The sequence below is a fragment of the Brienomyrus brachyistius genome, unplaced genomic scaffold (genome assembly GCF_023856365.1).
Source record: "Brienomyrus brachyistius isolate T26 unplaced genomic scaffold, BBRACH_0.4 scaffold27, whole genome shotgun sequence".
In the NCBI taxonomy this organism is placed as follows: domain Eukaryota; kingdom Metazoa; phylum Chordata; class Actinopteri; order Osteoglossiformes; family Mormyridae; genus Brienomyrus; species Brienomyrus brachyistius.
In genome coordinates, this window is record NW_026042306.1 from 6,236,255 (window position 1) to 6,441,963 (window position 205,709).

At 42.6% G+C, this 205,709-nt stretch overlaps 12 protein-coding genes and 2 long non-coding RNA genes across 18 annotated transcripts; 7 read left to right on the plus strand and 7 right to left on the minus strand.

Annotated features, from left to right (window-relative positions):
• Positions 1 to 33,517: 33,517 nt before the first annotated feature.
• Positions 33,518 to 39,445, minus strand: LOC125720857 (kelch-like protein 10). Its single transcript, XM_048996721.1, has 6 exons — positions 39,365 to 39,445; positions 36,593 to 36,976; positions 35,632 to 36,243; positions 34,962 to 35,111; positions 33,965 to 34,325; positions 33,518 to 33,877 (listed from the first exon to the last, which is right to left on the minus strand). The coding sequence occupies exons 1-5, from the start codon at positions 39,443 to 39,445 to the stop codon at positions 34,020 to 34,022; spliced, it is 1,533 nt and encodes a 510-aa protein (XP_048852678.1). The 3' UTR covers positions 33,518 to 33,877; positions 33,965 to 34,019.
• LOC125720858 (kelch-like protein 10) lies at positions 39,442 to 42,250 on the minus strand. Its single transcript, XM_048996722.1, has 4 exons — positions 41,889 to 42,250; positions 40,903 to 41,514; positions 40,168 to 40,298; positions 39,442 to 39,463 (listed from the first exon to the last, which is right to left on the minus strand). The coding sequence occupies exons 2-4, from the start codon at positions 41,506 to 41,508 to the stop codon at positions 39,442 to 39,444; spliced, it is 759 nt and encodes a 252-aa protein (XP_048852679.1). The 5' UTR covers positions 41,509 to 41,514; positions 41,889 to 42,250.
• A 1,756-nt stretch (positions 42,251 to 44,006) lies between these two features.
• LOC125721005 (uncharacterized) lies at positions 44,007 to 49,939 on the plus strand. Of its 2 annotated transcripts, XR_007385649.1 has the most exons (5): positions 44,007 to 44,096; positions 47,382 to 47,566; positions 48,125 to 48,477; positions 49,454 to 49,664; positions 49,750 to 49,939. It is a non-coding gene; the product is annotated as an uncharacterized LOC125721005 (long non-coding RNA). The 2 variants fall into 2 exon arrangements; XR_007385648.1 differs by lacking the exon at positions 44,007 to 44,096 and having other exon boundaries at positions 46,432 to 47,566.
• Positions 49,940 to 57,005: 7,066 nt separating this feature from the next.
• LOC125720986 (kelch-like protein 10) lies at positions 57,006 to 59,188 on the minus strand. Its single transcript, XM_048996913.1, has 4 exons — positions 59,117 to 59,188; positions 58,449 to 58,598; positions 57,453 to 57,813; positions 57,006 to 57,365 (listed from the first exon to the last, which is right to left on the minus strand). Exons 1-3 carry the CDS (start codon positions 59,162 to 59,164, stop codon positions 57,508 to 57,510), a joined length of 504 nt encoding a protein of 167 aa, XP_048852870.1. The 5' UTR covers positions 59,165 to 59,188; the 3' UTR covers positions 57,006 to 57,365; positions 57,453 to 57,507.
• Positions 59,189 to 62,667: 3,479 nt separating this feature from the next.
• Positions 62,668 to 65,836, minus strand: LOC125720982 (kelch-like protein 10; the record flags this gene model as incomplete). Its single annotated transcript, XM_048996909.1, has 4 exons — positions 62,668 to 63,037; positions 63,656 to 63,805; positions 64,410 to 65,021; positions 65,396 to 65,836. Coding segments are annotated over 4 exons (1,539 nt in total), but the record flags the coding sequence as incomplete, so codon positions are not given.
• Positions 65,837 to 70,903: 5,067 nt separating this feature from the next.
• LOC125720984 (synapsin-1-like) lies at positions 70,904 to 73,639 on the plus strand. Its single transcript, XM_048996911.1, has 3 exons — positions 70,904 to 71,012; positions 71,569 to 71,673; positions 72,781 to 73,639. The coding sequence occupies exons 1-3, from the start codon at positions 70,973 to 70,975 to the stop codon at positions 73,263 to 73,265; spliced, it is 630 nt and encodes a 209-aa protein (XP_048852868.1). The 5' UTR covers positions 70,904 to 70,972; the 3' UTR covers positions 73,266 to 73,639.
• Positions 73,640 to 87,549: 13,910 nt separating this feature from the next.
• Positions 87,550 to 90,702, minus strand: LOC125721026 (synapsin-1-like). Its single transcript, XM_048996954.1, has 3 exons — positions 90,177 to 90,702; positions 89,516 to 89,620; positions 87,550 to 88,408 (listed from the first exon to the last, which is right to left on the minus strand). The coding sequence occupies exons 1-3, from the start codon at positions 90,214 to 90,216 to the stop codon at positions 87,924 to 87,926; spliced, it is 630 nt and encodes a 209-aa protein (XP_048852911.1). The 5' UTR covers positions 90,217 to 90,702; the 3' UTR covers positions 87,550 to 87,923.
• A 4,985-nt stretch (positions 90,703 to 95,687) lies between these two features.
• Positions 95,688 to 102,027, plus strand: LOC125720859 (kelch-like protein 10). The gene is made up of 7 exons (XM_048996723.1): positions 95,688 to 95,794; positions 96,169 to 96,780; positions 97,385 to 97,471; positions 98,153 to 98,317; positions 100,702 to 101,085; positions 101,460 to 101,834; positions 101,980 to 102,027. The coding sequence occupies exons 2-7, from the start codon at positions 96,175 to 96,177 to the stop codon at positions 102,025 to 102,027; spliced, it is 1,665 nt and encodes a 554-aa protein (XP_048852680.1). The 5' UTR covers positions 95,688 to 95,794; positions 96,169 to 96,174.
• On the plus strand, positions 102,028 to 104,182 carry LOC125721029 (kelch-like protein 10). 2 transcript variants are annotated; one of them, XR_007385658.1, is made up of 4 exons: positions 102,028 to 102,071; positions 102,590 to 102,739; positions 103,375 to 103,735; positions 103,823 to 104,182. XR_007385658.1 is itself a non-coding variant. In XM_048996957.1 (2 exons), exons 1-2 carry the CDS (start codon positions 102,683 to 102,685, stop codon positions 103,678 to 103,680), a joined length of 363 nt encoding a protein of 120 aa, XP_048852914.1. In that variant the 5' UTR covers positions 102,088 to 102,682; the 3' UTR covers positions 103,681 to 103,815. The 2 variants fall into 2 exon arrangements, 1 of the variants encoding a protein (XP_048852914.1); XM_048996957.1 differs by lacking the exons at positions 102,028 to 102,071; positions 103,823 to 104,182 and having other exon boundaries at positions 102,088 to 102,739; positions 103,375 to 103,815.
• Positions 104,183 to 104,665: 483 nt separating this feature from the next.
• Positions 104,666 to 106,551, minus strand: LOC125720860 (general transcription factor II-I repeat domain-containing protein 2-like). Its single transcript, XM_048996725.1, has 3 exons — positions 105,617 to 106,551; positions 104,824 to 105,115; positions 104,666 to 104,687 (listed from the first exon to the last, which is right to left on the minus strand). Exons 1-3 carry the CDS (start codon positions 106,500 to 106,502, stop codon positions 104,666 to 104,668), a joined length of 1,200 nt encoding a protein of 399 aa, XP_048852682.1. The 5' UTR covers positions 106,503 to 106,551.
• An 11,638-nt stretch (positions 106,552 to 118,189) lies between these two features.
• On the plus strand, positions 118,190 to 161,491 carry LOC125721019 (kelch-like protein 10). Of its 3 annotated transcripts, none has more exons than XM_048996933.1 (6): positions 118,190 to 118,344; positions 118,861 to 119,350; positions 119,730 to 120,341; positions 120,860 to 121,009; positions 161,010 to 161,370; positions 161,458 to 161,491. In XM_048996933.1, exons 1-5 carry the CDS (start codon positions 118,199 to 118,201, stop codon positions 161,313 to 161,315), a joined length of 1,704 nt encoding a protein of 567 aa, XP_048852890.1. In that variant the 5' UTR covers positions 118,190 to 118,198; the 3' UTR covers positions 161,316 to 161,370; positions 161,458 to 161,491. The 3 variants fall into 3 exon arrangements, with proteins under 3 accessions (XP_048852890.1, XP_048852889.1, XP_048852891.1); XM_048996932.1 differs by lacking the exons at positions 161,010 to 161,370; positions 161,458 to 161,491 and adding exons at positions 121,646 to 122,006; positions 122,094 to 122,228; XM_048996934.1 differs by lacking the exons at positions 161,010 to 161,370; positions 161,458 to 161,491 and adding an exon at positions 122,094 to 122,257.
• Positions 150,547 to 152,326, minus strand: LOC125721031 (uncharacterized). Its single transcript, XR_007385659.1, has 3 exons — positions 152,114 to 152,326; positions 150,913 to 151,124; positions 150,547 to 150,827 (listed from the first exon to the last, which is right to left on the minus strand). It is a non-coding gene; the product is annotated as an uncharacterized LOC125721031 (long non-coding RNA).
• A 23,087-nt stretch (positions 161,492 to 184,578) lies between the features above and the next one.
• LOC125721018 (kelch-like protein 10) lies at positions 184,579 to 201,349 on the plus strand. The gene is made up of 7 exons (XM_048996931.1): positions 184,579 to 184,732; positions 185,264 to 185,579; positions 198,082 to 198,255; positions 198,627 to 199,238; positions 199,757 to 199,906; positions 200,542 to 200,902; positions 200,990 to 201,349. Exons 1-6 carry the CDS (start codon positions 184,587 to 184,589, stop codon positions 200,845 to 200,847), a joined length of 1,704 nt encoding a protein of 567 aa, XP_048852888.1. The 5' UTR covers positions 184,579 to 184,586; the 3' UTR covers positions 200,848 to 200,902; positions 200,990 to 201,349.
• On the plus strand, positions 187,085 to 188,439 carry LOC125721027 (kelch-like protein 10). Its single transcript, XM_048996955.1, has 2 exons — positions 187,085 to 187,473; positions 188,091 to 188,439. The coding sequence occupies exons 1-2, from the start codon at positions 187,417 to 187,419 to the stop codon at positions 188,424 to 188,426; spliced, it is 393 nt and encodes a 130-aa protein (XP_048852912.1). The 5' UTR covers positions 187,085 to 187,416; the 3' UTR covers positions 188,427 to 188,439.
• Positions 201,350 to 205,709: the final 4,360 nt, after the last annotated feature.

The following is a 205,709-nucleotide window of genomic DNA, read 5'->3' on the forward strand; positions in this document are numbered from 1 at the left end:
ATTATGATAGCAGACTGTGAATAAATAATATTGCACGAGATACCAGCTATACCGCATTGAATTTCAAGCTCTGCTTTAATTAAGACACACGCGATTCCAATCCTTAACGTGGAATATGAAAACAGAATCTCTAAAACATGTGAACATGTGAAGTGTAAGACTTACTTGCTCCGACATCATGACAGTGTGAATCCCACATCCATTGGTCAATTATCTTTATCTTCTACCAAAGCAAATAGCAAATAGTAGTCAATATTTTAAAAAAAAAACAATCAAATAAGCGGAGCCATTAGCCACTGTTCCCGCCTCCAAAGTGTCAAAATTCTTCCTGTCTAGCGAGCGAGCGCTGAGCAGACACGAGCGCGTAGATAGGGTCCAGCGAACGCGCGCGTAGAGGGGATGAGTTTTCAGCACGCGAGCGCACACACGCGCGTGGTTCGACTTTTGGCACTAATTTAACGCCGAGCGAGCGAGCGAGCGAGTGCTGTGCAATCGCGAGCGCGTAGAGAGCATGGATTTTCTGCTCGCGAGCGCATGCGCGGCTGGTTTTTATGCGCACGACTTTTGGCACTAATTTGACGCCATACTTAGTATAATCAAAATACAGTACTTTGTCTTGTAAGAGCATGGATATTTTTACAGTGTAAATATCATAAATATGATAACAAAACATCTTAATATGTTAATAAAATTGACATAATTTATTATTTTATACATAATATTTGAAAAACAGAACGCTATTCTAAATTGGAGCCAGCTTATTTAACACCTCATCATAAAAAATCATAATGTGAATAAATATGTTATTGACACAAAAATGGACGGTAGGCTCCTTATTTATGTACAGAGTTGTTGTAAAACGGGAAAACTTAGTTCATGGACCCTTACCGGTTGCCTTATGATATGCAACCATAGGCCTGAGCGTAACTGGGCCAATGGTAGCATAAATGAATCGTTCCTCTTACTTTTTGCCAACACCCTGATTGCCGTGCATAAGCCGCACTTGGCACAACTCCTGTAAGCCACTGCAAACTAAGCCGACACTGCAGCACATCAGCTGAGCCTAACCTGAGTCTTCCAGCTACACTCTATGGACAAAAGTACTGGGACATCTGGCCACAATACCTACAGGAAATTCTATGAAATCCTTAGGCATCAATGTGGAGTTGGTCCCCCCTTGCAGCTATAACAGCTGCCAATGTTCCTGAAAGGCTGACCACAAGATTTTGGAGGGTGTCTGTGGGATTTTTTTCCCATTCATCCAGAAGAGCATTTGTGAGGTCAGGCATTAATGTTGGACATGGCCTGGCTCCTGTGTCCCAAAGCATTTATCCATATAGTGTATCTGGGTATAAGCATGTAATACCTACGAAAACCACAGTTCATAGACGTTTGTACATGAAGACTAACTTTTAGTTCTAGCAGCAGATAATTTCCTAACTACGCGTAACACTTACTTGTGGTATAATTTAATCTGGTGGATTGGGTCATATATAACCAAAAGATTTTGGTTAACCATTGACAAAAACCATGAATTTATTGTAAATTTTATTTCTCTAATGCTATTTTACTCAACATTAGCTCTTACTCTGCATCTTGGGTCTGTTCCCTTCTCCTCCCTTTGCATATATCAATACACATTAAGGATATGATGGCTCATCTATTATGTAAGTTAAGAAAATAAGAGTAATTAAACATTCTAAGCACTATACACTAACAACATGCCCTTTAATCCAGGTAAGCCTGAAATATAATAATAACACTTTATTGATCCCTGTGGAGAAATTCTCATGACGATCAGGCATTTTGAACTTCCTTTGATGCAACACTTTCTCTGCGTGGCTTTGAGCTGCATGGCTCTTTCTGGAGGTTAAGGTGTTGGAGTACACTGCTGTTTCTGCTTAGCCCCAGTGAATGATTTCAGCAGCTACCACATCAGGGCTGTACAGCAGACATAACACACAGTAACTCTGAAAATGGTGGCTCCATACACACAGATAAATCCAATATAGAAGTTGGTTCTAATTGATCTGCTGAAGATAATATTAATGGAAGTAGTTACTTAAAACCTCAAGATTAGGGGCTTCCATTACTCCATTTTAGATGTAAATAACAATATTTCAATCTGCATTCAAAAGGAAGAGGTTATTTTTCTTTTCCCAATATAGTATTTGTAATTAAAAAAGGACAAGTGTGTCAGACATATGCGTTTATTATTCAGTGCCATTTCGTGCTGCTTGATAATGTGTGGGGGACCCCAGGATCTCAAGGATTCCTCTTCCTGATCCCTGCTTCTGTAGTCTGCTCTGGATGGACCTGCTGTCTCCTGCTGACTGGGGCCCATCTTCAGGGCGGCCCACCACCTGAAGAGCCTCAACAGTGTGCCTCAACATCCCTTCGGAGAAGCTCAGATCAAGAGCTTATGAGACCAACCCGGTGTCTCTGCTGGGGGGGGGGGGGCACTGACTAGGGGTTAGCTGGCTTGTATTCCTCTGTCTAATGTTGACCAGGAAACATTCAAGCTACATTTAAGCTGTAATATGCAATTATCTTAGCTGCAGGGTTAAAGTTATGAGTCTGCTCTTCCTCATGCTGAAAGTACTTTTACTCACTGAACAGTGTGAGGAAAGCAGCCTAAGGGAGGGCATGTAAGCTACCTGGGGGTAGTTAGCCAGGTAACATTCCCTTGTTCACCGACAAGGGCGGATCAAGAGAAATTTTCTTAGGGTGGCATGGGGTGGCATGGAAATCAGTTGGGGTGGCAAAATCAAAGCCGTTTCTTTATACATTTGCAGGTGTTACATTCTCTAATACTGCATGTACCATATATGGTTAAAATACATCAAATCCAAGGAACTCACAGTCTCTCCTCCCAAGCACCTCAGCTTTGGAGTGTATGTCTATTCATACTTCCTCTGCTGCTTACCTGTTTCACCTTCTTGCCCTGGCTCAGCTTGATCTTCTTCTTCTTGCTCCTTCTCCTCTTTCGCCATCCGCAACTACGTCTGCTTTTCCTCCCTGATCCCTCCTCTTTGTGTGTAAGAAACTAGTGATGTCATCCTTTCTCTTCATACCTCTCAGTAGTTTCTGAAATCATGCAAATGCAGATTTAACATTCCTGTTAATACTTACGATTACCGCATTTTGTTTTTGATGATAATCACAGGTTTCAGCCTATACTATAGCACAAAACAACACTAAATCATACACATTGACTGATAATCTCCCTGCCCTTCATGTAGAAAATGTTAAACCTCGTTTTCATGATTTATTGGGCTAATAACACTTATCTTGATGCTATTGCCAGAGTGTAACAATCAAACCGTCTGTGCTGAAATCTGAAATGCCCCCGGTGTTGATTCCAAATGTTCTCTGTCACCAATCTTAGGTGTGGTCATAGGTTGCTATTGGCAACAAGAAAAAAATAGGGTGCGTTCAACTTCATGCAGCCACTTACAGCCCTGTCTTAAAGCAATGCATTCTGGTCCTGATGCAATGCATCATGGTTAGATTTTTTTGTCTAGCACTGCAAAATGTCACCACATGTCACCATGTCACATGGTACAAAAACCTCGCGAGAGCAAGATGACTTAAGACAGATTGTGCAGCCAGCACGCAAAGGGTACTGACAGTGCTGCACGATCTGTCTTAAGTCATTCTGTTCCAAGAATGCGTACCCATGCGCACTCGGAAAGACGACATGTTGCTGCTTGATAGGTCTCATGTCGTGAAGGACTGTCGTAGAAGACTTTATGGTACAGTCGGATCTGCGTTTTCTGTTACAGTGAATTACTGCGTTCAAAGCCAGCGAAACCTGGGACATATGTGAGCTAACTGGAGTTGCTAAATTGCCCGTAGGAGTGCATGTGTGAGTGAATGGTGTGTGAGTGTGCCCTGCGACGGGCTGTAATGAGGTGCGCAATATTTAACTACACTAAAATCCCATTATAACGAACTTCAAGGGACCTGGCACAAGAGTCTGTTATATCCAAAGTCCGTTATATCCAGAGCTGCTGTATGCCCAGAACACAACTACAGGACACCATTTACTCGTGCCACACCCCAGCAGACACATTTGTGGCATAGATTATTATATTGTACATGTACTAAGTATGGGGCGGCACTGTTGCCTCACACCACCTCTCGGACCCAGGTTTGAGTCTCCGCCTGGGACACATGTGCATGGAGTTTGCATGTTCTCCCCATGTCGTCGTGGGGTTTCCTCCAGGTACTCTGGTTTTCCCCCACAGTCCAAAGACATGCTGGGGCTAATTGGACTTGCTAAATTGCCCGTAGGAATGCATGTGTGTATGAATGGTGTGTGAGTGTACCCTGTGATGAGCTGGCCCCCCGTCCTGGGTTGTTCCATGTCTCGTGCCCATTGCTTCCGGGATAGGCTCCGGACCCCCCGCGACCCAGTAGGATAAGCGGTTTGGAAGATGGATGGATGGACTTTAAGTATTAGCAATAAGGTTGTGCCATATCAATCGTCCACGATAACACTAGCATACATTTGTTTTGTGATAGAAAGTGTCATATCGCTATTTCAATGATATAGCGATGCGATTAGGGCAGCCACTTACAACAATATTTTTCTGTAGGTTAATTTATTAACTATTTTACTGATGGTTTGATTAATCTATGTGATTATTTGTTCTCCAGAAAATCATACTGACCGTCTCATTTAAGTTAAGTTTATTATGACAGCAACATACTGTATGTTATTGTAGGGCATACGTCATGGATGCCGGAGTTTCACCACTATGTGGACATTTATTTACGCCCACAATTGTATGAGCCAGAATTGTGACGGCCAGAAGTTAGTAATCTGCATGAATTCGTCATATCCTTATGTTTATTAAATTCAGTTTTATAGAAGCGATAAGCATGGAAGTCATAAGCTTTGATGAGGCTATATTTGTCATTGAGAGAAAATGACTTTCTTCTTCCCATCATATTTTCCTTGCATGCCACATTGGCCTCAGGTAGCTAGCCAGAAGTAGGTAGGTCACTGCAAGACAAAATAGGGTGATCAAGGTACTGTGACGACTGTGAGCAGTAGGGAACGGGGAATCAGGAGCAAGCAGACGGGAATCCAGGAAACGAGGTTTATTTAAACAAAGCGACAAGGCAAGGCACACACGGTAGGCAACGCCAATGACCGGGCTGGGGAAACAGACTTGAACGCAGACTAAATACACAGGACTATTCAAACTGACAGAAAACAGCTGGTTACAATCGGGGTAGAACACATGGTTAATAAGGGGGCGTGGCACACACAAGGATAATACGAGCAGGTTATGACAGGTACAGTAAAAAATTAAATATTACAGTTTTAATTTTTTCCATATGTTCTCATGTATAAGAAGACCCAAAATGAATGCTGTAAGTGGACTACTTGATTACTATAAGCAGATTATTTAAACATTATTTGTACTGGAATGATTCTGTCCCATAATAAATCACCCATATATTTATGAAAAATAAACAAACATCTGTCTTTCCAAAAAACTTGGCACAATAATCCATATGATTGTTTGTCACAGCAGAGCTGAACGGCAGGGGCTACTCTATCACAAAACCCAGTATGATCCCGATTTCTCTTGCAAATAAAAAACTGACATTTTTAATGTAGTATGACTCGATATATATACCAAACATTTATCATGAGAAAAAGTGGAGTGACATGATTTTGACCTAATTAAGTGCAGAAGCAGAGATAAGCCTGCTTTGTAACCTCCAGATTGTGCTGCTTCTCAGCTAGGTTGAGGTTATGTATAATTTCCAGCAAAATTACCAAATCTAAAACTAGTCAGATGTGTGTGAGTGAATGATGTGTGAGTGTACCCTGTGATGAGCTGGCCCCCCGTCCTGGGTTGTTCCCTGCCTCATGCAAATAGCTTCCAGGATAGGCTCCGGACCCCGTGCGACCCAGAAGGATAAGCGGTTTGCAAAATGGATGGATGGATAATCATTGTGAGTGCACTCATCACCGAGGATGCTGATCACTAGTTAATTCATGAACCTGGACATGTTTATTTTAGTAGTAATTAGGGATGTCCAGATCCGATCACGTGATCGGAAATCGGGCCCGATCACGTGGTTTCAGACTCGATCGGAATCGGACGTTAGCTCCCGATCAGGATTCGGATATATATGTATATATATTCTCATTATTTTTTAACACATCTATAGTTATGCGGTGGCCCAGAGTTAGACCTCTTGACTCCACACAGAAACAGCAACGCGTGCGGCATGACATCACTTTGTTGCAGAGACGCTATTGGTTAAATGCCGGCAAAGTAGAACACAGAAGCAGCTTGAAGCGGAAAGCGCGAGTATGTCTGCGGTCTGGAGGTATTATATTAGTTGATGACAACAACATTGCCATAGCAAACTGTGAGATATGTAAACTTGGGATTGCAAGTGGTGGAAAGGAAAAGGCTACATTTAACACAACAAACCTAATACAGCACCTCAAAAACAAACACCCGACACAATACAGCGAGTTTACCCAGGCAACCCAGCCGAAGACGAGTCAGCTCACACTGCAGGAGAGTTTGAAGAGGAGAGAAAAAATGCCCCGTGACAGCGCGAAGGCACAGGACATCACAGCCAAGATAGCACAAATGATCGCAATGAGTGACCTGCCATTCGCCTTTGTAGAGAACCCTGGATTTCTTATGCTTATGGAGCACGTAGAACCTCGATTTGAAATGCCGTCTCGCCACTATTTCACCGAGAAAGCTCTGCCAGCCCTTTATAAGAAGATTTCTGACAAACTACTTGTCCTGTTATCAGATGTACCCTATGTTTTGTTCACCACAGACATCTGGAGTTCGTCCGTAGCTCCCATGTCTCTACTAAGCCTTACCGCACAGTGGATTGGCTCAAGTTTTGTTTTACGCCGTGCGATCCTACATGTCCAGGAATTTCGCGGATCGCACACCGCAGAGCGCATCCAGCAATCGGTGGAAAAGATGATAAACAACTGGGGAATTGACAAGCAACGGGTCCACGTAATTTTGCGTGACAACGCGGCAAATATGAAGAAAGCTATGAGGGATATGGGAGTGCCGAGTGTGGGCTGTGTCGCCCATTCCTGTCAACTCTGTGTGCATGAGGGCCTGCTGTCTCAGCGCAGCGTGACGGAGACCCTGGCCAATGCAAGGAAGATTGTAGGCCATTTTAAACACTCCCCGTTGGCCTACTCTCGACTAGAAGACATACAGATGGACCTAAATATGGATATCAAGCGCCTACAGCAAGATGTACAGGTGAGATTCCTCTCGTAACTTTCTTTAATGTATTTCTATTTTATTATTGTTTCCCATACACTTGATTTAGTAAGCCACTAATACATTATGTGCTCTGCACCTAATTTGCACAAAAATAAAGTGAATCATGTTCTCTTATGTGCAGACGATGGAACAGCAGCCCCTACATGCTGCAGAGCCTACTGCAACAAAAACGTGCTCTTAGTGTCTTTGCAGCTGAGTGCACTCTACCAGCAACACTGACAGTTCACCAGTGGGAGCTGATGAATAAGACTGCTGATCTGCTATCCCCCTTTGAAGAGCTGATCAGAGTGTGAGCAGGGAGACTGCAACTGCAGCTGATGTGATCCCTGCCATAACAGGTAGTTTGTATTTTTATTTATTACTTTATACTGTAACATTTATTGATGTTATTTAAAACAAACTATAATCCCATGCATTCATTAAGTCATTCATTTACTCATTAGTCCTCAGACGTGTTCTGTCTCGGGAGGATGATGATGACCAGGGAATAAAAACAATGAAGAGGACTCTGCTGGAGGCAGTGCTTCAGCGCTTGTGAGTACCACATCAGCAGAAACTCAAGTGCAGATCTACCTCTCAGAAAAAAACACCCCTAAGAAAAGCGACCCACTTCAGTACTGGAAAGAACATGCTAATCAGTTTCCCTCTATGGCTGCTGTTGCAACCCAGTATCTCAGTGCCCCCTGCAGCTCTGTGGACAGTGAGAGACTTTTTAGTGCCGTTGCAAATGTCCTTGATGAGAACAGAAACAGGCTCAAACCTGACAAGGTAGAGATGTTAGTTTTCATTAAGAAAAACATACATTTCCTTCTGTGAAACTTACTACTGTGATGACAGTAAGAGTTAGGAGTGCAGTTCCTAAAAGCACATTACTGTCTTTGCAAACACTGTGGCACTTTTATTTTTTTTATTTGTTTACATGTCTGCCAGGTATTTTAAGTTGAGGTGCTATTTGTTTTTATATTAGACTTTTTTTTTTATATTTACTGTTGCACTAGTCCAAAAGTGAAGAATTTATGTTATTTATTACATGATTGTTCAAGCTACTTTAAAGAAGTGCTCTGTTTGTTAACAGAGTTGTTGAATGTTAAAATAAGGTGAAATAAATAAAAAATAAGGAACATCCTTTCCTCGCTCTTCTTTATTCTTTTTTTATGTATTATAGAAGTATCGGATCGGGACTCGGTATCGGTAGATACTCAAAATCAAATGACTCGGACTCAAGGGCAAAAAAACCTGATCGGGACATCCCTAGTAGTAATACTAGTCAATGAAATCCTCTGTCAGCATATTTACAGCCTTATATTCTTTGTTATTTATTCATAATTTTGTTCATATTTTATTTAGTTATTTATGTTGCTGTGGGAGTGGAAGCATCAAAAGTTGTTCAGCCTCCTTTGATTAATTCACCTGAGGTAGACAAAGATGTACTGACATACTGCCCTAGTATTACTAACTTCTACTCTGTGTGCCGTTATGTACAGCAGCCAAAGAAAGGCTCCTGAACTTCTGATTCAGGCACTTGATAAGGTTTCTCCTAAAGGAAGATTCTCAATGGATATGAACAGAAAACAATGTCTCACCAACCTCTCCATCAGTGACAGTAGGACAGAAGACACAACTGTGTATTACTGTGCAGTGAAGCCCACAGTGACACAGAGTGTGTGTCTGATGGTACAAAGATATTATATTATATTATGAAGATATTATAAAATGAATGCATGGTATTGGATAATATAAAATGTAGAAAAAGAGAACAACGAGTCCTAGAATAATATAGCAAAAAGTCCCAAATAGATAGACTTGTTCTAAGCTGATAGGTGGACCTTGAAAAAGTAGAAGAAACTGGTATCTCCAGATGGCCAAATTTTCTTTGAACTGCCTGGACGATGAAAGGCAGAAGTAACTGGAATGTCCAGATATCCGACTTGTCCTTGATTTGTCAGATGACTGTCGCATTTTAGGCCATAAAAGATGTATGCATTTGTTGCTCGGGGAGCAGAACATGAGACGCATGATTGCTGAGTGTCTGTTCCCTTTGAGCTCATCGAATAATAAAGTTCTGTCAAACACTTAAACATCAGACTTTGAGAAATTTCTTCCACAGATTTGGGGGCTCGTCCGGGATCGGAGAAAGGGAGCAGCCAGAGCGCACGGACGGCGAGGAACGAGGTGTCCTGTTAGAATGGAGCGGTGAGACGTCACTGCCAGCCAAGGAGCGAGGAAAAAAGTTACTCGATCCGGCTCAGGACGAACGCCTGGACATCCCAATCCGATCAACGGACCAAAATTGAAGGGAAAAAAATTGTAAGTTGATTTATTAAATCACAAGTCGATGTTTAAGTCTGTATAGTATCTATATGTGCTGTTTGACAAACTTTGGAAAAAGCGCTAGTGGATTGCGATCCACAGGAGGATCCTCGTATTCACAGGAAGGTGAATACAGGTATTTGCAAGGAAGCAAATACAGGTGTCTACAGAGACACAGGTCTTTCACAAGGAAGTGAAAGGGTTTTCACGAGGGAGTGAAAACAGGCCGGTTGGTTGGCATTTGCCCCACCGGGGTATAAATAAGGTTGTGTGTGGAAACTGATCCGTTACTGGCAACTGGCAGTTAACACGGCTCTGCCGGGGGCAGCCTGGTAGCGGACTGAATCCTGCCAGGGAAGTGAATGAATAGTACCTGCCACGCAGTGATTCGTGTTGTTGTTTGAATGTGTGAAGCGTGTAAATATCCTGGTTGTGATGAATGTGAATGTGTTGTCTAGTGCAGAATATCAGGTAAACGAACTAATAAGCGTCCAGAAAATTAGACAGAGATACCAGTGTAAAAAGCGGATGGAGGCCAAGCGGCCGGGGCCAAACTAAATTTGTCTCATTTATGAGTCAACATTTATATTGCTGGAATGTGTGTCTGGTGCGCATAATAAAATATTAATTATATTATTCACCAATCCTGCTAAATCAAAGTATTCGTTTGTGTTCATAATAAATAGCTAGCTCTGTCGCAAGGAAGGAATTTGCTTTTGCTTTCTCGCAAATTCTGTTGCAACGAAGAAACTTGCTTCTGCTTTCGCAACGAAGTAAACTGCTTAATTTCCTGAAGTACTTCGTTGAGGGTAACTGGTGAACAGATAGGAAAAGTCATGGGCAGTTCAAATAGCAAAGAGAGCAAATGGGCTCCAGATCATGCATATGACCCAGAGGGTATGACAAAATTTGAAAAACAAATGAGAAAACACAGTTGTCGAAAGCCAGGCTAGAAACGTATATGTCGCGATGTGGTCGAGACTGAGATGGGAGAGTTTTAGCAAAGAATGTGCCAAATGGACCCAGGTTCAAGTCTCCGCCTGGGTCACATGTGTGTGGAGTTTGCATGTTCTCCCCATGTCTTCGTGGGGTTTCCTCCGGGTACTCCGGTTTCCCCCCACAGTCCAAAAACATGCTGAGGTTAATTGGAGTTACTAAATTGCCCATAGGTGTGCATGTGTGAGTGAATGGTGTGAGAGTGTGCCCTGCGATGGGCAAGCCCCCCATCCTGGGTTGTTCCCTGCCTTGTGCCCATTGCTTCCGGGATAAGCTCCGGACCCCCCACGACCCAGTAGGATAAGCGGTTTGGAAAATGGATGGATGGATGGATGGATGATAAGTTTGAAAAGTGGATATATGTGGCTAAATTGAAAGAGTTAGAGAAGGAAAAGGCAAATAATAAGGGACTGCGGGACAAACTGGGGAACAGGGGGACCAGGGAGTCAGCGGAGTTAAACGCTGAAAGGGCCAGGAATGAGGCTCAGGCCCAATCCTTCAGCATGGTGTTACAGAATACTAAGAAGAAAAAGGAAGAGATACCTCTGTACCCTCCTCTGCCGAATGTGCCCCCTACCCCTGCTTATCATCCTCAGCTAGGAGCAGCTGCAGCAGCACCGGCGTCTGTGGAGGCCACTGCCCCTCCCTCAGAGAAGAAGGAGGAAGATGACGCAGTGGGGGAAGCAGGAGCCCCGCCGCTGAGACAGAGCCAGAGACTGCTGCAAAGGGGGAGAGACTCAGGCTCACAGCCATCGCAGTTGTACCCCTTGGTGGAGATGCCTGACCCAAGGGGCCCTGCGCCTGATGGAACACCAAGGATGGTGTACTGTACGTCCAGCGCAACTGGGACTTGGCAGAGCTCAGAGAGGTGGTCAACTCCCTCCCAGATCCACAAGAGGTGGGGAGACACCGCTTCTGGCAGGAGGTGATGAACCTGGACGACGTCTACCAGCACCACGACTCCACTGCACAGCCACTTATGTGGAAAACCCCACACAACACGATTTGGATGATATTCAAGACTTCATGGGGAATGGATTTCCTACAGAAATGATTCAAATTGACTGTATTTATGTGGGACATCAAGCCACTGCTGTTTCTGTGACACTCCAAGAACAACAGCATCGCTGGTTCTGCCCTGGAGATGAAGGCGTTCCACATGTCTCCTTGGGAAAGGTAGAAGGTAAAAACTGGAAATTTCTAGGATTATGGGTAAAAGAGTGTAAGGAGCGAGATGATTGGGTGAATGTGGAGAAAGGTAGATGGGTAACTAAGGACGGGACTGTACAAAGGTATGACAAGGTTTTAATTGTTGAGGTAAAACGGTAAATTCATTGCGATAATAGAACAAAAGGGCAATCTGTAGAGATTGAGGATTCACCGGCATGGCTGGATGAGATCCCAGAAAACTTTTGGGCAAAGGGGAAAAACGATTTTGGGCAAATTGTGACGGCTGAACCTCTACGGGTAATGCCTAAGTCTCAGTACAGACCATAGCGCGTGCAGTACCCCCTCTCCAGAGAAGCAGAAGAGGGAATTGAAAAAATGCATGGCGATTTGCTGGCTCGTGGGGCCATAGCTGAGATAAGCTATTCTCCGGTGAACTCCCTCATCCTGCCAGTAAAGAAAGCAGATGGGTCCTGGAGATTTGTGCAGGACCTAAGGGGAGTAAATGACTCAGTGTATCCGCGAGCGCCCATAGTCCCTAACCCAATCACCATTCTATCATCCATACCCCCAGAGTCTAAATGGTTTTCAGTTATTGATCTGGCAAATGCTTTCTTCTCTGTCCCAGTTCACCCAGACTCTCAGTACTGGTTTGCACACACCTTTAAAGGGAAAAGGTACACCTGGACAGTCATGCCACAGGGCTATACTGAGTCACCGAGTGTTTATGCTCAGGAGCTAGGAAAAAACTTAGAGCGCTTCACCCCCCAGGGGGAAGTACACTGGTGCAGTATGTGGATGATTTGTTGCTGTGTGCAGAAATGAGAGAGAGTTGTGAGAGAGATACGCGAGCGTTGTTGTTCTGTGCAGAGAATGGACATAAGGCCTCTAAAAGCAAGCTGCAGCTGGTAAGATCTGAAGTGCACTACCTAGGACATGTCCTGAACTCCCAGGGTAGAAAGCTGGGAGCCAAAACGGTGGAAGCTATCACCCAGGCACCAAAACCTGCAACCAAAAGGCAAATGATGAAATGGATGGGTATGATTGGCTATTGCTGTCCATGGATTCAGGATTTTGCCACAAGGGCCCAGCCCCTGCAAGACCTAATGCATGGTAAGGGAATGGGACCCCACGATGTGTTAGAATGGACAGATGAAAGCGAGCGGGCATTCACTGATCTAAAGCAGGCGCTTTGTGTGACCCCGGCATTGAGGGTCCCAAATTACAAACGCCCGTTTCAATTGTGTGTGGATGAAAGAGGTGGTTTCATGACTGCTGTTCTGGGACAGGAGCACGGGGGCCAATTCTGACCTATTGCTTACTGTTCTAGGAAGTTGGACTCTGTGGCGTGCTCCCTCCCTGCGTGTCTTCGGGCTGTGGCAGCCACTGCTGAAGCTGTGTTAATGTCATCTGATCTAGTGCAAATGCATCCTCTCCAGGTCTGCGCCTCTCATGCAGTACATGCCCTTCTGACTCAGGCAAAAACCTCTCACCTAACTGCTGCTAGGCTGATCTATTATCAGAACGTTTTGCTAACTTTAGCAAACGTGACGATAGAGTGATGTGGAGCAGTCAATCCTGCTACACTAGTTCCCACTGAGGTGGACGGTGACGAGCATGATTGCATTGAGGCGACCCAGGCATTGGCAAAGCCTAGGGATGACTTGGAGGAGGACCCCTAACAGAGGGAGAACTGGTTTTTGTGGATGGGTGTTCACTCCGGCTGGAGAATGGGGAGCCCTCCACATCATATGCAGTTGTCCGGCCGAATGGGGAACTAATAGAAGGAGGGAAGTTACCAAGGACGTGGTCCGTGCAGGCAATAGAGCTGTATGCCCTAACTCAGGCTTGTAATAAAATGAGAAACCAAAAAGTGACTATTTTTACTGACTCAAGGTATGCGTTCGGAGTCTGTCATGACCATGGGGCACTGTGGAAACAGAGAGGATTTCTCACAAGTTCAGGCAAACCTATTCAAAATCACTCACTTGTGTAGGACCTTCTCCAATCCATTCAGCTGCCAAAACGATTAGCCATTGTGAAATGTAAGGCACACACTAAGCAAAAGGACGAGGTGAGCGTGGGGAATAACTGGGCTGATTGGTGGGCAAAGAAAGCCGCCACAGACCCAGAGGCCCCAGTGAAGCTGATGATGTGCATTACTACTAATCCTGCTGACCTTTCTCTCCTACAGACAGGGGCAACTCCGGAGGACAAAGGACACTGGAAACGAAAAGCTGGAGTGTTGGGGAGTGATGGAGTCTGGAGGGAACAAACAACTAATCTTCCTTACCTCCCAAAGTCTGCCTTTCCAGGATTGGCAAAGGTGGCCCATGGATTGGACCAGAGACACTGGGCCGCCCCTTCATTCACGGCTTATGCTCAAACTTTCGTTTCCAGGTGTTCCACATGTATGACTCACAACATGGGTCGTGCATTGAAGCCACCAACTGCCACAACTCCTCCAGCTGAGGGTCCTTTCCAACATTTGCAGATGGATTTCATAGAACTAACACCCTGTAGAGGTTATCGTTATTGTGTGGTGGTTGTTGATCTCTTTTCCAGATGGGTGGAAGCCTTCCCGGCCAAGCAAGCAACGGCCCAGATAGTTGCGAAAAATATTAAATTAAATATTTAAAATAAATATTAAATATTAAAAGAAATATTCCCGCGATGGGATGTTCCAACATGCATTACCACTGATAATGGTACACATTTCTCTAATCAGGTGGTCCACAAGCTCTCTGAGTGGTTGAAAATCGACCGTCGACACTACTGTGCTTATCACACGCAGAGTGGAGGGATTGTTCACTTGCTTGTCCTTTTTCTTCCCACTGCACTGATGGACGTACAGTTCTCATGTGCTGATGCAGGTTATTTGTAGAGCCTGTTCGATATGAGATTTTATCCTTGCACGCTCTACACTCTGCCTTTGTATTGTCAATGTAATGCATCCAAATTTTACTCTGTTTCCTGCGGTCACTCATTTTGTCGCGCGTCTCCTTCCCTCCTGTTTCTTTCTCTGTGCGTGTGATTGCTGCATTTGTCTGTGGGTACATTCCACTTCACGCTGCCGCGCTGGCTTAAACCAATGCATTCTGGTCCCAACGCAATGCATCATGGTTAGGATTTTTTGTCCGACTTCAGCCGGCGCTGCAAAACGTCACCACCCGTGACCATGTCACATGGTACAAAAACCTCGCGAGAGCAAGGTTTTCCAATCCATGCGGCTTGGAAAAAAAAATAGAGAAAGAAAAATAGCCGCTCTGACTCCGGCTCACAGGCAGAAGCCGATGTTCTGCCATTTTTTTGTTGCTTTGCCAGAATTTCCTACCCATACTCCTGAATGGACATCTGTATAAGGATTTATGCTATCAAAATAACTTTCCTGTACTTTAGAGGGGGTAGCAGTTTTTACACATAGTTTTATGCTTCCAGAAATTGCTGTCTATAGTTTTTAATGGGCTATCAGTTTTTTACACTAAGAATGTAATGTCATAAAATAATCATCGTTGATGAAGTAGTTATTAGCTTCTTATGCCCCATGCATTTCTGCTGGTTTTAACCACATTGTGGGCATCTTATGTGATAAAAAAAATGTTTCCTCAGTTTTATAATAATCTGTGAACAAACAAGCAGGTTTAAAGAAAAACTGAACGAAGTTTATTTTTCTGAACATTTGTCACAAACATAAGTCAAGTCTTTCTTGTATTTGGTACATTAGAAAAGTGCCCACCTACTGCAGAGGTCACACTGCACCTAAAAGACAGTTAAATTAATATGTCATCTGAAACAACGAAACAAACCTTTATGACAGGTCTTTGGAGAAACGTAATATTTTTAATCTATATTAAAATATGTGAGGTTAGGACAAGCATTTTATGAGTTCATAATAAAGTGCATTTGGCTCCATTAAAATATCTTCATTACAAGGATCAGGTATATTTCCAGGAGTTCTCCTTTTGTGAATTCAGTCAATGCTGTACTGGTTGGAAATGTTTCTTTGACAAGTTGAGATGTTAAAGTAGAAACAGAATAATTTGTATGGGAGTATGACTTCTTACCATTTCAATCATGCTTTCATCAGCATTTCCTTCCAACATAGAGCAAACCACACAGTAGTCCTCTACATTTCCTAGGAGCATACCATTTGAATAATCTATTCAAAATGAACTGAAAAATCCAACTACAATTCAGCAAATTATAGTCCACAACATTGAAAGTTGGGTTAAAAGAATAACCCTAAATTACTACACTGTTACTGCACAATATACTGTAGTTATTACTGTAATTCTATTGCATTGTTGACCATGTAACACAGTATACAACTGACCACAGACTAGGCTACAAACGACACGCTTTGTAATGTAAATGATTACCGATACAGATCATATTACCAAAAAATTCACAAAACATACATTTATGACAGTTGATACTAGAACAGGATTTGTACGTCCAGTGTAGTTACCATGTGAATATTTTGTGCCTGTTGTGTAATGTCACCATCCCACAAGACCTCTCTCTGAGGGTGTTTCATCTGGTACATCCAGATTCTTAATCTTCTTTTCATTTGTAATTGCCAAAATATTAGCAATAGTCCTAAACATACCTCGACATTCCAGCAGTGCACATGCAATTTCCATTCGAGATGCGCTCACTGCACTTTGGCTCGTCTTCATATCACTGATGTGACCCCTTGAAAGGTGCAAACTGCAAAATTCAGTTGTATTCATATTAATTCAAAGTAATAACTGCCCAGTATAACTCAGCAAACAGGTACCTTCAAAATAAGAACTCCACAACTGCTGGAATCTTGCTGTAGCTCGGGTTTGCACTTGCCACACTGCATTGTGCTCGGCACAGTCTCTCATCTTCAGAAAATTTCTAGATATTGTAAAAGACATTAAAAACTGTATTCAAATCTGGGAACATAAAAAATCATGCTAAGAATTAAAGCCCGTGTTTTCTCTCCAATGGTCATTACTGAAATGCATGTAATAACTCTTAACATGTTTTCAATTAAATTACATCGGAGTGACTTGTTTAATTAGAAATATTCCCACATGACATCATATGCACAGTTACCTCCAATTTCTCAGAACTTTACATTCATATGCATCTTACTTTTCCAATGGGTCAACAATTGTAATGGTCTCACTGGACATCTTTAAAAAGGCAAATAATGTATAATAATTTCACAAGGACACAAATTACATCTAAAACATAGCAGAAGCAAACTGGGTGAGAAACATTCCAAAGCTCTGCTCATGATGATGTTGTTATAATTGTGATTCCTCAATTTTACAAATGCAGAAAAATTTAAAAGCAAAAACAGAAATGAAATTCCAGGACATTTTGCCATTTGTATCACTTTACAGGTCATTTCAATGACTGGAAAATAACCCTAAATATTTTCAGGTTTTCAGGACACGTGGGAAACCTGTAAGAGGAATGTAGAAAGGAAGGTTGGATTGGAGGCTAAGGATGACATTAAAAGTTTCCTCCAATATTTTAACTCCAAAAGAGCTCTAAAAGCTGAAATCAGTAATCTGTAGGATAGTAAGGGTCTTATAACTGAAAATGAAATTGATATAGTAAAAATAAGAGTTTAATGATTCTTTTACACAATAGAGAACGCAGGTAACCTGCCACCATTTAATACAAATACAGTGTCCTCTATGAGCAATATATGTATAACTGAGGCTGATGTGGTACAAAGCCTTGCTAAGCTCAAAATAAATAAATTGCAGGGCCCTGATGGCATCTTACCTATAGTTTTAAAAGAGATGAGGGATATTATTAGCCAACCTTTAACATTACTATTTGAGAAATCCTTATCTACTGGTGTGGCACTTTCTAATTGGAAGCATGCCAATATAACACCCATATTCAAAAAAGGGGATAGAAGTAATCCAGCAAACTATAAGCCAATCAGTTTAACTTGCATAACTGGAATGGTAATGGAAGCTATAATCCAAGTGAAAATGGTAGATTACCTGGATGCAAATAACATTCTGAGGGATAGCCAACATGGATTTAGGAGAGGTAGGTCCTGTTTAACTAATCTACTTGGGTTCTTTGAGGAAGCTACAAAAGAAATTGATCACAAAAAGGCCTATGATGTGATCTGCTTAGTTTTGCAGAAGGCCTTTGATGTTGTCCACCACAAACGGCTCTTGCTTAAACTCCAAACTGAAGGGATTTTAGCAACTGTAGCAGCTTGGATTGAGAATTGGTTAAGAGCACAGAGGCTACAACGGGATCTTGATTTAATTTGCGACTGGGCTGATACCTGGCAGATGAAATTTAATGTAGATAGATGTAAGGTAATCCATGCAGGGAGCAGAAATATAAAGTACAGATATTTTATGGGTTCCACTGAAATAAAGGTAGCTGATTATGAGAAAGACCTCGGTGTGTATGTTGATGCTTCCATGTCCCACTCTTGCCAGTGTGGGGAAGCAATTAAAAAGGCCAATAGGATGTTGGGTTACATCTCTAGGTGTGTGGAGTTCAAGGGAACTGATGCTACGATTATTTAATTCCTTGGTAAGACCCCACCTAGAATATTGTGTGCAGGTTTGGTCACCATTCCTTAAGAAGGACATTGCTGCCTTGGAAAAGGTGCAATGTAGGGCTACGAGAATTATTCCTGGTCTTAGAGGAATGTTTTATGAGGAGAGATTACCTGAGCTGAATCTGTTTAGCCTCGAGCAAAGGAGACTAAGGGGGGGGACATGATCCAGGTATATAAAATTCTAACAGGTCTGGATGCTGTTCGATATTTCAATATTAGTTTAAATAATAGAACCGGTGGCCTTAAGTGGAAATTAGTGGGAGAACATTTCAAAACGAATTTGAGGAAGTATTTCTTTACACAGCGTGTACGTAGAGTACGGAATAGTCTTATTACTAGTGTAACGCAAGCTAAATCCCTGGGTTCCTTTAAATCAGAGCTAGAGAAGATTTTAATAACTTTGAGCTATTAGTTAAGTTGTCCCCAAAAGAGCTTGATGGGCTGATTGGTCTCCTCTCGTTTGTAAATTTCTTATGTTCTTTTGTAAGATTTTAACAACTCTGAGCTGTTAGTTGAGTGCTCCCCAAACGAGCTTGATAGGCCAAATGACCTCCTCTCATTTGTAAATTTATGTTCTTATGTAGGTATAAAAATAACTGACCATATGATAAAATGATTTTGTCTAATACAGGACTACAGTCTTCATTAGGTATATATTTTCCCCTCGCACTTTGTATGGGCAGTGAATTGCCCCTACTTACGTGTGGATTCCTAATAAGAAAAATGCAAGAAATGAACACACATATAGTCAGAATAATTCTCATGTTGTCAACTATTGAGTGCAATTCAAATTTTATTGAACAAATCTAATGATTACAGTATTTTTTTGTCAAACAAAACACTTACAATGAACTGTTCCAAATTATTATGCACAGTAAGCTGCAAAACACTTTATAAGTTGCAAAGAACTGAAAATTGTCATTTGTTGTGTTTGCAGCATATGTACTGAAATCAAACAGGTCACGTCACATTTTGACATAGGACCCCTTATTTGATAGCAGCTTCACAAGTCTTGCATCCATTAAACTTGTGTATTTGGACAGTTTCTGCTTGTGAGCACTGGTTAGTGGTGGCAGAATAGAAGGTTTATGCACAGTTGCAGTGGAGGACTCTACACCTTGATGTCCATGGGACTCCAGAGGCACCAGCAGCTTCAAATATCTGTTTGCTGCTACATAATGGCATTTTAGCAGCTGCTCTCTTGATCTGATGCATGGATCTGGTAGAGATCTTCCTCAATTTGCCTTTATCTGCACGAACCCGTCTGTGCTCTTATCTACTGCATGGAAAGGCTCATTTCGCATTTTTGTTCTGCATTCTGAAATGGAAGAAAAAAAACTTTCATGAAGAACACAAACCTATAAAAGGTACTTGTGTGACACTATTAAGGAAGGATCTGACTAGGAGAAAAGCTGGCAGAGTGATTGCCTGGCTGCCGGCTGCAAATGCTATGTCGAGCAGTAATATGGCATTAATCAACAGATATGAGGTGAAGATTTAAATATTCTAGAGGGAGCCTGGTGGGGACCTACTTGTGTCGGATGAGCCGGCCTCCCTGGATCACTTGTGCCGTCACATTGGCCATGTGGCAAGAAAAAAGGAGCCAGTTTCGGGGCTGGACTCGGTATGAGAACCTCATAAATATCACAGAGTAACAGGTAAGAGCTGGGGAGACAAAGATCATGCAGGGGTCAGAGGCCAGAAAGAAGAAGAGCAACCAGCTTAAAACCTTTAAAAAGTCCCTCTGGAGTCCCGAGTGACCCAGTGGACGCTCATATAGATGGAAGGTGAGCCCTCTGCCTCTTACCGAAGGTCATTCGACCGCTGATGATGTCGGGGCTCTTCCTCATATCGCTGACTGCGACTAGGGGAAGACCCCAATTAATAACTGGTCCCCAGAAGTGCTGAAATCAAACAATAAAACACAGAGCTGATCTAACATGCAGCAGGGTGAAGGTACCATTAAATAAATTTCAGAGGATTCTTACAATACATTAGTGTGAGATTATTAAACAGTAGTCATAAAATTACATGTACATTAACAAAAAATCAGTTTGTTACTTTCTTACCGTGCTTTTGTTGTAAGGATTTTCCCAACAGGCACATTCAGATCACGGAAAGACAAAGAAAACAAACAAAAAAAATTATAAGTGCAATTCTGTGATCACCAGCAGCACTTCTGCAATGAGGGACCCAAATGTAAGCAGTGACTTTATGCTTACATCTACAACAAAGTGAAGAGTTTAAGCTTCTTATACACTGACGGCAATCGACAAGGAAAGTTTACATATTGGATTTTTACATAAACTGCAAGCGCCTCTGGATGCACATACCTCCTCAGATACTTCCGAAACTCTTTGTTTTTAAGCTGGTTTACAGCTCTCTGAAAGAAATTCCTTGCCATGTTAAAGTCAATGTACATGCACGTATGTTGATTTTGTTCAAAATGAAATGTGAAGATGAATTTGCCGTTTATATAGGAATGCGAATGACATCAGCACTCTAGATTCTAGAACTTACATACGTAGGCTACTGCTTATGTAACTGACGTAACTGTTCCAACATCTCCTTGGAAACGGACTGGAATTGAATGGAAGAATGTTAGTGGGCGAAATGAATTTTGTCAACTGAATAAATTCATTTTGTGTACAAAATGCATTTCCTGAACGAAAGTCATTTTGTGGAGGAAAGGAATGTCATGAATGATACAGAGTCATTTCGTGGAAGAAATCGATTCTGCGGAATTACGGAGTGCTTTTGTGGAAGCAGGAAATGCATTTCATCTGTTGCAGAGTCACGAAAAATCAGCGCTTGACACTTGGCATACCATAAAGTACAAAGTACTCAGCAGGCACATGGACGCAGACACATCTGTATCCACACCTGGATATTTCAGTGTGACTTTTATTGCGTGGATTCTTACTACAGTGGTGCCTGCGGTTCACGAACACAATCCGTTCCAGGAAAGTGGTCGTGAACCAATTTGTACGCGATCCAAGGCAATTTTCCCAATAAGAAAGCATTTAAATTCCATTAATTCGTTCAGAAGTCTACCAAATAATGATTTGTTGTCAATTGTTTTTCTGGTTTTTATAGTGAAAACTTTAAAGAAAAACACAATATAGTGTGGCGACGGGCGGACCGAGGCATTATGGGAGACATGGAGACTTGCTTGCTGGGGTAATTACGCTTTTTATTTACAGTCATTAAACCCCTTGCATTGTTGTGGTTGTTAATGTTAATGGTTGCATTTCCCTATTGTCGCGTGTGTGTTTGGCCGTGTTTTGTAAACGGTCCGATCCTCACGTGTATTTAGCGTGTGTAAATCATCCACCGTGTGTGCATCTTGCAGTTCGGCGTCTGTGTATTTGGGACGTGTCCCATTGGAAAGACATTGGGATTTTGGCTTTTAAAAGCTCAATCTAAAGAAGCACATCGAGGAAAGCTAAACTAATGGTAAACACCAGTGAATTAATTTCAGTTATTACGATTAGCCTGGATAACAGCTTGGGGAGAGCTTTGTGTCTGATGTTAAGTGAACGTTTTCTTCTCTTGGTGATAGGCTGGTTAGGGCATTTGAATCACTAATATTAACTTGGACATTTGAACAATGAACACTGAAATAGTTATGTAAGCTGAAAAACAGGGTTTTGTGACTGAGATAATGAACCCCATGCTGGTAATAGGAAAAACGGTGACTTGTGTTTTCAGAAATGGCTTTAAAATACGTTAACATTAACCTGTACTTCTTTTTTAACAATAGCATACTCCTGTTTAGGTTTTTAAAGCCCTCTTTTTGAAGTGTGTGATGTATGCAAAATTTTTCTTTTCCATGCTTTAAAATGCTGAGTAAACGTTTTGATATTAAAAGTTTAGACAGCGTTCCGTTGTTATTCATATTTACTTGCACTTTAATTACTCAAGTACAGTTAGTTACAGATTATTTGTAATACTTAAGTACAGTGAACACTAGGTACTTTAAGACTTTTACTTGAGTGGAATTCTAGTTGGTGACTTGGGAGGGTATCTGTACTTATACTTAAGTGTGACTTTCGGGTACTTTATACAAGACTGTGAACAAGCTCGACTGTCTCAGACGGAAATCATAGCTCAGAGGCAATGATACTATATTAATAATCTCTGAGTTAATGATTAAGACATATATCAGCCTTCCAGCTGCAACTGATTAGAAATCAACCTAATGTTTTTCATGTTAGAAATCATAAACCTGCTTCAGTTCATGTCTCTGTGTGAAATCAGATGTTACTCACATGGCACAAGGCCCAATGTGACTCTGACTGTAATCACCCAGAGTGTGGCCCAGCGTGACTCCTGATGACATGTTAATCTCTTGGAGTGGGAATTCCATTTCCATAAAAGGTATTGTAGGAAACCTCGTTAATGGAAATATATTTTCAAAACCTTCGAACAATATTGGCCTTTCGCATTTTTTCTCACAAAAAACTCCAAAAATGTCAGGTAGTGACAACTCCAATGAGCAGAGTGAAAAAACGATTAAAATCGGTATTTAACTAACTAAATCAGAAACACATTTTTGTTTGACTGTTTAACAAACACATCTAAAATTTTATACATTTAAACATTAACAAAAGCTGTTAATGTGTTTTCTTTAAAAGGTACAAGTCTATTTTGTGTGGTTTTTCACAATAAGACTCATGAACGACTAAGTTAGTATGTTTTGGGGTCTGTATACACATCGCGGTCCTATACTTTCACAGACCTAAAGTTAAACTCTAAAGCCCCTAACCACCGGTGTGTGTGTGTGTGTGTGTGCGTGTGTGTTTGTGCACATGAGCATGAATATACATTTACCGAAAAAACATATTTATTAAAATAACTAAGGCTTTATTCTGTCAATTTTTTTTTTTTAATAATTCCAGCAGATAAATGGGGTCGTTATAGTGAATCTGTAGTCTCCCTGCATAGTGGATGACTGCTGACACTGTTGAATTTGAACTATGTTTCATTAACTGTCAAACAGTCTGCAGCTCCGTTACCGTTGTCAACTTAGCATTGTACTCCAGCAAGCATCTCAGATCAAGCTTGTAGATTATATAAGCTGGGGCCGTGGGCACCTTGTAGGATGTCTTTATTAAAATAACTAAGACCTTATTCTTTAAAGTTTTTAATGTGTATTTGCAGCATGGTGCTAAATGCAGCTTACTGGTTCCTATTAAATATAATTAAATAATCATGTACACCTTCTTTAAAATAACAAGACTATATCCTAAATTCTTACACCCTTGCCTGATTCCACAGTTCCTACCCCACACTTATGTGGCCCCCCTCCCACCATTCCATGACTTGTGAGATAAGGAAAGCACACTTCCCAACCTTTGGTTGTGCACTTGTGCGCATGCTTGAGGTTTTGCTGTGTGTGTGTCTGTGTGTCTGTGTGTGTAGGTTGTTCATCTTGTAGGTTGTTCATATTAATTTAAAATTTCGCTATAACAAAACAATCCTTATACATTTTAATAAAAAACGTGAACTATATTTGTTTGGTGTTTTTTTGATTGAGCAAACTCTTTTGTGTTTTTGTGTGCGTGTCCGATACAACTGTAGTTTGTATCAACTTTTTTTTAGTTTGACCTCCGGGGTGTGTGTTTGTCTGCATGCGCGTGAATAAACATTTACTGAAAAACGTATTTATTAAAATAACTAAGACTTTATTCTGTCAAAGTTTTTAAAAATGTGTTTTGATGCATGTCACTAAATGCTGCTTAATAGTACCTAACCGGGGGTGCTCCCCCAGAGACAGTTGCTAGTCCATTTATTCTTTTAAAGACTACTGATTCCAATTTGATTCAGGTCTCTTGTAGATTTTCTCTTGACCGGTCAGCGCAGTCTCTCTCTTGTACATAGAAAAAAAAAACAGAGAATACCTATTATTAGAATGTTATTTTTAATTTAATTTAATTAATTAGCGTTTTTATCACGCGAATAAAAGAAATAATATACTCACCGGGTAAGGCCTGGATGAACCTCTTTGGCTGGCAGGAAGGGTAAGACCTCGAAGATACTTGTGCCTCTACCCTAGGAGGAAAAGGCCCCCCCGCTCGACGTAATATCAACCAGGTGCAGTCATATCGTTTCTCTATTAACCCATATCTGTACTGTCGTGTATGAAAAACAGGATTTACTGGGAGACAAAGTGTGTATGGCCCGAGTCATTAGAGATGACCTTCAAAAGTATGGCTCCATATGCTGATGTAATACAACGCTTGCGTGTCTTTACTAGATTATTTAATTGCAATTAACCAGGTGCACTCATATTGTTTCTCTATTAACCCATATCTGTACTTGTGCGAGGTCATATATGAAAAACAACACTTCAAACAGATTTTATGTATGGCCCAAGTTGTTAGAGATGGCCTTCAAAAGTGTGGCCCCATACGCTGATGTAATACAAACGCTTGCGTGAGGAAGAAACACACATACACTGTCAAAACTACCGGCAAGCGTTTTTATTGGACGACAGACCCTCCGCCTCCTCTCATTCTTTGCTCCAACTTTATCATTTTCTCCCAGAGTCTCAGTCTCTCAGAGTTTCTCTCAGACTCAGCTCTCCGGCATCAGACTCGCGCAGCGGCATGGCTCTCAGCTCTCCGTCATCAGACTCGCGCAGCAGCACGGCTCTCAGCTCTCCGGCATCGCTCTCTCCGAGGATTATCCAAGGCCGTGGGGACCTTACCGCAGTACCGCACCAGACACAGCATTCTAAGTCCTTTGGTGATTCTCCAAAGCCCGGGACCTTACCGCAGTACCGCAACACCAGACACAGCGTACGCTCACGCTCCATCAGGTAACCCACCCCCGCTCAGCCCTGGCGGCACCCGACAAAATAATCCATCCATCCATCCATTTCCCAAACCGCTTATCCTATTGGGTCGCGGGGGGTCCGGAGCCTATCCCGGAAGCAATGGGCACGAGGCAGGGAACAACCCAGGATGGGGGGCCAGCCCATCGCAGGGCACACTCACACACCATTCACTCACACATGCACACCTATGGGCAATTAAGCGACTCCAATTAGCCTCAGCATGTTTTTGGACTGTGGGGGGAAACCGGAGTACCCGGAGGAAACCCCACGACGACATGGGGAGAACATGCAAACTCCGCACACATGTGACCCAGGTGGAGACTCGAACCCGGGTCCCAGAGGTGTGAGGCAACAGTGCTAACCACTGCACCACCATGCCGCCCCCCCGACAAAATAATAACTTGTTAAAATAACACACACACTCATAAGCACTCTCCTCAATATAATTTAAAAATAAAATAATAATTAAATAAATCATTTAAAATAAATAAATAATTTATAATAATAATAATAAATAATTTATAATAATAATAAATAATTTATAATAATTAAATAAATAATAAATAAATAAATAAAAATTAAATCCAACTCCCGTGATGTTACATCGTACCACCACAACCAAGCCCCGCCTACACAAGCCCCGCCCCCAAGTGACCTTTTGACCCGACCTGTCAATTTGATGGAAGCGGTATTCCATCCCTCTCTCTGAGATCAGAACTTAGAGAGACAGACAGTGGAGTACAGTGGGGGGGGGGGGGGGAGAAACTGCATGCGGAAGGTATTCGAAGCTACCCCAACTGGTGCACATAGAGTTGTAGTTATAAAGTAGTCGCAGTAGGCCTTATGCAATATGTTATGCGGTAGTACAAATATATTGTTACGTTAATCCTATTAAATGTTAACCATGTATTTACAGTGACTCAATGACAAGATGTCAATACCAATCTTGAATCAAAGGTCAACCTAATATTCACTGTGATTCAATGTCAATATAATCAATATCAATATTCTTATCTCAGGTTGGAGCCTGTTCTGGTAAATTGATCAAAATGGGTGGATTTTACCTTGCTGCAAATGTGAACCAATAGAACTTGATTTCTTGTTTCATGACCAATCAGGACTTAGATGTCCTTATAGGGAATTGGCTATTATAGTCTATCAACTGGTTGCTCTTTGTGCTCGGGGTGCCTGGTGCTAGAGTGTGACAGAAGCACTTTGCTGGATTGCTTGAATAAAAGAGAACTCTCTCACCAACTGGAGTTTAATTCTAAATGGCTCAACTAGAGTTATCAGAGAGGTTGATTCATAATTTCCCTTATATAGAATCAGTGGTTGCGCAGGCACGCGGAGTGGAGCTTCCCGAATAAGGCTGAAGTTGGCTCCTTATTTGCAGCTCCTTACTCACATTTTCCGATCCACCTTAAATGCTGCGCAGCCGAATGCAATGACGCGATTGCGCCTGTAGAGGGGCTCATTTAGCGAGGGTTACCTTCAGAACTTCATTTGGCTTTCGATTCCTATTAACTGAACACGATTATACTGACTTGTTGCCACTTTGAGGAAAGTATATATCTGGGCAGTTTCAGTAATAGTATGTGTGTATTTTATCAGAAAATGAGACAAACGCAAACGTCTTTCCACTCCCAATCAGGCCCAGAAATATGCCCAATCAGGCAAATATGAACTTCTCAGTACACATCAGGTATGCCAGTATATAGGAAAAGTGACATTCTCCTGACCCAGACTGATTTAATACTTTAAAGATCAGATGGAAACAAGGCATGTCATACTATAGCGCACAAAGGTGTGAATGAGAAGCCAGGTTTCCATGCCCATTTTAATACATTAAATCAGTCTGGGCCAGGACAATGTGACTTATTCTATATTGTGCATACCTGACGTGTACTGAGAAGTTCATATATGCCTGATCCAGAGAGGTTTAAAGTATTAAAATGCTCCCCCTACATGCGCAATAAAACGCTGCGAGTAATAAATATGACTGGTGTGTGAGTGTTTGTGGGCTGGCCCGCCATCCTGGGTTGTTCCCTGCCTCGTGCCCATTGCTTCCGGGATAGGCTCCGGATCCCCCGCGACCCAGTAGGATAAGCGGTTTGGAAAATGGATGGATGGATGGTGTGTGAGTGTGTGTGGGCTGGCCCCTCATCCTGGGTTGTTCCCTGCCTCGTGCCCATTGTTTCTGGGATAGGCTCCGGACTTCCCGTGACCCAGAAGGATAAGCGATTTGGAAAATGGATGGATGGATGGATGGAATAATAAATATGACTGATGTGTGACTGTGCCCTGCGATGGGCTGGCCCCCATCCTGGGTTGTTCCCCGCCTCGTGCCCCCCGCGAGGTAGAAGGATAAGCGGTTTGGAAAATGGATGGATGGAATAATAAGTAAGTTACGTGTGATCCCGCTGCAAATAATAATACGTAATACGTTATTACATGAATGCGCACACAGATGGAGTGCGGAAAAGGTGGAAGCGTAAGAGCAAGATGAATGCGGTAGGCAGGGGTCCTCGCATTAACAGTGAGACACGCGTTTCTCTCATAATGTAATCTATCTTAAAGGTTTTGATGAAACTTGAGAGCCTTGAATAAAATAAGGCAACAATTTGCACCCACTTTTTGGGAGTAAACATAACTGTTTATTGGAGTAAACTGTTTTTTTTTGTGAGATACACCCAATTTAAAGAAAATAAATATTTTAAATATTTAACTGTAAAATGTGGAATTCTATACTGTACTGTTTTTTCGCCATACTACCTTTACCAGCATGCTGTGCAGTTTGTACATTCCCACCGTTAAGGCGGTTTTTTTTTGTTTTCAATTACAGTGGAGAAATCCACTTAGCCCGCGAAATCGCGGCGGCAATGCGCCAGTTGCTGGAGTGAGGGTGTTCTTTTTGGCGGAGATAACGGGGCTGTCGGCACGTCAAATTTTAAATGGCAAGCAATTTCTTTCCAAAAGCTATGAACCAACTGAGGAACAAGTAGTATCGGAAGTATCTGAGGAGGTATGTGAATCCAGAGGCGCTTGCAGTTTATTTAAAAATCCTATATGTAAACTTTCCTTGTCGATTGCCTTCAGTGCATATAGAGCTTAAACTCTTCGCTTTGTTGTAGATGTAAGCATAAAGTCACTTCTTACGTTTGGGTCCATCATTGCAGAAGTGCTGCTGGTGATCACAGAATTGCACTTATAATTTTTTTTGTTTGTTTTCTTTGTCTTTCCGTGATCTAAATGTGCCTGTTGGGAAAATCCTTACAACAAAAGCACGGCAAGAAAGTCAGAAACTGATTTTTTGTTAATATACATGTAATTTTATGACTACTGTTTAATAATCTCACACTAATATATTGTAAGAATCCTCTGGAATTTCGTTAATGGTACCTTCACCCTGCTGCATGTTAGATCAGCTCTGTGTTTTATTGTTTGATTTCAGCACTTCTGGGGACCTGTAATTAATTGGGGTCTGCCCATAGTCGCTGTGATGGATATGAGGAAGAGCCCTGAAATAATCAGTCGTCGAATGACCTTAGGTAAGAGGCAGAGGGCTCACCTTCCATCTATATAAGTGTCCACTGGGTCACTCGGGACTCCAGAGGGACTTTTTAAAGGTTTTAAGCTGGTTGCTCTTCTTCTTTCTGGCCTCTGACCCCTGCATGATCTCTGTCTCCCCAGCTCTTACCTGTAACTCACTCATTTTTATGAAGTTCTCCTATCGAGTCCAGCGCCAATACTGGCTCCTCTTCGGATGCCATGTCACCAATGCAACGGCGCAGATAATTCAGGGTGGCCGGCTTATCCGACACAAGTAGGTCTCCACCAGGCTCCCTCTAGAATATTTAAATCTCCACCCCTCATCTGTTGATTAATGCCATATTACTGCTCGACATAGCATTTGCTGCCGGCAACCAGGCAATCACTCAGCCAGCTTTTCTCCTAGTCAGATTTTTCCTTAATAGTGTCACACAAGTACCTTTTATAGGTTTGTGTTTTTCATGAATGTTTTTTTCTTCCATTTCATAATGCAGAAGAAAAATCTCCCCTCCTCCCAAATAAATATATATATATATATATAAATTTATATATCTGTGTATTCATTTCTTTCATTTTTCTTATTATGAAACCACACGTGAGTAGGGGCAATTCACTGCCCATACAAAGTGTGAGGGGATAACATTTACCTAATGTAGTCCTGTATTAGACAAAATCATTTTATCACATGGGTCAGTTACAGTTACCTACATAAGGACATAAGAAAGCGAGAGGAGACCAATCAGCCCATCAAGCTCATATGGGGAGAATTTAACTAATAGCTCAAGAGTTGTTAAAATCTTATCTAGCTCTGATTTAAAGGAACCCAGGGATTTAGCTTACTACTTACTAAACTAGTAGCAAGACTCTAAAAACATGATGTGTAAAAAAGTGCTTCCTCAAATTTGTTTTAAAATGTTCTCTCGCTAATTTCCACTTATGGCCACGATTTCTAATATTTAAACTAATATTGAAATATTGAACAGCATCCAGACCTGTTAGAATCTTATATACCTGGATCATGTCCTTCTTAGTCTCCTTTACTCGAGGCTAAACGGATTCTGCTCAGTTAACCTCTCGTAAGACATTCCTCTAAGACGAGGAATCATTCTGGTACCCCTACGTTGCACCTTTTCCAAGGCAGCAATGTCCTTCTTAAGGTATGGTGACCAAACCTGCACACAATATTCTAGGTGGGGACTTACCGAGGAATTATATAATGGAGCCGTTTGTGGTGGACAACATCAAAGGCCTTCTGCAGAACTAAGCAGATAACATCATAGGCCTTTTTGTGATCAATTTCTTTCGTAGCTTCCTCAAAGAACTCAAGTAGATTAGTTAAACAGGACCTACCTCTCCTAAATCTATGATGGCTATACCTCAGAATGTTATTTTAATCCAGGTAATCTACCATTTTCACTTGGATTATAGCTTCCATTACCATTCCAGTTATGCAAGTTAAACTGATTGGCTTATAGTTTGCTGGATTACTTCTATCCCCTTTTTTGAATATGGGTGTTATATTAGCATGCTTCCAATTAGAAAGTGCCACACCAGTAGATAAGGATTTCTCAAATAGTAATGTTAAAGGTTGGTTAATAATATCCCTCATCTCTTTTAAAACTATACTTTATACCAGGGGTGCCCAAAGTGGGGCCCGCGGGTCAAGGTTGGCCCGGCGTACTATTTAGATTGGCCCGCCAATGGATATCTAAAATTTTAAATTATTACTGTACTAAAATTTGTTTCAAAAACTCTTAAAGCACGAATCCCAGTGTAGCTATCAGTGCGTTTACTTTTTAGTGTACGTTGGCCTAACTAATATATATTATACAGTCCTCACTCATGGTGCTTTGATTACATTTGAAATATCTAAGACTAAAATTGAAATACAAGCAACTATAAGGGTAATGTAGAGTATATCTGTGCACATATGTACATTTCCACACTTCATAAATAGTCATATTTTAACAATTTGTAAAAAGTCCCATGAGTCTTTGTTGCCGCCATACGCGATCAAACCAGTTTGTGGCGGGTCACCACCGGGCTGCTAGCTTAAGCCACTATCAACATGGAGCGGCATCGTCAGTGGCACACAGACAAAAGACATTTTAAAAAATGCTGGGAGGAAGAATATTTTTTTCACTGACATAAATGCTAAAGCGGTCTGCCTTATTTGTAACCAGTCTGTTGCTGTACTAAAGGAGTATAACATTCGTCATCATTATGAGACGAAGCACGCAGCATTTTCGCAATTCAAAGGTGATGCGCGAAAGAACAAGACCAGGGAGCTGCTGGCTAAACTTCACAGGCAACAAGGGACTCTTACACGGCCCTCGACAGCCCAGGACAGCGCGACACGAGCCAGCATTGAGATTACTGCGCTAATTGCCCGGACTGGGAGATCATTTTCAACGGGTGACTTTGTTAAGGAGTGTCTGTCCATAGCTGCGACAATCATGTGCCCGTCACAGGCAAAAACTTTCTCCCAGATCAGCCTCTCACGAAATACTGTGACACGTCGTATTGAAGAAATGTCTCGAGACATTAAGGAGCAATTTAAAGCAAAGGCTGCTGGATTTGTCGCCTTTTCTTTGGCGTGTGATGAGAGCACGGACATTTCGGACTCTGCACAACTTTTGGTTTTCATACGGGGAGTAAATGAAAACATGGAAATAACTCAGGAGCTGGCTGGATTTGAGACACTGCGCAGCACAACAAAAAGTGAGGATTTGTTTGCAGCCGTTGAGCGAGTGTTGGATACGAACGGGCTGAGCTGGGAAAAATTGGTTGGGATAACAACTGATGGAGCACCTGCCATGGCTGGGAGGAAAACAGGCCTTGCCACACTAATTTCCCAGAAGGTTTCCCAATGTGGAGGTAAGGTGGCAAAATACCACTGCATCCTGCACCAAGAGCAACTATGTGCCAGATCAGTTGGTATGGGAGACGTGGTGCGTGACGTGATTAAAATCATAAACTGCATACGATCAAAAGCGCTCTCACACCGCCAGTTCAGAGCTCTTCTAGAGGAGGTTGATTCACAATACAAGGATGTGCTTTACCACCAAGAGGTGAGGTGGCTGAGCCGCGGGAAAGTCCTCAAAAGATTTTTTGAGCTGCGCCATGTCATCGCGGAGTTTCTGACAAGCAAGAACAGTGACACTCAAGTCCCCACAGATGAAAAATGGTTTTGTGACGTGGCTTTTATGGTGGACATCACTGACCTGCTCAACACCCTGAATATTCAGCTTCAAGGGAAGGATCAGATCATCACTGAGCTGTTTGACCACATAACGGCCTTCAGGTCGAAGCTGCAGCTACTCTGTCGACATCTGTCAGCAGGTTGGTTAATACATTGTACACACACAGAGACACACATACACATTCAGTTTTAATGGTGATAATGTCTATCATACTGTATTTTATGCCGTAAATAAGTCCCGGCCTTGTTAACTGTGTTGCGGAGGGACAGCGCTGTCCATGGTTCTTAAACTTGATTGACAGGCAGACATGCGCTTTGTTTGTCTTTTGGAGCTTGCATATTTTTTGTGATTGTAAAAATGCTTATGATTTAATCAAGTGATAATGGAGAGGAAAGGTGGCAGCATGTACCTGCACCTCACATGATAAAAGTGCAGTTACTGGGATTGATATTATGTGGAATATGTTAGTAAGTGCATTTACTAACATATCCATATTCCACTGTTGTGCAGTTAAAAAGTATTGTTAAAAAGTATTGTAATAAAATTGTAAGGCTAACTCTTTCAAAGTACATAAAACAACATTTATGTTGCAATATTTATTATTATTTGACGACTTAGCAGCTCTTTCACTTCTTCCCAGGAAACCTTGCACACTTCCCTAGTCTGAGAGAGGTCAACCTGGTGAAGCAGAGACTGCCTGAATATGCAGCACTTCTCAGACACTTGGACCAGGACTTTGCGTTGCGCTTTGAGGACTTTAGGGAAAGTAGAGGTGACATGGAGCTGTTTTCTCAACCCTTCACCATAAGTGTGGACTCAGTGCCTGATCACATTCAGATGCAGCTAATTGAGTTTCAGTGTGATTCTGAGCTAAAGAATAAATTCATGTCACTACACCTGAAAGATTTCTACACACATGTCTCATCTGAAAGGTACCCAGACATTAGGAAACATGCACAGGTCATGTTAGCTTTGTTTGGCAGCACTTACATCTGTGAACAGACTTTTAGTGTAATGAACCTTAACAAGTCCAGGCTCAGAAGCACTCTGACTGACCCACACCTACAGGACATCCTCACCCTCTCAGTGAGTCAGCTGCAACCTAATATTGATAGGCTGATAAACGCCAAAGAACAGCTTCATGTTTCTCACTAGTGGTGCAATTATATTGTTCCTACTGTTGTTGTTGTGTTGCTGTTGGACATGCACTCTTTGACATTTTGCACTATATGTGATTACAAAAGTTTAGACGTGTTCTAAATGCCTATATATGACTTATTTGTCATATTTTGTTTATGTTATTTACACAGAAAGGAAGGTTAGATAACTGTTTGATAAATAAAACTACTTTACTTTACTATTAGTGTTTGTATTTTGTGTAAAATATTACATTTGGCCCGCGGTCCTCCGATAGATTTTCATTTTGGCCCACTAAGGGAAAATGTTTGGGCACCCCTGCCTTAGTGCTTAATTAGTAATCACCGATGGTTGCAGCGGAATTTCTGAAGAGAACCGTCAAACGAGAACAACGTTTATCCAAAATGGGAAATTTATGACGCTTTCACAAACTAGATAATATGAAAAAGAAAACTTTATTTTAAGTATGCAATGTCAGGAGAAGATTCAGCTCCCATCTCCAGCAGAGCTTCTCCCATGTCCTGGAGGACGCAGGGGACTGACTAGTACGAATGGGCCTTGTTCCATGCCTCCATTGTGGAGGCAGCTGACTGGAGCTGTGGCCTGTTGTGGCAGCAATCCCCGAACCCGCTGGTGGACAGCGTTGATGAAATGTTGGAATGCGGCTTCGGCGGTCGTCGAGGTAAAAACTCAGGTGTGGGAGGAGTTTAGCGAGGCCATGGAAAATTACTTCCGGACAGCTTTGTCTTCAAAGACCTCGATCCCACCAACACACCTTCCAATGAGGAAGCAGAGTCTGGGGAAAAAAAGAGGTGTCCATATAAACTCAATGTATGTTATAGGGAAAGAATTCGGGGTGGGGGGTGTAAATGAGGTTACGTACTGGGCATGCTGTTGTGGGCAGATGGGTTTCTCTCCTCCTTGGCGGCCATTAGGGACTAACGAGGTGAAGCGTATTCTATGATGCGGGGGTGCGCAGGCACTACGCAGCAGCTGAAATGGTTTCTGGCTCTGCTCATGTCCTGCGCACGATACCAGCTGCCTGTCCCCGCATCATAGCACTCCACCTTGTTAGTTACCCCAAACCCATCGTGGCCGCCCATCACGAATAGGAGGTCGTCCACCACTGCGATGCCAAAATCACTGCGCGGTGTGGACATGGGGGCCACAGCATGCCAGCGGTTTGTGGTAGGGTCATAGACCTCCATGGTCTGCAGGCGATCAGGCCTGTTGATACCGCCCACCTGAGAGATGCCAAAGATTCATTATCACTTGCTTGCCAAAAGGATGGGCAAACATCAACTTTCCCAAAGTCATGAACTCTTAAGCAATTTTCACCCTATGAAAGCAGGCGCCTTAGAACCTCCCATTGTCTATAGATGACACAAGCTTATATACAGAAGTCAACCTATATGCAATGAAAACATGGATTTGGGCAACAGAAAACTTGTATGATTCGGTGAAAACTGTGAGCCTTCAAAAAAGACTCCTTATGCTAATATATTTTGCTTTTTTATTGTTATTACTTAAAACGAACACTTGAAGCTAATCAGACACTGAAAAAAACAACAATCTGACAAATTATATCTGGAACTAGGGAAAATAATTAATAAAAAATCTAAACTTTACAACCCGAGCTAGTAGCAGAGACCCCCCAGCAGATCCATTTATAACCCAGAAATGAATGCAGGGAGGCTAAAGAGGGTAGCATATATGTTTTTTATGTGTATAAAGATAAGCCTTTGCAGCAGGTATTTCTGGCATTTGTTTTGTTTTGTTTGGTTTAAATGTATCACAATGAAAGACACAGCAGCAAAGACAAAAAAACCATGAGTCTTACAGGTAAAATGTGAGATTTGACACAGAAAGGAATCACTCACCGCATATATCTTCCCTTTATACGCCGTGACTCCAAGGCTGTGACGGGGAATGCTCATTGGAGTGATCAAGCTCCATTCGTTAGAGAGTGGGTCAAAGCACTCCACTGTAGATAGGCTCTCTGTTCCATTGTGGCCCCCACAGATGTATATCTATGAAAACCAATTTAACTGTGAAGACCGTTATACTGTATATGACTGGGGTTTGGAGGTTACAGATAAAGTTCATTGTGACTCAAAAATAAAAGTATATGCTATGCATAGTGTATGACAGGGTTCCCCAGTCCCGTTCCTGGAGGAACACAGTTTGCAAATTTCCCTTCTCAAACACACCATAATCAGCTAATTTTCAGGTTTAGTATGGCTGTTTGAAAAGGGAAATCTGCAAAGAGTTTTGGATTCTGCTCCCCCAGGAACAGAATAAAGGAAACCTGACATGGGAACACCATTTCATCTATCTCACAAGTCTTGGAGTTGACACCACAGCACTACCCAATGTGCCACTAATGGAGACCAATAATGCATTTATCCAAATACTTAAATGTATTGAACATAGTAATTGTGGATTAAAATCAGCAATCTGAAGAGAAAGAGAACTCATGACTGTGTAAAATACTCAATTTCAAGGGTAAAATGAGGGTAAACACAGTCAGACGCCCTCCCATTACCCTACCTTGCCATTCAGGGTGGTGGCGCTGGCATCGTTTCTCCTCTCATTCATGTGCTCGATCTGGGTCCATTCATTGGTTATTGGGTTGTAGCACTCTACGATGTTGAGGGGCCTGAAACCAATATGGCCACCCATGGCGTAGATGAGCCCATCGAGCACGACCACACTAACATTACATCGATGCCAGTGCATGGGGGCCATCTGCTGCCATGCTCGTGTGATCGGGTCGTATCTGCGCAAGGTATTGATGAAATTTTGCCCATCAAACCCCCCAATGCAGTACACAAACCCATCATGGTACACCGTGCCATGACCAGCTAGGTTGCTCTGCTCCTCCTGCGTGATATCCACCCAGCGGTCGGCCCGTGTGTCATATGCATCAATGCAGTTTGTCGTGCGCATGTTCCATCCACCAACAGCCAGCAAAATGTCAGAGGGCAAGCGCGGGCGGATCAGTGGGTTCTCAAAATCAGAGAATGGACTTTCATCATGAAGATCATAGATGACCTTCATGACATCAGTGATAATTGGCCTGCACGCCGCATTGGCCTTCACCAGATCGTTGGCTTTGACGATCTTCATAAAGTACTCCGGATCCATACGAGCCATCCGAATCTACACATGAAACAAGAATGAGAGAATTCCCATGAGTTCCTTAGTGCTTTCTGTGAATCTCTGGAGATGAGCAATTCCTAACATTAAAGGTACATTAGCTGAAGCCATTTACTTTGAAAGTCTCAGATGTGTCAGCTAACACTTATTTCATGTAAGACATTTGAGTGTTTTGTTTTCCATTATTTCTTACACTCTCCTCCCAGGTGTAATACCTGGAAGCCTTGGTTGTAGACTTATGGGACATGGAAATGGAGGTTCAGTCTCTAGCTACAGTAATAAGGACTTCACTCAATGAGCATTCTATTGTTATATACACAAGTCAATGAGAACATAGTATAACTATACTCACCTTGGGCAACAGAGCTGAAATGTGGGCCTCTCGGGTGGCAGGCTCGTGCTCGATCCACCGGAGGATGGCGTCAAACACCACATCCTCTTCTCTGACATTCAGCTCATCCTGCTGTATGATGTCAGAAAGTTGTTCAAGACTTAGTTCTGGGAACTCGTTTGAGCTGATGGCAACCTCCTTAAAGTTTTTCAAGATGAAGTTGAATGCAGACTGGTGCAGCTCGTTTACGCAGTAGACATCGGCGATTTTAAGAAGGCCAATGCAGTTGTTGAGGCAGAGCTGCTCATGCAGGAAATCATAGCAGCGCTGCACGATGCCCAAGACACTGAGATAATCAGCCGCAACCAAAAAGCGTAATGTTCCTAATAGAGTGGCTGATCTGTCCTGAAATCGTAAAACTGAAAAGTTTTCAAACACAGTATGTATATTATATAACATGTTGGATAAATAGATGTAATTTATTGGTGACTTCGTGTACATTGAAGTTTCTGCCTTTTAAACAACTATAAAGTAATGTTGTTTGTTATATAAAAAATGTACATTTAAATGTATGAAACAAAAAATGTATACACACACACATTACATTTTCGTTAGCTGTAAAATACAGTGAAGTGAAATCTCCATTATTTGCGTTGCAATATTCCACCACTAGGGGGCAATTTTGGACGAAGGAATCTCTTTAATGGCTGTTACCAACAGAAATGTTTGCTGCTACAGTATTCAGCTTTCTGGGTGTCCTGCAAAAAGAACTAGATGACTACAAGTAGGTATGGAATGCACACTGCCCATCTGACAAACCAGAAGCCACTTTTTGAAATGTAAATTTTATTATTGAAACATTTTGTTGGATTGCACTCTAGGTTTAATGGAAGAAACTGTGGATTCCATGTATCTCCTGAAAATCTTCGTAGTCTTTGTGGAGACAATGATCTTCAAATTCACTTTGAGGTCTTGCAGAGACAAAATGAACTTGCTCCACCAGTCAGCTGGGTTACTGCCATGGAGAATTATATTGCATTCAAAAGTGTATTAGGTCTATAAGGTAATTCTGCTAACAAATTGTACAAAGCTCTCAAAATTATTTTGGTTTTCAGACAACAAATAACATTTTTTCCAGCCTTTGTTCTCCAAATAAGACATTTATTTAAACGTTGTATACAAAAATAAATTAAGCATGTTCAACAAGAACACTTTGGCCATTATACATATTGCTGTGTATAGAGCCATTAAACTGCCCCCTTAAAGCTTTTTACTGCCAAACAAAGCTGTCAGGTCAAAAATCACACTGTTAAAAATGAAGTATAAAAGAATACAAAAATAACTTCTAACAACTTATAACACTTATTCAATAAGATTATAGAACAACATAATCATTACATTGCAATTCAATCACCAGAGGTGGCGTGGAGTACAATAATTAACAGCTTGGCTTCAGGGAATGCCAAACCCTTCAGGGAATCCCAGTGTTATTTAACTGTCCCATTCTGTGTCCCTTCCCTGTTTGGCCAGTAGGTGTCATTGGTCATCTCGTCCCACGTGTTGTCAGTCTTTCTTGTCCTCCCCTGTTGTCAGTCTGTAGCGTTTCCCTTGTTCCCTGCCAGCCACTTGTTGAGCACGTGGTTACCTGTAATTTCAATTCATTAACTTACTGTTTGCCATAGGCTTTAAAATACATTATAAATAATTTAAAAAAATAACATAACAAGAGATAATACTATGAATTTCCTCACTGATTAATTGTGTTGTGGGTTGGAACTCAGTATGGAGTCCCCACAAAGATACAGATACCTTATATGTGTGTGTGTGTGTGTGTGTGTAGCAGGGCCGTAGCACATCTTCTTCTTTGTGTTCAGGAATTGCTTCTTGTAGGTTAAGTTAGAATGGTTTTCACAGTTCTTTGGTCTGGAGATCAGGCTGATTAATCACAGTTGATTTTTGTGGACAATCAACCATATACATATGTACATATATATGTGTGTGTGTGTGTGTACAGTAGTGTGCAAAAAATCATAAGCAGTCAAAAGAAATTGTGTGATGTCACGATTGTTACGGTTTGTAGCAGCTAATCACTGCTGTTAATAGCAGCTAATAGCTGCTGTCTGTAGCAGCTAAACTACTGTTACTATAACTGCTAATAACATAACAATTTTCCCGTTTTTTGTGTAATAAAGTATATAATGTAGTAATGTGGTGTGTTTTTGATTCAAATATGTTAGTATGGTATTGGCAAGATATTATTGTATCAGCCTTTATTACATTAAGGGGGAAAATTAGCACATTATTGGCAGTTATTACATTAACGGTAGGTATCATATGTGCCCTTGAGAGGTAAAGTGGGCTATCCCACATGTCAGTCAAAAATGACTGTCCAATATTAATTATTGAGGGTCTATCTATCTTTTAAATATACTGAGATCTGTGCTACCTATGATACATATCAATTGTAGGGTATAGACACACTGATTTTTTTTTTTTTTAATTCAACTTTGGAGCTCATTTTCTCAAAACTTTGTTTTTGTGGGATAGCCCACTTTACCTCTCAAGGGCACATGTTATATAGGTCTAATGTACGAAGCATTAACGTTAGACATGATGAGCTGGTTACCCACCAGGCAGGCAGATGGGGGCAGGTGGGCGAGGTGCAGCGTACTGTACGAAGCGGGGGTGCGCAGGCACTGTGCAGCAGCTGAAGCTCCTCTTAGGTGCAATCATTTCCTGCGCACGGCACCAGCTGCCTTTCACTGCATTGAAACATTCCACTTTTGCAGTTACTTTGAAGCCATCGGAGCCTCCCATCGCAAACAGCAAGCCGTCCACCACTGCGATGCCGAAATAGCTTCTTTGTTGTCTCATGGGAGGCCCAGCGTGCCACTGGTTAATTGCAGGGTCATAGACCTCCATAGTCCGCACTGGATGAGCCCCGTTGGTACCCGCCCACCTGCGAGACACCAATGGTAAGTGATCACTCGGGTACCAAACAGATAAGTAAATATCAGCTTTCTCGAAGTCAGGAACTCTTAAGGAATTATCGCCCTATAATAGCAGGCTGCACAGAACCTCCCATTGTCTATATAGGACACAAGCTTATAACTAATTTGTGTTCAACATACATGTCAACATAACTGCAGTGAAAAAAAGGGAATTTGGGCAACAGAAAACCTGTACAATTCAACGAAAACTGTCAACCATCAAAAAAATACTTCTTATGATCATATATTTTGCTTTTATTATTATTTTTATTAGTACTAAAAATAATACTTGTAGTCAGACACTGAAAAAAAAAACAAACAGAGCAATTACGTCTGGAACTACAGAATATAACTGTAATCAAAAATCTAAGCTTTACTAAGCGTATTCGTTTATAACCCAGATATGCAGGGAGCATATGTGTATTGAGATGGGCCTTCCCAGCAGGTCATTTCATCCACTGAATTCTTTTGTTTGTTTTAAGCGCATTACAATCTGTGACACAGCAGCAGTGACAAAAAATATGAGTCTCAGATAAATCTTGAGATTTGACTCCTTTGTTTCAGAGTACAAGAAAGGAATCACTCACCGCATAGATGTTTCCCTGATATGCCGCTACTCCAAGGCCACGTCGGCGAGTGCGCATGGGAGCGATCAAGGTCCATTCGCCCGTGAGTGGATCATAGCACTCCGCAGTGGAAGTGGTCTGAGCTCCATTGCTACCCCCACAAATGTATATCTAGGAAAGATGGTTCACAAGTGATGTGTGTTATGCTGTACATGATTGGAGATGGAGATCTAGAAAGCGTAAATGTACATTTAGCTAATGGATGTTTAATCCATCCACCTTCCATAAAAGTCTATTCAGTACAGGATGGTGGTGAACCTGGAGCCTACCACAGGAAGCACATGGGCATTGGTAGGGAATTTACAGTTAGTTGTGATCATTTCCCTTGTGAACCGCAGCTTAATCAGCTAATTAAGTTCACTAGGTTTGTTTGAATAGGGAAATCTGCAAATTGTTTAGGATTCTGACCCTCCAGGACTGGAATTGGGTAAAGCTCCTACGTTAACACCAGTTATTGTATCTCACAAGTCTTGGGCTGTGGGCAAAATTGCAAAAACACAGAGCTGGACACCACAGCACTGCCCAATGTGCCACTAATGCAGAGCGACAATGCAAGGTCATTTATGTTTTATCTAAACACTGACGTTTACTGAATAAACAATTATGGATTGAAATCAACCATTTGAAGACAAAGCGAGCTACTGAGTATGTAACATAATCAATTTCAAGGGGAAAATGAGGGTAACCACAGGCAGACGCCCTCCTATTAACCTACCTTTCCATTCAGGGTGGTGGCACTGGCATCCTGTCGCTCCTCGTTCATGGGCTGGATGATGGTCCACTCATTGGCATTTGGGTCATATCGCTCTACGATATTCAGAGGCGACACGTCTAAACGGCCACCCATCACATAGATGAAGCCGTTACTTACGGCCACACTGACACAACAGCGGCGCCAGTGCATAGGGGCCATGTGCTGCCATGTCCGTGCGACGGGGTCAAATCTGAGCACAGCATCGGTGAAATTATGGCCATCATAACCCCCAAAACAATACATGAAGCCATTTAAACACACACTGCCATGGCCGGACTGGCGAGTCTCCTGCCCCTGTGTTATATCCACCCAGCGGTCGGCCCGGGTGTCATAGGCTTCAATCCAGTTTGTCGTGCGCATGTTCCATCCACCAACAGCCAGCAAAATGTCAGAGGGCAAGCGCGGGCGGATCAGTGGGTTCTCAAAATCAGATCGTGGACGTTCATCATGAAGATCATAGATGACCTTCAGTACATCAGTGATGATTGGCCTGCACGCCACATTGGCCTTCACTAGATCGTTGGCTTTGACGATTTTCATGAAGTATTCCGGATCCATACGAGCCATCCGAATCTACACATGAAACAAGAATGAGAGAATTCCCATGAGTTCCTTAGTGCTTTCTGTGAATCTCTGGAGATGAGCAATTCCTAACATTAAGGATACAGCAGTAAGTGCAAATTTTTATTTCTTTAGCTGAAGCCATTTACTTTGAAAGTCTCAGATGTGTCAGCTAACACTTGTTTAATGTAAGACATCTGAGTGTTTTGTTTTCCATTATTTGTTACACTCTCCTCCCAGGTGTAATACCTGGAAGCCTTGGTTGTAGACTTATGGGACATGGAAATGGAGGTTCAGTCTCTAGCTACAGTAATAAGGACTTCACTCAATGAGCATTCTATTGTTATATACACAAGTCAATGAGAACATAGTATAACTATACTCACCTTGGCCAATAGGACTGAAATGTGGGCCTCTCGGGTGGCAGGCTCGTGCTCGATCCACCGGAGGATGGCCTCAAACACTACATCCTCTTCTCTGACATTAAGCTCATCCTGCTCGATGATGTCAGAAAGTTGTTCAAGACTTAGTTCTGGGAACTCATTTGAGCTGATGGCAACCTCCTTAAAGTTTTTCAAGATTAAGTTGAATGCAGACTGGTGCAGCTCGTTTACGCAGTAGACATCGGCGATTTTAAGAAGGCCAATGCAGTTGTTGAGGCAGAGCTGCTCATGCAGGAAATCACAGCAGCGCTGCACGATGCCCAAGACACTGAGATAATCAGCAGCTGCCAGGAGGTTCTCCACATTTTCAGCTGTGATGACCACAGAGTATGTGTAGGCATACTCTATGACCTGCCTCAGTGTTTCTGGGGAAATGCCTGGGAGTTGGTACTCCCGCTTTCCTGAATCACTCCAGTCACTGGCGAACAGAGCCCTGAAACACAATCCAGAAGTGACTCATCTAATAAATATCGGTTTTGCAGGCAAAGTTAAATAAGGGGTTTTCTAAATCTTCTGAACCAGGGACCCCCAAATGGAAATTAAGCAGAGGACCCCCTGCTACAGATGATCTCATAGGCATCTAAGAACTAGGAACCGGTGGCTTTAATTCTTATTTTTCCAACAGTAGCTCCCCCTTTAATATATTTTACTTGGGCTGGTGGGCAAGTCCCCCGGAATACTTTGTTTTGCCTGTTTGACATGGTCCCCTTTTTATATATTTATACCATTATTATTATTATTATTATATAGTAAAAGTTAAGGTGGTACACTTATCAGAAATATTTCTGATCAGCACTGACCTACATTAATATAATTTAATATAATGTATATTAATATAAACTTTCTGTCATCCTAGAGCCTTATTGCCAAGGAGAAGTCATTGCTAACGAGAGATAAAAACTGACTCCTTGCTGTTTTCGCATCTTCATATATGGGTCACAGCTACTTACTGGAAGTAGGAGCTACAGCCACACAGAATTACTCTATGGGCGTTGAATTGAACACCGTCGGTGATGAGGACCACGTCACAAAGCTGTCCTGCCAGCCGAAGCTTGTTAAACACTTCGAACGCCGGGGACATCAGTACTCGCTCCATGTCGTGTGCCATCATAATTCAAAAATGTGGATATCTCGTCTCTCTCTCCTTTTTATATCACTCGAAATGACGTGTACATACATTCTAAGACGCAAAAACCGCACTTTGCATCACAGTTTCCTAAGATACCATAATGTTTATTTTTAAATCTATATTTGAGACTCGAAATGGATTGGGGGGGGGGGTGTATTCTACGCACAATCAGCTGTACAAGAAGAACAAGTGAAATGTTTTTAACATCACTTTTGGAAAATGTATACCGTGCTTATCTTAGAATTTAAGTTTTGTATTATGTGAGAATAGTCAAATCACGAATTCCCGAAATAAAATAAATAAATAAATAAATGTTTTCATATTTTTTCTCCTCCGCTACGTTTCTAAAAATGAAAAACAAAAAAGGTCCTTTACATGTCTGTCAGGAACGAGGTTTAAATTCGCATCTTATTCCCTAGTTTCCACTTTAGACATAAGCCATTGAGCAACAAATGTCCACAAGACATTATTTTATGGGGTAAATCTGGTCGGCCCGTTGTGGCAATTATTTGGAACAAGAATAGTCCTTGAAAATTGGGCTGGGCGGTCCGTCTGTTTTGGTCAACATTTAGCACAAGGCGGACGTATTTATCGGACCGCATATATCCCCAATACGGTCATGAAAACAAATTGCAGCAAGTGTGGAATTATCCCAATGATTATTGTGCTGTGTACACTTCACCCAAATCCTGAACACTATTGAATATAATCGATTATGTATTATAGAGCAGTTATGTTAATCAAGGTACAGTGTGCAATATCACTCCATGAGCTATTGACCATTTTCCTGTTTTATGATCTTTTCTTGAGAAATCGTTTTTTATTTTATTTTTTTGTAATTCCTCACTTCTGCCGACTAACTCCTCCACGTTTAATATATTTTCGTGCAGGTTTTTAAGTTTGTTTTCCTGCAGCTTCACGGCACCCATCGTTCTTGCGCACCCACACAGATGGACGAGTTAAGCTAGAAGTGGATGGGAGTAGCGGCAGGACAGATATTCCGAGGGCGCCCATTGAACGATGTAAGTAATTATTATTTATCGTTAGAATTCTCACTTAACACAGAATGTTGTCTTTGGCTGAAGTTTAAACAGTCGAGCTGAATTGTGGGAAGATAAGCTGAAGCTGTTCGCGTCCGCAGCTAATGCTCGCGCCATGACTAGCTAGCACATAGTGAAATGGTGAATGGATTTGGCGACATTTTCCGTTTGAATCGAGTACAGAGACATAGGTGTTGTTTTGTTTGTGGCCCTGCTTTTACAATGCACGTGTAGCAAAGTGAAGTTGGGATCTGCTTGCGTCTTTTGCAGCTAACATCACACTCGATATAGCCGCAGTTTATTGTGGAATCGCCATTTTGGGTGTACACAACGCAAGAGCGCACGAGTGTTTATATAAAACAATTCCACTCTGGCTGAGTTTTCTTCTTATTATTATTTTTCATGCTATACTATATACAAACTTTTTACTTGTACATCTTAGGATATAGTTCATTGTGACAATATAAATGGTAGGAGAGAACTACAACAGCAACGACTGTGGGTTGGGGCTGGGTAGGGGATAACGTTTTCATAGTTGGGATTAGGGTTTTGCCCATAGACATGAATGCAGAGTCCCCATAAAGACATCTAGCACATCTTCTTCTTTGTGTTCTGGAATTGCTTCTTGTAGGTTAAGTTAGAATGGTTTTCACTGTTCTTTGGTCTGGAGAACAGGCTGATTAATCACAGTTGAGTTTTGTGGGCAATCAACCATATGAATATGTACATATATGTGTGTGTGTGTGTGTACAGTAGTGTGCAAAAAATCATAAGCAGTCAAAAGAAATTGTGTGATTGTTAGGGTCTGTAGCAGCTAATCACTGCTGTTAATAGCAGCTACTATAAACTACTGTTAATATAACTGCTAATAACATAACAATTTTCCCGTTTTTTTGTGTAATAAAGCCTATAATGTAATAATGTGATACGTTTTTGATTCAAATATGTTAGTATGATATTGGTAAGTTATTACTGTATCAGCCTTTATTATATTAAGGGGGAAAATTAGCACATTATTGGCAGTTATTACATTAACAGTAGACATCATATTATATATGTCTAATGCAGGGGCGCTGCTAAGGATTTTGGGTCCCATGAAAGGAATCTTGACAGGGCCCCCCACACAGTTTATTGGGGGCTTCTCTGGGCCCCCTCTCAGTCATGGGCCCCGAGAATCGTCATCGTTTACCCCCCCTTTACAGCGCCCCTGGTCTAATGCACGAAGCATTAATGTTAGATATGCTTGTACCACATCTTATTAGGCAAGAGAGAAGTTCTATTGCCCATTTTCATTGCAAACCAGCTTAACATTTACAGGATAATTAATTGCAAGTTCTGATGTAGGCTGCCATTCACACACACAACTGGAAATAATAAAATGCCTGGACAGAGCAGATACAGCCATTGTAGCCTTCGCTCCTGTCTGCTGCTGTATGCAAATCTCACTGAACCATTAAAGCTGGAGCAGAAGTGATGTCTCCGACTAATTGCTGGTTGTTAGAGAAGTACTCAGAATAATGAGAAATAAAGTAAGAATTGTGAGGGAAAAAAAATCAGAATTTCGACTTAATAAGTCAGAAATGCAGCTGCACCAGTCTGCAATAAGTCAATGTGTGTTTTTTTCTACTCCAGATGGCAGAAAACTCTAAAATCAACAAAGCTCAAGAGTCATAATTCAGAATTTGTTCATTTAGATCAGAAACAGCTCTATGGGATGCTTTCGTCTAATCAGACTGTACCACATGGTTCATATGTAACACTTTTCTGGAGACCGCAACAAATGGGGGATTCTGAAACTGCCCGTTTGTTTGGAAAATTCCAGTCACCCTGAGTGAAAAAGGGTAGAACCCTCCCTCCTGTCCCACTGGCCTATGATTGCCTGATAGCAGGAAGAGACGGTCTATAGGGGAAAGTAACCTTCAGTTTAACTCACAGAAAGACAATAAATAGTAGCACTTAACAAATGAGAGAATATTAATTGACTAGGACAAACTGAGATGAGCAACAGGAAATATAACTGTAAGCTGATAAGAGAAAAAGAAGGGGAAAATGGAGGGAAATTTGCTGCTTCTGATTGGATGCAAGCATGCAGGTCAGCTGATCCACCTGAATGTTTCCAACTCAGCAATCGGTGATGAAGGGTCAGTAGATTGGCTAAGTGCTGGAACCAGAAGCAGAAGCTGGCTTTCATGCTCTGGAGGGTCCTGTGGCATGAAACCTTAAGCAGTTCTTTACGCATATGATGCTCCTTTAGGGGGTGCCATAGACATTCGGTCTGCATATATATTATGTTTTATCAGTGTTTCTTGTGGACCCTCAGCAGTCCATGTTTTTGCTCTCTCCCAGCACCTGGGCAAGGAGCAAAAACGTGGATGGACTGGGGGTTCCTGTGGATCAGGTTGAAGAACATTGTTCTGTATTGTTTTTGTTAATTGATTGATATTCAGAATTTATTTTTGGGGCTTTGGCTGCATCTTGGTTATAATGTTTAATTGAGATATGAATTAATATGGAGAACACCACACACACGGCACAAATTCTATAAAGATACTACTCATAAATTTAATGTGATAACACATGTGATAAAAATACAAATATAAGGGCTTTATTTGTATGAATAAAGCATTTCACATATCTAACACATGTGTCCCCAACAACCGTAGCCAGATATTAAATCTGTTCTAGAAGAGCACACTCATTGCTTGCTGTAAAAGCATGCAGGAGGTCCCAGCTGAGCTCTGCTATAGTTGTGCTCTGTGTATTATTCATTTGTCAGATGCTCTAAGACAGAGAAATGGTTGGAGAGAACAAGGCAATTAACAAATGCATGCAAACAAGTGGCATGTTACACAATAGGAGCAAACCATTACAGCATCCGATAACAAAGGAAAGCAGTTGTCTTGCCATAATTGCATTTTGATAGCTGTTCTAGTGCCTTAACCTCTATGCTCTGACTCCACTGTAAGGTCTAAGTTCTGTTCCCTCAGTCCATTATTCAAGAGGCATTTTCCTTATTTTGGTGAATGTTTCTGATTCTTGTTAGTGTCCACTGTTTCTGTTAATTAAGTCCAGTGATGCTAGCCACACCGGTAGATGCGTAACCTGGTTACCCACCAGGCAGGCAGATGGGGGCAGGTGGGCGAGGTGCAGCGTACTGTATGATGCAGGGGGGCACTGTGCAGCAGCTGAAGTTCCTCTTGGGTGTAATCATGTCCTGCGTACGGAACCAGCTGCCTTTCTCTGCATTGTAGCATTCCACCTTTGCAGTGACTTTGAAGCCATCGGAGCCTCCCATTGCAAACAGCAAGCCGTCCACCACTGTGATGCCGAAATAGCTCCTTTGTTGTTTCATGGGAGGCGCAGCGTGCCACTGGTTAATTGCAGGGTCATAAACCTCCATACTCCGCACTGGATGAGCCCCGTTGGTACCGCCCACCTGGGAGACACCAATGGTAAGTGATCACTCGGGTGCCAAACGGATAAGTAAATATCAGCTTTCTCAAAGTCAGGAACTCTTAAGGAATTATCGCCCTATAATAGCAGACTGCACAGAACCTCCTATTGTCTATATAGGACACAAGCTTATAACTAATTTGTGTTCAACATACATGTCAACATAACTGCAGTGAAAAAAGTGGATTTGGGCAACAGAAAACCTGTACAATTCAGTGAAATACTTCTTTTGTTCATATATTTTGCTTTTATTATTATTTTTATTAGTACTAAAAATAATACTTGTAGTCAGACACTGAAAAAAACAACAAACAGAGCAATTATGTCTGGAACTACAGAATATAACTATAATCAAAAATATAAGCTTTACTAAGCGTATTCGTTTATAACCCAGATATGCAGGGAGCATATGTGTATTGAGATGGGCCTTCCCAGCAGGTCATTTCATCCACTGAATTCTTTTGTTTGATTTAAGCGCATTACAATCTGTGACACAGCAGCAGTGACAAAAAATATGAGTCTCAGATAAATCTTGAGATTTGACTCCTTTGTTTCAGAGTACAAGAAAGGAATCACTCACCGCATAGATGTTTCCCTGATATGCAACTACTTCAAGGCCACGTCGGCGAGTGCGCATGGGAGCGATCAAGGTCCATTCGCCCGTGAGAGGATCATAGCACTCCGCAGTGGAAGTGGTCTGAGCTTCATTGTTACCCCCACAAATGTATATCTAGGAAAGATGGTTCACAAGTGATGTGTGTTATGCTGTATATGATTGGAGATGGAGATCTAGAAAGCATAAATGTACATTTAGCTAATGCATGTTTAATCCATCCATCTTCCATAAAAGTTTATTCGGTACAGGGTGGTGGTGAACCTGGAACCTACCACAGGAAGCACATGGGCAAAGGTAGGGAATTTGCAGTTAGTTGTGATCATTTCCCTTGTGAACCGCAGCTTAATCAGATAATTATTAAGTTCACTAGGTTTGTTTGAATAGGGAAATCTGCAAATTGTTTAGGATTCTGACCCTCCAGGACTGGAATTGGGTAAAGCTCCTACGTTAACACCAGTTATTGTATCTCACAAGTCTTGGGCTGTGGGAAAAATTGCAAAAACACAGAGCTGGACACCACAGCACTGCCCAATGTGCCACTAATGCAGAGCGACAATGCAAGGTCATTTATGTTTTATCTAAACACTGACGTTTACTGAATAAACAATTATGGATTGAAATCAACCATTTGAAGACAAAGCGAGCTACTGAGTATGTAACATAATCAATTTCAAGGGGAAAATGAGGGTAACCACAGTCAGACGCCCTCCTATTAACCTACCTTTCCATTCAGGGTGGTGGCACTGGCATCCTGTCGCTCCTCATGCATGGGCTGGATAATAGTCCATTCGTTGGCTTCTTGGTCATATCACTCGATTATGATTAGAGGCGAGAAGCGTAAATGGCCACCCGTTACATAGATGGAACCATTAATTACGGCCACGCTAACATTTCAGTGGCACCAGTGCATCGGTGCCATGTGCTACCATGTCCGTGCGACGGGGTTAAATCTGCGTAGTGTTGGTGAAATTGTGGCCATCAAAACCCCCAAAACAATACCCAAAGCCATTTAAACACACACTGCCATGGCCGGACTGGCGAGTCTCCTGCCCCTGCGTTACATCGACCCAGTGGTCGGCCCGGGTGTCATAGGCTTCAATCCAATTGGTTTTGCGGAAATTCCAGCCACCAATGGCCAATAAGATGTCAGCGGGCAGGCGTGGGCGGATCAGTGGCCTTTCTTTTTTTTTATATATATATTCCCTCCACCACCCCCCCTCTGCGGAGGACTACTTTATTTCTATTTATTTATTTTTATTTATTTCCTCAGGAGAGGGAGAGAGAGAGAGAGGGACAGAAGGACGAAAATGGAGAAGAAGGGAAATAGAGAGAGAGCGAGGGAAAAGAGAAAAAAAAAGAAGAAAGAAAACCACAGATAATCTGCTTCAATACCTGCTGATGAGAGAAAACAACAACCAACATCTGTACGAGTCACAATGAGCATGTTAAGGAGCAACAGCCGATCAAGACAGTGTGTGTCTGTGAGTACCTGTTTGTACCCCTGTGTGCACACCTGTGTATGTGAGCGCGCTGGTGTTCAAAAGGTTTCTCCATGTAAATGTCTAGTAGTGTGTGTGGGGAGCCACAGCCCCATCCCCAAGGACATGAAGCAGACACGGAGGAGGCCCGGACCCCAGACAGCCAGAGGCCCCCCAGGGCATGGGAGCCCCCGGAGGACCACCGCAGGGAGAATAGCAGCCCCTCACCCAGAAAAGGGCAGAGGAGAGCTCCGGAGGGAGGCCATCCGGCAGCCACAGTGCAGGCTCCACCGGCGGCCAGCCCCACCAGGGCAGACCAGGCCCTGGGCCCAGAGATCCAAGGGCCCCCCCACCCCCCAGCAAGGGCCCGACAGAGCCAGGAGGGCCAGATCCCGCCAGGCAACCGCCGAGGGCGAGCCAGCACCCACCCGAGCACCCAGCCCTGGACATCGAGAACCACCAACGCACCAGTGGCCAGGTGCCCCATCCACCAGCAGGGAGTGTGGCGGGGGGGAATAGAGCCCGAGATGTTATTTCAGGTGGAGTCTAGAACCCAACCTGACACATGCATATAGACAAACAGGCACACACATATACAAGCATACGTTCCCACCCTCATGCACACATAAACAAATATTTACACATTCACCCAACATAGAGACACACAGAAATGAACGCTGTACACACACTCTCACTCCCCGTATATACTCTCTGTGGACCCCATTTTTTTCCTCTGGCGAGGAAACCGGAAGACCACCCTGGACCCCGCAGCAGCCGAGAAGCGCACCAGCCCAGACCCCGACCAGACGGCCAGATCAGTGACCTTTCAAAGTCAGATCGTGGACTTTTATCGTCGAGATCATGTATGATCTTCAATACATCAGTGATAATTGGCCTGCACGCCGCATTGGCCTTCACTAGATCGTTGGCTTTGACGATCTTCATAAAGTACTCCGGATCCATACGAGCCATGCGAATCTACACAGGAAACAAAAATGAGAGAATTCCCATGAGTTCCTTAGTGCTTTCTGTGAATCTCTGGAGATGAGCAATTCCTAACATTAAAGGTACATTAGCTGAAGCCATTTACATAGAAAGTCTCAGATGTGTCAGCTAACACTTATTTCATGTAAGACATTTGAGTGTTTTGTTTTCCATTATTTCTTACACTCTCCTCCCAGGTGTAATACCTGGAAGCCTTGGTTGTAGACTTATGGGACATGGAAATGGAGGTTCAGTCTCTAGCTACAGTAATAAGGACTTCACTCAATGAGCATTCTATTGTTATATACACAAGTCAATGAGAACATAGTATAACTATACTCACCTTCGGCAATAGGACTGAAATGTGGGCCTCTCGGGTGGCAGGCTCGTGCTCGATCCACCGGAGGATGGCGTCAAACACCACATCCTCTTCTCTGACATTAAGCTCATCCTGCTCTATGATGTCAGAAAGTTGTTCAAGACTTAGTTCTGGGAACTCGTTTGAGCTGATGGCAACCTCCTTAAAGTTTTTCAAGATGAAGTTGAATGCAGACTGGTGCAGCTCGTTTACGCAGTAGACATCGGCGATTTTAAGAAGGCCAATGCAGTTGTTGAGGCAGAGCTGCTCATGCAGGAAATCATAGCAGCGCTGCACGATGCCCAAGACACTGAGATAATCAGCAGCTGCCAGGAGGTTCTCCACATTCTCAGCTGTGATGACCACAGAGTACGTGTAGGCATACTCTATGACCTGCCTCAGTGTTTCTGGGGAAATGCCTGGGAGTTGGTACTCCCGCTTTCCTGAATCATTCCAGTCACTGGCGAACAGAGCCCTGAAACACAATCCAGAAGTGACTCATCTAATAAATATCGGTTTTGCAGGCAAAGTTAAATAAGGGGTTTTCTAAATCTTCTGAACCAGGGACCCCCAAATGAATATCGACCAGAGCTAAGGACCCCCTGCCACAGATGATCACATAGGTACTTAAGAAGTAGGGTCAGGAAGGGCTTTAATCTTATCTTTCCAGCAGTGGCTCCCTAAAAATATTTTTCACTTAGACTAGAGGGCAGGTCCCCCGGAATATTATTTTTGCCACTGATTGACGTGGTCCACTTTTTGTAATATTTTTACACAGCTATTATATGCCAAAAGTTAAGGTGGTACCTTTAATAACTGTAGCTCAGAAATATTTTTGCTAACCCCGTAGTATACTAATATAACACAATAATTGTCATGACCTGTGCCTCCAGCCCTTGTATGTGCTCAGGATGAACCTGCTCTCATCTGTGAAAAGCTCAGGGTGCCAGTGGCAGACCTGCAAATTCTGGTATTCTATGGCAAATGCCAATCGAGCTCTATGGTGCTGGGCAGTGAGCACAGGGCCCACTAGAGGACGTTGGGCCCTCAAGCCACCCTCATGAAGTCTGTCTCTGACCAAACAATCAGAAACATTCACACCAGTGGCCTGATGGAGGTAATTTTCTAGGGCTTCAGCAGTGTTCATCCTGTTCCTCCTTGCACAAAGGAGCCAATACCGGTTCTGCTGATGGGTTAAGGACCTTCTACGGCCCTGTCCAGCTCTCCTTAAGTATCTTCCTGTCTCCTGGAATGTCCTCCATGCCCTTGAGACTGTGCTGGGAGACACAGCAAATCTTCTGGCAATGGCACATATTGATGCGCCATCCTGGAGGAGTTGGACTACCTGTGCAACCTCTGTAGGGTCCAGGTATCGCCTCATGCTACTAGTAGTGACACTGACCGTCACCAAATGCAAAACTAGTGAAAAAACCGTCAGAAAAGATGAGGAGGGGAAAATGCCAGTGGCCTCCACCTGTTAAACCATTCCTGTTTTGGGGGTCATCCCATTGTTGCCCCTCTAGTTCACCTGTTCATAATTTCATTAACACCAAAGCAGCTGAAACTGATTAACCACCCCCTCCGCTACTTAACTGACCAGATCAATATCTCAGATGTTTAATAGACTTGATGCTATACTCTAATTAAAAAGTGTTCCTTAAATTTTTTTGAACAATGTATAATTGTAGCATCTCTTCCCTTGTCTTAAACTCCACACACCTAGAGTTGTAACCTAACATCCTATTGGCCTTTTTTATTGCTTCCCCACACTGACATGGAAGCATCAACATACACACCGAGATCTTTCTAATAACCAGCTACCTTTATTTCAGTGGAACCCATAATATATCTGTACTTTTATATTTCTGCTCCCTGTATGGATTACCTTACATTTATCTATGTTAAATTCCATCTGCCAGGTATCCACCCAGTCGCTATTCCCGATCCCGTTGTAGCCTCTCCGCTGCTAGATCAGTACCTGCTACACCACCCACCCTGGTGTCGTCTGCAAATGTAACCAGTTTACTGTATGTATTGGTGTCAATATCATTAATGTAAATTAGGAACAGTAGTGGTCCTAAAATTTAACCCCACGGTACCCCACTATGAACGCAGGCCCACTGTCATGCCCGGCTCGTACGATCGTCGTGTGTGCCACGCCCCCTGATTATCCACGTGTGCTTCCCCAATCATGCCCAGCTGTATCTTGTTGTTTCACCATGCCTTTTGTCTATATCAGTCCACATCTTGCCCTGTCCGATGTCCGTCATTGATGTTAGTGCTGTTATGTCCTGTTCTGCCCATAGCCGTCTTTCCCCTAATAAAACACCAGTTTTCCCCGTATTCTACCTCCCTGCTTCGTCCTTTCCTGCCTCCTTCCTGCCAGCCTGCCCGTCCGCACCCGCAAACTCTGACACCCACAATATAATAATATCGTGTACAGTACATACTGTAATCAGTCCAGAGGTAACATCACTTCTCCAAATTCAAGTTGCCGGCTATGTTTACTGTAGGTCCCAGGGGAAGGGGTTGCACTAAACCAGTATTTCAATGGATTACGAAAAACCTTAGTGCAGGGGTGCCCAAAGTGGGGCCCGCGGGCCAAGGTTGGCCCGCCGTACTATTTAGATTGGCCCGCCAATGGATATCTAAAATTTTTAATTATTACTGTACTAAAATTTGTTTCAAAAACTCTTAAAGCACGAATCCCAGTGTAGCTATCAGTGCGTTTATTTTTAGTGTACGTTGACCTAACTAATATATATTATACAGTCCTCACTCATGGTGCTTTGATTACATTTGAAATATCTAAGACTAAAATTGAAATACAAGCAACTATAAGGGTAATGTAGAGTATATCTGTCACGGGCGACCGCGGGCAGAGCGGCGATCGTGAGGGCAAGCGGGGAATCAGGAAGCAGGCAGGCAGGATTCGGGGCAAACGGGGATTTAATCAAAGGTTTCCGGGGAACAGGGAACATCGGACACTGACTGACATCAATGACGGACGAAGGACTCAGGTAAGACACGGACTGAAATACACAGGACTGAGCAAATGAACTAGATACAGCTGGGTACAATCGGGAGAAAACACGTGGGTAATCAGGGGGCGTGGCACACAGGAGGAGCGGACGAGCCGGGCATGACAATATCTGTGCACATATGTACATTTCCACACTTCATAAATAGTCATATTTTAACAATTTGCAAAAAGTCCCATGAGTCTTTGTTGCCGCCATACGGGATCAAACCAGTTTGTGGCGGGTCACCACCAGGCTGCTAGCTTAAGCCACTATCAACATGGAGCGGCATCGTCAGTGGCACACAGACAAAAGACATTTTAAAAAATGCTGGGAGGAAGAATATTTTTTCACTGACATAAATGCTAAAGCGGTCTGCCTTATTTGTAACCAGTCTGTTGCTGTACTAGTATAACATTCGTCGTCATTATGAGACGAAGCACGCAGCATTTTCGCAATTCAAAGGTGATGCGCGAAAGAACAAGACCAGGGAGCTGCTGGCTAAACTTCACAGGCAACAAGGGACTCTTACACGGCCCTCGACAGCCCAGGACAGCGCGACGCGGGCCAGCTTTGAGATTACTGCGCTAATTGCCCGGACTGGGAGATCATTTTCAACGGGTGACTTTGTTAAGGAGTGTCTGTCCATAGCTGCGACAATCATGTGCCCGTCACAGGCAAAAACTTTCTCCCAGATCAGCCTCTCACGAAATACTGTGACACGTCGTATTGAAGAAATGTCTCTAGACATTAAGGAGCAATTTAAAGCAAAGGCTGCTGGATTTGTCGCCTTTTCTTTGGCGTGTGATGAAAGCACGGACATTTCGGACTCTGCACAACTTTTGGTTTTCATACGGCGAGTAAATGAAAACATGGAAATAACTCAGGAGCTGGCTGGATTTGAGACACTGCGCAGCACAACAAAAAGTGAGGATTTGTTTGCAGCCGTTGAGCGAGTGTTGGATACGAACGGGCTGAGCTGGGAAAAATTGGTTGGGATAACAACTGATGGAGCACCTGCCATGGCTGGGAGGAAAACAGGCCTTGCCACACTAATTTCCCAGAAGGTTTCCCAATGTGGAGGTAAGGTGGCAAAATACCACTGCATCCTGCACCAAGAGCAACTATGTGCCAGATCAGTTGGTATGGGAGACGTGGTGCGTGACGTGATTAAAATCATAAACTGCATACGATCAAAAGCGCTCTCACACCGCCAGTTCAGAGCTCTTCTAGAGGAGGTTGATTCACAATACAAGGATGTGCTTTACCACCAAGAGGTGAGGTGGCTGAGCCGCGGGAAAGTCCTCAAAAGATTTTTTGAGCTGCGCCATGTCATCGCGGAGTTTCTGACAAGCAAGAACAGTGACACTCAAGTCCCCACAGATGAAAAATGGTTTTGTGACGTGGCTTTTATGGTGGACATCACTGACCTGCTCAACACCCTGAATATTCAGCTTCAAGGGAAGGATCAGATCATCACTGAGCTGTTTGACCACATAACGGCCTTCAGGTCGAAGCTGCAGCTACTCTGTCGACATCTGTCAGCAGGTTGGTTAATATATTGTACACACACAGAGACACACATACACATTCAGTTTTAATGGTGATAATGTCTATCATACTGTATTTTATGCCGTAAATAAGTCCCGGCCTTGTTAACTGTGTTGCGGAGGGACAGCGCTGTCCATGGTTCTTAAACTTGATTGACAGGCAGACATGCGCTTTGTTTGTCTTTTGGAGCTTGCATATTTTTTGTGATTGTAAAAATGCTTATGATTTAATCAAGTGATAATGGAGAGGAAAGGTGGCAGCATGTACCTGCACCTCACATGATAAAAGTGCAGTTACTGGGATTGATATTATGTGGAATATGTTAGTAAGTGCATTTACTAACATATCCATATTCCACTGTTGTGCAGTTAAAAAGTATTGTTAAAAAGTATTGTAATAAAATTGTAAGGCTAACTCTTTCAAAGTACATAAAACAACATTTATGTTGCAATATTTATTATTATTTGACGACTTAGCAGCTCTTTCACTTCTTCCCAGGAAACCTTGCACACTTCCCTAGTCTGAGAGAGGTCAACCTGGTGAAGCAGAGACTGCCTGAATATGCAGCACTTCTCAGACACTTGGACCAGGACTTTGCGTTGCGCTTTGAGGACTTTAGGGAAAGTAGAGGTGACATGGAGCTGTTTTCTCAACCCTTCACCATAAGTGTGGACTCAGTGCCTGATCACATTCAGATGCAGCTAATTGAGTTTCAGTGTGATTCTGAGCTAAAGAATAAATTCATGTCACTACACTTGAAAGACTTCTACACACATGTCTCATCTGAAAGGTACCCAGACATTAGGAAACATGCACAGGTCATGTTAGCTTTGTTTGGCAGCACTTACATCTGTGAACAGACTTTTAGTGTAATGAACCTTAACAAGTCCAGGCTCAGAAGCACTCTGACTGACCCACACCTACAGGACATCCTCACCCTCTCAGTGAGTCAGCTGCAACCTAATATTGATAGGCTGATAAACGCCAAAGAACAGCTTCATGTTTCTCACTAGTGGTGCAATTATATTGTTCCTACTGTTGTTGTTGTGTTGCTGTTGGACATGCACTCTTTGACATTTTGCACTATATGTGATTACAAAAGTTTAGACGTGTTCTAAATGCCTATATATGACTTATTTGTCATATTTTGTTTATGTTATTTACACAGAAAGGAAGGTTAGATAACTGTTTGATAAATAAAACTACTTTACTTTACTATTAGTGTTTGTATTTTGTGTAAAATATTACATTTGGCCCGCGGTCCTCTGATAGATTTTCATTTTGGCCCACTAAGGGAAAATGTTTGGGCACCCCTGCCTTAGTGCTTAATTAGTAATCACCGATGGTTGCAGCGGAATTTCTGAAGAGAACCGTCAAACGAGAACAACGTTTATCCAAAATGGGAAATTTATGACGCTTTCACAAACTAGATAATATGAAAAAGAAAACTTTATTTTAAGTATGCAATGTCAGGAGAAGATTCAGCTCCCATCTCCAGCAGAGCTTCTCCCATGTCCTGGAGGACGCAGGGGACTGACTAGTACGAATGGGCCTTGTTCCATGCCTCCATTGTGGAGGCGGCTGACTGGAGCTGTGGCCTGTTGTGGCAGCAATCCCCCAACCCGCTGGTGGACAGCGTTGATGAAATGTTGGAATGCGGCTTCGGCGGTCGTCGAGGTAAAAACTCAGGTGTGGGAGGAGTTTAGCGAGGCCATGGAAAATTACTTCCGGACAGCTTTGTCTTCAAAGACCTCGATCCCACCAACACACCTTCCAATGAGGAAGCAGAGTCTGGGGAAAAAAAGAGGTGTCTATATAAACTCAATGTATGTTATAGGGAAAGAATTCGGGGTGGGGGGTGTAAATGAGGTTACGTACTGGGCATGCTGTTGTGGGCAGATGGGTTTCTCTCCTCCTTGGCGGCCATTAGGGACTAACGAGGTGAAGCGTATTCTATGATGCGGGGGTGCGCAGGCACTACGCAGCAGCTGAAATGCTGTCTGGCTCGGCTCATGTCCTGCGCACGATACCAGCTGCCTGTCCCCGCATCATAGCACTCCACCTTGTTAGTTACCCCAAACCCATCGTGGCCGCCCATCACAAATAGGAGGTCGTCCACCACTGCGATGCCAAACTCACTGCGCGGTGTGGACATGGGGGCCACAGCATGCCAGCGGTTTGTGGTAGGGTCATAGACCTCCATGGTCTGCAGGTGATCAGGCCTGTTGATACCGCCCACCTGAGAGATGCCAAAGATTCATTATCACTTGCTTGCCAAAAGGATGGGCAAACATCAACTTTCCCAAAGTCATGAACTCTTAAGCAATTTTCACCCTATGAAAGCAGGCGCCTTAGAACCTCCCATTGTCTATAGATGACACAAGCTTATATACAGAAGTCAACCTATATGCAATGAAAACATGGATTTGGGCAACAGAAAACTTGTATGATTCGGTGAAAACTGTGAGCCTTCAAAAAAGACTCCTTATGCTAATATATTTTGCTTTTTTATTGTTATTACTTAAAACGAACACTTGAAGCTAATCAGACACTGAAAAAAACAACAATCTGACTAATTATATCTGGAACTAGGGAAAATAATTAATTAAAAATCTAAACTTTACAACCCGAGCTAGTAGCAGAGACCCCCCAGCAGATCCATTTATAACCCAGACATGAATGCAGGGAGGCTAAAGAGGGTAGCATGTATGTTTTTTATGTGTATTAAGATAAGCCTTTGCAGCAGGTATTTCTGGCATTTAACTGTTTTGTTTGGTTTAAATGTATCACAATGAAAGACACAGCAGCAAAGACAAAAAAACCATGAGTCTTACAGGTAAAATGTGAGATTTGACACAGAAAGGAATCACTCACCGCATATATCTTCCCTTTATACGCCGTGACTCCAAGGCTGTGACGGGGAGTGCTCATTGGAGTGATCAAGCTCCATTCGTTAGTGAGGGGGTCAAAGCACTCCACTGTAGATAGGCTCTCTGTTCCATTGTGGCCCCCACAGATGTATATCTATGAAAACCAATTTAACTGTGAAGACCGTTATACTGTATATGACTGGGGTTTGGAGGTTACAGATAAAGTTCATTGTGACTCAAAAATAAAAGTATATGCTATGCATAGTGTATGACAGGGTTCCCCAGTCCCGTTCCTGGAGGAACACAGTTTGCAGATTTCCCTTCTCAAACACACCATGATCAGCTAATTTTCAGGTTTAGTATGGCTGTTTGAAAAGGGAAATCTGCAAAGAGTTTTGGATTCTGCTCCCCCAGGAACAGAATAAAGGAAACCTGACATGGGAACACCATTTCATCTATCTCACAAGTCTTGGAGTTGACACCACAGCACTACCCAATGTGCCACTAATGGAGACCAATAATGCATTTATCCAAATACTTAAATGTATTGAACATAGTAATTGTGGATTAAAATCAGCAATCTGAAGAGAAAGAGAACTCATGACTGTGTAAAATACTCCATTTCAAGGGGAAAATGAGGGTAAACAGTCAGACGCCCTCCCATTACCCTACCTTGCCATTCAGGGTGGTGGCGCTGGCATCGTTTCTCCTCTCATTCATGGACTCGATCTGGGTCCATTCATTGGTTTTTGGGTTGTAGCACTCTACGATGTCGAGGGGCCAGAAACCAATATGGCCACCCATGGCATAGATGAGCCCATCGAGCACGATCACACTAACATTACAGCGCTGCCAGTGTATTGGGGCCATCTGCTGCCATGCTCGTGTGATCGGGTCGTATCTGCGCACGGTATCGATAAAGTTTTGCCCATCAAACCCCCCAATGCAGTACACAAACCCATCATGGTACACCGTGCCATGACCAGCTAGGTTGCTCTGCTCCTCCTGCGTGATATCCACCCAGCGGTCGGCCCGTGTGTCATATGCGTCGATGCAGTTTGTCGTGTGCATGTTCCATCCACCAACAGCCAGCAAAATGTCAGAGGGCAAGCGCGGGCGGATCAGTGGGTTCTCAAAATCAGAGAGTGGACTTTCATCATGAAGATCATAGATGACCTTCATGACATCAGTGATAATTGGCCTGCACGCCGCATTGGCCTTCACCAGATCGTTGGCTTTGACGATCTTCATAAAGTACTCCGGATCCATACGAGCCATCCGAATCTACACATGAAACAAGAATGAGAGAATTCCCATGAGTTCCTTAGTGCTTTCTGTGAATCTCTGGAGATGAGCAATTCCTAACATTAAGGATACAGCAGTAAGTGCAAATTTTAATTTCTTTAGCTGAAGCCATTTACTTTGAAAGTCTCAGATGTGTCAGCTAACACTTATTTCATGTAAGACATTTGAGTGTTTTGTTTTCCATTATTTGTTACACTCTCCTCCCAGGTGTAATACCTGGAAGCCTTGGTTGTAGACTTATGGGACATGGAAATGGAGGTTCAGTCTCTAGCTACAGTAATAAGGACTTCACTCAATGAGCATTCTATTGTTATATACACAAGTCAATGAGAACATAGTATAACTATACTCACCTTGGGCAACAGAGCTGAAATGTGGGCCTCTCGGGTGGCAGGCTTGTGCTCGATCCACCGGAGGATGGCGTCAAACACCACATCCTCTTCTCTGACATTCAGCTCATCCTGCTGTATGATGTCAGAAAGTTGTTCAAGACTTAGTTCTGGGAACTCGTTTGAGCTGATGGCAACCTCCTTAAAGTTTTTCAAGATGAAGTTGAATGCAGACTGGTGCAGCTCGTTTACGCAGTAGACATCGGCGATTTTAAGAAGGCCAATGCAGTTGTTGAGGCAGAGCTGCTCATGCAGGAAATCATAGCAGCGCTGCACGATGCCCAAGACACTGAGATAATCAGCCGCAACCAAAAAGCGTAATGTTCCTAATAGAGTGGCTGATCTGTCCTGAAATCGTAAAACTGAAAAGTTTTCAAACACAGTATGTATATTATATAACATGTTGGATAAATAGATGTAATTTATTGGTGACTTCGTGTACATTGAAGTTTCTGCCTTTTAAACAACTATAAAGTAATGTTGTTTGTTATATAAAAAATGTACATTTAAATGTATGAAACAAAAAATGTATACACACACACATTACATTTTCGTTAGCTGTAAAATACAGTGAAGTGAAATCTCCATTATTTGCGTTGCAATATTCCACCACTAGGGGGCAATTTTGGACGAAGGAATCTCTTTAATGGCTGTTACCAACAGAAATGTTTGCTGCTACAGTATTCAGCTTTCTGGGTGTCCTGCAAAAAGAACTAGATGACTACAAGTAGGTATGGAATGCACACTGCCCATCTGACAAACCAGAAGCCACTTTTTGAAATGTAAATTTTATTATTGAAACATTTTGTTGGATTGCACTCTAGGTTTAATGGAAGAAACTGTGGATTCCATGTATCTCCTGAAAATCTTCGTAGTCTTTGTGGAGACAATGATCTTCAAATTCACTTTGAGGTCTTGCAGAGACAAAATGAACTTGCTCCACCAGTCAGCTGGGTTACTGCCATGGAGAATTATATTGCATTCAAAAGTGTATTAGGTCTATAAGGTAATTCTGCTAACAAATTGTACAAAGCTCTCAAAATTATTTTGGTTTTCAGACAACAAATAACATTTTTTCCAGCCTTTGTTCTCCAAATAAGACATTTATTTAAACGTTGTATACAAAAATAAATTAAGCATGTTCAACAAGAACACTTTGGCCATTATACATATTGCTGTGTATAGAGCCATTAAACTGCCCCCTTAAAGCTTTTTACTGCCAAACAAAGCTGTCAGGTCAACAATCACACTGTTAAAAATGAAGTATAAAAGAATACAAAAATAACTTCTAACAACTTATAACACTTATTCAATAAGATTATAGAACAACATAATCATTACATTGCAATTCAATCACCAGAGGTGGCGTGGAGTACAATAATTAACAGCTTGGCTTCAGGGAATGCCAAACCCTTCAGGGAATCCCAGTGTTATTTAACTGTCCCATTCTGTGTCCCTTCCCTGTTTGGCCAGTAGGTGTCATTGGTCATCTCGTCCCACGTGTTGTCAGTCTTTCTTGTCCTCCCCTGTTGTCAGTCTGTAGCGTTTCCCTTGTTCCCTGCCAGCCACTTGTTGAGCACGTGGTTACCTGTAATTTCAATTAATTAACTTACTGTTTGCCATAGGCTTTTAAATACATTATAAATAATTTAAAAAAATAACATAACAAGAGATAATACTATGAATTTCCTCACTGATTAATTGTGTTGTGGGTTGGAACTCAGTATGGAGTCCCCACAAAGATACAGATACCTTATATGTGTGTGTGTGTGTGTGTGTGTAGCAGGGCCGTAGCACATCTTCTTCTTTGTGTTCAGGAATTGCTTCTTGTAGGTTAAGTTAGAATGGTTTTCACAGTTCTTTGGTCTGGAGATCAGGCTGATTAATCACAGTTGATTTTTGTGGACAATCAACCATATACATATGTACATATATATGTGTGTGTGTGTGTACAGTAGTGTGCAAAAAATCATAAGCAGTCAAAAGAAATTGTGTGATGTCACGATTGTTACGGTTTGTAGCAGCTAATCACTGCTGTTAATAGCAGCTAATAGCTGCTGTCTGTAGCAGCTAAACTACTGTTACTATAACTGCTAATAACATAACAATTTTCCCGTTTTTTGTGTAATAAAGTATATAATGTAGTAATGTGGTGTGTTTTTGATTCAAATATGTTAGTATGGTATTGGCAAGATATTATTGTATCAGCCTTTATTACATTAAGGGGGAAAATTAGCACATTATTGGCAGTTATTACATTAACGGTAGGTATCATATGTGCCCTTGAGAGGTAAAGTGGGCTATCCCACATGTCAGTCAAAAATGACTGTCCAATATTAATTATTGAGGGTCTATCTATCTTTTAAATATACTGAGATCTGTGCTACCTATGATACATATCAATTGTAGGGTATAGACACACTGATTTTTTTTTTTTTTAATTCAACTTTGGAGCTCATTTTCTCAAAACGTTGTTTTTGTGGGATAGCCCACTTTACCTCTCAAGGGCACATGTTATATAGGTCTAATGTACGAAGCATTAACGTTAGACATGATGAGCTGGTTACCCACCAGGCAGGCAGATGGGGGCAGGTGGGCGAGGTGCAGCGTACTGTACGAAGCGGGGGTGCGCAGGCACTGTGCAGCAGCTGAAGCTCCTCTTAGGTGCAATCATTTCCTGCGCACGGCACCAGCTGCCTTTCACTGCATTGAAACATTCCACTTTTGCAGTTACTTTGAAGCCATCGGAGCCTCCCATCGCAAACAGCAAGCCGTCCACCACTGCGATGCCGAAATAGCTTCTTTGTTGTCTCATGGGAGGCCCAGCGTGCCACTGGTTAATTGCAGGGTCATAGACCTCCATAGTCCGCACTGGATGAGCCCCGTTGGTACCGCCCACCTGCGAGACACCAATGGTAAGTGATCACTCGGGTACCAAACAGATAAGTAAATATCAGCTTTCTCGAAGTCAGGAACTCTTAAGGAATTATCGCCCTATAATAGCAGGCTGCACAGAACCTCCCATTGTCTATATAGGACACAAGCTTATAACTAATTTGTGTTCAACATACATGTCAACATAACTGCAGTGAAAAAAAGGGAATTTGGGCAACAGAAAACCTGTACAATTCAGCGAAAACTGTCAACCATCAAAAAAATACTTCTTATGATCATATATTTTGCTTTTATTATTATTTTTATTAGTACTAAAAATAATACTTGTAGTCAGACACTGAAAAAAAAAACAAACAGAGCAATTACGTCTGGAACTACAGAATATAACTGTAATCAAAAATCTAAGCTTTACTAAGCGTATTCGTTTATAACCCAGATATGCAGGGAGCATATGTGTATTGAGATGGGCCTTCCCAGCAGGTCATTTCATCCACTGAATTCTTTTGTTTGTTTTAAGCGCATTACAATCTGTGACACAGCAGCAGTGACAAAAAATATGAGTCTCAGATAAATCTTGAGATTTGACTCCTTTGTTTCAGAGTACAAGAAAGGAATCACTCACCGCATAGATGTTTCCCTGATATGCCGCTACTCCAAGGCCACGTCGGCGAGTGCGCATGGGAGCGATCAAGGTCCATTCGCCCGTGAGTGGATCATAGCACTCCGCAGTGGAAGTGGTCTGAGCTCCATTGCTACCCCCACAAATGTATATCTAGGAAAGATGGTTCACAAGTGATGTGTGTTATGCTGTACATGATTGGAGATGGAGATCTAGAAAGCGTAAATGTACATTTAGCTAATGGATGTTTAATCCATCCACCTTCCATAAAAGTCTATTCAGTACAGGGTGGTGGTGAACCTGGAGCCTACCACAGGAAGCACATGGGCATTGGTAGGGAATTTACAGTTAGTTGTGATCATTTCCCTTGTGAACCGCAGCTTAATCAGCTAATTAAGTTCACTAGGTTTGTTTGAATAGGGAAATCTGCAAATTGTTTAGGATTCTGACCCTCCAGGACTGGAATTGGGTAAAGCTCCTACGTTAACACCAGTTATTGTATCTCACAAGTCTTGGGCTGTGGGCAAAATTGCAAAAACACAGAGCTGGACACCACAGCACTGCCCAATGTGCCACTAATGCAGAGCGACAATGCAAGGTCATTTATGTTTTATCTAAACACTGACGTTTACTGAATAAACAATTATGGATTGAAATCAACCATTTGAAGACAAAGCGAGCTACTGAGTATGTAACATAATCAATTTCAAGGGGAAAATGAGGGTAACCACAGGCAGACGCCCTCCTATTAACCTACCTTTCCATTCAGGGTGGTGGCACTGGCATCCTGTCGCTCCTCGTTCATGGGCTGGATGATGGTCCACTCATTGGCATTTGGGTCATATCGCTCTACGATATTCAGAGGCGACACGTCTAAACGGCCACCCATCACATAGATGAAGCCGTTACTTACGGCCACACTGACACAACAGCGGCGCCAGTGCATAGGGGCCATGTGCTGCCATGTCCGTGCGACGGGGTCAAATCTGAGCACAGCATCGGTGAAATTATGGCCATCATAACCCCCAAAACAATACATGAAGCCATTTAAACACACACTGCCATGGCCGGACTGGCGAGTCTCCTGCCCCTGTGTTATATCCACCCAGCGGTCGGCCCGGGTGTCATAGGCTTCAATCCAGTTTGTCGTGCGCATGTTCCATCCACCAACAGCCAGCAAAATGTCAGAGGGCAAGCGCGGGCGGATCAGTGGGTTCTCAAAATCAGATCGTGGACGTTCATCATGAAGATCATAGATGACCTTCAGTACATCAGTGATGATTGGCCTGCACGCCACATTGGCCTTCACTAGATCGTTGGCTTTGACGATTTTCATGAAGTATTCCGGATCCATACGAGCCATCCGAATCTACACATGAAACAAGAATGAGAGAATTCCCATGAGTTCCTTAGTGCTTTCTGTGAATCTCTGGAGATGAGCAATTCCTAACATTAAGGATACAGCAGTAAGTGCAAATTTTTATTTCTTTAGCTGAAGCCATTTACTTTGAAAGTCTCAGATGTGTCAGCTAACACTTGTTTAATGTAAGACATCTGAGTGTTTTGTTTTCCATTATTTGTTACACTCTCCTCCCAGGTGTAATACCTGGAAGCCTTGGTTGTAGACTTATGGGACATGGAAATGGAGGTTCAGTCTCTAGCTACAGTAATAAGGACTTCACTCAATGAGCATTCTATTGTTATATACACAAGTCAATGAGAACATAGTATAACTATACTCACCTTGGCCAATAGGACTGAAATGTGGGCCTCTCGGGTGGCAGGCTCGTGCTCGATCCACCGGAGGATGGCCTCAAACACTACATCCTCTTCTCTGACATTAAGCTCATCCTGCTCGATGATGTCAGAAAGTTGTTCAAGACTTAGTTCTGGGAACTCATTTGAGCTGATGGCAACCTCCTTAAAGTTTTTCAAGATTAAGTTGAATGCAGACTGGTGCAGCTCGTTTACGCAGTAGACATCGGCGATTTTAAGAAGGCCAATGCAGTTGTTGAGGCAGAGCTGCTCATGCAGGAAATCACAGCAGCGCTGCACGATGCCCAAGACACTGAGATAATCAGCAGCTGCCAGGAGGTTCTCCACATTTTCAGCTGTGATGACCACAGAGTATGTGTAGGCATACTCTATGACCTGCCTCAGTGTTTCTGGGGAAATGCCTGGGAGTTGGTACTCCCGCTTTCCTGAATCACTCCAGTCACTGGCGAACAGAGCCCTGAAACACAATCCAGAAGTGACTCATCTAATAAATATCGGTTTTGCAGGCAAAGTTAAATAAGGGGTTTTCTAAATCTTCTGAACCAGGGACCCCCAAATGGAAATTAAGCAGAGGACCCCCTGCTACAGATGATCTCATAGGCATCTAAGAACTAGGAACCGGTGGCTTTAATTCTTATTTTTCCAACAGTAGCTCCCCCTTTAATATATTTTACTTGGGCTGGTGGGCAAGTCCCCCGGAATACTTTGTTTTGCCTGTTTGACATGGTCCCCTTTTTATATATTTATACCATTATTATTATTATTATTATATAGTAAAAGTTAAGGTGGTACACTTATCAGAAATATTTCTGATCAGCACTGACCTACATTAATATAATTTAATATAATGTATATTAATATAAACTTTCTGTCATCCTAGAGCCTTATTGCCAAGGAGAAGTCATTGCTAACGAGAGATAAAAACTGACTCCTTGCTGTTTTCGCATCTTCATATATGGGTCACAGCTACTTACTGGAAGTAGGAGCTACAGCCACACAGAATTACTCTATGGGCGTTGAATTGAACACCGTCGGTGATGAGGACCACGTCACAAAGCTGTCCTGCCAGCCGAAGCTTGTTAAACACTTCGAACGCCGGGGACATCAGTACTCGCTCCATGTCGTGTGCCATCATAATTCAAAAATGTGGATATCTCGTCTCTCTCTCCTTTTTATATCACTCGAAATGACGTGTACATACATTCTAAGACGCAAAAACCGCACTTTGCATCACAGTTTCCTAAGATACCATAATGTTTATTTTTAAATCTATATTTGAGACTCGAAATGGATTGGGGGGGGGGGGGTGTATTCTACGCACAATCAGCTGTACAAGAAGAACAAGTGAAATGTTTTTAACATCACTTTTGGAAAATGTATACCGTGCTTATCTTAGAATTTAAGTTTTGTATTATGTGAGAATAGTCAAATCACGAATTCCCGAAATAAAATAAATAAATAAATAAATGTTTTCATATTTTTTCTCCTCCGCTACGTTTCTAAAAATGAAAAACAAAAAAGGTCCTTTACATGTCTGTCAGGAACGAGGTTTAAATTCGCATCTTATTCCCTAGTTTCCACTTTAGACATAAGCCATTGAGCAACAAATGTCCACAAGACATTATTTTATGGGGTAAATCTGGTCGGCCCGTTGTGGCAATTATTTGGAACAAGAATAGTCCTTGAAAATTGGGCTGGGCGGTCCGTCTGTTTTGGTCAACATTTAGCACAAGGCGGACGTATTTATCGGACCGCATATATCCCCAATACGGTCATGAAAACAAATTGCAGCAAGTGTGGAATTATCCCAATGATTATTGTGCTGTGTACACTTCACCCAAATCCTGAACACTATTGAATATAATCGATTATGTATTATAGAGCAGTTATGTTAATCAAGGTACAGTGTGCAATATCACTCCATGAGCTATTGACCATTTTCCTGTTTTATGATCTTTTCTTGAGAAATCGTTTTTTATTTTATTTTTTTGTAATTCCTCACTTCTGCCGACTAACTCCTCCACGTTTAATATATTTTCGTGCAGGTTTTTAAGTTTGTTTTCCTGCAGCTTCACGGCACCCATCGTTCTTGCGCACCCACACAGATGGACGAGTTAAGCTAGAAGTGGATGGGAGTAGCGGCAGGACAGATATTCCGAGGGCGCCCATTGAACGATGTAAGTAATTATTATTTATCGTTAGAATTCTCACTTAACACAGAATGTTGTCTTTGGCTGAAGTTTAAACAGTCGAGCTGAATTGTGGGAAGATAAGCTGAAGCTGTTCGCGTCCGCAGCTAATGCTCGCGCCATGACTAGCTAGCACATAGTGAAATGGTGAATGGATTTGGCGACATTTTCCGTTTGAATCGAGTACAGAGACGTAGGTGTTGTTTTGTTTGTGGCCCTGCTTTTACAATGCACGTGTAGCAAAGTGAAGTTGGGATCTGCTTGCGTCTTTTGCAGCTAACATCACACTCGATATAGCCGCAGTTTATTGTGGAATCGCCATTTTGGGTGTACACAACGCAAGAGCGCACGAGTGTTTATATAAAACAATTCCACTCTGGCTGAGTTTTCTTCTTATTATTATTTTTCATGCTATACTATATACAAACTTTTTACTTGTACATCTTAGGATATAGTTCATTGTGACAATATAAATGGTAGGAGAGAACTACAACAGCAACGACTGTGGGTTGGGGCTGGGTAGGGGATAACGTTTTCATAGTTGGGATTAGGGTTTTGCCCATAGACATGAATGCAGAGTCCCCATAAAGACATCTAGCACATCTTCTTCTTTGTGTTCTGGAATTGCTTCTTGTAGGTTAAGTTAGAATGGTTTTCACTGTTCTTTGGTCTGGAGAACAGGCTGATTAATCACAGTTGAGTTTTGTGGGCAATCAACCATATGAATATGTACATATATGTGTGTGTGTGTGTGTACAGTAGTGTGCAAAAAATCATAAGCAGTCAAAAGAAATTGTGTGATTGTTAGGGTCTGTAGCAGCTAATCACTGCTGTTAATAGCAGCTACTATAAACTACTGTTAATATAACTGCTAATAACATAACAATTTTCCCGTTTTTTTGTGTAATAAAGCCTATAATGTAATAATGTGATACGTTTTTGATTCAAATATGTTAGTATGATATTGGTAAGTTATTACTGTATCAGCCTTTATTATATTAAGGGGGAAAATTAGCACATTATTGGCAGTTATTACATTAACAGTAGACATCATATTATATATGTCTAATGCAGGGGCGCTGCTAAGGATTTTGGGTCCCATGAAAGGAATCTTGACAGGGCCCCCCACACAGTTTATTGGGGGCTTCTCTGGGCCCCCTCTCAGTCATGGGCCCCGAGAATCGTCATCGTTTACCCCCCCTTTACAGCGCCCCTGGTCTAATGCACGAAGCATTAATGTTAGATATGCTTGTACCACATCTTATTAGGCAAGAGAGAAGTTCTATTGCCCATTTTCATTGCAAACCAGCTTAACATTTACAGGATAATTAATTGCAAGTTCTGATGTAGGCTGCCATTCACACACACAACTGGAAATAATAAAATGCCTGGACAGAGCAGATACAGCCATTGTAGCCTTCGCTCCTGTCTGCTGCTGTATGCAAATCTCACTGAACCATTAAAGCTGGAGCAGAAGTGATGTCTCCGACTAATTGCTGGTTGTTAGAGAAGTACTCAGAATAATGAGAAATAAAGTAAGAATTGTGAGGGAAAAAAAATCAGAATTTCGACTTAATAAGTCAGAAATGCAGCTGCACCAGTCTGCAATAAGTCAATGTGTGTTTTTTTCTACTCCAGATGGCAGAAAACTCTAAAATCAACAAAGCTCAAGAGTCATAATTCAGAATTTGTTCATTTAGATCAGAAACAGCTCTATGGGATGCTTTCGTCTAATCAGACTGTACCACATGGTTCATATGTAACACTTTTCTGGAGACCGCAACAAATGGGGGATTCTGAAACTGCCCGTTTGTTTGGAAAATTCCAGTCACCCTGAGTGAAAAAGGGTAGAACCCTCCCTCCTGTCCCACTGGCCTATGATTGCCTGATAGCAGGAAGAGACGGTCTATAGGGGAAAGTAACCTTCAGTTTAACTCACAGAAAGACAATAAATAGTAGCACTTAACAAATGAGAGAATATTAATTGACTAGGACAAACTGAGATGAGCAACAGGAAATATAACTGTAAGCTGATAAGAGAAAAAGAAGGGGAAAATGGAGGGAAATTTGCTGCTTCTGATTGGATGCAAGCATGCAGGTCAGCTGATCCACCTGAATGTTTCCAACTCAGCAATCGGTGATGAAGGGTCAGTAGATTGGCTAAGTGTTGGAACCAGAAGCAGAAGCTGGCTTTCATGCTCTGGAGGGTGCTGTGGCATGAAACCTTAAGCAGTTCTTTACGCATATGATGCTCCTTTAGGGGGTGCCATAGACATTCGGTCTGCATATATATTATGTTTTATCAGTGTTTCTTGTGGACCCTCAGCAGTCCATGTTTTTGCTCTCTCCCAGCACCAGCTGTCTGGCAAGGAGCAAAAACGTGGATGGACTGGGGGTTCCTGTGGATCAGGTTGAAGAACATTGTTCTGTATTGTTTTTGTTAATTGATTGATATTCAGAATTTATTTTTGGGGCTTTGGCTGCATCTTGGTTATAATACAAATTATACAAATATACAAATATAATACAATATACAAATATAAGGGCTTTAGTTGTATGAATAAAGCATTTCACATATCTAACACATGTGTCCCCAACAACCGTAGCCAGATATTAAATCTGTTCTAGAAGAGCACACTCATTGCTTGCTGTAAAAGCATGCAGGAGGTCCCAGCTGAGCTCTGCTATAGTTGTGCTCTGTGTATTATTCATTTGTCAGATGCTCTAAGACAGAGAAATGGTTGGAGAGAACAAGGCAATTAACAAATGCATGCAAACAAGTGGCATGTTACACAACAGGAGCAAACCATTACAGCATCCGATAACAAAGGAAAGCAGTTGTCTTGCCATAATTGCATTTTGATAGCTGTTCTAGTGCCTTAACCTCTATGCTCTGACTCCACTGTAAGGTCTAAGTTCTGTTCCCTCAGTCCATTATTCAAGAGTCATTTTCCTTATTTTGGTGAATGTTTCTGATTCTTGTTAGTGTCCACTGTTTCTGTTGATTAAGTCCAGTGATGCTAGCCACACCGGTAGATGCGTAACCTGGTTACCCACCAGGCAGGCAGATGGGGGCAGGTGGGCGAGGTGCAGCGTACTGTATGATGCAGGGGGGCACTGTGCAGCAGCTGAAGTTCCTCTTGGGCGTAATCATGTCCTGCGTACGGAACCAGCTGCCTTTCTCTGCATTGTAGCATTCCACCTTTGCAGTGACTTTGAAGCCATCGGAGCCTCCCATTGCAAACAGCAAGCCGTCCACCACTGCGATGCCGAAATAGCTCCTTTGTTGTTTCATGGGAGGTGCAGCGTGCCACTGATTAATTGCAGGGTCATAAACCTCCATACTCCGCACTGGATGAGCCCCGTTGGTACCGCCTACCTGGGAGACACCAATGGTAAGTGATCACTCGGGTACCAAACGGATAAGTAAATATCAGCTTTCTGGAAGTCAGGAACTCTTAAGGAATTATCGCCCTATAATAGCAGACTGCACAGAACCTCCCATTGTGTATATAGGACACAAGCTTATTACTAGTTTGTGTTCAACATACATGTCAACATAACTGCAGTGAAAAAAGTGGATTTGGGCAACAGAAAACCTGTACAATTCAGTGAAATACTTCTTATGTTCATATATTTTACTTTTATTATTATTTTTATTAGTACTAAAAATAATACTTGTAGTCAGACACTGAAAAAAACAACAAACAGAGCAATTATGTCTGGAACTACAGAATATAACTATAATCAAAAATCTAAGCTTTACTAAGCGTATTCGTTTATAACCCAGATATGCAGGGAGCATATGTGTATTTAGATGGGCCTTCCCAGCAGGTCATTTCATCCACTGAATTCTTTTGTTTGATTTAAGCGCATTACAATCTGTGACACAGCAGCAGTGACAAAAAATGAGTCTCAGATAAATCTTGAGATTTGACTCCTTTGTTTCAGAGTACAAGAAAGGAATCACTCACCGCATAGATGTTTCCCTGATATGCAGCTACTCCGAGGCCACGTCAGCGAGTGCGCATGGGAGCGATCAAGGTCCATTCGCACGTGAGTGGATCATAGCACTCCGCAGTGGAAGTGGTCTGAGCTCCATTGTTACCCCCACAAATGTATATCTAGGAAAGATGGTTCACAAGTGATGTGTGTTATGCTGTATATGATTGGAGATGGAGATCTAGAAAGCATAAATGTACATTTAGCTAATGCATGTTTAATCCATCCATCTTCCATAAAAGTTTATTTGGTACAGGGTGGTGGTGAACCTGGAACCTACCACAGGAAGCACATGGGCATTGGTAGGGAATTTACAGTTAGTTGTGATCATTTCCCTTGTGAACCGCAGCTTAATCAGATAATTATTAAGTTCACTAGGTTTGTTTGAATAGGGAAATCTGCAAATTGTTTAGGATTCTGACCCTCCAGGACTGGAATTGGGTAAAGCTCCTACGTTAACACCAGTTATTGTATCTCACAAGTCTTGGGCTGTGGGAAAAATTGCAAAAACACAGAGCTGGACACCACAGCACTGCCCAATGTGCCACTAATGCAGAGCGACAATGCAAGGTCATTTATGTTTTATCTAAACACTGACGTTTACTGAACTTATATTAAATTATGGATTGAAATCAAGCATTTGAAGACAAAGCGAGCTACTGAGTATGTAACATAATCAATTTCAAGGGGAAAATGAGGGTAACCACAGTCAGACGCCCTCCTATTAACCTACCTTTCCATTCAGGGTGGTGGCACTGGCATCCTGTCGCTCCTCATGCATGGGCTGGATAATAGTCCATTCGTTGGCTTCTTGGTCATATCACTCGATTATGATTAGAGGCGAGAAGCGTAAATGGCCACCCATTACATAGATGGAACCATTAATTACGGCCACGCTAACATTTCAGTGGCACCAGTGCATCGGTGCCATGTGCTACCATGTCCGTGCGACGGGGTCAAATCTGCGTAGTGTTGGTGAAATTGTGGCCATCAAAACCCCCAAAACAATACCCAAAGCCATTTAAGTACACACTGCCAGTGGTCGGCCCGGGTGTCATAGGCTTCAATCCAATTGGTTTTGCGGAAATTCTAGCCACCAATGGCCAATAAGATGTCAGCGGGCAGGCGTGGGCGGATCAGTGGCCTTTCTTTTTCTTTTAGTGTGTGTGGGGAGCCACAGCCCCATCCCTCAGGACATGAAGCAGACACGGAGGAGGCCCGGACCCCAGACAGTCAGAGGCCCCCCAGGGCGTGGGAGCCCCCGGAGGACCACCGCAGGGAGAATAGCAGCCCCTCACCCAGAAAAGGGCAGAGGAGAGCTCCGGAGGGAGGCCATCCGGCAGCCACCGTGCAGGCTCCACCGGCGGCCGGCCCCACCACGGCAGACCAGGCCCTGGGCCCAGAGATCCAAGGGCCCCCCCACCCCCCAGCAAGGGCCCGACAGAGCCAGGAGGGCCAGATCCCGCCAGGCAATCGCCGCGGGCGAGCCAGCACCCACCCGAGCACCCAGCCCTGGACATCGAGAACCACCAACGCACCAGTGGCCAGGTGCCCCATCCACCAGCAGGGAGTGTGGCGGGGGGGGAATAGAGCCCGAGATGTTATTTCAGGTGGAGTCTAGAACCCAACCTGACACATGCATATAGACAAACAGGCACACACATATACAAGCATACGTTCCCACCCTCATGCACACATAAACAAATATTTACACATTCACCCAACATAGAGACACACAGAAATGAACGCTGTACACACACTCTCACTCCCCGTATATACTCTCTGTGGACCCCATTTTTTTCCTCTGCCGAGGAAACCGGAAGACCACCCTGGACCCCGCAGCAGCCGAGAAGCGCACCAGCCCAGACCCCGACCAGACGGCCAGATCAGTGACCTTTCAAAGTCAGATCGTGGACTTTTATCGTCGAGATCATGTATGATCTTCAATACATCAGTGATAATTGGCCTGCACGCCGCATTGGCCTTCACTAGATCGTTGGCTTTGACGATCTTCATAAAGTACTCCGGATCCATACGAGCCATACGAATCTACACAGGAAACAAAAATGAGAGAATTCCCATGGGTTCCTTAGTGCTTTCTGTGAATCTCTGGAGATGAGCAATTCCTAACATTAAAGGTACATTAGCTGAAGCCATTTACATAGAAAGTCTCAGATGTGTCAGCTAACACTTATTTCATGTAAGACATTTCAGTGTTTTGTTTTCCATTATTTGTTACACTCTCCTCCCAGGTGTAATACCTGGAAGCCTTGGTTGTAGACTTATGGGACATGGAAATGGAGGTTCAGTCTCTAGCTACAGTAATAAGGACTTCACTCAATGAGCATTCTATTGTTATATACACAAGTCAATGAGAACATAAGAGAGAGATGCAATACCGCTTTCGTCAAAATGACAGGTCGGGTCAAAGGTCACGTTCAAAAGTTCAGTGGGCGGAGCTTATGTTGTAGTGGGTTGAGCTTGGTTGTGTAACTGACGCAATAGCATGTGGATTTAATTATTTATTTAAATATTTTTTTTTGTCTTCTTCTTCCCCGGGGGTTGGTTGTGTAACTGCTGCAATGGTATTTGTATTTAATTATTTATTTATTATTTTAAATGATTGTGGCTTAGGGGGCCTGGGTTGGTTGTGTTAGTGCTGCAATGGTATTTGGATTTAATTATTTATTATTTTAAATGCTTATTTTAAATGTTTATTATTTTAAAATGATATTGAGGAGAGTGCTTATGAGTGTGTATTATTTTAAAAATGATATTGATGAGAGTGCTTATGAGCGTGTGTTATTTGAATAAGTTATTATTATTATTATTTTGTGGGGCGCGGGCGGGAGTGAGCGTGGCTGGGTTACCTGATGGAGCGCGAGCGTACGGTGTGCGGTAGCGTGGTAAGGTCCCCGGGCTTCGGAGAATCAGCAAAGGACTTATTCACATACTGGTGCGGTAGCGCGGAAAGGTCCGCACGGCTTTGGATAATCCTCGGAGAGAGCGATGCGGGAGAGCTGAGAGGCGTGCTGCTGCGCGAGTCTGAGAGAAACTGTGAGAGACTGTGGGATAAAATGGTAAAGTTGGAGCAAAGAATGAGAGGAGGAGGTGCAGGGTCTATCGTCCAATAAAAACGCTCGGCGCTAGTTTTGACCGTGTGTTTTTTCCTCACGCGAGCGTTTGTATCACATCGGCGTATGGCGCCAATTTGTAAAGGTCATAAGTCGAGACATACATCGAGTCTGTCAATTTGTCCGCCAGTAAATTCTGCAGGGCCGTGCCACCTGGCCATCGAGGCGCCCCCCTACCCGGCCACGCGGGCCATACATCGAGTCTGACACTTTTGCCCTCCAGTAAATTCTGTTTAAAGTTTTGTTTTCACATACGTCCCAAATTACAGATAATTTTCTTACACAGGCACGAGTAGCATCATCAAGGCCGTACCACCTGGTCATACATCAAGTCTGACAATTTCCCCGCCAGTAAATTCTGTTTATAGTTTTGTTTGTCATACATGACCGTGCAGATATGGGGTGACAGAGACAATTAAATTGTATTGCGGCGAGCGGGGGGGGGGGCCTATTCCTCCTAGGGCAGAGGCACAAGTATCTTCGAGGTCTTACCCTTCCTGCCAGCCAAAGAGGTTCATCCAGGCCTTACCCGGTGAGTATATTATTTCTTTTATTCGCGTGATAAAAATGCTAATTAATTAAATTAAATTAAATTAAATTAAAAATAACATTCTAATAATAGGTATTCTCTGTTTTTTCTATGTACAAGAGAGAGAGACTGCGCTGACCGGTCAAGAGAAAATCTACAAGAGACCTGAATCAGCAGTGTTATAAAGCACATAGCCAACGCTAATTAATAAAGAATTTAAGCATAATAGCCCAGACGTACCATGGCCTATAGCTGGTAGAAACGGAGCTATCCTACGGCCTACAAGATAAAAGCATATGGCACCAAATTGGAATCAGTAGTCTTTAAAAGAATAAATGGACTAGCAACTGTCTCTGGGGGAGCAGCCCCGGTTAGGTACTATTAAGCAGCATTTAGTGACATGCATCAAAACACATTTTTTAAAACTTTGACAGAATAAAGTCTTAGTTATTTTAATAAATACGTTTTTCAGTAAATGTTTATTCACGCGCATGCGGACAAACACACACCCCGGAGGTCAAACTAAAAAAAAGTTGATACAAACTACAGTTGTATCGGACACGCACACAAAAACACAAAAGAGTTTGCTCAATCAAAAAACACCAAACATATATAGTTCACGTTTTTTATTAAAATGTATAAGGATTGTTTTGATTTAAATTAATATGAGTGGAATATAAGTCATTTACGCAACAGGATTTGAGGAAGAACCTAAATAGCAGCTAGAAATGACCGACCAGGCAGGCAGAAGTCTGCTTTTCTTATCTCACAAGTCATGGAAGGGTGGGAGGGGGGGCCACATAAGTGTGGGGTAGGAACTGTGGAATCAGGCAGGGGTGTAAGAATTTAGGATATAGTCTTGTTATTTTAAAGAAGGTGTACATGATTATTTAATTATATTTAAAGAAGGTGTACATGATTATTTAATTATATTTAATAGGAACCAGTAAGCTGCATTTAGCACCATGCTGCAAATACACATTAAAAACTTTAAAGAATAAGGTCTTAGTTATTTTAATAAAGACATCCTACAAGGTGCCCACGGCCCCAGCTTATATAATCTACAAGCTTGATCTGAGATGCTTGCTGGAGTACAATGCTAAGTTGACAACGGTAACGGAGCTGCAGACTGTTTGATAGTTAATGAAACATAGTTCAAATTCAACAGTGTCAGCAGTCATCCACTATGCAGGGAGACTACAGATTCACTATAACGACCCCATTTATCTGCTAGAATTATTTAAAAATTGTTTTTGACAGAATAAAGCCTTAGTTATTTTAATAAATATGTTTTTTCAGTAAATGTATATTCATGCTCATGTGCACAAACACACACACACACACACACACACGCACACCGGTGGTCAGGGGCTATAGAGTTTAACTTTAGGTCTGTGAAAGTATAGGACCGCCATGTGTATACAGACCCCAAAACATACTAACTTAGTCGTTCATGAGTCTTATTGTAAAAAACCACACAAAATAGACTTGTAAATTTTAAAGAAAACACATTAACAGCTTTTGTTAATGTTTAAATGTATAAAAACTTTAGATGTGTTTGTTAAACAGTCAAACAAAAATGTGTTATTTTAAAGTAGTATAAAATATAACCTTAACTTTGGACGCAAGATGAACAACCTACACAGACACAAACACAGACAGACACACACACACAGCAAAACCCCAAGCATGCGCACAAGCGCACAACCAAAGGTTGGGAAGTGTGCTTTCCTTATCTCACAAGTCATGGAAGGGTGGGAGGGGGGCCATATAAGTGAGGGGTAGGAACTGTGGAATCAGGCAAGGGTGTAAGAATTTAGGATATAGTCTTGTTATTTTAAAGAAGGTGTACATGATTATTTAATTACATTTAATAGCAACCAGTAAGCTGCATTTACACATTAAATGCAAATACACTTTAAAACTTTAAAGAATGGTAATATAACTTGACCATAGTTTTTAGTTACACAAATATTTTAAGACGTAACATGAACGTTTTTCAAAGTAAGATGTACAAATGTTTTAAAATGTGACATGAAAGTTTTTCAAAGTAAGATGTACAAGTATTTTAAAATGTAACATGAAAGTTTTTCAAAGTAAGATGTACAAATGTTTTAAAATGTAACATTAAAGTTTTTCAAAGTAAGATGTACAACTGTTTTAAGACGTAACATAAAAGTTTTTCAAAGTAAGATGTACAGATGTTTTAAGATGTAAGATGTTTGGGTGTTTTACAAAAACATTTTGTTATATGTTTGCAGCCCAAACGTATTTTTAAAATGTACAAAGTTTTATGCATTCATTTTGTGAATTAGTTTTGAAATCTAATATGAACATGGCTTTTATTTTACAAAAGCAAAGTTGTAAAAAGTTTGTAGGGATTTTATCAAAGGAGATTTTGTTAATGTAATATGAAGTTTTTTTTATTTTCAAAGTTGCACAAGTGTTTTAAAATGTATCATGTATACGTGTGTTTTATTTTTCAAGCTTGTGTACATTTATCAAATGAGTTTTTAAAATGTACCATGACCGGGTGTTTTATTATTCAAAATAAAAGTTGTGCATATGTTTTGTTATATGTATGTAGCACGGTTGTGTTTTTAAAATGTACTAATTTTGTGGGGTGGTGGGAATAAACCGTATTTAAAGGGGTACCTCTCATGGAATCTTCCAATCTTTAACAGCTGATGAACCCTGAGCCACACGGGGACTGGGAGTTTTAACCGTGAGACTCGACACCTAGGCATTAGATCCTTATGTCAGCAATGCTCCCCATGCATGTACCCAGTGTAGGGTCAGGTCCAGAGAAAGCTGTAACTACGAGTGCAGCTGATTAATAGCATTTAATTTATAACAGTAGGAGCTAGTAAACTACATTTAGCAGTCGCATTAAAACACGTTAAAGACTTTAAAGAATAAAGGCTTAGTTATTTTTTAATAAAGATGGCTTTTCAGTAAATGTTGACTTCCCTACAAGGTGACCCCCAAGGCCTATGCTTATAGCATCCGGGTGCCTGATTTGAGATGCTTACTGAGGATGCCATGTTAACACCGGTAACTGAGCTGCACCATCTGTCACACTTAATGAAACTTAGTCCTAATTCAACAGAACCAGTCGTCATCCACTTTGCAGTGAGATTTCTGAGCGAAAAGTGAGCGAAGTTTCATTTTCTTACTTTACCACCTATCGGTTAGTAAGGGAAATGGAGGCGGTAATATGTCGGACACGTCAATGGCACTGAGCGCGAGGGAGTGTGCGGTGTGGCGCGAGCTGCTAGCTGATGTAACGCTGCGAACAGTGGGGCTCTTACGTTTTTAAGATGCGGCTAACTATCCCCGAGACACTTTAGCCAGGTTCGTGTATATTTGCTCTTAATGCTGCGGTCAACGCCAGGAGGGAGCTGGCTAGCAATAACATCTTTAGCTGGTCTTAAAGCTTGCTGTATTTTTCATTCAGTAAATACACGGTTTAGAAGAAAACCTAATCGACATTTAAATAAATAAAAAATAAACGTACAAAACTATTGAAATCCACAAGAAGCATGTGCATATTTTTCTGGTTTGCATGTTATGTGTGGTTGTCTAAGCACCGTCGGCCTAGTGTTTGATAGGTGATGGAGAAGCATACGGTCGTAAACTGCATGCGCTTATGCCAACAGGTGTTTAACATACAAACATAGACGCTTTTCTCTAACGTAAAACATTTAAAGGCTCATTCTGTTTTGTCGACATTCTTTAATTTTATTCAAGTAGCCTCTAATCACCTTACACTTGTTCTATTTTACTGTAGAGTATTTTAAAACAATGTCACTGAAATGTCACCACATGTCAAAGCTAACAAGGTAACATGATTGTATCAGCGGAACAAAAAGCCGTCGCCTGGATATGTATAGACAGATCATGTATTGCTCAGCAAATCGACAGCATTTTGAAATCTATTTGTATCTAGACAAATATATTGGGAATGAAGCGTCGCGTTTTAAGAGGCAGACATTGAGGCCGAATTTAAGTTGGTCACAAATGTATTTTTCTTCTGCAGCTAGAAGCGTCGTCTGAGCCTGATTTTAACTGGCATGTCGGTGTGGGATTCTTATAGTAGAAGTTATGTGAATTGCGGTACTCTGAAATTAAGTGATATGTGTATTAGAATCGTGAAGTGTCATCTTCTTTTTTGTTTTAGCTTCCCCCTAGGCATTTTTATGAACTGTATTGCAATATCAGACAGTGTGTCATGAATTTCTGAAGGCATGTTATATATGACCGTTCCTTGGATACGTCTCTTGTACAGTAGTTGCAGTTTGTCAGGACAAGACTGTTTGCCTAATGTGACATGGTGAACAAGTCCTGTGATTAAAGCATGTCTGCTGCTTAAAACATTGTGTTGTATGATGAAGGTTTCTTGCCGGTACATGTTGAATTACATTAGAATATTCAAGTATTATTTTTTAAATCATTTAATGAAATAGGTATTTATCTCATTATTGATGATGCCTGTGGTCCACCTGTATGACAAGTAACCTGTCCCGGACAGAGGTTTCTTCAAGGCCTGTTGTAGGAACCCCATGGTGTAGCATTATGAGAAAGTATACAGGGAGTAGTACAAATGAGCAGTCGCCCTGCCCCTCTTTTACTCATTTTGGATGCTTAAATTACTAAATTGTGTCTTTAATGCTATTCTGTATGATTCTATGGTCTGAGTGAGTCTCCAGTACTACATGAATGGTAAACTTAAAAACTCTACTTCTCTTAGCTTAATAATATTTTCTTTCTTGAGTTGAATTAGTTTGTGTCTAATTTTCATTTTATTGATTTTCTGCACACTTGGATTATTTATTTGCCCCCCTTGTCTTAAAGGCTAGAGGGGGTCTGTGCTTGTGACCTGGCAATTATTTTCGGTGTTTGTCACTAAACTTGCAATATAAAATTTGAAGACAGGTCTGTGACCTGTGCTTGCAACAAAAAACGTCTAAGTGGTAGTAGGCAAAGCACAGCACTGCCTATACTTTCTGAAAAGGCTAATCTTTTATGGCACAGACAGGAAAAGGTGATGATCCACTAGCAGCTCCAAGACGAAAATGGGGTTTATTAAAGAAAAACAGAGCACCCTGGGGTAAAATACTAAACAAAAAGGCCGTGAGGGGTCCGAAACTAGCTGGGAGAAATAAGATTGAACTAAAGAAATCATTAAGTAACACAACTAAGGAACTAGGCTAAACAGAGAGCAGGACTAAAAAACCAAGCACACAGTTCACAACTAACACTGACCACAGACAGACGGACGGACAAACGAATGCATGTGCCACACACACACACACACACACACACACACACACACACACACACACACACACACACACACACACACACACACTGTGAAATGACTGGTTGGTTTTTTAGTCCTGCTCTCTGTTTAGCCTAGTTCCTTAGTTGTGTTACTTAATGATTTCTTTAGTTCAATCTTATTTCTCCCAGCTAGTTTCGGACCCCTCACGGCCTTTTTGTTTAGTATTTTACCTCAGGGTGCTCTGTTTTTCTTTAATAAACCCCATTTTCGTCTTGGAGCTGCTAGTGGATCATCACCTTTTCCTGTCTGTGCCATAAAAGATTAGCCTTTTCAGAAAGTATAGGCAGTGCTGTGCTTTGCCTACTACCACTTAGACGTTTTTTGTTGCAAGCACAGGTCACAGACCTGTCTTCAAATTTTATATTGCAAGTTTAGTGACAAACACCGAAAATAATTGCCAGGTCACAAGCACAGACCCCCTCTAGCCTTTAAGACAAGGGGGGCAAATAAATAATCCAAGTGTGCAGAAAATCAATAAAATGAAAATTAGACACAAACTAATTCAACTCAAGAAAGAAAATATTATTAAGCTAAGAGAAGTAGAGTTTTTAAGTTTACCATTCATGTAGTACTGGAGACTCACTCAGACCATAGAATCATACAGAATAGCATTAAAGACACAATTTAGTAATTTAAGCATCCAAAATGAGTAAAAGAGGGGCAGGGCGACTGCTCATTTGTACTACTCCCTGTATACTTTCTCATAATGCTACACCATGGGGTTCCTACAACAGGCCTTGAAGAAACCTCTGTCCGGGACAGGTTACTTGTCATACAGGTGGACCACAGGCATCATCAATAATGAGATAAATACCTATTTCATTAAATGATTTAAAAAATAATACTTGAATATTCTAATGTAATTCAACATGTACCGGCAAGAAACCTTCATCATACAACACAATGTTTTAAGCAGCAGACATGCTTTAATCACAGGACTTGTTCACCATGTCACATTAGGCAAACAGTCTTGTCCTGACAAACTGCAACTACTGTACAAGAGACGTATCCAAGGAACGGTCATATATAACATGCCTTCAGAAATTCATGACACACTGTCTGATATTGCAATACAGTTCATAAAAATGCCTAGGGGGAAGCTAAAACAAAAAAGAAGATGACACTTCACGATTCTAATACACATATCACTTAATTTCAGAGTACCGCAATTCACATAACTTCTACTATAAGAATCCCACACCGACATGCCAGTTAAAATCAGGCTCAGACGACGCTTCTAGCTGCAGAAGAAAAATACATTTGTGACCAACTTAAATTCGGCCTCAATGTCTGCCTCTTAAAACGCGACGCTTCATTCCCAATATATTTGTCTAGATACAAATAGATTTCAAAATGCTGTCGATTTGCTGAGCAATACATGATCTGTCTATACATATCCAGGCGACGGCTTTTTGTTCCGCTGATACAATCATGTTACCTTGTTAGCTTTGACATGTGGTGACATTTCAGTGACATTGTTTTAAAATACTCTACAGTAAAATAGAACAAGTGTAAGGTGATTAGAGGCTACTTGAATAAAATTAAAGAATGTCGACAAAACAGAATGAGCCTTTAAATGTTTTACGTTAGAGAAAAGCGTCTATGTTTGTATGTTAAACACCTGTTGGCATAAGCGCATGCAGTTTACGACCGTATGCTTCTCCATCACCTATCAAACACTAGGCCGACGGTGCTTAGACAACCACACATAACATGCAAACCAGAAAAATATGCACATGCTTCTTGTGGATTTCAATAGTTTTGTACGTTTATTTTTTATTTATTTAAATGTCGATTAGGTTTTCTTCTAAACCGTGTATTTACTGAATGAAAAATACAGCAAGCTTTAAGACCAGCTAAAGATGTTATTGCTAGCCAGCTCCCTCCTGGCGTTGACCGCAGCATTAAGAGCAAATATACACGAACCTGGCTAAAGTGTCTCGGGGATAGTTAGCCGCATCTTAAAAACGTAAGAGCCCCACTGTTCGCAGCGTTACATCAGCTAGCAGCTCGCGCCACACCGCACACTCCCTCGCGCTCAGTGCCATTGACGTGTCCGACATATTACCGCCTCCATTTCCCTTACTAACCGATAGGTGGTAAAGTAAGAAAATGAAACTTCGCTCACTTTTCGCTCAGAAATCTCACTGCAAAGTGGATGACGACTGGTTCTGTTGAATTAGGACTAAGTTTCATTAAGTGTGACAGATGGTGCAGCTCAGTTACCGGTGTTAACATGGCATCCTCAGTAAGCATCTCAAATCAGGCACCCGGATGCTATAAGCATAGGCCTTGGGGGTCACCTTGTAGGGAAGTCAACATTTACTGAAAAGCCATCTTTATTAAAAAATAACTAAGCCTTTATTCTTTAAAGTCTTTAACGTGTTTTAATGCGACTGCTAAATGTAGTTTACTAGCTCCTACTGTTATAAATTAAATGCTATTAATCAGCTGCACTCGTAGTTACAGCTTTCTCTGGACCTGACCCTACACTGGGTACATGCATGGGGAGCATTGCTGACATAAGGATCTAATGCCTAGGTGTCGAGTCTCACGGTTAAAACTCCCAGTCCCCGTGTGGCTCAGGGTTCATCAGCTGTTAAAGATTGGAAGATTCCATGAGAGGTACCCCTTTAAATACGGTTTATTCCCACCACCCCACAAAATTAGTACATTTTAAAAACACAACCGTGCTACATACATATAACAAAACATATGCACAACTTTTATTTTGAATAATAAAACACCCGGTCATGGTACATTTTAAAAACTCATTTGATAAATGTACACAAGCTTGAAAAATAAAACACACGTATACATGATACATTTTAAAACACTTGTGCAACTTTGAAAATAAAAAAAACTTCATATTACATTAACAAAATCTCCTTTGATAAAATCCCTACAAACTTTTTACAACTTTGCTTTTGTAAAATAAAAGCCATGTTCATATTAGATTTCAAAACTAATTCACAAAATGAATGCATAAAACTTTGTACATTTTAAAAATACGTTTGGGCTGCAAACATATAACAAAATGTTTTTGTAAAACACCCAAACATCTTACATCTTAAAACATCTGTACATCTTACTTTGAAAAACTTTTATGTTACGTCTTAAAACAGTTGTACATCTTACTTTGAAAAACTTTAATGTTACATTTTAAAACATTTGTACATCTTACTTTGAAAAACTTTCATGTTACATTTTAAAATACTTGTACATCTTACTTTGAAAAACTTTCATGTCACATTTTAAAACATTTGTACATCTTACTTTGAAAAACGTTCATGTTACGTCTTAAAATATTTGTGTAACTAAAAACTATGGTCAAGTTATATTACCATTCTTTAAAGTTTTAAAGTGTATTTGCATTTAATGTGTAAATGCAGCTTACTGGTTGCTATTAAATGTAATTAAATAATCATGTACACCTTCTTTAAAATAACAAGACTATATCCTAAATTCTTACACCCTTGCCTGATTCCACAGTTCCTACCCCTCACTTATATGGCCCCCCTCCCACCCTTCCATGACTTGTGAGATAAGGAAAGCACACTTCCCAACCTTTGGTTGTGCGCTTGTGCGCATGCTTGGGGTTTTGCTGTGTGTGTGTGTCTGTCTGTGTTTGTGTCTGTGTAGGTTGTTCATCTTGCGTCCAAAGTTAAGGTTATATTTTATACTACTTTAAAATAACACATTTTTGTTTGACTGTTTAACAAACACATCTAAAGTTTTTATACATTTAAACATTAACAAAAGCTGTTAATGTGTTTTCTTTAAAATTTACAAGTCTATTTTGTGTGGTTTTTTACAATAAGACTCATGAACGACTAAGTTAGTATGTTTTGGGGTCTGTATACACATGGCGGTCCTATACTTTCACAGACCTAAAGTTAAACTCTATAGCCCCTGACCACCGGTGTGCGTGTGTGTGTGTGTGTGTGTGTGTTTGTGCACATGAGCATGAATATACATTTACTGAAAAAACATATTTATTAAAATAACTAAGGCTTTATTCTGTCAAAAACAATTTTTAAATAATTCTAGCAGATAAATGGGGTCGTTATAGTGAATCTGTAGTCTCCCTGCATAGTGGATGACTGCTGACACTGTTGAATTTGAACTATGTTTCATTAACTATCAAACAGTCTGCAGCTCCGTTACCGTTGTCAACTTAGCATTGTACTCCAGCAAGCATCTCAGATCAAGCTTGTAGATTATATAAGCTGGGGCCGTGGGCACCTTGTAGGATGTCTTTATTAAAATAACTAAGACCTTATTCTTTAAAGTTTTTAATGTGTATTTGCAGCATGGTGCTAAATGCAGCTTACTGGTTCCTATTAAATATAATTAAATAATCATGTACACCTTCTTTAAATATAATTAAATAATCATGTACACCTTCTTTAAAATAACAAGACTATATCCTAAATTCTTACACCCCTGCCTGATTCCACAGTTCCTACCCCACACTTATGTGGCCCCCCCTCCCACCCTTCCATGACTTGTGAGATAAGAAAAGCAGACTTCTGCCTGCCTGGTCGGTCATTTCTAGCTGCTATTTAGGTTCTTCCTCAAATCCTGTTGCGTAAATGACTTATATTCCACTCATATTAATTTAAATCAAAACAATCCTTATACATTTTAATAAAAAACGTGAACTATATATGTTTGGTGTTTTTTGATTGAGCAAACTCTTTTGTGTTTTTGTGTGCGTGTCCGATACAACTGTAGTTTGTATCAACTTTTTTTTAGTTTGACCTCCGGGGTGTGTGTTTGTCCGCATGCGCGTGAATAAACATTTACTGAAAAACGTATTTATTAAAATAACTAAGACTTTATTCTGTCAAAGTTTTAAAAAATGTGTTTTGATGCATGTCACTAAATGCTGCTTAATAGTACCTAACCGGGGCTGCTCCCCCAGAGACAGTTGCTAGTCCATTTATTCTTTTAAAGACTACTGATTCCAATTTGGTGCCATATGCTTTTATCTTGTAGGCCGTAGGATAGCTCCGTTTCTACCAGCTATAGGCCATGGTACGTCTGGGCTATTATGCTTAAATTCTTTATTAATTAGCGTTGGCTATGTGCTTTATAACACTGCTGATTCAGGTCTCTTGTAGATTTTCTCTTGACCGGTCAGCGCAGTCTCTCTCTCTTGTACATAGAAAAAACAGAGAATACCTATTATTAGAATGTTATTTTTAATTTAATTTAATTTAATTTAATTAATTAGCATTTTTATCACGCGAATAAAAGAAATAATATACTCACCGGGTAAGGCCTGGATGAACCTCTTTGGCTGGCAGGAAGGGTAAGACCTCGAAGATACTTGTGCCTCTGCCCTAGGAGGAATAGGCCCCCCCCCCCGCTCGCCGCAATACAATTTAATTGTCTCTGTCACCCCATATCTGCACGGTCATGTATGACAAACAAAACTATAAACAGAATTTACTGGCGGGGAAATTGTCAGACTTGATGTATGACCAGGTGGTACGGCCTTGATGATGCTACTCGTGCCTGTGTAAGAAAATTATCTGTAATTTGGGACGTATGTGAAAACAAAACTTTAAACAGAATTTACTGGAGGGCAAAAGTGTCAGACTCGATGTATGGCCCGCGTGGCCGGGTAGGGGGGCGCCTCGATGGCCAGGTGGCACGGCCCTGCAGAATTTACTGGCGGACAAATTGACAGACTCGATGTATGTCTCGACTTATGACCTTTACAAATTGGCGCCATACGCCGATGTGATACAAACGCTCGCGTGAGGAAAAAACACACGGTCAAAACTAGCGCCGAGCGTTTTTATTGGACGATAGACCCTGCACCTCCTCCTCTCATTCTTTGCTCCAACTTTACCATTTTATCCCACAGTCTCTCACAGTTTCTCTCAGACTCGCGCAGCAGCACGCCTCTCAGCTCTCCCGCATCGCTCTCTCCGAGGATTATCCAAAGCCGTGCGGACCTTTCCGCGCTACCGCACCAGTATGTGAATAAGTCCTTTGCTGATTCTCCGAAGCCCGGGGACCTTACCACGCTACCGCACACCGTACGCTCGCGCTCCATCAGGTAACCCAGCCACGCTCACTCCCGCCCGCGCCCCACAAAATAATAATAATAATAACTTATTCAAATAACACACGCTCATAAGCACTCTCATCAATATCATTTTTAAAATAATACACACTCATAAGCACTCTCCTCAATATCATTTTAAAATAATAAACATTTAAAATAAGCATTTAAAATAATAAATAATTAAATCCAAATACCATTGCAGCACTAACACAACCAACCCAGGCCCCCTAAGCCACAATCATTTAAAATAATAAATAAATAATTAAATACAAATACCATTGCAGCAGTTACACAACCAACCCCCGGGGAAGAAGAAGACAAAAAAAAATATTTAAATAAATAATTAAATCCACATGCTATTGCGTCAGTTACACAACCAAGCTCAACCCACTACAACATAAGCTCCGCCCACTGAACTTTTGAACGTGACCTTTGACCCGACCTGTCATTTTGACGAAAGCGGTATTGCATCTCTCTCTTATGTTCTCATTGACTTGTGTATATAACAATAGAATGCTCATTGAGTGAAGTCCTTATTACTGTAGCTAGAGACTGAACCTCCATTTCCATGTCCCATAAGTCTACAACCAAGGCTTCCAGGTATTACACCTGGGAGGAGAGTGTAACAAATAATGGAAAACAAAACACTGAAATGTCTTACATGAAATAAGTGTTAGCTGACACATCTGAGACTTTCTATGTAAATGGCTTCAGCTAATGTACCTTTAATGTTAGGAATTGCTCATCTCCAGAGATTCACAGAAAGCACTAAGGAACCCATGGGAATTCTCTCATTTTTGTTTCCTGTGTAGATTCGTATGGCTCGTATGGATCCGGAGTACTTTATGAAGATCGTCAAAGCCAACGATCTAGTGAAGGCCAATGCGGCGTGCAGGCCAATTATCACTGATGTATTGAAGATCATACATGATCTCGACGATAAAAGTCCACGATCTGACTTTGAAAGGTCACTGATCTGGCCGTCTGGTCGGGGTCTGGGCTGGTGCGCTTCTCGGCTGCTGCGGGGTCCAGGGTGGTCTTCCGGTTTCCTCGGCAGAGGAAAAAAATGGGGTCCACAGAGAGTATATACGGGGAGTGAGAGTGTGTGTACAGCGTTCATTTCTGTGTGTCTCTATGTTGGGTGAATGTGTAAATATTTGTTTATGTGTGCATGAGGGTGGGAACGTATGCTTGTATATGTGTGTGCCTGTTTGTCTATATGCATGTGTCAGGTTGGGTTCTAGACTCCACCTGAAATAACATCTCGGGCTCTATTCCCCCCCCGCCACACTCCCTGCTGGTGGATGGGGCACCTGGCCACTGGTGCGTTGGTGGTTCTCGATGTCCAGGGCTGGGTGCTCGGGTGGGTGCTGGCTCGCCCGCGGCGATTGCCTGGCGGGATCTGGCCCTCCTGGCTCTGTCGGGCCCTTGCTGGGGGGTGGGGGGGCCCTTGGATCTCTGGGCCCAGGGCCTGGTCTGCCGTGGTGGGGCCGGCCGCCGGTGGAGCCTGCACGGTGGCTGCCGGATGGCCTCCCTCCGGAGCTCTCCTCTGCCCTTTTCTGGGTGAGGGGCTGCTATTCTCCCTGCGGTGGTCCTCCGGGGGCTCCCACGCCCTGGGGGGCCTCTGACTGTCTGGGGTCCGGGCCTCCTCCGTGTCTGCTTCATGTCCTGAGGGATGGGGCTGTGGCTCCCCACACACACTAAAAGAAAAAGAAAGGCCACTGATCCGCCCACGCCTGCCCGCTGACATCTTATTGGCCATTGGTGGCTAGAATTTCCTCAAAACCAATTGGATTGAAGCCTATGACACCCGGGCCGACCACTGGCAGTGTGTACTTAAATGGCTTTGGGTATTGTTTTGGGGGTTTTGATGGCCACAATTTCACCAACACTACGCAGATTTGACCCCGTCGCACGGACATGGTAGCACATGGCACCGATGCACTGGTGCCACTGAAATGTTAGCGTGGCCGTAATTAATGGTTCCATCTATGTAATGGGTGGCCATTTACGCTTCTCGCCTCTAATCATAATCGAGTGATATGACCAAGAAGCCAACGAATGGACTATTATCCAGCCCATGCATGAGGAGCGACAGGATGCCAGTGCCACCACCCTGAATGGAAAGGTAGGTTAATAGGAGGGCGTCTGACTGTGGTTACCCTCATTTTCCCCTTGAAATTGATTATGTTACATACTCAGTAGCTCGCTTTGTCTTCAAATGCTTGATTTCAATCCATAATTTAATATAAGTTCAGTAAACGTCAGTGTTTAGATAAAACATAAATGACCTTGCATTGTCGCTCTGCATTAGTGGCACATTGGGCAGTGCTGTGGTGTCCAGCTCTGTGTTTTTGCAATTTTTCCCACAGCCCAAGACTTGTGAGATACAATAACTGGTGTTAACGTAGGAGCTTTACCCAATTCCAGTCCTGGAGGGTCAGAATCCTAAACAATTTGCAGATTTCCCTATTCAAACAAACCTAGTGAACTTAATAATTATCTGATTAAGCTGCGGTTCACAAGGGAAATGATCACAACTAACTGTAAATTCCCTACCAATGCCCATGTGCTTCCTGTGGTAGGTTCCAGGTTCACCACCACCCTGTACCAAATAAACTTTTATGGAAGATGGATGGATTAAACATGCATTAGCTAAATGTACATTTATGCTTTCTAGATCTCCATCTCCAATCATATACAGCATAACACACATCACTTGTGAACCATCTTTCCTAGATATACATTTGTGGGGGTAACAATGGAGCTCAGACCACTTCCACTGCGGAGTGCTATGATCCACTCACGTGCGAATGGACCTTGATCGCTCCCATGCGCACTCGCTGACGTGGCCTCGGAGTAGCTGCATATCAGGGAAACATCTATGCGGTGAGTGATTCCTTTCTTGTACTCTGAAACAAAGGAGTCAAATCTCAAGATTTATCTGAGACTCATTTTTTGTCACTGCTGCTGTGTCACAGATTGTAATGCGCTTAAATCAAACAAAAGAATTCAGTGGATGAAATGACCTGCTGGGAAGGCCCATCTAAATACACATATGCTCCCTGCATATCTGGGTTATAAACGAATACGCTTAGTAAAGCTTAGATTTTTGATTATAGTTATATTCTGTAGTTCCAGACATAATTGCTCTGTTTGTTGTTTTTTTCAGTGTCTGACTACAAGTATTATTTTTAGTACTAATAAAAATAATAATAAAAGTAAAATATATGAACATAAGAAGTATTTCACTGAATTGTACAGGTTTTCTGTTGCCCAAATCCACTTTTTTCACTGCAGTTATGTTGACATGTATGTTGAACACAAACTAGTAATAAGCTTGTGTCCTATATACACAATGGGAGGTTCTGTGCAGTCTGCTATTATAGGGCGATAATTCCTTAAGAGTTCCTGACTTCCAGAAAGCTGATATTTACTTATCCGTTTGGTACCCGAGTGATCACTTACCATTGGTGTCTCCCAGGTAGGCGGTACCAACGGGGCTCATCCAGTGCGGAGTATGGAGGTTTATGACCCTGCAATTAATCAGTGGCACGCTGCACCTCCCATGAAACAACAAAGGAGCTATTTCGGCATCGCAGTGGTGGACGGCTTGCTGTTTGCAATGGGAGGCTCCGATGGCTTCAAAGTCACTGCAAAGGTGGAATGCTACAATGCAGAGAAAGGCAGCTGGTTCCGTACGCAGGACATGATTACGCCCAAGAGGAACTTCAGCTGCTGCACAGTGCCCCCCTGCATCATACAGTACGCTGCACCTCGCCCACCTGCCCCCATCTGCCTGCCTGGTGGGTAACCAGGTTACGCATCTACCGGTGTGGCTAGCATCACTGGACTTAATCAACAGAAACAGTGGACACTAACAAGAATCAGAAACATTCACCAAAATAAGGAAAATGACTCTTGAATAATGGACTGAGGGAACAGAACTTAGACCTTACAGTGGAGTCAGAGCATAGAGGTTAAGGCACTAGAACAGCTATCAAAATGCAATTATGGCAAGACAACTGCTTTCCTTTGTTATCGGATGCTGTAATGGTTTGCTCCTGTTGTGTAACATGCCACTTGTTTGCATGCATTTGTTAATTGCCTTGTTCTCTCCAACCATTTCTCTGTCTTAGAGCATCTGACAAATGAATAATACACAGAGCACAACTATAGCAGAGCTCAGCTGGGACCTCCTGCATGCTTTTACAGCAAGCAATGAGTGTGCTCTTCTAGAACAGATTTAATATCTGGCTACGGTTGTTGGGGACACATGTGTTAGATATGTGAAATGCTTTATTCATACAACTAAAGCCCTTATATTTGTATATTGTATTATATTTGTATATTTGTATAATTTGTATTATAACCAAGATGCAGCCAAAGCCCCAAAAATAAATTCTGAATATCAATCAATTAACAAAAACAATACAGAACAATGTTCTTCAACCTGATCCACAGGAACCCCCAGTCCATCCACGTTTTTGCTCCTTGCCAGACAGCTGGTGCTGGGAGAGAGCAAAAACATGGACTGCTGAGGGTCCACAAGAAACACTGATAAAACATAATATATATGCAGACCGAATGTCTATGGCACCCCCTAAAGGAGCATCATATGCGTAAAGAACTGCTTAAGGTTTCATGCCACAGCACCCTCCAGAGCATGAAAGCCAGCTTCTGCTTCTGGTTCCAACACTTAGCCAATCTACTGACCCTTCATCACCGATTGCTGAGTTGGAAACATTCAGGTGGATCAGCTGACCTGCATGCTTGCATCCAATCAGAAGCAGCAAATTTCCCTCCATTTTCCCCTTCTTTTTCTCTTATCAGTTTACAGTTATATTTCCTGTTGCTCATCTCAGTTTGTCCTAGTCAATTAATATTCTCTCATTTGTTAAGTGCTACTATTTATTGTCTTTCTGTGAGTTAAACTGAAGGTTACTTTCCCCTATAGACCGTCTCTTCCTGCTATCAGGCAATCATAGGCCAGTGGGACAGGAGGGAGGGTTCTACCCTTTTTCACTCAGGGTGACTGGAATTTTCCAAACAAACGGGCAGTTTCAGAATCCCCCATTTGTTGCGGTCTCCAGAAAAGTGTTACATATGAACCATGTGGTACAGTCTGATTAGACGAAAGCATCCCATAGAGCTGTTTCTGATCTAAATGAACAAATTCTGAATTATGACTCTTGAGCTTTGTTGATTTTAGAGTTTTCTGCCATCTGGAGTAGAAAAAAACACACATTGACTTATTGCAGACTGGTGCAGCTGCATTTCTGACTTATTAAGTCGAAATTCTGATTTTTTTTCCCTCACAATTCTTACTTTATTTCTCATTATTCTGAGTACTTCTCTAACAACCAGCAATTAGTCGGAGACATCACTTCTGCTCCAGCTTTAATGGTTCAGTGAGATTTGCATACAGCAGCAGACAGGAGCGAAGGCTACAATGGCTGTATCTGCTCTGTCCAGGCATTTTATTATTTCCAGTTGTGTGTGTGAATGGCAGCCTACATCAGAACTTGCAATTAATTATCCTGTAAATGTTAAGCTGGTTTGCAATGAAAATGGGCAATAGAACTTCTCTCTTGCCTAATAAGATGTGGTACAAGCATATCTAACATTAATGCTTCGTGCATTAGACCAGGGGCGCTGTAAAGGGGGGGTAAACGATGACGATTCTCGGGGCCCATGACTGAGAGGGGGCCCAGAGAAGCCCCCAATAAACTGTGTGGGGGGCCCTGTCAAGATTCCTTTCATGGGACCCAAAATCCTTAGCAGCGCCCCTGCATTAGACATATATAATATGATGTCTACTGTTAATGTAATAACTGCCAATAATGTGCTAATTTTCCCCCTTAATATAATAAAGGCTGATACAGTAATAACTTACCAATATCATACTAACATATTTGAATCAAAAACGTATCACATTATTACATTATAGGCTTTATTACACAAAAAAACGGGAAAATTGTTATGTTATTAGCAGTTATATTAACAGTAGTTTATAGTAGCTGCTATTAACAGCAGTGATTAGCTGCTACAGACCCTAACAATCACACAATTTCTTTTGACTGCTTATGATTTTTTGCACACTACTGTACACACACACACACACATATATGTACATATTCATATGGTTGATTGCCCACAAAACTCAACTGTGATTAATCAGCCTGTTCTCCAGACCAAAGAACAGTGAAAACCATTCTAACTTAACCTACAAGAAGCAATTCCAGAACACAAAGAAGAAGATGTGCTAGATGTCTTTATGGGGACTCTGCATTCATGTCTATGGGCAAAACCCTAATCCCAACTATGAAAACGTTATCCCCTACCCAGCCCCAACCCACAGTCGTTGCTGTTGTAGTTCTCTCCTACCATTTATATTGTCACAATGAACTATATCCTAAGATGTACAAGTAAAAAGTTTGTATATAGTATAGCATGAAAAATAATAATAAGAAGAAAACTCAGCCAGAGTGGAATTGTTTTATATAAACACTCGTGCGCTCTTGCGTTGTGTACACCCAAAATGGCGATTCCACAATAAACTGCGGCTATATCGAGTGTGATGTTAGCTGCAAAAGACGCAAGCAGATCCCAACTTCACTTTGCTACACGTGCATTGTAAAAGCAGGGCCACAAACAAAACAACACCTACGTCTCTGTACTCGATTCAAACGGAAAATGTCGCCAAATCCATTCACCATTTCACTATGTGCTAGCTAGTCATGGCGCGAGCATTAGCTGCGGACGCGAACAGCTTCAGCTTATCTTCCCACAATTCAGCTCGACTGTTTAAACTTCAGCCAAAGACAACATTCTGTGTTAAGTGAGAATTCTAACGATAAATAATAATTACTTACATCGTTCAATGGGCGCCCTCGGAATATCTGTCCTGCCGCTACTCCCATCCACTTCTAGCTTAACTCGTCCATCTGTGTGGGTGCGCAAGAACGATGGGTGCCGTGAAGCTGCAGGAAAACAAACTTAAAAACCTGCACGAAAATATATTAAACGTGGAGGAGTTAGTCGGCAGAAGTGAGGAATTACAAAAAAATAAAATAAAAAACGATTTCTCAAGAAAAGATCATAAAACAGGAAAATGGTCAATAGCTCATGGAGTGATATTGCACACTGTACCTTGATTAACATAACTGCTCTATAATACATAATCGATTATATTCAATAGTGTTCAGGATTTGGGTGAAGTGTACACAGCACAATAATCATTGGGATAATTCCACACTTGCTGCAATTTGTTTTCATGACCGTATTGGGGATATATGCGGTCCGATAAATACGTCCGCCTTGTGCTAAATGTTGACCAAAACAGACGGACCGCCCAGCCCAATTTTCAAGGACTATTCTTGTTCCAAATAATTGCCACAACGGGCCGACCAGATTTACCCCATAAAATAATGTCTTGTGGACATTTGTTGCTCAATGGCTTATGTCTAAAGTGGAAACTAGGGAATAAGATGCGAATTTAAACCTCGTTCCTGACAGACATGTAAAGGACCTTTTTTGTTTTTCATTTTTAGAAACGTAGCGGAGGAGAAAAAATATGAAAACATTTATTTATTTATTTATTTTATTTCGGGAATTCGTGATTTGACTATTCTCACATAATACAAAACTTAAATTCTAAGATAAGCACGGTATACATTTTCCAAAAGTGATGTTAAAAACATTTCACTTGTTCTTCTTGTACAGCTGATTGTGCGTAGAATACACCCCCCCCCCCCCCAATCCATTTCGAGTCTCAAATATAGATTTAAAAATAAACATTATGGTATCTTAGGAAACTGTGATGCAAAGTGCGGTTTTTGCGTCTTAGAATGTATGTACACGTCATTTCGAGTGATATAAAAAGGAGAGAGAGACGAGATATCCACATTTTTGAATTATGATGGCACACGACATGGAGCGAGTACTGATGTCCCCGGCGTTCGAAGTGTTTAACAAGCTTCGGCTGGCAGGACAGCTTTGTGACGTGGTCCTCATCACCGACGGTGTTCAATTCAACGCCCATAGAGTAATTCTGTGTGGCTGTAGCTCCTACTTCCAGTAAGTAGCTGTGACCCATATATGAAGATGCGAAAACAGCAAGGAGTCAGTTTTTATCTCTCGTTAGCAATGACTTCTCCTTGGCAATAAGGCTCTAGGATGACAGAAAGTTTATATTAATATACATTATATTAAATTATATTAATGTAGGTCAGTGCTGATCAGAAATATTTCTGATAAGTGTACCACCTTAACTTTTACTATATAATAATAATAATAATAATGGTATAAATATATAAAAAGGGGACCATGTCAAACAGGCAAAACAAAGTATTCCGGGGGACTTGCCCACCAGCCCAAGTAAAATATATTAAAGGGGGAGCTACTGTTGGAAAAATAAGAATTAAAGCCACCGGTTCCTAGTTCTTAGATGCCTATGAGATCATCTGTAGCAGGGGGTCCTCTGCTTAATTTCCATTTGGGGGTCCCTGGTTCAGAAGATTTAGAAAACCCCTTATTTAACTTTGCCTGCAAAACCGATATTTATTAGATGAGTCACTTCTGGATTGTGTTTCAGGGCTCTGTTCGCCAGTGACTGGAGTGATTCAGGAAAGCGGGAGTACCAACTCCCAGGCATTTCCCCAGAAACACTGAGGCAGGTCATAGAGTATGCCTACACATACTCTGTGGTCATCACAGCTGAAAATGTGGAGAACCTCCTGGCAGCTGCTGATTATCTCAGTGTCTTGGGCATCGTGCAGCGCTGCTGTGATTTCCTGCATGAGCAGCTCTGCCTCAACAACTGCATTGGCCTTCTTAAAATCGCCGATGTCTACTGCGTAAACGAGCTGCACCAGTCTGCATTCAACTTAATCTTGAAAAACTTTAAGGAGGTTGCCATCAGCTCAAATGAGTTCCCAGAACTAAGTCTTGAACAACTTTCTGACATCATCGAGCAGGATGAGCTTAATGTCAGAGAAGAGGATGTAGTGTTTGAGGCCATCCTCCGGTGGATCGAGCACGAGCCTGCCACCCGAGAGGCCCACATTTCAGTCCTATTGGCCAAGGTGAGTATAGTTATACTATGTTCTCATTGACTTGTGTATATAACAATAGAATGCTCATTGAGTGAAGTCCTTATTACTGTAGCTAGAGACTGAACCTCCATTTCCATGTCCCATAAGTCTACAACCAAGGCTTCCAGGTATTACACCTGGGAGGAGAGTGTAACAAATAATGGAAAACAAAACACTCAGATGTCTTACATTAAACAAGTGTTAGCTGACACATCTGAGACTTTCAAAGTAAATGGCTTCAGCTAAAGAAATAAAAATTTGCACTTACTGCTGTATCCTTAATGTTAGGAATTGCTCATCTCCAGAGATTCACAGAAAGCACTAAGGAACTCATGGGAATTCTCTCATTCTTGTTTCATGTGTAGATTCGGATGGCTCGTATGGATCCGGAATACTTCATGAAAATCGTCAAAGCCAACGATCTAGTGAAGGCCAATGTGGCGTGCAGGCCAATCATCACTGATGTACTGAAGGTCATCTATGATCTTCATGATGAACGTCCACGATCTGATTTTGAGAACCCACTGATCCGCCCGCGCTTGCCCTCTGACATTTTGCTGGCTGTTGGTGGATGGAACATGCGCACGACAAACTGGATTGAAGCCTATGACACCCGGGCCGACCGCTGGGTGGATATAACACAGGGGCAGGAGACTCGCCAGTCCGGCCATGGCAGTGTGTGTTTAAATGGCTTCATGTATTGTTTTGGGGGTTATGATGGCCATAATTTCACCGATGCTGTGCTCAGATTTGACCCCGTCGCACGGACATGGCAGCACATGGCCCCTATGCACTGGCGCCGCTGTTGTGTCAGTGTGGCCGTAAGTAACGGCTTCATCTATGTGATGGGTGGCCGTTTAGACGTGTCGCCTCTGAATATCGTAGAGCGATATGACCCAAATGCCAATGAGTGGACCATCATCCAGCCCATGAACGAGGAGCGACAGGATGCCAGTGCCACCACCCTGAATGGAAAGGTAGGTTAATAGGAGGGCGTCTGCCTGTGGTTACCCTCATTTTCCCCTTGAAATTGATTATGTTACATACTCAGTAGCTCGCTTTGTCTTCAAATGGTTGATTTCAATCCATAATTGTTTATTCAGTAAACGTCAGTGTTTAGATAAAACATAAATGACCTTGCATTGTCGCTCTGCATTAGTGGCACATTGGGCAGTGCTGTGGTGTCCAGCTCTGTGTTTTTGCAATTTTGCCCACAGCCCAAGACTTGTGAGATACAATAACTGGTGTTAACGTAGGAGCTTTACCCAATTCCAGTCCTGGAGGGTCAGAATCCTAAACAATTTGCAGATTTCCCTATTCAAACAAACCTAGTGAACTTAATTAGCTGATTAAGCTGCGGTTCACAAGGGAAATGATCACAACTAACTGTAAATTCCCTACCAATGCCCATGTGCTTCCTGTGGTAGGCTCCAGGTTCACCACCACCCTGTACTGAATAGACTTTTATGGAAGGTGGATGGATTAAACATCCATTAGCTAAATGTACATTTACGCTTTCTAGATCTCCATCTCCAATCATGTACAGCATAACACACATCACTTGTGAACCATCTTTCCTAGATATACATTTGTGGGGGTAGCAATGGAGCTCAGACCACTTCCACTGCGGAGTGCTATGATCCACTCACGGGCGAATGGACCTTGATCGCTCCCATGCGCACTCGCCGACGTGGCCTTGGAGTAGCGGCATATCAGGGAAACATCTATGCGGTGAGTGATTCCTTTCTTGTACTCTGAAACAAAGGAGTCAAATCTCAAGATTTATCTGAGACTCATATTTTTTGTCACTGCTGCTGTGTCACAGATTGTAATGCGCTTAAAACAAACAAAAGAATTCAGTGGATGAAATGACCTGCTGGGAAGGCCCATCTCAATACACATATGCTCCCTGCATATCTGGGTTATAAACGAATACGCTTAGTAAAGCTTAGATTTTTGATTACAGTTATATTCTGTAGTTCCAGACGTAATTGCTCTGTTTGTTTTTTTTTTCAGTGTCTGACTACAAGTATTATTTTTAGTACTAATAAAAATAATAATAAAAGCAAAATATATGATCATAAGAAGTATTTTTTTGATGGTTGACAGTTTTCGCTGAATTGTACAGGTTTTCTGTTGCCCAAATTCCCTTTTTTTCACTGCAGTTATGTTGACATGTATGTTGAACACAAATTAGTTATAAGCTTGTGTCCTATATAGACAATGGGAGGTTCTGTGCAGCCTGCTATTATAGGGCGATAATTCCTTAAGAGTTCCTGACTTCGAGAAAGCTGATATTTACTTATCTGTTTGGTACCCGAGTGATCACTTACCATTGGTGTCTCGCAGGTGGGCGGTACCAACGGGGCTCATCCAGTGCGGACTATGGAGGTCTATGACCCTGCAATTAACCAGTGGCACGCTGGGCCTCCCATGAGACAACAAAGAAGCTATTTCGGCATCGCAGTGGTGGACGGCTTGCTGTTTGCGATGGGAGGCTCCGATGGCTTCAAAGTAACTGCAAAAGTGGAATGTTTCAATGCAGTGAAAGGCAGCTGGTGCCGTGCGCAGGAAATGATTGCACCTAAGAGGAGCTTCAGCTGCTGCACAGTGCCTGCGCACCCCCGCTTCGTACAGTACGCTGCACCTCGCCCACCTGCCCCCATCTGCCTGCCTGGTGGGTAACCAGCTCATCATGTCTAACGTTAATGCTTCGTACATTAGACCTATATAACATGTGCCCTTGAGAGGTAAAGTGGGCTATCCCACAAAAACAAAGTTTTGAGAAAATGAGCTCCAAAGTTGAATTAAAAAAAAAAAAAATCAGTGTGTCTATACCCTACAATTGATATGTATCATAGGTAGCACAGATCTCAGTATATTTAAAAGATAGATAGACCCTCAATAATTAATATTGGACAGTCATTTTTGACTGACATGTGGGATAGCCCACTTTACCTCTCAAGGGCACATATGATACCTACCGTTAATGTAATAACTGCCAATAATGTGCTAATTTTCCCCCTTAATGTAATAAAGGCTGATACAATAATATCTTGCCAATACCATACTAACATATTTGAATCAAAAACACACCACATTACTACATTATATACTTTATTACACAAAAAACGGGAAAATTGTTATGTTATTAGCAGTTATAGTAACAGTAGTTTAGCTGCTACAGACAGCAGCTATTAGCTGCTATTAACAGCAGTGATTAGCTGCTACAAACCGTAACAATCGTGACATCACACAATTTCTTTTGACTGCTTATGATTTTTTGCACACTACTGTACACACACACACACATATATATGTACATATGTATATGGTTGATTGTCCACAAAAATCAACTGTGATTAATCAGCCTGATCTCCAGACCAAAGAACTGTGAAAACCATTCTAACTTAACCTACAAGAAGCAATTCCTGAACACAAAGAAGAAGATGTGCTACGGCCCTGCTACACACACACACACACACACATATAAGGTATCTGTATCTTTGTGGGGACTCCATACTGAGTTCCAACCCACAACACAATTAATCAGTGAGGAAATTCATAGTATTATCTCTTGTTATGTTATTTTTTTAAATTATTTATAATGTATTTAAAAGCCTATGGCAAACAGTAAGTTAATGAATTGAAATTACAGGTAACCACGTGCTCAACAAGTGGCTGGCAGGGAACAAGGGAAACGCTACAGACTGACAACAGGGGAGGACAAGAAAGACTGACAACACGTGGGACGAGATGACCAATGACACCTACTGGCCAAACAGGGAAGGGACACAGAATGGGACAGTTAAATAACACTGGGATTCCCTGAAGGGTTTGGCATTCCCTGAAGCCAAGCTGTTAATTATTGTACTCCACGCCACCTCTGGTGATTGAATTGCAATGTAATGATTATGTTGTTCTATAATCTTATTGAATAAGTGTTATAAGTTGTTAGAAGTTATTTTTGTATTCTTTTATACTTCATTTTTAACAGTGTGATTGTTGACCTGACAGCTTTGTTTGGCAGTAAAAAGCTTTAAGGGGGCAGTTTAATGGCTCTATACACAGCAATATGTATAATGGCCAAAGTGTTCTTGTTGAACATGCTTAATTTATTTTTGTATACAACGTTTAAATAAATGTCTTATTTGGAGAACAAAGGCTGGAAAAAATGTTATTTGTTGTCTGAAAACCAAAATAATTTTGAGAGCTTTGTACAATTTGTTAGCAGAATTACCTTATAGACCTAATACACTTTTGAATGCAATATAATTCTCCATGGCAGTAACCCAGCTGACTGGTGGAGCAAGTTCATTTTGTCTCTGCAAGACCTCAAAGTGAATTTGAAGATCATTGTCTCCACAAAGACTACGAAGATTTTCAGGAGATACATGGAATCCACAGTTTCTTCCATTAAACCTAGAGTGCAATCCAACAAAATGTTTCAATAATAAAATTTACATTTCAAAAAGTGGCTTCTGGTTTGTCAGATGGGCAGTGTGCATTCCATACCTACTTGTAGTCATCTAGTTCTTTTTGCAGGACACCCAGAAAGCTGAATACTGTAGCAGCAAACATTTCTGTTGGTAACAGCCATTAAAGAGATTCCTTCGTCCAAAATTGCCCCCTAGTGGTGGAATATTGCAACGCAAATAATGGAGATTTCACTTCACTGTATTTTACAGCTAACGAAAATGTAATGTGTGTGTGTATACATTTTTTGTTTCATACATTTAAATGTACATTTTTTATATAACAAACAACATTACTTTATAGTTGTTTAAAAGGCAGAAACTTCAATGTACACGAAGTCACCAATAAATTACATCTATTTATCCAACATGTTATATAATATACATACTGTGTTTGAAAACTTTTCAGTTTTACGATTTCAGGACAGATCAGCCACTCTATTAGGAACATTACGCTTTTTGGTTGCGGCTGATTATCTCAGTGTCTTGGGCATCGTGCAGCGCTGCTATGATTTCCTGCATGAGCAGCTCTGCCTCAACAACTGCATTGGCCTTCTTAAAATCGCCGATGTCTACTGCGTAAACGAGCTGCACCAGTCTGCATTCAACTTCATCTTGAAAAACTTTAAGGAGGTTGCCATCAGCTCAAACGAGTTCCCAGAACTAAGTCTTGAACAACTTTCTGACATCATACAGCAGGATGAGCTGAATGTCAGAGAAGAGGATGTGGTGTTTGACGCCATCCTCCGGTGGATCGAGCACGAGCCTGCCACCCGAGAGGCCCACATTTCAGCTCTGTTGCCCAAGGTGAGTATAGTTATACTATGTTCTCATTGACTTGTGTATATAACAATAGAATGCTCATTGAGTGAAGTCCTTATTACTGTAGCTAGAGACTGAACCTCCATTTCCATGTCCCATAAGTCTACAACCAAGGCTTCCAGGTATTACACCTGGGAGGAGAGTGTAACAAATAATGGAAAACAAAACACTCAAATGTCTTACATGAAATAAGTGTTAGCTGACACATCTGAGACTTTCAAAGTAAATGGCTTCAGCTAAAGAAATTAAAATTTGCACTTACTGCTGTATCCTTAATGTTAGGAATTGCTCATCTCCAGAGATTCACAGAAAGCACTAAGGAACTCATGGGAATTCTCTCATTCTTGTTTCATGTGTAGATTCGGATGGCTCGTATGGATCCGGAGTACTTTATGAAGATCGTCAAAGCCAACGATCTGGTGAAGGCCAATGCGGCGTGCAGGCCAATTATCACTGATGTCATGAAGGTCATCTATGATCTTCATGATGAAAGTCCACTCTCTGATTTTGAGAACCCACTGATCCGCCCGCGCTTGCCCTCTGACATTTTGCTGGCTGTTGGTGGATGGAACATGCACACGACAAACTGCATCGACGCATATGACACACGGGCCGACCGCTGGGTGGATATCACGCAGGAGGAGCAGAGCAACCTAGCTGGTCATGGCACGGTGTACCATGATGGGTTTGTGTACTGCATTGGGGGGTTTGATGGGCAAAACTTTATCGATACCGTGCGCAGATACGACCCGATCACACGAGCATGGCAGCAGATGGCCCCAATACACTGGCAGCGCTGTAATGTTAGTGTGATCGTGCTCGATGGGCTCATCTATGCCATGGGTGGCCATATTGGTTTCTGGCCCCTCGACATCGTAGAGTGCTACAACCCAAAAACCAATGAATGGACCCAGATCGAGTCCATGAATGAGAGGAGAAACGATGCCAGCGCCACCACCCTGAATGGCAAGGTAGGGTAATGGGAGGGCGTCTGACTGTTTACCCTCATTTTCCCCTTGAAATGGAGTATTTTACACAGTCATGAGTTCTCTTTCTCTTCAGATTGCTGATTTTAATCCACAATTACTATGTTCAATACATTTAAGTATTTGGATAAATGCATTATTGGTCTCCATTAGTGGCACATTGGGTAGTGCTGTGGTGTCAACTCCAAGACTTGTGAGATAGATGAAATGGTGTTCCCATGTCAGGTTTCCTTTATTCTGTTCCTGGGGGAGCAGAATCCAAAACTCTTTGCAGATTTCCCTTTTCAAACAGCCATACTAAACCTGAAAATTAGCTGATCATGGTGTGTTTGAGAAGGGAAATCTGCAAACTGTGTTCCTCCAGGAACGGGACTGGGGAACCCTGTCATACACTATGCATAGCATATACTTTTATTTTTGAGTCACAATGAACTTTATCTGTAACCTCCAAACCCCAGTCATATACAGTATAACGGTCTTCACAGTTAAATTGGTTTTCATAGATATACATCTGTGGGGGCCACAATGGAACAGAGAGCCTATCTACAGTGGAGTGCTTTGACCCCCTCACTAACGAATGGAGCTTGATCACTCCAATGAGCACTCCCCGTCGCAGCCTTGGAGTCACGGCGTATAAAGGGAAGATATATGCGGTGAGTGATTCCTTTCTGTGTCAAATCTCACATTTTACCTGTAAGACTCATGGTTTTTTTGTCTTTGCTGCTGTGTCTTTCATTGTGATACATTTAAACCAAACAAAACAGTTAAATGCCAGAAATACCTGCTGCAAAGGCTTATCTTAATACACATAAAAAACATACATGCTACCCTCTTTAGCCTCCCTGCATTCATTTCTGGGTTATAAATGGATCTGCTGGGGGGTCTCTGCTACTAGCTCGGGTTGTAAAGTTTAGATTTTTAATTAATTATTTTCCCTAGTTCCAGATATAATTAGTCAGATTGTTGTTTTTTTCAGTGTCTGATTAGCTTCAAGTGTTCGTTTTAAGTAATAACAATAAAAAAGCAAAATATATTAGCATAAGGAGTCTTTTTTGAAGGCTCACAGTTTTCACCGAATCATACAAGTTTTCTGTTGCCCAAATCCATGTTTTCATTGCATATAGGTTGACTTCTGTATATAAGCTTGTGTCATCTATAGACAATGGGAGGTTCTAAGGCGCCTGCTTTCATAGGGTGAAAATTGCTTAAGAGTTCATGACTTTGGGAAAGTTGATGTTTGCCCATCCTTTTGGCAAGCAAGTGATAATGAATCTTTGGCATCTCTCAGGTGGGCGGTATCAACAGGCCTGATCACCTGCAGACCATGGAGGTCTATGACCCTACCACAAACCGCTGGCATGCTGTGGCCCCCATGTCCACACCGCGCAGTGAGTTTGGCATCGCAGTGGTGGACGACCTCCTATTTGTGATGGGCGGCCACGATGGGTTTGGGGTAACTAACAAGGTGGAGTGCTATGATGCGGGGACAGGCAGCTGGTATCGTGCGCAGGACATGAGCCGAGCCAGACAGCATTTCAGCTGCTGCGTAGTGCCTGCGCACCCCCGCATCATAGAATACGCTTCACCTCGTTAGTCCCTAATGGCCGCCAAGGAGGAGAGAAACCCATCTGCCCACAACAGCATGCCCAGTACGTAACCTCATTTACACCCCCCACCCCGAATTCTTTCCCTATAACATACATTGAGTTTATATAGACACCTCTTTTTTTCCCCAGACTCTGCTTCCTCATTGGAAGGTGTGTTGGTGGGATCGAGGTCTTTGAAGACAAAGCTGTCCGGAAGTAATTTTCCATGGCCTCGCTAAACTCCTCCCACACCTGAGTTTTTACCTCGACGACCGCCGAAGCCGCATTCCAACATTTCATCAACGCTGTCCACCAGCGGGTTGGGGGATTGCTGCCACAACAGGCCACAGCTCCAGTCAGCCGCCTCCACAATGGAGGCATGGAACAAGGCCCATTCGTACTAGTCAGTCCCCTGCGTCCTCCAGGACATGGGAGAAGCTCTGCTGGAGATGGGAGCTGAATCTTCTCCTGACATTGCATACTTAAAATAAAGTTTTCTTTTTCATATTATCTAGTTTGTGAAAGCGTCATAAATTTCCCATTTTGGATAAACGTTGTTCTCGTTTGACGGTTCTCTTCAGAAATTCCGCTGCAACCATCGGTGATTACTAATTAAGCACTAAGGCAGGGGTGCCCAAACATTTTCCCTTAGTGGGCCAAAATGAAAATCTATCAGAGGACCGCGGGCCAAATGTAATATTTTACACAAAATACAAACACTAATAGTAAAGTAAAGTAGTTTTATTTATCAAACAGTTATCTAACCTTCCTTTCTGTGTAAATAACATAAACAAAATATGACAAATAAGTCATATATAGGCATTTAGAACACGTCTAAACTTTTGTAATCACATATAGTGCAAAATGTCAAAGAGTGCATGTCCAACAGCAACACAACAACAACAGTAGGAACAATATAATTGCACCACTAGTGAGAAACATGAAGCTGTTCTTTGGCGTTTATCAGCCTATCAATATTAGGTTGCAGCTGACTCACTGAGAGGGTGAGGATGTCCTGTAGGTGTGGGTCAGTCAGAGTGCTTCTGAGCCTGGACTTGTTAAGGTTCATTACACTAAAAGTCTGTTCACAGATGTAAGTGCTGCCAAACAAAGCTAACATGACCTGTGCATGTTTCCTAATGTCTGGGTACCTTTCAGATGAGACATGTGTGTAGAAGTCTTTCAAGTGTAGTGACATGAATTTATTCTTTAGCTCAGAATCACACTGAAACTCAATTAGCTGCATCTGAATGTGATCAGGCACTGAGTCCACACTTATGGTGAAGGGTTGAGAAAACAGCTCCATGTCACCTCTACTTTCCCTAAAGTCCTCAAAGCGCAACGCAAAGTCCTGGTCCAAGTGTCTGAGAAGTGCTGCATATTCAGGCAGTCTCTGCTTCACCAGGTTGACCTCTCTCAGACTAGGGAAGTGTGCAAGGTTTCCTGGGAAGAAGTGAAAGAGCTGCTAAGTCGTCAAATAATAATAAATATTGCAACATAAATGTTGTTTTATGTACTTTGAAAGAGTTAGCCTTACAATTTTATTACAATACTTTTTAACAATACTTTTTAACTGCACAACAGTGGAATATGGATATGTTAGTAAATGCACTTACTAACATATTCCACATAATATCAATCCCAGTAACTGCACTTTTATCATGTGAGGTGCAGGTACATGCTGCCACCTTTCCTCTCCATTATCACTTGATTAAATCATAAGCATTTTTACAATCACAAAAAATATGCAAGCTCCAAAAGACAAACAAAGCGCATGTCTGCCTGTCAATCAAGTTTAAGAACCATGGACAGCGCTGTCCCTCCGCAACACAGTTAACAAGGCCGGGACTTATTTACGGCATAAAATACAGTATGATAGACATTATCACCATTAAAACTGAATGTGTATGTGTGTCTCTGTGTGTGTACAATATATTAACCAACCTGCTGACAGATGTCGACAGAGTAGCTGCAGCTTCGACCTGAAGGCCGTTATGTGGTCAAACAGCTCAGTGATGATCTGATCCTTCCCTTGAAGCTGAATATTCAGGGTGTTGAGCAGGTCAGTGATGTCCACCATAAAAGCCACGTCACAAAACCATTTTTCATCTGTGGGGACTTGAGTGTCACTGTTCTTGCTTGTCAGAAACTCCGCGATGACATGGCGCAGCTCAAAAAATCTTTTGAGGACTTTCCCGCGGCTCAGCCACCTCACCTCTTGGTGGTAAAGCACATCCTTGTATTGTGAATCAACCTCCTCTAGAAGAGCTCTGAACTGGCGGTGTGAGAGCGCTTTTGATCGTATGCAGTTTATGATTTTAATCACGTCACGCACCACGTCTCCCATACCAACTGATCTGGCACATAGTTGCTCTTGGTGCAGGATGCAGTGGTATTTTGCCACCTTACCTCCACATTGGGAAACCTTCTGGGAAATTAGTGTGGCAAGGCCTGTTTTCCTCCCAGCCATGGCAGGTGCTCCATCAGTTGTTATCCCAACCAATTTTTCCCAGCTCAGCCCGTTCGTATCCAACACTCGCTCAACGGCTGCAAACAAATCCTCACTTTTTGTTGTGCTGCGCAGTGTCTCAAATCCAGCCAGCTCCTGAGTTATTTCCATGTTTTCATTTACTCGCCGTATGAAAACCAAAAGTTGTGCAGAGTCCGAAATGTCCGTGCTTTCATCACACGCCAAAGAAAAGGCGACAAATCCAGCAGCCTTTGCTTTAAATTGCTCCTTAATGTCTAGAGACATTTCTTCAATACGACGTGTCACAGTATTTCGTGAGAGGCTGATCTGGGAGAAAGTTTTTGCCTGTGACGGGCACATGATTGTCGCAGCTATGGACAGACACTCCTTAACAAAGTCACCCGTTGAAAATGATCTCCCAGTCCGGGCAATTAGCGCAGTAATCTCAAAGCTGGCCCGCGTCGCGCTGTCCTGGGCTGTCGAGGGCCGTGTAAGAGTCCCTTGTTGCCTGTGAAGTTTAGCCAGCAGCTCCCTGGTCTTGTTCTTTCGCGCATCACCTTTGAATTGCGAAAATGCTGCGTGCTTCGTCTCATAATGACGACGAATGTTATACTAGTACAGCAACAGACTGGTTACAAATAAGGCAGACCGCTTTAGCATTTATGTCAGTGAAAAAATATTCTTCCTCCCAGCATTTTTTAAAATGTCTTTTGTCTGTGTGCCACTGACGATGCCGCTCCATGTTGATAGTGGCTTAAGCTAGCAGCCTGGTGGTGACCCGCCACAAACTGGTTTGATCCCGTATGGCGGCAACAAAGACTCATGGGACTTTTTGCAAATTGTTAAAATATGACTATTTATGAAGTGTGGAAATGTACATATGTGCACAGATATTGTCATGCCCGGCTCGTCCGCTCCTCCTGTGTGCCACGCCCCCTGATTACCCACGTGTTTTCTCCCGATTGTACCCAGCTGTATCTAGTTCATTTGCTCAGTCCTGTGTATTTCAGTCCGTGTCTTACCTGAGTCCTTCGTCCGTCATTGATGTCAGTCAGTGTCCGATGTTCCCTGTTCCCCGAAAACCTTTGATTAAATCCCCGTTTGCCCCGAATCCTGCCTGCCTGCTTCCTGATTCCCCGCTTGCCCTCACGATCGCCGCTCTGCCCGCGGTCGCCCGTGACAGATATACTCTACATTACCCTTATAGTTGCTTGTGTTTCAATTTTAGTCTTAGATATTTCAAATGTAATCAAAGCACCATGAGTGAGGACTGTATAATATATATTAGTTAGGTCAACGTACACTAAAAATAAACGCACTGATAGCTACACTGGGATTCGTGCTTTAAGAGTTTTTTAAACAAATTTTAGTACAGTAATAATTTAAATTTTTAGATATCCATTGGCGGGCCAATCTAAATAGTACGGCGGGCCAACCTTGGCCCGCGGGCCCCACTTTGGGCACCCCTGCACTAAGGTTTTTCGTAATCCATTGAAATACTGGTTTAGTGCAACCCCTTCCCCTGGGACCTACAGTAATCATAGCCGGCAACTTGAATTTGGAGAAGTGATGTTACCTCTGGACTGATTACAGTATGTACTGTACACGATATTATTATATTGTGGGTGTCAGAGTTTGCGGGTGCGGACGGGCAGGCTGGCAGGAAGGAGGCAGGGAAGGACGAAGCAGGGAGGTAGAATACGGGGAAAACTGGTGTTTTATTAGGGGAAAGACGGCTATGGGCAGAACGGGACATAACAGCACTAACATCAATGACGGACATCGGACAGGGCAAGATGTGGACTGATATAGACAAAAGACATGGTGAAACAACAAGATACAGCTGGGCATGATTGGGGAAGCACACGTGGATAATCAGGGGGCGTGGCACACACGACGATCGTACGAGCCGGGCATGACAGTGGGCCTGCGTTCATAGTGGGGTACCGTAGGGTTAAATTTTAGGACCACTACTGTTCCTAATTTACATTAATAATATTGACACCAATACATACAGTAAACTGGTTACATTTGCAGACGACACCAGGGTGGGTGGTGTAGCAGGTACTGATCTAGCAGCGGAGAGGCTACAACGGGATCTGGATTTAATTAGCGACTGGGTGGATACCTGGCAGATGGAATTTAACATAGATAAATGTAAGGTAATCCATACAGGGAGCAGAAATATAAAAGTACAGATATATTATGGGTTCCACTGAAATAAAGGTAGCTGGTTATTAGAAAGATCTCGGTGTGTATGTTGATGCTTCCATGTCAGTGTGGGGAAGCAATAAAAAAGGCCAATAGGATGTTAGGTTACAACTCTAGGTGTGTGGAGTTTAAGACAAGGGAAGAGATGCTACAATTATACATTGTTCAAAAAAATTTAAGGAACACTTTTTAATTAGAGTATAGCATCAAGTCTATTAAACATCTGAGATATTGATCTGGTCAGTTAAGTAGCGGAGGGGGTGGTTAATCAGTTTCAGCTGCTTTAATGAAATTATGAACAGGTGAACTAGAGGGGCAACAATGGGACGACCCCCAAAACAGGAATGGTTTAACAGGTGGAGGCCACTGGCATTTTCCCCTCCTCATCGTTTCTGACGGTTTTTTCACTAGTTTTGCATTTGGTGACGGTCAGTGTCACTACTAATAGCATGAGGCGATACCTGGACCCTACAGAGGTTGCACAGGTAGTCCAACTCCTCCAGGATGGCGCATCAATATGTGCCATTGCCAGAAGATTTGCTGTGTCTCCCAGCACAGTCTCAAGGGCATGGAGGACATTCCAGGAGACAGGAAGATACTTAAGGAGAGCTGGACAGGGCCGTAGAAGGTGCTAAACCCTTCAGCAGAACCGGTATTGGCTCCTTTGTGCAAGGAGGAACAGGATGAACACTGCTGAAGCCCTAGAAAATGACCTCCATCAGGCCACTGGTGTGAATGTTTCTGATTGTTTGGTCAGAGACAGACTTCATGAGGGTGGCTTGAGGGCCCAACGTCCTCTAGTGGGCCCTGTGCTCACTGCCCAGCACCATAGAGCTCGATTGGCATTTGCCATAGAATACCAGAATTTGCAGGTCTGCCACTGGCACCCTGAGCTTTTCACAGATGAGAGCAGGTTCATCCTGAGCACATACAAGGGCTGGACGCACAGGTCATGACAATTATTGTGTTATATTAGTATACTACGGGGTTAGCAAAAATATTTCTGAGCTACAGTTATTAAAGGTACCACCTTAACTTTTGGCATATAATAGCTGTGTAAAAATATTACAAAAAGTGGACCACGTCAATCAGTGGCAAAAATAATATTCCGGGGGACCTGCCCTCTAGTCTAAGTGAAAAATATTTTTAGGGAGCCACTGCTGGAAAGATAAGATTAAAGCCCTTCCTGACCCTACTTCTTAAGTACCTATGTGATCATCTGTGGCAGGGGGTCCTTAGCTCTGGTCGATATTCATTTGGGGGTCCCTGGATCAGAAGAGTTAGGAAACCCAAAATTATTAAATGAGTCCCGTTGTGGTCCTGTTTTTTATTTTTTGTATGTCTCCTGTTTAAGTTCACTGAGAGTGACAACAAACTGGAGACAAATTCCTTGTGTGATCAGCCAAAAAGCTGATTCTGACTCACATCTGGATTGTTTTCAGGGCTCTGTTCACCGGTGACTGGAAGGATTCGGGAAAGCGGGAGTACCAGTTCCCAGGCATTTCCCCAGATACGATGCAGCAGATCATGGAATACATCTACACGTACTCTGTGCTCGTCACGGCTGAGAATGTGGAGAACCTCCTGGCAGCTGCTGATCGGCTGAGTCTACTGCCTCAATGAGCTGCGCCAGTCTGCATTCGACTTCATCCTGAAAAACTTCCAGGAGGTTGCCATCACCTCAAACGAGTTCCCAGAACTCACCCTGGAACAACTTTCTGACATCATAGAGCAGGATGAGCTGAATGTCAGACAAGAGGATGCGGTGTTTGACGGCATCATCCGGTGGATCGAGCACGAGCCTGCCACCCGAGAGGCCCACATTTCAGCTCTGTTGCCCAAGGTGAGTATAGTTATACTATGTTCTCATTGACTTGTGTATATAACAATAGAATGCTCATTGAGTGAAGTCCTTATTACTGTAGCTAGAGACTGAACCCCCATTTCCATGTCCCATAAGTCTACAACCAAGGCTTCCAGGTATTACACCTGGGAGGAGAGTGTAACAAATAATGGAAAACAAAACACCGAAATGTCTTACATGAAATAAGTGTTAGCTGACACATCTGAGACTTTCTATGTAAATAGCTACAACTAATGTACCTTTAATGTTAGGAATTGCTCATCCCCCGAGATTCACAGAAAGCACTAAGGAACTCATGGGAATTCTCTCATTTTTGTTTCCTGTGTAGATTCGCATGGCTCGTATGGATCCGGAGTACTTTATGAAGATCGTCAAAGCCAACGATCTAGTGAAGGCCAATGCGGCGTGCAGGCCAATTATCACTGATGTATTGAAGATCATACATGATCTCGACGATAAAAGTCCACGATCTGACTTTGAAAGGTCACTGATCTGGCCGTCTGGTCGGGGTCTGGGCTGGTGCGCTTCTCGGCTGCTGAGGGGTCCAGGGTGGTCTTCCGGTTTCCTCGCCAGAGGAAAAAAATGGGGTCCACAGAGAGTATATACGGGGAGTGAGAGTGTGTGTACAGCGTTCATTTCTGTGTGTCTCTATGTTGGGTGAATGTGTAAATATTTGTTTATGTGTGCATGAGGGTGGGAACGTATGCTTGTATATGTGTGTGCCTGTTTGTCTATATGCATGTGTCAGGTTGGGTTCTAGACTCCACCTGAAATAACATCTCGGGCTCTATTCCCCCCCCGCCACACTCCCTGCTGGTGGATGGGGCCCCTGGCCACTGGTGCGTTGGTGGTTCTCGATGTCCAGGGCTGGGTGCTCGGGTGGGTGCTGGCTCGCCCTCGTCGGTTGCCTGGCGGGATCTGGCCCTCCTGGCTCTGTCGGGCCCTTGCTGGGGGGGCCCTTGGATCTCTGGGCCCAGGGCCTGGTCTGCCCTGGTGGGGCTGGCCGCCGGTGGAGCCTGCGGGCTCGCCGCCACGGCCCCCTGGGGCTCCTGCACTGTGGCTGCCGGATGGCCTCCCTCCGGAGCTCTCCTCTGCCCTTTTCTGGGTGAGGGGCTGCTATTCTCCCTGCGGTGGTCCTCCGGGGGCTCCCATGCCCTGGGGGGCCTCTGGCTGTCTGGGGTCCGGGCCTCCTCCGTGTCTGCTTCATGTCCTGAGGGATGGGGCTGTGGCTCCCCACACACACTACTAGACATTTACATGGAGAAACCTTTTGAACACCAGCGCGCTCACATACACAGGTGTGCACACAGGGGTACAAACAGGTACTCACAGACACACACTGTCTTGTTTGGCTGTTGCTCCTTAACATGCTCATTGTGACTCGTACAGATGTTGGTTGTTGTTTTCTCTCATCAGCAGGTATTGAAGCAGATTATCTGTGGTTTTCTTTCTTCTTTTTTTTTTCTCTTTTCCCTCGCTCTCTCTCTATTTCCCTTCTTCTCCGTTTTCGTCCTTCTGTCCCCCTCTCTCTCCCTCTCCCTCTCTTGAGGAAATAAATAAAAATAAATAAATAAATAGAAATAAAGTAGTCCACCGCAGAGGGGGGGTGGTGGAGGGAATATATATAAAAAAAAGAAAGGCCACTGATCCGCCCACGCCTGCCCGCTGACATCTTATTGGCCATTGGTGGCTGGAATTTCCGCAAAACCAATTGGATTGAAGCCTATGACACCCGGGCCGACCACTGGGTCGATGTAACGCAGGGGCAGGAGACTCGCCAGTCCGGCCATGGCAGTGTGTACTTAAATGGCTTTGGGTATTGTTTTGGGGGGTTTGATGGCCACAATTTCACCAACACTACGCAGATTTGACCCCGTCGCACGGACATGGTAGCACATGGCACCGATGCACTGGTGCCACTGAAATGTTAGCGTGGCCGTAATTAATGGTTCCATCTATGTAACGGGTGGCCATTTACGCTTCTCGCCTCTAATCATAATCGAGTGATATGACCAAGAAGCCAACGAATGGACCATCATCCAGCCCATGCATGAGGAGCGACAGGATGCCAGTGCCACCACCCTGAATGGAAAGGTAGGTTAATAGGAGGGCGTCTGCCTGTGGTTACCCTCATTTTCCCCTTGAAATTGATTATGTTACATACTCAGTAGCTCGCTTTGTCTTCAAATGCTTGATTTCAATCCATAATTTAATATAAGTTCAGTAAACGTCAGTGTTTAGATAAAACATAAATGACCTTGCATTGTCGCTCTGCATTAGTGGCACATTGGGCAGTGCTGTGGTGTCCAGCTCTGTGTTTTTGCAATTTTGCCCACAGCCCAAGACTTGTGAGATACAATAACTGGTGTTAACGTAGGAGCTTTACCCAATTCCAGTCCTGGAGGGTCAGAATCCTAAACAATTTGCAGATTTCCCTATTCAAACAAACCTAGTGAACTTAATAATTATCTGATTAAGCTGCGGTTCACAAGGGAAATGATCACAACTAACTGTAAATTCCCTACCTTTGCCCATGTGCTTCCTGTGGTAGGTTCCAGGTTCACCACCACCCTGTACCGAATAAACTTTTATGGAAGATGGATGGATTAAACATGCATTAGCTAAATGTACATTTATGCTTTCTAGATCTCCATCTCCAATCATATACAGCATAACACACATCACTTGTGAACCATCTTTCCTAGATATACATTTGTGGGGGTAACAATGGAGCTCAGACCACTTCCACTGCGGAGTGCTATGATCCACTCACGGGCGAATGGACCTTGATCACTCCCATGCGCACTCGCTGACGTGGCCTCGGAGTAGCTGCATATCAGGGAAACATCTATGCGGTGAGTGATTCCTTTCTTGTACTCTGAAACAAAGGAGTCAAATCTCAAGATTTATCTGAGACTCATATTTTTTGTCACTGCTGCTGTGTCACAGATTGTAATGCGCTTAAATCAAACAAAAGAATTCAGTGGATGAAATGACCTGCTGGGAAGGCCCATCTCAATACACATATGCTCCCTGCATATCTGGGTTTTAAACGAATACGCTTAGTAAAACTTAGTAAAGCTTAGATTTTTGATTATAGTTATATTCTGTAGTTCCAGACACAATTGCTCTGTTTGTTGTTTTTTTCAGTGTCTGACTACAAGTATTATTTTTAGTACTAATAAAAATAATAATAAAAGCAAAACATATGAACATAAGAAGTATTTCACTGAATTGTACAGGTTTTCTGTTGCCCAAATCCACTTTTTTCACTGCAGTTATGTTGACATGTATGTTGAACACAAATTAGTTATAAGCTTGTGTCCTATATAGACAATGGGAGGTTCTGTGCAGTCTGCTATTATAGGGCGATAATTCCTTAAGATTTCCGGACTTCGAGAAAGCTGATATTTACTTATCCGTTTGGTATCTGAGTGATCACTTACCATTGGTGTCTCGCAGGTGGGTGGTACCAACGGGGCTCATCCAGTGCGGAGTATGGAGGTTTATGACCCTGCAATTAACCAGTGGCACGCTGGGCCTCCCATGAAACAACAAAGGAGCTATTTCGGCATCGCAGTGGTGGACGGCTTGCTGTTTGCAATGGGAGGCTCCGATGGCTTCAAAGTCACTGCAAAGGTGGAATGCTACAATGCAGAGAAAGGCAGCTGGTTCCGTACGCAGGACATGATTACACCCAAGAGGAACTTTAGCTGCTGCACAGTGCCCCCCTGCATCATACAGTACGCTGCACCTCGCCCACCTGCCCCCATCTGCCTGCCTGGTGGGTAACCAGGTTACGCATCTACCGGTGTGGCTAGCATCACTGGACTTAATCAACAGAAACAGTGGACACTAACAAGAATCAGAAACATTCACCAAAATAAGGAAAATGCCTCTTGAATAATGGACTGAGGGAACAGAACTTAGACCTTACAGTGGAGTCAGAGCATAGAGGTTAAGGCACTAGAACAGCTATCAAAATGCAATTATGGCAAGACAACTGCTTTCCTTTGTTATCGGATGCTGTAATGGTTTGCTCCTGTTGTGTAACATGCCACTTGTTTGCATGCATTTGTTAATTGCCTTGTTCTCTCCAACCATTTCTCTGTCTTAGAGCATCTGCCAAATGAATAATACACAGAGCACAACTATAGCAGAGCTCAGCTGGGACCTCCTGCATGCTTTTACAGCAAGCAATGAGTGTGCTCTTCTAGAACAGATTTAATATCTGGCTACGGTTGTTGGGGACACATGTGTTAGATATGTGAAATGCTTTATTCATACAAATAAAGCCCTTATATTTGTATTTTTATCACATGTGTTATCACATTAAATTTATGAGTAGTATCTTTATAGAATTTGTGCCGTGTGTGTGGTGTTCTCCATATTAATTCATATCTCAATTAAACATTATAACCAAGATGCAGCCAAAGCCCCAAAAATAAATTCTGAATATCAATCAATTAACAAAAACAATACAGAACAATGTTCTTCAACCTGATCCACAGGAACCCCCAGTCCATCCACGTTTTTGCTCCTTGCCAGACAGCTGGTGCTGGGAGAGAGCAAAAACATGGACTGCTGAGGGTCCACAAGAAACACTGATAAAACATAATATATATGCAGACCGAATGTCTATGGCACCCCCTAAAGGAGCATCATATGCGTAAAGAACTGCTTAAGGTTTCATGCCACAGCACCCTCCAGAGCATGAAAGCCAGCTTCTGCTTCTGGTTCCAACACTTAGCCAATCTACTGACCCTTCATCACCGATTGCTGAGTTGGAAACATTCAGGTGGATCAGCTGACCTGCATGCTTGCATCCAATCAGAAGCAGCAAATTTCCCTCCATTTTCCCCTTCTTTTTCTCTTATCAGCTTACAGTTATATTTCCTGTTGCTCATCTCAGTTTGTCCTAGTCAATTAATATTCTCTCATTTGTTAAGTGCTACTATTTATTGTCTTTCTGTGAGTTAAACTGAAGGTTACTTTCCCCTATAGACCGTCTCTTCCTGCTATCAGGCAATCATAGGCCAGTGGGACAGGAGGGAGGGTTCTACCCTTTTTCACTCAGGGTGACTGGAATTTTCCAAACAAACGGGCAGTTTCAGAATCCCCCATTTGTTGCGGTCTCCAGAAAAGTGTTACATATGAACCATGTGGTACAGTCTGATTAGACGAAAGCATCCCATAGAGCTGTTTCTGATCTAAATGAACAAATTCTGAATTATGACTCTTGAGCTTTGTTGATTTTAGAGTTTTCTGCCATCTGGAGTAGAAAAAAAAACACACATTTATCTCAGAATTCTGACTTATTAAGTCGAAATTCTGTTTTTTTTTTCCCTCACAATTCTTACTTTGTTTCTCATTATTCTGAGTACTTCTCTAACAACCAGCAATTAGTCGGAGACATCACTTCTGCTCCAGCTTTAATGGTTCAGTGAGATTTGCATACAGCAGCAGACAGGAGCGAAGGCTACAATGGCTGTATCTGCTCTGTCCAGGCATTTTATTATTTCCAGTTGTGTGTGTGAATGGCAGCCTACATCGGAACTTGCAATTAATTATCCTGTAAATGTTAAGCTGGTTTGCAATGAAAATGGGCAATAGAACTTCTCTCTTGCCTAATAAGTTGTAGTACAAGCATATCTAACGTTAATGCTTCGTGCATTAGACCAGGGGCGCTGTAAAGGGGGGGTAAACGATGACGATTCTCGGGGCCCATGACTGAGAGGGGGCCCAGAGAAGCCCCCAATAAACTGTGTGGGGGGCCCTGTCAAGATTCCTTTCATGGGACCCAAAATCCTTAGCAGCGCCCCTGCATTAGACATATATAATATGATGTCTACCGTTAATGTAATAACTGCCAATAATGTGCTAATTTTCCCCCTTAATATAATAAAGGCTGATACAGTAATAACTTACCAATATCATACTAACATATTTGAATCAAAAACGTATCACATTATTACATTATAGGCTTTATTACACAAAAAAATGGGAAAATTGTTATGTTATTAGCAGTTATATTAACAGTAGTTTATAGTAGCTGCTATTAACAGCAGTGATTAGCTGCTACAGACCCTAACAATCACACAATTTCTTTTGACTGCTTATGATTTTTTGCACACTACTGTACACACACACACACACACACATATATGTACATATTCATATGGTTGATTGCCCACAAAACTCAACTGTGATTAATCAGCCTGTTCTCCAGACCAAAGAACAGTGAAAACCATTCTAACTTAACCTACAAGAAGCAATTCCAGAACACAAAGAAGAAGATGTGCTAGATGTCTTTATGGGGACTCTGCATTCATGTCTATGGGCAAAACCCTAATCCCAACTATGAAAACGTTATCCCGTACCCAGCCCCAACCCACAGTCGTTGCTGTTGTAGTTCTCTCCTACCATTTATATTGTCACAATGAACTATATCCTAAGATGTACAAGTAAAAAGTTTGTATATAGTATAGCATGAAAAATAATAATAATAAGAAAACTCAGCCAGAGTGGAATTGTTTTATATAAACACTCGTGCGCTCTTGCGTTGTGTACACCCAAAATGGCGATTCCACAATAAACTGCGGCTATATCGAGTGTGATGTTAGCTGCAAAAAACGCAAGCAGATCCCAACTTCACTTTGCTACACGTGCATTGTAAAAGCAGGGCCACAAACAAAACAACACCTACGTCTCTGTACTCGATTCAAACGGAAAATGTCGCCAAATCCATTCACCATTTCACTATGTGCTAGCTAGTCATGGCGCGAGCATTAGCTGCGGACGCGAACAGCTTCAGCTTATCTTCCCACAATTCAGCTCGACTGTTTAAACTTCAGCCAAAGACAACATTCTGTGTTAAGTGAGAATTCTAACGATAAATAATAATTACTTACATCGTTCAATGGGCGCCCTCGGAATATCTGTCCTGCCACTACTCCCATCCACTTCTAGCTTAACTCGTCCATCTGTGTGGGTGCGCAAGAACGATGGGTGCCGTGAAGCTGCAGGAAAACAAACTTAAAAACCTGCACGAAAATATATTAAACGTGGAGGAGTTAGTCGGCAGAAGTGAGGAATTACAAAAAATAAAATAAAAAACGATTTCTCAAGAAAAGATCATAAAACAGGAAAATGGTCAATAGCTCATGGAGTGATATTGCACACTGTACCTTGATTAACATAACTGCTCTATAATACATAATCGATTATATTCAATAGCGTTCAGGATTTGGGTGAAGTGTACACAGCACAATAATCATTGTGATAATTCCACACTTGCTGCAATTTGTTTTCATGACCGTATTGGGGATATATGCGGTCCGATAAATACGTCCGCCTTGTGCTAAATGTTGACCAAAACAGACGGACCGCCCAGCCCAATTTTCAAGGACTATTCTTGTTCCAAATAATTGCCACAACGGGCCGACCAGATTTAGCCCATAAAATAATGTCCTGTGGACATTTGTTGCTCAATGACTTATGTCTAAAGTGGAAACTAGGGAATAAGATGCGAACTTAAACCTCGTTCCTGACAGACATGTAAAGGACCTTTTTTGTTTTTCATTTTTAGAAACGTAGCGGAGGAGAAAAAATATGAAAACATTTATTTATTTATTTATTTATTTATTTATTTAATTTCGGGAATTCGTGCTTTGACTATTCTTACATAATACAAAACTTAAATTCTATGATAAGCACGGTATACATTTTCCAAAAGTGATGTTAAAAACATTTCACTTGTTCTTCTTGTACAGCTGATTGTGCGTAGAATATACCCCCCCCCCCCCCCAATCCATTTCGAGTCTCAAATATAGATTTAAAAATAAACATTACGGTATCTTAGGAAACTGTGATGCAAAGTGCGGTTTTTGCGTCTTAGAACGTATGTATACGTCATTTCGAGTGATATAAAAAAGAGAGAGAGACGAGATATTCACATTCTTGAATTATGATGGCACACGACATGGAGCGAGTACTGATGTCCCCGGCGTTCGAAGTGTTTAACAAGCTTCGGCTGGCAGGACAGCTTTGTGACGTGGTCCTCATCACCGACGGTGTTCAATTCAACGCCCATACAGTAATTCTGTGTGGCTGTAGCTCCTACTTCCAGTAAGTAGCTGTGACCCATATATGAAGATGCGAAAACAGCAAGGAGTCAGTTTTTATCTCTCGTTAGCAATGACTTCTCCTTGGCAATAAGGCTCTAGGATGACAGAAAGTTTATATTAATATACATTATATTAAATTATATTAATGTAGGTCAGAGCTGATCAGAAATATTTCTGATAAGTGTACCACCTTAACTTTTACTATATAATAATAATAATGGTATAAATATATAAAAAGGGGACCATGTCAAACAGGCAAAACAAAGTATTCCGGGGGACTTGCCCACCAGCCCAAGTAAAATATATTAAAGGGGGAGCTACTGTTGGAAAAATAAGAATTAAAGCCACCGGTCCCTAGTTCTTAGATGCCTATGAGATCATCTGTAGCAGGGGGTCCTTATCTCTGCTTAATTTCCATTTGGGGGTCCCTGGTTCAGAAGATTTAGAAAACCCCTTATTTAACTTTGCCTGCAAAACCGATATTTATTAGATGAGTCACTTCTGGATTGTGTTTCAGGGCTCTGTTCGCCAGTGACTGGAATGATTCAGGAAAGCGGGAGTACCAACTCCCAGGCATTTCCCCAGAAACACTGAGGCAGGTCATAGAGTATGCCTACACGTACTCTGTGGTCATCACAGCTGACAATGTGGAGAACCTCCTGGCAGCTGCTGATTATCTCAGTGTCTTGGGCATCGTGCAGCGCTGCTGTGATTTCCTGCATGAGCAGCTCTGCCTCAACAACTGCATTGGCCTTCTTAAAATCGCCGATGTCTACTGCGTAAACGAGCTGCACCATTCTGCATTCAACTTTATCTTGAAAAACTTCAAGGAGGTTGCCATCAGCTCAAACGAGTTCCCAGAACTAAGTCTTGAACAACTTTCTGACATCATCGAGCAGGATGAGCTTAATGTCAGAGAAGAGGATGTGGTGTTTGAGGCCATCCTCCGGTGGATCGAGCACAAGCCTGCCACCCGAGAGGCCCACATTTCAGTCCTATTGGCCAAGGTGAGTATAGTTATACTATGTTCTCATTGACTTGTGTATATAACAATAGAATGCTCATTGAGTGAAGTCCTTATTACTGTAGCTAGAGACTGAACCTCCATTTCCATGTCCCATAAGTCTACAACCAAGGCTTCCAGGTATTCCACCTGGGAGGAGAGTGTAACAAATAATGGAAAACAAAACACTCAGATGTCTTACATTAAACAAGTGTTAGCTGACACATCTGAGACTTTCAAAGTAAATGGCTTCAGCTAAAGAAATTAAAATTTGCACTTACTGCTGTATCCTTAATGTTAGGAATTGCTCATCTCCAGAGATTCACAGAAAGCACTAAGGAACTCATGGGAATTCTCTCATTCTCTCATTGTTTCCTGTGTAGATTCGGATGGCTCGTATGGATCCGGAATACTTCATGAAAATCGTCAAAGCCAACGATCTAGTGAAGGCCAATGTGGCGTGCAGGCCAATTATCACTGATGTACTGAAGGTCATCTATGATCTTCATGATGAAAGTCCACTCTCTGATTTTGAGAACCCACTGATCCGCCCGCGCTTGCCCTCTGATATTTTGCTGGCTGTTGGTGGATGGAACATGCGCACGACAAACTGCATTGATGCATATGACACACGGGCCGACCGCTGGGTGGATATCACGCAGGAGGAGCAGAGCAACCTAGCTGGTCATGGCACAGTGTACCATGATGGGTTTGTGTACTGCATTGGGGGGTTTGATGGGCAAAATTTCATCAATACCGTGCGCAGATACGACCCGATCACACGAGCATGGCAGCAGATGGCCCCCATGCACTGGAATCGATGTAATGTTAGTGTGGTCGTGCTCGATGGGCTCATCTACGCCATGGGTGGCCATATTGGTTTCAGGCCCCTCAACATCGTAGAGTGCTACAACCCAATAACCAATGAATGGACCCAGATCGAGCACATGAATGAGAGGAGAAACGATGCCAGCGCCACCACCCTGAATGGCAAGGTAGGGTAATGGGAGGGCGTCTGACTGTTTACCCTCATTTTCCCCTTGAAATTGAGTATTTTACACAGTCATGAATTCTCATTCTCTTCAGATTGCTGATTTTAATCCACAATTACTATGTTCAATACATTTAAGTATTTGGATAAATGCATTATTGGTCTCCATTAGTGGCACATTGGGTAGTGCTGTGGTGTCAACTCCAAGACTTGTGAGATAGATGAAATGGTGTTCCCATGTCAGGTTTCCTTTATTCTGTTCCTGGGGGAGCAGAATCCAAAACTGTTTGCAGATTTCCCTTTTCAAACAGCCATACTAAACCTGAAAATTAGCTGATTATGGTGTGTTTGAGAAGGGAAATTTGCAAACTGTGTTCCTCCAGGAACGGAACTGGGGAACCCTGTCATACACTATGCATAGCACATACTTTTATTTTTGAGTCACAATGAACTTTATCTGTAACCTCCAAACCCCAGTCATATACAGTATAACGGTCTTCACAGTTTAACTGGTTTTCATAGATATACATCTGTGGGGGCCACAGTGGAACAGAGAGCCTTTCTACAGTGGAGTGCTTTGACCCACTCTCTAACGAATGGAGCTTGATCACTCCAATGAGCACTCCCCGTCACAGCCTTGGAGTCACGGCGTATAAAGGCAAGATCTATGCGGTGAGAGATTCCTTTCTGTGTCAAATCTCACATTTTACCTGTAAGACTCATGGTTTTTTTGTCTTTGCTGCTGTGTCTTTCATTGTGATACATTTAAACCAAACAAAACAGTTAAATGCCAGAAATACCTGCTGCAAAGGCTTATCTTTATACACATAAAAAACATATATGCTACCCTCTTTAGCCTCCCTGCATTCATTTCTGGGTTATAAATGGATCTGCTGGGGGGGTCTCTGCTACTAGCTCGGGTTGTAAAGTTTAGATTTTTTATTAATTATTTTCCCTAGTTCCAGATATAATTAGTCAGATTGTTGTTTTTTTCAGTGTCTGATTAGCTTCAAGTGTTCGTTTTAAGTAATAACAATAAAAAAGCAAAATATATTAGCATAAGGAGTCTTTTTTGAAGGCTCACAGTTTTCACCGAATCATAAAAGTTTTCTGTTGCCCAAATCCATGTTTTCATTGCATATAGGTTGACTTCTGTATATAAGCTTGTGTCATCTATAGACAATGGGAGGTTCTAAGGCGCCTGCTTTCATAGGGTGAAAATTGCTTAAGAGTTCATGACTTTGGGAAAGTTGATGTTTGCCCATCCTTTTGGCAAGCAAGTGATAATGAATCTTTGGCATCTCTCAGGTGGGCGGTATCAACAGGCCTGATCGCCTGCAGACCATGGAGGTCTATGACCCTACCACAAACCGCTGGCATGCTGTGGCCCCCATGTCCACACCGCGCAGTGATTTTGGCATCGCAGTGGTGGACGACCTCCTATTTGTGATGGGCGGCCACGATGGGTTTGGGGTAACTAACAAGGTGGAGTGCTATGATGCGGGGACAGGCAGCTGGTATCGTGCGCAGGACATGAGCAGAGCCAGAAACCATTTCAGCTGCTGCGTAGTGCCTGCGCACCCCCGCATCATAGAATATGCTTCACCTCGTTAGTCCCTAATGGCCGCCAAGGAGGAGAGAAACCCATCTGCCCACAACAGCATGCCCAGTACGTAACCTCATTTACACCCCCCACCCCGAATTCTTTCCCTATAACATACATTGAGTTTATATAGACACCTCTTTTTTTCCCCAGACTCTGCTTCCTCATTGGAAGGTGTGTTGGTGGGATCGAGGTCTTTGAAGACGAAGCTGTCCGGAAGTAATTTTCCATGGCCTCGCTAAACTCCTCCCACACCTGAGTTTTTACCTCGACGACCGCCGAAGCCGCATTCCAACATTTCATCAACGCTGTCCACCAGCGGGTTGGGGGATTGCTGCCACAACAGGCCACAGCTCCAGTCAGCCGCTTCCACAATGGAGGCATGGAACAAGGCCCATTCGTACTAGTCAGTCCCCTGCGTCCTCCAGGACATGGGAGAAGCTCTGCTGGAGATGGGAGCTGAATCTTCTCCTGACATTGCATACTTAAAATAAAGTTTTCTTTTTCATATTATCTAGTTTGTGAAAGCGTCATAAATTTCCCATTTTGGATAAACGTTGTTCTCGTTTGACGGTTCTCTTCAGAAATTCCGCTGCAACCATCGGTGATTACTAATTAAGCACTAAGGCAGGGGTGCCCAAACATTTTCCCTTAGTGGGCCAAAATGAAAATCTATCGGAGGACCGCGGGCCAAATGTAATATTTTACACAAAATACAAACACTAATAGTAAAGTAAAGTAGTTTTATTTATCAAACAGTTATCTAACCTTCCTTTCTGTGTAAATAACATAAACAAAATATGACAAATAAGTCATATATAGGCATTTAGAACACGTCTAAACTTTTGTAATCACATATAGTGCAAAATGTCAAAGAGTGCATGTCCAACAGCAACACAACAACAACAGTAGGAACAATATAATTGCACCACTAGTGAGAAACATGAAGCTGTTCTTTGGCGTTTATCAGCCTATAAATATTAGGTTGCAGCTGACTCACTGAGAGGGTGAGGATGTCCTGTAGGTGTGGGTCAGTCAGAGTGCTTCTGAGCCTGGACTTGTTAAGGTTCATTACACTAACAGTCTGTTCACAGATGTAAGTGCTGCCAAACAAAGCTAACATGACCTGTGCATGTTTCCTAATGTCTGGGTACCTTTCAGATGAGACATGTGTGTAGAAGTCTTTCAGGTGTAGTGACATGAATGTATTCTTTAGCTCAGAATCACACTGAAACTCAATTAGCTGCATCTGAATGTGATCAGGCACTGAGTCCACACTTATGGTGAAGGGTTGAGAAAACAGCTCCATGTCACCTCTACTTTCCATAAAGTCCTCAAAGCGCAACGCAAAGTCCTGGTCCAAGTGTCTGAGAAGTGCTGCATATTCAGGCAGTCTCTGCTTCACCAGGTTGACCTCTCTCAGACTAGGGAAGTGTGCAAGGTTTCCTGGGAAGAAGTGAAAGAGCTGCTAAGTCGTCAAATAATAATAAATATTGCAACATAAATGTTGTTTTATGTACTTTGAAAGAGTTAGCCTTACAATTTTATTACAATACTTTTTAACAATACTTTTTAACTGCACAACAGTGGAATATGGATATGTTAGTAAATGCACTTACTAACATATTCCACATAATATCAATCCCAGTAACTGCACTTTTATCATGTGAGGTGCAGGTACATGCTGCCACCTTTCCTCTCCATTATCACTTGATTAAATCATAAGCATTTTTACAATCACAAAAAATATGCAAGCTCCAAAAGACAAACAAAGCGCATGTCTGCCTGTCAATCAAGTTTAAGAACCATGGACAGCGCTGTCCCTCCGCAACACAGTTAACAAGGCCGGGACTTATTTACGGCATAAAATACAGTATGATAGACATTATCACCATTAAAACTGAATGTGTATGTGTGTCTCTGTGTGTGTACAATGTATTAACCAACCTGCTGACAGATGTCGACAGAGTAGCTGCAGCTTCGACCTGAAGGCCATTATGTGGTCAAACAGCTCAGTGATGATCTGATCCTTCCCTTGAAGCTGAATATTCAGGGTGTTGAGCAGGTCAGTGATGTCCACCATAAAAGCCACGTCACAAAACCATTTTTCATCTGTGGGGACTTGAGTGTCACTGTTCTTGCTTGTCAGAAACTCCGCGATGACATGCCGCAGCTCAAAAAATCTTTTGAGGACTTTCCCGCGGCTCAGCCACCTCACCTCTTGGTGGTAAAGCACATCCTTGTATTGTGAATCAACCTCCTCTAGAAGAGCTCTGAACTGGCGGTGTGAGAGCGCTTTTGATCGTATGCAGTTTATGATTTTAATCACGTCACGCACCACGTCTCCCATACCAACTGATCTGGCACATAGTTGCTCTTGGTGCAGGATGCAGTGGTATTTTGCCACCTTACCTCCACATTGGGAAACCTTCTGGGAAATTAGTGTGGCAAGGCCTGTTGTCCTCCCAACCATGGCAGGTGCTGCATCAGTTGTTATCCCAACCAATTTTTCCCAGCTCAGCCCGTTCGTATCCAACACTCGCTCAACGGCTGCAAACAAATCCTCACTTTTTGTTGTGCTGCGCAGTGTCTCAAATCCAGCCAGCTCCTGAGTTATTTCCATGTTTTCATTTACTCCCCGTATGAAAACCAAAAGTTGTGCAGAGTCCGAAATGTCCGTGCTTTCATCACACGCCAAAGAAAAGGCGACAAATCCAGCAGCCTTTGCTTTAAATTGCTCCTTAATGTCTCGAGACATTTCTTCAATACGACGTGTCACAGTATTTCGTGAGAGGCTGATCTGGGAGAAAGTTTTTGCCTGTGACGGGCACATGATTGTCGCAGCTATGGACAGACACTCCTTAACAAAGTCACCCGTTGAAAATGATCTCCCTGTCCGGGCAATTAGCGCAGTAATCTCAAAGCTGGCCCGTGTCGCGCTGTCCTGGGCTGTCGAGGGCCGTGTAAGAGTCCCTTGTTGCCTGTGAAGTTTAGCCAGCAGCTCCCTGGTCTTGTTCTTTCGCGCATCACCTTTGAATTGCGAAAATGCTGCGTGCTTCGTCTCATAATGACGACGAATGTTATACTCCTTTAGTATAGCAACAGACTGGTTACAAATAAGGCAGACCGCTTTAGCATTTATGTCAGTGAAAAAATATTCTTCCTCCCAGCATTTTTTAAAATGTCTTTTGTCTGTGTGCCACTGACGATGCCGCTCCATGTTGATAGTGGCTTAAGCTAGCAGCCTGGTGGTGACCCGCCACAAACTGGTTTGATCCCGTATGGCGGCAACAAAGACTCATGGGACTTTTTGCAAATTGTTAAAATATGACTATTTATGAAGTGTGGAAATGTACATATGTGCACAGATATTGTCATGCCCGGCTCGTCCGCTCCTCCTGTGTGCCACGCCCCCTGATTACCCACGTGTTTTCTCCCGATTGTACCCAGCTGTATCTAGTTCATTTGCTCAGTCCTGTGTATTTCAGTCCGTGTCTTACCTGAGTCCTTCGTCCGTCATTGATGTCAGTCAGTGTCCGATGTTCCCTGTTCCCCGAAAACCTTTGATTAAATCCCCGTTTGCCCCGAATCCTGCCTGCCTGCTTCCTGATTCCCCGCTTGCCCTCACGATCGCCGCTCTGCCCGCGGTCGCCCGTGACAGATATACTCTACATTACCCTTATAGTTGCTTGTATTTCAATTTTAGTCTTAGATATTTCAAATGTAATCAAAGCACCATGAGTGAGGACTGTATAATATATATTAGTTAGGTCAACGTACACTAAAAATAAACGCACTGATAGCTACACTGGGATTCGTGCTTTAAGAGTTTTTGAAACAAATTTTAGTACAGTAATAATTAAAAATTTTAGATATCCATTGGCGGGCCAATCTAAATAGTACGGCGGGCCAACCTTGGCCCGCGGGCCCCACTTTGGGCACCCCTGCACTAAGGTTTTTCGTAATCCATTGAAATACTGGTTTAGTGCAACCCCTTCCCCTGGGACCTACAGTAAACATAGCCGGCAACTTGAATTTGGAGAAGTGATGTTACCTCTGGACTGATTACAGTATGTACTGTACACGATATTATTATATTGTGGGTGTCAGAGTTTGCGGGTGCGGACGGGCAGGCTGGCAGGAAGGAGGCAGGGAAGGACGAAGCAGGGAGGTAGAATACGGGGAAAACTGGGGTTTTATTAGGGGAAAGACGGCTATGGGCAGAACAGGACATAACAGCACTAACATCAATGACGGACATCGGACAGGGCAAGATGTGGACTGATATAGACAAAAGACATGGTGAAACAACAAGATACAGCTGGGCATGATTGGGGAAGCACACGTGGATAATCAGGGGGCGTGGCACACACGACGATCGTACGAGCCGGGCATGACAGTGGGCCTGCGTTCATAGTGGGGTACCGTAGGGTTAAATTTTAGGACCACTACTGTTCCTAATTTACATTAATGATATTGACACCAATACATACTGTAAACTGGTTACATTTGCAGACGACACCAGGGTGGGTGGTGTAGCAGGTACTGATCTAGCAGCGGAGAGGCTACAACGGGATCTGGATTTAATTAGCGACTGGGTGGATACCTGGCAGATGGAATTTAACATAGATAAATGTAAGGTAATCCATACAGGGAGCAGAAATATAAAAGTACAGATATATTATGGGTTCCATTGAAATAAAGGTAGCTGGTTATTAGAAAGATCTCGGTGTGTATGTTGATTCTTCCATGTCAGTGTGGGGAAGCAATAAAAAAGGCCAATAGGATGTTAGGTTACAACTCTAGGTGTGTGGAGTTTAAGACAAGGGAAGAGATGCTACAATTATACATTGTTCGAAAAAATTTAAGGAACACTTTTTAATTAGAGTATAGCATCAAGTCTATTAAACATCTGAGATATTGATCTGGTCAGTTAAGTAGCGGAGGGGGTGGTTAATCAGTTTCAGCTGCTTTGGTGTTAATGAAATTATGAACAGGTGAACTAGAGGGGCAACAATGGGACGACCCCCAAAACAGGAATGGTTTAACAGGTGGAGGCCACTGGCATTTTCCCCTCCTCATCGTTTCTGACGGTTTTTTCACTAGTTTTGCATTTGGTGACGGTCAGTGTCACTACTAATAGCATGAGGCGATACCTGGACCCTACAGAGGTTGCACAGGTAGTCCAACTCCTCCAGGATGGCGCATCAATATGTGCCATTGCCAGAAGATTTGCTGTGTCTCCCAGCACAGTCTCAAGGGCATGGAGGACATTCCAGGAGACAGGAAGATACTTAAGGAGAGCTGGACAGGGCCGTAGAAGGTGCTAAACCCTTCAGCAGAACCGGTATTGGCTCCTTTGTGCAAGGAGGAACAGGATGAACACTGCTGAAGCCCTAGAAAATGACCTCCATCAGGCCACTGGTGTGAATGTTTCTGATTGTTTGGTCAGAGACAGACTTCATGAGGGTGGCTTGAGGGCCCAACGTCCTCTAGTGGGCCCTGTGCTCACTGCCCAGCACCATAGAGCTCGATTGGCATTTGCCATAGAATACCAGAATTTGCAGGTCTGCCACTGGCACCCTGAGCTTTTCACAGATGAGAGCAGGTTCATCCTGAGCACATACAAGGGCTGGACGCACAGGTCATGACAATTATTGTGTTATATTAGTATACTACGGGGTTAGCAAAAATATTTCTGAGCTACAGTTATTAAAGGTACCACCTTAACTTTTGGCATATAATAGCTGTGTAAAAATATTACAAAAAGTGGACCACATCAATCAGTGGCAAAAATAATATTCCGGGGGACCTGCCCTCTAGTCTAAGTGAAAAATATTTTTAGGGAGCCACTGCTGGAAAGATAAGATTAAAGCCCTTCCTGACCCTACTTCTTAAGTACCTATGTGATCATCTGTGGCAGGGGGTCCTTAGCTCTGGTCGATATTCATTTGGGGGTCCCTGGATCAGAAGAGTTAGGAAACCCAAAATTATTAAATGAGTCCCGTTGTGGTCCTGTTTTTTATTTTTTGTATGTCTCCTGTTTAAGTTCACTGAGAGTGACAACAAACTGGAGACAAATTCCTTGTGTGATCAGCCAAAAAGCTGATTCTGACTGACATCTGGATTGTTTTCAGGGCTCTGTTCACCGGTGACTGGAAGGATTCGGGAAAGCGGGAGTACCAGTTCCCAGGCATTTCCCCAGATACGATGCAGCAGATAATGGAATACACCTACACGTACTCTGTGCTCGTCACGGCTGAGAATGTGGAGAACCTCCTGGCAGCTGCTGATCGGCTGAGTCTACTGCCTCAATGAGCTGCGCCAGTCTGCATTCGACTTCATCCTGAAAAACTTCCAGGAGGTTGCCATCACCTCAAACGAGTTCCCAGAACTCACCCTGGAACAACTTTCTGACATCATAGAGCAGGATGAGCTGAATGTCAGACAAGAGGATGCGGTGTTTGACGGCATCATCCGGTGGATCGAGCACGAGCCTGCCACCCGAGAGGCCCACATTTCAGTCCTATTGCCCAAGGTGAGTATAGTTATACTATGTTCTCATTGACTTGTGTATATAACAACAGAATGCTCATTGAGTGAAGTCCTTATTACTGTAGCTAGAGACTGAACCTCCATTTCCATGTCCCATAAGTCTACAACCAAGGCTTCCAGGTATTACACCTGGGAGGAGAGTGTAACAAATAATGGAAAACAAAACACTGAAATGTCTTACATGAAATAAGTGTTAGCTGACACATCTGAGACTTTCTATGTAAATGGCTTCAGCTAATGTACCTTTAATGTTAGGAATTGCTCATCTCCAGAGATTCACAGAAAGCACTAAGGAACTCATGGGAATTCTCTCATTTTTGTTTCCTGTGTAGATTCGCATGGCTCGTATGGATCCGGAGTACTTTATGAAGATCGTCAAAGCCAACGATCTAGTGAAGGCCAATGCGGCGTGCAGGCCAATTATCACTGATGTATTGAAGATCATACATGATCTCGACGATAAAAGTCCACGATCTGACTTTGAAAGGTCACTGATCTGGCCGTCTGGTCGGGGTCTGGGCTGGTGCGCTTCTCGGCTGCTGAGGGGTCCAGGGTGGTCTTCCGGTTTCCTCGCCAGAGGAAAAAAATGGGGTCCACAGAGAGTATATACGGGGAGTGAGAGTGTGTGTACAGCGTTCATTTCTGTGTGTCTCTATGTTGGGTGAATGTGTAAATATTTGTTTATGTGTGCATGACGGTGGGAACGTATGCTTGTATATGTGTGTGCCTGTTTGTCTATATGCATGTGTCAGGTTGGGTTCTAGACTCCACCTGAAATAACATCTCGGGCTCTATTCCCCCCCGCCACACTCCCTGCTGGTGGATGGGGCACCTGGCCACTGGTGCGTTGGTGGTTCTCGATGTCCAGGGCTGGGTGCTCGGGTGGGTGCTGGCTCGCCCGCGGCGATTGCCTGGCGGGATCTGGCCCTCCTGGCTCTGTCGGGCCCTTGCTGGGGGGTGGGGGGGCCCTTGGATCTCTGGGCCCAGGGCCTGGTCTGCCGTGGTGGGACCGGCCGCCGGTGGAGCCTGCGGGCTCGCCGCCACGGCCCCCTGGGGCTCCTGCACTGTGGCTGCCGGATGGCCTCCCTCCGGAGCTCTCCTCTGCCCTTTTCTGGGTGAGGGATGCTATTCTCCCTGCGGTGGTCCTCCGGGGGCTCCCATGCCCTGGGGGGCCTCTGGCTGTCTGGGGTCCGGGCCTCCTCCGTGTCTGCTTCATGTCCTTGGGGATGGGGCTGTGGCTCCCCACACACACTACTAGACATTTACATGGAGAAACCTTTTGAACACCAGCGCGCTCACATACACAGGTGTGCACACAGGGGTACAAACAGGTTCTCACAGACACACACTGTCTTGATCGGCTGCTGCTCCTTAACATGCTCATTGTGACTCGTACAGATGTTGGTTGTTGTTTTCTCTCATCAGCAGGTATTGAAGCAGATTATCTGTGGTTTTCTTTCTTCTTTTTTTTTTTCTCTTTTCCCTCGCTCTCTCTCTATTTCCCTTCTTCTCCGTTTTCGTCCTGCTGTCCCCCTCTCTCTCCCTCTCTTGAGGAAATAAATAAAAATAAATAAAAAGAAATAAAGTAGTCCTCCGCAGAGGGGGGGTGGTGGAGGGAATATATATAAAAAAAAAGAAAGGCCACTGATCCGCCCACGCCTGCCCGCTGACATCTTATTGGCCATTGGTGGCTGGAATTTCCGCAAAACCAATTGGATTGAAGCCTATGACACCCGGGCCGACCACTGGGTCGATGTAACGCAGGGGCAGGAGACTCGCCAGTCCGGCCATGGCAGTGTGTATTTAAATGGCTTTGGGTATTGTTTTGGGGGTTTTGATGGCCACAATTTCACCAACACTACGCAGATTTGACCCCGTCGCACGGACATGGTAGCACATGGCACCGATGCACTGGTGCCACTGAAATGTTAGCGTGGCCGTAATTAATGGTTCCATCTATGTAATGGGTGGCCATTTACGCTTCTCGCCTCTAATCATAATCGAGTGATATGACCAAGAAGCCAACGAATGGACTATTATCCAGCCCATGCATGAGGAGCGACAGGATGCCAGTGCCACCACCCTGAATGGAAAGGTAGGTTAATAGGAGGGCGTCTGACTGTGGTTACCCTCATTTTCCCCTTGAAATTGATTATGTTACATACTCAGTAGCTCGCTTTGTCTTCAAATGCTTGATTTCAATCCATAATTTAATATAAGTTCAGTAAACGTCAGTGTTTAGATAAAACATAAATGACCTTGCATTGTCGCTCTGCATTAGTGGCACATTGGGCAGTGCTGTGGTGTCCAGCTCTGTGTTTTTGCAATTTTTCCCACAGCCCAAGACTTGTGAGATACAATAACTGGTGTTAACGTAGGAGCTTTACCCAATTCCAGTCCTGGAGGGTCAGAATCCTAAACAATTTGCAGATTTCCCTATTCAAACAAACCTAGTGAACTTAATAATTATCTGATTAAGCTGCGGTTCACAAGGGAAATGATCACAACTAACTGTAAATTCCCTACCAATGCCCATGTGCTTCCTGTGGTAGGTTCCAGGTTCACCACCACCCTGTACCAAATAAACTTTTATGGAAGATGGATGGATTAAACATGCATTAGCTAAATGTACATTTATGCTTTCTAGATCTCCATCTCCAATCATATACAGCATAACACACATCACTTGTGAACCATCTTTCCTAGATATACATTTGTGGGGGTAACAATGGAGCTCAGACCACTTCCACTGCGGAGTGCTATGATCCACTCACGTGCGAATGGACCTTGATCGCTCCCATGCGCACTCGCTGACGTGGCCTCGGAGTAGCTGCATATCAGGGAAACATCTATGCGGTGAGTGATTCCTTTCTTGTACTCTGAAACAAAGGAGTCAAATCTCAAGATTTATCTGAGACTCATTTTTTGTCACTGCTGCTGTGTCACAGATTGTAATGCGCTTAAATCAAACAAAAGAATTCAGTGGATGAAATGACCTGCTGGGAAGGCCCATCTCAATACACATATGCTCCCTGCATATCTGGGTTATAAACGAATACGCTTAGTAAAGCTTAGTAAAGCTTAGATTTTTAATTATAGTTATATTCTGTAGTTCCAGACATAATTGCTCTGTTTGTTGTTTTTTTCAGTGTCTGACTACAAGTATTATTTTTAGTACTAATAAAAATAATAATAAAAGTAAAATATATGAACATAAGAAGTATTTCACTGAATTGTACAGGTTTTCTGTTGCCCAAATCCACTTTTTTCACTGCAGTTATGTTGACATGTATGTTGAACACAAATTAGTAATAAGCTTGTGTCCTATATACACAATGGGAGGTTCTGTGCAGTCTGCTATTATAGGGCGATAATTCCTTAAGAGTTCCTGACTTCCAGAAAGCTGATATTTACTTATCCGTTTGGTACCCGAGTGATCACTTACCATTGGTGTCTCCCAGGTGGGCGGTACCAACGGGGCTCATCCAGTGCGGAGTATGGAGGTTTATGACCCTGCAATTAATCAGTGGCACGCTGCACCTCCCATGAAACAACAAAGGAGCTATTTCGGCATCGCAGTGGTGGACGGCTTGCTGTTTGCAATGGGAGGCTCCGATGGCTTCAAAGTCACTGCAAAGGTGGAATGCTACAATGCAGAGAAAGGCAGCTGGTTCCGTACGCAGGACATGATTACGCCCAAGAGGAACTTCAGCTGCTGCACAGTGCCCCCCTGCATCATACAGTACGCTGCACCTCGCCCACCTGCCCCCATCTGCCTGCCTGGTGGGTAACCAGGTTACGCATCTACCGGTGTGGCTAGCATCACTGGACTTAATCAACAGAAACAGTGGACACTAACAAGAATCAGAAACATTCACCAAAATAAGGAAAATGCCTCTTGAATAATGGACTGAGGGAACAGAACTTAGACCTTACAGTGGAGTCAGAGCATAGAGGTTAAGGCACTAGAACAGCTATCAAAATGCAATTATGGCAAGACAACTGCTTTCCTTTGTTATCGGATGCTGTAATGGTTTGCTCCTGTTGTGTAACATGCCACTTGTTTGCATGCATTTGTTAATTGCCTTGTTCTCTCCAACCATTTCTCTGTCTTAGAGCATCTGCCAAATGAATAATACACAGAGCACAACTATAGCAGAGCTCAGCTGGGACCTCCTGCATGCTTTTACAGCAAGCAATGAGTGTGCTCTTCTAGAACAGATTTAATATCTGGCTACGGTTGTTGGGGACACATGTGTTAGATATGTGAAATGCTTTATTCATACAACTAAAGCCCTTATATTTGTATATTGTATTATATTTGTATATTTGTATAATTTGTATTATAACCAAGATGCAGCCAAAGCCCCAAAAATAAATTCTGAATATCAATCAATTAACAAAAACAATACAGAACAATGTTCTTCAACCTGATCCACAGGAACCCCCAGTCCATCCACGTTTTTGCTCCTTGCCAGACAGCTGGTGCTGGGAGAGAGCAAAAACATGGACTGCTGAGGGTCCACAAGAAACACTGATAAAACATAATATATATGCAGACCGAATGTCTATGGCACCCCCTAAAGGAGCATCATATGCGTAAAGAACTGCTTAAGGTTTCATGCCACAGCACCCTCCAGAGCATGAAAGCCAGCTTCTGCTTCTGGTTCCAACACTTAGCCAATCTACTGACCCTTCATCACCGATTGCTGAGTTGGAAACATTCAGGTGGATCAGCTGACCTGCATGCTTGCATCCAATCAGAAGCAGCAAATTTCCCTCCATTTTCCCCTTCTTTTTCTCTTATCAGCTTACAGTTATATTTCCTGTTGCTCATCTCAGTTTGTCCTAGTCAATTAATATTCTCTCATTTGTTAAGTGCTACTATTTATTGTCTTTCTGTGAGTTAAACTGAAGGTTACTTTCCCCTATAGACCGTCTCTTCCTGCTATCAGGCAATCATAGGCCAGTGGGACAGGAGGGAGGGTTCTACCCTTTTTCACTCAGGGTGACTGGAATTTTCCAAACAAACGGGCAGTTTCAGAATCCCCCATTTGTTGCGGTCTCCAGAAAAGTGTTACATATGAACCATGTGGTACAGTCTGATTAGACGAAAGCATCCCATAGAGCTGTTTCTGATCTAAATGAACAAATTCTGAATTATGACTCTTGAGCTTTGTTGATTTTAGAGTTTTCTGCCATCTGGAGTAGAAAAAAACACACATTGACTTATTGCAGACTGGTGCAGCTGCATTTCTGACTTATTAAGTCGAAATTCTGATTTTTTTTCCCTCACAATTCTTACTTTATTTCTCATTATTCTGAGTACTTCTCTAACAACCAGCAATTAGTCGGAGACATCACTTCTGCTCCAGCTTTAATGGTTCAGTGAGATTTGCATACAGCAGCAGACAGGAGCGAAGGCTACAATGGCTGTATCTGCTCTGTCCAGGCATTTTATTATTTCCAGTTGTGTGTGTGAATGGCAGCCTACATCGGAACTTGCAATTAATTATCCTGTAAATGTTAAGCTGGTTTGCAATGAAAATGGGCAATAGAACTTCTCTCTTGCCTAATAAGTTGTGGTACAAGCATATCTAACGTTAATGCTTCGTGCATTAGACCAGGGGCGCTGTAAAGGGGGGGTAAACGATGACGATTCTCGGGGCCCATGACTGAGAGGGGGCCCAGAGAAGCCCCCAATAAACTGTGTGGGGGGCCCTGTCAAGATTCCTTTCATGGGACCCAAAATCCTTAGCAGCGCCCCTGCATTAGACATATATAATATGATGTCTACCGTTAATGTAATAACTGCCAATAATGTGCTAATTTTCCCCCTTAATGTAATAAAGGCTGATACAGTAATAACTTACCAATATCATACTAACATATTTGAATCAAAAACGTATCACATTATTACATTATAGGCTTTATTACACAAAAAAACGGGAAAATTGTTATGTTATTAGCAGTTATATTAACAGTAGTTTATAGTAGCTGCTATTAACAGCAGTGATTAGCTGCTACAGACCCTAACAATCACACAATTTCTTTTGACTGCTTATGATTTTTTGCACACTACTGTACACACACACACACACATATATGTACATATTCATATGGTTGATTGCCCACAAAACTCAACTGTGATTAATCAGCCTGTTCTCCAGACCAAAGAACAGTGAAAACCATTCTAACTTAACCTACAAGAAGCAATTCCAGAACACAAAGAAGAAGATGTGCTAGATGTCTTTATGGGGACTCTGCATTCATGTCTATGGGCAAAACCCTAATCCCAACTATGAAAACGTTATCCCCTACCCAGCCCCAACCCACAGTCGTTGCTGTTGTAGTTCTCTCCTACCATTTATATTGTCACAATGAACTATATCCTAAGATGTACAAGTAAAAAGTTTGTATATAGTATAGCATGAAAAATAATAATAAGAAGAAAACTCAGCCAGAGTGGAATTGTTTTATATAAACACTCGTGCGCTCTTGCGTTGTGTACACCCAAAATGGCGATTCCACAATAAACTGCGGCTATATCGAGTGTGATGTTAGCTGCAAAAGACGCAAGCAGATCCCAACTTCACTTTGCTACACGTGCATTGTAAAAGCAGGGCCACAAACAAAACAACACCTACGTCTCTGTACTCGATTCAAACGGAAAATGTCGCCAAATCCATTCACCATTTCACTATGTGCTAGCTAGTCATGGCGCGAGCATTAGCTGCGGACGCGAACAGCTTCAGCTTATCTTGCCACAATTCAGCTCGACTGTTTAAACTTCAGCCAAAGACAACATTCTGTGTTAAGTGAGAATTCTAACGATAAATAATAATTACTTACATCGTTCAATGGGCGCCCTCGGAATATCTGTCCTGCCGCTACTCCCATCCACTTCTAGCTTAACTCGTCCATCTGTGTGGGTGCGCAAGAACGATGGGTGCCGTGAAGCTGCAGGAAAACAAACTTAAAAACCTGCACGAAAATATATTAAACGTGGAGGAGTTAGTCGGCAGAAGTGAGGAATTACAAAAAAATAAAATAAAAAACGATTTCTCAAGAAAAGATCATAAAACAGGAAAATGGTCAATAGCTCATGGAGTGATATTGCACACTGTACCTTGATTAACATAACTGCTCTATAATACATAATCGATTATATTCAATAGCGTTCAGGATTTGGGTGAAGTGTACACAGCACAATAATCATTGGGATAATTCCACACTTGCTGCAATTTGTTTTCATGACCGTATTGGGGACATATGCGGTCCGATAAATACGTCCGCCTTGTGCTAAATGTTGACCAAAACAGACGGACCGCCCAGCCCAATTTTCAAGGACTATTCTTGTTCCAAATAATTGCCACAACGGGCCGACCAGATTTACCCCATAAAATAATGTCTTGTGGACATTTGTTGCTCAATGCCTTATGTCTAAAGTGGAAACTAGGGAATAAGATGCGAACTTAAACCTCGTTCCTGACAGACATGTAAAGGACCTTTTTTGTTTTTCATTTTTAGAAACGTAGCGGAGGAGAAAAAATATGAAAACATTTATTTATTTATTTATTTTATTTCGGGAATTCATGATTTGACTATTCTTACATAATACAAAACTTAAATTCTAAGATAAGCACGGTATACATTTTCCAAAAGTGATGTTAAAAACATTTCACTTGTTCTTCTTGTACAGCTGATTGTGCGTAGAATATACCCCCCCCCCCCAATCCATTTCGAGTCTCAAATATAGATTTAAAAATAAACATTATGGTATCTTAGGAAACTGTGATGCAAAGTGCGGTTTTTGCGTCTTAGAATGTATGTACACGTCATTTCGAGTGATATAAAAAGGAGAGAGAGACGAGATATCCACATTTTTGAATTATGATGGCACACGACATGGAGCGAGTACTGATGTCCCCGGCGTTCGAAGTGTTTAACAAGCTTCGGCTGGCAGGACAGCTTTGTGACGTGGTCCTCATCACCGACGGTGTTCAATTCAACGCCCATAGAGTAATTCTGTGTGGCTGTAGCTCCTACTTCCAGTAAGTAGCTGTGACCCATATATGAAGATGCGAAAACAGCAAGGAGTCAGTTTTTATCTCTCGTTAGCAATGACTTCTCCTTGGCAATAAGGCTCTAGGATGACAGAAAGTTTATATTAATATACATTATATTAAATTATATTAATGTAGGTCAGTGCTGATCAGAAATATTTCTGATAAGTGTACCACCTTAACTTTTACTATATAATAATAATAATAATAATGGTATAAATATATAAAAAGGGGACCATGTCAAACAGGCAAAACAAAGTATTCCGGGGGACTTGCCCACCAGCCCAAGTAAAATATATTAAAGGGGGAGCTACTGTTGGAAAAATAAGAATTAAAACCACCGGTCCCTAGTTCTTAGATGCCTATGAGATCATCTGTAGCAGGGGGTCCTCTGCTTAATTTCCATTTGGGGGTCCCTGGTTCAGAAGATTTAGAAAACCCCTTATTTAACTTTGCCTGCAAAACCGATATTTATTAGATGAGTCACTTCTGGATTGTGTTTCAGGGCTCTGTTCGCCAGTGACTGGAGTGATTCAGGAAAGCGGGAGTACCAACTCCCAGGCATTTCCCCAGAAACACTGAGGCAGGTCATAGAGTATGCCTACACATACTCTGTGGTCATCACAGCTGAAAATGTGGAGAACCTCCTGGCAGCTGCTGATTATCTCAGTGTCTTGGGCATCGTGCAGCGCTGCTGTGATTTCCTGCATGAGCAGCTCTGCCTCAACAACTGCATTGGCCTTCTTAAAATCGCCGATGTCTACTGCGTAAACGAGCTGCACCAGTCTGCATTCAACTTAATCTTGAAAAACTTCAAGGAGGTTGCCATCAGCTCAAATGAGTTCCCAGAACTAAGTCTTGAACAACTTTCTGACATCATCGAGCAGGATGAGCTTAATGTCAGAGAAGAGGATGTAGTGTTTGAGGCCATCCTCCGGTGGATCGAGCACGAGCCTGCCACCCGAGAGGCCCACATTTCAGTCCTATTGGCCAAGGTGAGTATAGTTATACTATGTTCTCATTGACTTGTGTATATAACAATAGAATGCTCATTGAGTGAAGTCCTTATTACTGTAGCTAGAGACTGAACCTCCATTTCCATGTCCCATAAGTCTACAACCAAGGCTTCCAGGTATTACACCTGGGAGGAGAGTGTAACAAATAATGGAAAACAAAACACTCAGATGTCTTACATTAAACAAGTGTTAGCTGACACATCTGAGACTTTCAAAGTAAATGGCTTCAGCTAAAGAAATAAAAATTTGCACTTACTGCTGTATCCTTAATGTTAGGAATTGCTCATCTCCAGAGATTCACAGAAAGCACTAAGGAACTCATGGGAATTCTCTCATTCTCTCATTGTTTCCTGTGTAGATTCGGATGGCTCGTATGGATCCGGAATACTTCATGAAAATCGTCAAAGCCAACGATCTAGTGAAGGCCAATGTGGCGTGCAGGCCAATCATCACTGATGTACTGAAGGTCATCTATGATCTTCATGATGAACGTCCACGATCTGATTTTGAGAACCCACTGATCCGCCCGCGCTTGCCCTCTGACATTTTGCTGGCTGTTGGTGGATGGAACATGCGCACGACAAACTGGATTGAAGCCTATGACACCCGGGCCGACCGCTGGGTGGATATAACACAGGGGCAGGAGACTCGCCAGTCCGGCCATGGCAGTGTGTGTTTAAATGGCTTCATGTATTGTTTTGGGGGTTATGATGGCCATAATTTCACCGATGCTGTGCTCAGATTTGACCCCGTCGCACGGACATGGCAGCACATGGCCCCTATGCACTGGCGCCGCTGTTGTGTCAGTGTGGCCGTAAGTAACGGCTTCATCTATGTGATGGGTGGCCGTTTAGACGTGTCGCCTCTGAATATCGTAGAGCGATATGACCCAAATGCCAATGAGTGGACCATCATCCAGCCCATGAACGAGGAGCGACAGGATGCCAGTGCCACCACCCTGAATGGAAAGGTAGGTTAATAGGAGGGCGTCTGCCTGTGGTTACCCTCATTTTCCCCTTGAAATTGATTATGTTACATACTCAGTAGCTCGCTTTGTCTTCAAATGGTTGATTTCAATCCATAATTGTTTATTCAGTAAACGTCAGTGTTTAGATAAAACATAAATGACCTTGCATTGTCGCTCTGCATTAGTGGCACATTGGGCAGTGCTGTGGTGTCCAGCTCTGTGTTTTTGCAATTTTGCCCACAGCCCAAGACTTGTGAGATACAATAACTGGTGTTAACGTAGGAGCTTTACCCAATTCCAGTCCTGGAGGGTCAGAATCCTAAACAATTTGCAGATTTCCCTATTCAAACAAACCTAGTGAACTTAATTAGCTGATTAAGCTGCGGTTCACAAGGGAAATGATCACAACTAACTGTAAATTCCCTACCAATGCCCATGTGCTTCCTGTGGTAGGCTCCAGGTTCACCACCACCCTGTACTGAATAGACTTTTATGGAAGGTGGATGGATTAAACATCCATTAGCTAAATGTACATTTACGCTTTCTAGATCTCCATCTCCAATCATGTACAGCATAACACACATCACTTGTGAACCATCTTTCCTAGATATACATTTGTGGGGGTAGCAATGGAGCTCAGACCACTTCCACTGCGGAGTGCTATGATCCACTCACGGGCGAATGGACCTTGATCGCTCCCATGCGCACTCGCCGACGTGGCCTTGGAGTAGCGGCATATCAGGGAAACATCTATGCGGTGAGTGATTCCTTTCTTGTACTCTGAAACAAAGGAGTCAAATCTCAAGATTTATCTGAGACTCATATTTTTTGTCACTGCTGCTGTGTCACAGATTGTAATGCGCTTAAAACAAACAAAAGAATTCAGTGGATGAAATGACCTGCTGGGAAGGCCCATCTCAATACACATATGCTCCCTGCATATCTGGGTTATAAACGAATACGCTTAGTAAAGCTTAGATTTTTGATTACAGTTATATTCTGTAGTTCCAGACGTAATTGCTCTGTTTGTTTTTTTTTTCAGTGTCTGACTACAAGTATTATTTTTAGTACTAATAAAAATAATAATAAAAGCAAAATATATGATCATAAGAAGTATTTTTTTGATGGTTGACAGTTTTCGCTGAATTGTACAGGTTTTCTGTTGCCCAAATTCCCTTTTTTTCACTGCAGTTATGTTGACATGTATGTTGAACACAAATTAGTTATAAGCTTGTGTCCTATATAGACAATGGGAGGTTCTGTGCAGCCTGCTATTATAGGGCGATAATTCCTTAAGAGTTCCTGACTTCGAGAAAGCTGATATTTACTTATCTGTTTGGTACCCGAGTGATCACTTACCATTGGTGTCTCGCAGGTGGGCGGTACCAACGGGGCTCATCCAGTGCGGACTATGGAGGTCTATGACCCTGCAATTAACCAGTGGCACGCTGGGCCTCCCATGAGACAACAAAGAAGCTATTTCGGCATCGCAGTGGTGGACGGCTTGCTGTTTGCGATGGGAGGCTCCGATGGCTTCAAAGTAACTGCAAAAGTGGAATGTTTCAATGCAGTGAAAGGCAGCTGGTGCCGTGCGCAGGAAATGATTGCACCTAAGAGGAGCTTCAGCTGCTGCACAGTGCCTGCGCACCCCCGCTTCGTACAGTACGCTGCACCTCGCCCACCTGCCCCCATCTGCCTGCCTGGTGGGTAACCAGCTCATCATGTCTAACGTTAATGCTTCGTACATTAGACCTATATAACATGTGCCCTTGAGAGGTAAAGTGGGCTATCCCACAAAAACAAAGTTTTGAGAAAATGAGCTCCAAAGTTGAATTAAAAAAAAAAAAAATCAGTGTGTCTATACCCTACAATTGATATGTATCATAGGTAGCACAGATCTCAGTATATTTAAAAGATAGATAGACCCTCAATAATTAATATTGGACAGTCATTTTTGACTGACATGTGGGATAGCCCACTTTACCTCTCAAGGGCACATATGATACCTACCGTTAATGTAATAACTGCCAATAATGTGCTAATTTTCCCCCTTAATGTAATAAAGGCTGATACAATAATATCTTGCCAATACCATACTAACATATTTGAATCAAAAACACACCACATTACTACATTATATACTTTATTACACAAAAAACGGGAAAATTGTTATGTTATTAGCAGTTATAGTAACAGTAGTTTAGCTGCTACAGACAGCAGCTATTAGCTGCTATTAACAGCAGTGATTAGCTGCTACAAACCGTAACAATCGTGACATCACACAATTTCTTTTGACTGCTTATGATTTTTTGCACACTACTGTACACACACACACACACATATATATGTACATATGTATATGGTTGATTGTCCACAAAAATCAACTGTGATTAATCAGCCTGATCTCCAGACCAAAGAACTGTGAAAACCATTCTAACTTAACCTACAAGAAGCAATTCCTGAACACAAAGAAGAAGATGTGCTACGGCCCTGCTACACACACACACACACACACACATATAAGGTATCTGTATCTTTGTGGGGACTCCATACTGAGTTCCAACCCACAACACAATTAATCAGTGAGGAAATTCATAGTATTATCTCTTGTTATGTTATTTTTTTAAATTATTTATAATGTATTTAAAAGCCTATGGCAAACAGTAAGTTAATGAATTGAAATTACAGGTAACCACGTGCTCAACAAGTGGCTGGCAGGGAACAAGGGAAACGCTACAGACTGACAACAGGGGAGGACAAGAAAGACTGACAACACGTGGGACGAGATGACCAATGACACCTACTGGCCAAACAGGGAAGGGACACAGAATGGGACAGTTAAATAACACTGGGATTCCCTGAAGGGTTTGGCATTCCCTGAAGCCAAGCTGTTAATTATTGTACTCCACGCCACCTCTGGTGATTGAATTGCAATGTAATGATTATGTTGTTCTATAATCTTATTGAATAAGTGTTATAAGTTGTTAGAAGTTATTTTTGTATTCTTTTATACTTCATTTTTAACAGTGTGATTTTTGACCTGACAGCTTTGTTTGGCAGTAAAAAGCTTTAAGGGGGCAGTTTAATGGCTCTATACACAGCAATATGTATAATGGCCAAAGTGTTCTTGTTGAACATGCTTAATTTATTTTTGTATACAACGTTTAAATAAATGTCTTATTTGGAGAACAAAGGCTGGAAAAAATGTTATTTGTTGTCTGAAAACCAAAATAATTTTGAGAGCTTTGTACAATTTGTTAGCAGAATTACCTTATAGACCTAATACACTTTTGAATGCAATATAATTCTCCATGGCAGTAACCCAGCTGACTGGTGGAGCAAGTTCATTTTGTCTCTGCAAGACCTCAAAGTGAATTTGAAGATCATTGTCTCCACAAAGACTACGAAGATTTTCAGGAGATACATGGAATCCACAGTTTCTTCCATTAAACCTAGAGTGCAATCCAACAAAATGTTTCAATAATAAAATTTACATTTCAAAAAGTGGCTTCTGGTTTGTCAGATGGGCAGTGTGCATTCCATACCTACTTGTAGTCATCTAGTTCTTTTTGCAGGACACCCAGAAAGCTGAATACTGTAGCAGCAAACATTTCTGTTGGTAACAGCCATTAAAGAGATTCCTTCGTCCAAAATTGCCCCCTAGTGGTGGAATATTGCAACGCAAATAATGGAGATTTCACTTCACTGTATTTTACAGCTAACGAAAATGTAATGTGTGTGTGTATACATTTTTTGTTTCATACATTTAAATGTACATTTTTTATATAACAAACAACATTACTTTATAGTTGTTTAAAAGGCAGAAACTTCAATGTACACGAAGTCACCAATAAATTACATCTATTTATCCAACATATTATATAATATACATACTGTGTTTGAAAACTTTTCAGTTTTACGATTTCAGGACAGATCAGCCACTCTATTAGGAACATTACGCTTTTTGGTTGCGGCTGATTATCTCAGTGTCTTGGGCATCGTGCAGCGCTGCTATGATTTCCTGCATGAGCAGCTCTGCCTCAACAACTGCATTGGCCTTCTTAAAATCGCCGATGTCTACTGCGTAAATGAGCTGCACCAGTCTGCATTCAACTTCATCTTGAAAAACTTTAAGGAGGTTGCCATCAGCTCAAACGAGTTCCCAGAACTAAGTCTTGAACAACTTTCTGACATCATACAGCAGGATGAGCTGAATGTCAGAGAAGAGGATGTGGTGTTTGACGCCATCCTCCGGTGGATCGAGCACGAGCCTGCCACCCGAGAGGCCCACATTTCAGCTCTGTTGCCCAAGGTGAGTATCGTTATACTATGTTCTCATTGACTTGTGTATATAACAATAGAATGCTCATTGAGTGAAGTCCTTATTACTGTAGCTAGAGACTGAACCTCCATTTCCATGTCCCATAAGTCTACAACCAAGGCTTCCAGGTATTACACCTGGGAGGAGAGTGTAACAAATAATGGAAAACAAAACACTCAAATGTCTTACATGAAATAAGTGTTAGCTGACACATCTGAGACTTTCAAAGTAAATGGCTTCAGCTAAAGAAATTAAAATTTGCACTTACTGCTGTATCCTTAATGTTAGGAATTGCTCATCTCCAGAGATTCACAGAAAGCACTAAGGAACTCATGGGAATTCTCTCATTCTTGTTTCATGTGTAGATTCGGATGGCTCGTATGGATCCGGAGTACTTTATGAAGATCGTCAAAGCCAACGATCTGGTGAAGGCCAATGCGGCGTGCAGGCCAATTATCACTGATGTCATGAAGGTCATCTATGATCTTCATGATGAAAGTCCACTCTCTGATTTTGAGAACCCACTGATCCGCCCGCGCTTGCCCTCTGACATTTTGCTGGCTGTTGGTGGATGGAACATGCACACGACAAACTGCATCGACGCATATGACACACGGGCCGACCGCTGGGTGGATATCACGCAGGAGGAGCAGAGCAACCTAGCTGGTCATGGCACGGTGTACCATGATGGGTTTGTGTACTGCATTGGGGGGTTTGATGGGCAAAACTTTATCGATACCGTGCGCAGATACGACCCGATCACACGAGCATGGCAGCAGATGGCCCCAATACACTGGCAGCGCTGTAATGTTAGTGTGGTCGTGCTCGATGGGCTCATCTATGCCATGGGTGGCCATATTGGTTTCTGGCCCCTCGACATCGTAGAGTGCTACAACCCAAAAACCAATGAATGGACCCAGATCGAGTCCATGAATGAGAGGAGAAACGATGCCAGCGCCACCACCCTGAATGGCAAGGTAGGGTAATGGGAGGGCGTCTGACTGTTTACCCTCATTTTCCCCTTGAAATGGAGTATTTTACACAGTCATGAGTTCTCTTTCTCTTCAGATTGCTGATTTTAATCCACAATTACTATGTTCAATACATTTAAGTATTTGGATAAATGCATTATTGGTCTCCATTAGTGGCACATTGGGTAGTGCTGTGGTGTCAACTCCAAGACTTGTGAGATAGATGAAATGGTGTTCCCATGTCAGGTTTCCTTTATTCTGTTCCTGGGGGAGCAGAATCCAAAACTCTTTGCAGATTTCCCTTTTCAAACAGCCATACTAAACCTGAAAATTAGCTGATCATGGTGTGTTTGAGAAGGGAAATCTGCAAACTGTGTTCCTCCAGGAACGGGACTGGGGAACCCTGTCATACACTATGCATAGCATATACTTTTATTTTTGAGTCACAATGAACTTTATCTGTAACCTCCAAACCCCAGTCATATACAGTATAACGGTCTTCACAGTTAAATTGGTTTTCATAGATATACATCTGTGGGGGCCACAATGGAACAGAGAGCCTATCTACAGTGGAGTGCTTTGACCCCCTCACTAACGAATGGAGCTTGATCACTCCAATGAGCATTCCCCGTCACAGCCTTGGAGTCACGGCGTATAAAGGGAAGATATATGCGGTGAGTGATTCCTTTCTGTGTCAAATCTCACATTTTACCTGTAAGACTCATGGTTTTTTTGTCTTTGCTGCTGTGTCTTTCATTGTGATACATTTAAACCAAACAAAACAGTTAAATGCCAGAAATACCTGCTGCAAAGGCTTATCTTAATACACATAAAAAACATACATGCTACCCTCTTTAGCCTCCCTGCATTCATTTCTGGGTTATAAATGGATCTGCTTATCACTTGATTAAATCATAAGCATTTTTACAATCACAAAAAATATGCAAGCTCCAAAAGACAAACAAAGCGCATGTCTGCCTGTCAATCAAGTTTAAGAACCATGGACAGCGCTGTCCCTCCGCAACACAGTTAACAAGGCCGGGACTTATTTACGGCATAAAATACAGTATGATAGACATTATCACCATTAAAACTGAATGTGTATGTGTGTCTCTGTGTGTGTACAATGTATTAACCAACCTGCTGACAGATGTCGACAGAGTAGCTGCAGCTTCGACCTGAAGGCCGTTATGTGGTCAAACAGCTCAGTGATGATCTGATCCTTCCCTTGAAGCTGAATATTCAGGGTGTTGAGCAGGTCAGTGATGTCCACCATAAAAGCCACGTCACAAAACCATCTGTGGGGACTTGAGTGTCACTGTTCTTGCTTGTCAGAAACTCCGCGATGACATGGCGCAGCTCAAAAAATCTTTTGAGGACTTTCCCGCGGCTCAGCCACCTCACCTCTTGGTGGTAAAGCACATCCTTGTATTGTGAATCAACCTCCTCTAGAAGAGCTCTGAACTGGCGGTGTGAGAGCGCTTTTGATCGTATGCAGTTTATGATTTTAATCACGTCACGCACCACGTCTCCCATACCAACTGATCTGGCACATAGTTGCTCTTGGTGCAGGATGCAGTGGTATTTTGCCACCTTACCTCCACATTGGGAAACCTTCTGGGAAATTAGTGTGGCAAGGCCTGTTTTCCTCCCAGCCATGGCAGGTGCTCCATCAGTTGTTATCCCAACCAATTTTTCCCAGCTCAGCCCGTTCGTATCCAACACTCGCTCAACGGCTGCAAACAAATCCTCACTTTTTGTTGTGCTGCGCAGTGTCTCAAATCCAGCCAGCTCCTGAGTTATTTCCATGTTTTCATTTACTCGCCGTATGAAAACCAAAAGTTGTGCAGAGTCCGAAATGTCCGTGCTTTCATCACACGCCAAAGAAAAGGCGACAAATCCAGCAGCCTTTGCTTTAAATTGCTCCTTAATGTCTAGAGACATTTCTTCAATACGACGTGTCACAGTATTTCGTGAGAGGCTGATCTGGGAGAAAGTTTTTGCCTGTGACGGGCACATGATTGTCGCAGCTATGGACAGACACTCCTTAACAAAGTCACCCGTTGAAAATGATCTCCCAGTCCGGGCAATTAGCGCAGTAATCTCAAAGCTGGCCCGTGTCGCGCTGTCCTGGGCTGTCGAGGGCCGTGTAAGAGTCCCTTGTTGCCTGTGAAGTTTAGCCAGCAGCTCCCTGGTCTTGTTCTTTCGCGCATCACCTTTGAATTGCGAAAATGCTGCGTGCTTCGTCTCATAATGACGACGAATGTTATACTCCTTTAGTACAGCAACAGACTGATTACAAATAAGGCAGACCGCTTTAGCATTTATGTCAGTGAAAAAATATTCTTCCTCCCAGCATTTTTTAAAATGTCTTTTGTCTGTGTGCCACTGACGATGCCGCTCCATGTTGATAGTGGCTTAAGCTAGCAGCCTGGTGGTGACCCGCCACAAACTGGTTTGATCCCGTATGGCGGCAACAAAGACTCATGGGACTTTTTGCAAATTGTTAAAATATGACTATTTATGAAGTGTGGAAATGTACATATGTGCACAGATATTGTCATGCCCGGCTCGTCCGCTCCTCCTGTGTGCCACGCCCCCTGATTACCCACGTGTTTTCTCCCGATTGTACCCAGCTGTATCTAGTTCATTTGCTCAGTCCTGTGTATTTCAGTCCGTGTCTTACCTGAGTCCTTCGTCCGTCATTCATGTCAGTCAGTGTCCGATGTTCCCTGTTCCCCGAAAACCTTTGATTAAATCCCCGTTTGCCCCGAATCCTGCCTGCCTGCTTCCTGATTCCCCGCTTGCCCTCACGATCGCCGCTCTGCCCGCGGTCGCCCGTGACAGATATACTCTACATTACCCTTATAGTTGCTTGTATTTCAATTTTAGTCTTAGATATTTCAAATGTAATCAAAGCACCATGAGTGAGGACTGTATAATATATATTAGTTAGGTCAACGTACACTAAAAATAAACGCACTGATAGCTACACTGGGATTCGTGCTTTAAGAGTTTTTTAAACAAATTTTAGTACAGTAATAATTTAAATTTTTAGATATCCATTGGCGGGCCAATCTAAATAGTACGGCGGGCCAACCTTGGCCCGCGGGCCCCACTTTGGGCACCCCTGCACTAAGGTTTTTCGTAATCCATTGAAATACTGGTTTAGTGCAACCCCTTCCCCTGGGACCTACAGTAATCATAGCCGGCAACTTGAATTTGGAGAAGTGATGTTACCTCTGGACTGATTACAGTATGTACTGTACACGATATTATTATATTGTGGGTGTCAGAGTTTGCGGGTGCGGACGGGCAGGCTGGCAGGAAGGAGGCAGGGAAGGACGAAGCAGGGAGGTAGAATACGGGGAAAACTGGGGTTTTATTAGGGGAAAGACGGCTATGGGCAGAACAGGACATAACAGCACTAACATCAATGACGGACATCGGACAGGGCAAGATGTGGACTGATATAGACAAAAGACATGGTGAAACAACAAGATACAGCTGGGCATGATTGGGGAAGCACACGTGGATAATCAGGGGGCGTGGCACACACGACGATCGTACGAGCCGGGCATGACAGTGGGCCTGCGTTCATAGTGGGGTACCGTAGGGTTAAATTTTAGGACCACTACTGTTCCTAATTTACATTAATGATATTGACACCAATACATACAGTAAACTGGTTACATTTGCAGACGACACCAGGGTGGGTGGTGTAGCAGGTACTGATCTAGCAGCGGAGAGGCTACAACGGGATCTGGATTTAATTAGCGACTGGGTGGATACCTGGCAGATGGAATTTAACATAGATAAATGTAAGGTAATCCATACAGGGAGCAGAAATATAAAAGTGCAGATATATTATGGGTTCCACTGAAATAAAGGTAGCTGGTTATTAGAAAGATCTCGGTGTGTATGTTGATGCTTCCATGTCAGTGTGGGGAAGCAATAAAAAAGGCCAATAGGATGTTAGGTTACAACTCTAGGTGTGTGGAGTTTAAGACAAGGGAAGAGATGCTACAATTATACATTGTTCAAAAAAAATTAAGGAACACTTTTTAATTAGAGTATAGCATCAAGTCTATTAAACATCTGAGATATTGATCTGGTCAGTTAAGTAGCGGAGGGGGTGGTTAATCAGTTTCAGCTGCTTTGGTGTTAATGAAATTATGAACAGGTGAACTAGAGGGGCAACAATGGGACGACCCCCAAAACAGGAATGGTTTAACAGGTGGAGGCCACTGGCATTTTCCCCTCCTCATCTTTTCTGACGGTTTTTTCACTAGTTTTGCATTTGGTGACGGTCAGTGTCACTACTAGTAGCATGAGGCGATACCTGGACCCTACAGAGGTTGCACAGGTAGTCCAACTCCTCCAGGATGGCGCATCAATATGTGCCATTGCCAGAAGATTTGCTGTGTCTCCCAGCACAGTCTCAAGGGCATGGAGGACATTCCAGGAGACAGGAAGATACTTAAGGAGAGCTGGACAGGGCCGTAGAAGGTGCTAAACCCTTCAGCAGAACCGGTATTGGCTCCTTTGTGCAAGGAGGAACAGGATGAACACTGCTGAAGCCCTAGAAAATGACCTCCATCAGGCCACTGGTGTGAATGTTTCTGATTGTTTGGTCAGAGACAGACTTCATGAGGGTGGCTTGAGGGCCCAACGTCCTCTAGTGGGCCCTGTGCTCACTGCCCAGCACCATAGAGCTCGATTGGCATTTGCCATAGAATACCAGAATTTGCAGGTCTGCCACTGGCACCCTGAGCTTTTCACAGATGAGAGCAGGTTCATCCTGAGCACATACAAGGGCTGGACGCACAGGTCATGACAATTATTGTGTTATATTAGTATACTACGGGGTTAGCAAAAATATTTCTGAGCTACAGTTATTAAAGGTACCACCTTAACTTTTGGCATATAATAGCTGTGTAAAAATATTACAAAAAGTGGACCACGTCAATCAGTGGCAAAAATAATATTCCGGGGGACCTGCCCTCTAGTCTAAGTGAAAAATATTTTTAGGGAGCCACTGCTGGAAAGATAAGATTAAAGCCCTTCCTGACCCTACTTCTTAAGTACCTATGTGATCATCTGTGGCAGGGGGTCCTTAGCTCTGGTCGATATTCATTTGGGGGTCCCTGGATCAGAAGAGTTAGGAAACCCAAAATTATTAAATGAGTCCCGTTGTGGTCCTGTTTTTTATTTTTTGTATGTCTCCTGTTTAAGTTCACTGAGAGTGACAACAAACTGGAGACAAATTCCTTGTGTGATCAGCCAAAAAGCTGATTCTGACTCACATCTGGATTGTTTTCAGGGCTCTGTTCACCGGTGACTGGAAGGATTCGGGAAAGCGGGAGTACCAGTTCCCAGGCATTTCCGCAGATACGATGCAGCAGATCATGGAATACACCTACACGTACTCTGTGCTCGTCACGGCTGAGAATGTGGAGAACCTCCTGGCAGCTGCTGATCGGCTGAGTCTACTGCCTCAATGAGCTGCGCCAGTCTGCATTCGACTTCATCCTGAAAAACTTCCAGGAGGTTGCCATCACCTCAAACGAGTTCCCAGAACTCACCCTGGAACAACTTTCTTACATCATAGAGCAGGATGAGCTGAATGTCAGACAAGAGGATGCGGTGTTTGACGGCATCATCCGGTGGATCGAGCACGAGCCTGCCACCCGAGAGGCCCACATTTCAGCTCTGTTGCCCAAGGTGAGTATAGTTATACTATGTTCTCATTGACTTGTGTATATAACAATAGAATGCTCATTGAGTGAAGTCCTTATTACTGTAGCTAGAGACTGAACCTCCATTTCCATGTCCCATAAGTCTACAACCAAGGCTTCCAGGTATTACACCTGGGAGGAGAGTGTAACAAATAATGGAAAACAAAACACCGAAATGTCTTACATGAAATAAGTGTTAGCTGACACATCTGAGACTTTCTATGTAAATGGCTTCAGCTAATGTACCTTTAATGTTAGGAATTGCTCATCTCCAGAGATTCACAGAAAGCACTAAGGAACTCATGGGAATTCTCTCATTTTTGTTTCCTGTGTAGATTCGCATGGCTCGTATGGATCCGGAGTACTTTATGAAGATCGTCAAAGCCAACGATCTAGTGAAGGCCAATGCGGCGTGCAGGCCAATTATCACTGATGTGTTGAAGATCATACATGATCTCGACGATAAAAGTCCACGATCTGACTTTGAAAGGTCACTGATCTGGCCGTCTGGTCGGGGTCTGGGCTGGTGCGCTTCTCGGCTGCTGCGGGGTCCAGGGTGGTCTTCCGGTTTCCTCGCCAGAGGAAAAAAATGGGGTCCACAGAGAGTATATACGGGGAGTGAGAGTGTGTGTACAGCGTTCATTTCTGTGTGTCTCTATGTTGGGTGAATGTGTAAATATTTGTTTATGTGTGCATGAGGGTGGGAACGTATGCTTGTATATGTGTGTGCCTGTTTGTCTATATGCATGTGTCAGGTTGGGTTCTAGACTCCACCTGAAATAACATCTCGGGCTCTATTCCCCCCCCCGCCACACTCCCTGCTGGTGGATGGGGCCCCTGGCCACTGGTGCGTTGGTGGTTCTCGATGTCCAGGGCTGGGTGCTCGGGTGGGTGCTGGCTCGCCCTCGGCGGTTGCCTGGCGAGATCTGGCCCTCCTGGCTCTGTCGGGCCCTTGCTGGGGGGGCCCTTGGATCTCTGGGCCCAGGGCCTGGTCTGCCCTGGTGGGGCTGGCCGCCGGTGGAGCCTGCGGGCTCGCCGCCACGGCCCCCTGGGGCTCCTGCACTGTGGCTGCCGGATGGCCTCCCTCCGGAGCTCTCCTCTGCCCTTTTCTGGGTGAGGGGCTGCTATTCTCCCTGCGGTGGTCCTCCGGGGGCTCCCATGCCCTGGGGGGCCTCTGGCTGTCTGGGGTCCGGGCCTCCTCCGTGTCTGCTTCATGTCCTGAGGGATGGGGCTGTGGCTCCCCACACACACTACTAGACATTTACATGGAGAAACCTTTTGAACACCAGCGCGCTCACATACACAGGTGTGCACACAGGGGTACAAACAGGTACTCACAGACACACACTGTCTTGTTTGGCTGTTGCTCCTTAACATGCTCATTGTGACTCGTACAGATGTTGGTTGTTGTTTTCTCTCATCAGCAGGTATTGAAGCAGATTATCTGTGGTTTTCTTTCTTCTTTTTTTTTCTCTTTTCCCTCGCTCTCTCTCTATTTCCCTTCTTCTCCGTTTTCGTCCTTCTGTCCCCCTCTCTCTCCCTCTCCCTCTCTTGAGGAAATAAATAAAAATAAATAAATAAATAAATAGAAATAAAGTAGTCCTCCGCAGAGGGGGGGTGGTGGAGGGAATATATATATATAAAAAAAGAAAGGCCACTGATCCGCCCACGCCTGCCCGCTGACATCTTATTGGCCATTGGTGGCTGGAATTTCCGCAAAACCAATTGGATTGAAGCCTATGACACCCGGGCCGACCACTGGGTCGATGTAACGCAGGGGCAGGAGACTCGCCAGTCCGGCCATGGCAGTGTGTACTTAAATGGCTTTGGGTATTGTTTTGGGGGGTTTGATGGCCACAATTTCACCAACACTACGCAGATTTGACCCCGTCGCACGGACATGGTAGCACATGGCACCGATGCACTGGTGCCACTGAAATGTTAGCGTGGCCGTAATTAATGGTTCCATCTATGTAACGGGTGGCCATTTACGCTTCTCGCCTCTAATCATAATCGAGTGATATGACCAAGAAGCCAACGAATGGACCATCATCCAGCCCATGCATGAGGAGCGACAGGATGCCAGTGCCACCACCCTGAATGGAAAGGTAGGTTAATAGGAGGGCGTCTGACTGTGGTTACCCTCATTTTCCCCTTGAAATTGATTATGTTACATACTCAGTAGCTCGCTTTGTCTTCAAATGGTTGATTTCAATTCATAATTTAATATAAGTTCAGTAAACGTCAGTGTTTAGATAAAACATAAATGACCTTGCATTGTTGCTCTGCATTAGTGGCACATTGGGCAGTGCTGTGGTGTCCAGCTCTGTGTTTTTGCAATTTTGCCCACAGCCCAAGACTTGTGAGATACAATAACTGGTGTTAACGTAGGAGCTTTACCCAATTCCAGTCCTGGAGGGTCAGAATCCTAAACAATTTGCAGATTTCCCTATTCAAACAAACCTAGTGAACTTAATAATTATCTGATTAAGCTGCGGTTCACAAGGGAAATGATCACAACTAACTGTAAATTCCCTACCTTTGCCCATGTGCTTCCTGTGGTAGGTTCCAGGTTCACCACCACCCTGTACCGAATAAACTTTTATGGAAGATGGATGGATTAAACATGCATTAGCTAAATGTACATTTACGCTTTCTAGATCTCCATCTCCAATCATATACAGCATAACACACATCACTTGTGAACCATCTTTCCTAGATATACATTTGTGGGGGTAACAATGGAGCTCAGACCACTTCCACTGCGGAGTGCTATGATCCACTCACGGGCGAATGGACCTTGATCACTCCCATGCGCACTCGCTGACGTGGCCTCGGAGTAGCTGCATATCAGGGAAACATCTATGCGGTGAGTGATTCCTTTCTTGTACTCTGAAACAAAGGAGTCAAATCTCAAGATTTATCTGAGACTCATTTTTTGTCACTGCTGCTGTGTCACAGATTGTAATGCGCTTAAATCAAACAAAAGAATTCAGTGGATGAAATGACCTGCTGGGAAGGCCCATCTCAATACACATATGCTCCCTGCATATCTGGGTTTTAAACGAATACGCTTAGTAAAACTTAGTAAAGCTTAGATTTTTGATTATAGTTATATTCTGTAGTTCCAGACACAATTGCTCTGTTTGTTGTTTTTTTCAGTGTCTGAATACAAGTATTATTTTTAGTACTAATAAAAATAATAATAAAAGCAAAACATATGAACATAAGAAGTATTTCACTGAATTGTACAGGTTTTCTGTTGCCCAAATCCACTTTTTTCACTGCAGTTATGTTGACATGTATGTTGAACACAAATTAGTTATAAGCTTGTGTCCTATATAGACAATGGGAGGTTCTGTGCAGCCTGCTATTATAGGGCGATAATTCCTTAAGATTTCCGGACTTCGAGAAAGCTGATATTTACTTATCCGTTTGGTATCCGAGTGATCACTTACCATTGGTGTCTCGCAGGTGGGTGGTAACAACGGGGCTCATCCAGTGCGGAGTATGGAGGTTTATGACCCTGCAATTAACCAGTGGCACGCTGGGCCTCCCATGAAACAACAAAGGAGCTATTTCGGCATCGCAGTGGTGGACGGCTTGCTGTTTGCAATGGGAGGCTCCGATGGCTTCAAAGTCACTGCAAAGGTGGAATGCTACAATGCAGAGAAAGGCAGCTGGTTCCGTACGCAGGACATGATTACACCCAAGAGGAACTTCAGCTGCTGCACAGTGCCCCCCTGCATCATACAGTACGCTGCACCTCGCCCACCTGCCCCCATCTGCCTGCCTGGTGGGTAACCAGGTTACGCATCTACCGGTGTGGCTAGCATCACTGGACTTAATCAACAGAAACAGTGGACACTAACAAGAATCAGAAACATTCACCAAAATAAGGAAAATGCCTCTTGAATAATGGACTGAGGGAACAGAACTTAGACCTTACAGTGGAGTCAGAGCATAGAGGTTAAGGCACTAGAACAGCTATCAAAATGCAATTATGGCAAGACAACTGCTTTCCTTTGTTATCGGATGCTGTAATGGTTTGCTCCTGTTGTGTAACATGCCACTTGTTTGCATGCATTTGTTAATTGCCTTGTTCTCTCCAACCATTTCTCTGTCTTAGAGCATCTGCCAAATGAATAATACACAGAGCACAACTATAGCAGAGCTCAGCTGGGACCTCCTGCATGCTTTTACAGCAAGCAATGAGTGTGCTCTTCTAGAACAGATTTAATATCTGGCTACGGTTGTTGGGGACACATGTGTTAGATATGTGAAATGCTTTATTCATACAAATAAAGCCCTTATATTTGTATTTTTATCACATGTGTTATCACATTAAATTTATGAGTAGTATCTTTATAGAATTTGTGCCGTGTGTGTGGTGTTCTCCATATTAATTCATATCTCAATTAAACATTATAACCAAGATGCAGCCAAAGCCCCAAAAATAAATTCTGAATATCAATCAATTAACAAAAACAATACAGAACAATGTTCTTCAACCTGATCCACAGGAACCCCCAGTCCATCCACGTTTTTGCTCCTTGCCAGACAGCTGGTGCTGGGAGAGAGCAAAAACATGGACTGCTGAGGGTCCACAAGAAACACTGATAAAACATAATATATATGCAGACCGAATGTCTATGGCACCCCCTAAAGGAGCATCATATGCGTAAAGAACTGCTTAAGGTTTCATGCCACAGGACCCTCCAGAGCATGAAAGCCAGCTTCTGCTTCTGGTTCCAGCACTTAGCCAATCTACTGACCCTTCATCACCGATTGCTGAGTTGGAAACATTCAGGTGGATCAGCTGACCTGCATGCTTGCATCCAATCAGAAGCAGCAAATTTCCCTCCATTTTCCCCTTCTTTTTCTCTTATCAGCTTACAGTTATATTTCCTGTTGCTCATCTCAGTTTGTCCTAGTCAATTAATATTCTCTCATTTGTTAAGTGCTACTATTTATTGTCTTTCTGTGAGTTAAACTGAAGGTTACTTTCCCCTATAGACCGTCTCTTCCTGCTATCAGGCAATCATAGGCCAGTGGGACAGGAGGGAGGGTTCTACCCTTTTTCACTCAGGGTGACTGGAATTTTCCAAACAAACGGGCAGTTTCAGAATCCCCCATTTGTTGCGGTCTCCAGAAAAGTGTTACATATGAACCATGTGGTACAGTCTGATTAGACGAAAGCATCCCATAGAGCTGTTTCTGATCTAAATGAACAAATTCTGAATTATGACTCTTGAGCTTTGTTGATTTTAGAGTTTTCTGCCATCTGGAGTAGAAAAAAAAACACACATTTATCTCAGAATTCTGACTTATTAAGTCGAAATTCTGTTTTTTTTTCCCTCACAATTCTTACTTTATTTCTCATTATTCTGAGTACTTCTCTAACAACCAGCAATTAGTCGGAGACATCACTTCTGCTCCAGCTTTAATGGTTCAGTGAGATTTGCATACAGCAGCAGACAGGAGCGAAGGCTACAATGGCTGTATCTGCTCTGTCCAGGCATTTTATTATTTCCAGTTGTGTGTGTGAATGGCAGCCTACATCGGAACTTGCAATTAATTATCCTGTAAATGTTAAGCTGGTTTGCAATGAAAATGGGCAATAGAACTTCTCTCTTGCCTAATAAGTTGTGGTACAAGCATATCTAACGTTAATGCTTCGTGCATTAGACCAGGGGCGCTGTAAAGGGGGGGTAAACGATGACGATTCTCGGGGCCCATGACTGAGAGGGGGCCCAGAGAAGCCCCCAATAAACTGTGTGGGGGGCCCTGTCAAGATTCCTTTCATGGGACCCAAAATCCTTAGCAGCGCCCCTGCATTAGACATATATAATATGATGTCTACCGTTAATGTAATAACTGCCAATAATGTGCTAATTTTCCCCCTTAATATAATAAAGGCTGATACAGTAATAACTTACCAATATCATATTAACATATTTGAATCAAAAACGTATCACATTATTACATTATAGGCTTTATTACACAAAAAATGGGAAAATTGTTATGTTATTAGCAGTTATATTAACAGTAGTTTATAGTAGCTGCTATTAACAGCAGTGATTAGCTGCTACAGACCCTAACAATCACACAATTTCTTTTGACTGCTTATGATTTTTTGCACACTACTGTACACACACACACACACACACATATATGTACATATTCATATGGTTGATTGCCCACAAAACTCAACTGTGATTAATCAGCCTGTTCTCCAGACCAAAGAACAGTGAAAACCATTCTAACTTAACCTACAAGAAGCAATTCCAGAACACAAAGAAGAAGATGTGCTAGATGTCTTTATGGGGACTCTGCATTCATGTCTATGGGCAAAACCCTAATCCCAACTATGAAAACGTTATCCCGTACCCAGCCCCAACCCACAGTCGTTGCTGTTGTAGTTCTCTCCTACCATTTATATTGTCACAATGAACTATATCCTAAGATGTACAAGTAAAAAGTTTGTATATAGTATAGCATGAAAAATAATAATAATAAGAAAACTCAGCCAGAGTGGAATTGTTTTATATAAACACTCGTGCGCTCTTGCGTTGTGTACACCCAAAATGGCGATTCCACAATAAACTGCGGCTATATCGAGTGTGATGTTAGCTGCAAAAAACGCAAGCAGATCCCAACTTCACTTTGCTACACGTGCATTGTAAAAGCAGGGCCACAAACAAAACAACACCTACGTCTCTGTACTCGATTCAAACGGAAAATGTCGCCAAATCCATTCACCATTTCACTATGTGCTAGCTAGTCATGGCGCGAGCATTAGCTGCGGACGCGAACAGCTTCAGCTTATCTTCCCACAATTCAGCTCGACTGTTTAAACTTCAGCCAAAGACAACATTCTGTGTTAAGTGAGAATTCTAACGATAAATAATAATTACTTACATCGTTCAATGGGCGCCCTCGGAATATCTGTCCTGCCACTACTCCCATCCACTTCTAGCTTAACTCGTCCATCTGTGTGGGTGCGCAAGAACGATGGGTGCCGTGAAGCTGCAGGAAAACAAACTTAAAAACCTGCACGAAAATATATTAAACGTGGAGGAGTTAGTCGGCAGAAGTGAGGAATTACAAAAAATAAAATAAAAAACGATTTCTCAAGAAAAGATCATAAAACAGGAAAATGGTCAATAGCTCATGGAGTGATATTGCACACTGTACCTTGATTAACATAACTGCTCTATAATACATAATCGATTATATTCAATAGCGTTCAGGATTTGGGTGAAGTGTACACAGCACAATAATCATTGTGATAATTCCACACTTGCTGCAATTTGTTTTCATGACCGTATTGGGGATATATGCGGTCCGATAAATACGTCCGCCTTGTGCTAAATGTTGACCAAAACAGACGGACCGCCCAGCCCAATTTTCAAGGACTATTCTTGTTCCAAATAATTGCCACAACGGGCCGACCAGATTTAGCCCATAAAATAATGTCCTGTGGACATTTGTTGCTCAATGACTTATGTCTAAAGTGGAAACTAGGGAATAAGATGCGAACTTAAACCTCGTTCCTGACAGACATGTAAAGGACCTTTTTTGTTTTTCATTTTTAGAAACGTAGCAGAGGAGAAAAAATATGAAAACATTTATTTATTTATTTATTTATTTATTTATTTAATTTCGGGAATTCGTGCTTTGACTATTCTTACATAATACAAAACTTAAATTCTATGATAAGCACGGTATACATTTTCCAAAAGTGATGTTAAAAACATTTCACTTGTTCTTCTTGTACAGCTGATTGTGCGTAGAATATACCCCCCCCCCCCCAATCCATTTCGAGTCTCAAATATAGATTTAAAAATAAACATTACGGTATCTTAGGAAACTGTGATGCAAAGTGCGGTTTTTGCGTCTTAGAACGTATGTATACGTCATTTCGAGTGATATAAAAAAGAGAGAGAGACGAGATATCCACATTCTTGAATTATGATGGCACACGACATGGAGCGAGTACTGATGTCCCCGGCGTTCGAAGTGTTTAACAAGCTTCGGCTGGCAGGACAGCTTTGTGACGTGGTCCTCATCACCGACGGTGTTCAATTCAACGCCCATACAGTAATTCTGTGTGGCTGTAGCTCCTACTTCCAGTAAGTAGCTGTGACCCATATATGAAGATGCGAAAACAGCAAGGAGTCAGTTTTTATCTCTCGTTAGCAATGACTTCTCCTTGGCAATAAGGCTCTAGGATGACAGAAAGTTTATATTAATATACATTATATTAAATTATATTAATGTAGGTCAGAGCTGATCAGAAATATTTCTGATAAGTGTACCACCTTAACTTTTACTATATAATAATAATAATGGTATAAATATATAAAAAGGGGACCATGTCAAACAGGCAAAACAAAGTATTCCGGGGGACTTGCCCACCAGCCCAAGTAAAATATATTAAAGGGGGAGCTACTGTTGGAAAAATAAGAATTAAAGCCACCGGTCCCTAGTTCTTAGATGCCTATGAGATCATCTGTAGCAGGGGGTCCTTATCTCTGCTTAATTTCCATTTGGGGGTCCCTGGTTCAGAAGATTTAGAAAACCCCTTATTTAACTTTGCCTGCAAAACCGATATTTATTAGATGAGTCACTTCTGGATTGTGTTTCAGGGCTCTGTTCGCCAGTGACTGGAATGATTCAGGAAAGCGGGAGTACCAACTCCCAGGCATTTCCCCAGAAACACTGAGGCAGGTCATAGAGTATGCCTACACGTACTCTGTGGTCATCACAGCTGACAATGTGGAGAACCTCCTGGCAACTGCTGATTATCTCAGTGTCTTGGGCATCGTGCAGCGCTGCTGTGATTTCCTGCATGAGCAGCTCTGCCTCAACAACTGCATTGGCCTTCTTAAAATCGCCGATGTCTACTGCGTAAACGAGCTGCACCATTCTGCATTCAACTTTATCTTGAAAAACTTCAAGGAGGTTGCCATCAGCTCAAACGAGTTCCCAGAACTAAGTCTTGAACAACTTTCTGACATCATCGAGCAGGATGAGCTTAATGTCAGAGAAGAGGATGTAGTGTTTGAGGCCATCCTCCGGTGGATCGAGCACAAGCCTGCCACCCGAGAGGCCCACATTTCAGTCCTATTGGCCAAGGTGAGTATAGTTATACTATGTTCTCATTGACTTGTGTATATAACAATAGAATGCTCATTGAGTGAAGTCCTTATTACTGTAGCTAGAGACTGAACCTCCATTTCCATGTCCCATAAGTCTACAACCAAGGCTTCCAGGTATTCCACCTGGGAGGAGAGTGTAACAAATAATGGAAAACAAAACACTCAGATGTCTTACATTAAACAAGTGTTAGCTGACACATCTGAGACTTTCAAAGTAAATGGCTTCAGCTAAAGAAATTAAAATTTGCACTTACTGCTGTATCCTTAATGTTAGGAATTGCTCATCTCCAGAGATTCACAGAAAGCACTAAGGAACTCATGGGAATTCTCTCATTCTCTCATTGTTTCCTGTGTAGATTCGGATGGCTCGTATGGATCCGGAATACTTCATGAAAATCGTCAAAGCCAACGATCTAGTGAAGGCCAATGTGGCGTGCAGGCCAATTATCACTGATGTACTGAAGGTCATCTATGATCTTCATGATGAAAGTCCACTCTCTGATTTTGAGAACCCACTGATCCGCCCGCGCTTGCCCTCTGATATTTTGCTGGCTGTTGGTGGATGGAACATGCGCACGACAAACTGCATTGATGCATATGACACACGGGCCGACCGCTGGGTGGATATCACGCAGGAGGAGCAGAGCAACCTAGCTGGTCATGGCACAGTGTACCATGATGGGTTTGTGTACTGCATTGGGGGGTTTGATGGGCAAAATTTCATCAATACCGTGCGCAGATACGACCCGATCACACGAGCATGGCAGCAGATGGCCCCCATGCACTGGAATCGATGTAATGTTAGTGTGGTCGTGCTCGATGGGCTCATCTACGCCATGGATGGCCATATTGGTTTCAGGCCCCTCAACATCGTAGAGTGCTACAACCCAATAACCAATGAATGGACCCAGATCGAGCACATGAATGAGAGGAGAAACGATGCCAGCGCCACCACCCTGAATGGCAAGGTAGGGTAATGGGAGGGCGTCTGACTGTTTACCCTCATTTTCCCCTTGAAATTGAGTATTTTACACAGTCATGAATTCTCATTCTCTTCAGATTGCTGATTTTAATCCACAATTACTATGTTCAATACATTTAAGTATTTGGATAAATGCATTATTGGTCTCCATTAGTGGCACATTGGGTAGTGCTGTGGTGTCATATCCAAGACTTGTGAGATAGATGAAATGGTGTTCCCATGTCAGGTTTCCTTTATTCTGTTCCTGGGGGAGCAGAATCCAAAACTGTTTGCAGATTTCCCTTTTCAAACAGCCATACTAAACCTGAAAATTAGCTGATTATGGTGTGTTTGAGAAGGGAAATTTGCAAACTGTGTTCCTCCAGGAACGGAACTGGGGAACCCTGTCATACACTATGCATAGCACATACTTTTATTTTTGAGTCACAATGAACTTTATCTGTAACCTCCAAACCCCAGTCATATACAGTATAACGGTCTTCACAGTTTAACTGGTTTTCATAGATATACATCTGTGGGGGCCACAGTGGAACAGAGAGCCTTTCTACAGTGGAGTGCTTTGACCCACTCTCTAACGAATGGAGCTTGATCACTCCAATGAGCACTCCCCGTCACAGCCTTGGAGTCACGGCGTATAAAGGCAAGATCTATGCGGTGAGTGATTCCTTTCTGTGTCAAATCTCACATTTTACCTGTAAGACTCATGGTTTTTTTGTCTTTGCTGCTGTGTCTTTCATTGTGATACATTTAAACCAAACAAAACAGTTAAATGCCAGAAATACCTGCTGCAAAGGCTTATCTTTATACACATAAAAAACATATATGCTACCCTCTTTAGCCTCCCTGCATTCATTTCTGGGTTATAAATGGATCTGCTGGGGGGTCTCTGCTACTAGCTCGGGTTGTAAAGTTTAGATTTTTTATTAATTATTTTCCCTAGTTCCAGATATAATTAGTCAGATTGTTGTTTTTTTCAGTGTCTGATTAGCTTCAAGTGTTCGTTTTAAGTAATAACAATAAAAAAGCAAAATATATTAGCATAAGGAGTCTTTTTTGAAGGCTCACAGTTTTCACCGAATGATACAAGTTTTCTGTTGCCCAAATCCATGTTTTCATTGCATATAGGTTGACTTCTGTATATAAGCTTGTGTCATCTATAGACAATGGGAGGTTCTAAGGCGCCTGCTTTCATAGGGTGAAAATTGCTTAAGAGTTCATGACTTTGGGAAAGTTGATGTTTGCCCATCCTTTTGGCAAGCAAGTGATAATGAATCTTTGGCATCTCTCAGGTGGGCGGTATCAACAGGCCTGATCACCTGCAGACCATGGAGGTCTATGACCCTACCACAAACCGCTGGCATGCTGTGGCCCCCATGTCCACACCGCGCAGTGAGTTTGGCATCGCAGTGGTGGACGACCTCCTATTTGTGATGGGCGGCCACGATGGGTTTGGGGTAACTAACAAGGTGGAGTGCTATGATGCGGGGACAGGCAGCTGGTATCGTGCGCAGGACATGAGCAGAGCCAGAAACCATTTCAGCTGCTGCGTAGTGCCTGCGCACCCCCGCATCATAGAATATGCTTCACCTCGTTAGTCCCTAATGGCCGCCAAGGAGGAGAGAAACCCATCTGCCCACAACAGCATGCCCAGTATGTAACCTCATTTACACCCCCCACCCCGAATTCTTTCCCTATAACATACATTGAGTTTATATAGACACCTCTTTTTTTCCCCAGACTCTGCTTCCTCATTGGAAGGTGTGTTGGTGGGATCAAGGTCTTTGAAGACGAAGCTGTCCGGAAGTAATTTTCCATGGCCTCGCTAAACTCCTCCCACACCTGAGTTTTTACCTCGACGACCGCCGAAGCCGCATTCCAACATTTCATCAACGCTGTCCACCAGCGGGTTCGGGGATTGCTGCCACAACAGGCCACAGCTCCAGTCAGCTGCCTCCACAATGGAGGCATGGAACAAGGCCCATTCGTACTAGTCAGTCCCCTGCGTCCTCCAGGACATGGGAGAAGCTCTGCTGGAGATGGGAGCTGAATCTTCTCCTGACATTGCATACTTAAAATAAAGTTTTCTTTTTCATATTATCTAGTTTGTGAAAGCGTCATAAATTTCCCATTTTGGATAAACGTTGTTCTCGTTTGACGGTTCTCTTCAGAAATTCCGCTGCAACCATCGGTGATTACTAATTAAGCACTAAGGTTTTTCGTAATCCATTGAAATACTGGTTTAGTGCAACCCCTTCCCCTGGGACCTACAGTAAACATAGCCGGCAACTTGAATTTGGAGAAGTGATGTTACCTCTGGACTGATTACAGTATGTACTGTACATGATATTATTATATTGTGGGTGTCAGAGTTTGCGGGTGCGGACGGGCAGGCTGGCAGGAAGGAGGCAGGGAAGGACGAAGCAGGGAGGTAGAATACGGGGAAAACTGGTGTTTTATTAGGGGAAAGACGGCTATGGGCAGAAAAGGACATAACAGCACTAACATCAATGACGGACATCGGACAGGGCAAGATGTGGACTGATATAGACAAAAGACATGGTGAAACAACAAGATACAGCTGGGCATGATTGGGAAAGCACATGTGGATAATCAGGGGGCGTGGCACACACGACGATCGTACGAGCCGGGCATGACAGTGGGCCTGCGCAGGTTCATAGTGGGGTACCGTAGGGTTAAATTTTAGGACCACTACTGTTCCTAATTTACATTAATGATATTGACACCAATACATACAGTAAACTGGTTACATTTGCAGACGACACCAGGGTGGGTGGTGTAGCAGGTACTGATCTAGCAGCGGAGAGGCTACAACGGGATCTGGATTTAATTAGTGACTGGGTGGATACCTGGCAGATGGAATTTAACATAGATAAATGTAAGGTAATCCATACAGGGAGCAGAAATATAAAAGTACAGATATATTATGGGTTCCACTGAAATAAAGGTAGCTGGTTATTAGAAAGATCTCGGTGTGTATGTTGATGCTTCCATGTCAGTGTGGGGAAGCAATAAAAAAAGGCCAATAGGATGTTTGGTTACAACTCTAGGTGTGTGGAGTTTAAGACAAGGGAAGAGATGCTACAATTATACATTGTTCAAAAAAATTTAAGGAACACTTTTTAATTAGAGTATAGCATCAAGTCTATTAAACATCTGAGATATTGATCTGGTCAGTTAAGTAGCGGAGGGGGTGGTTAATCAGTTTCAGCTGCTTTGGTGTTAATGAAATTATGAACAGGTGAACTAGAGGGGCAACAATGGGACGACCCCCAAAACAGGAATGGTTTAACAGGTGGAGGCCACTGGCATTTTCCCCTCCTCATCTTTTCTGACGGTTTTTTCACTAGTTTTGCATTTGGCGACGGTCAGTGTCACTACTAGTAGCATGAGGCGATACCTGGACCCTACAGAGGTTGCACAGGTAGTCCAACTCCTCCAGGATGGCGCATCAATATGTGCCATTGCCAGAAGATTTGCTGTGTCTCCCAGCACAGTCTCAAGGGCATGGAGGACATTCCAGGAGACAGGAAGATACTTAAGGAGAGCTGGACAGGGCCGTAGAAGGTCCTTAACCCATCAGCAGAACCGGTATTGGCTCCTTTGTGCAAGGAGGAACAGGATGAACACTGCTGAAGCCCTAGAAAATTACCTCCATCAGGCCACTGGTGTGAATGTTTCTGATTGTTTGGTCAGAGACAGACTTCATGAGGGTGGCTTGAGGGCCCAACATCCTCCAGTGGGCCCTGTGCTCACTGCCCAGCACCATAGAGCTCAATTGGCATTTGCCATAGAATACCAGAATTTGCAGGTCTGCCACTGGCACCCTGAGCTTTTCACAGATGAGAGCAGGTTCATCCTGAGCACATACAAGGGCTGGACGCACAGGTCATGACAATTATTGTGTTATATTAGTATACTACGGGGTTAGCAAAAATATTTCTGAGCTACAGTTATTAAAGGTACCACCTTAACTTTTGGCATATAATAGCTGTGTAAAAATATTTCAAAAAGTGGACCACGTCAATCAGTGGCAAAAATAATATTCCGGGGGACCTGCTCTCTAGTCTAAGTGAAAAATATTTTTAGGGAGCCTCTGCTGGAAAGATAAGATTAAAGCCCTTCCTGACCCTACTTCTTAAGTACCTATGTGATTATCTGTGGCAGGGGGTCCTTAGCTCTGGTCGATATTCATTTGGGGGTCCCTGGATCAGAAGAGTTAGGAAACCCAAAATTATTAAATGAGTCCCGTTGTGGTCCTGTTTTTTATTTTTTGTATGTCTCCTGTTTAAGTTCACTGAGAGTGACAACAAACTGGAGACAAATTCCTTGTGTGATCAGCCAAAAAGCTGATTCTGACTCACATCTGGATTGTTTTCAGGGCTCTGTTCACCGGTGACTGGAAGGATTCGGGAAAGCGGGAGTACCAGTTCCCAGGCATTTCCCCAGATACGATGCAGCAGATCATGGAATACACCTACACGTACTCTGTGCTCGTCACGGCTGAGAATGTGGAGAACCTCCTGGCAGCTGCTGATCGGCTGAGTATCCTGGGCATCATACAGCGCTGCAGTGACTTTCTGCATGAGCAGCTCTGCCTCGACAACTGTGTTGGGCTTCTGAAGATCGGAGATGTCTACTGCCTCAATGAGCTGCGCCAGTCTGTATTCGACTTCATCCTGAAAAACTTCAAGGAGGTTGCCATCACCTCAAACGAGTTCCCAGAACTCACCCTGGAACAACTTTCTGACATCATCGAGCAGGATGAGCTTAATGTCAGAGAAGAGGATGTGGTGTTTGACGCCATCCTCCAGTGGATCGAACACGAGCCTGCCACCCGAGAGGCCCACATTTCAGCTCTGTTGCCCAAGGTGAGTATAGTTATACTATGTTCTCATTGACTTGTGTATATAACAATAGAATGCTCATTGAGTGAAGTCCTTATTACTGTAGCTAGAGACTGAACCCCCATTTCCATGTCCCATTAGTCTACAACCAAGGCTTCCAGGTATTACACCTGGGAGGAGAGTGTAACAAATAATGGAAAACAAAACACTCAAATGTCTTACATGAAATAAGTGTTAGCTGACACATCTGAGACTTTCTATGTAAATGGCTTCAGCTAAAGAAATTAAAATTTGCACTTACTGTTGTACCCTTAATGTTAGGAATTGCTCATCTCCAGAGATTCACAGAAAGCACTAAGGAACCCATGGGAATTCTCTCATTTTTGTTTCCTGTGTAGATTCGTATGGCTCGTATGGATCCGGAGTACTTTATGAAGATCGTCAAAGCCAACGATCTAGTGAAGGCCAATGCGGCGTGCAGGCCAATTATCAGTGATGTATTGAAGATCATACATGATCTCGACGATAAAAGTCCACGATCTGACTTTGAAAGGTCACTGATCTGGCCGTCTGGTCGGGGTCTGGGCTGGTGCGCTTCTCGGCTGCTGCGGGGTCCAGGGTGGTCTTCCGGTTTCCTCGCCAGAGGAAAAAAATGGGGTCCACAGAGAGTATATACGGGGAGTGAGAGCGTGTGTACAGCGTTCATTTCTGTGTGTCTCTATGTTGGGTGAATGTGTAAATATTTGTTTATGTGTGCATGAGGGTGGGAACGTATGCTTGTATATGTGTGTGCCTGTTTGTCTATACGCATGTGTCAGGTTGGGTTCTAGACTCCACCTGAAATAACATCTCGGGCTCTATTCCCCCCCGCCACACTCCCCGCTGGTGGATGGGGCCCCTGGCCGCTGGTGCGTTGGTGGTTCTCGATGCCCAGGACTGGGTGCTCGGGTGGGTGCTGGCTCACCCTCAGCGGTTGCCTGGCGGGATCTGGCCCTCCTGGCTCTGTCGGGCCCTTGCTCCTTAACATGCTCATTGTGACTCGTACAGATGTTGGTTGTTGTTTTCTCTCATCAGCAGGTATTGAAGCAGATTATCTGTGGTTTTCTTTCTTCTTTTTTTTTTCTCTTTTCCCTCGCTCTCTCTCTATTTCCCTTCTTCTCCGTTTTCGTCCTTCTGTCCCCCTCTCTCTCTCCCTCTCCCTCTCTTGAGGAAATAAATAAAAATAAATAAATAAATAGAAATAAAGTAGTCCTTCGCAGAGGGGGGGTGGTGGAGGGAATATATATATAAAAAAAAAAGAAAGGCCACTGATCCGCCCACGCCTGCCCGCTGACATCTTATTGGCCATTGGTGGCTGGAATTTCCGCAAAACCAATTGGATTGAAGCCTATGACACCCGGGCCGACCACTGGGTCGATGTAACGCAGGGGCAGGAGACTCGCCAGTCCGGCCATGGCAGTGTGTATTTAAATGGCTTTGGGTATTGTTTTGGGGGGTTTGATGGCCACAATTTCACCAACACTACGCAGATTTGACCCCGTCGCACGGACATGGTAGCACATGGCACCGATGCACTGGTGCCACTGAAATGTTAGCGTGGCCGTAATTAATGGTTCCATCTATGTAACGGGTGGCCATTTACGCTTCTCGCCTCTAATCATAATCGAGTGATATGACCAAGAAGCCAACGAATGGACCATCATCCAGCCCATGCATGAGGAGCGACAGGATGCCAATGCCAGGTTGATTTCAATCCATAATTTAATATAAGTTCAGTAAACGTCAGTGTTTAGATAAAACATAAATGACCTTGCATTGTTGCTCTGCATTAGTGGCACATTGGGCAGTGCTGTGGTGTCCAGCTCTGTGTTTTTGCAATTTTGCCCACAGCCCAAGACTTGTGAGATACAATAACTGGTGTTAACGTAGGAGCTTTACCCAATTCCAGTCCTGGAGGGTCAGAATCCTAAACAATTTGCAGATTTCCCTATTCAAACAAACCTAGTGAACTTAATAATTATCTGATTAAGCTGCGGTTCACAAGGGAAATGATCACAACTAACTGTAAATTCCCTACCAATGCCCATGTGCTTCCTGTGGTAGGCTCCAGGTTCACCACCACCCTGTACCGAATAAACTTTTATGGAAGATGGATGGATTAAACATGCATTAGCTAAATGTACATTTATGCTTTCTAGATCTCCATCTCCAATCATATACAGCATAACACACATCACTTGTGAACCATCTTTCCTAGATATACATTTGTGGGGGTAACAATGGAGCTCAGACCACTTCCACTGCGGAGTGCTATGATCCACTCACGGGCGAATGGACCTTGATCGCTCCCATGCGCACTCGCCGACGTGGCCTCGGAGTAGCTGCATATCAGGGAAACATCTATGCGGTGAGTGATTCCTTTCTTGTACTCTGAAACAAAGGAGTCAAATCTCAAGATTTATCTGAGACTCATATTTTTTGTCACTGCTGCTGTGTCACAGATTGTAATGCGCTTAAATCAAACAAAAGAATTCAGTGGATGAAATGACCTGCTGGGAAGGCCCATCTCAATACACATATGCTCCCTGCATATCTGGGTTATAAACGAATACGCTTAGTAAAGCTTAGATTTTTGATTATAGTTATATTCTGTAGTTCCAGACATAATTGCTCTGTTTGTTGTTTTTTTCAGTGTCTGACTACAAGTATTATTTTTAGTACTAATAAAAATAATAATAAAAGCAAAATATATGAACAAAAGAAGTATTTCACTGAATTGTACAGGTTTTCTGTTGCCCAAATCCACTTTTTTCACTGCAGTTATGTTGACATGTATGTTGAACACAAATTAGTTATAAGCTTGTGTCCTATATAGACAATGGGAGGTTCTGTGCAGTCTGCTATTATAGGGCGATAATTCCTTAAGAGTTCCTGAATTTGAGAAAGCTGATATTTACTTATCCGTTTGACACCCGAGTGATCACTTACCATTGGTGTCTCCCAGGTGGGCGGTACCAACGGGGCTCATCCAGTGCGGAGTATGGAGGTTTATGACCCTGCAATTAACCAGTGGCACGCTGCGCCTCCCATGAAACAACAAAGGAGCTATTTCGGCATCACAGTGGTGGACGGCTTGCTGTTTGCAATGGGAGGCTCCGATGGCTTCAAAGTCACTGCAAAGGTGGAATGCTACAATGCAGAGAAAGGCAGCTGGTTCCGTACGCAGGACATGATTACACCCAAGAGGAACTTCAGCTGCTGCACAGTGCCCCCCTGCATCATACAGTACGCTGCACCTCGCCCACCTGCCCCCATCTGCCTGCCTGGTGGGTAACCAGGTTACGCATCTACCGGTGTGGCTAGCATCACTGGACTTAATTAACAGAAACAGTGGACACTAACAAGAATCAGAAACATTCACCAAAATAAGGAAAATGCCTCTTGAATAATGGACTGAGGGAACAGAACTTAGACCTTACAGTGGAGTCAGAGCATAGAGGTTAAGGCACTAGAACAGCTATCAAAATGCAATTATGGCAAGACAACTGCTTTCCTTTGTTATCGGATGCTGTAATGGTTTGCTCCTATTGTGTAACATGCCACTTGTTTGCATGCATTTGTTAATTGCCTTGTTCTCTCCAACCATTTCTCTGTCTTAGAGCATCTGACAAATGAATAATACACAGAGCACAACTATAGCAGAGCTCAGCTGGGACCTCCTGCATGCTTTTACAGCAAGCAATGAGTGTGCTCTTCTAGAACAGATTTAATATCTGGCTACGGTTGTTGGGGACACATGTGTTAGATATGTGAAATGCTTTATTCATACAAATAATGCCCTTATATTTGTATTTTTATCACATGTGTTATCACATTAAATTTATGAGTAGTATCTTCATAGAATTTGTGCCGTGTGTGTGGTGTTCTCCATATTAATTCATATCTCAATTAAACATTATAACCAAGATGCAGCCAAAGCCCCAAAAATAAATTCTGAATATCAATCAATTAACAAAAACAATACAGAACAATGTTCTTCAACCTGATCCACAGGAACCCCTAGTCCATCCAAGTTTTTGCTCCTTGCCAGACAGCTGGTGCTGGGAGAGAGCAAAATCATGGACTGTCTGAGTGTCCACAAGAAACATTGATAAAACATAATATATATGCAGACCGAATGTCTATGGCACCCCCTAAAGGAGCATCATATGCGTAAAGAACTGCTTAAGGTTTCATGCCACAGGACCCTCCAGAGCATGAAAGCCAGCTTCTGTTTCTGGTTCCAACACTTAGCCAATCTACTGACCCTTCATCACCGATTGCTGAGTTGGAAACATTCAGGTGGATCAGCTGACCTGCATGCTTGCATCCAATCAGAAGCAGCAAATTTCCCTCCATTTTCCCCTTCTTTTTCTCTTATCAGCTTACAGTTATATTTCCTGTTGCTCATCTCAGTTTGTCCTAGTCAATTAATATTCTCTCATTTGTTAAGTGCTACTATTTATTGTCTTTCTGTGAGTTAAACTGAAGGTTACTTTCCCCTATAGACCGTCTCTTCCTGCTATCAGGCAATCATAGGCCAGTGGGACAGGAGGGAGGGTTCTACCCTTTTTCACTCAGGGTGACTGGAATTTTCCAAACAAACGGGCAGTTTCAGAATCCCCCATTTGTTGCGGTCTCCAGAAAAGTGTTACATATGAACCATGTGGTACAGTCTGATTAGACGAAAGCATCCCATAGAGCTGTTTCTGATCTAAATGAACAAATTCTGAATTATGACTCTTGAGCTTTGTTGATTTTAGAGTTTTCTGCCATCTGGAGTAGAAAAAAAAACACACATTTATCTCAGAATTCTGACTTATTAAGTCGAAATTCTGTTTTTTTTTCCCTCACAATTCTTACTTTATTTCTCATTATTCTGAGTACTTCTCTAACAACCAGCAATTAGTCGGAGACATCACTTCTGCTCCAGCTTTAATGGTTCAGTGAGATTTGCATACAGCAGCAGACAGGAGCGAAGGCTACAATGGCTGTATCTGCTCTGTCCAGGCATTTTATTATTTCCAGTTGTGTGTGTGAATGGCAGCCTACATCGGAACTTGCAATTAATTATCCTGTAAATGTTAAGCTGGTTTGCAATGAAAATGGGCAATAGAACTTCTCTCTTGCCTAATAAGTTGTGGTACAAGCATATCTAACGTTAATGCTTCGTGCATTAGACCAGGGGCGCTGTAAAGGGGGGGTAAACGATGACGATTCTCGGGGCCCATGACTGAGAGGGGGCCCAGAGAAGCCCCCAATAAACTGTGTGGGGGGCCCTGTCAAGATTCCTTTCATGGGACCCAAAATCCTTAGCAGCGCCCCTGCATTAGACATATATAATATGATGTCTACCGTTAATGTAATAACTGCCAATAATGTGCTAATTTTCCCCCTTAATGTAATAAAGGCTGATACAGTAATAACTTACCAATATCATACTAACATATTTGAATCAAAAACGTATCACATTATTACATTATAGGCTTTATTACACAAAAAAACGGGAAAATTGTTATGTTATTAGCAGTTATATTAACAGTAGTTTATAGTAGCTGCTATTAACAGCAGTGATTAGCTGCTACAGACCCTAACAATCACACAATTTCTTTTGACTGCTTATGATTTTTTGCACACTACTGTACACACACACACACACATATATGTACATATTCATATGGTTGATTGCCCACAAAACTCAACTGTGATTAATCAGCCTGTTCTCCAGACCAAAGAACAGTGAAAACCATTCTAACTTAACCTACAAGAAGCAATTCCAGAACACAAAGAAGAAGATGTGCTAGATGTCTTTATGGGGACTCTGCATTCATGTCTATGGGCAAAACCCTAATCCCAACTATGAAAACGTTATCCCCTACCCAGCCCCAACCCACAGTCGTTGCTGTTGTAGTTCTCTCCTACCATTTATATTGTCACAATGAACTATATCCTAAGATGTACAAGTAAAAAGTTTGTATATAGTATAGCATGAAAAATAATAAGAAGAAAACTCAGCCAGAGTGGAATTGTTTTATATAAACACTCGTGCGCTCTTGCGTTGTGTACACCCAAAATGGCGATTCCACAATAAACTGCGGCTATATCGAGTGTGATGTTAGCTGCAAAAGACGCAAGCAGATCCCAACTTCACTTTGCTACACGTGCATTGTAAAAGCAGGGCCACAAACAAAACAACGCCTACGTCTCTGTGTTCAATTCAAACGGAAAATGTCGCCAAATCCATTCACCATTTCACTATATGCTAGCTAGTCATGGCGCGAGCATTAGCTGCGGACGCGAACAGCTTCAGCTTATCTTCCCACAATTCAGCTCGACTGTTTAAACTTCAGCCAAAGACAACATTCTGTGTTAAGTGAGAGTTCTAACGATAAATAATAATTACTTACATCGTTCAATGGGCGCCCTCGGAATATCTGTCCTGCCACTACTCCCATCCACTTCTAGCTTAACTCGTCCATCTGTGTGGGTGCGCAAGAACGATGGGTGCCGTGAAGCTGCAGGAAAATAAACTTAAAAACCTGCACGAAAATATATTAAACGTGGAGGAGTTAGTCGGCAGAAGTGAGGAATTACAAAAAATAAAATAAAAAACGATTTCTCAAGAAAAGATCATAAAACAGGAAAATGGTCAATAGCTCATGGAGTGATATTGCACACTGTACCTTGATTAACATAACTGCTCTATAATACATAATCGATTATATTCAATAGCGTTCAGGATTTGGGTGAAGTGTACACAGCACAATAATCACTGGGATAATTCCACACTTGCTGCAATTTGTTTTCATGACCGTATTGGGGATATATGCGGTCCGATAAATACGTCCGCCTTGTGCTAAATGTTGACCAAAACAGACGGACCGCCCAGCCCAATTTTCAAGGACTATTCTTGTTCCAAATAATTGCCACAACGGGCCGACCAGATTTAGCCCATAAAATAATGTCCTGTGGACATTTGTTGCTCAATGACTTATGTCTAAAGTGGAAACTAGGGAATAAGATGCGAACTTAAACCTCGTTCCTGACAGACATGTAAAGGACCTTTTTTGTTTTTCATTTTTAGAAACGTAGCGGAGGAGAAAAAATATGAAAACATTTATTTATTTATTTATTTTATTTCGGGAATTTGTGATTTGACTATTCTTACATAATACAAAACTTAAATTCTAAGATAAGCACGGTATACATTTTCCAAAAGTGATGTTAAAAACATTTCACTTGTTCTTCTTGTACAGCTGATTGTGCGTAGAATATACCCCCCCCCCCCCCCCCCCGCCATTTCGAGTCTCAAATATAGATTTAAAAATAAACATTACGGTATCTTAGGAAACTGTGACGCAAAGTGCGGTTTTTGCGTCTTAGAACGTATGTACACGTCATTTCGAGTGATATAAAAAGGAGAGAGAGACGAGATATCCACATTTTTGAATTATGATGGCACACGACATGGAGCGAGTACTGATGTCCCCGGCATTCGAAGTGTTTAACAAGCTTCGGCTGGCAGGACAGCTTTGTGACGTGGTCCTCATCACCGACGGTGTTCAATTCAACGCCCATAGAGTAATTCTGTGTGGCTGTAGCTCCTACTTCCAGTAAGTAACTGTGACCCATATATGAAGATGCGAAAACAGCAAGGAGTCAGTTTTTATCTCTCGTTAGCAATGACTTCTCCTTGGCAATAAGGCTCTAGGATGACAGAAAGTTTATATTAATATACATTATATTAAATTATATTAATGTAGGTCAGTGCTGATCATGAAATATTTCTGATAAGTGTACCACCTTAACTTTTACTATATAATAATAATAATAATAATAATGGTATAAATATATAAAAAGGGGACCATGTCAAACAGGCAAAACAAAGTATTCCGGGGGACTTGCCCACCAGCCCAAGTAAAATATATTAAAGGGGGAGCTACTGTTGGAAAAATAAGAATTAAAGCCCCAGGCCCCTAGTTCTTAAATGCCTATGAGATCATCTGTAGCAGGGGGTCCTTATCTCTGCTTAATTTCCATTCGGGGGTCCCTGGTTCAGAAGATTTAGAAAACCCCTTATTTAACTTTGCCTGCAAAACCGATATTTATTAGATGAGTCACTTCTGGATTGTGTTTCAGGGCTCTGTTCACCAGTGACTGGAGTGATTCAGGAAAGCGGGAGTACCAACTCCCAGGCATTTCCCCAGAAACACTGAGGCAGGTCATAGAGTATGCCTACACATACTCTGTGGTCATCACAGCTGAGAATGTGGAGAACCTCCTGGCAGCTGCTGATTATCTCAGTGTCTTGGGCATCGTGCAGCGCTGCTGTGATTTCCTGCATGAGCAGCTCTGCCTCAACAACTGCATTGGCCTTCTTAAAATCGCCGATGTCTACTGCGTAAACGAGCTGCACCAGTCTGCATTCAACTTAATCTTGAAAAACTTCAAGGAGGTTGCCATCAGCTCAAATGAGTTCCCAGAACTAAGTCTTGAACAACTTTCTGACATCATCGAGCAGGATGAGCTTAATGTCAGAGAAGAGGATGTAGTGTTTGAGGCCATCCTCCGGTGGATCAAACACGAGCCTGCCACCCGAGAGGCCCACATTTCAGTCCTATTGGCCAAGGTGAGTATAGTTATACTATGTTTTCATTGACTTGTGTATATAACAATAGAATGCTCATTGAGTGAAGTCCTTATTACTGTAGCTAAAGACTGAACCTCCATTTCCATGTCCCATAAGTGTACAACCAAGGCTTCCAGGTATTACACCTAGGAGGAGAGTGTAACAAATAATGGAAAACAAAACACTCAGATGTCTTACATTAAACAAGTGTTAGCTGACACATCTGAGACTTTCAAAGTAAATGGCTTCAGCTAAAGAAAAAAAAATTTGCACTTACTGCTGTATCCTTAATGTTAGGAATTGCTCATCTCCAGAGATTCACAGAAAGCACTAAGGAACTCATGGGAATTCTCTCATTCTCTCATTGTTTCCTGTGTAGATTCGGATGGCTCGTATGGATCCGGAATACTTCATGAAAATCGTCAAAGCCAACGATCTAGTGAAGGCCAATGTGGCGTGCAGGCCAATCATCACTGATGTACTGAAGGTCATCTATGATCTTCATGATGAAAGTCCACTCTCTGATTTTGAGAACCCACTGATCCGCCCGCGCTTGCCCTCTGACATTTTGCTGGCTGTTGGTGGATGGAACATGCACACGACAAACTGCATCGATGCATATGACACACGGGCCGACCGCTGGGTGGATATAACACAGGGGCAGGAGACTCGCCAGTCCGGCCATGGCAGTGTGTGTTTAAATGGCTTCATGTATTGTTTTGGGGGTTATGATGGCCATAATTTCACCGATGCTGTGCTCAGATTTGACCCCGTCGCACGGACATGGCAGCACATGGCCCCTATGCACTGGCGCCGCTGTTGTGTCAGTGTGGCCGTAAGTAACGGCTTCATCTATGTGATGGGTGGCCGTTTAGACGTGTCGCCTCTGAATATCGTAGAGCGATATGACCCAAATGCCAATGAGTGGACCATCATCCAGCCCATGAACGAGGAGCGACAGGATGCCAGTGCCACCACCCTGAATGGAAAGGTAGGTTAATAGGAGGGCGTCTGCCTGTGGTTACCCTCATTTTCCCCTTGAAATTGATTATGTTACATACTCAGTAGCTCGCTTTGTCTTCAAATGGTTGATTTCAATCCATAATTGTTTATTCAGTAAACGTCAGTGTTTAGATAAAACATAAATGACCTTGCATTGTCGCTCTGCATTAGTGGCACATTGGGCAGTGCTGTGGTGTCCAGCTCTGTGTTTTTGCAATTTTGCCCACAGCCCAAGACTTGTGAGATACAATAACTGGTGTTAACGTAGGAGCTTTACCCAATTCCAGTCCTGGAGGGTCAGAATCCTAAACAATTTGCAGATTTCCCTATTCAAACAAACCTAGTGAACTTAATTAGCTGATTAAGCTGCGGTTCACAAGGGAAATGATCACAACTAACTGTAAATTCCCTACCAATGCCCATGTGCTTCCTGTGGTAGGTTCCAGGTTCACCACCACCCTGTACTGAATAGACTTTTATGGAAGGTGGATGGATTAAACATCCATTAGCTAAATGTACATTTACGCTTTCTAGATCTCCATCTCCAAACATGTACAGCATAACACACATCACTTGTGAACCATCTTTCCTACATATACATTTGTGGGGGTAGCAATGGAGCTCAGACCACTTCCACTGCGGAGTGCTATGATCCACTCACGGGCGAATGGACCTTGATCGCTCCCATGCGCACTCGCCAACGTGGCCTTGGAGTAGCGGCATATCAGGGAAACATCTATGCGGTGAGTGATTCCTTTCTTGTACTCTGAAACAAAGGAGTCAAATCTCAAGATTTATCTGAGACTCATTTTTTGTCACTGCTGCTGTGTCACAGATTGTAATGCGCTTAAATCAAACAAAAGAATTCAGTGGATGAAATGACCTGCTGGGAAGGCCCATCTCAATACACATATGCTCCCTGCATATCTGGGTTATAAACGAATACACTTAGTAAAGCTTAGATTTTTGATTACAGTTATATTCTGTAGTTCCAGACGTAATTGCTCTGTTTGTTTTTTTTTTCAGTGTCTGACTACAAGTATTATTTTTAGTACTAATAAAAATAATAATAAAAGCAAAATATATGATCATAAGAAGTATTTTTTTGATGGTTGACAGTTTTCGCTGAATTGTACAGGTTTTCTGTTGCCCAAATTCCCTTTTTTTCCACTGCAGTTATGTTGACATGTATGTTGAACACAAATTAGTTATAAGCTTGTGTCCTATATAGACAATGGGAGGTTCTGTGCAGCCTGCTATTATAGGGCGATAATTCCTTAAGAGTTCCTGACTTCGAGAAAGCTGATATTTACTTATCCGTTTGGTACCCGAGTGATCACTTACCATTGGTGTCTCGCAGGTGGGCGGTACCAACGGGGCTCATCCAGTGCGGACTATGGAGGTCTATGACCCTGCAATTAACCAGTGGCACGCTGGGCCTCCCATGAGACAACAAAGAAGCTATTTCGGCATCGCAGTGGTGGACGGCTTGCTGTTTGCGATGGGAGGCTCCGATGGCTTCAAAGTAACTGCAAAAGTGGAATGTTTCAATGCAGTGAAAGGCAGCTGGTGCCGTGCGCAGGAAATGATTGCACCTAAGAGGAGCTTCAGCTGCTGCACAGTGCCTGCGCACCCCCGCTTCGTACAGTACGCTGCACCTCGCCCACCTGCCCCCATCTGCCTGCCTGGTGGGTAACCAGCTTATCATGTCTAACGTTAATGCTTCGTACATTAGACCTATATAACATGTGCCCTTGAGAGGTAAAGTGGGCTATCCCACAAAAACAAAGTTTTGAGAAAATGAGCTCCAAAGTTGAATAAAAAAAAAAAAAAATCAGTGTGTCTATACCCTACAATTGATATGTATCATAGGTAGCACAGATCTCAGTATATTTAAAAGATAGATAGACCCTCAATAATTAATATTGGACAGTCATTTTTGACTGACATGTGGGATAGCCCACTTTACCTCTCAAGGGCACATATGATACCTACCGTTAATGTAATAACTGCCAATAATGTGCTAATTTTCCCCCTTAATGTAATAAAGGCTGATACAATAATATCTTGCCAATACCATACTAACATATTTGAATCAAAAACACACCACATTACTACATTATATACTTTATTACACAAAAAACGGGAAAATTGTTATGTTATTAGCAGTTATATTAACAGTAGTTTAGCTGCTACAGACAGCAGCTATTAGCTGCTATTAACAGCAGTGATTAGCTGCTACAAACCGTAACAATCGTGACATCACACAATTTCTTTTGACTGCTTATGATTTTTTGCACACTACTGTACACACACACACACATATATATGTACATATGTATATGGTTGATTGTCCACAAAAATCAACTGTGATTAATCAGCCTGATCTCCAGACCAAAGAACTGTGAAAACCATTCTAACTTAACCTACAAGAAGCAATTCCTGAACACAAAGAAGAAGATGTGCTACGGCCCTGCTACACACACACACACACACACACATATAAGGTATCTGTATCTTTGTGGGGACTCCATACTGAGTTCCAACCCACAACACAATTAATCAGTGAGGAAATTCATAGTATTATCTCTTGTTATGTTATTTTTTTAAATTATTTATAATGTATTTAAAAACCTATGGCAAACAGTAAGTTAATGAATTGAAATTACAGGTAACCACGTGCTCAACAAGTGGTTGGCAGGGAACAAGGGAAACGCTACAGACTGACAACAGGGGAGGACAAGAAAGACTGACAACACGTGGGACGAGATGACCAATGACACCTACTGGCCAAACAGGGAAGGGACACAGAATGGGACAGTTAAATAACACTGGGATTCCCTGAAGGGTTTGGCATTCCCTGAAGCCAAGCTGTTAATTATTGTACTCCACGCCACCTCTGGTGATTGAATTGCAATGCAATGATTATGTTGTTCTATAATCTTATTGAATAAGTGTTATAAGTTGTTAGAAGTTATTTTTGTATTCTTTTATACTTCATTTTTAACAGTGTGATTTTTGACCTGACAGCTTTGTTTGGCAGTAAAAAGCTTTAAGGGGGCAGTTTAATGGCTCTATACACAGCAATATGTATAATGGCCAAAGTGTTCTTATTGAACATGCTTAATTTATTTTTGTATACAACGTTTAAATAAATGTCTTATTTGGAGAACAAAGGCTGGAAAAATGTTATTTGTTGTCTGAAAACCAAAATAATTTTGAGAGCTTTGTACAATTTGTTAGCAGAATTACCTTATAGACCTAATACACTTTTGAATGCAATATAATTCTCCATGGCAGTAACCCAGCTGACTGGTGGAGCAAGTTCATTTTGTCTCTGCAAGACCTCAAAGTGAATTTGAAGATCATTGTCTCCACAAAGACTATGAAGATTTTCAGGAGATACATGGAATCCACAGTTTCTTCCATTAAACCTAGAGTGCAATCCAACAAAATGTTTCAATAATAAAATTTACATTTCAAAAAGTGGCTTCTGGTTTGTCAGATGGGCAGTGTGCATTCCATACCTACTTGTAGTCATCTAGTTCTTTTTGCAGGACACCCAGAAAGCTGAATACTGTAGCAGCAAACATTTCTGTTGGTAACAGCCATTAAAGAGATTCCTTCGTCCAAAATTGCCCCCTAGTGGTGGAATATTGCAACGCAAATAATGGAGATTTCACTTCACTGTATTTTACAGCTAACGAAAATGTAATGTGTGTGTGTATACATTTTTTGTTTCATACATTTAAATGTACATTTTTTATATAACAAACAACATTACTTTATAGTTGTTTAAAAGGCAGAAACTTCAATGTACACGAAGTCACCAATAAATTACATCTATTTATCCAACATGTTATATAATATACATACTGTGTTTGAAAACTTTTCAGTTTTACGATTTCAGGACAGATCAGCCACTCTATTAGGAACATTACGCTTTTTGGTTGCGGGTGTTAGCTTTGCTGCTGCTATTACAGTTTTTACCCATTGCTTGAACACTATAGACACATGCTTAAACCAAAGTAACGTAACTTGAAGTTGTTGTTACTATACCTTAAACAAAGTGCAACCATACCTTAAATAAAAGTTCTGGTTAGCACTTTAGTTGCAATTCTGCAACACACTCACTCCTTTCTACAACACACTTACTCCTGCACACTACACACTATGTCATACATAAGACACTTCATTCAAAAATGAAATCTCAGGGTACCAGTGGGAAAACACATCTATTCAAAATACAAAACACATTGGGCAATTGAAAATACTTAGACACACACCTGAAAATGCTTACTTACAAAATGGAACACCAATCAGCCAGCTACAAATACACCTCACTTAAGCCATTTTGAGAAGTTTGCAAGCATGGAAGCAGGGAGAGCTAGAGGCAGAGGTAGAGGAAGAGGAAGACAGGCAGAGAGAGAGAGGAGGAAGTGGTCGAAGAGGCTATGCAAGGACCATTATTTCTGATGACATAAGAGCAACTTTGGTGGACCATGTAATAAACCATGGCCTGACTATGAGGGAAGCTGGGCAGAGAGTCCACCCTAATCTAAGCCGTTTCACAGTTTCATCCATAATAAGGACATTCCGACTGGAAAACAGGTATGTCTTCAACTCTCTACTCTACTCAGACTGTATCTAGAGTATTTACAATACTGTACCATATCACATTGCCGTATCACATGTACTGTATTTCAGGGTGACTAATGCTCCTTTTTGAAGAAAAGTAGTAGTTTTGTGAAACATACGATGATAACGTGTTGAGATGTTTCAGTACTGTGTATGGTATACACAGTAAAGTACAGTATATACAGTACTGTAAAAAAGAAGCAAACCAATAACAATTTGTGGTTGCATTTTTCTACAGAATGGCTAGAAGACCTACTGGGGGTGGACGGCAGCGCCTGTTCACACAACAGCAGGAACTTGCCATTGTGAACCTAGTGAGAGCAAACAATGCAATCCGTCTCCACCAGCTACAGCAACAAATACTTGAAGATAGGCAGGTATTCAACAACATAAATCGAGTAAGCATTACCACTATCAGACGCATCCTGGTAAAGCACAACATGACCATGAAGCAACTGTACAGGGTCCCAATTGAGAGGAACAGTGTCAGGGTCAAAGGACTTCGACATGAATATGTACAGGTAAGTGTAACAGTCCTTTACATTTACAATACAGAATGGGTGCAGTCCAGTAACAGCTGAATATGTACCATTTGATCAGTACCACATAGATATATTCGGAAAGCTACACAGGTACCTGTGTGGTGGGGTGGGGCGGTTCTGTATGTGTAGTAGTGTAGTTGTGTGTTTTGAGTAATGCCATCTACAATATGTATTTTTTGTTGCAGAGAATCTTGGACGTGGATGGAGCTGCTCAGCCTCATGAATTTATTTACGTTGACGAGGCTGGATTCAACCTTAGCAAAAGTAGACGACGGGGACATAATATACTTGGCCAAAGGACGATTGTGCACGTCCCGGGGCAGTGCGGGGGAAATATCACATTGTGTGCCGCCATAAGCCTCCGAGGGCTACTGTACCATCATTCCAAACTGGGTCCATATAATGCGCAACACATAATCACATTTCTAGATGCACTTCATGATGCAGTTGTACAGGACAGACCAGAGCAGCCCAGGTTTGTTGTTGTCTGGGATAATGTCAGTTTCCATCGGGCTGCTATCGTCCAGAACTGGTTCACCAACCATGATCAATTTGAAGTTGTGTATTTGCCCCCTTACTCGCCATTTCTCAACCCTATAGAAGAGTTTTTTTCTGCTTGGAGATGGCGCGTATATGACCGCCAACCACATGCCCGCATGCCTCTTCTGCAGGCAATGGAACAGGCCTGCGGAGATATTGAGGTAAGGTCAATCCATGGATGGATTCGGCACACAAGGGGATATTTTCCCCGATGCTTAGCAAGAGCAGACATTGCTTGTGATGTTGATGAGATTCTGTGGCCAGACCCCAACAGACGGCAGGATCCATAAGTGCAAATGTGGAATGCTACAATGCAGAGAAAGGCAGCTGGTTCCGTACGCAGGACATGATTACACCCAAGAGGAACTTCAGCTGCTGCACAGTGCCCCCCTGCATCATACAGTACGCTGCACCTCGCCCACCTGCCCCCATCTGCCTGCCTGGTGGGTAACCAGGTTACGCATCTACCGGTGTGGCTAGCATCACTGGACTTAATCAACAGAAACAGTGGACACTAACAAGAATCAGAAACATTCACCAAAATAAGGAAAATGCCTCTTGAATAATGGACTGAGGGAACAGAACTTAGACCTTACAGTGGAGTCAGAGCATAGAGGTTAAGGCACTAGAACAGCTATCAAAATGCAATTATGGCAAGACAACTGCTTTCCTTTGTTATCGGATGCTGTAATGGTTTGCTCCTGTTGTGTAACATGCCACTTGTTTGCATGCATTTGTTAATTGCCTTGTTCTCTCCAACCATTTCTCTGTCTTAGAGCATCTGCCAAATGAATAATACACAGAGCACAACTATAGCAGAGCTCAGCTGGGACCTCCTGCATGCTTTTACAGCAAGCAATGAGTGTGCTCTTCTAGAACAGATTTAATATCTGGCTACGGTTGTTGGGGACACATGTGTTAGATATGTGAAATGCTTTATTCATACAAATAAAGCCCTTATATTTGTATTTTTATCACATGTGTTATCACATTAAATTTATGAGTAGTATCTTCATAGAATTTGTGCCGTGCGTGTGGTGTTCTCCATATTAATTCATATCTCAATTAAACATTATAACCAGGATGCAGCCAAAGCCCCAAAAATAAATTCTGAATATCAGTCATTTAACAAAAACAATACAGAACAATGTTTTTCAACCTGATCCACAGGAACCCCCAGTCCATCCACGTTTTTGCTCCTTGCCAGACAGCTGGTGCTGGGAGAGAGCAAAAACATGGACTGCTGAGGGTCCACAAGAAACACTGATAAAACATAATATATATGCAGACCGAATGTCTATGGCACCCCCTAAAGGAGCATCATATGCGTAAAGAACTGCTTAAGGTTTCATGCCACAGGACCCTCCAGAGCATGAAAGCCAGCTTCTGCTTCTGGTTCCAACACTTAGCCAATCTACTGACCCTTCATCACCGATTGCTGAGTTGGAAACATTCAGGTGGATCAGCTGACCTGCATGCTTGCATCCAATCAGAAGCAGCAAATTTCCCTCCATTTTCCCCTTCTTTTTCTCTTATCAGCTTACAGTTATATTTCCTGTTGCTCATCTCAGTTTGTCCTAGTCAATTAATATTCTCTCATTTGTTAAGTGCTACTATTTATTGTCTTTCTGTGAGTTAAACTGAAGGGTATTTTCCCTTATAGACCGTCTCTTTCTGCTATCAGACAATCATAGGCCAGTGGGACAGGAGGGAGGGTTCTACCCTTTTTCACTCAGGGTGACTGGAATTTTCCAAACAAACGGGCAGTTTCAGAATCCCCCATTTGTTGCGGTCTCCAGAAAAGTGTTACATATGAACCATGTGGTACAGTCTGATTAGACGAAAGCATCCCATAGAGCTGTTTCTGATCTAAATGAACAAATTCTGAATTATGACTCTTGAGCTTTGTTGATTTTAGAGTTTTCTGCCATCTGGAGTAGAAAAAAAAACACACATTTATCTCAGAATTCTGACTTATTAAGTCGAAATTCTGATTTTTTTTTCCCTCACAATTCTTACTTTATTTCTCATTATTCTGAGTACTTCTCTAACAACCAGCAATTAGTCGGAGACATCACTTCTGCTCCAGCTTTAATGGTTCAGTGAGATTTGCATACAGCAGCAGACAGGAGCGAAGGCTACAATGGCTGTATCTGCTCTGTCCAGGCATTTTATTATTTCCAGTTGTGTGTGTGAATGGCAGCCTACATCGGAACTTGCAATTAATTATCCTGTAAATGTTAAGCTGGTTTGCAATGAAAATGGGCAATAGAACTTCTCTCTTGCCTAATAAGTTGTGGTACAAGCATATCTATCGTTAATGCTTCGTGCATTAGACCAGGGGCGCTGTAAAGGGGGGGTAAACGATGACGATTCTCGGGGCCCATGACTGAGAGGGGGCCCAGAGAAGCCCCCAATAAACTGTGTGGGGGGCCCTGTCAAGATTCCTTTCATGGGACCCAAAATCCTTAGCAGCGCCCCTGCATTAGACATATATAATATGATGTCTACCGTTAATGTAATAACTGCCAATAATGTGCTAATTTTCCCCCTTAATGTAATAAAGGCTGATACAGTAATAACTTACCAATATCATACTAACATATTTGAATCAAAAACGTATCACATTATTACATTATAGGCTTTATTACACAAAAAAATGGGAAAATTGTTATGTTATTAGCAGTTATATTAACAGTAGTTTATAGTAGCTGCTATTAACAGCAGTGATTAGCTGCTACAGACCCTAACAATCACACAATTTCTTTTGACTGCTTATGATTTTTTGCACACTACTGTACACACACACACACACATATATGTACATATTCATATGGTTGATTGCCCACAAAACTCAACTGTGATTAATCAGCCTGTTCTCCAGACCAAAGAACAGTGAAAACCATTCTAACTTAACCTACAAGAAGCAATTCCAGAACACAAAGAAGAAGATGTGCTAGATGTCTTTATGGGGACTCTGCATTCATGTCTATGGGCAAAACCCTAATCCCAACTATGAAAACGTTATCCCCTACCCAGCCCCAACCCACAGTCGTTGCTGTTGTAGTTCTCTCCTACCATTTATATTGTCACAATGAACTATATCCTAAGATGTACAAGTAAAAAGTTTGTATATAGTATAGCATGAAAAATAATAAGAAGAAAACTCAGCCAGAGTGGAATTGTTTTATATAAACACTCGTGCGCTCTTGCGTTGTGTACACCCAAAATGGCGATTCCACAATAAACTGCGGCTATATCGAGTGTGATGTTAGCTGCAAAAGACGCAAGCAGATCCCAACTTCACTTTGCTACACGTGCATTGTAAAAGCAGGGCCACAAACAAAACAACACCTACGTCTCTGTACTCAATTCCAACGGAAAATGTCGCCAAATCCATTCACCATTTCACTATGTGCTAGCTAGTCATGGCGCGAGCATTAGCTGCGGACGCGAACAGCTTCAGCTTATCTTCCCACAATTCAGCTCGACTGTTTAAACTTCAGCCAAAGACAACATTCTGTGTTAAGTGAGAATTCTAACGATAAATAATAATTACTTACATCGTTTAATGGGTGCCCTCGGAATATCTGTCCTGCCACTACTCCCATCCACTTCTAGCTTAACTCGTCCATCTGTGTGGGTGCGCAAGAACGATGGGTGCCGTGAAGCTGCAGGAAAACAAACTTAAAAACCTGCACGAAAATATATTAAACGTGGAGGAGTTAGTCGGCAGAAGTGAGGAATTACAAAAAATAAAATAAAAAACGATTTCTCAAGAAAAGATCATAAAACAGGAAAATGGTCAATAGCTCATGGAGTGATATTGCACACTGTACCTTGATTAACATAACTGCTCTATAATACATAATCGATTATATTCAATAGCGTTCAGGATTTGGGTGAAGTGTACACAGCACAATAATCATTGTGATAATTCCACACTTGCTGCAATTTGTTTTCATGACCGTATTGGGGATATATGCGGTCCGATAAATACGTCCGCCTTGTGCTAAATGTTGACCAAAACAGACGGACCGCCCAGCCCAATTTTCAAGGACTATTCTTGTTCCAAATAATTGCCACAACGGGCCGACCAGATTTAGCCCATAAAATAATGTCTTGTGGACATTTGTTGCTCAATGGCTTATGTCTAAAGTGGAAACTAGGGAATAAGATGCGAACTTAAACCTCGTTCCTGACAGACATGTAAAGGACCTTTTTTGTTTTTCATTTTTAGAAACGTAGCGGAGGAGAAAAAATATGAAAACATTTATTTATTTATTTTATTTCGGGAATTCGTGATTTGACTATTCTTACATAATACAAAACTTAAATTCTAAGATAAGCACGGTATACATTTTCCAAAAGTGATGTTAAAAACATTTCACTTGTTCTTCTTGTACAGCTGATTGTGCGTAGAATATACCCCCCCCCAATCCATTTCGAGTCTCAAATATACATTTAAAAATAAACATTACGGTATCTTAGGAAACTGTGACGCAAAGTGCGGTTTTTGCGTCTTAGAACGTATGTACACGTCATTTCGAGTGATATAAAAAGGAGAGAGAGACGAGATATCCACATTTTTGAATTATGATGGCACACGACATGGAGCGAGTACTGATGTCCCCGGCGTTCGAAGTGTTTAACAAGCTTCGGCTGGCAGGACAGCTTTGTGACGTGGTCCTCATCACCGACGGTGTTCAATTCAACGCCCATAGAGTAATTCTGTGTGGCTGTAGCTCCTACTTCCAGTAAGTAGCGGTGACCCATATATGAAGATGCGAAAACAGCAAGGAGTCAGTTTTTATCTCTCGTTAGCAATGACTTCTCCTTGGCAATAAGGCTCTAGGATGACAGAAAGTTTATATTAATATACATTATATTAAATTATATTAATGTAGGTCAGTGCTGATCAGAAATATTTCTGATAAGTGTACCACCTTAACTTTTACTATATAATAATAATAATAATAATAATAATAATGGTATAAATATATAAAAAGGGGACCATGTCAAACAGGCAAAACAAAGTATTCCGGGGGACTTGCCCACCAGCCCAAGTAAAATATATTAAAGGGGGAGCTACTGTTGGAAAAATAAGAATTAAAGCCACCGGTCCCTAGTTCTTAGATGCCTATGAGATCATCTGTAGCAGGGGGTCCTTATCTCTGCTTAATTTCCATTTGGGGGTCCCTGGTTCAGAAGATTTAGAAAACCCCTTATTTAACTTTGCCTGCAAAACCGATATTTATTAGATGAGTCACTTCTGGATTGTGTTTCAGGGCTCTGTTCTCCAGTGACTGGAATGATTCAGGAAAGCGGGAGTACCAACTCCCAGGCATTTCCCCAGAAACACTGAGGCAGGTCATAGAGTATGCCTACACGTACTCTGTGGTCATCACAGCTGACAATGTGGAGAACCTCCTGGCAGCTGCTGATTATCTCAGTGTCTTGGGCATCGTACAGCGCTGCTATGATTTCCTGCATGAGCAGCTCTGCCTCAACAACTGCATTGGCCTTCTTAAAATCGCCGATGTCTACTGCGTAAACGAGCTGCACCAGTCTGCATTCAACTTCATCTTGAAAAACTTTAAGGAGGTTGCCATCAGCTCAAATGAGTTCCCAGAACTAAGTCTTGAACAACTTTCTGACATCATCGAGCAGGATGAGCTTAATGTCAGAGAAGAGGATGTAGTGTTTGAGGCCATCCTCCGGTGGATCGAGCACGAGCCTGCCACCCGAGAGGCCCACATTTCAGTCCTATTGGCCAAGGTGAGTATAGTTATACTATGTTCTCATTGACTTGTGTATATAACAATAGAATGCTCATTGAGTGAAGTCCTTATTACTGTAGCTAGAGACTGAACCTCCATTTCCATGTCCCATAAGTCTACAACCAAGGCTTCCAGGTATTACACCTGGGAGGAGAGTGTAACAAATAATGGAAAACAAAACACCGAAATGTCTTACATGAAATAAGTGTTAGCTGACATATCTGAGACTTTCTATGTAAATGGCTTCAGCTAATGTACCTTTAATGTTAGGAATTGCTCATCTCCAGAGATTCACAGAAAGCACTAAGGAACTCATGGGAATTCTCTCATTCTCTCATTGTTTCCTGTGTAGATTCGGATGGCTCGTATGGATCCGGAATACTTCATGAAAATCGTCAAAGCCAACGATCTAGTGAAGGCCAATGTGGCGTGCAGGCCAATCATCACTGATGTACTGAAGGTCATCTATGATCTTCATGATGAAAGTCCACTCTCTGATTTTGAGAACCCACTGATCCGCCCGCGCTTGCCCTCTGACATTTTGCTGGCTGTTGGTGGATGGAACATGCACACGACAAACTGCATCGATGCATATGACACACGGGCCGACCGCTGGGTGGATATAACACAGGGGCAGGAGACTCGCCAGTCCGGCCATGGCAGTGTGTGTTTAAATGGCTTCATGTATTGTTTTGGGGGTTATGATGGCCATAATTTCACCGATGCTGTGCTCAGATTTGACCCCGTCGCACGGACATGGCAGCACATGGCCCCTATGCACTGGCGCCGCTGTTGTGTCAGTGTGGCCGTAAGTAACGGCTTCATCTATGTGATGGGTGGCCGTTTAGACGTGTCGCCTCTGAATATCGTAGAGCGATATGACCCAAATGCCAATGAGTGGACCATCATCCAGCCCATGAACGAGGAGCGACAGGATGCCAGTGCCACCACCCTGAATGGAAAGGTAGGTTAATAGGAGGGCGTCTGCCTGTGGTTACCCTCATTTTCCCCTTGAAATTGATTATGTTACATACTCAGTAGCTCGCTTTGTCTTCAAATGGTTGATTTCAATCCATAATTGTTTATTCAGTAAACGTCAGTGTTTAGATAAAACATAAATGACCTTGCATTGTCGCTCTGCATTAGTGGCACATTGGGCAGTGCTGTGGTGTCCAGCTCTGTGTTTTTGCAATTTTGCCCACAGCCCAAGACTTGTGAGATACAATAACTGGTGTTAACGTAGGAGCTTTACCCAATTCCAGTCCTGGAGGGTCAGAATCCTAAACAATTTGCAGATTTCCCTATTCAAACAAACCTAGTGAACTTAATTAGCTGATTAAGCTGCGGTTCACAAGGGAAATGATCACAACTAACTGTAAATTCCCTACCAATGCCCATGTGCTTCCTGTGGTAGGCTCCAGGTTCACCACCACCCTGTACTGAATAGACTTTTATGGAAGGTGGATGGATTAAACATCCATTAGCTAAATGTACATTTACGCTTTCTAGATCTCCATCTCCAATCATGTACAGCATAACACACATCACTTGTGAACCATCTTTCCTAGATATACATTTGTGGGGGTAGCAATGGAGCTCAGACCACTTCCACTGCGGAGTGCTATGATCCACTCACGGGCGAATGGACCTTGATCGCTCCCATGCGCACTCGCCGACGTGGCCTTGGAGTAGCGGCATATCAGGGAAACATCTATGCGGTGAGTGATTCCTTTCTTGTACTCTGAAACAAAGGAGTCAAATCTCAAGATTTATCTGAGACTCATTTTTTGTCACTGCTGCTGTGTCACAGATTGTAATGCGCTTAAATCAAACAAAAGAATTCAGTGGATGAAATGACCTGCTGGGAAGGCCCATCTCAATACATATATGCTCCCTGCATATCTGGGTTATAAACGAATACGCTTAGTAAAGCTTAGATTTTTGATTACAGTTATATTCTGTAGTTCCAGACGTAATTGCTCTGTTTGTTTTTTTTTTCAGTGTCTGACTACAAGTATTATTTTTAGTACTAATAAAAATAATAATAAAAGCAAAATATATGATCATAAGAAGTATTTTTTTGATGGTTGACAGTTTTCGCTGAATTGTACAGGTTTTCTGTTGCCCAAATTCCCTTTTTTTCCACTGCAGTTATGTTGACATGTATGTTGAACACAAATTAGTTATAAGCTTGTGTCCTATATAGACAATGGGAGGTTCTGTGCAGCCTGCTATTATAGGGCGATAATTCCTTAAGAGTTCCTGACTTCGAGAAAGCTGATATTTACTTATCTGTTTGGTACCCGAGTGATCACTTACCATTGGTGTCTCGCAGGTGGGCGGTACCAACGGGGCTCATCCAGTGCGGACTATGGAGGTCTATGACCCTGCAATTAACCAGTGGCACGCTGGGCCTCCCATGAGACAACAAAGAAGCTATTTCGGCATCGCAGTGGTGGACGGCTTGCTGTTTGCGATGGGAGGCTCCGATGGCTTCAAAGTAACTGCAAAAGTGGAATGTTTCAATGCAGTGAAAGGCAGCTGGTGCCGTGCGCAGGAAATGATTGCACCTAAGAGGAGCTTCAGCTGCTGCACAGTGCCTGCGCACCCCCGCTTCGTACAGTACGCTGCACCTCGCCCACCTGCCCCCATCTGCCTGCCTGGTGGGTAACCAGCTTATCATGTCTAACGTTAATGCTTCGTACATTAGACCTATATAACATGTGCCCTTGAGAGGTAAAGTGGGCTATCCCACAAAAACAAAGTTTTGAGAAAATGAGCTCCAAAGTTGAATTAAAAAAAAAAAAAATCAGTGTGTCTATACCCTACAATTGATATGTATCATAGGTAGCACAGATCTCAGTATATTTAAAAGATAGATAGACCCTCAATAATTAATATTGGACAGTCATTTTTGACTGACATGTGGGATAGCCCACTTTACCTCTCAAGGGCACATATGATACCTACCGTTAATGTAATAACTGCCAATAATGTGCTAATTTTCCCCCTTAATGTAATAAAGGCTGATACAATAATATCTTGCCAATACCATACTAACATATTTGAATCAAAAACACACCACATTACTACATTATATACTTTATTACACAAAAAACGGGAAAATTGTTATGTTATTAGCAGTTATATTAACAGTAGTTTAGCTGCTACAGACAGCAGCTATTAGCTGCTATTAACAGCAGTGATTAGCTGCTACAAACCGTAACAATCGTGACATCACACAATTTCTTTTGACTGCTTATGATTTTTTGCACACTACTGTACACACACACACACATATATATGTACATATGTATATGGTTGATTGTCCACAAAAATCAACTGTGATTAATCAGCCTGATCTCCAGACCAAAGAACTGTGAAAACCATTCTAACTTAACCTACAAGAAGCAATTCCTGAACACAAAGAAGAAGATGTGCTACGGCCCTGCTACACACACACACACACACACACATATAAGGTATCTGTATCTTTGTGGGGACTCCATACTGAGTTCCAACCCACAACACAATTAATCAGTGAGGAAATTCATAGTATTATCTCTTGTTATGTTATTTTTTTAAATTATTTATAATGTATTTAAAAGCCTATGGCAAACAGTAAGTTAATGAATTGAAATTACAGGTAACCACGTGCTCAACAAGTGGTTGGCAGGGAACAAGGGAAACGCTACAGACTGACAACAGGGGAGGACAAGAAAGACTGACAACACGTGGGACGAGATGACCAATGACACCTACTGGCCAAACAGGGAAGGGACACAGAATGGGACAGTTAAATAACACTGGGATTCCCTGAAGGGTTTGGCATTCCCTGAAGCCAAGCTGTTAATTATTGTACTCCACGCCACCTCTGGTGATTGAATTGCAATGCAATGATTATGTTGTTCTATAATCTTATTGAATAAGTGTTATAAGTTGTTAGAAGTTATTTTTGTATTCTTTTATACTTCATTTTTAACAGTGTGATTTTTGACCTGACAGCTTTGTTTGGCAGTAAAAAGCTTTAAGGGGGCAGTTTAATGGCTCTATACACAGCAATATGTATAATGGCCAAAGTGTTCTTATTGAACATGCTTAATTTATTTTTGTATACAACGTTTAAATAAATGTCTTATTTGGAGAACAAAGGCTGGAAAAATGTTATTTGTTGTCTGAAAACCAAAATAATTTTGAGAGCTTTGTACAATTTGTTAGCAGAATTACCTTATAGACCTAATACACTTTTGAATGCAATATAATTCTCCATGGCAGTAACCCAGCTGACTGGTGGAGCAAGTTCATTTTGTCTCTGCAAGACCTCAAAGTGAATTTGAAGATCATTGTCTCCACAAAGACTATGAAGATTTTCAGGAGATACATGGAATCCACAGTTTCTTCCATTAAACCTAGAGTGCAATCCAACAAAATGTTTCAATAATAAAATTTACATTTCAAAAAGTGGCTTCTGGTTTGTCAGATGGGCAGTGTGCATTCCATACCTACTTGTAGTCATCTAGTTCTTTTTGCAGGACACCCAGAAAGCTGAATACTGTAGCAGCAAACATTTCTGTTGGTAACAGCCATTAAAGAGATTCCTTCGTCCAAAATTGCCCCCTAGTGGTGGAATATTGCAACGCAAATAATGGAGATTTCACTTCACTGTATTTTACAGCTAACGAAAATGTAATGTGTGTGTGTATACATTTTTTGTTTCATACATTTAAATGTACATTTTTTATATAACAAACAACATTACTTTATAGTTGTTTAAAAGGCAGAAACTTCAATGTACACGAAGTCACCAATAAATTACATCTATTTATCCAACATGTTATATAATATACATACTGTGTTTGAAAACTTTTCAGTTTTACGATTTCAGGACAGATCAGCCACTCTATTAGGAACATTACGCTTTTTGGTTGCGGGTGTTAGCTTTGCTGCTGCTATTACAGTTTTTACCCATTGCTTGAACACTATAGACACATGCTTAAACCAAAGTAACGTAACTTGAAGTTGTTGTTACTATACCTTAAACAAAGTGCAACCATACCTTAAATAAAAGTTCTGGTTAGCACTTTAGTTGCAATTCTGCAACACACTCACTCCTTTCTACAACACACTTACTCCTGCACACTACACACTATGTCATACATAAGACACTTCATTCAAAAATGAAATCTCAGGGTACCAGTGGGAAAACACATCTATTCAAAATACAAAACACATTGGGCAATTGAAAATACTTAGACACACACCTGAAAATGCTTACTTACAAAATGGAACACCAATCAGCCAGCTACAAATACACCTCACTTAAGCCATTTTGAGAAGTTTGCAAGCATGGAAGCAGGGAGAGCTAGAGGCAGAGGTAGAGGAAGAGGAAGACAGGCAGAGAGAGAGAGGAGGAAGTGGTCGAAGAGGCTATGCAAGGACCATTATTTCTGATGACATAAGAGCAACTTTGGTGGACCATGTAATAAACCATGGCCTGACTATGAGGGAAGCTGGGCAGAGAGTCCACCCTAATCTAAGCCGTTTCACAGTTTCATCCATAATAAGGACATTCCGACTGGAAAACAGGTATGTCTTCAACTCTCTACTCTACTCAGACTGTATCTAGAGTATTTACAATACTGTACCATATCACATTGCCGTATCACATGTACTGTATTTCAGGGTGACTAATGCTCCTTTTTGAAGAAAAGTAGTAGTTTTGTGAAACATACGATGATAACGTGTTGAGATGTTTCAGTACTGTGTATGGTATACACAGTAAAGTACAGTATATACAGTACTGTAAAAAAGAAGCAAACCAATAACAATTTGTGGTTGCATTTTTCTACAGAATGGCTAGAAGACCTACTGGGGGTGGACGGCAGCGCCTGTTCACACAACAGCAGGAACTTGCCATTGTGAACCTAGTGAGAGCAAACAATGCAATCCGTCTCCACCAGCTACAGCAACAAATACTTGAAGATAGGCAGGTATTCAACAACATAAATCGAGTAAGCATTACCACTATCAGACGCATCCTGGTAAAGCACAACATGACCATGAAGCAACTGTACAGGGTCCCAATTGAGAGGAACAGTGTCAGGGTCAAAGGACTTCGACATGAATATGTACAGGTAAGTGTAACAGTCCTTTACATTTACAATACAGAATGGGTGCAGTCCAGTAACAGCTGAATATGTACCATTTGATCAGTACCACATAGATATATTCGGAAAGCTACACAGGTACCTGTGTGGTGGGGTGGGGCGGTTCTGTATGTGTAGTAGTGTAGTTGTGTGTTTTGAGTAATGCCATCTACAATATGTATTTTTTGTTGCAGAGAATCTTGGACGTGGATGGAGCTGCTCAGCCTCATGAATTTATTTACGTTGACGAGGCTGGATTCAACCTTAGCAAAAGTAGACGACGGGGACATAATATACTTGGCCAAAGGACGATTGTGCACGTCCCGGGGCAGTGCGGGGGAAATATCACATTGTGTGCCGCCATAAGCCTCCGAGGGCTACTGTACCATCATTCCAAACTGGGTCCATATAATGCGCAACACATAATCACATTTCTAGATGCACTTCATGATGCAGTTGTACAGGACAGACCAGAGCAGCCCAGGTTTGTTGTTGTCTGGGATAATGTCAGTTTCCATCGGGCTGCTATCGTCCAGAACTGGTTCACCAACCATGATCAATTTGAAGTTGTGTATTTGCCCCCTTACTCGCCATTTCTCAACCCTATAGAAGAGTTTTTTTCTGCTTGGAGATGGCGCGTATATGACCGCCAACCACATGCCCGCATGCCTCTTCTGCAGGCAATGGAACAGGCCTGCGGAGATATTGAGGTAAGGTCAATCCGTGGATGGATTCGGCACACAAGGGGATATTTTCCCCGATGCTTAGCAAGAGCAGACATTGCTTGTGATGTTGATGAGATTCTGTGGCCAGACCCCAACAGACGGCAGGATCCATAAGTGCAAATGTGGAATGCTACAATGCAGAGAAAGGCAGCTGGTTCCGTACGCAGGACATGATTACACCCAAGAGGAACTTCAGCTGCTGCACAGTGCCCCCCTGCATCATACAGTACGCTGCACCTCGCCCACCTGCCCCCATCTGCCTGCCTGGTGGGTAACCAGGTTACGCATCTACCGGTGTGGCTAGCATCACTGGACTTAATCAACAGAAACAGTGGACACTAACAAGAATCAGAAACATTCACCAAAATAAGGAAAATGCCTCTTGAATAATGGACTGAGGGAACAGAACTTAGACCTTACAGTGGAGTCAGAGCATAGAGGTTAAGGCACTAGAACAGCTATCAAAATGCAATTATGGCAAGACAACTGCTTTCCTTTGTTATCGGATGCTGTAATGGTTTGCTCCTGTTGTGTAACATGCCACTTGTTTGCATGCATTTGTTAATTGCCTTGTTCTCTCCAACCATTTCTCTGTCTTAGAGCATCTGCCAAATGAATAATACACAGAGCACAACTATAGCAGAGCTCAGCTGGGACCTCCTGCATGCTTTTACAGCAAGCAATGAGTGTGCTCTTCTAGAACAGATTTAATATCTGGCTACGGTTGTTGGGGACACATGTGTTAGATATGTGAAATGCTTTATTCATACAAATAAAGCCCTTATATTTGTATTTTTATCACATGTGTTATCACATTAAATTTATGAGTAGTATCTTCATAGAATTTGTGCCGTGCGTGTGGTGTTCTCCATATTAATTCATATCTCAATTAAACATTATAACCAGGATGCAGCCAAAGCCCCAAAAATAAATTCTGAATATCAGTCATTTAACAAAAACAATACAGAACAATGTTTTTCAACCTGATCCACAGGAACCCCCAGTCCATCCACGTTTTTGCTCCTTGCCAGACAGCTGGTGCTGGGAGAGAGCAAAAACATGGACTGCTGAGGGTCCACAAGAAACACTGATAAAACATAATATATATGCAGACCGAATGTCTATGGCACCCCCTAAAGGAGCATCATATGCGTAAAGAACTGCTTAAGGTTTCATGCCACAGGACCCTCCAGAGCATGAAAGCCAGCTTCTGCTTCTGGTTCCAGCACTTAGCCAATCTACTGACCCTTCATCACCGATTGCTGAGTTGGAAACATTCAGGTGGATCAGCTGACCTGCATGCTTGCATCCAATCAGAAGCAGCAAATTTCCCTCCATTTTCCCCTTCACCTTCTTTTTCTCTTATCAGCTTACAGTTATATTTCCTGTTGCTCATCTCAGTTTGTCCTAGTCAATTAATATTCTCTCATTTGTTAAGTGCTACTATTTATTGTCTTTCTGTGAGTTAAACTGAAGGTTACTTTCCCCTATAGACCGTCTCTTCCTACTATCAGGCAATCATAGGCCAGTGGGACAGGAGGGAGGGTTCTACCCTTTTTCACTCAGGGTGACTGGAATTTTCCAAACAAACGGGCAGTTTCAGAATCCCCCATTTGTTGCGGTCTCCAGAAAAGTGTTACATATGAACCATGTGGTACAGTCTGATTAGACGAAAGCATCCCATAGAGCTGTTTCTGATCTAAATGAACAAATTCTGAATTATGACTCTTGAGCTTTGTTGATTTTAGAGTTTTCTGCCATCTGGAGTAGAAAAAAACACACATTGACTTATTGCAGACTGGTGCAGCTGCATTTCTGACTTATTAAGTCGAAATTCTGATTTTTTTTCCCTCACAATTCTTACTTTATTTCTCATTATTCTGAGTACTTCTCTAACAACCAGCAATTAGTCGGAGACATCACTTCTGCTCCAGCTTTAATGGTTCAGTGAGATTTGCATACAGCAGCAGACAGGAGCGAAGGCTACAATGGCTGTATCTGCTCTGTCCAGGCATTTTATTATTTCCAGTTGTGTGTGTGAATGGCAGCCTACATCGGAACTTGCAATTAATTATCCTGTAAATGTTAAGCTGGTTTGCAATGAAAATGGGCAATAGAACTTCTCTCTTGCCTAATAAGTTGTGGTACAAGCATATCTAACGTTAATGCTTCGTGCATTAGACCAGGGGCGCTGTAAAGGGGGGGTAAACGATGACGATTCTCGGGGCCCATGATTGAGAGGGGGCCCAGAGAAGCCCCCAATAAACTGTGTGGGGGGCCCTGTCAAGATTCCTTTCATGGGACCCAAAATCCTTAGCAGCGCCCCTGCATTAGACATATATAATATGATGTCTACCGTTAATGTAATAACTGCCAATAATGTGCTAATTTTCCCCCTTAATGTAATAAAGGCTGATACAGTAATAACTTACCAATATCATACTAACATATTTGAATCAAAAACGTATCACATTATTACATTATAGGCTTTATTACACAAAAAAACGGGAAAATTGTTATGTTATTAGCAGTTATATTAACAGTAGTTTATAGTAGCTGCTATTAACAGCAGTGATTAGCTGCTACAGACCCTAACAATCACACAATTTCTTTTGACTGCTTATGATTTTTTGCACACTACTGTACACACACACACACACACATATATGTACATATTCATATGGTTGATTGCCCACAAAACTCAACTGTGATTAATCAGCCTGTTCTCCAGACCAAAGAACAGTGAAAACCATTCTAACTTAACCTACAAGAAGCAATTCCAGAACACAAAGAAGAAGATGTGCTAGATGTCTTTATGGGGACTCTGCATTCATGTCTATGGGCAAAACCCTAATCCCAACTATGAAAACGTTATCCCCAACCCAGCCCCAACCCACAGTCGTTGCTGTTGTAGTTCTCTCCTACCATTTATATTGTCACAATGAACTATATCCTAAGATGTACAAGTAAAAAGTTTGTATATAGTATAGCATGAAAAATAATAAGAAGAAAACTCAGCCAGAGTGGAATTGTTTTATATAAACACTCGTGCGCTCTTGCGTTGTGTACACCCAAAATGGCGATTCCACAATAAACTGCGGCTATATCGAGTGTGATGTTAGCTGCAAAAGACGCAAGCAGATCCCAACTTCACTTTGCTACACGTGCATTGTAAAAGCAGGGCCACAAACAAAACAACACCTACGTCTCTGTACTCAATTCCAACGGAAAATGTCGCCAAATCCATTCACCATTTCACTATGTGCTAGCTAGTCATGGCGCGAGCATTAGCTGCGGACGCGAACAGCTTCAGCTTATCTTCCCACAATTCAGCTCGACTGTTTAAACTTCAGCCAAAGACAACATTCTGTGTTAAGTGAGAATTCTAACGATAAATAATAATTACTTACATCGTTTAATGGGTGCCCTCGGAATATCTGTCCTGCCACTACTCCCATCCACTTCTAGCTTAACTCGTCCATCTGTGTGGGTGCGCAAGAACGATGGGTGCCGTGAAGCTGCAGGAAAACAAACTTAAAAACCTGCACGAAAATATATTAAACGTGGAGGAGTTAGTCGGCAGAAGTGAGGAATTACAAAAAATAAAATAAAAAACGATTTCTCAAGAAAAGATCATAAAACAGGAAAATGGTCAATAGCTCATGGAGTGATATTGCACACTGTACCTTGATTAACATAACTGCTCTATAATACATAATCGATTATATTCAATAGCGTTCAGGATTTGGGTGAAGTGTACACAGCACAATAATCATTGTGATAATTCCACACTTGCTGCAATTTGTTTTCATGACCGTATTGGGGATATATGCGGTCCGATAAATACGTCCGCCTTGTGCTAAATGTTGACCAAAACAGACGGACCGCCCAGCCCAATTTTCAAGGACTATTCTTGTTCCAAATAATTGCCACAACGGGCCGACCAGATTTAGCCCATAAAATAATGTCTTGTGGACATTTGTTGCTCAATGGCTTATGTCTAAAGTGGAAACTAGGGAATAAGATGCGAACTTAAACCTCGTTCCTGACAGACATGTAAAGGACCTTTTTTGTTTTTCATTTTTAGAAACGTAGCGGAGGAGAAAAAATATGAAAACATTTATTTATTTATTTTATTTCGGGAATTCGTGATTTGACTATTCTTACATAATACAAAACTTAAATTCTAAGATAAGCACGGTATACATTTTCCAAAAGTGATGTTAAAAACATTTCACTTGTTCTTCTTGTACAGCTGATTGTGCGTAGAATATACCCCCCCCCCCCCAATCCATTTCGAGTCTCAAATATACATTTAAAAATAAACATTACGGTATCTTAGGAAACTGTGACGCAAAGTGCGGTTTTTGCGTCTTAGAACGTATGTACACGTCATTTCGAGTGATATAAAAAGGAGAGAGAGACGAGATATCCACATTTTTGAATTATGATGGCACACGACATGGAGCGAGTACTGATGTCCCCGGCGTTCGAAGTGTTTAACAAGCTTCGGCTGGCAGGACAGCTTTGTGACGTGGTCCTCATCACCGACGGTGTTCAATTCAACGCCCATAGAGTAATTCTGTGTGGCTGTAGCTCCTACTTCCAGTAAGTAGCGGTGACCCATATATGAAGATGCGAAAACAGCAAGGAGTCAGTTTTTATCTCTCGTTAGCAATGACTTCTCCTTGGCAATAAGGCTCTAGGATGACAGAAAGTTTATATTAATATACATTATATTAAATTATATTAATGTAGGTCAGTGCTGATCAGAAATATTTCTGATAAGTGTACCACCTTAACTTTTACTATATAATAATAATAATAATAATAATAATAATGGTATAAATATATAAAAAGGGGACCATGTCAAACAGGCAAAACAAAGTATTCCGGGGGACTTGCCCACCAGCCCAAGTAAAATATATTAAAGGGGGAGCTACTGTTGGAAAAATAAGAATTAAAGCCACCGGTCCCTAGTTCTTAGATGCCTATGAGATCATCTGTAGCAGGGGGTCCTTATCTCTGCTTAATTTCCATTTGGGGGTCCCTGGTTCAGAAGATTTAGAAAACCCCTTATTTAACTTTGCCTGCAAAACCGATATTTATTAGATGAGTCACTTCTGGATTGTGTTTCAGGGCTCTGTTCGCCAGTGACTGGAATGATTCAGGAAAGCGGGAGTACCAACTCCCAGGCATTTCCCCAGAAACACTGAGGCAGGTCATAGAGTATTCCTACACGTACTCTGTGGTCATCACAGCTGACAATGTGGAGAACCTCCTGGCAGCTGCTGATTATCTCAGTGTCTTGGGCATCGTACAGCGCTGCTATGATTTCCTGCATAAGCAGCTCTGCCTCAACAACTGCATTGGCCTTCTTAAAATCGCCGATGTCTACTGCGTAAACGAGCTGCACCAGTCTGCATTCAACTTCATCTTGAAAAACTTTAAGGAGGTTGCCATCAGCTCAAACGAGTTCCCAGAACTAAGTCTTGAACAACTTTCTGACATCATAGAGCAGGATGAGCTGAATGTCAGAGAAGAGGATGTGGTGTTTGACGCCATCCTCCGGTGGATCGAGCACGAGCCTGCCACCCGAGAGGCCCACATTTCAGTCCTATTGCCCAAGGTGAGTATAGTTATACTATGTTCTCATTGACTTGTGTATATAACAATAGAATGCTCATTGAGTGAAGTCCTTATTACTGTAGCTAGAGACTGAACCTCCATTTCCATGTCCCATAAGTCTACAACCAAGGCTTCCAGGTATTACACCTGGGAGAGTGTAACAAATAATGGAAAACAAAACACTCAAATGTCTTACATGAAATAAGTGTTAGCTGACACATCTGAGACTTTCAAAGTAAATGGCTTCAGCTAAAGAAATTAAAATTTGCACTTACTGCTGTATCCTTAATGTTAGGAATTGCTCATCTCCAGAGATTCACAGAAAGCACTAAGGAACTCATGGGAATTCTCTCATTCTTGTTTCATGTGTAGATTCGGATGGCTCGTATGGATCCGGAGTACTTTATGAAGATCGTCAAAGCCAACGATCTGGTGAAGGCCAATGCGGCGTGCAGGCCAATTATCACTGATGTCATGAAGGTCATCTATGATCTTCATGATGAAAGTCCATTCTCTGATTTTGAGAACCCACTGATCCGCCCGCGCTTGCCTTCTGAAATTTTGCTGGCTGTTGGTGGATGGAACATGCACACGACAAACTGCATCGACGCATATGACACACGGGCCGACCGCTGGGTGGATATCACGCAGGAGGAGCAGAGCAACCTAGCTGGTCATGGCACGGTGTACCATGATGGGTTTGTGTACTGCATTGGGGGGTTTGATGGGCAAAACTTTATCGATACTGTGCGCAGATACGACCCGATCACACGAGCATGGCAGCAGATGGCCCCAATACACTGGCAGCGCTGTAATGTTAGTGTGGTCGTGCTCGATGGGCTCAGCTATGCCATGGGTGGCCATATTGGTTTCTGGCCCCTCGACATCGTAGAGTGCTACAACCCAAAAACCAATGAATGGACCCAGCTCGAGTCCATGAATGAGAGGAGAAACGATGCCAGCGCCACCACCCTGAATGGCAAGGTAGGGTAATGGGAGGGCGTCTGACTGTTTACCCTCATTTTCCCCTTGAAATGGAGTATTTTACACAGTCATGAGTTCTCTTTCTCTTCAGATTGCTGATTTTAATCAACAATTACTATGTTCAATACATTTAAGTATTTGGATAAATGCATTATTGGTCTCCATTAGTGGCACATTGGGTAGTGCTGTGGTGTCAACTCCAAGACTTGTGAGATAGATGAAATGGTGTTCCCATGTCAGGTTTCCTTTATTCTGTTCCTGGGGGAGCAGAATCCAAAACTCTTTGCAGATTTCCCTTTTCAAACAGCCATACTAAACCTGAAAATTAGCTGATTATGGTGTGTTTGAGAAGGGAAATTTGCAAACTGTGTTCCTCCAGGAACGGGACTGGGGAACCCTGTCATACACTATGCATAGCATATACTTTTATTTTTGAGTCACAATGAACTTTATCTGTAACCTCCAAACCCCAGTCATATACAGTATAACGGTCTTCACAGTTAAATTGGTTTTCATAGATATACATCTGTGGGGGCCACAATGGAACAGAGAGCCTATCTACAGTGGAGTGCTTTGACCCCCTCACAAACGAATGGAGCTTGATCACTCCAATGAGCACTCCCCGTCACAGCCTTGGAGTCACGGCGTATAAAGGGAAGATATATGCGGTGAGTGATTCCTTTCTGTGTCAAATCTCACATTTTACCTGTAAGACTCATGGTTTTTTTGTCTTTGCTGCTGTGTCTTTCATTGTGATACATTTAAACCAAACAAAACAGTTAAATGCCAGAAATACCTGCTGCAAAGGCTTATCTTAATACACATAAAAAACATACATGCTACCCTCTTTAGCCTCCCTGCATTCATTTCTGGGTTATAAATGGATCTGCTGGGGGGTCTCTGCTACTAGCTCGGGTTGTAAAGTTTAGATTTTTTATTAATTATTTTCCCTAGTTCCAGATATAATTAGTCAGATTGTTGTTTTTTTCAGTGTCTGATTAGCTTCAAGTGTTCGTTTTAACTAATAACAATAAAAAAGCAAAATATATTAGCATAAGGAGTCTTTTTTGAAGGCTCACAGTTTTCACCGAATCATACAAGTTTTCTGTTGCCCAAATCCATGTTTTCATTGCATATAGGTTGACTTCTGTATATAAGCTTGTGTCATCTATAGACAATGGGAGGTTCTAAGGCGCCTGCTTTCATAGGGTGAAAATTGCTTAAGAGTTCATGACTTTGGGAAAGTTGATGTTTGCCCATCCTTTTGGCAAGCAAGTGATAATGAATCTTTGGCATCTCTCAGGTGGGCGGTATCAACAGGCCTGATCACCTGCAGACCATGGAGGTCTATGACCCTACCACAAACCGCTGGCATGCTGTGGCCCCCATGTCCACACCGCGCAGTGAGTTTGGCATCGCAGTGGTGGACGACCTCCTATTTGTGATGGGCGGCCACGATGGGTTTGGGGTAACTAACAAGGTGGAGTGCTATGATGCGGGGACAGGCAGCTGGTATCGTGCGCAGGACATGAGCAGAGCCAGACAGCATTTCAGCTGCTGCGTAGTGCCTGCGCACCCCCGCATCATAGAATACGCTTCACCTCGTTAGTCCCTAATGGCCGCCAAGGAGGAGAGAAACCCATCTGCCCACAACAGCATGCCCAGTACGTAACCTCATTTAAACCCCCCACCCCGAATTCTTTCCCTATAACATACATTGAGTTTATATAGACACCTCTTTTTTTCCCCAGACTCTACTTCCTCATTGGAAGGTGTGTTGGTGGGATCGAGGTCTTTGAAGACGAAGCTGTCCGGAAGTAATTTTCCATGGCCTCGCTAAACTCCTCCCACACCTGAGTTTTTACCTCGACGACCGCCGAAGCCGCATTCCAACATACCATCAACGCTGTCCACCAGCGGGTTCGGGGATTGCTGCCACAACAGGCCACAGCTCCAGTCAGCCGCCTCCACAATGGAGGCATGGAACAAGGCCCATTCGTACTAGTCAGTCCCCTGCGTCCTCCAGGACATGGGAGAAGCTCTGCTGGAGATGGGAGCTGAATCTTCTCCTGACATTGCATACTTAAAATAAAGTTTTCTTTTTCATATTATCTAGTTTGTGAAAGCGTCATAAATTTCCCATTTTGGATAAACGTTGTTCTCGTTTGACGGTTCTCTTCAGAAATTCCGCTGCAACCATCGGTGATTACTAATTAAGCACTAAGGCAGGGGTGCGCAAACATTTTCCCTTAGTGGGCCAAAATGAAAATCTATCGGAGGACCGCGGGCCAAATGTAATATTTTACACAAAATACAAACACTAATAGTAAAGTAAAGTAGTTTTATTTATCAAACAGTTATCTAACCTTCCTTTCTGTGTAAATAACATAAACAAAATATGACAAATAAGTCATATATAGGCATTTAGAACACGTCTAAACTTTTGTAATCACATATAGTGCAAAATGTCAAAGAGTGCATGTCCAACAGCAACACAACAACAACAGTAGGAACAATATAATTGCACCACTAGTGAGAAACATGAAGCTGTTCTTTGGCGTTTATCAGCCTATCAATATTAGGTTGCAGCTGACTCACTGAGAGGGTGAGGATGTCCTGTAGGTGTGGGTCAGTCAGAGTGCTTCTGAGCCTGGACTTGTTAAGGTTCATTACACTAAAAGTCTGTTCACAGATGTAAGTGCTGCCAAACAAAGCTAACATGACCTGTGCATGTTTCCTAATGTCTGGGTACCTTTCAGATGAGACATGTGTGTAGAAGTCTTTCAGGTGTAGTGACATGAATTTATTCTTTAGCTCAGAATCACACTGAAACTCAATTAGCTGCATCTGAATGTGATCAGGCACTGAGTCCACACTTATGGTGAAGGGTTGAGAAAACAGCTCCATGTCACCTCTACTTTCCCTAAAGTCCTCACAGCGCAACGCAAAGTCCTGGTCCAAGTGTCTGAGATGTGCTGCATATTCAGGCAGTCTCTGCTTCACCAGGTTGACCTCTCTCAGACTAGGGAAGTGTGCAAGGTTTCCTGGGAAGAAGTGAAAGAGCTGCTAAGTCGTCAAATAATAATAAATATTGCAACATAAATGTTGTTTTATGTACTTTGAAAGAGTTAGCCTTACAATTTTATTACAATACTTTTTAACAATACTTTTTAACTGCACAACAGTGGAATATGGATATGTTAGTAAATGCACTTACTAACATATTCCACATAATATCAATCCCAGTAACTGCACTTTTATCATGTGAGGTGCAGGTACATGCTGCCACCTTTCCTCTCCATTATCACTTGATTAAATCATAAGCATTTTTACAATCACAAAAAATATGCAAGCTCCAAAAGACAAACAAAGCGCATGTCTGCCTGTCAATCAAGTTTAAGAACCATGGACAGCGCTGTCCCTCCGCAACACAGTTAACAAGGCCGGGACTTATTTACGGCATAAAATACAGTATGATAGACATTATCACCATTAAAACTGAATGTGTATGTGTGTCTCTGTGTGTGTACAATGTATTAACCAACCTGCTGACAGATGTCGACAGAGTAGCTGCAGCTTCGACCTGAAGGCCGTTATGTGGTCAAACAGCTCAGTGATGATCTGATCCTTCCCTTGAAGCTGAATATTCAGGGTGTTGAGCAGGTCAGTGATGTCCACCATAAAAGCCACGTCACAAAACCATTTTTCATCTGTGGGGACTTGAGTGTCACTGTTCTTGCTTGTCAGAAACTCCGCGATGACATGGCGCAGCTCAAAAAATCTTTTGAGGACTTTCCCGCGGCTCAGCCACCTCACCTCTTGGTGGTAAAGCACATCCTTGTATTGTGAATCAACCTCCTCTAGAAGAGCTCTGAACTGGCGGTGTGAGAGCGCTTTTGATCGTATGCAGTTTATGATTTTAATCACGTCACGCACCACGTCTCCCATACCAACTGATCTGGCACATAGTTGCTCTTGGTGCAGGATGCAGTGGTATTTTGCCACCTTACCTCCACATTGGGAAACCTTCTGGGAAATTAGTGTGGCAAGGCCTGTTGTCCTCCCAACCATGGCAGGTGCTCCATCAGTTGTTATCCCAACCAATTTTTCCCAGCTCAGCCCGTTCGTATCCAACACTCGCTCAACGGCTGCAAACAAATCCTCACTTTTTGTTGTGCTGCGCAGTGTCTCAAATCCAGCCAGCTCCTGAGTTATTTCCATGTTTTCATTTACTCGCCGTATGAAAACCAAAAGTTGTGCAGAGTCCGAAATGTTCGTGCTTTCATCACACGCCAAAGAAAAGGCGACAAATCCAGCAGCCTTTGCTTTAAATTGCTCCTTAATGTCTAGAGACATTTCTTCAATACGACGTGTCACAGTATTTCGTGAGAGGCTGATCTGGGAGAAAGTTTTTGCCTGTGACGGGCACATGATTGTCGCAGCTATGGACAGACACTCCTTAACAAAGTCACCCGTTGAAAATGATCTCCCAGCCCGGGCAATTAGCGCAGTAATCTCAAAGCTGGCCCGTGTCGCGCTGTCCTGGGCTGTCGAGGGCCGTGTAAGAGTCCCTTGTTGCCTGTGAAGTTTAGCCAGCAGCTCCCTGGTCTTGTTCTTTCGCGCATCACCTTTGAATTGCGAAAATGCTGCGTGCTTCGTCTCATAATGACGACGAATGTTATACTCCTTTAGTACAGCAACAGACTGGTTACAAATAAGGCAGACCGCTTTAGCATTTATGTCAGTGAAAAAATATTCTTCCTCCCAGCATTTTTTAAAATGTCTTTTGTCTGTGTGCCACTGACGATGCCGCTCCATGTTGATAGTGGCTTAAGCTAGCAGCCTGGTGGTGACCCGCCACAAACTGGTTTGATCCCGTATGGCGGCAACAAAGACTCATGGGACTTTTTGCAAATTGTTAAAATATGACTATTTATGAAGTGTGAAAATGTACATATGTGCACAGATATTGTCATGCCCGGCTTGTCCGCTCCTCCTGTGTGCCACGCCTCCTGATTACCCACGTGTTTTCTCCCGATTGTACCCAGCTGTATCTAGTTCATTTGCTCAGTCCTGTGTATTTCAGTCCGTGTCTTACCTGAGTCCTTCGTCCGTCATTGATGTCAGTCAGTGTCCAATGTTCCCTGCTCCCCGAAAACCTTTGATTAAATCCCCGTTTGCCCCGAATCCTGCCTGCCTGCTTCCTGATTCCCCGCTTGCCCTCACGATCGCCGCTCTGCCCGCGGTCGCCCGTGACAGATATACTCTACATTACCCTTATAGTTGCTTGTATTTCAATTTTAGTCTTAGATATTTCAAATGTAATCAAAGCACCATGAGTGAGGACTGTATAATATATATTAGTTAGGTCAACGTACACTAAAAATAACCGCACTGATAGCTACACTGGGATTCGTGCTTTAAGAGTTTTTGAAACAAATTTTAGTACAGTAATAATTTAAAATTTTAGATATCCATTGGCGGGCCAATCTAAATAGTACGGCGGGCCAACCTTGGCCCGCGGGCCCCACTTTGGGCACCCTTGCACTAAGGTTTTTCGTAATCCATTGAAATACTGGTTTAGTGCAACCCCTTCCCCTGGGACCTACAGTAATCATAGCCGGCAACTTGAATTTGGAGAAGTGATATTACCTCTGGACTGATTACAGTATGTACTGTACACGATATTATTATATTGCGGGTGTCAGAGTTTGCGGGTGCGGACGGGCAGGCTGGCAGGAAGGAGGCAGGGAAGGACGAAGCAGGGAGGTAGAATACGGGGAAAACTGGGGTTTTATTAGGGGAAAGACGGCTATGGGCAGAACGGGACATAACAGCACTAACATCAATGACGGACATCGGACAGGGCAAGATGTGGACTGATATAGACAAAAGACATGGTGAAACAACAAGATACAGCTGGGCATGATTGGGGAAGCACACGTGGATAATCAGGGGGCGTGGCACACACGACGATCGTACGAGCCGGGCATGACAGTGGGCCTGCGTTTATAGTGGGGTACCGTAGGGTTAAATTTTAGGACCACTACTGTTCCTAATTTACATTAATGATACTGACACCAATACATACAGTAAACTGGTTACATTTGCAGACGACACCAGGGTGGGTGGTGTAGCAGGTACTGATCTAGCAGCGGAGAGGCTACAACGGGATCTGGATTTAATTAGCGACTGGGTGGATACCTGGCAGATGGAATTTAACATAGATAAATGTAAGGTAATCCATACAGGGAGCAGAAATATAAAAGTACAGATATATTATGGGTTCCACTGAAATAAAGGTAGCTGGTTATTAGAAAGATCTCGGTGTGTATGTTGATGCTTCCATGTCAGTGTGGGGAAGCAATAAAAAAGGCCAATAGGATGCTAGGTTACAACTCTAGGTGTGTGGAGTTTAAGACAAGGGAAGAGATGCTACAATTATACATTGTTCAAAAAAATTTAAGGAAC

Excerpts from the sequence above, each read along its gene's own strand:
- LOC125720857 (XM_048996721.1), bottom strand. The coding sequence starts at position 39,445 with ATGAGACAACAAAGAAGCTATTTCGGCATCGCAGTGGTGGACGGCTTG. Across the intron at positions 36,977-39,364 it reads GAGGCTCCGATGGCTTCAAA|GACAGATCAGCCACTCTATT; the intron begins GTAACTGCAAAA and ends TTACGATTTCAG. Across the intron at positions 35,112-35,631 it reads CCACCACCCTGAATGGCAAG|ATATACATCTGTGGGGGCCA; the intron begins GTAGGGTAATGG and ends TGGTTTTCATAG.
- LOC125720858 (XM_048996722.1), bottom strand. The coding sequence starts at position 41,508 with ATGGCTCGTATGGATCCGGAATACTTCATGAAAATCGTCAAAGCCAAC. Across the intron at positions 40,299-40,902 it reads CCACCACCCTGAATGGAAAG|ATATACATTTGTGGGGGTAG; the intron begins GTAGGTTAATAG and ends CATCTTTCCTAG. Across the intron at positions 39,464-40,167 it reads GGCCTTGGAGTAGCGGCATA|TGGCACGCTGGGCCTCCCAT; the intron begins TCAGGGAAACAT and ends GCAATTAACCAG.
- LOC125720986 (XM_048996913.1), bottom strand. The coding sequence starts at position 59,164 with ATGAATGAGAGGAGAAACGATGCCAGCGCCACCACCCTGAATGGCAAG. Across the intron at positions 58,599-59,116 it reads CCACCACCCTGAATGGCAAG|ATATACATCTGTGGGGGCCA; the intron begins GTAGGGTAATGG and ends TGGTTTTCATAG. Across the intron at positions 57,814-58,448 it reads ATAAAGGGAAGATATATGCG|GTGGGCGGTATCAACAGGCC; the intron begins GTGAGTGATTCC and ends GGCATCTCTCAG.
- LOC125720984 (XM_048996911.1), top strand. The coding sequence starts at position 70,973 with ATGAGCCCCGTTGGTACCGCCTACCTGGGAGACACCAATG. Across the intron at positions 71,013-71,568 it reads CTACCTGGGAGACACCAATG|AGTACAAGAAAGGAATCACT; the intron begins GTAAGTGATCAC and ends CCTTTGTTTCAG. Across the intron at positions 71,674-72,780 it reads CGATCAAGGTCCATTCGCAC|TGTGTGTGGGGAGCCACAGC; the intron begins GTGAGTGGATCA and ends TTTTTCTTTTAG.
- LOC125721026 (XM_048996954.1), bottom strand. The coding sequence starts at position 90,216 with ATGAGCCCCGTTGGTACCGCCTACCTGGGAGACACCAATG. Across the intron at positions 89,621-90,176 it reads CTACCTGGGAGACACCAATG|AGTACAAGAAAGGAATCACT; the intron begins GTAAGTGATCAC and ends CCTTTGTTTCAG. Across the intron at positions 88,409-89,515 it reads CGATCAAGGTCCATTCGCAC|TGTGTGTGGGGAGCCACAGC; the intron begins GTGAGTGGATCA and ends TTTTTCTTTTAG.
- LOC125720859 (XM_048996723.1), top strand. The coding sequence starts at position 96,175 with ATGGCTCGTATGGATCCGGAATACTTCATGAAAATCGTCAAAGCCAAC. Across the intron at positions 97,472-98,152 it reads CGGGCGAATGGACCTTGATC|GTGGGCGGTACCAACGGGGC; the intron begins GCTCCCATGCGC and ends GGTGTCTCGCAG. Across the intron at positions 98,318-100,701 it reads GAGGCTCCGATGGCTTCAAA|GACAGATCAGCCACTCTATT; the intron begins GTAACTGCAAAA and ends TTACGATTTCAG.
- LOC125721029 (XM_048996957.1), top strand. The coding sequence starts at position 102,683 with ATGAGCACTCCCCGTCGCAGCCTTGGAGTCACGGCGTATAAAGGGAAG. Across the intron at positions 102,740-103,374 it reads ATAAAGGGAAGATATATGCG|GTGGGCGGTATCAACAGGCC; the intron begins GTGAGTGATTCC and ends GGCATCTCTCAG.
- LOC125720860 (XM_048996725.1), bottom strand. The coding sequence starts at position 106,502 with ATGTGCCCGTCACAGGCAAAAACTTTCTCCCAGATCAGCCTCTCACGA. Across the intron at positions 105,116-105,616 it reads CTGTCGACATCTGTCAGCAG|GAAACCTTGCACACTTCCCT; the intron begins GTTGGTTAATAT and ends ACTTCTTCCCAG. Across the intron at positions 104,688-104,823 it reads ACACATGTCTCATCTGAAAG|GACATCCTCACCCTCTCAGT; the intron begins GTACCCAGACAT and ends CCACACCTACAG.
- LOC125721019 (XM_048996933.1), top strand. The coding sequence starts at position 118,199 with ATGGAGCGAGTACTGATGTCCCCGGCGTTCGAAGTGTTTAACAAGCTT. Across the intron at positions 120,342-120,859 it reads CCACCACCCTGAATGGCAAG|ATATACATCTGTGGGGGCCA; the intron begins GTAGGGTAATGG and ends TGGTTTTCATAG. Across the intron at positions 121,010-161,009 it reads ATAAAGGCAAGATCTATGCG|GTGGGCGGTATCAACAGGCC; the intron begins GTGAGAGATTCC and ends GGCATCTCTCAG.
- LOC125721018 (XM_048996931.1), top strand. The coding sequence starts at position 184,587 with ATGGAGCGAGTACTGATGTCCCCGGCGTTCGAAGTGTTTAACAAGCTT. Across the intron at positions 184,733-185,263 it reads GGCTGTAGCTCCTACTTCCA|GGCTCTGTTCTCCAGTGACT; the intron begins GTAAGTAGCGGT and ends ATTGTGTTTCAG. Across the intron at positions 198,256-198,626 it reads TTTCAGTCCTATTGCCCAAG|ATTCGGATGGCTCGTATGGA; the intron begins GTGAGTATAGTT and ends TTTCATGTGTAG.
- LOC125721027 (XM_048996955.1), top strand. The coding sequence starts at position 187,417 with ATGCGCACTCGCCGACGTGGCCTTGGAGTAGCGGCATATCAGGGAAAC. Across the intron at positions 187,474-188,090 it reads ATCAGGGAAACATCTATGCG|GTGGGCGGTACCAACGGGGC; the intron begins GTGAGTGATTCC and ends GGTGTCTCGCAG.